The following is a 288,358-nucleotide window of genomic DNA, read 5'->3' as shown; positions in this document are numbered from 1 at the left end:
TGGAGCTTAATCCAGACAAGTGTGAGGTGTTGCATTTTGAGAGGTCAAATGCAAGGGTAAATGGCAGGACCCTTAGGAGTACTGATGTACAGAGGGATCATGGAGTGATAAAGAAAGCATATGGCATACTTGCCTTTATCAGTTGGGGCAGTGAGTAAAAATATTCATGTCGTGCAAGTCATGTTGTAGCTGTATAAAACCTTGGTTGGGCCACATTTGGAGTTTTGTGTGGAGTTCTGGTCGCTGCATTACAGGAAGGATGTGGAGACTTTGGAGAGGGTGCAGAAGAGGTTCACCAAGATGTTGCCTGGATTATAGAAGATTAGCTATAAGGAGAGGTTGGACAAATTTGGATTGTTTTCTTTGGAGTGCTGAAGGCTGAGGGGCAACCTGGTAGAAGTATATCAAGTTATGAGAGAGATAAATAGGATAGATTATCAGAGTCATGCCCTTTAGTATTTGACATTTCCACCCTGAGAAAAAGACTCTGAATATCTACCCCATCTACGCCTATCAAGCCACCCTTCAGCCTCCAGTGCACGAGAGGAAACAAGAGAAGTTTGTCCAATCCCTTCTTATAGCTCCTACACCCCAATCCAAGCAATATCCTGGTGAACCTCTTCTGCACCTTCTCAAAAGCCTCCATATCATGCCTGGATGTTTCCAGTTGCCTTGCTTTTATTTTTGATGTGAGGCTGCCCCAATTTGAAAGCTTAACACTCTATATTAATGTCTCAGAGAAATCACTAATCTGATTTTCTGTACTTTATTAATCTTCTGTCTGGCATGTTATCTCTGTCATTTTTTTTGCTAATAAAAATAACTGATAGTGTTTTCAATAGTTTATAACAGAGCTCCATCAGTATTTTCAAGGGCATTCTAACAGTAACATTTATAAAGTTGTGCCTAAATTAAGATCATGTTGGTGGAGGAAATGATGAAAAAGTTTGAAGTTCCTACTCAAATCCATTTGTAAAGTTCCTACATAAATAAAATAGGAACATTCCCATTAACCACAGTGTCACTGGAACAGAAGCATGTAATATTTATTAGTATCATACATTACAGCATGGCCTGCTACAAAGTACTTCATGACTGTATAATGGATTTTGCTAGTAAGAGAGTTACACTCCAAAGGATTCTGTGCAAAATAAACAGAAGTAAAAATCAGGTTATTATGAAGCAGTAGACTTCAGAAAAAGTTGTTTATAGTGCAATGTCTTACCCTTGGAAGTCCTGGTATTTCTATTATTGAACATACTGTATGTGCCCTGAAGAATCAGGATCCATTACTTTTACCATGACACTCTGATGTCAATCATTCTTCACCAACATAAAGAAGGACTCCTGCACAACACACATGAAAAAGCTACGGAAATCAGCTATAATTTCTTCTCCTGTGGTTCCTGGGAGAACAAGTAAAAAAAAACAATCAAAACAGGAAAATGTTTATAGACCCCGCATTTGCTTTCTCCATTGTAGATGCTAACACATTGTGAGCACTGAATGCAGTACACTAAATTGGAAGGAGTGCAAGTGAAATCTGTTTCACCTAGAAGGAATGTTTGGGGCTCTGAGTGATTGACAGGGAAGAGTTAATGGGACAAGTATTGCTCTGAAGAGGGGAATGGTTGGGGGGAATTGTTGGGAGAGGGAAGCATTGATTCATGAAGGTAATGCTGAAAGGGGAGGGGAAGAAATGTTTAATGGTGCAATCCCATTGAAGCTGACAGAAATTGTTTGATCACACTTCTGAGGAAGAGTATTGTGTTGTTATACCATATCAAAACTTTTCTAAAGACAGTGACATTGGTTTGCTTATCTTGCTAGTGGATTTGGAAGATTTTGCAAAGACAATATTGATGGCATCTCTCCTTCGCTCTAAGTTGCCTGCTGTGGGTAGTTCACATCTTGGAAACATATAGGAGGGCAGGGGTCATTGTTGTCCTGTAGACCATGAGCTTTGTGTTGGACGAAGTATTGATCTACAAATGCTCCTTTCTTCTGATGTGCCAAAGTACTGAAGAAGGTGGTGAAGTTCATCATCGATATCTACCTTCGTTGACAGGTGGCACCAGAGTAGTCCACATTTTCCAGGGTCTCATCATAGATCTTATTTGTCAGGGAAGTTGTGTTGTACAGTGGTGGCAGGTTGGTGGAGGAGGGAAGTTGTGCTGTGCAGTGGTGGCAGGTTGGTGGAGGACTGTTGTTTGTGGATGTTAAATGTACAGCCCATTTTTTGATACAACAATATCTTGGAGTTTGCACTCCAAGCATCCACATATGCAAGTGTCACCCGCATACTGCAGCTCAATGACTGAGATTGGGATGACCTTATTTTCGGACTGGAGGCAATAATATGATGAACAATTTCTCATTTGTCATGTAAATTAGCTTTGCTCCAGTTGAGAATCTATTGGAGGTGAGGTGTAGGATTGCAGAAAAAAATTGGGGCAGAGACAAGGCTTTGCTTGACCCCAGCCAGCACTGACATTGGGGCTACTGTAGACCCGTTAGTTAAGGAAACGGCTTGCATGCCATCATGTCGGAAACATAGGATAAAGACAAGTTTCTGAGGGTCGACAAACGTGAGGTGGATACTTTGCAGTTCCTCTTGATTAATGGAGCCAAAGGCTTTTGTGAAGTCAAAAAAGGATCCATAAGACCACAAGATATAGGAACAGAATTAGGCCATTTGGCCCATCAAATCTGCTCTGCCATTCAATCATGGCTGATTTTTTTTCAACCCCATTCTCCTGTCTTCTCCTTGTAATTCTTAACCCCCTTACCAATCAAGAACCTATCGATCTCTGCTTTAAATACACTCAATGACTTGGTCATGCATTGCAGTTGAATCTGCTCCATGCATTTCCTTTAGAGTTGCCACATGATGAAGATCATGTACATTTGCAGATGGACAGAATCCACATTCTGCAACTTGCAGAGTATCTCTTCAGCCACCAAGAAGAGTGGTTGAGGAGGACTCTTGCAATGACTTTCCCTGTGAGAGGCAGAGAGATCCATCTGTAACTACTGTAATCAGCTTTGTCTCCTTTCTTGAAGATGGGATCTCTGAAGTTACCTGGCATTTTCTCCTCTTCTCAGAACTGGGAGAAGAGACTGGGAGTTAGTGTCTGAAATTCCCCTGCACTAAATTTCAGAACTTCAGCAGGGACATCATCTGCCCCGATGTCTTGTTGCTGTTCAATTAACAAATGCCTTTTACAATTTCTTGTCAATCTAGACAAATTTTGGACTGACATATTTAGTTGTCTCACGAGTGCTTCATTCATGCCTGATTATTTCATTCATGGAGGTCCATGTGTGGAATGTAATGGATAGGAATGCATCCTGAGTGCAGCATCACAGAATCAGCACTATTAGATTTCATATCAATGCCATAAAATCCATCAGTGTAATACAGTAAAGAAAATATTGTTCTTTCTGCAGCTGTAAATCTTTTAAGTTGTTGCAGCAGCTGTCTGAAATTTCCCTTCGTGTGTGTGAGTTCCCAGAGGCAACACACTGTGGGGGCAAGAGCTCATCATGTACTCATAATTAGGTTCAGGCTGTGCATGGATGGATACTTCAGCCTACGCTGGTCCCACCCTGGGAGTTACTGTTTTTGGACTTGTGGTCTTGCAATATTACAAGTTAGTATCATGCATTAAAAAAAATAATAGAAACACCGGTAGCAAATGTACCAAGATCCACCACAAATAGTTTCATTAAGATAAGTTGTATTTCTGCCAATGTCATATCATTTCCCTGGTACTAATCTGTCAAATGTGAACCAAGATGGGCTATTCAGCCCCGTAAACCTGTCCATCATTCAGTTAGATTGTGGCCTCAATGATAGACCTCAACTCCATGTACTGCTTGACCTCAGCTCACTCAATGCCCTTACCCAATACAGCATTTTCCATTTGTCCTGAAAGTTTCAGTTGCCTGAGCAGCTCCTTCCTCTGAGGGGGGTGGGGGGAGGGAATTGAGTTTCTAACTTCTATTACCATTTGTGTGCAAGGTCACCCAATCTCAATCCCCAAATTGTAGTATGCAGACAACATTTGCATATGTGCATGTTCAGTCTGAACTTCAAGTCATTGTCAGCTCATTCACTGAAGCACATTAAAGACCCCACCCACCTGGGTCATTGTCTCTTCTCTCCTCTTCCATCAGGTAGAAGATACAGGAGCCTGACGGCATGTACCACTAGACTTAAGGACAGCTTCTACCCCACTGTGATAAGACTATTGAATGGTTCCCTGAAACGATGAGATGGACTCTGACATCACGATCTACCTTGTTGTGACCTTGCACCTTATTGCACTGCACTTTCTCTGTAGCTGTGAAACTTTACCCTGTACTGTTATTGTTTTTACCTGTACTGCATCAATGCACTCTGTACTAATTCAGTGTAACTGCACTGTGAAATGAATTGACGTGTACAATCGGTATGCAAGACAAGCTTGTCACTGTACCTTGGTACAAGTGACAATGATAAACCAATGCCAATACCAAGAATGAGCCTCACATTTACTACCTGAAAATATCCCTAATAAACCTGGAATCTAATAAAATTTGAAGTTTATGCTCTCTTTTTCTGGATTTCTCCACTAGAAAGGAAAGTAGTTTCTTTGTATTTATCCTCCTGAATTCTTTTATCATTTTCATAGACCACAGTTAGATCAGCCATCCTCTTTCTAATCTCAAGGAAATATAAATCAAGTTTATGCAATATTTCCTTATAACTTAAAATGTGACATTCCTCTGGTGAACTTGTAGGGTATTCAGTAAAAGAACAAGAATTGAAACAAGCCTCCCAGCTATTAAATGATATTGTGTCTGGACTTGTACCTCACCAACCCTCTTACCAAATCTCTATAATTATTTGTCCCTCTATGATCCAAAAACTATCACTTTCAGCATTATAAATATTCAGTAAGTGAGCATCCTCAGCCCTCTGCAGAAGAAAATTTTAAAGATTTACAATGCTCACCAACACATTTTCCTAATTTCAGTTCGAAATGACCTCTTATCCCAAGGCCAAGACCACTATTTCTAGACCCTCCAGCCTTTGAAAACAGCCTGTCAGAGTCTACAATCTCAATTCCTCCAGATCAATGAAGCTGCCTTTCATTCTTCTAACCTCAAGTGCGTCGGCCAATCTTTCCTAATCCCTCATACTAGAACAACTCCAGGGCAGGCAGGGTAGTGTAGTGGTTAGCGTGACGTTATTAAAGTGCCAGTGACCCGGGTTCAATTCCAGCCACTGTCTGTAAGGAGTTTGTACATTCTCCCCATGTCTGCGTGGGTTTCCTCCAGGTGCTCCGGTTTCCTCCCATATTCCAAAGATGTATGGGTTAGGAAGTTGAGGGCATGCTATGTTGGCACCGGAAGCGTGGCGACACTTGTGGGCTGCCCCCAGAACACTCTGTGCAAAAGGTGCATTTCACTGTGTGTTTCAATGTACATGTGACTAATAAAGATATCTTATCTTATCTTAACTCCTTCAATTCAGGAATTAACCTACTAAACCTCCACTGCACTGACTTCAAGGCAGTCATATCCTTCCTTCGATATGGAGAAAAACACTGCACATAGTATTCACCAAAACCATACACAAATGCAACACAGTTCCCTTTTTCACTCTAAGGCTCTTGCAATAAATACCAACGAGTCATTTACCTTCCTAATTGCTTGATGTACCTGCATGTTTCCAGTCTGTGTTTCATGAATCAGCAGACTAAAATTCTTAACAATAACATTTGTTGGGATCCAAGTGTTTAAAGGATATGGGCCGGATCTTGTAGGACTTGCTGCCCACAGTTTTCACATGTGCACACATGATTCAGATATGGAAGACAAGGTACACTGGCCCTCTGCACTCTCAGATGTGGCAGTGAGGACTCAGCAGTGACTTGAGTTCTGCCAGTGTGGTGTAGAGACAGATCCCTAGCACACCTCTGACAAGCTTTGAAAGAAGGCAAAGTCGGGGCAGAGTTTTGCCTTTGGTCAAAATTGTCAAAAATGTTAAGTTTTAGTATATCATAAGAAGCATAGAAGTAATTCAACATTAAATTAAAGTATTTCTTTTGAATTACCTTCCCCTTTTCCCCTTTACCTCCTAATCTATAGGCCGAGTACTGACTGAAATTTAGTGGAGCCCCTGATCCCACATCCACAAGATCAATGTATCAAAGAAGAAATTGCCAGTGTAATTCTGGGGAATCTCAGCAAGTCGAAGCCCCACTGCTGGGTGCCCTGTTGAGTCCAGCAATGAAACGTAATGATGGGTGAGGACTGTCACTCTGCAAATCTCAGACTTCCATGTTCAGCATTACACATCCAGAAATCAACTGCCATCTCCAGCTTTTTCTTGTTTTCTCCTCTCCCTGAGATAATAACTTCACATTTTCCAATAAGCAGCAATCAAAATTGGGAAGTGAGGATCTTGCCTGTAATGCACAGATTTAATCTGCACATTGAAAATTATTTTACGTTATTTCTATTGCATGCTAAATTTCCTCTTAAATTTTTATTTGTGTTTCTTTCAGTATCACAAGATTTGTATGCAGTGAAAGCGAACTACAATTCTCTATCTCTCCTTATTAGGTCATTCAAAAGCGCATCACCAGATTTACCAGAACACCTCATATTTATATTTCTAATGTCTAAAGTGGATTCAGGAATTGACTTTCTACTTTTATGTCCATTGCAATTACCTTGACCCCCAAGCTGTATAATCTATGCAGAGGTCACAGGCCACATTTTAATGCATATTCCTAGTCCCTGACCAGCTATCCTTGTGGTTAATTGTCTCTTTGAGTAATGTTGTAACATATGGACTAAGCCTTTAGATTGATATTCATCGCTGGATTTTCTGAAGGGGTTGTATCTCTAACTTTGTGAATTCAACCATATTACAACACCTGTGGAACTCCAGAATTCCTGCTGCCTTGACAGTTATTTATCTTTGACTTCCTTCAGTGTAAATTATGTGTTCTTATATCTTCAAACCCATTGAATTTGACATAGTGATCTATGAAGTGACTAGATAATCTCCCTGTGAACTTGATTACTAAAAAACAATTTGACATAAGTTTCACTGCCACAGCATGAGCAGAAGAACTTACAGAAGCAGTATCCAAAGTTTAACCAAGATTTTTTGCAAAGGTTTCCCACTTGAGTTGAAGCCTCACCCTGTGTTTTGTAATTTGTTTTCCATGTCTGGACATGTTGCTTCTCTTGCTCTGCCGCTGAGGGAGAAGTCATTGCAACTATTCTATCTGAAGGTGTTTTCAGAATTTGGCTGGAAAGCAGACGAACCTGTGTTGTTCTCAAACCTGTTTTGTTGGGTCCTACGGTCGACATGTGACAGAATCTTGTTTCTTTTGGATGCTTTCTTACCATGTGATTTGACAGTGATTTTTAGATACGACACCTAAATTTTCCATCCAAATGAGTACAAAGCAGAAAAATGACCACAAAGGTCTTAAGCTAAACTTCAAAGTGGCTCTACTTGAAAATGGATAAATTTAACTAACACCTGAAATATATTTTATCTTCCACAATCAATTTAAATCAGATAAAATCCCTTGTATTGTCAAGACTAAGTTATAACTTGTGAAGCTTTTTGTTTCAATGAAATAAAAATTACAGGGCTTGAGGTGCCAGTTTTTCTCAAAGTAACTGGACAATGCATATTTAAGCATATTAACTTAATTCAGTTGAAAGGATAATTGTTATTGACTTACTGTTTTAATAAAAAGTCCATCCTTTTTTTAACCCCAGCTTAGTACTGACATTTTACTTTGATCTAGGTTTATGAGATGTAGAGTGACATGAAATAATGGGTAGGCACAAAATGAGAAGATCTCTATTCTCTTTCATGAATTTTTAAATGCCAAAGGAAGTTGATGAAGATTGGGCTTTGTATCAATGGATCAAAGCATCAAAATTCAAAAACAGTGTTCAGTTTTACACATCTGAGCAATCACTTAAAAGCAGATGAAAGTGTACAGTAATGACAAAAAGGTCATCCTCCTTACAATTTCAACTCTTCATCCAAGAAACATAGCTCTGCTGTTTATTTTAATATAAGGCACAATGATGTTTTTGATTTTTCTCATTTTTGAATGAAACACAGTAACAAATGAAATTTGGTCTAACTAAATTCCCAATTATTGTTGCATGTTTTGGTAATCACCTGTATCCAGTTAGTTTGACGCAGAGTTGTACACACTGGTGAAGGAGAATCACTTACTGTGATTCTATGGTTAAGATAAGGGTTTCTGCTTTCCTCACTCCAGATTTCTGGCATGGAAATACTTTAAAATTTCAGGAAATTGACTACTTCATCCTAGTTTTGTCTTTTAAATAAATAAACCAGCTAGCAGTAGTCAGAAATCAAATATATCATATTCATAAATATTGATTAATTTCTTCTGCTATAGGCTGAAAAGCCTTACCTGAAATATTAGAGTCATAGAGTTATAAAGTCATAGAGAGATACAACACACAAACAGGCCCTTGGCCCATCAATTCCATGCTGACCATCAACCAACCTAATCCTATGTTAATACCTTTTTTTTAATCTAACTTCCATTTTCAGGTTCCCAACCTCTTTTAACAAGAATGAAGGACTTGCATTTATGTAGCAGTTTCCATGACCTCAGGATGTCTCAAAGTACTTTGCATCCAGTGAAGATTAGTCCTTGCTGTAATTTGGGGAATGTGGCATTTAATATAGAGACAAGAAATCTCCCAGAAATTGTTGTGAGATCATAAGCTTGAATTTGTCCCACAGTCTTATTTCTGACACTTCAGCTGCTAACTTACTTCTGATCTGATTTTAATTGAAAATTGTGAATAAACATTTTAGGCACCACTTGGAAAACTGGATAGCGCGATAGTTTGATAGGAAGTTGGTCGCATTAGTCCTCATGCAATACTGATCTGATGTCTGTCCCATCTAGTGATAACCCATCTGTTGACCATTAATTGGAAACGCAGGGTTTAGCAGCATGAAGAGTAACTGTCAGTCTTCCTCCTTCTCACCACCCCAGATACTGTACACACACATACACAACCCCCCACCACACACACACACACACACACACACACACACACACACTCCAACCTGCACTATTTAAAGAAATCTAGTTTGAAAGAAATATCCTGACTATTGTAATAATTTTGCCCCTGTTTCTCTTTTACAGTAAAGTAAAATGCAGAGTATGCAGAATAATACAATGGAAACATGATGTGCTCCAGAAAGTGTGTAGCCAAACCTACAGCAAGAAACCACTAAATTCAAGGTTGATGAACATTGCTTAAAGATTGACCAAAATTTCTATCTCTGTATGCCATGATGAACTATGGAACTTCTTAAAGAAACTTTTAAAACAGACTGAAAGCTGAAGGTTCTGCAAAAGGAGCTCTTCATACACTAACACAAATAACCCAAGGACACAATTTACTCACTTTCTTTTTCCATAAAGTTTACATACCACAACTGTTCACAGAATGTTCATGTCAACAGATGTGTGCTGCAGTAGTCTAGGGAGTAGGACTTTACCAAGCTGCTGATAAGCTTCGAGTTCAATCTGTCAAAATAAGTTATCCATGAAAAATGATGACAACGACTAATTAAATCATACAATACATGGACATATTTGAGCTTATTTAGTACCAAGAGAGAGATCATTGAGTCAATCAGCTGACATGGGTGTGATTTTTGTATTATGTTTGGAGCCAAACTTTGAGCAACTTGCAAGGAAACTGTGGACAGGATTGATCACCTATGTAGATAGAAAGCGGCTATTTCGAGTGATCACTGGGGTGAGCTGCTTTCAGAGTCAGAGTTAGAGCACTTTAGTTGGGTGACTTATATTCCAAAACAGCTTCACATTTTATATTTGAAAACATATTATTTCAAAGGTTTGCCAAAAAACCTTTTGGTCAAGATTGTGTCCTTTTAAGATTTGAATTTATTTTTGTGTTGGAGCCAGTCATTACAAATCATGACATAAAAGAAAACATTCTCCAGTATACCAGTGTGAAATTCCAATTTTCCACCTCAGTTTTGTGGTATATATATGAGATCATCTGACAAACCAGTGCAAATTGCTGTTAAGTCTGGAGTTTGGAGCTATGAATTTGTACATTGAAAAGTGCACAGAGGTCGCTAAATGGTTACTTCCGATTTCTTTCCATTTACCAGCAATCTATGAGGGTGATTGGATGTAATAATTTTCCCAGGAAAAGAGAAACAAATACATTTTTTTTATTCAGGTGGTTGTTAAATGCAATGCACAAATTCAAATTCCACTGTCTAACAACTAGTCCATGTGCAGCCATATCCCATTATTGGTCTGGACAGGCATGTTTTTCCACATAAACAATGAACAATACCTGGCAAATACAGCAGTGAGGGAAATGTTCTGAGTCATTGAAGAAGCGGTTAAAGAATGAACAAGGAAGACCATAAAGGACAACTAAATGGCTTTGGTCATTGCTCTTTATATATTGCAATTTTGAATTGCTCTGAAAAGCAATTCAAGATGGCCACAATACAAATGTAAACTTACATTTCCGTTAACACACGCCAATGTAACTCCAGCAAAATGCAGTGGATAGACTGCAGGTTTAGCTAGTACCAGTGTATGCCACGTTCTTGGTTTATATCAAAGGTTACCTTGAGCCTTTGAGCCTCTTCACTCTGTGTAGATGGGGAGTGTTTATTTCCATCTTCACAATATTACCCAACTCCACCCGTGCTTCAGTGTACTTGTTCCTGAAGCCTTCATTTTTACATTTGTTGCCTCCAGACTTGACTATGGCATTTTTCACTTATTTTAAACTTGAAATCATCCATTATTTTGCTGCTCTTGTCCTTATCCTACCATCTCATTTACCCATAATCCTCTGTTTATTGACCCACATTGGCTCCCAGTTAGGCAACAACTTGATTCTAAAATTCTCAATCACATTATCAAATCCTTCCATTGACTTCACCTCTTCCCTTCCCAGTCCTATAGCTCTGCATTCTTCCAATTCCATGCTCCTGAGTATCCCTCAATTTAATTACCCCACATTGCCAGCCATACCTGCAGCAGCCAAGACTCTTGAGGTCTGAAGTTGTCATCAAAAACATTTCTACTTCTCTAGTAACACACAAGTGCCGTAAGAACTCAGTGGGTCAGGCAGTATCTATGCAGAGAAATGGACAGTCAATGTTTTGGGTCAAGACCTTTCATCAGGACTGGAAAGAAAGAGGGGAGATAGTCAGGACAAAAAGGTGAGGGGAGGGGATGGAGCAATAGCTGGCAAGTGATAAGTGGATCCAGGTGAGGGGGTGATAGGCAGATGAGGGAGAGTGGGAATGATGTAAGAAGCTGGTTGGTGATAGGTAGAAGTGCCAAAGGGCTGAAGAAGATGGAATCTGATTGGAGAGGACTGTGGACCATGGAATAAAGGGAAGGAGGTGAGGAGGGGAACCAGAGGGAGAATGTGTGGGTAATGGGCAGATGGAGAGGGCGTGGGAGGGGAAAGAGATGGGGTGACGGAGCCAGTGGGATAAAGGAAAAAAGGGGAGACAGAGGGGAGTAGTTACAGTTAAAGAAATCAATGTTCGTGCCATCAAGTTGGAGACTACCAAGGTGGAATATGAGGTGCTGTTCCTCTAATCTGCTTCTAGCCTCAACTTGGCAGTAGAGGAGGCCATGGCCACACTGACATGTCTGTCCACGGCCTCAGTCCCCTTTATTCCCTTATCCCACCAGCCCCATCACCCCATCTCTTTCCCCTCCCCCGTCCTCTCCATCTGCCTGTCACCCACACATTCTCCCTCTGGTTCTCCTCCTCACCTCCTTCCCTTTATTCCATGGTGCATGTCCTCTCCTTTCAGATTCCATCTTCTTCAGCCCTTTGTCACTTCCACCTATCACCTCCCAGCATCTTACATCATTCCCATTCCCCCCTCCCCCACCCGCCAGCTCTTGCTCCACCTCTTCCCCCCACCTTTTTATACTGGTTACATCCCCTCTTTCTTTCCCGATGAAGAGTCCTGATGAAGGGTCTCGACCCGAAACATCAACTGTCCATTTCCCTCCACAGATACTGCCTGACCCACTGAGTTCCTCCAACATTTTGTGTTGCTCCAGATTTCCAGCAACTGCAGTCTCTTTCGTGTCTACTTCTCTAGGCCTCTTTTGTCTTTAAGAAACTCCTTAAAATATGTCTCTTTGACAATGCTTTAAGTTATCTGGCCGAATATCTCCTCATGTGCCTCAAAAACAATTTTATGTTTGGTAATGCTTATGTGAAACACTTAGTGGAATCTTTGCTAAGTTAAAGTCGTTATATAAACACGAGTGTCCAGCCATCAATCAGTTCCTTGGATCATTGACGGTGGGCTCATAGGTGAGACCAGGAAGCTCAGGAGTAATGGGCACTGACTGGAGATTAAGTCAGGTTCATGGTATAGACTGCCAAAGAATCACCCAAAGTTATTTATTGTAGACGGTGTGAAAAAAAATACAGGAAAACACAAGAAATGCTCAGCAGGTCATGCAGCATCCATAGAAAACAAAATAAAACTAATATCTCAGTTCAGTGATCTATCATAACAGTTTAGGAGATAGAAGCAGGATTAGGCCTTGTGGCCACTTAAGTCTGCATCTTCATTCAATAAGATTGTGTCTGGTCTGAACTTCAGCCTCAACTTCATTTTTCTGCCCAATCACATAATCCTTGATTTCCCCACAGGCTAAAAGCCTTTCTCAGTCTTGAATATACTTAATACCTCAGCATCCACTTCCCACTAGATTAGGGGATCCTAAAGGCTTGCAAGGGTGTGAAAAGAAATTCCTCTTTTATCACTGACTTAAATGAACGCCCTTCACCCTGAGAATATGTCCCCTATTCTAGACTTAACCACTGGGCAGAGGAGGAAATCTCTTCCTAATATCTACCTTGTAAACCCCTTCATAATCTTATATGTTTCAATGAAATCACCTCTCATTCATCTAGACTCAAAAGAGTGTTTTTAATCTTTTCTTATAAGACAATCCACTAATCCTATGTATCAGTCTAATGAAAATTCACTGCACCTTCTCTAATGCAAGTATATCCCTTCTTAAATAAGGAAACCACAACTGTCCACTGTATTCCAGGTGTGATCTTATTAAAGCCCCGTATGGTTGTAACAAAACAAAACAACACACAAATTTGATTGAGTTTTTTGAGGAGGTAACTAAGAAAATTGATGAAGGCTGGACATAGTTTGCCTAAACTTCTGTAAGGATTTTGACATTGTCCCGCATGGTGGGTTGGTCCAGAAGGTTAAGGCGAGTTGGAAAACTGGATCTAAAATTAGCTTGGTGATAGGAGGCAGAGGGTAATGGTGAATGGGTGTTTTTTGACTAGGAATCTGTAACAAGTTGTGTATCACAGAATTGGTGTTGGGACCTTATATGCATAATATATAAATATATATATTATGCATATAAGGTCCCAAATTTTCCTGCATCCTCACCACAAAATTCAGCATCAGCAGTTTGCAAAGGAACATCTAAACAAGCCTGATGCATTTTGGAAACAAGTCCTGTAGACTGATGAAGTTAAAATCGAACATTTTGGCTACAATGAGCAAAGGTATGTTTGGAGAAAAAAGGGTGCAGAATTTCATGAAAAGAACACCTCTCCAACTGCTAAGCATGGGGGTAGATTGATCACGCTTTGGGCTTGTGTAGCAGCCAGTGGCGCGGGGAACATTTCACTGGTAGAAGGAAGAATGAATTCAATTAAATACCAGCAAATTCTGGAAGCAAAATTTGTAAAAAAGCTGAAGATGAAAAGAGGATGGCTTCTACCACAGAATACCGATCCTAAACACACCTCAAAACCCACAATGGACTACCTCAAGAGGCACAAGCTGAAGGTTTTGCCATGGTTCTCACAGTCCCCCGACCTAAACATCATCGAAAATCTGTGGATAGACCTCAAAAGAGCAGTGCATGCAAGACGGCCCAAGAATCTCACAGAACTAGAAGACTTTTGCAAGGAAGAATGGGCGAAAATCCCCCAAACAAGAATTGAAATACTCTTAGCTGGCTACAGAAAGCGTTTACAAGCTGTGATACTTGCCAAAGGTGGTGTTACTAAGTACTGACCATGCAGGGAGCCCAAACTTTTGCTTTGGGCCCTTATCCTTTTTTGTTATTTTGAAACTGTAAAAGATGGAAATACAAAAGTAATCTTGCTTAAAATATTAAAGAAATGTGTCTTCTTTAGCTTTGTGCCGTTTGGAAATCAGGTCATCTTTTACTCGCTTAGCTATTCACAGTAACAGAGATTTTGACCAGGGGTGCCCAAACCTTTTGCATGCCACTGTGTGTGTGTGTGTGTGTGTGTGGTGTGTGTGTGTGTGTGTGTGTGTGTGTGTGTGTGTGTGTGTGTGTGTGTGTGTGTGTGTGTGTGTGTATATATGTATATATATATATATATATTTATATATAAAAACATACATAAAATTGATTTCCCCATGGCACGGTAGTGTAGCGGCATGTCTGTGTGGGTTCCCTCCAGGTGCTCCAGCTTCCTGCCACATTCCAAAGAGGTACGGGTTAGGAAGTTGTGGGCATGCTATGTTGGTGCCAGAAGCGTGGCGACACTTGCAGGCTGCCCCCAGGACACTCGAAGCAAAAGATGCATTTCACTGTGTGTTTCGATGTACATGTGACTAATAAAGATATCTTATCTCATCTTATTTTGTAGGACAACATATATAATTGTTTTCTATCTCCTTTGTTGTTTAAGCCTGAGAATGTAAGAAGTTTGATCAATATATTTGCAGACAGCACGAAAATTTATGGAATTGTAGACAGCGAAGAAGGTTGTCTAAGAATACAACTGGACATAGATCAGCTGGGAAGTTGGGCGGAGCAGAAGCAGATGGAATTTAATCCAGATAAGAGTGAGGTAATGCACTTTGAGAGGTTAAATTCCGGTAGGACATGTAGAGTCAATGGCAAAGACCTTAGGAGTGTCGATGCACAGATGGACCCTGAGTGCAAGTCTGTAGCTCCCTGAATAAGGGAGTGAAAATGGCATTTGGTTTGCTTGTCTTCATAGGCTGCAGCAATGAGTATATGAGTTGGGACATCATATTGCAGTTGTACAAAACATTGATTAGACCCCACTGAAGGGTATTGTGTACGGTTCTGGTCGTCACACTACAGGCAGGATGTGGTAGCAATAGAAGGAGTGCAGAAGAAAATTCACCAGTATGTTGCCTGGAATGGAGGGCTGTACCTATAAGTAGAGATTGGATAGCTGGGTTTATTCTCACTTGAACATAAGGGGTGACCTTATATCGGTTTATAAAATTATAAGGGGTATAAATAGGATAGATGGTTGTAATCTTTTTTTCCATGGCAGGGGACTCTAGAACTAGAGGGCACAGGTTTAAGGTAAGAGGAGAGAAATTTAAAGGAGATCTGAAGGTGATATATATTTCGAACAAGCTTCCAGAGGAGGTAGTGGCAAATACAACTCCAATGTTGAAATGACATTCGGAGAGGTATTTGGATAGGAAAGGAGTAGAATGATACGGACCTAATGAGGACAAGTGGGATCAGCATAAATAGGCATCACGGTCATCATGGACAAGGTGGGCCGAAATGACCCACTTCTGTGCTTATATATTACAGTATGTATAGATTGTATGGTTGTTACTCCTACACACCAGCCCTTTGCAGCAAGGGTTAACTTTTTGTTTCCCTTTTTAATTACTTGCTTGACCTCATGTTAACCTTCTGTGTTCATGTAGGAGGACAGCCAGATCTCTTTGAACAACATTTAATAGTCTCACACTCTTCTCCCTACCAAAGTGGAAAATTTTACATTGCAGGGGTGAAAAAGTGCAAAGTGATGCATTTTGAGAAGTTTAACTAGGGCAGGGCACACACAGTAAATGGACAGGGCCCTGGGGAGAGTTGTAGATCAGAGAGCCCCTGGGCTAAAAGTACATAGTTCCTTGAAAATAGGAACACAGGTAGACATGGTGGTGAGGAAAGTATATGGTATGCTTGCCTTCATCGGTTGAGGCACTGAGTATAAGAGTTGAGACATCATGCTACATTGTAGAAAACATTGCTTAGGCTGCACGTGGAGTATTAAGATAAGATCTTTATTGGACACATGTATATCAAAACACACAGTGAAATGCATCTTTTGTGTAGTGTTCTGGGGGCAGCCCACAAAGTGTCGCCACGCTTCCGGTGCCAACATAACATGTCCACAACTTCCTAACACATACATCTTTGGAATGTGGGAGGAAACCAGAGCACTCAGAGGAAACCCACGCAAACACGGGAAAACGTACAAACTCCTTACAGACAGCAGCCGGAATTGAACCTGGGTCGCTGGCACTGTAATAGCGTTACGCTAACCACTACACTGCCATATTGTGTACATTTCTGGTTACCGCACTATAGGAAGGATGTGGTTAAGCTAGACGGCTTGTAGAAAAAATTCACAAGGATGTTGCCTGAATTGGAGGGCTTGAGTGACCAGAAGAGATTGGATAGGCTGGGTATTTTTCCCTGGGTCAAAGGAGGCTGAGAGGTGATAATGATAGAGGTATATAAAATTATGAAAGCCATAGGTAGGGTAGATAGCCAGTGTCTGCTTCCCATAGTAGGGGTATCTAAAACTGGGGCATAGGTTCAATGTGAGAGGGAGGAGTTTTAAAGGAGATCTGAGGGGTAAATTTTTCACATAAAGAGTAGTTGGTCTCTGGAATGAGCTGCCAGAGAAGGCAGTGGAGGCCTGAACAGCAGCAACATTTAAAAGGCATCTTAACAGGTACTTGAATGAGCAAAGCACAGAGGGATATGCAATTAATGCAGGTAACTGGGATTAGTATAGATAGGCATGATGGTCGGCATAGATGCAGTGGGCCAAAGGGTTGCTTCTATGCTTTCCAACTGTTTGACTCTATGACTCTATCACTCTTATCACTGGACAGTCAGAGACTTTTTCCCAGGGCGAAAATGGCTAACATGAGGGGGCATAATTTTAAGGTGATTAGAGGAAGGTATAAGAGGGATGTCAGAGGTAAGTTTTTTAACAGACAGTGGTGAGTGTGTGGAACACACTGCTGGCACAGGTTATGAGGGCAGATACATTAGGGACATTTAAGAAACTCTTAGATAGACACATGAATGATAGAGAAGTGGAGAGCTATATGGGAGGGAAGGGTTAGATAGATATTAGAGCAGGATAAAATGTCGGCACAACATCATGGGCCAAAGGGCCTGTACTGTGCTGTAGTGTTCTATGTTTTATGTTCTATTACACTTCACCTGCCATCTTTTTGCTCAGTCGCTTAACCCATCTCTTTGCAGACTCAGTCTTCTCCTTACAACTAATTTTCCCACCCATCAACAAACCTCAATACATTACCCTTCATTTAACATAAATTGTAAATAGCTGTAGGGATTTATGTAACTTTTCGTGCCTCTTCTCAGGCTCCATCTGACCTGCAACCAAGTTCCTTCCATTACCTAAAATTTCTTCACAACAAAATGGAATGTATTTGTTTCTTTAGACACATAGTTGAATGGCATGAAGTTCCAATCTCACCACCCTCACTGTGAAACTCCAAGCTAATAGCACCATCTTGTAAAAGTACACATTAAAACTCCTTATGTAAGTAGAATGCAGTGGGAGAGCCTGATTTTTGCTGCGGTATCCAGTGTAAAAGTTCAGCATTCTCTGAGAGATGAAATAGGATGGCAAAACCCCTTCCATCTGACCAAAAGCGTACTCATCTTAAAATTCAATTTTGTTATGAATCATTAACAGAGAAGAAAGATAAATTTTATGACTGAGCTGGAAATGTAGACATCCACTGGGTATGTTGTAATGTTATTGCAGGCTAAAGCCGACGGAGCATAATAGTGTAGCCAGCACAGATTAACAAGCTGGTACAAGTAGAAATGAAAATATTCTACTACTCTTTTGATGCTGAATTTACAGTAGACAAAGGGAAGAGTAGGGGGCAGAGGATGATTGGGGGAGTTAGCTGGAGGAATGTGAGATTGGATTTACTTCAAGCAGTCACTGATCACAAAATCTTGAACTTTTATTCTGCAACACTATTATTCAGCTTTGACTACCACGTTCTTTTTCTCACAACCTAAAATCCAATATTTAAAATATATATATATATTTTCTTTACCATTACAGAAGTACGTGGATGAATGGTTTCTGGTTTTGTTTCCAATAAGACAAACAAATCCTCTTCAAGGTAAATGTGATAGATGGAAAGGAATCTAATCTTTAATCTGTGTGCCTAAATTCATACAATGGTAAAACACTGAGGCATAGATGAATGAAAGACCTAATGAAAATGTCTGGAGAGTTTTTCCAGATTTCATTCAACTGTTCTTTACTGAAGTTACACTGCCAAAATCTACCATGCTTTCTGGAAGCTCTCCAGTTGCGGAAGCTGTGGAAAAAAATGTCTACAAGTACTTTTTCCAAGACATACAATAGAAGCAATATGGGATTAAACCTTCTGTTTCTAAAGCTGTGGATAAATTAAGCATATAAAAGTGTCGAGGAGAGTTTTCATTATCACTAATGATTAATGGAGTTCAAAGGAAAAGGTGGAATTTGGTCGTGAATTCTAGCAACTCGTTCTGCTCCTTCAGCGTTTCTGATGATGCCTTGCTCTCATTTAAGGCCCTACACTATGGATTTTCAGCTGACCTAATTGAAAATGGTTATTTGCCTTAGAGTGAAAGCTTCCATCACAACACATCTTCTTAAAACTGCTCCAAAGCAAATTGATTTTGAGTTAGTCATATGCAGGCAATCTACATTAAATCTAAACATTGATTTGATGCTGCCTGACACAGACCCTGGGCAGAGTGGACTATGCAGCATCAACATTGAGAATATTGAATTTGACTTGGATCAATGTGCCTGCAACTCCACTACAGCCTCAGTGTAAGTAGTGTATCATATTTATCTCTCAGCTGAAAAGAACTATTGTCATAAATCTGCAAATGGTTTTACGGTCAGTTTAACTAGAGTGGGAAATCAAATTGGATGGTCATGCACTGGCCTAAACTTTCTGATTGATGCTTTAATGCTGGTATTAACATATTGATTTTAACGCGTAGCTACCGTGTTAAAATGTTGATTGGACCTCTGGCCAAATATTTCCTAAGATGTTTTTTAAAATATATGTACTTCCCATCATGGATTTACAGTCATGGACAAGCATAGAAATAGGCCCTTTGGCACACTGAGTCCACACTAACCATCAAACGCCCATTACACAAGTTTATTTTTATTTCCTTCACCTTCTCAGATTATTTCTAAACAACCTCCGCTATATTTTAATGAAACTAAAGAGGCAACATTTCAATAATAACATATATTACAAGTTTATTTACTTTACTCTAAAGGGGAGTATTGCTCAGATAATCACATCCAGCCTTAATGTTATTAAAATAACTTGGTCATGAAAAATAAAAAGTTCTTTAAAACGTTTATTTAAATGTAAGCAATCAGTTCACACAAGCAAGGTAGTAAATACTAGTTGAGAAGGCTTGTGAGATGAGTTGAGATCATGGATCAGCACATGGGATTATGTTATTGTTGCAATCGCAGAAATGTGGTTGAGGGAAGGACAGGACTGGCAACTCAATGTTCCGTGTTATAGAAGTTTCAAACATGACAGAAGAGGGTACAAAAGAGAAGGGGGCATTGCACTGCTGATCAAGGAGAGTATTACGGCTGTAGTTAGGGAAGATATCCCAGAGGGATTGCCCAGTGAGGCTCGATGTGTGGAATTTAGGAACAAGAAGGGGAGGCCACTTTGATAGCATATACTATAAGCCTCCCAATAGTCAGCAGGAGTTAGAAGAACAGTATGTAGGCAGATCACAAAAGAGTGTAAAAGCAATAGGGTTGTAGTAGTAGGGGATTTTAACTTTCCCAATATTGACTGGGATTACCTTAGTGCAAGGGGCTTAGATGAGGCGAGATTCATAAAATACATTCAAGAGGGTTTTCTGAAGCAATATATACTGTAGCGGATTCTACCAGGGAGGCGGCTGTACGACCTTATCTTAGGGAATGAGGATGGTCAAGTGATTGAAGTATCTGTGGATGAACATTTTGGAAACAGGGACCATAGTTTGGTAAGTTTCAGGTGGTCACAGAGAAAGATAAATTGGTTCTCGAGGTAGGGCTATAAACTGGGCAAGGCAGATTTCAATAGTCTAAGACAGGACCTGGGAGAGATAGATTAGGAGCAGCTGCTCAGGGGGAAACAACATCTGATAAGTGGGAGATGTTTAAAAGTGAGATAGTAAGAGTTCAGAGTCAGTATGTCCCTGTAAGGGCAAGAGGCAAAGATGGTAAATTTAGGGAGTCCTGTTTAACAAAGGATTTTGAAGATTTGATCAGAGAAAAGAAGATAGTGTCTGTCAGGTATAGAAAATTGTTATCCAACAAGTCACTTGAGGTTTATAGGGGATATAAGAGAAAACCTATGAAAGAAATTAGGAGAGAAAGAGGGGCCATGAAATGACCTTGGCAAGTAGGATTAAGGAGAATCCGAAAACCTTTTATATTAGAAGCAAGAGGGTAGAATAGGGAAGAACGGGTCTGCTCAGGGACTAGAGGGGTTATCTATGCATGGAGCCAAGAGATATGAGCAAGACCCTAAATTAAAGCAGAATATTTAGTTTAAAATATTTGGCAAAAGAACCAAAAAGGAAAGAAGACATTTTAAAAATATGAGTTATAATGCACAAAAATGCATTAGCCAAAACTGGTGAAACAGTCAGTGATAACTTTCCAAAAAAATATAAGGTAAGTACTTGAAGCTGAAGCATTTTTAAGGGCCCACATATGTAGAATGGGCTGAAAGACTTCCTCATGTGGTGTATCATTCTGTGATGATAAATGGAAAAACTTTGTCTGTGGAATGTGACTACTGAAGTTCCACAGGGTCCTAGCAGATTTTCTGTAGTTTGCATTATACATGAATTATGTGGAGGAGGATGTTCCCAGTGTGATATAAAATTTGCTGATGACACCATGCTCTGCGTTAGCTTACTATAAGTAAAGTGAAGCTGACAACAGTCACAGGGACTTGGGTCAACGAAAGGAATTTTTAATGTAAAGTTTGCAAGGTTATTTAGAAGACATCAAAGGAAAGAGGCAGCGGCAAAGTCTACAGCACAGCACATTTCACTGCAAGTGCTGAGATTGCCCTGTCTCTGACATTTGCTACTGACCCTACTAGAGTCCGCTGTCTGTGCCCCTGTGGGATAGGCTCATCAAAATGCTTTCCAACAAAAATGATGGGAAAATCACTCTGGATCCAGGTTTCAGAGCAGTCTGAACTCCCAGGTGAATACACCTGGCCTAACTAGCCCTCTGTTCACTGACTCAATACTGCATCTCTTTGGAGTGCCCGGGAAAATTGAAGTCAGTGAGGAGCCTTTTTTGGGAAACACTCAAAGTGAATTTCATGCACTATTAACTGGTGTGAGTTGATATCACAGCAGACAGGACCTTAACTTTGTGCTGCCTATTCATTATGATCTTGGTTCCAGGCTGCACCATTGACTGGCTAGTTTTTACCAAAAGTGAGACCAAACCTGTACTTCCTGTCATCAAGTAAGGCTAGACTTTACTGCTTAAAGTCAGTCTGTGTTTCTGAAAGGGGAGGAACTTTTTGAAGAGACCATTTGATAACCATTTTGCAGGTGATGGGAACAATGTGAGAGAGAGCTGGGTGCAAGGGTTTGCAGATGTTGCTGGGAAGCCTTGATGATGAAAATGGAAAGTAGAAGAGATGATCTGTATCAGGATGGAGAGGGGTTCAGTGAGATTGTTGGGGGTCATGTAGAAAGCCTTTCAGAATCTTACTCAAAAAACAAGGGGAACAAATAACAATGAGTGTCAAGTGTTAAAGATCTGGATCGAATACCACAAGAAGTTCAAAGACTGAAACCATGCAGTCACAGTCGGTGAATGTATCTTCAGATGCTCCTTCTTGTCCACTGTATCACCAGCCTCAGACCCTGCTCAATTCACCAGCTGCCTTCAGGTGACTGCCAACATTCTCCATTAGCCACGAATCATGCCTAGCGTTCATAATCTTTACACATTTAGCACCAGTGTAAGCTCAACCCACATCTCACAGCTTGCACACAATATTCAAACATTGGTAATTGGTTTATTACTGTTACATGTACTGAGATACAGTGAAAAGCTTTTTGTTTGCAAGCCATCCAGACAGATCATTCCATACAGAAGTACATTAAGGGAAAAAAAACGATATGCAGAATATAATGTTGCAGTTACAGAGGAAGTGCAGTGCAGGTAGACCAATAAAGTGCAAGGCCATGATGAGGTAGATTGAGAGATCAAGGGTTCATCTTTATCGTATCAGAAATCCATTCAAGAGTCGTATGACAGCGGGATAGAAGCCGTCCTTGAGCCTGGTGGTACGTGTTCTCAAACTTTTGTATCTTCTGCCCAAGGCAGAGGAAAGAAAAGAGAATAACCAGGGTGGGTAGGGTCCTTGATTATGTTGGCTGCTTTCCTGAGGCAGCAGGAAGAGTAGACAGAGTCAAAGGAGGGAAGGCTGGTTTGACTCTGTCTACTCTTCTTGCTGCCTTAGGAGAGCAGCCAACATAATCAAGGACCCTTCCCACCCTGGTCATTCCTGGGATGCATCTGGATAGGATGCTTTCTATGGTGCATCTATAAAAATTAGTGAGGGTCATCAGGGACATAACAGCTACATCAGCTAAAGTATAGAATTAGTTTGATCTACAAAGGTCACAGCTTTCCATTCTTGTACATAAATTGCTCTCTTTCATACAGGCACACAAGGTGGCATACAATCAAAGGCAGCAGAAATTAACCAAAGGGGAAGAGTGGCTCTTGCTTGTCCTAACCCACCATGAAGGAGATGGATCAGTGCTTTTGCTGTGATGATCCCAGTGGTGGAATGGGAACCATTAAGGGTGACAGTATCCTCATAACTAATCCTCCTCCTTGCATCCCACATCCACATCATCCCACAATCTCTTCTGATTTATAAGGTGCAGATTGTGTTAACCTGCCTCTCCTACTTCCCTCTACTCATCTTAGTGCAAGAACACAAGAAAATAGTAGAAGTAGGCCACCTGGTCCCTCAAGCCTCCCTGCCATTAAATATGATCATGGATGATCCATCCCAGGCGCCAACATCTCCACATTTCCATAATCCTTTCAGTTGGACCAGAAGAGCAACCTGATCAAAGAGTTGAGGAAGACCAAGAAGTTAACAATGTCAACACATTATTATCTGATTTCACTTGCAGCCTTCAACTCAGATGTTGACATGTGTGTTTCCACACGGTTGGATTAGAACAGGATTGTGTACTTGGTGAGACACTGGGCACAAGTGTCCTGCAGCAGGGCAGCGGACAAATATAACATCGACACCAGCTCACTGGAAGAAAAGGTTGGACCTGAATTTTGCTGCAGGGGACTTAGCTGGGCAGCCTGCAGAAGAAAGCTAATGGAAAGTCTGGTTACATTGGCAAGCCTGCCTGAAAGTCTCTGTGCAATGACAAGGGAGCACAGAGCAGTCCAGCATCAGCCATTCACATAATGTTCAGCTTGGTTTGGATTCCATTCTGTTCAGTACAAAAGTGAGGGCTAACTTCATCAGCATATGATAGACTCTAATAATATCCAGTTACAAGTTGTTATCATTGAATGTATTCCAATTATTAGATATATTTAAGGTTGAGATCAAAAGAATTTTTGACATGACGGATCAAAGGATGTGGCAGTCAGACAGAAAAGAGGTGGTACTGAATCTGCCATGATCTTTGAATGATGGAGTGAGCCCAGAAAATAGCTGTCTTGAAATCTCCAATTGCTCCAATCTCTAACTGCTGCCATCCAGACTATGGATCATGGTTTGCAAAGCTTTCATAGTAATCCAGTAATCTATCCTAAAACAGACTACCATAATTACTATGGCACCGTGTACGATGACCAGCAAATGTACCATTAGGCGCAGACTGGCTATCTTCTCTTAAGGAGAGAGCATTCAAGGGCCTGCACGAGAAAGTTCCTCAGTACACTAGCTACTGTTTGTTAGCCTGCGAATCCATACACATGCAGACAGATTCTTCCTCAACCTGCTTAATGGTTAGCTCCATCCCAAAATTGTCCACACACCTTCTTCCAATGAAATGCAACTGCCTTCCAGCAGCCATGCTACATCTACTGGGGTTTGCTGCATAGGAAAGTTGAATTTCACTTTTCTGGAGTAAAAATGTTGCATGAACAGTTCAAGAATTAAAAATAACAGATCCTGAGGAAGTAAGTAAAATATAAAAAAATATGAATAGTGAAAAAGGCACAAGGAAAGAAATGAAATTAATCAGGAGAATGTAATATAAAGGGAGAAAGAGAAAATGTCAAACAAATTGCCATATGGAATAAGAAGTGATAAGGAAATAACATTAGAAAAGGGAAGGAATAAATCCATAGAAAAGGTCATGCATAAAAGTTAAAAGAACAAAGGGACTAAAAGCAACAAAATATGTAATTAAGGAATAAGAAAATTGAAAGCTTCAGAATTATCGTACAATTCAAATGAACCAGAAATAATACAATGCTTCACTCAGGATGGGGAATAAGTTCAGCTGGCCAGCATTTCTCCCAGCACGAACAAATATATAAAATGCTACAGGCTATAAATATAGAATGAGTGGAACTGAGTTGGCGCAGAGAAATTAAAAAGAACCCAATTAGCAAGAGTAGATAGTTCTCTTTTATTGATCAAAGAATTTAATAAAATTTAAGAAATCCTGTTCCTGTTAAAAAAGTTTAATTTCACAGGAGCTTGATCCAGAGAATTGGGTGTTGAGGCAAATATAATGATTAGGAAAATGGGATTACTGTCACTGACCTTTCCATACCCAATTATCCAATCTATGCTCGCTAACATTCCATACCAAAGTAGTGTGGCTATTTAAAAAAAGTTTATGAAATGCTAGGATATATCTAGAATCATAGAATACAAATCTATTAATAAGCTAAGCTTTTAAAATCCATTGGGCAGATCGCACATAGAATGCCAGATCCAGTTTTGTTTAGTAAACATACAGAGAAAGGAAACCGCGCTAAAACCAGGTGTGAAGACATTCAGGATTAAAATACCCAGTCTGAACTAAATGTTCTTTGGGGTTTAATGTTACTGCTCCTTCCTATCAGTGAACCGTACAGTCTGGAAAGTGACTTTACCATCTATGTCAAGTAACAAAATAATCTGATTTGGTTATCACAGCTATGAAACTGTTCATTGTATACACCTCACACATAGCCACTTGCATTTCCCCTATCTTTTAGACGTTGGACTAATAAGCACTCCAGTGTAAAGGGATTAATTGTAAACTGATAAACTGTTTTCTAATTTGTAAACTATCTTCAAACAGAATTCAGTTTTCAGTGAAATTGAATCAACTGATATCTTTCTGCAGAAAATAACAAGAAATGCCACTGAACCTCTGACAATGCTCAAGACTCATTGTACAAGCCAGAAATTACTAGAATATATGGCCACAAACCATTCCTTGTTACTGATCCATGCATTCATGTCTTAACTTAAAATCATCACAAGCTTTCTTGAGCTAGAGAGAATGCAAGATATTTTTGCCTCTCTGAGGGCTACAAAATTCAGTCTGCTGACTATTTTACATCAAGTCAAAAGAGCTCTCAATCCCCAGCTCTGAGATTCAAAATTCTCTCTTGTCCAAGCAAAGCAGTCTCCAAGTATGGTTAAAAGTATAAGAGAAATTCAGCAATATAGATATTAATTTTCAAATATGTTAACAATCTTCTTCATTATATTAAATAAATATGCTTGCGAAAGGGCGCATCATTCTGTTAAGTATTTCTTTTGGTACCCTAGCTAATGGATCTAATCACAATCCCAAATAGTTTTGGCAAATGAAAACAAATTGTTCACTGTATTTCATGCCAAATCAAACATTCATCAAGAATGTGATAATAGTCCTCAATGATCCCAACAGGAGTCATAAACAGAATTTTAGTGGGAAAAAATGGTCAGGTTACTCAAAGTGGATTACAAATAGATGCTGGTACTGCAGAAGGAAGGGTAATTTATATTGAATATAAAGAATTCCTACCTGAGACCTTCAATTATTCATCAAAAGAAACTGTCAATTTTGAAACTATACTTCCATACAGATTTTCATTAATACCCTTCATTATTTTACTGACTGTAAGTTGATAATGAGACTAAAAACTACCCAGATAGTTCTGTTAATTCTGTCAGTAGGGTGGTGGGGTGCTGGTACTGTCATATGGTGGTATGGTAGGGTGGTGGGGTGGTGGTATGGTGGAGTGGTTGGTGGTGGCATGTGCTAGGGTAGTGACGGGTGGTGGGATGGGGAGGTTGGGCCTAGGGTTGAATCCTGATCACTGGTGGATGGTGGGGTGGTGTTGAGGGGTGGTGGGTTGGGGTGGGGAGCTGAGGCTAGGGCCAAACCCTAATCGCTGGTGCTGTGAGGCAGTAGCTTTATTCAGCTGAGTTGAGTCATTTGCAATGTTATTGGCCATGAGCAATTGATTGATTGAAGAAGAACCCAGTTCAATTACAAGGCATGTTGTTTACGAAAAGCAACTTGGCACACTTTGTTTCGATAAAAAACAAAACGAGCTGTGCAGCATTTCTGTTAAAATGATGTTAAATCTAAGTGATGTGATGCTGTATTTCTCCACCAATTGATGTACTTCTAAACAGATAATAAATGATTTAATTCACATTCATGAAGACTTTTCCACTGTAAAATATACCATTAAAATTTTCTTTTATTATTATACTTTGTATCCAGCTTTGTGATACTGTTGACTCTGGTAATATAAACTATTGTATTCTCCTACATTGTGTGATTCTGAGCAAGAACAGTCTATTTACTAATGTTAAAGTGTTGCTCTTGGCCATTATGAAAGATAAGTACTTGTAACAGAAGAAAACTCCTTCATAAAGTATTAAATTTAAGCAATTATACACAAGAAACTGATCAGTTTTCTTTGGAGAAAGAACGTTGCTTACCCACAATAATAAGGAGTTCAGTTACTTCTCAGGAAGTCCCTTGGGATCGAGAATGACTTGCTTCCACTCCTGTTTGTTGGGTTGTAAGATGACTGAAAAGGCCAAAGTAGGAACAACAGACTTTTCCACAGATGGGGCAGGATGTGGATGATGGGGTGAGCAGGTGGGTTGTTTATGTTGTGGTACATCCCTTCTGCTGCTTATGCAACATAGAGCATTGGCGGTATTTGTCCAGTGCTCTGAAATGTCTAGTGTAGATATTACAGGTCTCAGAAGCATACAGGAGGGCAGGAATCAATGCTGCATGGTAGATTATGAGTTTTGTGCCAGATCTGAGGTCTTATTCTTGAGGAATTCTTTTCTTCAATCAACCAAAGGCTCTACTAATGCATTAAAGGTGGTGGTGAATTTAATCACTGATGTCTGTCTTTGTCTAGAAGTAGCTCTTGAGATATGGGAAATGGCCCATGTTTTGCAAGGTCTCGTTGTGAACTTTTATTATCAGAGGTGTTGTGGTACAGCGGGGGCAGGTTAGTAGAAGACATTCAACTTGCAGATGTTGAGTGTAAGGCCTATCCTCTTCTATGCTTTGGTGAACAAGTCAAATGACGTCTTGAAGTTGAGTCTCGGAGACTGTGCGAAAGCAAGCACTGTTTGCATACTGCAAACTGAGGGCTGGGTGACCTTGGTTCCAGAAGGTGGTCACTGTAGGTTAACAGTTTTGCATTGGTTCTAGGGATTACCTCTATCCCTGCGGGAAGTTTGTTGGAAGTGAGATGCAACACTGCAGCAAGAAAGAATGAGAAAAATATTGGGTCAATTACACAACTTTGTTCAACATGGATCTTCACTGAAACTGTTTCTGTTGTAGACTTGCTGATTAGGATCATGGTTTGCATACCATTGTGTAGCCAACAGAAGATGGAGATGAATGTCAGTGGGCAGCCAAAATTGAGGAGGGTATTCCAAAGTTCAACAGTTCATCCTGACTGATGGAGTAAAGGGATTAATTAGACTGAAGAAGGCAATGTACAGTGGCTGGAGCTGCTCACTGTAATGTTTTCTTGGAATTGTCATGTGGTGAAGATCATTGAAGATCATAGTAAATGGAATCCACACTGTGATTCTGGAAGTAGCTCTTCACCCACTGGATGGAGGCAGTTGGGGAAAACCCTAGTAATGACTTGTAATGTCCCTGTAACAGAAGGTGGGAGACCCCTCTGTAATTACCACAGTCAGACTTGACTCCTTTCTTGAAGATAGTCATGATTACAACATCTCCGAGTCCCCTCGTATATTGTTTCAATCATTTGAAGCATACAGAGGATGGAACTTTACTCTCAATATCTGCAAGACAAAGATTCTCTACCAAGCTGCCTCCAATGCATGGCATTCCCTCTGACAATAAAGGTTCACACAGTAAAATCCATCCTCTGCATGTTTCAAATGATTTAGAACACAGGCTCTATGTGGGCACAAATGCAAGTGTCATCTCTACGCTGCAGCTCATTTACTGAGATTGGGGTGACTATGCTTCTGTAGTGAAGGCAGCATGGGTTAAACAGTTCATTTTCATCCTGTGGATTTGCTCCACTACACAGGGAGGCTTATTTGAAGTGAGGTGGAGCATCGTGGCAAGAAAGATTGAAAAAAGTGTTGGGGTGATGATGCAGCCTTATTCAACACCAATCTTCATCAGTATTGGTAAAGAGATAAGATCCATTAGGAACATAGGAAGAGGTGTAGGTCCCTCAAGTCATTTCTGCCATTTAATTAACCCAATTGTGATCCATGCGCCTCTCTTGACTTCATATTCTTTTGTGGACCACTTTCCATATTTCAGAAACCACTTCTCAGTGAAAGCAGACATCGGTGATGAAATTCATGGTTGTGTAAGCACAGCCTTTGGCTGACTGAGGAATAGGGTGTTTGAAAATCAATGCCTCAAATACAGTACAAAACTCATTGTATACCAAACAGCAATGGCCCCTCTATGTTTCTGAGACCTGGAGTCATAGACTCATAGTCATACAGGAGAGAAAATGGCTCTTTGGCCCACCAAATCCATTCCAATGTTTTTGCCCGTCTTAGGTTCTTATCCTTTAATGCTTTGCCTATTTAAGTACCTATATTACTTACAACAGACATGTCATTGTAGTGGAAGAATACCATCAACTCTGTGTCCACAAAATCCTCCAAATTCACTGGAATGATAAGCAAATTAATGTCAGCTCCCTTTTCCAGGCCAGAATTGAGACCCTAATTACACTAAACCAGATCAAATGCAGATCATATCATTCACATATGTGCCTGACACTCAATTCTGAGCTCCGCAATGGGAAAAGAATACCAGTCGGACAGAGAAAAAGATTCAAGGATGTGCCCAAAGCCTCCTAGAAAAAAACGCAACACCCCACTGACTCGTGGAAATCTCTGACCAAAGACCACTTAGAATGGTGGAGGAGCATTCGGAGTGGAATTGAGTACCCTGAGCCCATATGTTGGGAACACAGCATAAGAGCAGAAGGGGTACAGCATCTCCCAAACATCTCTCCCACACATCCTGTCAGGCACCTCCTGCCCCATCTATGGAAGAGTCTGTAGATCCCACATTGACCTGATTACTGACCTCAGAAACAACAGAACTCTAGTGGAATCAAGTCATCCTCGATCCTGAGGGACTGACTGAGAAAAATAAGAAGAAAGAAAATACATTGTAAGAAGTAAAAGGACCCACATCCCATCCTTCCTATTTGTGATATTACTGGAATATCAAGATGATATGCAAACAGTCATTTTGCTTTGTTTCTCTTAAGTGATTTAGGCCAGTTCAACATGGCCTCTGAAGTCTAAAAATATCAATGTTACCAGATGGAATGACATTGAAGACTGCAAATTGATCTCAAGCTGTTACCTAAGTTGTGCAGTTAGTGGCAGCAATTTTTGGAATTACTACATTACTGCAGTTCTTCCCAATGAAGCACGTGTGTGCAGGACTTTTCAGCAGTGAGCTTTCTCCCCCAGTTAACACTGATCCCATTGGCAATATCTTTACTGAGGCATAAAGAAAAAGCATGGTGAGTTGTTCTTTCAAAAGATTATTTCTATGATGTATTCATCTTGCCGAAATAAATGAAGCCATCTTGGTTAGCCACCATCTTGGTGGACAGCAGCTGTCTTTTTAGATGTTTGACATACATGGCTCAGGCATTTTTGCGTTGGATGGGGTAAGTTGTGAGATGTGCCAGTGAGTACTAAAAGGGAACAGGGAGGAAAATTATAGGCTGGTTTAATTCCCAATGGAAAGCCATTGGGAATGGATGGCATTCCTGCATGGGAGAAAGAGTCAGCAGCTACTCAGATCTGCTGCTCCTCACTGGTATTCTACTGATTGGCTGTTCCTTTATCACTGCCTCCCAGCTCCTTTGCTACCTAGTGAGAGAGTAAAAGTCTGGAGAGGCTTTGCGACCTTGGGGTAACCTATGTACTGAGTACTTGTAAATTAGGACCACAACTGCTAATGGAGTCACTTTATTCTTGCAAATAGGACTTCTGAAAATGTTTTTTTTGCTCTGAGCTAGTAATAAACTATATCAACCTGGACTCATAGGATACTTGCAGAGAGTAGATCCAGAGGAGTATGACATTCATTCTGCCAGCATGAAAAAGTGAAACCCTACTAAATTAAGACAGGAGACACAAGAGTCTACAGATGCTGGATTCTGGACCAACAAATGATCTGCTGAACGAACTTAGTGGGTTGAGTAGCATCTGTCGGAGGAAAAGAATTGTCAATGTTTTGGGTCGAAACTCTGCATCAGGACTCAAACTTACTGAATAAAACCTGCTTCTTTAAATTTTGAAATAATTGGGATCATCATATGTGGGGTGAGGTTGAAATGGGTGGGTCACAGAACATGAAACATTGCTGCATGTATTTAGAGTTTTGCAGCAGCAATTTGAAAGGGAGGCCAATTTCTGGAATTAAAGATTTCTGAACAATGAAAAGCATGAAACAGAAGACCAAAAGTTCACTAAAATTAATAAGGATCCATCATGTATTGTTGCCAAAATGCAGGAACCAGACCATATTTGCCTGTGAATGGTGGTGTGTTTGGAATACTGTCAATTGTAGGGATTTTCAGGGATGAAGCATTGCAAGGAAGTGAGTGAAAAAAATGTTGCAACATAACTTGGTACAGCAAGTATCAGGTGCAAATGGGCATGTATGGTATGCATTGAGTAGATTGTAAGATAACTTGATGGTGAGGAAATACTGTGTCATATAAACCTGATCCAGTTATTAAGTATAAAGTAGAGTGAACATCCTTCCACTAACTCCTTATCATCTTTTAATAAATCTCTTTTATCATTTTTCTCTACTTTGATAACTTCAGGATAGCACTGGAAGATACAGGCACCATTTTCTGATAAACAGCAAAAGGCAATTGTGGAATCTAGAAATGAAGAAAAGGATGAAAAGACTCATAAAGCACTGATAAGGAGTTCATGGAAGAATGGTCACTCTACTTTGCACTTATTAACTGAATCAAGTTTGCATGACACACAGCATTTCTCACGGTTATGTTATCTCGCAATCTACTCAATGCTGATTCACAATTGGTACTAGCTATGGCAAGTTGTGTTGTAACATTTCTTTCACCCACATGCTCTAAATGATTCAACCCTGAAAGTTCCTTTAGTTGAAGATATTCCAAGCAGCCTGCATAGCGTGCAACTGAATGTGAAGTCTAGTTCTCGCATTTTAGCAGTCATGTATAATGGTTTCCAATTCATTCTTTGTTACCCCAATAATGCCAACCATAGACACCTACATATTGACCCCTAGGGAGAGAAATGATATGAATATGTAGCTCTGCACACTTTCACTGGCTGTGACATCCAGTCTAGTATAAGTTATAATTTTCACCAGCTATTCATTGGTAGGACCAAAGGCATCATGAAGTGAATCACCCACTTTCAGTTCACCCACTCTCAAAGCAGCAGAATTGAAGCAGATCAATTTAAAATCCTTCATCTAACGCAGAATAAGAACAGTATTTGTATTCATATTTTCACATTCTCTGACTCAGGCTGTTTGGCCCATTGAGTCCATGCCAGCTCTCAGAGCAATTCCATCAATCCTATTCCCCCACTTTTTCCCATGTTACATATTCTTCCTCAGATATCCATTAACTCCACCCTGATTCTCCTACAACCCACCTACACCAGGAGAAGTTTACAGTAACCAGTTAACCTACCAATCAGTATATCTTTGGAATGTGGCAGGGGACCAGAGCCCACAGGGCAAAAACACAGGGTAAAGTCACATGGAGTTCCTACAGACTCCACACAGACAGTACTGGAGGACAGGGTTCAAACCTCAGTCACTGGAACTGTGAGACAGAAGCACCACCTGCTGGGCCACTCTTCCACTCTTTTTCCTGAAGAAATCTGGCCCTGCCGGGTTGGTGTAGACAGAAGTGCAGCTAAAATTAAAACTAACATTTTGTTTTTGTGTCTTCAATTAGAGCAAAAGCACCCCAGGTTGTTTTAAACCTCTAACTCTTCAGGAGAACTGTAAAGCTGCAGCTGGAATAGCCATCCTCTTGGATGCAATTCCATATATGTTCCAATATCTATTAGTAGGTTGTGGAAACCCAACAGTTCTAGGCTTGGGCAGATTTCATCATGGACAATAAGATGCCCTCTACACTCTGGGATATATAACAGCAAGGTGCAAGGCAGGCTTTGCTGTTGGAGCAGGATGTGCATGAGCTGAGCATGCAGTTGCAGAGGTGTCAAAAGTGATGAGAGGCTTATTGTAAGATCATCAATCTAATTGTGCCCAGAACTGGATTGACGCAAAGTCAGCAGTTGGAGAGACAGACCTCAGTGCCCTTCCCCAAGACCATGGATTGTCACTGCAGCTAAAAGTCCAGTGGAATTCCTCACAGCACCCTCACACCTATGGGAGGCAAGAAAGGGCTCTGATAGCGTTTTTCAGATCTTCTCTGGCCACAGAAAAGGTGCCAAATGAATGGAGGACAGTAAATGTGATAACTTCATTCAAGAAAGGCAGCAGGGATAAACCAGGCAACTACAGACGGGTAAGTATAACATCAGTGCTAGGGAGATTATTTTTTAAAAAATTCTGAAGAACAAGATTAATCTACAGTTGAAGAGGAGGATTAATCAACAAAAATCAATATGGCTTTGTTTAGAGGAGAACCTGTCTAATAAATTTGACTGAATTTTTCAGAGGTTACTAATTGTATCAACAAGTGCAGTGCAGTTGATGTAGACTACACGGACTACAGCAGGGTCTTTGATAAGGTCCCAGATGGGAGACTGGTCCAAAGGTTAAGAGCTCATGAGATTCAGGGTAAATTGGCAAATTGGATCGGAAACTGGCTCAACAATAATGGGCAGGGGATGATGGCCAAGAATTGTTTTTGTGATTGGAAGCTCGTGACCAGTGTTACACCAAAGGGATTGATGCTAGGACCTTTGCTCTTTGATATATCCATTAATAATCTGGATGTGAATGCAGGAGGTATGATTAGTAAAGTCACAGGTGACATGAAAATTGATGGTGTGTTGTTGCTGAGGAGGAAGATCTTTGTTAGTCATGTGTACAGTGAAATGCATCTTTTTGCATGGAGTGTTCTGGGGGGCAGCCCGCAAGCATCACCACACTTCCGGTGCCAACATAGCATGCCCACAACTTCCTAACCCATACATCTTTGGAACATGGGAGGAAACCGGAGCACCCGGAGGAAACCCATGCAAACACACAGGGAGAAAGTACAAACTCCTTACAGACAGCAGCCGGAATTGAACCTGGGTCACTGGCGCTGTAATAATGTTACGCTAACTGCTACACACCCGTGCTTGCCTACACTGCCATGCCTGAGGGTCATTTCTGGCTATAGAATGATATCGATAAGTTGGTAAGATGACATAGCAATGGCAGATGGAATTTATTCCTAAAAAAAGGTAAGATGGTGCATTTTGGGATGAGTAATACGGTTAGAATTTACACGACAAATGATAGAACTTTAGTAAGTACTAAGGAAAATTGGACCTTGGTTTACATGTTCAAAGGTCCCTGCAGGCAGCAGCACAGGTAGATAAAGTGGTTAAGAAGGCATATGAGATATTTGTCGTCATTAGCCAGGGCATAGAATATCAGAGCAGAGACTTTGTGGTACTTCTATGAAAAACATCAGTTATGCCCCTGTTGGAGTACTTCATACCATTCAGGTCACCACACTGTAGCAAGAATGTGATTGCATTAGAGAGGGTGCAGAGGAGATTCACCAGGATGCTGTCCAGATGGAGAGTTTCAGTTATGAGGACAGGTTGGATGGGCTTTTTTTCCCATTTTCAAAATTAGGAAGGGTATAGACAGGGCTGATGGTGAGACACTTTTCTCCTTTGCAGAGGCACCTACAACCAGAGGACAGAGTTTTAAGGTAAAGGGTTGCAGATTTAGAGGGAATTGAGAAAGATTTTTTTCACCCAGAGGGTAGTTGAAATCCAAAAGATACTACTAAAGGGATGATGGATGAATGTCCTCTCATAACATTTAAGAACTACTTAGAATGTCATGGCATGGAAGGCTTGAGGCCAAATGCTGGAAAATGGGTTTAGTATAGACGGCTACTTAATGGGCTGCACATACATGGTTTCCATGCTGTATGACCAAGATTCCACGAATCTATGACCCCTTAACCCTTAGGTGTACTACCAGTCCACCTTGATAAAACATACCTCTGGCCAGTCACAAGCATGCCCCATCTTAATGAAATAAGTTTGTAATTATATTTGGTTCTTGACACCTACACTTGCACATAATGCGCAGTGTATAATCTGCATCAAACCATGATAAAGGATAAAGTCCAAATAAAGCAAAACAAGTAAATTAACTCTCTTGTGTCTCAAAGACACAAGAGAATTGTACCTGATGAAGGGTTTCAAACCGAAACATCGACAATTCCTTCCCCCCACAGATGCTGCTTGACCCGCTGAATTCTTCAAGCAGATTGTTTGTTGTCCTCTTATGTCTTTTCTGGAAATAAAGGGGAATGTTGAGTACTAGAGAAGCTCCCTGTCTAGATCTGCACTGTCTAACTGTGCAATCTGCTTTTCCCTTTCTCTTTCATTTATATTTTTTGCACTTCTGTTCCCAATAAATTGAGAGATATTTCAGTGCTGGGGAATTAAATAAAAATATAAGAAACAGAAGTAGGCCATCCAGCCCTTTGAGTTTGCTCTGCCATTCATTTAGATCATGGCCAATCTTTTACCTCGACTCAATTTTCTTAACCTCTTAATGACCGGGTATGCATCTATCTCTGTCCTGAATGAACACAATGACTCAGTGCCCACACTTCCCAAGGCAGAATATTCCAGAGGTTCACCAGTCTTTGGGTGTAGAAATTTCTCCACAACTCTGCTATCTGGTCTTAGACTTCTCAGACAGGGGAAACATCCTCATTGCATCCATTCTGTCGTAGCATATCGAACATAGAACAGTACAGTACCGGATAGGCCATTAAGCCCATGATGTTATGCCAATCATGATGCTAAGTTATACTAAATGTCCTCTTCCTGTGTATCATCCATATCCCTCCATTCCCTTCATATTCATGTGTCTATCTAAAAGCCTCTTAAACTCCACCGAACTGCCTGCTTCCAGCTCTACTCCTGATAACCCATTCCAGGCACCTACTATTCTCTGCATAAAAAACTTGCCCCTCATGTTAAACTTTCCCCCTCTAACCTTAAAAGCATGTCTTCTGGAATTTGACATTTCTACCCTGGGGAAAAGGTGCTGACTGTCTGCCCTATCTATGCCTCTCATAATTTTAAAAACCTCTATTAGGTCTCCTCTCAGCCTCTGATGCTCTAGGGAAAACAACCCACGTTTCTCCAAACTTTCCTTATAGCTCATACCAGCTAATCCAGGCGGCATCCTGGTAAACTTCTTCTTCATCCTTTCCACAGTCTCCACATCCTTTCTATAGTGGAAGTGTGGTCTGACTAAAGGTTTAATACAGCTACAGTATGACTTCCTTACTCTTATACTCAACAACCCTACCAATAAAGGCAAGCATGCCATACGCCTTCTTTACCACCTTATCCACTTGCCTAGCCTCTTTTAGTGAACTATGGACTTGGACCCCAAGATCCCTCTGTACTTTAATGCTATTAAGGGGCCTACCATTTACTGTATACTTTCTCCTTTCATTTGACCTCCCAAAGTGCAACACCTCACACACCTGGATTAAACTCCATCTGCCACTTCTCTGCCCATATCTGTAACTGATCTATATCCCGCTGTATTCTTTGATAGTCCTTTACACTGTCCACAACTCCACCAATCTTGGTGTCATCTGCAAACTTGCTAATCCACATATATATTTTCATCTAAATCATTGATACATATATATCAGAAACAACAGGGGTCCCAACAACAATCCTTGCGGAACACCGCTGGTCACCGACCTCCAGCCAGAACAACAGCCTTCCACCCCTACACTCTGTCTTCCAGCCAGTTCCGAATCCAAACTTGCAATTTACCCTGGATACCATGCATCTTTGTCTTCTGAATCAACCTACCATGAGAGACCTTGTCAAATGCCTTACTAAAATCCATGTAGATAACGTCTACTGCCTTACCCTCATCAAGCATCTTTGTTCTCTCCTCAAAAGGACCTTTAAAGATATTGTATGTCAATGAAATCTTCTCTCATTCTTCTAAGTTCCAGAAAAAATTGTCTCCGTCTACTCAATCTCTTACTATATGGCAAGGTCATTTCCCCTGAAACCAGTTTAATGAATATTCATTGCATTCCCTCCACAGCAAGTACATCTTTTCTTAGTTAAAGAGACCACAAACCCCAGGTGAAATCTCACCAAGATCCCATACCATTGTAATAAAATGTCCTTACTCTTGTATTTAAAGCCTCTTGTAAAAAAGGCTAACATACCACTTGCCTTCTTAATAACTTGCTGCACCTGCATGTTGGCCTTAATCAAATTGAGTACGAACACACCCAGGTCTATATGAACATCAGTACCAGCCATTCTCTCAGCATTTAACAAACAGTCTGCTTTTCTGTTCTGCATATCAAAGTGAATAACCTCAATTTTTTCCATATTATATCCTACCTGCCGTTTTCTCCCCATTCCCTTTATCCATATATCCTTGAAGCATTTATACATCTTCCTCTGCACTCACAATCATCAGTAAGTATTATATTACTCCTGCCCACTACAACCAATAACAAGCACACACGGATCAAATTTAGTTCTTGGAAAGTCCTTCTGAATTTCACCCATCTTACTCAGAAGGTGTTGACTTTCACTGGGGTCATCTACCTTCTGGCATTTCACCTGACTGCTCATTTATCATGAATGAATCTAGCCACTGTGCAATTTTAAAATTGGGCACCATAACCACTCATCGCAGCACGTCCCACTGGATAATTGTCAGGAGTGCAATGTTAGCTAATGTTGTATTTATAAAACTAATATCTATGATCTTAATTACATAGAATTTAGATTTACTGCATAGAATCGGGGCATTCAGCACAATTAGTTAAGGCCAATGTTTATGTTTCACACTAACTTCCTCCCACCAATTTTATCTGACTTGATCATCATATCCTTCTACATGTTTTCCCTCAGGAGATTACCTAAATTCAAGCTTAATGCCACTGCCACCCAAGCTGCATCAGTAAGCTCACGATAGACTTTCCTCTCAACACACTCCACTATGAATTTATCGAGTGAGAGGTTAAGAGCCACACATGTTTTGAACAACTCTCAAATTGCCTCATCCTTTCCCTGCTCTCCATGCGCAATGTAATATTAACCACACAAAAGTATGGCAATGACCCCTTGTATACTTCCTTCTTCCACTAACTGACTGAGGATACAAAATGAATGGTACATTATGTTAAATTATCAGGTTTTTTTGGGGATCCAGGAATGTATCTGTCAGGACAGGGTTATGAGACCAGCCATCTGCTTATTGGAAATCTATTGGCAACAAGAAGAGAGTTTATACTAACATATAAGTGCAAGTCCAAATGTGAATGGAAAATCAAGTAATCCTTTCCACAAAATCCCAACTGAAAAAGACAGAAGACTGATACAATTCATCTAACCGTAACGTCCTGTTTATCAGTAACCTGCATATCAAGCTGTTATCCAGAGCAGTGATATGACTATTCCAGAAAGAATCACAGTTGTGCCAATGTATTAATGCTTGTAGCACTGAACATTCTTCTCCCTTGCTGTAAAGTCAAGCCACCAATGTCGTTGGCTCTGGATGCACTCCCTAGAGGAACCCTGTCGCCTATCAATTCTCAGACAGAAACATCCCACAAGGGTCTCCTGAACTAAATGCCTAATCTTTTTAGCCTATCTGGCAGTCACCCAGTCCGTTTCTGAGTGAACTCAACTGATCTGCTGAAACATGTTGTCCTACAAAACACCCAGCCTCACGGATGAACTGTAGTGATGTCAGCTATTGATCAAGCTCCAACATCCAGATGACAACACTTCCTGCACTTGCAGCTGTCCAGGACACAGGAAATATCCTGGAGTTCCCATGTGGTATATGATGCACATTCCATAGGTCTAAGTTGACAAGCCCTGTCCCTATTTATTAAATCAATTCACTTAGCACATAAACATGTGACCTAAAGTACTCTTACTACTAAATTCCTGATCCTGATCTTTTTGTTTTAAGTTTTCCAGCTATTTGTTTAAATTACATACTTGTTTAAGCTCACTGTGCCCCTGCCTTCCACCTTCCTTTTAAATTTTATTCATAGAGTTTTTCAGCATGGAAACAGGCCCCTGGCCTAACTCATTCATGCCAACCAACTGATTGGGCTTCTGTCTACAATGGAATTGGAATTGGTTTATTATTGTCGCATGTACCAAGATACAGTGAAAATATTTTGTTGCATGCCATCTAGTCAAATCATTCCATACACAAGTACATTGAGGTAGTAAAAAGGAAAAACAGAATGCAGAATATGTTGGTTACAGTTGCAGAGAAAGTGCAAGGGCCACGATGAGGTACACTGGCAGATCAAGAGTTCATCTTTTAGCATATAAGGAGTCCATTCAAGAGTCTGATAACAGTGGGATAGAAGCTGTCCATGAGCCTGGTGGTATGTGCTCTCAAGCTTTTGTATCTTCTGCCTGGCAAGAGGGGGGAGAAGAGAGAACGATCAGGGTGGGAGGGGTCCTTGATTATGTTGGCTGCTTTCCTGAGGCAGCAGGAAGTGTAGGCTGAGTCGATGGAGTGGAGGCTGGATTGCAGGATTGCTGGGCTGCGTTCACAACTCTCTGCAACTTCTTGTGGTCTTGGGCAGACCAGTTGCCATACCAACCTGTGATGCATCCAGGTAGGATGCTTTCTATGGCACATCTGTAAAAATCGGTGAGAGTCAAGGACATGCCAAATTTCCTTAGCCTTCTGAGGAAGTAGAGGCAATGGTGTTATTTCTTGAGCACCCAGGTGCCTAGACCAGCACAAATTGTTGGTGAAACCATCAAGCCTCTGCTTGGCAGAGAATGCCTTAAAAACAATTAGAACATACATAACACCTTCCACATCCTCACAATATCACAAAGCATCTCCTTTCCAATGAATGAAGTGAATGAAATGTTAAGAAGCAGGTAGATACATTTTTGAAAGATCGTGGAATTGAGGCTATGGGGAACTGGCAGAGAGGAAGTGTTGAGGCCAGCATAGTTCAGCCATGATCATATTGAATGGCAGGACAGTCTTGAGGGGCCAGATGGCTGCTACTCCTGCTACTATTTCTTCTGTTCTTGTGCTGCATAACTTGATACATAAACAGATGTAGGACACAATAGTGCTGCCAACAAGAAGTGAAGGAAAGATATGATTTGATGAAGGGTGGACAAGACATAGTGACAACTCTATGCTCATGTCCTGAGAGGAAAAAAAACATGTTTGGGTGCTAACAGCAAACGTGTACAAGAGTATTGATTGCTAGTTGGGTCACCTGGCTTCAGTGGAGCCAAGTGTGTAGGAGGTGAATGCGCCTGATAGCTAATACTATTCTACACACTTAGCACTGACAAGAAAAGTCCAGTTTTCCCCAAAAAAGATAATTTGAACAGCAGAAGCCCAATGTCCATTGAGCCTCTTTGATAAAAGCCTGTAAAATTTTCCTTCTCATATATATATTCAATTTGAAAATTGCTATTTAATCTGTTTCTCCCACTCTTTCAGGGGTGTATTTCAGATCATAATGATTTGCAGCTTTGATAAATAGTCGCAGATAGTCCTTCACATCCCCTTGAAGAGCTAGATAGATTCTTATTTAACTAATCACATGAAAAACCACACTTCAGACAGTATAGCACCTCCTAATACTACATTGAAATGCCATCTTGAATAACATATTTGGAAAAGAAACAGAAAAAGTTAGGAGTTCTCAGCAGGTCAGGCAGCATCTGTGGAAAGAGAAACAGCATTAACATTTCAGGTCAATGACCTCATCAGAACTGGAAAGGTGAGAGAACGAGTGTGTTTGAAGTTGCGAGAGAGGCGAGGGGTGGAGATAACAAAGGGAATGTCTGTAATAGGCTACAGGCCAATATTGTCCAGGTGACACAATTACTTTTAGTGTCATTCAAGCAATCGAAATGAATGCTGGTTAATCATGACTGATCATTGTGGAGAAATGTAAACTGAGAAAGATGAATGAGGGCACTTAGAAGAAAAGAACATGCTGGAAAAGTGAGATGCACTGCACAGCAGTTGCTTGAAATCTGAAATAAAAGGGAATGCTAGTAATACTCTGCAGATTAACTAGCAGCTGTGGGGTGAGAAATAATTATTTTAATGTTACAGGTGGATGACCCTACATCAGAACTGTTCACTTCTGACACAAGCAGAAAAGGCTAGTTATCAGAAATACTTAAATTCAATATTGATTTCAAAAGACTTTGACATGCCAAGAGAGAAGATGAGGTGCTCCGAGAGCTTACTTTGGACTTTGAACATTGAACGGTGACTAGGCCAAAGACAGAGAGGTCAGAGTGGGAGTGGAATGGAGAATTAAAGTGATAGGTGACCAAATTATTTCAGAAAATATTTAATTTAGAAGACTTTGAACTTCCTTGTTTTGAAGATATTTACCAACTGATAATATTTGACTTTATCCAATGACAACGATGAAAGAATTTAATTTCCCTAAAGAGATTTTTAAAAATATTTTTACTATTCTTAAGCCACAGTCAGTAAAGAGAAAACCTCAATGAAGAATCATTATTTGTGAATCAGTATTCAGAATAGTCTGTCTTGGAACGTGTAATGTTAGTAGTCAGCAAAATCTCAACAGTAGTAGCATAGCATTTCCATAAGACTTCACATTATGAATAACCAGGAGATGCAAATGTTGAACAAATTGCTTTTGTAGACACTTTTAGAATACCTTGTGGAAAAATCAAATTTATGGATTTGTAAAGGTTTGCGAGATATAAAGTTACTTATTCTGAATCTAAAGAGGTGTTAAAAAGCAAAGCAATGCAGTTGCTTTGACTCATGAAAACTCTAAGGGCAAATTTCTATGGCTCTCAAAAAGTTTACCAGTGATTGCACTGTGTGATGAATGCAACCACTGAGTGGGATGCAGGCAGTATGCAAGCTGCCTCCTTTATTACATGATTGCAATTCCCATTCAGTGCTAGCTGCACTGTTCACTGGCTTGATGTAACAGCATGCAACTAATATCAAGGATACACGGGAGTCACAGTAATGTATTACTAGGCTTGCTAAGGTGTGACACCAGGGTAGTAGTAGAGGTTTCATGGAATGTAAACCTGCTGTTTCCCCTCAGGAAGGTAGCACTTGTTCTCCCACTCCTGCCATTTTGCCAAAGATCTTGCTGCTGCCTGTTAGCCATTTTCCCCTGGGCTAACTATAGCCTATGCCAAGATGCTGCAGTATGCAGGGAGATCTACTGGGCACAAGACTGTCTAAAGCCATCCTCCAAAACCACCTACACTCTCCTTCACTGAGAGTTAAGAGCCTCCACTAACCATGTTGTGGCAACAGTGGTGGCATTGTGTAGGAACACCAAGGCAAAGACCAGCAGAAGGCAGGTGTTAAAAGAAGGCTCAGAAGTAAATAATTAAAATGTGAAATATACAAATTTCAATGTGTATCTTTTCATCTAAAAATTTGGCTTCGAGTGTTATTTTTATGTTTTATTTCGGTTTTGCATTGTGGCCAAGCAGACACTGTGATGATCTGATGAGACAGAGATAAGGCATGGGACTATTAGTGAATGGGGAAGGAGCTTACATTCACTAGTTTTGCATTGGATGAGCTTTTACAGGAAGTGGATGGTCTGGATTGCCTCCAGTTTCCTTTTCCTCCTCTTTCTTTTTATATTTCTGGCCCGCTATTTGTTTGATATATAGGTGAAATGAAAGCCAGTACCCTCATGGTGTTGAGGTTTTCCTGCACACAGCAGACAGTTATGTTGTCAGTGGATAAGCCTGCTTAACCAATGGCATCTATATCACCATTTGGTTTGTAGTTATGCCTCAAATGTAATAGGCACAGCAGACTATTAAAATATGAAGCCATCACTCCTGATCACAGTAAAATGGAATTTATCCTACATGATTCACTGAACAATATCTCACACAAATTGAACTCTGAGGGACTGGGAACCCTTTTGGTTTCAATGTTGGGCAGAATTAAGATGTGGTGCCTGCAAAGCAAAGCATATGCAGTCAATGGCATTGTATACCATGAGGAACCAATCTCGCAAAGCAGCATGCTCTCTCCACCTGCTACTCTCTGGCAAGAGGGAATGGAATTTAGCCTTCTTTAAATAGAGGGCCTCAGTGACATTCCTTAAGCAACAATAGATGGTAATCTGTGAAATATTGCAAATATCTCCTTCAACTGAAATAAGTTAGACACATAGGAGTCCATTGCCACCTTCACTTTGACTATCATGGGCAATAAGAGCATTTGTGCCCATGTGAGGAGTCTGATTTCAGTGAGAATATCCCCTTTCATTTGCAGAAATCACAACCTTTGTTCCTCATTGACGTTTGTTTAGGAAAGTTACTCTCTGAACACCTTTGGTATGAACCCCCTCGAATGACCATTCTCCTCCTCCTGCTCCCCCTTCCTACTCCAGAAGTTTGGCCTGAGCTATGTGCTCTCTGCTCATTTTTCTAATTGTGCTGCATTACATGGCAAATGCCAACTGCAATTCATGCACTCCTTTTAACAGAAGCTTAAAGTCAGAATAAACTTCCTCACTTTACTCGCCATTCTCTTTGGAAATTGAAATAATTAGAGTAAACTACAATTGACTTGGAATTACACCAACATTCAGCACAAATCAGCTAACAGCTAACCTGTAAATAGTTAATGATTCCTTTAAATAGCACTGGAGGGATTTCCTTCAACAGAGGAAGCTGACCATCTGGCTACCATTTCCATGCTAGTCAAAATATATAGACCAATCCATTTCATAGCCTTCTGTTCATGTCCCTTTTGTTATTTTGGTGCTTATCCAAGAATCTTTTAAAGGTAATAAGAAGTTTCTACCTATACCATCTTTACAGGCAGGGACTTCCACATCCTGAGATACAACAGACTGCAGATGCTGGAATCTGGAGCAACAAGCAAACTGTTGGAAAAACTCAAGTGGCATTGTTCGAAGTTTAAGATGGTCGATGTTTCGAGTCAAGACTCTGCATTAGGACTGAGAGTGTAGAGGGAAAAAAGCCAGTATATAGAAATGAGAGGGAAGAGTGAGGCAGAGGCTGGTAGGTGATAGGTGGAAATAGATCAGGGGGTGGATGATGGGCAAATGAGGTATGTGGAGGAGGGGGGAGTGGAACTGTTGAGACAGAGGCTGGTAGGTGACAGGTGGAACCGGATAAGGAAGGGATAATGGCCGGATGGAACCAGGTGGGGGAGAGGATAGGAAAGGTGAACTAAGGGAGAAGAAACCCAGGTAAATAGATATGTGGGTGATAGGCAGATGGAACCGGGGGAGGGGAGGGAAGGGTGATGTCTAGGTAACAAGAAGGGGAGGGATGGGAAAGGAAATGTAGAGAGACCCTGAGTGGACTGGTGGGAGTGGGAAAGGAACATAGGGGGGGGGGGCGGGGGTGGTGTTCCAGATCCCATTCACTATTAACTTTTGGGCATTGATTTATGGTAATTGAATTGAACAAAGTTCTTGATGTAAGCTCAGGAAATAGCTCTTTCCTAGTTATTTTTCTCTTAGAACATACAACAGTACAGCACAGTATGGGCCTACTCTCCGATCAATCTAACCCTTCCCTCCTACACAGCCCATAACCCTCCATTTTACTTACTTCCATGTGCCTATCTAAGAGTCTTTTAAATGTCCCTATTGTATCAGCCTCTACCACCACCCCCAGCAGTGCATTCCAGGCACCCACTACTCTCTGTGTAAAAAACCTTCCTCTGACATCTCCCCTAAACTTTCCTCCTCTGACCTTAAACTGATGTCCTCTGGTATTGGCCATTGCCACCCTGGGGAAGAGGTGCTGGCTGTCCACTCTATCTATGCCTCTCATAATCTTATACACCTCTATCAAGTCACCTCTCATCCTGCATTGCTCCAAAGAAAAAAGCCCTAGCTCACTCAACCTTTCCTCATAAGACACGTTCTCTAATACAGGTAGCATACTGGTAAATCTCCTCTGCACCCTCTCTAAAGCTTCCACATCTTTCATATAATGAGGTGACCAGACCGGAACATAATACTCTAAGTGTGGTCTAACCAGAGTGTAATAGAGCTGCAACATTACCTCGCAGCTCTTTAACTCAATCCCCTGATTAATGAAGGCCAGCACACCAGATGCCTTCTTAACCACCCTATCAACCTGCATAGCAATTTTGAGGGATCAATGGACTTGGACCCCAAGATCCCTCTGTTCCTCCACACTGCTAAGAATCCTGCCATTAACCTTGTACTCCACCTTCAAGTTCATTCTTCCAAAGTGTATCACTTCACACTTTTCCAGATTGACCTCCATTTGCCACTTCTCTGCCCAAGTCTGCATCCTGTCTATATCCCGTTGTAACCTATGACAACCTTCTACACTATCCACAGCACCACCAACCTTCGTGTCATCTGCAAACTTACTAACCCATCCCTCCACTTCCTCATCCAAGTCATTTATAAAAATCACAAAGAGCAGGGGTCCCAGAACAGATCCCTGCAGAACGCCACTAGTCACTGACCTCCAGGCAGAATATGCTCCATCTACTACCACCCTCTGCCTTCTGTGTGCAAACCAACTCCGAATTCATGCAGCCAAGTCTCCATGGATCCCATGCCTCATGACTTTCTGGATGAGCCTACCATGGGGAACCTTGTCAAGTGCTTTACTAAAGTCCATATACACCACATTCACCGCTCTACCTTCATCAATTTGTTTTGTCACCTCTCGTCATCTCTCTTTCCTAACATAATTTTATACACTCCAATTAAATCTGCTCTGGTCTCCCTAATTCCAAGAAAGCAGCCCCAGCCGAGTCAATTGCTCTTCATATCTAAAATTCTGCACCCCAGCAACATCCTTGTAAATCTCTCCAGTGCCATTGCAGCTTTCTCAAAATACTAGAATTCACAGTATTCTAGCTCTGACCTCACTAGTCTTCTATTCCAATTATGTAAAACCTCCTGGCAATTATATTTTTTGCCTCGACTAATAAAGACAACTATCATACTTGCCTTTTAAACCACCATATCCACCCATCCTGCTACCTTCAGACACCCTAAGATTCCTCTATTCCACCATGTATCCGACCATTTATTGTGTGTTTCCTTTCCTTGTTTAGCCAGTCCAAACACAGGACCTAACCATTCTCCATGCTGAATTCAATTTGGAACTTTTTTGACCTGCCAAGTGATACCTGAAGTGACCTGAAGTGTACACCTTTTTTTATTATCCACTATACTGCCAGTTTTGGGATCATTTGCAAAACTCTTAATCATGGCTCCTAATTTAAACCCCACTTATTGATATCTGTCATAAACAGCAAGGAATCTAGCTCTCATCACAGAAGTATCCATGCATACAGCCTTCTAGTCATTAAATCGCAATGCCCACTACCTTTGCTTTCAGCTACTGAGACAATTTTGTGTCCAGTTTGTCAATATCCCTTGGATTCCATAGGTTTTACTTTTCCATACAGTCTACCATATGGGACACCTTAGGATACTTTCCTGCTGCTGAATACCACCCCCTTTAGAAGAGCAATTGAGGATGGGCAATAAAAGGTGATCTAGCCAGGAATACCCACAGCCCCATATAAATTTAAAAAAAAAGAGGTTTAAGGTGTAAAGTTATGAGAACATTAACTAGAACATTGAGTTTGAACTTGGCAAAGCTGGTGCCAATTCAGAGTAATGTCATAATTTGTCTGCTCTATGCACGTCAGCAGGTGTTCAATGCCACCTGTAATATTGTGTCCAAGCTGATTCATTCCACAAGGGAATATCTCTGCTAGAGTCTGGCCGGGGTCTCCATGGAGATGAGATATAGATGAAGCCACCTGGTTGATAATAAATGACTTCATCCACATCTCATCTCCCAAGGCAATCCTACTACACTCTATTAGAGATATTCCCTTTATTCTACACATCCCCCACCCACCCTCTCTGCAACTTGTTTTTTCTACTTTCCAGTTCTGATAAAGGGTCTTTGACCTGAAGATCTATTTTCCTTTCCAGATATGCTGCCTTAACTGCTTTGTATTTCCAGCATTTTCTGTTTTTATTATAGAATCATAGAGAGATACAGCTCAGAAACAGGCCCTTCCACCCACCAAGTCCACACCAACCATCAACCACCCATTTATATATATCATTACTCAATATTTTCTTATTCCTAATTTAACAAAATACATCAGGTGCCATTTTCACTTTGAGCACCATCAGTGATCTGGGCAAAATTACTCCCATAATAATACTAGTTTTGTGAAAAGTTTCCATTCACACTTTTCCGTATATTACTTGATATAAAATTTCTGAGTCAGGCATCTATTGATACATGAATTTCCCCAATGCCTTATAAGGAATAAAACATCCACATACTCCTGACAAAGTGAACGAGAGATGAGAGGGTGTCAATTTGATCTATTGGAAATTACTTTGTCTCAGCCCCATTGGGACCTGACATATCAGTGGAAGTCAGTAGACTGAGTGGGGTTTTCCCATAAGTTCAAGGCAGGCAAGAATATCATGCTGAAAAAGACCAAGCTGTTGTTCTAACATATTTTTTGGATTAGTTCATTACTTAGGAGGGAGAGGGGCCTATGACATAAAGGGATATTGAGAAACTCTCTTCATATGGACTGGTGAAAGTGGGAATTCCTGCCAGTAAGCTGCCAGAGGAGATCTTTCTGCATTCTCTCAAATGTAAATGAGGTGCCCTCTCACTGACCTCACACACCTCAACAGAATCAAAGCTGGTTCAGAATATGTGCGGAGGTCACTATCTAAAGGATCTTGGAATCAAAGTCAATATAAAAGTCAACTTTTAAGCCCAGGTCTTTTTTTTCGTAACTTTTAAACTTAACCATCTTCCACAAATATCCAGTAGGAGGAATAGCTTTACTCCATTACCTAATGCCTGAAAGACAATTCTCATGAGGTTTCCTTCTGGACTGACGATTCTATGAGGTATCTCCGATGCTCACAATTTACTTGTCTCTATTATGCTTTTTTTTTGTTCTGTAATCAGGATTTAGAACTTACAACCTCAGGAACCAACAGTGACCAGTGCAAGAAGAGAGTTTTTTAAGTAGATACTGACCACATATGAGTCATATAGTTAAATAATTACCGCTTTTATCTATTTTCTACAATGATGCCATTCACATTGGTTAGCAAATTACAGATTGTTCCAAAATTACCACTGCAAGCTTCAAATGGTTCTGGACATTAACAATCCATGTTATGTTTTTGAAAACCTTAAAATTAACTTTAATATATTCAGATAACATTCCTTCTACATTTCTCAGGAAATGGAATGCAATGCAGCAATCCACAGTTGAAAGCCTTACTAGATCCTTAACCACTTGGGTATTAGTCTTATTTGAAGTAAAGAAGATAATGTCCATTTTCCTCCATTCACAAACTATGGAAACATTTGTTTTCAAACATACTTTTTTTCAGCCAGACTGCAGCACAGAATTTCCTGTGAGGAGGTTTCAGCAAGAAATGCCCACATTTGCACTTGATGTTGTACCCAAATTTCCTTTGCATCTAATTTACTGCTGGGACATATGAATCAACATTTTAAAAATGCCATGTCCTTGTTGACCATGAGGTCCTGAAGGTACTTGAACACATCCCCATAAAAGGAGGATGGGGAATCTTCTTCAGACTGAGGCTGAGAAGAATAAGGTAAGCAGCAAACAAACCTCCTTCATTAATTTTGATTGAATTTATCTGAAGTTTCTCATGCCAGAGAAGTGCCATTATCTCATTCCACCCATGTGATTGATGAACAGAGGGCCAGATCCAAGCCAGAATGGAAGAGCATCAGGTGCAGTCCTGCTGCTCACACTCTACAGGCAGCAGCTGCCAGGGTTCCAGCATTGCAGCAGCAGGCATGATGCCAACTGGACATGGCAGACCACAAGGTCTCTCCCTTAGGTCCCAGTCACCAGCAGTCCCGATGCAAGAGCCAACTGATGGAAGCAGAAACCAGTCACAACACCATCTTTGTATCTTTAGTGACTGAAGGAGAATATAGTTCAATAAACTTTGTTTCAGTGCTCTGTAAAATTAAAAAGTGCCATTGTAAATAGTTACTAAAGTCATTACAGTTGCAATAAAGTGGTGTTACAGTCAAATTTACACCCAATCTGCATTTGTACCATGTCCCATAGGTTAAAACTTTACCATTACTTGCCTTCCGGACACCCAGTTCTCTGAAGTATGTAATGTCCCAGTTGAATTCCAGCTCCAATAGCTCAGGACCGACTTCCTTGGTACTCAAGATCATTGCAGAGCAAGTTGGAAAGTTTAGTAAATGACAGTCATTGGACACTTCACTCTTCCTTCAATGACACTTGAGACCCAAGAACTCTTTGTGGGGATGATATTTAGTGAGTGCAAGTGACTTCATATCTGCCTCTCTACTCTCAGCCTTTGGCCTTCTCTGCATGTTGTAATAGCAAAGAATGTCAATGCCAACACAACAGCCATTCTACTGAAAAGCAACTGCAAGAGTACATAGAATGAGCATGTCCAGATACTTACTGAAGCTATTGATTTTCACTAGGATAAGATAATCATGATTCCTGCTTTAGTTCAATAATCCAGGCTTGAATTTATACATACTTTAAAAACTCTTGTCTAATTTTCAGTGAAGATTACACTGGATGTATAACAAGTAGACAATTTGTTCCACGAGCCTTATGGCCAAGAGAGGAAAGCACAAGAGATCCCAATGTCTAGACCTGATACCTGCTGAAACTTAAAAATAATGAATACACCGTGTATACACACAATTTAATCAGCAATTAAAAAAGACAAAATAGTGGTTTTTTAAAAGTAACTTGTTTATCTAAAATTGCTCTCCCACTATACCAAGTTTATATCTACAAGCTTCTGTGCACTATAGCAGCTGGGATGTTAAATTGAGTGTATGTCTCCATCACTCACTTTAAGTTTGGACAGTAAAAAAGCTGATAAGCCAGCTATATGCCTGATTGTCTGTCTTTCTCACCATTCTTTTTATCTATCCCTCAGTCTCTATTACTCACTGTATTTTTCAAAGGCTTTATGTGCCCACCGTCTACTTCAAAGCACAAAGAGACAAATGAGTCTTCTTACAATTTTTATTCAATTATCCAAATACTCTGATGAAGGATGATTGCTGACTCAACTTCAGGTCCAAAACTGACTGGACTAAGCTGAAATTTGAAAGTTAAAAAAAGTCTGTGTTTCAACCTTGTTGACGACCTTCATTTTTTTCTATTCAGTCAACCTTACTTAAAACCAGTGATCACTATCAAAAATAGTTGCCTCAAATTACTTAGCCTTTCCTGTAACAAGTCTGATAACTGTTAACATATAAATACAAATAGGGAGCTTCTTTATATTTTTGTCAAAAATGGGGTACTAAATCTTGTTGGAGACATTTTGGCTTTCCTGAACTCTAATCGTCCTTGTTCACACTTGTATTATGTGCATGCTTAAACATTATAAGATAATAAATCAAACACAGTATTGACTGTCTTTTAGGATAAGACAAGCAATGGAGAAATTCTGTTTTGCTTTATAGAGGGACCTTCAACTTATAATGCTCAAAGTCAAAGGCTTCAGGGATTACAACACACTCTGTCACTTCTGTAATTGTCTGGGAAATGGATTACTACATCAGCCTTCAAATGCAGTCAATATTTATATATATTCTATATATAAACCAGCTGACAGTCTCTCATGTTTTATGATGAGTTTTTGCACAGATAATGTGTTAAATCTAAATATTTTAACATCGCTCTACTTTTGTGTTTGCAACAGTTTTCTGTTTAACAGATCAAATTGCATTTACCTAAAAATTCATTCCTGGTTGTTAGTGTTAAAAATGCTGTTTAGTAGTGTCAGCTTATTGTAGTTTGCTTCCAAAATTCGGTTCCATTCAGACAATGGAATTTTTGGGGAAGGAAAAGTACTGAGGTCACCAAATTTAACAGGTCTACAGTGGACGCCATCTCCCTGGCCCTACACTCAGCTCTGGAGCATCTGGACAGTAAAGACACCTACATTAGACTATTGTTTATTGACTACAGCTCTGCATTCAATACTATGATTCCAAGCAAACTCATCACCAAACTCCAAGACCTGGGACTTAAAACTTCCTTCTGTAACTGAATCCTTGACTTTCTGATCAACAGACTGCAATCAGTGAGGATTGGCAGCAACACCTCCAGCATGATTATTCTCAACACTGGTGCCCCACAAGGCTGTGTCCTCAGCCCTCTACACTACTCCCTCTATACTCATGACTGCATGGCCAGATTCTGCTCTAACTCCATCTACAAGTTTGCAGATGATACCACCGTAGTAGGCGTATCTCAAATAACGATAAGTCGGAGTACAGGAAGGAAAGAGAGCTTAGTGACATGGTGTCATGACAGCAACCTTTCCCTCAATGTCAGCAAAACAAAAGAGCTGGTCATTGACTTCAGGAAAGGGGGCGGTGTACATGCACCTGTCTACATCAACGGTGCTGAGATCGAGAGGGTTGAGAGCTTCAAGTTCCTAGGAGTAAACATCACCAATAGACTGTCCTGGTTCCAACCACGTAGACACCATGGCCAAGAAAGCTCACCAGCACCTTTACTTCCTCAGGAGGCTAAAGAAATTTGGCATATCCCCTTTGACACTCCCCAACTTTTATCGATACACCATAGAAAGCATCCTATCTGGATGCATCGTGGCTTGGTATGGCAACTGCTCTGCCTGGCACCATAAGAAACTGCAGAGAGTTGTGGACACAGCTCAGCGCATCACGGAAACCAGCCTGTCCTCCATGGACTCTGTCTATACCTCTATGCCTTGGTGAAGCAGCCAGCATAATCAAAGACCCCACCCACCCGGGTCATTCTCTCTTCTCTTCTCTTCTCTTCTCTTCTCTTCTCTCCCATCAGGCAGAAAACACAGGAGCCTGAGGGCACATACCACCAGGCTCAAGGACAGCTTCTGTCCCACTGTGATAAGACTATTGAACGGTTCCCTCATACGATGAGATGGACTCTTGACCTTACAATCTACTTTGTTGTGACCTTGCACCTTATTGTCTACCTGCAATGCACTTCCCTGTAGATTTGACACTTTACTCTGTATTCTGTTATTGCTTTTACCTGTACTACCTCAATAGACTCTGTACTAACTCAATGTATCTGCACTGTGTAATGAATTGATCTGTATGAATGGTATGCAAGACAAGTTTTTCACTGTACCTCGGTACAAGTGACAATAATAAACCAATACCAAGACCAAAAATTCTGCATTTTTTGCTACCATTTGGTAACAGAATCCATAACTATTCTGCACAACTAGGCAACGTTAGAGTTTTCACACTAATTATTACTCAGTGAAAGGATAGGGTAAGTAGAGTTCTTATAGTATAGTCATGAATTTACTTGGAAGCGGATCAGGTTCAAGGAGCCATGGAGGCTACCCATTACATTCTTATGATCTCAACCTATCCTTCTATTCCCTTTTCTCTCTTGTATGTATCAATCCTCCCCATAATTGCACCAGTCCTATCTGCTTCAGCCTCCCAATATGGCAGCATGCTCCACATTCTCACCAATCCAAAATAAATTCCTCCTAATATCTTCATTTGATCTCTTCATGTTCCTTTATGTAATCCTATTCTTTGGGCTCACCTACAAGTGAAAGCAGTTTCTCCACATCCACCATGTCAAAACCCTTTGTAATCTGAGAGGTATACCATGTTATCTACTTTTCAAAGAGCCTCAGGGTGTACTGAACTGATCAAACAACGTTGAGTCTAAAAGAGGCACATTGCAAGTTGTTAATAGTTGATTGGTTCATTGGCTAGTTAACAGCAGCCGATAAAAAGAAGTAAGGGTCAAGTGGAGCAGCCATTGTGTGTGTATAAGCTAGTGTTAGAGTGGGGAGCTGAGGTTTTGGCTCAAGAGGCCTCAGTGAGAAGCAGCAGAGGCTAAGGAATTGGTGACTTGGAGCAAGAGTAGGAGATTTGAAAAGAAGTGAGTCTCCTTGCTTGAGAGTTTAACTTGCAGGAATTTAAGAGTTAAGTCAGCTAATTGTTAGTTAATAGGTGATTGGCTAATTATCAGCAGCTAATAAAAAGTTGGGGTCAAGCAGTGTGGTCATTTTGGAGCAGCCATTTCTAAAGTGAATACCAACCTGTGAATACCAGACTTCAGTGAGGAGGGTGAGGGTAGGTTCTTATTCATTTTTTTTTGTCTCTATATTTTTCCCTCAAAGCTTTTTGCTCATCACAGGTGAGCTCAGACCTGTGTCATACTCCTCTTGTACAATGTGGGAACCCAGGGAGGCTGCCAGTGTTCCTGATGACTACGTGTGTGGGAAGTGTGTCCAGCTGCAGCTCCTGACAAACTGCATAATGACACTGGGGCTGTGCATGGATTCACTTTGGAGCATCTGTGATGCTAAGAATGTTGTGGATAGTAAGTTGGTCACACTGCAATTTAAAGACCTAGGGAAAGATAGGGAATGGGTGACTAACAAGCAGAGTAGTTGCAGCAAGGTAGTGTAGGAGTCACCTGAGGTCATCTCCCTCCAGAACAGATATACTGCTTTGATACTGTTGGGGGAGATGGCTCATCAGGGCAAGGCAGCTGTGGCCAGGATCGTGGCACTGTGAGTGGATCTGCTGCACAGGAGAGCAGGAAAAAGTGTGGCAGAGCTATAGTGGTAGGGGATTACATGGTAAGGGGAATAGACAGGAGCTTCTGTGGCTACCAACAGGACTCCTGGTTGGTGTTACCTCCCAGGTGCAAGGGTCAGGGATGTGTTAGTGGCTGTGGTGTGCTCTGGAAGAGGAGGGTGAACAGCCAGTTGTCATGGTGCCTGTAGGTACCAACAATATAGGAAAAAGTGGGATGAGGTCCTACGAGCTGAATTTAGGGAGTTAGGGGAGAGATTAAAAAGTAGGACCTCAAAGGGAATCTCAGGATTACTACCTGTGCCACCTGCTAGTCAGAGTAGGAATAGCAGCATAGTTAGGATGAATGTGGTTTGAGTAGTGGTGCAGGAGGGAGGGTTTTAGATTCTGGGACGTTGGAACCAGTTCTGGGGGAGTTAGGACCAGAACAAACAGGATGGTCTACACCTGGGCAAGACTGGGATCAATGTCCGAGGGGAATCGTTTGCTAATGCTGTTGGGGAGGGTTTAAACTAATATGGCAGGGGGATGGGAATCCATGCAGAAAGACAGCGGGAAGTGAAGCAGAGACCAGAGCAAAAGTTAGAAAATAGGGGAAAAAATAAGTGGTGGAGTACAGAAAAGTCAAACACACAGGATACAAAGGTTACTAGATTCTAAAAGGACAATGAGTGTAAGGGCACTTTACCTGAATGCCTGTAGTATTCAGAGCAAGGTCAGTGAACTTGTAGCACAAATTCATAAAAGGGGTATGATTTAGTGGCCATTACAGAGACATGGTTGCAGGGTGGAGATGATTGGGAATTAAATATCCAAGGATATCAGGTAATATGGAAGGATAGGCAGGAAGGCAATGGAGGTGGGGTAGTGCTCTTAATTAAGAATGAGATCAGGGCGATAGTGAGAGATGATATAAGATCTAAGGAGCAGAATGTTGAGTCCATCTGCATAGAAATTAGAAGTAGTAAAGGGGGGAGAAAATCACTGGTGAGAGTTGTCTATAGGCTACCGAACAATAACATTACAATGACAGGCAATAAACCAAAAAATATTTGATGCATGTAAGAATAGAACAGTAATTATCATGGAGGACTTTCACATAGATTGGGTGAATCCAGTTGGTTGAGGCAGTCTTGAAGAGGACTTCATAGAATGCATCTGTGATAGCTTTCTTGAACAGAATGTTAATGAACCTACAAGGGAAAATTCTACCTTGGATCTGGTCCTGTGCAATGAGACAGGTAAAATTAACTATCTTGCAGTTAGAGATCCTCTTGGAAAGAGTGATCATAGTATTATTGAATTTGTCATACAAATGGAGGGTGCAATAGTTCAATCTAAAACCAGAGTATTATGCCTAAACAAGGGAGACTACAACAGGATGAGGGAGGAGTTGGCTAGCATAGACTGGAAACACAGGCTATATGGTGGGACAGTTGAGGAACAGTGGAAGACTTTCAGAGGTTTTTCAGTGCTCAACAAAGTGTATTCTAGTCAAAAGCAAGACAGTAAGCGTGGGGAGAGCCAGCCTTGGATAACTAATGAAATAAAAGGCATCCAGCTAAAAGCTCATGCATACAAAGTCGCCAAGAGTAGTGGGAATCCAGAAGATTGGAAAAACATTAAAAAGCAACAAAGAACCACTAAGCAAGCAATAGGAGAGGGAAGATAGATTACGAAAGTAAACTAGCACAAAATAAAAACAAAAAATTATAAAGTCTTTTACTAAAGTGGAAAAGGGTGGCTAAAGTGAATGTAGGTTCCTTGGAAGATGAGAAGGGGAATTAATATTGGGTAATGTGAAATGGCCAAGGCCTTGAATGACTCTTGTTGGTCTTCACGGTGGAGGACATATCTAACGTGCCAAAGATGTTATGGACACAATGGGAGTTGAGGACCTTGATACAATCACCCTCACTAAAGAGGTAGTGATGAGAAAACTAGGCCTAAAGGTAGACAAGTCCCCTTGTCCTGATGGGATGTGTCCCAGGGTACTGAAAGAAATGGCAGAAGTTACAGTTGAGGCATTTGTGATAATTATCAAAATTCTCTGGGCAGGTCCCAGCAATTGGAAGACAGTGAATGTCACACCACTGTTTAAAAAGATGTAGGCAAAAGGCAGGTAACCATAGGCCTGTTGCTTAATGTCTGTAGTCAGGAAAATGCTTGAAGCATCATTAAGGAAGAAATAGTGAGACATCTGGATAGAGGTGGTTCCATCAGGCAGACACAGCATGGGTTCAGGAAGGGCAGGTCCTATTTGATAAATTTACTAGAGTTCTTTGAGGATATAATGAATGCAGTGGGTAGAGGGGAACAGGTAGATGTTGTATAGTTGGATTTCCAGAAGATATTCGATAAGGTGCTGCGTAAAAGACATCCATAAAATAGGGATGCATGGAGTTGGGGGTAAGGTATTGCATAGATAGAGGATTGGTTCTCCAATAGAAGAGACAGGTGGGAATAAATGGGTGTTTCTCCAGTTGGCAATCAGTGGTGAGTGGGGTGCTGCGGGGGTCGGTGCTGGGCCTGCAACTGTTCACACTATACATTCATGATTTGGAAGAGGGGACTGAGTGTAGTATATCTAAGTTTGCTGATGACACTAAATTGAGTGGAAAAGCAAATTGTGCAGAGGATGTGGAGAGCCTGCAGAGGGAGATACTCAAGTTAAATGAGTGGGCAAGGGTCTGGCAGATGGAGTACAATGTTGGTAAATGAGGTCATCCACTTTGGAAGGAAAAATAGAAGATCAGATTATTTAAATGGTGAAAGTTTGCAGCATGCTGTTGTGCAGAGGGACTTGGGAGTGCTTGTGCATGAATCGCAAAAGGTTGGTTTTCAGGTGCAACAGGTTATCAAGAAGCAAATGGATTGTTGGCCTTCATTGCTAGAGGGATTAAATTTATGAGCAGGGAAATTATGTTGCAACTGTACAGGGTACTGGTGAGGCTGCACCTGGTGTACTGTGTGCTGTTTTAGTCTCCTTGCTTGAAGGATATATTAGCTTTGGAGGTGATGTAGAGAAGGTTCAAGTTGATTTTGGAGATGAGGGGGTTAGCTTATGAGGAGAAATTGAGTTGCCTGGGATTATACTCACTGGAATTCTGAAGAATGAGAGGGGATCTTGTAGAAACGTATAAAATTATGAAAGGGATAGCTAAGATAGGCAGGAAGGTTGTTTCCACTGGTAGGTGAGACTAGAACTAGCGGACATAGCCTCAAGATTTGGGGGGAATAGATTTAGGACAGATGAGGAGGAACTGCTTTTCCCAGAGAGTAGTGAATCTGTGGAATTCTCTGCCCAGGGAAGCAGAGGCAACCTCATTAAATATATTTATGATGCAGTTAGATTTTTGCATAGTAGGAGAATTAAGGGTTATGGGGGGGAAAAGTCAGGTTGGTGGATTTAAGTCCATGGCCAGATCAGCCATGATCTTATTGAACGGTGGCATGGGCCAGATGGCCAACTCCTGCTCCTATTTATGTTCTTGTATTCTTTCATAACCTCATCAGTATCTTTCCCTGCATCAAGTTCTACTATCAGAGATTCATCCAGCTTTTTGTAGGAATATCATTTTCTGTCATCTTGCAGCTCTATTATCACCACCTGCCCAAGTGAATAAGCTGAGACAATTAGTGTTAGCAGTATAGAAGGAATCACTGGATAGTAAGCAGAAGCCAGAGCCCTGCCTTGGTTATAATTCTAAGGGTAATTGTAATGGGTGCATTGCTATTTCCACACAGACTAGGAGGCTACTCCAGTATTAATGGTTCAGCTGATTATCTATGAACATATGTGAGCCAATGGTGCATTTCTTTTTAACACAGGTGAACTGACACAGCTTTATATGAGCATCTAATTCACAGCAATTTGTGGATGGTAACTTGTTAATTTCACTTTTTTTCTGTATTTCAGTCCATTATCCAAACTAAATCATCTCATCATAGTTCTGCTCTGCATGCCTCTCAGCATTTTAAACACTTGCTTCATGTCCTTAATCTTTCCTACTGAAATGAAAATGTTCACCTCTACAGTTTCCTCATGAATCATTCTTGCTCTTTTACTGCCTTCCTTCCAATGCATCAACATTCTTTTGAATGATGTTCACAGCTGCACATAATAATGCAAAGATGGCTTTGCTGATGATCCATGCAACTCTGGGACAAATTGTTTACTGCCAGTTTGTTAAATACATTCAGAGTACATTTTAATAGTAAAGTGGTCTCTTTTGGATAATATCTCCACATTCATTGGAAACCTCTAACTGTTTGTTATCTCTTAAATTCAACATCTAGCCACAATGTAGTCAGTGAGGGATATTATAAATTATATACAGTATCAAGAAGTAATTGATGTTTATGAAACTGAATGGAAAATGATTTTAAAATATTCACTCATCACTTTCCAATAGATACTGTCTTCTCCATTAATTATTAACTCTGTAGCCTACAAACAAGACTTTAAACTGCACAGCTAATTCAACATTAATTCCATGAACTTCAAATGCCTTTAAAATGTTATTAAATGCCTTTCAATGTAAATAAATGGATTAGTATAGATGGGTACAATGATTGGTATGGATATGCTGGGCTGAAGGGCCTATTTCTGTGCTGTATCACTATGATTCTGTGACTCTATACTATTAATTTACCAATTAAGTTAATTAGTATCAAAGTTAAACCAGATTTGTAATGCATGCATCGTTTCTAAAGCTGACATCTACAAGATTAAGGCCCCAGTATGTTTTAGATAAACATTTATGACACCTCATAAAACAATGTCTGCACTTTTATACCTTGTGTTAATGGGAGTATAATTTCTAGTTTAATGTATCTTTCCTTTCATTTACTTTCCTCTATTCCTGAGGTGCAGACCTTCCACTTCAGAACCCTAAAATATAACAAGCAACTTCCTTCGGTTTTAGTCCATTTGAACCTCAAACTTTGATATGGTTCTTAGTTTTTCTTCACCCCAATGTTGGCATTAAGCCCTTGAGCCAAAATGATTGAAGGCAGGTGTACATGAAGTTTATGAATACACCTAGTAGTTTAGTTATTCTGAAATTTAGTTCTCATTGCTTCTTGTTTCCTTGTACACTTTAAACATTTTATACTTAACCATTGTTATTTTGATTTTATTCAGGTGCTATGAATGACCTGTTTTGTGCTCTAATACTCTGACTCTTTCAGTTTTCCTATGTCTTGCATTATGGATCTCTAACTTTTACACTCTCTAGAGATCCTGCATCTCTTGTATTGTTTTTGTTCTGTTATGTCCTACAATTTAATCTTAAATTTTAACTTGGGCCACGTTTGGCCTGGCTAGGTATAAGACAGAAGATTATAATTCAGATCATTGGAACCAGCACCATCCCCAGAATGTGGGAGCAGCAGTTCATTTTCCCACCTCTCTCAGCAAAGTCCATCCCACTATTCTTAACAGTTCTCTTCCTCCTTCATATCATTCATCTTCCTATCATAAGGGGAACACTGCAACATATGTTTATCATAACAAATTCAACTTTAATTTGTGTATCTCTCACTATCAAATGGAACCACTTACTTAGCCATCAACCCTTCCTATTATTACTTTCTACCTCATCGTTCACATTTCCTTTAGATTCATCACTCCCCCATCCTCTTGCCATCTTCTGAGACTTTTCTCACAATGTACCTGCTGTATGCACAATCTCAGTACAACATACCTGCTTAACACCCACTAAATCCCACCCCTCTTTCTCTACAAAGCAAAACCACTAATGTTGCAGAGAATGTGGGAGGGAGGTATTGGCAATTTTGCCATTAGAGCAGAGCAGCACAAGCCTCTGGAGCAGTAACCTCAGCAGAACCACAAGCAGGAAGACAAAGCTGACCGCATTCCAGAGCAAGGCATCGGTATATCCCCTGTAATCCTTCATTCACCTTGGTATGAGGTAGGCTTGGCTACTTCAGAATGCTTTCTCACCACACACTAACCTTCAGCCTTTCTAACTCCTGTAATTTTTCTTCTTGCACCAGGTGCTTCTGTGTTAGGACTTCTTCCTGCTGAAGCAATGAAGAAGCATCATCCTACTGAGAATACCTGTCAAACTTTCCCAGGCACCAACTCAGGCACTGACACTCTACATGGTTTGGATGGTCAAATAAAGGTCTATGTGCACACAGGGATGCAGAGTGTGAGTAAAGCAGTAAGCCACAGAGGGGGATTGGTCAGCTCATGAGCTGTTATGTGCAACACTCAACTGCTATGGTGGAGACATCACAGGTCACAGAGTAGGGGCCCTACAAACCTGCTGGGACACCTGAATCCCTGCTTCAGTATACCTGTGTTGTGCTCTAATTATTCTGAGTCCCATGGTTTTAATTATTTCTGTATTGCTCAGGAGATAAGGTTGTCATTGGTCATGTCATAGAGTATTCCAGATAACAAGCAATTATTCTGGCTCATTTATCTTGAGAAAGCTCAGTATTAAAGGATGGTGACAAACTTCCATAAACCCTATTTCTATGATCAGCCACTGGCCACACATTGGAGTAAAATCACTTGCTATTTATGAATGTTTGCCCATGTCCCAGAACCCCAGTGGGATCATTGAGCAATCAACGATACACTGGAAGCCAGTGAAATTGACCAATGTTGCAAATACATGAACACTCTAGTTAGTGCTGAGGCCAATGGGAAAGATTCACTGGCCATTCCTGGAAAAGAGCATCTATGATTTGCTTGATATAGTCATATGCTACTGACTAGGAGAGGTGGATGAGGTCTAATGTATGAGTCTTGGAGTCTTTTGCAAATGTGTTGAAGGCTGTGACATTTGAACCTACTTGCAAAGTTATGGCCTCCTGGGACAGGAGACAGCAGTTCTTGTAGCAGGATGCTGCAGAGGTCCATAACAGCATTCCCAGAGATGCATAGTACAAGTCCTTGGGATATATAATTTGCATTGAGCGAAGGTTACAAAAAGCAGTCCTCTTCACCTGGGTTCTTCAAAGAAGCTGGTCTCCGGCCTACTGAAAGTTGCTTCTCTTCCTTTGACGGTTGCTCCATTGCAAAAGAAGCTAAGAATGATGGCACCTGTGATGGTGACAAATGTTTGAGGGTGATAAAGGAGCAAAAGGCTTGAGGAGCTCACCTGGCTCCTACTTAAGAACACCACTGCAAAAATGGCAACAGATGCAATTGCATCAGGAAAATGACACCAATCATTCTTGCCCTATGCATGCTTGATGGGTTGGATAAAATTGCAGCTTTACTGTTCACTTATTTCCACATTAACTAGGTCTTATGGAACATCAGTAATAAATCTGAGATAGCACCAACAATAGTATTTGTTCTGAATGCAAGGTTCAGAAAGAAACTCTTTGAATACTCTTCTGCCTGACCTGCCACTTTAGCATTATAATGTTGACATCTCACTGAACAATGCTATGTTCCCTGATGATTCCCTTACCTGTTAATGGCTAACACAAGGGGGCATAATTTTGGGGTGATTAGAGGAAGGTATAAGGGGGATGTCAGAAGTAACTTTTTTTAGTGGTGGGTGTGTGGAATGCACTGCTGGTAGAGGCTGTGGGGGCAAATACATTGGGGACATTTCAGACTCTTGGGTAGCCACACAAATGATAGGAAAATGGAGGGTTATGTGGGAGGGAAGGGTTAGATAGATAATAGAGCAAGACAAAATGTCAGCACAACATTGTGGGCCAAAGGGCCTGTACTGTGCTGTAATGTTCTATGCTTAGAGATCACCATTCACCTCTTCAGCCTTTAAATATATTGGCATTACTAACATCCAGTCAATTGCAGTTGTTAATTCTTGTCCTGCACTCACATTCAGCTTACTAGTGAGTGCAAGTAACAGCTCTCACTTTAGGTATACTTAAAACCTGTATGTCCTGAGAATCGTTTGCTATCCATAGGAGTTATGTTTCAGTAACAACATTAATAGGCATTATTTCCAAGAGCTGTTTTAATTGCAAAATGTTAGATCAAATATTCCTTGCATTAGTATAACAGTTAAATTTTATCTTTCTATTATGTTTTATTTCTTTGAAAAATTTACCACCTAGCTTATTAAACAAGTCAATGCCCAAACTCTTCAGGTATTGATTAATTTTAAAGCTGGTTCTGACATTCCTAGACTTTATTCAATAATTCTCATTAAGTTCAGTTCTGATCCATGAATATGCTTTTCAGATAAGTGAAGGTTTATATCTAAGTCTGTAAAGTATAAACGAGCTAAAGATTACATTGATTCACATTGGATCATGAACTCAAGGCAAGCACAAAGGAAAGAACTTGTGTGAATACTTTTTTAAATGATTCGTAAGTAATAGCTGTGATCAGTGCAGCTTTTATATTTTCCTAAAAGGAATATTGTTTGCAGATATGCACTTCTATTAGTTTCTGTTTATGATAGAAACTGCCCCCTCACAACAAACTAAAATAATTGTCTTTATTCTCTTATGTTTGTATAGCTGGAAGCAGCTAGGGAGACCACCATGAGATCGAGAGCCAAGTTATGGGACACAATCTAAAAGAAGCCAGCTGTTTAGACTATATTGGTATGTTCCAACATAGGATAGCCAACTTCAGTAGCAAAAACTCTATGTATATATAATTTGAATGGTTATCTAGCATTTTCTGAACAATGGGAGTATTTGCAGCCCTTAGTGGTGAGCAGTTCAGAAGAGGACTCCAAGATAATACCAGACAGCCAATTTGCCAGATTGTTGGGACAAAGACTATACCACAACCATAATCCACTGGAGAAATGGAAGGTGAGAAGCTCAACACGGTGCTGTTATAGGTCAGTTCAATCAAATCAGATGGTGCTGCTGTGGTAGAAGAAACTGCACAGGTCTTGGAAAAGAGCACGGTGTCTACGAACTCTTTGCTGTTCACAGAGCAGCTAGGTGGCCTGAAAGAGACCCAGGCTGAGTTGGCTGCTTAGTGAAAGGATTGTTGCTATGTGAGGTGAGTTAGCGACTCCATTCTGTAAATGGTAGAAGCTCAGGCAGTGAGCAAGAGGCTCAGCAAGGGCAGGGTGGTGGATGTTGTCTACATAGATTCTAGCAAGGCTTTTGACAAGCTCCTGCATGGTAGGCTGGTCCAGAATGTGAGATCACATGGGATTCAGGGTGAGCTAGCCAACTTTATACAAAATTGGCTTGGTGGAAGGAGTCAGGGTGGTAGTGGAGGGTTGTTTTCAGATTGGAGGCCTGTACCACAAGGATCAGTGCTGGGTCCCCTGATGTTTGTCATGTATTTAGTAATTTGGATGAGAATGTAGGCGACATGATTAAGTTTGTGGATGACACCAAAATTGGTGGTATGGTGGACAGTGGGGGGGGGGGGGGGGGGGGGGGGGGGGGGGGGGGGGGGGGGGGGGGGGGGGGGGGGGGGGGGGGGGGTGGGAGGGGGGGGGGGGGGAGGAGAGAAGGAGAGAATACTGTCTATGGTTACAAAAGGATCGAGATTAACTGGGAAAGTGGGCAAAGGAATGGCAGATGGAATTTAAATCTGAAAAGTGCAATGTTATGCATTTGAAGATGAACCAGGGCAGGGGACACAGTGAATGGCAGGGTTCTGGGAGTGTTGTAAAACACAGACCTAGGGGTACATGTACATAGTTTCCCTGAAAGTGGCAACATGGGGAGATAGTGGTGAAGAACACATAGCACCTTGTCCTTCATTGGATAGGGCATTGAGTACAAGAGTTGGGATGTCATATTACAGCTGTACAAGATGTTGAGACCACACCTAGAACATTGTGCAGTTCTGGTCACCATACAATAGGAAGGATGTGATTAGGCTAGAGAGGGTGTGGAAAGATTTGCAAGGTTGTTGCCAGGACTGGAGGATTGAGTTGTAAGAAGAGGCTGGATAAACTGGGACTGTTTCCCTGGAGTGAAGGATACTGAGGGGCAACTTTATAGAGGTTTATAAATCATGAGGGCATAGATAAGGTGGATGGTCAGTCCTTTTCCTTAGGCAAGGGAGCCTGTCTTCTGTTTAATGTATGTTGTCTGTTGTGAGAGTCAGGAGGAAATGACATTTTGTTCCTCCATGTGTTTTTATAGCATATGGGTGAATGACAATAGTGACTTGACTAAAACTAAAGGACATAGGCTTAAGGTGAGAGGGGAAAAGATTTAAAGGGGACCTGAGAGGCAACTTTTTCACACAGGGTGGTGTTATATGGAATAGGCTGGCAGAGGAAGTGGTAGAGCTGGGTACAATTAAAATATTTAAGACTTTTGGACATGTACAGGAAAAGTAAATAGGACAAGCTCAGGGAGGCACCTTGGTGGGTGTGGATGAGATGGGTGAAGGGCCTGTTTCTGTGCTGTCTAACTTCTGTATAACTTCATGACTGACTCTACAACCATTCAGAAGACTATAAACAACCCTCACTAATACTTTCTGCCCCATTGCATCTTAGTTCTACACAAACTGATTCTAATTCACTGCCACAGTTGGCTGAGCCAAAATTCCTTCTAACCTGATTCCAGCACTGCCCCACTTGCTCTTCTTGCTATTCCTTCCTAAGTGCTGAATACTGTGGAAGGTTTAGTACTCAGCTTTGGTCATCCTGCAGCCATGTTTCTGCAATTGGATCATACTTGTGCTAATTCATTCACCATGTTATGGATGCAGAATGCATTCAGCATTGTTCCTTTTAATTTTGGCCTTTCTGTATTTTTCTTTGCTCTGATACTCCTTGCTGTTTGCTTTTTTCTATTACATTATCTTGCTTACTACATTTCTAAGATCTGAGTTCCACTTTGTTTCTTTCCTGACCATCCTTGTGGCTTTCTATCAGCACCTCTCTCACCTACCCCACATCTGCCACCAATTTATTTTTAACTTTCCTGCAAACACTCAGATGATGCCCCTGTGTGCATTCAGTCCTGGTCCTGCTAACCTGCCCATCCAACTTGTATAAGTCCTGATGTCATAGATCCAAAACTGTCTCTGCACCATCTCTCCAGTCATGCATTCACTTGCTCTATCCTCTGTGTTTCTTGGGTGTAGTCTCAGAATTACTCCCAGAACTATAGCTTTGAGGTCCTGCTTTTTAACCTTTTCCCCCACCTCCCTAAAATCTGTTTGCTGAGAAGTCTTTGTAATAACATTATTGGGACAAGTACTGCTTTCTCATTAAACATCTAACCTGATTGAGAAACTTGGCACCAAATGAAGGTCCAGAAATGAGAACTATTTAGCCCACCACATCTATGCCAACTTTTCTGACCATCTAAACTAATCCCATTTGCTTCATTAGATTTGTATCCTTCTATACCTTCCCTATTCAAGTGACTAAATGTCTCTTAAAGTGTTTGTATCTGATTCTACCACCTCCACTAGCAGTGCTTTACAGATATCAACCACTCTTGGTGTTTTTAATAAAACTTTCAAATCAGATTGCTTAAAATCCCTTCCTTTCATCTTAAACCCCTGTTTTTGATACCCCTATCATCTACCCTATCTATGCCTCTGGTGGTTTTGTATACCTCTATCAGGTCACCCCCTCAGTCTCCAGGGAAAATGTGCCCAGTCTATCCAATCTTTTTCACCATAACCAAATCAGACAACATCCTGGTGAACCTCCTCTGCTCTCCATTGTAACCACATCCTTCCCTTACTGTGGCAATCAGAACTCCACACAATACTCCAAGTGTAGTCTAACTAGTGTTGTAAAGTTGCAACATAACCTCCCAACTTTCATATTCGATTGTCTGAGCAATAAGAGCAGGCATACCATATGCCTTTCCCCCCCACCCTATGTACCTGTGTTGCCACTTTCAGAGAACTACGGACTTGAACCTTCATCTGGTGCACTGCAAAAGTTCCAGAAGGTAGCTCACCACCTTATCAAGAGAAATTTGGAATGAGCAATAAATGCTGCTCTTGTTAATGATGCTGATCTTGTTAATGGTCTTGAAAAATGGATTTAAAAAATATGGAGTGGACTTGTTCTCTCCCACTGCCTCCTCCCACTCAAGGAGAGCAAACTTATACTTGGATTGCTTAACATTTATGACCAGTGAGCACCAATCTCACCCAGATATGTCTTCTTGCCTCACTTCTCACAATAAAGGTAAGGTCACTACTTGTGCCGAGAAGGTATTTGTGGCAGTTTTCAAAAGACTGTCTCTGAATAGGTATGATCGCCTATGCCTTATCCACAAGATGCTGGCATTGATACCACCTGGCGACTCAGTAGTCCATGCAGGCATCTGCCTCCTCTCACTTGTATCCTAGCGTTAAGAACAAGTTTACATTAACCACCAAATGAAATAGAAACAAATCGTCCTCGCTCGCGAAGGGCTGCCCCAGGAAGAAGACGTTCTGTGTGCACGGCCACATGCACTTTGTCAGACCCATCTCCCCGGGTAGGTCAGGTTATAATAGAAGTATCAGGCGAGCTGGACCAGAAATGAGTGGCCGTGCGAACAAATGTGCACTTCAGTCCCGACCCTCACGAAGTGTTGGTGGGGTGCCGGGTTTATTTGTCGTGCTTTGGAGCTGTTGGGGGTGATCTGGAGGAGGTTGGGGGAAGGTGTCAGGCGGAGTTTAGGACCCAGCGAGACTCAAACCTCACCTGTGTGTGTGCGCTCTCTCTCTCTCTCTCTCTCTCTCTCTCTCTCTCCTCCCAGCGACATGACGTCAGGCTGAGAGCTGGGTTCAGGCTGACACTGGAGGGTAGAAGGGAGGCGCAGATCCACAGGCAGGAGCACAAAGTCAGCGTCCGTGCAGCCCGTCCCCGCTCGGTATGGGATATCGCCGCGATTGAAGTAGGCACAAGATGAGTGGCTCGCTGCGGTCCCTGCTCCTCGGCTCGCTCCGGCTTCTCATCCTGCTGAGCCTCGGCAGCCTGTCCGTGTCCAGGGAAGGTAAGAACCACGCTGGGGAAACTTTGAGAGCAGTGCCCGCCGAGACCGCCCCTCTTCCTGGGAGACACCCCCCCCCCCCCCCCCTTTGGATGAGCCTTCTCGGGGCGAAAAGTCCGAAGAAGGGAAAAGGGTCTGCGGGGGGAGGAGCGTGGTGCCCGAGTGCAGGAATGTGTTCCCGGGTTTCGCAACCACCAGCGCCGGACTCTGCGCTGTGTTCCCGGGGACTTCCAGTGACTGTAGGCTATCATTCCCACCCCCAGACACTCTCCTACCAGGCAGAACTGGGCAGCTTTGTTTCAAATGTTTTGACGTTTGGGTGATTTAAATTGATACCGAATAATGTGTAATTTTTCCACAGAGCGCAGCCCTTGGTTTGCTCAGGAACTTTTAAACTCTAATTCACTCCTTAGGAAAGGAGCTGAGTTGTGGGACTTCTGGCGGGGGTGGGGTCATAACGTTTGCTTCCTCGCATTGCAGAGTACACACATTTCTCCCACCTTTTTATAACTAAATTTATAATTCGGTGCGTTGTTACCTGCAACGTAGCTCCCAAGCATATGATGGATTTCTGAAGCATTAGGTGTCCCGTCTAACAACGGGTTATTGCAGGTAAAGATTGTGCAATTGTGCACAAGAATGTGACTTGCCTTTCTTGTTAACACCCCAAGAATTTGAGTTTTCTTTTTTAACGTCTGTAAATAACTGTAAATCTGCTAGGGTGTGTAATCTTGATTGATGTTCCACAGAAAGCGTTTGGAAAGAAGATAAGTTGCATTTCCAATGAAACATTCCTTTACATTTTTAAGTTAATATATGCAATGAATGGTCTCTAGAATTAGATATGGCATCTGCAGTGACAGCTTCTTGGTTTGTGTTCTGCTCCATACAACCCACTGTCCAGTGGTGTCTCATCAGCATGATGAATAATTGTCACAGCGCAGTTGAATTTGAAAGTTGAGCAAAGTGCCACAGAAAGATGGCAATAATTTATCATTCCTCACTGACCTGTGCTTTCATGATCTGACTGGTGGCATCTTTTAGAATATTCTTCCTTCCACTTAGTTAAAATAGTGAATTCAAAATTTTAAACTAGGCTAAAGGAACCAGTTATTTAATTCTGGATGACTCTAGTTTATTCTGTCAGCATAGGAGAGACTTTGCAAAGTAACTTCAGTGATTATATAGTTGCTCTGTGATTTGTTCCACAGCAGTGAATCATATATTTGTAAGCCAGCTATTTTGCTCTTCTGTCCTGATCAGAATGTAGGAAATAGTGCTAGAAAGTTAAATACTTTCCTTCCATGACCTTTACATACCAAACATCTCAATCAGGTAAGGTGTTCAATGGAAAAAGTGCTTGGTTCCAGTAATGTCACTGCAATTTATTTTGAAGCAAATTCAAAGACACTTCTCAGAAGGAAAATATTGCACTTGGTTGCATTTATTGACAGAAATGATGATTTTCCTTGAGCACAACTGTTACATTCAAATCCATAAAAGCTTGCCAGTGATCCTGTGTGCAAGCAACTTGAACATGTATCGCTGATCTCTATGTACTTCCAATTCATATCTGAGACAAAATAAATTAAATTACGGGGGTAAATTTCAAAGATTCTTATGATCTGTTTATGATAGAGGATTAAAAGGTATAACAAAAGTGTTATCAATGATTAAAGGATTTGATAAAGAAAAGCTATTTCTGTTGGTTACCTTAACATTAGGGCCAGGCCATTCAGGGCTGACAATTTTCTTTTTAAAAACTGCAAACACTGGAAGCATGGAGCAGAAAATGTTGGAGACACTTGGGTCAAGCATCTTCTGTGGAAAGAGAAACAAAGTTAAGTGGCTCAGACCTGAAATGTTCCTGTCAGGAATTGCTTTTTGACAAAGGTATGGGGTGGTGGTGGAGGGAATGAGATATGGTCAACTGAAGATTTCAAAACCACTACTTAAAGTGTTTGTTATCAAGGGTATTAAAGGTTCCATGATAAAGGAGGGTAGGATGGGGGTATGATTATTGATCAGCAATGATAAAACTGAATGATGAAATGGGTTTGAGAAGCTGAATGGTCCCTTTGTTCTTCTGGCCTACCTGTGTACAACTTTTTAGGCAGCATCCTCTCTTCTAGAGAATATGGAGTAATAATACCCTTTTAAATAGCTTATCCCATCAGTAAACCTTCTTTACCAATCCAATTTCCATAGTTCTTCTGAAAGAAATTGCCAGCTTAGTGTCTTGCAGCAATTTTATAGTTCCCCATTAGAATATAAAACTGTCAAGGCTGATTGAAAATAGAGACCCCAACAGCAAGCAAAAGTCTTTCATCCGTTGTCCAGGTCTGGATTTGAACTTGGCCCACTGGTAGAAACCCAATGCACCATTCTGTTTACCATCATGTGTTATTAATATTTGCAGCTTTATTACATTGGCTTTGTCATCAAAACCAGACAAACTCCAATAACTCTGCAATCTGACTATTCGGGAATCCTAATGGTTTGGTTCAGCATCTGGCTCACTGGGGCCTTCTGTCTTATTTCTTGCACTCCATTTAAACCTACCAGGTTTATTATAATACTGTGTAAATTTTAAAATAAGTGCACTAAAGTGTATTGGCATATTGAAAGATCTGTGAGTCGGCAATAAAATCCTAGAAGTGCCAGATTATCAGACTTCTATGGTAAGTTTAACAATTCTATTATCAGTCTTCCTTTCCAGAATAAATGTATACTCTAGAAGTGACTTTTTTCCTGAGCAATCATCTAATTTTACCTAATTTGTAATGTTGCTTCTTCTGAAAAATACAGTATTTTTCATTTGTTGATGCTGCTTGTTGTGCCATCATTAGAGGGGAGAAAAGTTTAGTTATTGGAAATGTCAGGTGTGGTGGTATATAATTAATCCTGACACTTTAGAAGAACTTAGATTATGATGAAAAGGAAAAAATACTGCATAGTTTGATTGCACTGGCATTTAATGGATTTCCAGCTTTTCAAACATTTGATCTCAAAGGCTGGCTTACTTTCAACAATATTTTCAGCAGTTTTATATTTGTATTAATTATATATTGGTAGTTATTGACAAGGTGTCATCAGCTGGCAATATTAGCATAACACTCTCACTTGTTATATCATCTATGAAAATGGATATTACTTAAGGTTGTTTCAGATACAGAATGTGTTTGACAAATCTATTAAAAACCCTATGTTTTAAATGGAAATGCATTTGTGTACATTAGTAACAGGAGAAGCCTATTTAGCTAAGGTCATTGTTCTGTGTTCAGTTTTTCTCCAAGTATTATGATATGTTTGATTAACAAAAATCTCAGATTTGTAAACAATTACACTTTAATTTACTGACATTAATTTGCTGAAGACAATGTTGATTTCTACCACTCTTTGAATGTAGGTGTATTTCCTAACTTCACTCTTGAAAGATTGTCTATCTTTTGGAAACTGTACTCCCTTTTCTAGACTCCCAAACCAGCAGAAATAGTTTCTCTACTTTCCCCTTAATATCTTGGACTAAGTCACCCCATAATCTTCCAATTTCCAGAATATACATTAGTTTTGTAAACTGTTCTTGTAACTGAACACCTGGCATTCAGTTAGCATTCTTGCATGTCCAAATGAACCCTCTGAGGTCAAAATATCTTTCCAAAGGTATGGTGCCCAGTACAAGTCATCTGTGATCTAAACAGGAATTCTGTGACTGAAGTCTGATTCCTATATATGTATATTCCAGTACTTTAGATGTAAATTGGAAATCTAAAATAGAAAATTCTGCAAATTTTCACTAGCTTCTGTGGAGAGACATTAATTCAGTTTCTTTCTCTTCAGTTGCTGCCTGACCTCCTGAGTGTTTCAAGCATTGTCTGCTTTTATGTACTCAAGGCATAAAGACCAGTTATGACTTTGTAGAAATTTGTCCAAGTATGTCCTGATTGAGCCAAGTGCTTGCTCTAACTGGTCTGTTTAACTGCAGCAGCAAACTTCCAGTAAAGTGGATTAGTTAGAAGTAGGATTTCAGTAAAAGATCATTTGGGTCAGACAATAACAATGCAATTGTTGTAATTTTGAATCAATTTAAGTGGTTAGTTTATTTTATTTATAACTTAAAAGCAATGTTTCCTTAGTGATTAATGCCAGGTTGTGCATTTGCATTATATGATTTAGATCAACACTATCAATTTTTTAAAGAAATCTTTTTCTGAATACATGTGCTTCCACATTCAATTATTATACAATTCAGTTTTAATATAGGTTTAAGCTTTTTGAAGATGCGTTATCACCAAGCTATTAGCTTCTGGTTGGAGGAGTGATAATTGTTTCATGGACCCCTCGTACATCTTGTGCTGACTTGTCACTGTACACAAATTGTATCACAAGGATGTCTAAACATAAGAAAAAGGAGCAGAGTTAGGCCATTACCACCCCTTGAGCCAGCTCCACCAATAAAGAAGATTGTAGTTGAGCAGATCTTGCCCTTCACTTTTCCTGTTACTCTTGTTGAGCCCCACATCTTTCCCATGTGAACCAAATATCCATCTATATCAACTTTTTAACCACCACAACTCTTGGGTAGAGAATTCCAAATATTCACTACCCACCTGTCTAAAACAGACACCCTTTTATTCTGAAAGTATTTGCTGATTTTTTTTGATTTCCCCATGGGGCAGGGGTGGGGAAGCATTCCTTCGGAATCTACCTTGTCAAACACTCTTGGAATTGTATGTGTTTCAAAGAGATTACCCTCTTTTAAACTCTACAAAGAGTATGAGTCACCTGCTTAATCTTCTCATAAACTCAACCCTTCTTTCCAAGTACCCACCACCCCCCCCCCCCCCCCCCAACTGATCTAGGCAACTTCAAACTAGAATGGTTCTCCAATACCATATGCAGTTTTAACAAGAATTCTGTACTTTTATACACCACTCCCTCTGCAATAAAGGCTCACACTCCATTTGCCCTCCTAATTTGCTTTCTGTACTTGCATGTTACTTTTCCTGCTGTGTTTACAAAGAGACCTGGATCCCTTTGGACGACAATCTTAAAATCTATCTCAATTCATTTCAACAATTATTCTGCTTTTCTATTCATGCTACCAAAGTGGATAACTTCACATCTCCCCACATTGTACTCTACCAAATTATTGGCTCTCATTTAACCTATCTATATAGTTTTATAGATTCCTTGCATCCTCTTCATGACTGACTTTTCTACTTTGTATTATCAATTTGTCTACAATGTTGTCTATCCATTCATCTGATTCACTCATGTAGATTGTATATAGGTTAGGTCCCAGTGCTGATTCCTGTGGCAGCCCACTATTTACACTTTCCAACCTAAAACAGATAATAGTAAAGAGTCATTTGTTCTAACTATTATCTCTTGCCTATCTGTGGCAAGGAGCGACTACTTAGTAGCTGCCTTATTGTTGAAGATGCAGACAGACATATTAATAGTTGGAAAAATTCTACTTCAACCAGATGACTATTACCTATTTTTAACACTTACTTTGGATGCCTATTAATCTTTCTCTGTAAAGGGACGACAAAAAATATTTGGCAAATCTCTTGGACACACAGACACAGTATCGCAGATTTACAGGAATATGTTACGGGCCCTCTTTCTCCGGCAACGTGCACTTTAAACAAGTATTGTTAGATCACCCTACTGTTAACTTTCCTGTGTACATTGGATAGAGCAAGAGAATACAGCAGTTCAATTTAGCCAGTGATGTGTAACAAATTACCACATAAATTTGGCTCAGTTGGTAGCACCTTGTGGCATAAAGTTGTGGATTCGCTTCCTGTAAAGAAGTTGAGGAAATGTGGGATGACGGTTCTGAGGGAGTAGTGCATTTCAAAGGTGCTGACTTCTGGCTGGAACATTAAGCTGTCTCCTGAATGTCTGTTCAGATTGCCATCAAGGATCCTGGAGCTCTAGTCAAAAGATAGGACAGAGATTTCCTGGGTTTTGCTCAATGTTCTTCTGTTAACTAATGTTATCAGATTAGAAATAGTTTTTGTTCATTCATGATCTGCAAATTGATTTTGTATCTGGAGGATATGAAGAGGCATCATACAAATCTATGAAAATGAACCTCCTTTAATAGGAAAGCTTAAGATTAAAAGAGAATCAAATATTTGAAAGATTCAAAAATATTTTAAGATGTTGACCTTTCCCTGTAAAATGAGTCAAAATCAACAGACCAGTCCACATTAGAAATATTTGAAATTCCTGCACAGAAAAAATTCCAACCAGTTCACATGCTGCAGAGTAGCATGTGTGCCCAGTACCTGCACTCTGTGTCATATCTCAATGCAAGGTAATAATGGGGGGGGGGGGGAGGGGGGGAGAGTTTAGATTTAATGGGTTTTTTGTTTGACTAGTTCTTGGTGGATTTAACACTTTTGTTAATGTTTCTATGCAGACTTGTACTACTATAAATTGACCTGAATCATGCAATAAATCTGTTCTGCATATGCCTGTGGTAGAGCAAACTGATGGTATGGAAAGTTCAAATAATTCTGAAGCACCCCTCTGACTTGATCCAGGAACCTTCCCATTGAAAGATTTCAGTGGAGTATTATTGACAACCCTTTCTAGAATGTCAGAGTTTCACACCCTTGAGTTTAACCTGACTAATGCATCCCCCTACATGCACACTTGTTAAAGCTTTGGTTAGAACATGGGTAGTTCTTTCAGCTATCAAGACTTTCTTAAATCAGTTGGTGGACTAAAAACCACAATGTGCACTAAACAGGTAGAATTTGTGATGTTCTGTTTTTAAATATGTAAATCAAAAAAAACTGCAGATACTGGAAATTGAAATAAAAATATGAAATGCTGGAGAAACACTGTCAGACAGCATCTATGAAGAGAAACACATTCATTGTTTTGGGGAGCTAGAGGCTTTGACCTGAAGTATTAACTGTTTCTCTTTCCACATTTGCTAGCTGACCTGTTAAGTGTTTCCAACATGTTATGCTTTTATGTTTAGTCAAGTTGTGGTTGAAGCAGTTCTTTTTCAGAAAAGTCAATTTACAGAAAAACAGCATGGGTTATAAAATGATTTTCTGGATTGAGTTAGGACATTGTACAGATAAGGGGATCCCCATCCAGACAAAACCCTGTTATCTTTTGGACATTTCCATTAACTAAATTTGCCCTTTTTAAACATTAATTCTGTTGTCATTCTTTAGTAATGAGATTGTTTTACATTTAAAAATATACCAACCATGTGCTGATTATCAATGATCCATTTAGTTTACTTTACACAAAAATGCTGAAATTGTCTTTGGGTCTCTCAAACACAAAAAATTAAGTTTACATATCAAAAACAAAATCACTTCAAAACTGATAGCAATACCACAGGCAAATAATTCCACCTAATTCCCTCAAAATATTGGACCTCCATGGATATTGAACTGACAGCAGCTGCAAACCCAGATTTATTCCCATTCTACAGCTGTTCTAAATAAAAAAAACATTGAAATGAAGCAGATTTGTTTATGCTGACTTGACCTATCCCTCAATATGGATGCTATTTAATTGGCCAACAACCAAACAAATTTGAATGGTGTAATCAGTGCGTCATGTCCTGTTTTCTACAAAGTCTTGATAGCAGTGATCAGATACTATCAGAAAACCATATCTAGACACTGGTGATTGATTCCATTTAGAGCAATACATTCTAATTTTGTTTTTTTTTTGTTTGCTGGATGTGCAAGATGATTGCCATGATGTGGTGCATTATAAGTATGGAAAAGTAAAAATTGCCAGTTGGACTGGAGTACAAAACAATGAATATTTGGCTCACTATTTTAAAGCAGTATGTCACTGTTCACTCTGAGGATATTCAACAAACTTCGAACATTTCGTGTGGTCTGGCTCTTCTTGCAACTATCGTCATCACTATTAAAGATGAATAATCTATCTTCAAAGAATACTGAATCATATCCAGAGGATTTATTTATTATGCATTTCAAGCTGTTACTAGTACATTAATAAAGCTTAAGGAGCAGTAATGCAGATTTATAATCAATGAAAGAATGTTCTTTAAGTCAATAGTTTCATGATATTCCATTAGGATTAGCCAAGTAATAGTTGGATAACTACATTCTGAACCTTTAAAAAGAAAAAATCCGGTGAACTTGGCCTTCAGTTTCTCAGCTTAGAAAATCAATCACATACGTTTCAAAGTACATCATGCATTTGGTAATGTGAAGCCAAGAGTGTGCACCACTATTACTCAAACATTGTGATCCAATGTTCTATGTAAGTATTTGTGCAGTTCAGTGCGAAAATTCAGAAGTTGTGATCCAAGTTACCCTTTTATTAATGCCTTGATAGACGTAAATAGTGACAAAGCAATGGTGTTTCCATCTGACCTGGAAAAGATGTTCCTCAAAGATCTAATGATTGCTGTTGGTAATGTTCTTATTCCTCTTGCTATCAGAAATAATGTGGGTTAGGTCAAAGGGATTCTGGGAGCTCTGCAACTATGGTTTCATCAACCTGGTTGAGCAGCTGATCACATTAAAGAATGCTCATTATAGAAAGTCGAGGTTGAGTGGTGTCGCAACAATGACCTCTCACTCAGTGTCAGGAAGACCAAGGAATTGATTGAAGACTTCAGGAAGGGGAAGTCAGGAGAACACACACCAGTCCTCATTGAGGGGTCAGTGGTGGAAAGGGTGAGCAGCTTCAAGTTTCTGGGCATCAGCATCTTGGAGGATCTATCCCATGTCCAACACTCTAATGCAATCATGAAGAAGGTATGCCAGCAGCACTACTTCGCTAGGAGTTTGAGGAGATTTGGTATGTCACCAAAGCCTCTTGCAAATTTCTATGGATGTACAGTGGGGAGCACTCTGGCTGCATCACAGCCTCCTATGGAGGCTCCAATCCACAGGATCGCGAGAGGCTGTAGAGGGTTGTAGACTCAGCCATCTCCATTACGTACACAACCTTCCTCACCATCGAGGACATCTTCAACTGGTGGTGCCTTTAGAAGGGGACATCCATCACTAAGGACCCTCACCATCCTGGACATGCCATCTTCTAGTTACTACCATCGGGGAGGGGGTACAGAAGCCTGAAGACCCACACTCAATGATTTAGCAGTGATTTTCTTTCCCTCTGCCATCAGATTTCTCAATGGTCCCTGAACACTACCCTTTTTTTTGCACTATTTATTTTGTAATTTATAGTAATTCTTATGTCTTTGCACTTTACTGCTGCTGCAGGACAACAAATTTCACGTCATATAAGTTGGTGATAATAAATCTGATTCTGGAGAAGCATTTTTTAACTATTTAAATGCAGTGTTAAATAATGAAGTGAACATATGATATTTCATCTTCTAAATTGCTCATAAAGCAAATGAGGGAAAATACTTTAAAATTCTTCATACTTTTAAATACTTTTGTGAGGAGTGAACAATCACTATATTGTGAGTTTGTATTTCAGGACCAGACAATTTTACTAAGTAGCGATTATTTTTAAGTACACGATTAAAAACTCACTTAGACCAAATGCATTTTCATTAAGATATTTGGCTGTGAAGCCTCTTCCTTTAAAAAATACTTTTCATGTTGATTCAAATAATTTGAGTTTGATAGTGCTGTAGAATGTTGAAACAATAGGTCCCAAATAGACAGACAATAGTTCACCACTGAACTTCTACACTTGCCTGAAAACTCTCAAAGATGCAATCAGGGCATGGATGAATATAGTGGTTTTCCTGATATTAGTGCTGCAAAATATGGGCCAAGCTGATGCAGTTGCCACACTTACCCACTAGATAACCATTAAATGTTAGGGGCAGTGCTTTAAGTTGAGAGGATTTATGGTAGTTATTTTGAAACAAAATCTCTGTCATTCAGATTTAACTAGTCTTGTTCATTGTAACTTAATGTTAGATTTTTAAAAATACTTTAATGTTTGTTTTTGTCTCTTTTTAACTCTTTCAATTCCATTCTTCTGTCTGTGTCTTTGAATTAGGTGAATTGGGTTTACAGCATAAATATTTAAGGATGTGTTAATGTTATGACACTGATTTTTTTTCAAAGAAGAATGAATAATGAGATCTTGTGAAACACATCTGTGTGAAGTTGAAGTATGCAATTAAATTCAGGAGTGTCTAATGAAGTAGGGAGCACTGGGCAATGGATGGTTTTATTAACTTCTCAGATTGATAGGGGACAGGGAGTGGATGTTATCATTCTTCAAGTAGAGTGGTTGCTGAATAGTTGAATTATAAGAGACTGCCCAGTTTGGACAGTGTGATATTTTACAAGTGATGAACAGTAATCTGTTGTGAAACCATTAATAACTTCTGTCTAAAAAGAATTTAAACTGAGTGTATCATTAATGATACAACAGCTTGGACTTTGGCTTTGGGTTGTTCTAAGGATTCATCTTGGAATCCATTACATACAAGCAGATGCCCATGAATGTGCAACTTGTAGAAGATTTTGGATATGTATTTGTTTCTTGTTTGCGTCAGCTGCAGATTATCAAAACTACTGCAGATGTATTTCAACTGCTCCATTTAGTGAAAATCCCATTCACCCAGTGCTTGCTGACCTATGTTGGTTTTGGGTAACAATAATTCCTCAATTTAAAGCTGCCTGCTTTCAGATTGTTCTCGTCTCCCTCCTCTTCCCAAGACTTTCAACCATTTAAGATGTCTCTGCCCCTTTGTTCTGAACTGTCTGATGTTCTTTGTGACATCACGGTAATGATTTAATCTGTTGAAGATGTTGTATAAATGAAAAGGGTTAATGATGTATGTGAAAGGACTACGCAGTGATATCCTGAATTTGGGTACTGATGTGCATTTGAGATGTCATTAATTTTTTAAATCACTGTTAAATTGATATAATAGAATTTATTTGACTAGCTTTTATTGAAAACTGGTTAAAATTAATGATTTGTTCTCATATATAAAATGTTTACAATCAGTTATTGCGGAAAACTCTGCCTCAGGTTATCAGCAGATCCTTTCTGGAAGATGGGAAGAAAGGGAGTATGAGTGTTATAATTTTTAAGTACATTTTAAGTTGATGTTTTATGTTAGAATCCTAATTTTCTGATTAGCTCAGGATAATACTTTTTGAGCTTAAGGTAGTTATACTATCATATTGCTTGTCACAGCAAAGTGGAGATGAGTATTGTGGGAAGGTATCAAATAAATAACACTTAATTCCCAAAATTACATTCTTGCATATTATATTTTGCTTGCACTACCGAACACATTTGTAAGAAGTTCTGATGAAGAGTCATCAACTTGAAACATTAGCTCTGTTTCTTTCAGCATAAGTACTGGCTGACCTGGAGTTCATCAGTTTATCTATTTCATTTTCCCCAGTATCTGACAAATGTTTGCTTTTGGACATTTAAAATATATCCTATTCCATATCATACTAGAGATTGTGATTTAAATTTTGAAGGGCAGTTTAAAATTAATGCATCAATATGTTCAAAATGTATTAATTCGCATAACACTTAGTGGTTGGAAATTGTCAGTTTTCTAATGCTTTGATACATATGCTCATAATTTTACAATTTACATTATTTTGGTAGAGAATGTGTTGGATAATTATCTACTGTTACCTTTATTTCACTACTAATACATACACTTCAACATTTATCCATTACACTTGCATGCTGTCGACTTATTAATATTTTATTGAAATTGTAACTCGTATCTTTGTCTTTTTCTTTGTTAAGCATTGTGGATTAAATAATATATTAACAAGACTGTTATTTGAGAATCTTCAAATTGAGAGATTACAGTTGATACTACAGACAATTTTGCTGTAGGCAGTCTTCAGAGACAGGCATTTTCTACAGGCTTAATAAATCCAGCAATTGTTTCTGGGGGCTCAAAGTTCAAATATCATTTTGCATAGAAGCATAATAATGGGTTAGAGACACCATTCCCTGTTTAGTTACAAAGAAAGTTAATGTTATTTTTATAACTTCATCAGCTTTTATTTGTTTCACTAACAAATAATGTGAATGGAGCTTTAGACAAAATCAAGCTCTCGTTGGGCATTTGTGTGATTGCAGCTAAGCTAACAGGCTATGCAGTTGGAGTATTCCATATAGTTCTAGAGCTCCAGCACAGTCTGGCTTTGGAGTATGAAAAGTAAAACCTGCAGATGCTGGGAATCTGTCATTTCAAAACAAAAGTACTGAGAATGCTGGCGATGTTCAGTAACTCGGGTAGCATCTGTGGAGGGAAAGGTGAAGTTGACGCTTCAGCTTGCTGGCCATTCATTGACATTAAATGTTAAGTCTGTTTCTCTCTCTATCTCAAATATTTCCATAAGCTTTGACATTTTTTTTAAATTTCTAGCTTCATATGGGCACAATGTACATGAGTCTGGAGATTAATCTCTGAGATACGAGAAGAATTAACTTAAATTTACAGTACAACAAGGAAGGTTCGGAGAACTTATGAAGGATTCAAGAGGAACTTTGATAACCTATGCTGTAATATATTGATTGGAGAAAGAACCATAGAGTCTGGCTTGGGGAAAAGGACATAAATTGCTAGCCTATGATTTGCCAAATATTTACTATAAGGCACACTCCTGGTGATATCCAGGATTATCTCAATTTCATCAACTAAAAGAAGTGATTATGGGATATACTTAAGCAGCACACATCTTTTTTGAATGTCGAAGCTGGCTGCTTGGATTGCTTCCAGTCTTCTCCCGTATGTCATGGTGTGAGTGCATTAAATGATAATTTGTTTACTCCACTTTGTGAATGATTTATGGGATTCAGTGTGTGAACTATGTTTGGACTAGTGAACTTGAAAACTTTACAGAATTGTCTTGGGGAGAGAAGAACTTGAAAGAATATAGATGTACTGCAGAGGCAGCATTTATTGATTCTTCTGTGAATGTAGAAGAAATATGTGAAAATTAAAGTAGATGCTAGAATCTGAATTAAAATCAGAAAATGATGTTTTTTCAGATGTATTATGTGGAGAAAATTGTAGATATCTGCTACTTTATGGATCTTTGTTTCCCAAATATGCCACCAATGCACAAAAGAAAAACATCATAATTAACTATTAATTGTTCTTTTTTGGGGTGGAGAGACTGCAAACTACAAACCATCAAACTTGCAGTTGGGTAAGTAATGACAAATTGGGGAAAACAAAACACTTTTGCAGAAGGTGTAAAAGAACTTGGTATTGTTATATCTTTATCCATTAGTTTGGAAATCATTCTTGGTATTCCACTCTTGAAGACTTCCACAATGTAGTATGAATCATGGGCAAAATGATCGTTAGCATGAATCGCTAACAAGCCATGACCAATACACACATTCTGTTCTGCTTCCTCATTGCTTGTGCTAACAGAGTCCAGATGACACACAAACCTATTTAGTGTACTATGATGAATAATTTATCACAGTAAGTACAACGTTTACAAATCCAGACCTTATTTTTAATGGGCATTATTGAAGTGAGATCATGCCTTAAATGTTGTGACAAGAGAAAAACTTTTTTGCGGTAATACTCATACCATCCAGACCAAATTATTTAAATTTGCCAGACATTCCACACTTGATTAAAACGCTTCTTTAATGATGCTACTGGACAAAGCACAAAATGACAGTGCATGCTGTTGTTGACCTAATGTTAACTTAGTATCCTCAATTAATTGCGGTACATTTTGCCATTACTGGGTCTAAATCCTGGAGCTTCCTATCCAAAAGTACAATAGTGGTAGTTCATCAGAAGGACTGCAGCCATTTAAGAAGGCAGTTCACCACCTTCTCAAAGGTTGAAGAGGGTGGGTAACACAAGGTGGCCTTGCCAGTGTTGCTCAGATCCCAAAAATTCGGTTTTTAAAATATTGAGATGACATAGCTATATACTGACTGAGTTATTCATTTAACATTTTTGTGATGTGCTTGTGCTAAATATAAAGACAATATTGCTGTTCTGGTAACATTGGGATCTGTTGACCAATCTACTGGTTCATGTGTACTTGGCCTAAGAATTGTTCTGCACTGTTCTTGTGATGTTAAAGCAGATCACTCTAATGCAGTTTGTGAAATTCTCAGAGCAGGGTCATTAAATGCAAGGTTTATTGGATGGTGTGGTAGGGTTTCTGTTTAATGTTGCATTAATATCAGTTGATTTGAGTGAGGCATTCCCTGTAGAAGTACAACAGTCCTCGCAGTTCTTAGTATGTAGCCCAGCAGGTGCATCCTTTTCAAGAAGCTCTTAAGTCAATGCACCACAGCAGAAGCAACAGTCTTCCAGTCACAGAAGGTGTTGCTACTAGGGGACTCTCATTGGAAAAAACCTACCAGATATTGAAAGACCTGGATGGAGTGGATGTGGAGAGGATGTTTCCATTAGTAGGAGTGTCTAGGGTCTGAGGACACAGCCTTAAAGGGACATCCCTTTAAAATTGAGATGAGGAATTCCTTCAGCCAGAAAGTGTTGAATCTGTGGAATTTGTTGCCACAGGGCTGTACAGGCCAAGTCATTGGGTGTATTTAAGGCATAGATTGATAGATTCTTGATGGGTAAGGGGGTTAAAGGCTTATGGGGAGAAGGTGGGAGAATGGGGTTGAAAGAAAATCAGCCATGATTGAATAGTGGAGCAGACTCAATGGGCTGAATGGCCTAATTCTGCTCCTATAGCTTATGGTGTTGTGAACTGATGCCGTAATGATGGGAGGGGGTGGGTGCATGCTTCCAATGAACCAGAGGAACCTGGATGGGCTGGTGAAGAACATTACCTGCAGGAGATGTTTTTTGTGTGGGCAAAACATGGAGGCCCTCCAGGTTTACAGCCATAAGCTCCAGGCGGGGCGTTGCCAGAGACTTCAAAGTAGACGTGCAGTCTAGGAATGCTGGTGAAACAGGCTAATAAACGTGCAAGCTGCCTGCAGCTGTGAGCTGAAGAAAAAGTAGAGTTTGGGCAATCTCCTAAACGTGGCAGAGATCAGCAGCAGCTGCCTGGAATGATCCTGAGGTTAGGAAGCTAAGAATGACCATGACCTTGATTTCCATGGGCAAAGATATTAAGGTGCACATATGAGGCTTGTGTTTGAGGTTATGGATCTCATCAAGAACAAAAAATGCAGTTTGTCTGTTGATACTTCAAATAGCACCATTTCTGAGGAAACTGGGTTCATAAAGGTTGGATGCCCTGGGAGTATTTTCCAAATTGAAGTTGAACATCTTACTGCAGGTAAAATTTTCATGTAGCACCACTGATGTCATTTGGGAGAATTTAGTAGTGGGTGGGAAAAAGTGCAGGGGAGAAACAAAGTTTCTGCTAAAAACAAAAAGGAGGTGACTTTCCTGACATCCAAAGTTTGTCTTTTTTTCTATCAAATTTCGAACCTTTGGTCTTTGATAGGGCATTGATGCTTGCTGCTGTAAGCAGCCTCATAAAATAGTTGTATGAAAACATTACATTTAAGATTGAGCTACATCCTTTAGCATGTCACTGGCTAGATGTTCCCTTAATGCAAATTCAGGGCCTAACATTCAGCAATTAATTCATCCATTTAATATTTCAGTGCTTTGTTCCTCTTGCTCTATTAGTCCTCAAGGTTTGGCCATTTAATAGACCAAGCTTACATATGAATGATGTTTGTAATAAAAAAAAATTGAAAAGTACAATCTTGTACTGTAGGGATCAGTTGTTTACTAGGTATGGTCCACAGATGCTAATTACCTTGCCACAAATTCTCAAATGCCTCAATAGCATGTATTAATACACTGATTTCCTGCAGGGAGCAAAGCTGTCTAACTTTACCCAATATTCACAGCAAGGAATGTTAGTTTAAAAATGGCTGGCCCTTTCAACTCCACAATGAAGAATGGTACAGTGAATTGTGGACCAGGATAAAACGACCTGGTAGAGATGAACTAGTATATGCTGCAATTGAAACGTTGCCTGTTTAACTTGGTTACACACTAGATAATCTCTCCAAGGAGCTGTGGCAGCATGACAAGATTGAATGAAAAGGAATTTCTTCTCTTGGAGGATTCCGAATCTTTGGAATCCTCCACCCCAGAGAACTATGGGCACCAAGTCATTAAAATTAATCAAAGGTCGAGATAGATTTTCAAACTGCAGGGAAATTGAGGGTTGTGTGGATCAAGCAGGAAAGTGGAGTTGAAGCCAAAGTTCAGATCGGCATGATCTTGCTGAATGGCAGAGTAGGCTCGAGGGGATCTGTTACGTATTTCTATTCCTATTTATGTACTTTTATTCTTAAAATACATTTTAAACTGCTTATTTAATGTGCCATTATATTGACTTCTGTGTACCATAGTTTTGCTCATAGCAATGTTAGCATACTAAAAAATCTATTTGAAAAGCTTTTGTACACAAAGTAATTCTGTATTGATCATATTGACTCATCCTACAACTGTAGGATAAAGCTGTGTTGACTAATTTCAAACCTAGAAGCTCTGCTTTACTCTTAATTTGCTCATGTAAACAAGGGAATTGGAGTAAACCATTTTATTGAGATGGCTTTGACTTTTATTACCATTCCAGCTCTTTCTCTTGTCCTATATTCTAACTTTCTCCATACCCTTATCTATTTCTCCTTTGTGCACTTCGTTTATTTCCCCACTTGCAGTCATCTTTCAATGCTTCTTGGCAATTTTCTGTTAACTTTCATAAGTCTCTAATTTCATAACATGCTGTCTTATTATTGAAGATTGGCTATTATTCATAAATCTGGGTCATTTGTAAAGAAACTACAAAGAGCTGGAGCATCAGTGTTGAGCTCTTGGTTGCATCAATCATCATTTCTGCCAGCTTGATTTTTTAATCTTAGTTCTTTTCTCTCTGACTCCAGAATACTTTATAATGCTGGGTGGCATCCAATCTTGTGCAATGTTTTTTTTTAAAAGCTTTCCTTTTGGCAAAATAAACCTTTGGTAGAAAGATGTAATGTGGCCAAATCTATGTTGGTTGTACTCGTATATACATGCACATTTACAGTGTTATTTGAAGTTTCACTCAGCTCAGAGATGCAGTTTTATGCAGCCAGCATACCCTTGTTGGCAGAACTTCTTACAGTGAGTGTAGTGTGCCATCAGGTTAGGAGGAATGTATGTGTTCGAGCTGTTAGGAATTGTCAGGTTATGTTATTTGAAATAAAGAATAAAGTGTACGGTTATCCAATTAATTCCTATCACAGAACATGTATCGAATAACAAGATGGTGAATGGGATTGTTCTAGTGAGAGCTAGCTTGGTCGTGACTTTTTCAATCATCATTCTTTACTGTTGGGCACTTATACAGATAACATCCATAGTTATTTAGGGACCATTATGACATGATAAACATCCTTTGGCCTTTTCAAACTAAACGGATGTTTTCCCAGCTGACTTTATAAAAAGTTAGCTGATATAGTGTTAAGTAACTTTTGCAAGAAGTCTGAATAATGGTGAGCTGTGGCATCTGAATCCATGCAGACTGTCCTATTTAGTTTCTGTTCAGCTAAACATCAGCTGTAATGAGATGTTTGATTGATAAGTCTATAATTTACAGCTTTGTTCATCTTCTCTGAGCAATGAATAGTGTTTGTTTCAATGACTTCCTCTGGTGAATCAGAATAACTTTCCAAAGCGCAAACACCGGCCCAGAATTTGCAACTTATGATGAAGGGATGGTCCTTTCTAATAACCTTGAAGAAGGCTCTCCATAAGGATCTAAAGATCACTATAGTGGGAGTTTAACCTTTCCTGATGCAAGTTGAAGAATACTCACAGATAGCAAGCCAGAAAGCTTGATCCTTAATTATCTTTTACAATATTTTAGGGTACTTCATATGGATTTGGAAAAACTTCTTCATATTTTAAAATTTTCACATGAATGGATTACATTACCATTGTATAAAATTAGTGCCAGATAGTTAGCTGAGTTGTAATTATGGCTTAGCACACCATTTAAAACTCAGCTGAGACCTCAAGTAACTTAAACCTCGTGTATCAAATTATAAGTTTTTCCAGAGTATTTTATAATGCTAGTTTCTTTACTGGCAACAGATTATCCTTGATTCCATTGGCGAAGGTTCCAAATAGTGGGGCACATGGTGGTGGGATTTCTATATTAAACTATGTGTGTTGAAACCCTGAAGTTGCATTTAGTTTTAGAATCAGAATCAGATTTATTATCATTGACTTGGATGTTGTGAGATTTGTTGTTTTGTGGTCACAGTACAGTGCAAAGACATAACATTGCTATAAATTACAAAAATGAATAGTGCAAAAGAAAGGAATAATGTGGCAGTGTTCATGGGTTTCATGGACGATCAGAAATCTGGTGGAGGGGAAGCTGTTCTTAAATCGTTGAGTGAGTCTTCAGACTCCTGTGCCTTCTGCCCGATGGTAGTAACAAGAAGAGGGCATGTCCTGGATGGTGAGGGTCCTTGGTGATCGATGCCACCTTCTTGAGTCACCGCCTCTTGAAGGTGTCCTTGATGGTGGGGAGGGTTGTGTCCGTGATGGAGCTGGCTGAGTCTATAACCCTCTGCAGCCTCTTGCTATCCTGTGCATTGAAGCCTCCATACCAGGTGGTGATGCAACCAGTCAGAATGCTCTCCATAATTGATAATCATGGTGTAATCCCAGCAAATGTACATAATTTAATCATCATTTTTGCTGCAAAATCTGTCATAATTTTGCAGTTTTTTCAATTACATTTATCCTTTCACTTTCTTAGACTCTTAAATTGACCATTTGGATGAGGTTAGAAATAGATTCTACGAGTTCCTATTTGCGACAGCATAAATATCATTGAAGAATTGCCGTCACTTGAACTGATAATGCTACATAAAACTGAGACCCTCAACGCTCATTGTTTGATTTGGATAAATATGAAATACTGGCATGTCTTGGTTCTCTACTCTGACTCGGGTGAAGAAAGTTACGTTAACATGATCAAAAGAACTACTGTACTGTAGAAATCTACATTAGAGATTAAATGGCGGGAAGTAAGATTGCGTGCTGGCTAATCCAACTTGTTTTCCTGGAATAGGTATCATTTTGCAGCCTCTCCCTAGTTCCAAAGTAGTTGAAAATGCCAGAAATCCTTTTATAGGGACAAAAATGTTTCTTGAACTTCTTTTTAATCTAGAAAATGATCTCCTGTGTAATTAATTATTGAATTTTTCTTTCTATAAACATATCTCTGAAAATTGTGCCAAAAAGATAACTGGATTAACCAGTAAAGTAGGTAGTTTACGTGATTTAGTATTGAAACATCCTCCTCATTCCTGACATGTAAGGTTCAAAGAAGTTTTATGTTGAAAAGTGTAACTACCGCATTGCATGCTATACTGTGCAGTTTCTATTTTGTACTAAGATTAGTTCTGATATGAGCAAGTTTTGTCTTTACCCTTGTTTTGCATTGCCAGGGAAACTTGAAGCAAAAGACAAAAGTTTAAATGCTTAGCTTTAGCTTTCTGCTCTGCATGTGGTGAGGGGGGGCAGAGAGTAAGGCAAAACCGCCTGTATGGTAAGATAAGAATAATTACATTTATCTAGCATTTTATCAATGTGATGATTCACCAATTAAGCTGCTTTTGTTAGTATTGGTTGAGGGAAATTAATATAGTACAAGAGAACTACCTGCTGTTTTTTTCCTGAGTAATGCCTTGCAATATTTAATGTTTATTGGGGCATGCCTTTAACACTCAACCCACGTTAATAACCAAGCAGCATTCCCTCTGTACTACAGGCATGTATCAGCACTAATTTTTAAGGAATAAAGGCACTTGCATTTTTATGATTTATTTTGAGTTCTAAGGGAAATTACTTTTCCAGCTAAGGAACTATTTTTGATGTATTCATAATTCTAACATGGTCAAATAGAGCAGCCAATTGATGAACATCATGTTCCCACAACAAGGCAATTTGCCATATTATCTGCTTGACCTGCTGCATTCCTCCAGCAGAATAGTTGTTGGCATATTACCTCTTTTACTTTGGAGAATTATCGGCTAGGCACTAGGCAAGTACATGTACTCTTTGGAATAATGTTTGTGGAATCTCTTGCGTCCAGATGAAGACAGGCAAGGTTTCTCTTCAATGATTCAGTTGCGAGACGGCTCCTCCAACAAGGCATCACCCTCTCTCCAGAAGTTGACGAGTCTTCCAGAATGAAGGGCTTGGGTCTCTGGAACGAGGCTTAAAGCTGACATATGAGTTTGAAATAGCCTAAGAAGATGTGGAAAAAGTATTAAATTTAAAATGCCTTTCCTTTCCTGAGATGTTTCCATCTGTCCATAATCTTGTACAATTATTTTATAGTCATGCAAGTGACTGCCTGATGCTTAAATTGAACACCACCTTCAGGGTATGCAGGTTAATTGGCTTCTCTAGGTTACCCTCTAATTCTATTGTCACTCACCTTCTTTAACGAGTAGGTGGACTGTGAAAGTGTTTCAGGGCTACAAGGAAATAGGGAGGAGTGAATGGGATTGCCCTGTTGGGAGCTAACAGGAGCCCAATGGACTAAATGGCCTCCTGTATCATAGTATTGTAAGAAATTAAGATCTGCTGGGTGGAGAGTAGGGAAAAAAGAGAATTGACTGCAATTATAATTCAGCTGCTGCTTAAAGTATGATGTCAGTACTTTGTATACCTGATAGAAGTATGTCATACTTCCATAAATCAGAACTATGCATAAATGGAGCAGTGAATGATCTAGTCAGGGAAAGTTTCCTGATGTTGGCTTGTAACCACATCCACTTTGAGTAAACTACAAATTTTGTTATTTGAATAATCAGTAAGTAGATGAAATCCTCACAGTAAAATAAACATGTATCTCCAGGCTATGGGACTTTTGTGAAAGCATGCTGAAACTGTACTCATAATCACAGTCAATTTGCAACATAGAAGGGGGCTACTCAGCCACTAAGTTTGCTCCAGTCCTATGCACGAGGATCAATATGCACAAAATGCTGGAGGAACTCAGCAGGTCAGGCAGCATCTGTGGAGGGAAATAAACAATCAATGTTTCGGGTTGAGACCCTTCATCAGGACTCCTGCATTGTGGGGGGGTGGCTGTGGAATGATGCTTTTCTTTGCATCATTTTTGATTCTTTAGCTATTCAAATTGAATCCTCAGTTTTTGAGCTCCACTGCCATGGGGAACAGTTACTGTCTTTCAAGGTGATATTGTTTTGCTAAATCCCTTCTGCACTCTAAGGCCTTCATCTCTTTCATAAAGTGTGGTGCTAAATACCTCAATTGAAACCAAACCAATATGTTATAAAGTTTCATGTCTTCATTACTCTGGTATCTGTAAACAAAGTATCTGTATCTGGGATCTTGTGTTTTTCTAACTATTTTCAGCAGTTTATGTACATTTATACCCAATATAAGTGAACCCTTTCTCCATTCAGAGTTGGATCAACAGCATTTTGATTCAGTTTGTAGCTTTTTCAGCAGATTTGACTGAAGCTGTGATGACATCAATGCTTAATGATTGGAAGCTAATTGCTATATATTTATCAATTGATCACAAATGCATCAGAAAAGAATGGGCTGATTTACACTGGGCAACCTTTACTGAATTCTACCAAAGATTACAATAATGGTTAGTCTAGTCACCTAGTGAATTGCATTTGGATCTCCATTTTGTGCTGTATAAGCAAATCACAAAAATTTGTAATTGTGGTTGCTAACATTGTCCCGAGCAGCCATTGCAAATGCAGGGGATGACTTCTGATTACGTTGCATAAATAGCCATCCAACACAGAAATAGGCCCTTTACCCCTACTGAGTTTATGCTAACCATCAAGCACCCATTTGCACTAATTCCATTTAATTCATCCCAAATTCCTTTCAACTACCTGACGATTCCAACACTCACCTATACAGCAGTGGCAATTAACCCACCAACCTGCCTGTCTTTGGGATGTAGGAGGAAACCAGGGCACAGGGAGAACATGCAAACTCCACACAAAGGGCACCAGTGGTCAGATGTGTTAATATTTGGTGAGAGCCGAATCAAACTTATCAGTAGTGCCTTTTTGTTTTAGAATTGTCACTCAGGCATGGGACATTATGGTGATTAAGTTACTAGATCATTGATCCAGAGACATGAATTCAAGTCTCACCGTGGGGAATATAAATTAGTGATATTCCTGAAATTTAAAAATGAAACTGGTTTTGGTTTTGGTTTCAATAACAGAAACAAATATAGTTTTTAGAAGTGATCACATATGATCTTTCGGTAAGGAAATCTGCTGTCCTCACCTCGTCTGCTCTAAATATGGCTCTAGACCCACCAATGTGGTTGACCTTTAACTGGCTTCTCAGGTTTGGGCAAATAGGGATTGGCACATTGTGAACAAATAAATATACAAACTTGTGCAGTCCTGCTAAAGTTGTCTGGTGAGAGAGGTCACTGGTTAGTGAGGAGTATTGAGGAGAAAATCAGCAACATGCAGGAAGGAAAAAAAAAATTCCTTGTTGCTGAAATCAGATGTTGTTTGGGAGCAAGGTATTTCCATTCATGTGATTAAACAAAAGTTGTCGGTGCCGATATCCTGAAATAAACCCAGAACATGCTGGAAGCATTTAGCAGTTCAGGCATCATCTGCAGAAAGAAATAGCATTAATGTTTCAGGTCGAAGATCCTTCGTCAGAACTGGGAAAGAGAGGTGTTTGCTGTGCGTTCCAGTTGTCTTTGTTGTTCATCCACATGAAAGTAGATTTTAAGAAAGAAAACAAGTGTCAAGGCTGAAGTGGTAACAAAATTTCAAGCCAGTCCAGACTCTGTAACAGGGATCCTTTTCCTTCCCTGCTACAAGCTAGTTTGATGGGTTCTATGCCAGATGGCATAAGGGTTAATATGTCATTTATAACTATTGCAATCTCGAATTTCCAAGCTGAATAGCATCAGTTCTTATTGTGTACTTATCTCTGATTTCCTTGAACAGATTTTGTTTTGACTTATGGGGAAAGTGAACATTAATCAATGATTGTCTTTTTAAAGTTGCCTGTTTATAAACCCAAGCTGAGCAGTATTGATTACTTCAAGATTCAAAATGATAGGTTACCTCAGTAGCTCACATTATTTGTTCTAAATAGTTTCAAAGAAACTTTGCCCTTATTTTGTTTTCCACAAGGCTTATCATCTATTAGAAATATTTCCTTCATGGATTTACTTTCTTCTTTTGGAATATGATAGGTTTAAACTAATAGAATTGCTCGAATGAGCATTACCAGTTTTAAGTTTGAGTATTCAATTTGATATGAATAGCTAGCTGAAACTTTCCATGTTAACGTGTCCCTCAGTGAAAGAAAGAATTTGGTTTGAGTTCAGCAATGATTGCAAGAAGCTAACTGAGGTTGGCATAATATACTTCTAAATCTCTCTTTTGTGTGAGCAAACATTTTGTAAGTGGGTGAGAGTTCACTGTACAATGTTCAATATGATGACTGGATGTGACCTTGCAGTACTTCAATTTGTTGGATTTATTTTATTCAAATACGTGGGATTAACTTTCCAGAATTATGCACTTGAACAAGTCCATGTGGCCCTTGGTTCTGATTTCAGTTCAATTTTAGTCTGTATAATTTTTTCTTTTTGAATACGAATGCATTTCTATTTAATGTTGAAGAACTCAAATTCTAAACATGGGCACTTATTGTTTGTGCAGAAAAGAATACAAGAGGGAAGATGGGAAATGAACTGCTTTGGTGACATTTTTCAAATATGTTTGTCAGTTACTGACAAATCTTGAGATGTAATGGTATAATCAGAGTACAAATGTGTAACGTTCACATTTTAAAACTTTTAGCTAAGACATTTTGAATCCACTTTTTGATCATACAATTCATTTCAGATGATAAAGGCTTCGAACTGGTCTCATTCCCTCTTTAAAAATTTATTTGGATGAGTAGTTTTTTCTAAATTTTGTATTTTTTTTCATGAGTTCAAGTGTCCAATCAATGGGAACAATCACGATGGTTAACGGTACAAACATCTTTATATAAAAGGAAAACATCTATAAAGAATGGTTTCGGTTCTCCTTTGAAATATGCTACTCTCTTTAATGGTTATGCTTTAAATGCTTGTGATCTAATAAGATAAGATTTCTTTATTAGCCACAAATACATCGAAACACACAGTGAAATGTTTCTTTGCATAGAATGTTCTGGGGGCAGCCTATAATGAGCTTTCTCTTAAAATTTTGTGTGTGTATAGGTGTTAAAATGCAAGCGTAATAACACAATATTTAAATGGTCCTGGAGACTAAACAAAATCAGAACAGTTCATGACTGATGTACTTCAAATACGGATACTGTAAATTCTGTATTTCAGTTAAGAATGTTAAACCAAGGATCTGTGCATCCAGCCAAACAAAATTGACTTCAGGCTAGATTGGAAAAGTTCATGCATTTTCTTGGTTTAAGTATGTGGGTTTAAAATTATTTTTGTGCGTACTTCAGATGTGAATTTCCACATCTTAGAGGGCCAACAAGTGCAACTTTTAAGGTATGGACACTTTTTTTCTGTTTGGCATAAAGAGAAGCACAGTTGTTAAGTTAACCATAACAAATGTATTAAAAATATCCCCATTTCAAAAACATCTGACTCTTCTTGTAGATTTAAATTCAATAAAAAGAATTCTGCTAGCAGTTGCTTAAAATGAAGATTGTGATTGATCAGTTCTTTGCCAATTGTAAAATTAATATTGAACATTTAAAGCAATCATGAAATGAAGTATGATTCTTTTGAATTCTGCTGCACACGACTCTGAAGAATTGGGGTAAAATGATTTCTGTATCTTCCTGTTTATCTGATGTTTCAAAATAATTGCTTGGCTACTATCACTGATCTGTAGGAAAGTGCCAATCGAGATCTGTCTGTGCACGTCTATGTACTTAAAGTGCTTTTTTTTTGAAGATGCCTGAGGTTTTGGGTAGACTATTGATGTCACTGGTTTGCGATTAGCAAAATGTAACATTGTAGCGATGGGCTATGCACTGAGCTAGGAATAACAACACATAGTCGGTGGGTTGAACTTGAGACTGGTTTATTCGAATCTTGCCACGCTGGCTTTTAAGCAGTTAAGTTCCAGCGTTCGACACGCCGCAATAACATCAGAGGTGGGCCAACCGAACCTCTTCCCGCGTGCAGGCTTTCTCCCCTCACTGTTGAAGAAGGCGGCCCTGCGCCATTTTGTGGCTGGCCTGTCTGCCGACACGCACACTGACTTCGGAGCCGGTTCGCTTGCTTCAAAGGTGGGTCACCACATACAACCCCCCGCCCCCCTAGAACCAGCGACTAAACCCCCAAAGTCCACAGCCTGGATCAGTCACTGTTTGGGCGGTCTGCCTCTGCGCCACGGAGCCTGAACCTCGACCGGCTGCGCCAAGTCCACATGGGCCAGTTTGAGCCGGTCCACCGTGGAAACCACCTATTCCCCCCCACTGTCTAGAATGTTTGTGGACTCGTTGTTCCTGAGTACCTTGAACGGCCCCTCGTATGGCCGCTGTAGCAGTGTCCGGTGTGCGCCCCTCCGTACAAATACAAACTTAGTCCTGCAGGTCTTTGGGTATGCAGGTGGGGATCTGTCCATGCCGTGAAATCGGTATGGGGGCCAGGTTGCCGAGCCTCTCATGTAGTCTGTCCAGGACTGCCACATGTTCTTCCTCTTGCCCCCTTGGGGTTGGTAGGAACTTTCCTGGGATGACCAGGGGTGCGCCATACACCAGCTCGGCCAATGAGGTGTGCAGGTCCTCTTTAGGCGCTGTGCGGATACCGAGCAGGACCCAGGGGAGCTTGTCCACCCAGTTAGGCCCTTTCAGGCGGGCCATGAGAACCGATTTCAAGTGACGGTGGAAACGTTCCACCAGTCCATTCGACTGGGTGGTAGGCAGTAGTGTGGTGTAACCATGCTCCCAACAGGCTGGCCGCGGCCGACCACAGGCTGGAGGTGGACTGGGCGCCTCTGTCGGAGGTAATGTGGGCCGGTACCCTGAAGCGTGCTACCCAGGTTGCGATCAGCGCTCGGGCGCAGGAATCAGCGGAGGTGTCAGTGAGCAGGGCTGCCTCTGGCCATCTCGTGAACCGGTCCACCATAGATAGGAGGTACTGCGCTCCTCTCGACATTGGTAGGGGCCCCACGATATCCATATGAATGTGGTCGAACCTCCAGTGGGTCGGCTCGAACTGCTGCGGTGGGGCTTTGGTGTGCCACTGCACCTTGGCTGCTTGACACTGCACACGTTTTGGCCCATTCACTGACCTGTCTGCGAAGGCCATGCCACACAAACCTGCTGGAGACCATCCGGACGGTTGTCCTGATGGATGGGTGCGCCAAACAGTGTATGGAGTTGAAAACTCGCTGCCGCCAGGCTGCCGGAATGATGGGGCGAAGTTGGCTGGTAGCCACGTCACACAGGAGGGTCCTCCCACCTGGGCCTCCTAGGAAGTCCTGCAGCTGCAAACCTGAGACTGCGGTCCTGTAGCTGGGCAACTCGTCGTCTGCCTGCTGCGCCTCTGCTAGCGCTGCATAGTCCACCCTGGGACAGGGCCTGGATAGCTGGACTGGAGAGTGCATCTACCACGACGTTGTCCTTCCCCGAGACATGCTGGATGTCCGTCGTGTACTCAGATGTAGGACAGATGTTGCTGCTGGCGGGCCAACCAGGGATCGGCCACCTTCGTGAACACGAAGGTCAACGGTTTGTAGTCTGTGAACGTGGTGAATGGCCTGCCCGCTAAGAAATACCTGAAATGTCGGATGGCCAGATATAGTGCTAACAGCTCCCAGTCACAAACACTGTACTTGAGTTCAGGTTGCCACAGGTGCCTACTGAAGGACACCGGGGTTGCCAGCACCCCTCAATGAGTTGCTCCAGCACGCCACCGACTGCCGTGTTGGATGCGTCCACTGTGAGGGCAGTTGGAATGTCCGTTCTAGGGTGCACCAGCATCGCGGCGTCTGCCAAGGTTTCCTTGGCTTTGACGAAAGCGGCCACGGCCTCTTCGTCCCAAATAATGTCTTTGCCTTTACCCGACATCAGGGTGAACAAAGGGCGCATGACACTGGCTGCTGAGGGGAGGAAATGACGGTAGAAGTTGACCATACCCATGAACTCCTGCAAGCCTTTGACTGTGTTGTGCTGGGCGAAGTGGCGGATTGCGTCTACCTTGGCGGGCAGGAGTGTTGCCCCGTCTTTGGTAATCCTATGGCCCAGGAAGTCAATGGTGTTGAGTCTGAACTGGCATTTGGCCAGGTTGATTGTGAGGCCAAAATCACTCAGGTGGGAGTAGAGCTGGCAGAGGTGAGACATATGCTCTTGACGATTTCTGCTGGCTATGAGGATGTCATCCAAATAGATGAACGTGAAGTCCAGATCGCGTCCCACCACATCCATTAGTCACTGGAACATCTGTGCGGCATTCTTCAGGCCGAACGGCATTCGGAGGAACTAGAACAGGCCGAATGGGGTAATGAGTGCTGTCTTGGGGATGTCTTCAGGGTGTACCGGGATTTGATGGTATCCCCGGACGAGGTCCACCTTGGAAAAGACGTTTGCCCCGTGCAGGTTTGCTGCAAAGTCGTGTATGTGCGGCACGGGGTAGCGGTCTGGGGTTGTACCCTCGTTCAGTCGACGGTTGTCGCCGTGTGGTCTCCAGCCCCCGGCTGCTTTGGGCACCATGTGTAGGGGGGAAGCCCATGGGCTGTCTGACCTCCGTACGATCCCCAATTCCTCCATCCTCTTGAACTCCTTCGCCAGGTGGAGCTTGTCGGGGGGAAGCCGTCGTGCACGGGCGTGGAGAGGTCCCTTGGTCAGAATGTGGTGCTGTACTCCGTGTCTGGGAATGGCTGCCATGAACTGCGGTGCCAGAACCGATGGGAAGTCCGTCGGGATTCTGGTGAATTCCTTGTCCAAAAGTGTGATGGAGTCCAGGTGTGAGGCTGGCAACTTGGCTTCGCCCAAAGAGAACATCTGGAAAGTCTTGGCACGGACCAGCCTTCTCCCACGCAAGTCGACCAGTAGGCTGTGAGCTTGCAAGAAGTCCACCCCCAGGAGTGGTTGGGACATGGCAGCCAGTGTGAAGTCCCATGTGAACAGGCTGGCACCGAACTGCAGCTGCACTGTGCGGGTGCCGTAGGTGCATATCGTGCTGCCGTTTGCAGTCCTCAGGGTGGGTCCCGGCTCCCTGTTGCGGGTGTCGTACCCCATCGGGGGTAAGACGCTGATTTCCGCTCCTGTGTCGACCAAGAAGCAGCGTCTTGACTGTTTGTCCCAGACATACAAGAGGCTGTCCTGGTGGCCAGCCACCATAGTCATTAATGGCGGCTGGCCTTGGTGTCTCCTGAGAACTTGTAGGGCGGGCGATGCCGGTGGGCTTCTGTGCCCCACCACTGGTGGTAGAAACACCACTGTACAGTGGGCTCCTCACTCCTGCCTCTGGGTCGTGTGTGCTCCGTTGCCGGGCCTGGTCTGTCCTGGTGTTGGGCACATGGCTTGGTAATCTGGCCGATGGACACCCCGCTTTCCTCCTTGGCCTTCCACAGCACATCTGCCCAGGCTGCTACCTTCCGGGGGTCACTGAAATCTGCATCGGCCAGTAGCAGATGTATGTCCTCGGGCAGTTGCTCTAGGAATGCCTGCTCGAACGTGAGGCAGGGCTTATGTCCGTCAGCCAGGGCCAGCATCTCGTTCATTAATGCTGACGGCGGCTGGTCCCCCAAACCGTCCAGGTGCAGCAAGTGGGCACCGCGATTCTGTTGTGAGAGGCTGAAGGTCTGTATGAGCAGCTCTTTGAATGCTGCATACTTCCTCCGGGGGTGACTGTATGAAATCCTCAACCTGAGCGGCTGTCTCCTGGTCAAGAGGGCTCACCACGTAATAGTAACACATGGAATCAGAAGATATCTGGAACTGGGCCTCTGCTTGGTCAAACCACAGGCGTGGTCGCAACATCCAGAAGGGTGGCAGTTTCAGCGAAACTGCATGAATGGATGAAAAGTCGATCATCTTTGGTCCAAATCCCATTTGGACTGTCGGGGTCACCAATGTAGCGATGGGGTACGCACTGAGCTAGGAATAATGACACATAATCGGTGGGTTGAACTCGAGACTGGTTTATTCGAATCTTGCTGCGCTGGCTTTTAAGCAGTTAAGTTCCCGCGCTCAATGTGCGGCAATGACATCAGAGGTGTGCCAACCGAACCTCTGCACGTGCGGGCTTTCTCTCCTTGCTGTTGAAGGCGGCGGCCAGCGCCATTTTGTGGCTGGCCTGTCTGCCGACGCGCACGCCGACTTCAGAGCCAGTTCGCTTGCGTCAAAGGTGGGTCACCACGACATAATGTTAATCAATATGAGTTTATAGGTTCATTTTGTGATGTTTAATGATTTTACAAAGATACCTCTGTTGTGGGCAGGGCTTTTATTAACCATTCCCTTCCTCGGCAACAGGCGGAATAAACGTGATGGGTTAAAAATTAACAATGTCCCAACCAGATGCAGGGTGCAGTTCTGATCTCTTGTACACTGCTTATTACATCTTGCCAACCAGAAGAAGATGCATTTATGCCTTCTCTTGGTTTCCTGTTGGTTAGTCACCCTTCTGTCCACACCGATGTTACCTCCTACACTGAGACCTATTTTTCACACGAGCCTTTGCAGCACTTATCAAGTGCCTCCTGTAACTCTAAGGACAGTACATCCACCAGTTTTCCCTTTATCCACAGCAAATGTTCCTTCAAATAGCTCCAATAAATTAGTCAAGCTTTATTTCCCTTTCAAGAAGCCATGTTGATATTGCTTTATTACCTTGATATTTTTACCTAAGCACCCTACCTTATTTTTTCTAATCACCCTGCTATACCATCTTTAATAACAGATTTGAACATTTTGCCTATGACAGTCTAACTGCCCCGTATTTTCCTGCTTTTTGTCTCCCTCCCTCATTCCAACATAATAGAACCTTCTTAGTAGCAGTTTAGCCTGTCAATTTGGGTTCTGATGAAAGATCATCAAACATGAACCCTGTTTAACTCTCCACAGATTATGCAGAGCATTTCAATCATTTTCTGTTTTTATTACCTATCGATCTGGGTATCTGTTGGAAAGATAATTAGATCTTTGAAAATGAGGATTCCTCATTGATGGAATCTGTAGTGGCTTGGCCTTCCCAGGATTTCCAAGTTTTCTTCTTGTTTCCTCCAAACCTCCTTATAAATATTGGTGACTGACATTATTATATTACAATTCTGACTACATCAAATTGTGATACGTGTAATTAATAAATTCAGCATATGTAGTCCGTGCTGAATTTGGATGCATATGGAGCAGTATAGGAAGAATGAAAAGCTTAATGTATATATTACTTGGTGGTAATAAGACCCCCATAGCATGGAATAAATTCCATGTTACTAGCCTCCAGTTCGTCTTGGGTATCTTTCTCCTTCTGAATTCCTGATGATATTAATTGACCCCACATCCACAATGGTTCTCCTGTATTCTGCAGGCCATTCTTTTAAGTCAAACTGGCTACCAATAATCATTACTCCAGCTACGTTAAGTATATCATCGTGGAAACAATCCTGCCCACACATGTTTTGTTTCCAGTAAGTTTCTGGATAATGATCAATAGAAGGAGTCTGCTGAATCTTGTGTTAACCTCAGGCAAGTCTGCTGTGGCCAGCTGTAACTGCTGCTCTAGCTCGAATGGACTGATTGTAACTAAGCATTTAACCTCTGGCTCCATGATCTGAGTGGTGCACGTAATCACCAAGCTATCAGATTGCTGTTGTTATTCCCCTTGTTCTGTTATACGTTACATTAGATGTTGAGTTTTGTAATCACCTTTTTCCAAGTTTGTAATAAAATGATAAATATGTTTGGAAAGCAAACTAACCTTTAAATACCAGTAGCAGATGTATTACTGAATATAATGTTGGACTGTAAATGAGGGATAGTTACAAGAAGTGAGAAATTGGGACGGATCAAAAAATACCATAGGTTTAATACAGTACTTTTCCTTTTTGTTTATTTCTAAAGATTTGGAGGAGTAATGAAGCCTTAGTGCATTGACACCATAACTGGGTTGTTGCACCACCACTGTTCTTATGTTACATATTTAATCTAAATTGGGTCTGAGGACTAGTGTTAATGTTGGTCAAGGCTTTGGAGGAGGTGGTCTCGGTCTCTCTCTCTCTCTCTCTCTCTCCTCCTCCCCCCTCTCTCTCTCTCCTCCTCCCCCCTCTCTCTCTCTCTCCTCCTCCCCCCTCTCTCTCTCTCCTCCTCCCCCCTCTCTCTCTCTCTCCTCCTCCCCCCTCTCTCTCTCTCTCCTCCTCCCCCCTCTCTCTCTCTCCTCCTCCCCCCTCTCTCTCTCTCCTCCTCCCCCCTCTCTCTCTCTCCTCCTCCCCCCCTCCCTCTCTCTCCTCCTCCCCCCCTCTCTCTCTCTCCTCCTCCCCCCCCTCTCTCTCTCTCCTCCTCCCCCCCCTCTCTCTCTCTCCTCCTCCCCCCCTCTCTCTCTCTCCTCCTCCCCCCCTCTCTCTCTCTCCTCCTCCCCCCCTCTCTCTCTCTCCTCCTCCCCCCCTCTCTCTCTCTCCTCCTCCCCCCCTCTCTCTCTCTCTCCTCCTCCCCCCTCTCTCTCTCTCTCCTCCTCCCCCCTCTCTCTCTCTCTCCTCCTCCCCCCCTCTCTCTCTCTCTCTCCTCCTCCCCCCCTCTCTCTCTCTCTCTCCTCCTCCCCCCCTCTCTCTCTCTCTCTCCTCCTCCCCCCCTCTCTCTCTCTCTCTCCTCCTCCCCCCCCCCTCTCTCTCTCTCTCTTCTCCCTTCCCCCCCCCCCCCCCCCCCCCCCCCCCCAATTTGCCAAAAAAAAGTAGCTTGAATCTTTAGTCTGTCCACAGAACAGACTAAATATTCAAGCTACCTTTTTGGCAAACTTATCACCAGTGCAATGCAGTTTGTCTCAGCATGAACTTGTGGGAAGAGATTGTAATGTCAGTGAGATGGTCTGTGGACTGATAAGCTGAGTTTCCAAAATGCCAAGTGCTTAAATTATTTTTTATTCCTTTAGAACTGTTTGTGCTAATTTTGTTCTTGTGATCCACAAACATAGCTGCTAACTAGATGGTATATTTACTTTTTTTGACTTTGGTCTTTTCAAGCAACTTTTGGTCTGTACATTTTGTTAAGAAAACACAGAACTAGAAACAGCAGGCTATTCAGCCCATCAAGCCTATTCTGCCAGTAAATTAGACAAAGATGGATCTCTATCTTAATTGTAGCTAATGGAGTTTAATCTGGGCAAGTGAGGTGTTGCACTTTGGAAGATCAAAAGTAAAGGGAAAGTACACAGTTAATTGCAGGACCTTTAACTGCATTGATGAACAGAGGAATATTGTGGTGCAAGTCCATAGCTCCCTGAAAATGGTCATACAAGTTGATAAGTGGTAAAGAAGGCGTATGCCATGCTTGCCTTTATTAGTCATGGCATTGATGAACAGAGGAATATTGTGGTGCAAGTCCATAGCTCCCTGAAAATGGTCATACAAGTTGATAAGTGGTAAAGAAGGCATATGCCATGCTTGCCTTTATTAGTCATGGCATTGAGTTCAAGAGTCGGGAAGTTATGTTGCAGCTTTATAAAACTCTGGTTAGGCCACATCTGGAGTATTGCATTCAGTTCTGGTCGCCCCATTATAGGAAGGATGTGGAGGCTCTGGAGAGGGTGCAGAAGAGGTTTACCAGGATGCTGCCTGAAATAGAGGGCATGTGCTATAAGGAGAGGTTGAATAAGCTTGGGTTGTTTTCTCTGGGAGCAGCAGAGGCTCAGGGGTAACCTGAAAGAAGTTTATAAAGTTATGAGGGGCATAGATAGAATAGACAGCTAGTATCTTTTTCCCAGGATTGAAATGTCTAATACTAGAGGGCATGCATTTAAGGGGTGAGAGGGTAAGTTCAAAGGAGATGTGCGGGGCAAGGTTTTTTTTACTCAGAGGTGGGTGCCTGGAATGTGCTGCCTGGGGTGGTGGTGGAGGAATATATGTTAGAGGCATTTAAAAGGCTCTTAGATAAACACATGAATATACAGAGAATGGAGGGATATGGATCATGTTTGGGCAGAAGGGAATAGTTTAATTAGGCATCATTAGCTTAATCACTTCGGCACAACATTGTGGGCCGAATGGCCTGTTCCTGAGCTGTACGGTCCTATGTTCTAATTGCTTTGGTTCCTTGCCATAATGGAAGTTTATCAATCCCAGCAACCTTCAACTGTTTTTTTAGGGAAGAAAAATGTAGATTTTAGCTGCTGTTTGTGGGAAGACATGTCTTCTCATCTCTGATCTAAATCTTTATTGTTTAAATGCTTTTAATTGTTTTAATGTGTGTGTGTGCATCTTTAGCCTTTAACATTTAAATTTTTAAAATAATTTTAATAAATCATTGATTTTTGAATTGACATTCACAAGCATTTGCTTTAAGTTGTAACTTTGACATCTAGTGCTCTTGAGGGAGGAGTCTCATTGGATTTTAAAGCCTTTTTGTCAAAGCAGCCAGCCACTTATACTGGGAAAGGTTCTCAGTGGTCCTGCATCTTTCCAATGAACTGGAAACCATCCTTCAGAGGAAGATTGTGCCCTGGACCACGTTTCAAGGAACAGTTCAGTCTTACGGTGCAAATGGCTGGTGACTTCCGAGTTTGGGAAAGTCTGCCCCCTATAAATAGATTCCAATGACATTTCCTATTTTACTATGTTGATTGCCTTATCTCCAAAATATTCAGTTGGTTTGTTAGAAATGGTTTACGCTGTTCTGCTTTTCTCTCTTCTGTCCACAAAACCATTTCTACGAACATCCTAGAACTAAACAATAAACTTTTAGCATCAGAGAGGTTGTTCAAGTGTAATGAAGGAAGTTCATGATAATTGAATGGAAGTGCTCCAACATTTTTCATGTTTGGTGGGTATCCAGCACACAATGAATCCAAATTCATGCCCTTCCTTGTGTTTGAATGTCGAGTTTCTCACTGAATTCAAGTTGTAACAAAGCTGATGGAAAATTCGGATAAAGCTGATTTAACATTGCAGGTGTGATTCGTTCATAATGGTGAGTTTTACTTTTAATGTGAAATTTAGGCCAATCTCAACTTGCAGCTGCATGAACTCTGCTGTTCCTGGCACTATTACAGAGTTCTGGCTTCAGCACCTACAGTTCTTGCCTTGCCCCTATCATCATAGGACTGATGAAAGGACTGATAGCCCTTAGAATTACTCGAGTGGAAAGTTCCTACTTGCTCCCAGCTTCATCCGACTTCTTTTTAACTAGGGTTTAGAAACCGGACATCTACAGAGGTCAGGACAGGTAAAATTAATTATTTTTGAATGGCAGTCTGAGAGGATGTGGAAAATTAATTATTTCAAGTCACTTTTTATTTTGGTAGTTAAACACTTTGTGATTATGATTGGTGTGAATGAGGGCAAGAGGATTGGTATCTAGTGCAACAGTTTTCTTAGTCAGGAATGCTAAATGCTATTATTCAGCTTGTGCAAATCTCTCCAAATACTTTCATTTAGACATAAGCGCCTATGTACTGTGGTGAATTGCCGCTTTTGAATTGTAGCTAACTACCTTGGTATGATGACAAAATACTGAAAATTGTGCAAAAGGTAATGAGTTAAAAAGAATAGTTTGAAATGTAGTTTTAAATTTGTTGAGACTCCTATCTAAAATTGGGTCCATTAATGCCGATTTACATCCCTAACTTGCACATGAAAACAACTTAACCAGGGTTAGATTGCACTAGCAGTCATATCTGGATGAATTTGCCCCCTTGATAAATTGGCCCAGAAGTATCTGTGCACATTTCCCCACTGCGTGCCGAACATTTTTCTGGCATCAGCTTCCAAGAAACCAGTGTTTAGTATTTACCGAAAAATCAGCAGTGATACATACCACAACACGAGTGGGAATTTAGAAGTTGTGCTATTTGCTTTCCTTGTACAAACTGGAAGGCCAATTGCATGTTTGTAGCAGTTTAGAAATTACATTAGTTGCCTCTCTGACAATGGTTTTCTTTTAACACTTAGACCCCAATGTTCTTGATTTGTTCTCTCTAGCTTGGGTCTTTGGGGAAGCAACTTAACTAATTAAGAAACATCCTCAAGGCAGAACAAGGAGAGAATCAAAACTAGGTTTGTCTTGGTTCTACCTTTGCTGCTCTCTTGCTAAAGAAACAATTTGATGAGTATTTGATAGTTAGGCAGACCTTGAAAGTGATGTTTCACTGTGGATGACTTTGATATTTTTTATTGGCCAGAACGTGCCATCTCAATTGCATTTATATTTACCCATTTATACACTGAATCAGGTAATATTTAATCTAAGCGTATTCTAAGTTAGTTCTGGAACATTATTGAAGTTTTTGGGTTAATAAATGATTTGAAATATTATTGGTATATGAGAGTAAAGTTTATTAATTATATAAGATCATCATCAGATGATGAATTGAGGTGAAGCATTTATATAGAGATCCTACAAGGGAATAAACTGATTTTATCATGCTATCAAGGTACAACCTACAATCTGTGTCTTTAACGCTGTCTAGTTGGCTTCTATTTTAAATGCTTTCCCCCCCAAAACAAAATCTCTTTGATTGTAATCTTTTCATTTTCTTACTTTTTAAATTATAAATCTTAATACTTTCAGAAAGGGTTTTAAGCAGTATAAATGTAACAAGTGAAAGATCATAAACATTAAAAATTTGTGTGAAAACTATTTCTAATCTGCAAATTAATTTGGGTCTGTACTGTATAATTGATTTAATCAGCTTTTTGCCAGGTGAGTCAGCATGAACCAATGTGATCCTGTGCCCTATACACACTGCCTCATCACTCGAGATGTTCAGATATTGAAACAACCTGACACAGTTTATTTAGACATTTACCACACAGGTGAAATGTGTAAATTAATTAAGCAATGGTTTAGGAGGCAAGATTCAGGTTATGCCCTAGATTATCAGGATGTCTGTAGTTTAATGCAGTTTTTCATTATATTGCAAACATTTATGGCATTCAGTTAGCACACAGTAAGATTTCACAAACTGCAAGCAAATTCTAAGACTGTTTAATCTGTTTAACGTTGTTGATTGGAGGAGGAATTTGCACAAGTTCCTAGGAAAATTTCCATTATTTTCAAAACCAAAATAGTGCTGTGGAATCTTTTTGTATTGACTCGAAGATTTAATTTTATTATTCATATCATTTAATGTAGCAGCTGAAAGGCACATCCATCAGAGGTAGAAGTTTCTTCTTGATTACATGTAGTGAATATGCAATAGCAGTTACGGACCATTGCATTCTGCTTCTGAAATTCAGCTCCATTGAAGTAATTTGAAACTAATTTTTGAGCTGGAGTCTAATGTGCAGGTAGCTTAAGAGACTGAGGACAAATGTCCACCCCATGAACACATTTGGCAATGGTACTTAAGTAATGTGCTTAAACATTGCCTGAGATTATATGCAAGAATGGGGTTTGAAATCATATTCTTTTGCCATGAGGCAAAGATTCTACTTAGCTCAACTAACGTACTCGGTGTATTTAACATTCATAATATGATATTGCATCTAATGAGAAACCAGTGCACTCAGTCAACATTCAATGCATAATGCAGATAATCCAGTTAAAAGAAAATGTTTCAATTATTGAATATTTTCCACTTAAATAATGTGATAGTTTTTAGTGAAATTATACTGAGCGTTAGGTGCAAGCAACTCATTGCATATTGAATTTCTCTATTATCATCTCTCATCATATGTTTATAAGCAAGTAAAAGTTTCATTCTTACCTGGAGGCTTTACCCCAGAATGTTTATGGCTGCTTTGCCATTGGTGAAGCAGGCAAAAGCACCTCTTCGCATTTGCAAATTGTTTTTGTATACTTTTTAATTGAATCCCTTACTGTGTCATGAAGTGGCTGTATTTCTGTAGTATAAATTAGCTAACTTGACTGCTTTTCTTGGCTGTGGTCTATGTATTGAATTGCCTGAATGCAGTCTGTGAATTGAGGGGGAAAACATATCGACTGAGTTTGTCACCCAGTAATTTAACTAGCACATTCACTTTTGTATTCCTTTTGCAGTAGCAGTGTAAAGGGCCTGGTACAGTCACATTGGCAGAGTTGCATTCACTCCTGCTGTGCTATGAAAGACCATTTTTTTCTAACTGATTGCAATGAGGCAAGCAGCCACTGCAATTCACTTCATAAGAAACTTCTTCTGTTGCCTTAAAGTAACAAAGAAGTTATTGTGCAAGACCAATACTATTAACAGGACACTGTGTGAACAGTTTGATTTGGTGAAAATTGACTCTGTAGCTTGGAGTTGTCTTCATCTCTTGTGACCCTCAGGTTATTTGCACAAAATTCATGATTTTGGTTTTAGAAACCATTAATTCTCTCCCACAGCTACTAATAGTGCAGCTGCATTTGATAATGGTAGAACACATTAATGTAGGATATGCTCATGCAGAAGTATTCGGCGATAAAAGGAGTACAAAATTTGCAGGTGAATTAATGCAAAAAAAAATTGGCAGTTTCACTGTGATACTAATAGCAGCATCCAGAATGTAATGGGTGCAGTTAAGGGCAGAAATTGTTGCCTGCTATTCTCAGCTGCTTCACAAAAAGAGGTATGCTCCAAATATCTCCAGAAGTCTGATCTTGATAAGAGGTTCAACGTTTTTTTTAATGAAAAGGAAATCTAAAAATTATGACTGTTGCCTTAAGTGCATGTGTTTTAATGGTATATTAATACATAATTAATGTTTAGTGACATTTTTAAAAATATCTCTTTTTGGGGATTGTAATTCCCTCAGATAAATATTTCAAAATATGAAGGATTATAAAATAATGGGCTGAATTTTGTGGACAAATGCTAGCAGTTCTGTGAGCAATTGCTGACATTTCACCACATAATTGCCACCAGGTTAGGAATGACTGCATATTCACATGCAAATCTGGAAGTCCCAAACCTGCTGGCAGCTGTTCACCAGCATTTGTCTGGCTGCAGTCCGAATGGTGAAGCACAAAGTTGCAGTATTTCCTCAGAACTTGCTGGTGAATCTTCCTGAACATTGATCTTTTGATTTCCAACCAACTGAATGGAGATCATTGACTGCAAGGAACCAAGGTTAGATTTAGTTAGTATTTTGTTTTGAATTGTTCTGGTTCTTTTTGAACATTCCAATTGCTTTTAGATGTTTTCAGGTTATTGATGTGCTTGCTTTACTTTTAAAAGCATTTTTGAACATTCCAATTGCTTTTAGATGTTTTCAGGTTATTGATGTGCTTGCTTTACTTTTAAAAGCATCTTAATTCGTATGTTTTTAATCATTCTGAAATGTTGTTGAATGTCTCTGAATATTAGACATTCAGTGTTCAGCCAGCCAAACCAGGGATGTGACTTAATGACAGTCTGTGCTTCTCTTGGCATTTTTATAGGCATGACTTGATCAGCATTGATGCAGGTTTTCAAGTAGCCAGTCACTGGAAAAAGTCTCTCAGACAGCTGTGAAGATGGGAAGAAGGATAGGATGATTGGCTGCTGGATTATATCGCTGTTTCTGATTACTAATGTTTCTGTGAAGCTGACAGAAATAGTATCTAAAATTGAAAATGGGGCACCAGTCATACCAGGGAATGCAAGGTCTTTAGTGTGCAACTTTCTTCAATGAAAATAAAAAAGACTGCAGGTTCTGCAGATCTGAAAATACTGGAAGCAGATCAGGCTGCAACTATGGAATGAGAAGCAGAGTTAATGTTTCAAATCTAAGACCCTTCATCAAAAGTTACTTTAATGTCAGTATTGCCTCTGACCACAAAATTAGGGCTAAAAACTAGTATGTGATGTACGAGTGATTAGAACTTCGAACAACACAGGAAGATGCCCTTTGGCCCACAATGTCTGTACCAACCCTGATGCAAATTTAATCTAGTCCCAACTGCCTGCATATGGCTTACATTCTTTCATTCCCTGCCAGTTTATGTGCCTATCTAAATGCCTGTTTAAAAGTTGTTACCACTACCTCCCCTGGCAGAGCATTCTAGGCACCTACCATTCTCTGGGTAAAAACAAAACTTGCCTCACAAATCTCCTTTAAACGTTCCCCTTCTCAGCTTGTATCTATGCCCTATGGTATTTGACATTTCCACCCTCAGAAAAAGGCTCTGACTATCTACCCTATCTATGCCTCTCATAATTTTATATACTTCTATCAGGTCACCACTCAGCCTCTGATACTCCAGAGAAAAAATCAAATGTTATCCAACCAGTCCTTATAGCTAATACTCTCTAATCCAGGCAACAGCCTGGTGAACCTTTATTACACCCTCTCCAAAGCCTTCCTGTAATGCAGTGACCAAAACTGAACACAATTCTCCAAGTGTGGCCTAACCAAAGTTTTATATAGCTTCAACATGACTTCCCAACTTTTATACTCAATGCTCTGACTGATGAAGGCAAGTATACCCTATGCCTCCTTTACCACCCTATATACTTGTGTTGCCACCTACAGGGAGGTATGGACTTGCATCCCACAATCCCTCTGTACATCAATGCTCCTAAGGGTCCTTAGGAGATAATGTCTTAAGACCATGCTCAGTATAGCCTTCACCTTGCATTCCCCTCCCACAGAATGCCCACAGTTGGACTTACCTTGTGTCACTGAACAGCTCCCAGCATCCTCAAGGCTATGCTGTCAGGGCCAATCCAAGAGGTGAGCAGAGATCTCGAGCAGTGCAAATGGAGGCCCGTTGCTGGACCATACTGATGGGTCTCTTCCACCATCTCCAAATAGCTCTGATCAGAGATACTTAGAAATTGTTTCAAAATCATATCAATAATTTAAAGTTAATTTAAAATTACCTAAAATAGATTGAAGTGACCTAAGTTTTACCCTTTATGACATTAAATAAAGAAAACGAAACACCATTTTGTGCAGGTCAGCAATTCCCATTTGCTTGAATGGGCTGCATTTGTTGTAGCAGCTACAATTGGTGTAAAGCTGAGGAGCCAGTCCAGGGCTGCAATGAGAGGCCAATTATGGCTCTATCCAACCCACATCACATTATGTACATCCATGCTGAAGTGCATAATGTGGAAGAATGCAATACATTTGTATGTGCACTGGAACTTAGGGGAACTTCTTTATGAAACCATTGGTTAGCCAGTGGAATAATATAAGTCATTATGAACATAGAACAGTACAGCACAGAACAGGCCCTTTTGCCCACAATGTTGTGCCAACATAGCTAATCACTTCTACCTATAGATTGCCCATATCCCTCCATTTTCCTCTCATTCATGTGCCCATTCTAAGACCCTTTTAAAAGCCCTCAATGAATTTGCCTCCACCTATCAGGCAACACATTCCAGGCATCCACCACTCTGAGTAAAAAAAAATGTACCCCTCATGTCTGTTCTGATCCTACCCCCCCCCCCCTCACCTTAAATGCATGCCCTCTGGTGTTGGATCGCTCAATAATGGGAAAATATTGCTTGTCCACCCTATCTACGCCCCTCATATTTTATACACTTCCAACAGATCACCCCTTAGGCTCTATTCACTAGAGCGGCAGAGGCTAAGTTTGTCCAGCCTCTCCTGATAGCACATGCCCTCTAATCCAGGCAGCATCCTAGTAAACCTCCTCTGCACCCTCTCTAAAGCATCAACATCCTTCCTGTAGTGAGGTGACCAGAATTGTATGCAATACTCTAAACTCAGCCTAACCAGAGTTCTATAGAGATGCATCATAACTTCCTGACTCCAATACTCAATACCTTGATTAATGAAAGCAGCATTCCATAAGCCTTCTTAACCACCCTATCTACCTGTGTAGCCACTTTCAATGAGCCATGGACATGCACGCCAAGGTCTCTCTGCTCTTCAACACTGTTAAGGGTCTTGCCCTTTAGAGTATACTGCCTCTTGACATTAGTCCCACCAAGGTGCAACACCTCGCATCTATCCGGGTTAAACGCCATCTTCCATTTCTCTGCCTACATCTGCAACTGATCTATATCACGCTGTATCCATTGTCAGTCTTCTACACTATTCACAACTCCACCAATCTTGGTGGATTTATGTCACACTGTGTGTCACACGATGTGACCAACATGTCACACTGAGTTTTCTGATTGTAATAAAGTCCTCCCTTTGTTATATTTAAAATGTAAATCAATGATTGATTTGCATTCCTTTATTCTGCAGTCAGATTCAAGTAGCATTCAAGGCTCTCTCTCAGATTGGCAGTATCTAATGTTTTATAACTCCTCCTTGCATCTACTGTTCCTGCTATGTTGAGGGTGTTAAGGGACAGTGATAATCTAAACGAGACTATTATTTTGGCAGAAGTGCTGCTCTGATCTTCTTGATGTGTGTTTCAGTTTATAGCTTGGGAAGTTTTCAGGCAAGCTATGTTCCAGCAATTGAAATTCTAAACCAGCTATCTTGGTCTAATTGAAATGGTACCGTGTCAGTTGCTAGGAAACAATTGTGCTGCAACAGCTACCATTTGTTGCATAATTTTAGCAAAGCATAATTTATCTTAAATTCAAAAAGCTTTGAGAATGGTTGGGTGGAGAAGGTCATGTATTCTAATATCTCTTAGTCTGCTGGTTAATCAACGTCACCTGAAGATGAGGTCAGCATGCACACGTATATTCTACAAACTCCATACCCATCTCTGCCCACCGCCCAACCACCACACCCATCCCTTCCTTCTAGCGCGCCCCCCCCCCCCCACAAATTTTCTCAGTTCTTGGATGAGCCGTATTTGCATAGAAAAATGAAAGCCATTGTCTTCAGGCCCCAACACATACTCTGCACCTCACCACTTTGCAGAATTCCCTTCCCCATCCACTTAGATGGAAGCCTACTGTTTGCAATCTTGCATCTGGTTTGATTGCAGACTGAACCTTCTCACTGTGTTATCTAGAAGTTCATCCCTGTCAGCAGTATGAACTGCAGTATATATTGGCATCAATAGAACTGAATATTGGAGACAGAGCACATTGCACTGATGTTACTGTGTAGTATGTTTTGTTCTACTTTGTAGCATGTTTACCACTGATACCAGGAGCTAATTATCAGGCATATATCTTTCAACTGCAGCCCTTAGCCATGTGTTTGTCACCTCCACACTCAAGTGTCATATGCTCTTCAGATCAGCCTGCTACCATCCAAGCCCCTATAAATATCAGCTCTTCCTAAATTCTGCTCCCCATATGTCCTCCCATTAAAATTGCCATCATTCCAATCATTCTGGACTACCTTTTGTCTTAATGACTTACTGATGGAGCTTTCAAATCTGATCTGCAGATCTACATCTTTTGGTGCCCTACACATCAGCCCTATCTCCGTAACAGTCTCTGGCCCTATGATCCTCAGAACTCTGTATTGCTCTTTCTCTTTCAACTCTTGTTCCTTTGATCTACCATTAATAGCCCTGTTTTCAGTCATACAGCTGCAAGTCTGTGGAATTTTCTCCCCAGTCTTCTGTCTTTTTTTTCCCATCCCCTTTAAAAACCCATTTCTTCTACTAAGCTTTCTTCCCAGCCCCACCCTAGCATCCAACCAACTTCCAAATCTAAGGCTCTAAGTGAATTTGTCTGATTTGTCCTTCTGTAGAGTACTGAAGGTGTTAGATAATTCCAAATGATGGCTTGAATTTCAATAATTTTCAGCATGTCTTTGAAATATTCAGGAAGTAATTTTCTAAAAGTAAAATTCTAATAATCAAGTAATCATATTATGCAATTATTCTTGTGAAGCTAATTAGGGCAGCTATTTAGCACACAGCGTAAACAGTCTGAAGGATCAGATAACCTTGATGATTTTGGCTGAAGTAGGAATGTTGGTCAGGCACTTCTAGCTTTTCAAACAAAGTCATAGTATTGTTAAGATTCACCTGACCTGGAAAACTGTAATGGTTCTTTCAGAGAACAGTGCAGCACTTCCTCAGTACTATAATGTCAACCTATAGTACACTTCCTGGCATGGAACAGAATAATCTCCCAATTCAGAAGTAAGGTGATAGAAATGAAGCTGGCACTTGGCTTGGAAATTATTATAATTTTGTCTTGGTATATAGTCATATGATTGAATTAAACTGCACTGGGTTGTGATCTTGCTTTGCAGAACATTAAAGCCAAAAATTGGAACAATAAATGTGCACAAGGCTTTGCAAAAGCTGAATCCCTGGACTTCATTTTTAGTTAAATGTTACTTGTTCTAAATCTGCATTAAATCAATGCCCGTGCTAAGAAACACATGTCTAATTTGGGCAACAAATGAGGAGGTTACTGGTGAATTTAAATGGGCAATGGGCCTTCTTTGTGTAAGTCAGGCAGGGACAGCGATGCTGGAGTGCTCTGATGTGTGAAACTCATGACGACAGTGCCCAGTTTGTTATTTTCCAGTATTGATTAAACAATAACAGATGGTTGCTTAATGCCAAGGGAAATCAATAATTCTTTATTTACCACAATTTAACAATGTTTATGGAATTAGAAAGTGGCCTAAAGCTAAATTGCAAATGATTCTGCATCATTGTGTCATAGAATTGTTTTATGTGCATTGATAAAGATTTGTAAACAGTTTATATTTGAAATAATAACTGTTAAATTGAAAGCTAGCATTGATTTTAATTTTCTCTTTTCCCCCACAATAACTTGGAACAAAGTATTGTACCCAAAAATGAAACATGGACAAAGGCTACTTCTACTCTTCTAACCTCTATTTAACTGAAAAGGCATTCCTTTTATTTTCAAGAGGATGCATAAGCTTTTGACCTTTTTCCTCTCTTGTTTGTACCAGGTAATATTAAACAAAAAAGCACATTAAAAGAATCTAAACTTGAGTTGATCCAAAGACCATAGAACATCCAAGGAGCCTGGAATTATTATCTTGCAATACTTTGAATACTTGTCACAATAAATGTAAAACATGATGTAGAAGAACAATTGTTTTTCTTTCCACGAGAGTTGGCAATTTGTATTGGTTAGCTTTCCTTGCATAAATGTTTGAATATTAGTGTATTCTGTTTTGCCAAGCCTTTCTTTACCTTCCTCGAATACTGTATGAGGGGCCAAAATGCCATCAAGATGTGGTGTCATATCAATGAAGTCAAATCTTCGTCAGCGTTTCAACTCTTGTATCCCCCTTCTGGGTGACCCAGTCACTTTTTTAATTTTATGCCAATTAGTTCTACTTTATAATTTGAATATAACTGATCGACTTCATTTATTGGGGGACAATGTGTGATCTATTTAAACCTTCTAAAGCATCGGTATTGGTTTATTATTGTCACTTGTACCGAGGTACAGTGAAAAGCTTGTCTTACAAACTGATCGTACAGGTCAATTCATTACACAGTGCAGTTACATTGAGTAAGAACAGAGTGCATTGATGTAGTACAGGTAAAAACAATAACAATACAGAGTAAAGTGTCACAGCTACAGAGAAAGTGCAGTGCAATTAGGTGAGGTCACAACAAGGTAGATCGTGAGGTCATAGTCCATCTCATTATATAAGGGAACTGTTCAATAGTCTTATCACAGTGGGGTAGAAGCTGTCCTTGAGTCTGGTGGTATGTGCCTTCAGGGTCCTGTATCTTCTACCCAATGGAAGAGGAGAGAATGTCCCGGGTGGATGGGGTCTTTGATTATGCTGGCTGCTTCACCAAGACAGCGAGAGGTCAAGACAGAGTCCAAGGAGGGGAGGCTGGTGTCTGTAATGCACTGGGCTGTGTCCACAACTCTCTGCGGTTTCTTGCGGTCCTGGGAAGAGCAGTTGCCATACCAAGCCATGAAGCATCCAGATAGGATGCTTTCTATGGTGCATCTGTAAAAGTTGGTGAGAGTCAAAAGGGACAAACCAAATTTCTTTAGTCTCCTGAGGAAGTAGAGGTGCTGGTGAGCTTTCTCGGCTGTGGTTTCTGTGTGATTTGACCAGGACAGGCTGGTGGTGATGTTCACTCCCAAGAACTTGAAGCTCTCAACCCTCTCGACCTCAGCACCATTGATGTAGACAGGAAAAATTTACACTAATGAAAACATCTGTGGAGAGGGAAATAGAGTTACTATCTCACCTGAAGCACTAATAGTAGCTGTAATGGATAATTCATAGGAGATGGTTTAGATATATCGCTGGAGTTTTTATCATCTATTATGAAATACATGGATCATTTATGACAAAACAGTGACAATAGTCTCCTACAACTGACATAATTTTTAATTCCTTAAAACAATAATCATGTTTGGTTGTAGCAATGGTAAATAGAGTGATTTGGAGACAAACTCAGCATGTTGCAATTTATTTCTTCGAGTTAGTTTTGCAATACTTTTCTATCCACTCATTGGCTACTGTAAAAGTACTCTAGCTTAGAAGACTGAAGTATAAGGAAATATTGTAGTACTGAATAGCAGTGGACAATTTATGGCATAGTGGCAAAACAAGACTGAAATGCCTATGTCAAATTGTTCGCCTCTTTTTTAAGAAAATATATAAAGCAAGCTTTTATATAATGGATGTTGCCACTTAAAGTTCCAAGTACTTTCATAGTGCAGTCACTAGTGTAAGGTAGAAAGCTTTTAGAGCCAATTCTTGCCATTGCATCTTGCAGCCTGCTAAATCCAACAGATCATGAAGTAGCTTTTTGAATGCCTTTTTGCATTAGATATTCCTCCAAAGGTTGATTTCTTAAAGAAAATGTGTCCCTTCACTTGATTATTTATTGTCATAGGCTTGCATTAATTTTGCAAGAATTTTCAGAAATTGTCACACAAAATTTGCTGCTGTTTGTTCAAGTAAATAGTCTGCACTGTGTAAAAATGCCTCTATTTGAAATCTTTTTGCAGTTGATTTCCCTCCAGGATTTGCATAACATTTTAGCATACAGACCAGAAGTCAAAGTCCTTGGTTTGTTTTGTATGTCATTTGCTGCATTGACCTTTTTAGTAACTGATCATTTGTAATTTTTGAAGTTGGTGGTTAACATAATGACATCAGTATATTTTGGGCGCTGCCTGTAGCAATACTAATTAACAACAATAGTACATGTTTTATTAATGAATTATAACTACAGACTGATTAATTCCAGGGAATTCCAGGCTCTTCATTAATTCCAGGGAAATTTCATATTCTGATTAATTGGTTAGAGCACCAAGAATGTTCAGCTTCTGTTACCCAGAGTAATGAGTCTGTAAAACAGAGTACAATGAATTTAATAATGTTAATAATCCAATAAGTTACCAGTGCTTTAACCTTATCAATTTTTTTTTCCTTGGACTTGTGTGTTCCAGTAAACATCTGAAACCAGCCATTCGGATCCCAGTTTGCATTAGCTGCTCATTTGTCTTTATAGTTTTCATTGTAGCACTCTTCTAATCTTGGCAATGCCTTCTTGCCAGCAGGGTGTGAAACTTTGAATGCACTCCATTTTGTGATGTACAGTTTGCTTTCCTAATTTTGATTTGTTTATCATGTGTTGCTAGACAATTGTTTATGTTCACTATCTATTCTTACATTGGCTTTGTTCTGAAAAGCATCTAACCTTCTCCATAGGAACAGAAATAGACTATTCAGCCCTTTGAACCTGTTCTGGGGTAGGGAAGTCTGATTTACTGAGATCACTGCTGAAGAAGGGTCCTGACCCGAAACATTGACCGCCTGCATTTCTCCACGGATGCTGTCTGGCCTGCTGAGTTCCTCCAGCACTATAGTGTTTTTCATTCCTCCTCCCTTATGCTTTTTTGATAATCCTTTTGCCACACTGTCTAGAGAAGACCTTCTTGCTGTCCATGTAAAGCTTTATTGACTAGACAGAACCAGAGTTAAAAGCTTCCATTTGAACTTGAAATCATTTGGCTACAAGTATAACAAGCAACCTCTGAAACAACATTGCTCCCTATTATTTTTTTTATAAATCACCAGTTCTTGCCATCCTATATTTGTCAAAATTGGTACCTTTAAATCTTGTTGCAATATACTGCTTCAGGCCCTTGGTGTTCCACAAAGCTTCCATATTCTTTTCACCTGCCCAACATCTCTAGTCCTTGCTAATTTGCATTGGTGTCCCATTTCCCACTATATTTAATTTAAACTCTTCATCCTTTGATGTCCATGCAATGCACTTCTGCGCCCTCCTTGTACCCATTCTCTCCTTGATCCATTGGTCCACTGACAATGATACTTCCTTTTCATCTGGACCAGATGAAAGGTCTCAACCCAAAACGTCAACTGTCCACTTCCCTCCTTAAATGCTTCCTGACCCACTGAGTTCCTGCAGCATCTTGTGTGTTGTTCCTTTTCGGTAGCATTGGGTGAGTTGTGTTCACTTAAAATCGGTGTGCTGGTGTACACTTTAATAGTGAAATTGTTATTACAAAATACTATGTACATTCCAATCTGTTCTTTCAATTTAATATTCTACTTTAAATGGGTGGTTGAGTTCATAGTAAACCTGGAATAACTTCATGTGTCGATGTATTCAGAATAAACACAATAATTCTGTCTTTAAACTGTCAGGAGTGATTCAGTTGCTGATGAACTCGTGCCTTTTGAATCGGAAGTTTATGGGTTCAAGTCCCATTGCAGTGACTTGAACACAATCTAGGCTGTTGTTTCAGCCGTGTTTTGAAGGAATGCTGCTGCACTGTTGGAGATTTGTCTCTTGGATTTTGTGGGACCATTGGAAGAGAAGCATTCACTTGGCCTTTGGGCAAATATTAGTGTTTCAACCAACATCACTGTCGACTTTGATTATCTTATTGCAGTTTATGGGTTCTTGTGTGCAGACTAGTATTGGCAGTGACTAGACTCTCAAAGTTAACTCTTGATATAAAATATAAGTTGTTGGAGAGGGGGAGGTCAGAAACAAGCTATATACATGTTTTTTTCTTGTTTGGTAAACAGAATTAGATGATTACTATTTGCAGGTTGAATTTTAATGTGATGCATTAATGTAAACATTGAATCAATGTTCTACTAAGACTGATGTGGGATTGCATTTACAAAAAAGCAGGAATAAAGAAAAACCTACGTTTTTTTGTGATTTGAAGCTTGCAACCCTGTGTGCCTCAAAGGAATTAGTAGTGGCCCTGTCTTCAGTACTATGAGTTACTCATCAAATGGTCACATCGACTGTGAAAGAAAGAAAATACCACATTATCAGACAGTTGTTCAGAATTACGTTCATAGTCATTACCGCACAAACTAAAGAATACAGCAAGGGATCAGTAAAAATACTTCTTGGTTTCCAAAGTGCTTAACAACAGAAAAGAACAAAGCAATTCCCACCAGCAAAGAAATCCTGTTACTTAGTCAATGTGACTTCTCCAGTGGAAGAATGAAAACAGCAGTCCCTCGTTTTATCTGTTGGCTTTTTACTTTTGATATTTAACTTGCCTGTCAAATAGCCTAGTAGTGAGAAGTCCAGACTCTAGAAGAAGCTTCTACATTTTTTCTCGCAAGTAGATATTTAAAAAGTGAAAGGAAATTGCTGATGCCACTTAATTTGTGTGTGTGTGTATATATGTGTGTGTGTGTATATGTGTATATATATATATATATATATATATATATATATATATATAGACAATAATAGAACAGTGGGAAACCAGCTATCTGACTCACTCTGTCCCACTTCTGAAACTAATAGCAATTCCAGACAGTTGTGGACAGCGACTAACACTGAGGTAATATCTCGAAGTTATAGTTTCAAAGGAAAATGGATTACAGTCTACAGTCTTTACATATGTAGCTGAGTCAAATGTGATGAATTTGACTTGGCTATCTCAGTCACAACTGAAAATAAGCCACTGCAGCACATATACCCTCATATAACTCTCATTAATATAGCTTGTGGTGTCATTCAGATCACTGGCTTCAAAAAGTGGATAGGAACTCTAAAATGTAGTTGAACTTGTAGTTTTAGTTTTGTTATTATAGGTGCTTTCAAGTCTTAACGTGTGTGATACTTGTTGGAAGCAGTGAACTGCCTGTCATTTTGGGATCAGATAAAGGTTGGATAAATACTCATGGAACAAATCAATGGATAATTCACATTGTGCAGTAAAACGCTGATAATATGGCACCCTTGGGACTTTGGTGCTGATCAGCACTGTATCTGGACTATTGGATATTACTCATTAATGCTCTGGCACATTTTTAATCTGATTTTTTTTTAAGCTGTTGCATAGTAATGTTAAAAGAAATTCCAGTGAGGTTAAAGGGAGAATGGAAGCAGGCCCTTGTGTATTTAAAGAAAGAAAAACAGATTCCAAGTGGGTTTGAGGGATTGGGGGAAACTCCATTTAGTTTAAAGGGACTGCAGGGCATGGAGTCCCAGTAAGCCAGATCCAGATGCTAAATCATCATGATTTCAGAACAATCAGATTGCAGATGATCAGAATTTTTCTGCATTTGGTATATATCTCTCAATGGTTTTCTGATCAGAAAACAAATAGCCTGGGAAAAGGAGCAATCTTTTGCTGCTGGACTGGATGGAGTGTGAAGTGCTGTATGGGGGTCATTCAAGCACTGCTGCAGCTGGAGATCAGAAGTTGATAATTGAATTGCATCTCTAGGTCCCAGTTCTGGTGAATGGTCCTACATCTGAAATGTTAACAGTTCATATTAAGACAGATGCTGCCTGATCTGTTGAGTGTTTCCAGCATTTTGGTTTTGAAATTTCCAGCATTTGCAGTTTTGATTTTTAACAATAGAATTCTATTAGCTTTTCTAACTGATTATACCTACTCACTATCCTTTTGCAAATCTTGCACCAGGGCACCAAATCATGCTGCTTTTGAGTTCTGCATCCCATCTCCATTTTGGATAACAAATTTTAATTGTCTTATCAAAATGGACGATTTCACATTTCTGACATATGCCATTTGCCAGATCTTTGCCCACTCACTTAACCTATTTATATTCCCTTGGTGACTCCTATGTCCCCTTTGTAACTTCCTTTCCTACCAATCATTGTGTTGCAGCAGATGCAGGCTGGACTGATCCTAAGGCTAGGCAGTGGGCCTGGAAGGTGACCTTGACTTCCACTGTGGGAACAGTCCAGACACGGGTGTGCGCTTCTGCTTGCAGCTTTGAGATCACAGATGTGAGCAAGGATGAGGTTGTGGAAACATCCTGTGTAGACATCGTTCCAACGAAGAAGTATATTTAAGTACCTGGTGCTGAGCCCTTGTTTATCTCTGTAAGATGGTTCACAGAGTAGTTGTGGTGCTGGGGAGGTTTTTCTTTGCATGTACAAGTCAGCAATAAAGATGGCTGCTCGGTCCAGACAAATGGGCACTGCTAGGCAACAGTAAGAAATTCCAAACAGCTGGAAAATCCAAAACATCTTTCTGTAAAAAGAAACCTTTTTTCTAAATGTCAGCAATTCAACTAGTACTGGGATTGATCAGCAACAGTATCTAACAATCACACATATATCAGTATTTTATCAGATACACGTCAAAGATTTTCATCGGATATAATCTTCCTGTAACTCTTGTAATTCTTGTTGTTAACATCGCCAAAGTGTCAGTTTAAGTTTCCTACCCTTTATAAATATTACAACTTTCATGTTTACACTAAATATTTCCTTGGATTCAGGATCATAGATTTCAATTGTAAGGAATTCCTGTATCTGTCATGAGCTGGGGTTTATCGTTATGATCCAAAGTGTAATCCAAAAATAGTATATACTGGAAGTAGTGATGATGTAACCTTTTATCAGACTGGATGTTCTAATCCCATGCATTATCTATAAGTTTCTCCCAATATTCTGTATAAAAATATTAATTTGTTTCCCTCCAAAACAAAATTATTATGAATGATAATGCTCCATGATATAGAAATATTACCACCCACTTTCTGCTCTGTTAGTGGGCTCCAAATCACTTCTCGAAACAACAGCGATTGCACTCCAAGCACTGGAGCCCTGCTAATCTGATTCTTAAAGCACATGAAATTTGATCATGTAACATTTGATTTCTCTGCTGCTTACTTGAGGTTGTCTTTTGATCACGTGTAGATAGATGACCAAGTGTTTGAATTCTGGGCCTGTTGCAGCAAGCTATGACCCAGGACTTGTCAGCTAAGTTGCCAGTCAAACCTGCCATCTCCTACCTAGTTGACGGTTACTGAAAACTACATTCTTTCTTCTCCCCCTTCACATCGGGCAGAAGATACAAAAGCCTGAAAGCATGTACCACCATACTCAAGGACAGCTTCTATCCTGCAGTTATAAGACTATTGAATGGTCCATTGGTACAATAAGGATGGGATCTTGACCTCTCAATCTACTGGTCTGTTATGGCCTTGCACCTTATTGTCTGCCTGAACTGCACTTTCTCTGTAACTGTAACACTTTATTCTGCATTCTGTAATTGTTTTCCCTTGTACTACCCTCAGTGCACCATTGTAATGAAATGATCTATATGGATGGCATGCAAAACAAAGTATTTCACTGTACCTCATATGTGATAATAATAAACCAAATTTACCAATTTAACCACCAATAAATTCAGAGGAGGGAGCTTAAGAATGGACTTAGGAGAGCTAGAAGGGGGCATGAGAAGTCCTTGGCGAGTAGGATCAAGGAAAACCCCAAGGCGTTCTACATGTATCTGAAGAAGAAGAGGGTGACTAGACTGAGGGTAGGACCGATCAGGGATAAAAGAGGAAACGTGCCTGGAGTTGGAAGAGGTAGGGGAGGTCCTTAATGAATACTTTGCTTCGGTATTCCCCAGAGAGAGACACCTTGACGTTTGTGAGGATGGCATACGACAGACTGATATGCTAGGGCATGTTGATGTGAGGAAAGAGGATGTGCTGGAACTATTGAAAGACATTAGGATAGATGTCACCAGGGCTGGACAGGATATATCCAAGGTTATTACAGGAAGCTAGGAAGGAGATTGCTGCGCCTTTGGCAATGATCTTTGCATCCTCACTGGCCAACAGAAGTAGTGCCAGATGATTGGAGGGTGCCAAATGTTAATCCTTTCTTTAAAAAACGAAGAAGGGATAACCCTGGGAATTACAGACCAGTGAGTCTTACTTCAGTGGTGGGCAAATTAATGGAGAAGATTCTTAGAGACAGGATTTATGGGCATTTAGAGAAATATAGGCTGATTAGGGACATCAGCATAGCTTAGTATGGGGCAGGTTGTGCCTCCCGAGCCTGATTGAATTCTTTGAGGATGTGACAAAGAACATTGATGAAGGTAGAGCAGTGGATGTGGTGTACATGGATTTTAGTAAGGCGTTTGATAAGGTTTCTCATGGAAGGGTTATTCAGAAAGTCAGGAGATATGGGATCCAGGGAAACTTGGGGTCCACGTCCATAGATCCCTCAAGGTTGCCACACAGGTCAATAGGGTTGTTAAGAAGGTGTATGGAGTGTTGGCCTTCATTAGTCAGGGTATTAAGTTCAAGAGCCACGAGGTGATGTTGCAGCTCTTGAACTCTGGTCAGACCACACTTGGAGTATTGTGTTCAGTTCTGGTCACCTCATTATAGAAAGGATATGGAAGCTTTAGAGAGGGTGCAGAGGAGATTTACCAGGATGTTGCCTGGATTGGAGAGCATGTCTTTTGAGGATAGGTTGAGCGAGCTAGGGCTTTTCCCTTTGGAGGGGTGACTTGATAGAGGTGTACAAGATGATAAGAGGCATAGATCAAGTGGACAGTCAGAGACTTACCCAGGGCGACAATGACTAACACAAGGGGGCATAATTTTAAGGTGATTGGAGGAAGGTATAAGGAGGATGTCAGGGGTAAATTTTTTTTTACACAGAGGGTGGTGGGTGCCGGTAGAGGTTGTGGGGGCAGATACATTAGGGACATTTAAGAGACTCTTAGATAGCCACCTATTTTTCTATCGTTCATGTGTCTATGTGGGAGGGAAGGGTTAGAAAGATCTTGGAGCAGGATAAAATATTGGCACAATGTTGTGGGCTGAAGGGCCTGTACTGTGCTGTAGTGTTCTATGTTATAATATAAATTATAAATTGGAGAAAGAAGACAAGTGGATTGATTTAAGGATATGAAGTTTAAACTATAAACAATTGAGATGTTTCTGAAGCAATGAGAAACAATAGTAGATTCCACCAATTTAACAAAATTATTGATAGTAGTTTCAAAACCAAGTCTTTAGTTTTACGCCTTTGTACACCACACAGTTATAAAAAAATAAATGAAACCAAAGGAACTCGCACCAAAGTTGCTTCCCTCTCCTCCATTTCTTCCAACCAATTTTTGTTTTTACAAGAGCTAATTCTCCTGAGTTGCCAGCAGTTGTACTCAGGAGATCAACACTCATTCCAAGGAACTCCAAACCAAGAAATGGAGAGTTGTTAACAGTGGTTGCTGGCTGATCATAAATAGTGAAAACAATACAGTTAAGTGTAAGACTGCCAGGGTTTCACAAAGGATAGATCATTTCAATTTATAAGTCTGTGGTCAAACAAGCAGTTTATAAATAGAAAATTGTTTCTTGTCGATGGTGAAGCTTTAAAATTTTGTTTCATTCAGAGATGATGTTGAAACAAATGTTTGCTTGTGTTGTATAACTAGTTTTGATACAACCATTATTTTACATGCTTACTAGATTACTAGAATTAACTAAAATGGGGAGAATTTTTAAGAAAATGGAATTACTGTGGGATTATGTCAGTGGGCAGTTGATAGTTGGCATGGACTTAGTGGACCAAAGGGCCTGTTTCCTTGCTCCATCACTCTGTGACTCTAATGCTGCTGTTTATTTAGAATTAGATGTGCTGGAAAACTTTTAATGCAATTAGAAAAATAATTTGGAGACATGAGAGACTGATGATGCTGTAATCTGGAGCAAAACACAAACTGCTAGAAGAACTGTGGGCCAGGCAACATCAAGGGACAGATGACATTTTTGGTCAAGACCCTGCATCAGGGCTTGATTTTGTTGGCTATTCCATTTATACCAACTCAGTTAACATTTTAATAATGCATTGCAAAATTTTGAACTGACCAAAGGCATCTGATACTATACTCCTAAATTCCTTGCAAATGGTCAAAGTATGAATGATGCTGCTTTAGAAGTAAATTCAACGTTCTGAAAAACCTGGTGACTGTAGTAGTCAGGATTAAGATCATTGACTAATGTGAGCTGAATGTGTAGATGTTTGCAACATCTCAGAACACCTCAGAATTTGAGACATGAATATTATTTGAGGAAGGTTCTTACAGGTCTGATTTAGAATGGGAAGCATAGTTACCCATGGTCAGACATTTCCATTTCCCACAACAATTTACTTGTTTGTTTAGTAACTCACTAATTTTTCCAGAATTAGTATGAAAAACATTTTTTAAAGTATATTTTTTGATACATATTTTAAACATGTTCAAATAAAATTGGTTACATTTGTATCCTGGATTCAAAAAGAAGAAACTGTAGTTGCTGGAAGTCTGGGGGGGGGGGGGGGGTGGAAAACAAATAGTACTGGAAGCACTCGGCTGTTCAGACTATGTGGCTAGAGAAACATTAGCATTTCAAGGTGATGATTGCTCACCAGATCTGAGAAAAGTGAGGAATCAAACATGTTTTAAGTTGCAGAAATGAGGAAGGGTGGAGAGAGAACAGAAGGAATGTCTGATACAGTGGAGACGGAGACACTGAATGATGCGATTGGTGGTGGAGATTTGCCTGAGAGGATGTGAGGGCTTGTTACATCGCAGGCGATCTGTCTGGAGTTGTCAGTAAAAGAATGAAAACAGAGGAGAGAGGAAAAGGGTGGAACTAAGAGATGCATAAAACCGCAGTTGCTGGAAATCTGAAATAAAGGAGAATGCTGGAAATATCAGGTCAAACAGATTCTGAGAAGAGTGGGGAGAAAAATGTTAATGTTACATGTATATGTCTTTACATCAGAGCGGGCGGGTTGTCTGAGACTATTGAATTCAGTGAGTTCTGGGGGTTGCAATGTTTTGAGGATCCTCACTTTGAGGATGAGATACTGCTGCTCAAGCTTGCGTTGGGTTTCATTGGGACACAATAAGAGTCTAGAGACCAAAGCCACAGTGGGTATGGGATGGAGAATTACAGAGAGGCAAATCAAAATTTGGTTACTTTCGGTGGTCTGAATGTAGGTGTTCCGCAAAGTAGACACTCAGTCTGCATTTGGTTTCTCCACACTGGGAGCGTTGAATACTTTGCACCAAAGTGGAAGAAGTGTAAGTGAATTGCAGCTCCATTTGGAAAGTAGTGTTTGGGTCTCTGTATGGTGAGACAGATGAGGTACAAAGGGAAGGTGTCCCATCTCCAACAGTTGCATGAGAATATCCCAAGAGAAGGGGAGTGGGTGTTGGTGGACTTGGAAGAATCAGCCAGGGTGTTGCAGTGGGGGTGTCTCTTTTAGAATACGGAAAGGGGAATGGAGGATGGCAAGTGATGACATCACCCTGAAGGTGGCAGAAACTGTGGAGCTGGTGGGCTGGGCAAACGGAGCCTTATTCTTGCTTTGGGGTGAGAAAGAAGTGTGGGAAATGGAACTGATGTTCTTAAGAGCCCTATCAACTTTGGTGGAAAGGGTTAAGGAAGATACTGTCATCAGAGCAGCTGTGATGGAGCTGAAAAAAAACTGGGAGAATGGAATTCAGCCCTTGCAGGAAGCAGAGTGAGAGGATGTGTATTATTGCTTTCTCCACAATAAAGGAGGCTGAAGGGTAACCTGATAGAACTATTTGAGATTACGTGAGGCACAGATAAGACGGATGGTCATAATCTTTTTCTCATGGGAAGGATATCAAAGCAAGAAGGCGTAGGCTTAAGATGAGAGGAAGGAGTTTTAAAGGGACCTGAGGGATTTTTCTTCCTGAGGTTTTTTAATGATGGTGGTTGATATCTTGCTGCCAGAGGAGTTGATGAAAATGGATGGAATTACTGCATTTAAGAAGCATTCAGACAAACATTTAAATAGGGAAGGCACAGAGGATATGGTCCTTGTGGGGATAAATGGGATCACTTTAGATGGGCAAAAAGGTTAGCAATGAACGTGGTGGGCCAAAGGGCCTGTTTCTATTCTGTTCAACTCTGCAGCAGCAGTAGGAGTTTGTGAGCTTGTAATGGATGTTGGTTGCTAATCTGTTCACTGACTTGAAGAAAGAGAAGTGAAGAAAGGGAAGTGAAGAGTTAAAAAGTAAGTCATTATAAAAGAGAAGGGTGGAAATTGGCAGCAAAGGTGATGAACAAGCCTTCACCTGTGATTTTTTTTTAAAAAGCATACATCATCCTCTCTCAGCTGGCACCACTGCCACTGATATCATTCAATTTCTCTTGGTCTCCATGTCTCTTGGTGTTCCCTGCCCTTTCTCTTAAACTTAAAACAGCTTGTTTTCTAACTTTTTACAGTTCTTTTGAAAGGTTATCAACCTGAAATGTTAACTCTGTTTTTGTGCTTCCACAGATGCAATCTGACATCAGTATTTCCAGCATTTTCCACATTTTTATTCTGTTTTTTATTTGTCTTTTCCATTAATTTGTTGAATACAGTTATTTAGTAGAGCTTGTAGGTTCACAGATTTTGGAAACCCTCTAGTATTTCACATAAGTAGATTTTTGTCTCGTGAGAACTCAACTATTCAGTTCTGCGGAGCAATTTTAGTGCTCTGTGGTACTTGGAACAGGGGAGTGTCTTTATTGTCCAATTTTAGTTTTGCCCACACCCAAATTTAAAGCAGGTGATCACTCTGATTTACACCCCCTCATGTTGTCTTTTGTTGCTGCCTTACAGAATGATGTATAATCTGAAACGCTCTATCCTGATTTATGTTATGCAGCCAAAAGTCTGGCAGTTCCACACTTTGAGTTTTTTCCAGGTTATCAATCCAGTCTTAACCAAATGATTTGAAAATGTTCTCATTTCCAGTTAGTAACCAGTCCTTTCATCCTTGTGATTTTCTGCAGTACTCACCTTAATGCTGATACAGATTTCTTGACAGGGCAAGACATGCTGATTGAGAATTTCTTGAAGTAAGGTGAAGTAACCAAACTCATTCATTGGTAAATACATTTGTTTGCAAAGTCACACTTCGTCCAACAAATATTGCAGGAAAAGATGTGACACAAGAACACTCTACACATTAAACCAGCCAATTAATAATAGTTGAAATCTTCCAAGCATGATCCTGATTACATAATTAGCCAGACCTTGCTACTTCGACTATAGTTACAGAAGGAGCTCTCAGTTTGGACTTTGCTTCATAAGGCTGAAGCATTGGCTTTATTTGGCCAAGCTTTCGGCAACACCCAGCTGCGATAATCCACTTGTTTTGAGTAACTGACATGAGGTTTTTCAGTGAAGTAATGTTGAATTATTTAGTGACTAAGGTGGGGTAGGAAGGGAGTAGTAGTTTTGAAGGCTGCACCTCTCCAGGTGAGGAATCCTACCTCAGTTAGAAAAAAGGCACTGAAGAGCAAGGATAGAATCTCTGGCCGTCGTATCTCCAGAATGGGAGAAGGGGAGAGAGAAATTGAAAGGAGAAGATTATGGCACATTTGTGCGAATCTTAGTTTCTGGATGGTGTGATGGGAACTAATGCAACCACAAACATTGTATTCTGTTGTTGGATTAACATTTTCAGTTTTTATTGTGATTTATTTTTCAAAATCTGCAAGACACATTTCGGGGTCAAAGCCTGTTTGGTATGTGATAGTTCACTGCCTAGATACAGTTGTGGTCCAAGCATAATTGCTTTTGGGAAGGTGGTGAGGAGCTGCTTTCCTGAATGTCTGAATAAGGTATGAATGTACTGTAAAATTTCCCATGCGGCAAGTTTGCACCCTAACCTCTCATCAAGAGGAAGTGGGACTTTGTTCACACAAGAAGGGATAGGTAGAGAATGGTGAGTCACATCAGTCAGTGATGGTTAGTGCCAGCAGTTTATTCTTTGAGGCATTAGTCAGTTGGATCTCTTCTCACCAGAGGTCCATAGATTTTCAGTAGAGTTCACTGACTAGCCAACAAGTGTCTAAGCAGAAGCTTTTTATTACCATCTCTCCCCCACTGGCTAAATATGAGGCTAAGTATAATGTCCCTCCTGCTGCTATGACTGAGTTTGTCAGAATCAATACCAGCCAGAATACATTCTAGGAAGTTCCTGGTATGTACACTCATCTGAAGAGCCACATGGTTGTGATTTTTTTTGTGTGTTCTAACTCAAGATTGATAAAGCAAAATTTTGAAGAAAGTAACTTAACTATATATGTAGGTGTGTTTAGTGGCAGGTAAATAAGTTTGACAAGGTTTCTGAGCAAGAACAAAATACTGCTGCCACAAAACAACAAATTTCATGTTATCTAAGTAGGTGAAAATTAATCTGATTCTGATAAAGTAGTGAAGAGTACAGAATAAAAAAAACTCTGTTGCAGACCTGGGGAGGCTATTCTTTAAAGAGGCCATGTATCATAAACAGAGTCATTCAGCATTGAAACAGCCTTTTGGCCCACCATGTCCTTTCCGGCTACCAATCTATTACCAGTTTCTGCCATTCAGTCTATGGCTTTGTATGCCATGGAGTTTCAAGTGCTCATCTAAATAGCTAAATGTTGTGAGAGTACCTGCCCCCACCCTGTCAGGAAGTGAGTTCCAGTTTTCAGCCACCCTTGAGGTGAAAACATTCTCCCTCAGATCCCTTCTAAATCTCCTACCACTTACCTTAAACCATTCCTGTTAATACTCTTCAAATAATTATATTAATTTCAACCAAATAATGATATAAATTGTTGATTAAAATAAATCAAAACCAGTCCTGACCATGTTCAGCAAATCTGGATTATGAGAGAATGGCACCTTAAATCCAATTTCACAAGAAGCCTTCCCTCCTAAGAAATCTAGTAATATAATGAAGATATTCACACAATTTTGATCGCATGTTATGATGTTAGCTCTACTAAGAGTGGCCCTGCTACAAGCATGGATCTTAAACTGCAGAAACTGTTTAATCATTTGCAGGAAATGTGTGGGATATGACTGCTCACAAAATAAAGGGCGAGAGGGCAATTTTGAATAATGATTTGGCATATTCACATCCAGGACATGTATGAGTCCTGGCTGGAAGATTTTTGTGAAATTAGATGAGTCATTCTTGACTCAAGTTCCACACAAGTATGATTTTACTATACAGAATTGCCACCATATTGTTGGTCTCATACAGACAATTGCAAGTGTAGAGAAGAAAAGACTTATACTGGTGTCATGATGTTTGGGGCGAAGGTGCATTGTTTAATTCGGTGGGGAGCTGAGGAGGAAAGTTTGTGATCGACTTCCCACACTTACTGGGATGCCTGTCATATGTTTCCTAATAGTGGCTTGAGGGTAGAGGTCTGGCAAATAGGTGGTCACTTTTAGCACAAGACGTTCATAGCAGGACAAGACCACAAAAGTGGAAAAAGCCTGCAATTCTAAAGAGAGTTATCCTCAAATATTAACAGTCTGCATGTAGGCCAAATATTTCCATGTGTGGGTTTATTGATGCTGTAATTTCTAACCTTGTATTTCCCAACCAATTTTGCTAAGCATGAGCAATATTCATTGCCGAAAGCCATGCATTTAGTGTGGAACCCGTTGCCTAGCCACAGAATCAATGATTATATAAATAAAGGTATATACATATTCAGAACTTACTTATGATTTAGTTCTTCACCATACTTTTATTGCTTGCAAACTGTGTGAATTATTTTGCTGGTCTGCTTCGATGGTGAGTAGGAATTTTCCACCCTTTGACGCACAGCTAGTCCACTCTTCATTGCACTGGTCAGTATGTGTACCCCTCCTCTGTCCCTCTTATGAATATTTCACTTTTGATCATTATGGGGTACATCAATACGTGAGGTCTGTTCATCAATAGGAAAAGTCCACAAGAGGTGAGGCATGGTAGTTTGAGTTTTATGACTCTCGAGAGCCATCAAAGTTGATTCTGGATCTTCTGAAATTTAATAGTTTTAGCTCAATCCTAGGCAAGGAATCCCGCTGCTGCCACACCCCAGCTAGATTGGTACCACTACATGAAGTAAATTGAGAATAGTAAGGGGATAAAATATGTTCTAGGTGAGGATTTAAATATCTGTCAAAAATAGTGTACACGGTTCCACCACTGACCAAGTTAGCCAGGCCCTAAGACTCTTAGCTGCCATATTGGGCTTGGAGCAGGTCATAAAGTCACAGAGCTGTACACCATAGAAACAGGCCCTTCGTGTAGTTGCGTCCATACCGACAATCATACTTATCTATAGCAATCCCACTTACCTGCTTTAATTCCATATCCTTCTATACCTTGCTCATTCAAGTACCTGCCCAGATGCCTCTTAAATGTTGTTACTGTTCCTGCTTCTACCACCACCTCTGGCAGCTCATTGTAGATACCGACTACTCCGTGTGGAAAAAAATTACCCCTCAGGTCCCCTTTAAACTTCCTCCTTTTCACTTAAGCCTGTGCCCTCTAGTTTTAGACACCCCTAGCATGGGAAACAGACTCTGGCTATCGTCCCTATCTATGCCTTTAATAATTTTATAAACCTCTGTCATGTTACCCCTCAGCCTATTTGCTCCAGGGAAAACAGACCCAGTATATCCAATCTCTCCTCAAGCCCTCCAAAACAGGCAACATCGTTGTGTATCTTCTCTGCACCCTCTTCATCTTAATCGCATCTTTCCTGTAGTGTGGTGACCAGAACTGCATACAGTACTCCAAGTGCAGCCAAACCAGTGTTTTGTCCAACTGTAATGTAACATCCCAACTTTCAATGTCTCGGCCAATGAAGGCAAGCATGTGATACACCGCCCTCACTACCCTGAATATCTGTGCGGCCACCTTCAGCAAACCCTGTAGTTGTACCCCAAGGTGTCTCTGTTCAACAAGGTAAACAGGGCCTCCAGGGCCCTGCCCTCCACTTAGTGTGTCCTGCCCTGGTTTAACTTCCCAAAATGCATTGTTTCACAGTTGTCTGAGTTAAGTTCTATCTGTCATTTCCTTGTCCATTTTTCCAGTTGGTCTATATTCTGTTTTAACCTTGGGCAACCTTTTTCACTGTCCACTCTACCACCAATTTTAGTGTTATTCACAAACTTACTAACCATGCCACCTACATTCTCATCCAAACAGCAGGGGACCCAGCACTGATCCCTGCAGCACACCACTGGTCACAGGCCTCCAATCCAGGTGGTGAGAGAACCAGTGCAAAGGAACGCTTTACCTCATCAATGTTAACCTACCTGCTGTGGATAGTATTGGTTGGAATGAGCACCGCACCATCCCAAACGCATTGCCACTGTGGCAAATGGAAGAGATAAAAACAGATCTAGCATCCATGAGGTGCTATGGGACATGAACAACACCCGACTGTCTTCCACCTGGTCCCTCTCTTATGGCACCTAATGCTGGCTCGGTAAGAAAATGTAGAAGTGGATACCAAAGACAGCGCCAGTTGTCTCTGAAAATGAGGTACCAGCTTGAAGCCTCATCACATGCATGCAATACCACAACCAATGGATCAACTAAATGCTCTGCCAGTCCTGGTGCAAGTGGTGGTTGACAATTAATGACAGAAGGTTCTGTAAACATCCTTGTAACATTAGAGCCATCGTGTGAAAGAAAAAGACAAGACTTCTAAATCTACTTTTAGACAGAAGTGCTGAGTGGATGATTTATTCCTGCCACCTTGTGAGATTCCCACCATCACAGGAGACAATTTCTGGCCAAACTAATTCCCAAGGAATGGCCAGCCACACTGGATAAAGCAAAGTCTTTGAGACCAAGTGTCCCTGCTCAAGACTTGCTCTCCATCCCTCGCCGTGTCTCCAGCAGAGTACAGCCACAGCTATACCAGCATGGAGAATGTGCACCAGAAGCAGGCCAGATATCAGCTTCATCAGTCAAGTGATGAAAGTAGTAATCAACAGTTCTATCACAAGAAACCCATCTAAATCCTACCAAGTAAACTGTGTGGCTACTAGAATGTGACAAAGGTTGGGTATTCACAGGCGAGTAACCACCTGCTGAATCCGAAAGATTCTGTAGCACTTGCAAGGCACTAATTGGTTGTGCTGTGGAAGATTCTGAACTTCAGTGCAGATTTGGCAACGCTGTAGAAGTCTACTCCATGCAGGATAAAACCAACTGGCTTAGGCTTTCACTCCTTCCAGCACTGGTGCCCCGTAGTTTAATTTTGTGCACTAGATGGTGTAGCAGATCTCCTTAGTTTCTTCAGGATCACCTCCAAAATTTGCATTGGCAGAGATTATCATCCAGGAGGATAAGACCTACAGGTGAATGGGAGCACCACTATTTATCTGAAGTTCCCGTCAATGTCACCCAGAATCCTAACAGACAAATACAGTATGTTTCTGTCCTTGTTGCCCAATCAAAACATTGGAATTTTCTCTCTAACAACACTCTAGATGTACCTTCATTATTTGGGCTAGAGTACTTAAAGAAGACTGTACACTCATTTAAAAGAAATGGTCTTGCATTATTGGCTAAATATCTTGTGGGGAAGGAGTTGCACTTGCTGTTAAGGTTCTTGCATGAAACTGCAATGCAAGGTCCCAGAAACCATAATGTTTAGTATGCAGGTTAGGCTTTTACCCAAGAAGAGAGTCGGCTGTGCCATTGATGTGGTTAATGGTTGAACGGTTCTGTTAAGGTACCTGTGTACCGGTTGACAAGAAAGGTGGATGATTCCAGGAAAGTGGGTTTTGGTTTCTGTCTGCCCCTTGCTGAACAACTTGATGGTAAAACACAAGAATCAGTGGCTTGCTTTGATTTCATGCAACTGGAATGTGACTTCTTGTGAAATTTACACTGTACCTACTGTTTTGTTTTGGAAATCCTGTGCTGCTTTCTAAATATTTAATCTATCTTTGGCTAACTTGCATTCAAATTCCTTTGTTGACTCTATTGACCTAGGTCTGCAAATTTCTTCCTTAAAAGTATTGCAAAATGAAGGATAGCACTGACTGTAATGAATGTTCTCTCATTTGATTTACATTGAAAATGATTCCTGCTACATTTATAAAACCATGGAAATACTATTGTGCATCACTTATTCTGGAATTGGGAGCGGCCAGTACTGCCAACTAGTGTTTATTTTCTGCCTGGTATAAATCCAAACCTTTATTTTCACAGGATAAATATAAATATGCTTTATTAATACCCTGGATAATATATCAATGTGTAAATGGTTGCAAAAGTACTTTATTCTGAAGGTTTTGCCATTATGCGACCAGCAGCTGTTGCTACTAAATTTCATATACTCATCTTCAAGTACCTCCACAGCTGTACCCCATCCTATCTCCAAGATCACCTAGTATTCTATATTCCCTTCCATACCTTTTGGGATTCCAACTTTGATGCTTTAGGCACTAGACTCCTTCTGCACTCTACCGTTGGAGAGGTAGCCTTTACATAATTTTTATCGTCTACTCTTTATTGTCTACCTTCTACACTTTTTTTTGCAGTTTCTTAAAGAAACATTTTTCCAAAACCCATCTTATTAATCAAGTTTTAATTGCTTAACTATTCCACCATTATTTTTTCTTTCCCACTCTAAAGTTTTGTGAGTTGTTTTCTACATTAAATCTGCTCTTTTTCAATAACAGGATTCAGTTGTTCACTCATTTTCAATATGTCCATTCTTCACTGTCCATGTATAGGAAAAATTAACACGTTCTTAGTTATGTCAATACAAGATCTAATATAATATTCAAGAAAAGCGTAAAACATTAAAATGCAGTTTAAAAATTATGTGTGAGAGATTAGCTTTTCTTTTTCATGTTTCCTTCCGTACTTGCAAATTCTTTTCCCTTATTTTTTCTTCTTAGAACAGAATAATTTTGAACACTTGCTGACTCCCTGCCCTTGAGCAAAACTGCAAGGAGTGTCTCCATGTTTTATTGAAGCTAATTGTGCAAGTGACTACATCCACAAAGATGTGATTTGAAAATCCTCCATATTGTTTGGTTTAACTTGTCAAACATTTGACTTCAAATTGACGTGACGTGAGAAAAAAATCATTTACTACACACAACCTGTAGGACAATCTAGATTAAATACCTTTATATGGTTGGCGTTTATGTACATTTTAAATTTTAGAAATAGTTCAAAATAAATATTTTATATTTGTACAATTTAAAGTTGACATTGTTCCTAGGCCAATGTGATTGATCTTGTCACTTAATGACTTCTTTTTGTCTTATTGTTATAAACTTGTTCCATTTCTTCCATAAATGCTAGTAAATTTTAGTAGATTATTTCTGAACACTTTCAAATGCATTTATTAACTTAATAGATTTTCCAACTAACTTTCAATTGGGACAGATTCTACATAGTATGCACATTAAATTGGTATTTATATTGGTTTATTATTGTCACTTGTACCAAGGTACAGTGAAAAACCTGTTTTGCATACCATTTGTACAGATCAATTCATTACACAGTGCATTGAGGTAGTATAAGGTAAATACAATAACAGAATACATAGTAAAGTGATACAACTACAGGGAAGTGCATTGCAGGTAGACAATAAGTTGCAAGGTCATAACAAGGTAGATTGTCAGGTCAAGAGTCCATCTCATTGTATAAGGGAACTGTTCAATAGCCTTATCACAGTGGGATAGAAGCTGTCCTTGAGCCTGGTGGTATGTGCCCTCCGGCTCCTATATCTGCTGCCTGATGGGAGAGGGGAGAAGAGAGAATGACCCAGGTAGTGGGGTCTTTGATTATGCTGGCTGCTTCACCAAGGCAGCGAGAGGTATAGACAGAGTCCATAGTAGGGAGGCTGGTTTCCATGACGCATTGGGCTGTGTCCATAACTCTCTGCAGTTTCTTGCGGTCCCGGGCAGAGCAGTTGCCATATCAAGCCATGATGCATCCAGATAGGATGCTTTCTATGGTGCATTGATAAAAATGTCAAAGGGGACATGCCAAATTTCTTTAGCCTCCGGAGGAAGTAGAGGCGCTGGTGAGCTTTCTTGGCCATGGCATCTACGTGGTTGGACCAGGACAGGCTATTGGTGATGTTCACTCCTAGGAATTTGAAGCTCTCAACCCTCTCACCCTCAGCATCTTTGATGCGGACAGGTGCATGTACACTGCCCCCTTTCCAGAAGTCAATCACCAGCTCTTTTGTTTTGCTGACATTGAGGGAAAGGTTGTTGTAGTGACACCATGTCACTGAGCTCTCTATCTCCTTCCTGTACTCCTACTCATCATTATTGAGATACGGCCTACTATCATCTGCAAACTTGTAGATGGAGTTAGAGTGGAATCTGGCCATGCAGTCATTAGTGTATAGGGAGTAGAATAGAGGGCTGAGGATGCAGCCTTGTGGGGCAGCAGTGTTGAGAAGATGGCCTCTGCTGTTTTCTTTTTAACTGCTGTTTAATTATGAATGCTGACACTGGCTGACAAAAGGTGACTATGCTTTGCTATCAAATTTTAAAATTGGTTGTGTTTCAATGTGTTGGACCCAAGTTATTTGCCTGTTTTTTCTTCAACCTATCAAATTCTACATATTATAAGGAGGAACACAGGAAGAGGTGGATGAGACAATCTGGACATCTCTCCATTAGGAACTGGGGCATGTGTAGCGTCAGTAACTGCAACCCCCATCCCCTTTCATCGATGGTTCTAAACCTACTTTCACTCCGTCATAGGCCATCACGGTATTTATTTGGCCACAATTTCAAAATGTTGCCACAAAATAAACATTCTAAACCCAAATTTATAAAATATGCCACGTTCTGTATGAAATTCAACTAATCACCCTTGTGCAGTCCTTTCTTGCCTGTCTGTTGTGTGCCTTCACCTGTGCCAGTGCTGCAAAGCAGTATTACCCCAGTGTCCGTAGCACAACTGCTGGACAGCTGCTGACTTTCAGTGCAGGGGATAACAGGTGGCTTTGGAGAGCGAGCTTGCATAGCTGGCTCGAAGGGTTGACTGTGGACTACACTGTTTCTGCATGGCAGCAGCAGTTCAGGCAGGCTGATGGTCACACAGGAGAGGGATGTGGTAGCCCAGAGATTATGTTGTAGGACTAATATTCCAGAGGTCAGAATTGATGATCCGGAGGCAGAGCAGCTGGGATATTTAAAATGATCTGGAATTAAAAAGCTAGTATCAGTAATGATAGTTATAAAACTGTCAGATTGTCATCATTAACTCATTCACCGATGCTCTGCCAATGATGGAAGTCTGCTGTCTGTACTCGCTTGACTGTTAACCATCCTCTGAAGTAGCCTAGCAATCCATTCAGTTCAAGGGTAGTATAGGTGTTTCTGCCAGTGATGTCATGCCCTGGGAATAGATAAAGAAAATATCAAGGGCAATAACAGAGGGGCAGCTGTGGATGGTTGAATCCCATCTTCCTGCATGAGTTCCCCAGACTTGTGCTGCATGGAACTGTTGCCTCTTTCCCAAGCTGCTGTCTCAAAAGTCCTGGTCATGTAGCACTGCCACTGTACCCTGATAATCCCTCTGCACATGGTACCAGCACGATAACACTCTGCAATACAGTCAGCTGAGCTCCCAGCACAGCACCAAAGTTGGGTGGCAGCTGCTTGTCTGCATTAGAAGCTGCCATATCAGCCATCAGATTAATGATCATAGTTTGGTTAATGAGCATGCTAATTGTCTTGGCCACTACTTCCATGCTGCAAGGGGTGGGTTCCAACAAAGCACTGCTCCAAGCTGGTGCCTGACTCTTTCCTCTGCCCCTTCTTGAAATTGACTGTGGGCTGCCTAGCAGGCCTGTCAGTGCACCAAGTGTTTCATTATATCTGCCCATTGGCTGCCTTGTATCTTCATTTGAGTCCTTTGCCCTGAGATGTTTGTGCACCCTGATCCTCTGGCAAAACTGAAACCTGCCCTGCCTTTCTCCCCTCTCCCCTCTTCTTTCCCCTCCCACCCTGTCCCATTCCTCTCGTCCCCATCTACCTTTGGTACGGCCCAATCCTGTCCTTCGTATGTCATTGGGATGTAGTTGGAAACCAGAGCACCTAGAGAAAACCCATGCAGTCACAGGGAGATCGTGCAAACTCCACACAGCCAGCACCCAAGGTCAAGATTGAACCTGGGTCTCTGGCGCTGGGAGGCAGCGACCTCTACTAACTGCACCACTGAGCCACCCTAAATTACTCGTCAGTCACTATTTCTGTTAGTGGGAGTGACTACAAAACGAGTGCCAGTTTGAGATGATCTCTTTTCCTGTCATTCTTGCACCGCCTTATCAGTAGGCAACTCTTAGTATCTGAACTGAAAAGAGACGTTAAGTTGGAGGAGATGGGAGGAAGGAAGAGGGTATGCTTACGATGTGCTGTTGGTAGATCAGATGAATGGGTAGTGGCAGAGTTGAGATGTGGTAAAGCGGGTGGGGGGATAGCTGTGAGAATTATTGTCAGCTACAATTGGTTCAGCCCTTCCTTTGGCCTCTGCCTCAGTCTCAGCCATCCCAATGATATCCTGTATTGGGATTCAGACGTGTAGGTGCACCTAACTTGAGTTGGCAGATGCTGTGAGCTCCCATCTGTTTCTGTAAGGAAGAAGGCAGAGTGTCAGTGAGACTGTGCTTGAGTAATGTGACAATTGTGGTTGAATTACTGAGAGTTTTTGCAAGCTCTGAGATGTGGGTGTGAAGGTTTTTAGCAGCGCTAGGTATGTAGGGGTGTGTTGCTTTATATAATAGTAATGAGCCTTGATTAATCGAGATTATATTTAGGTGATGAGATGTGGTCAGTTGAGCAGCATCTGAGTCTTACAGTGCAGTTGTTAGGTTACAACATTTGAACATATTCACTGGTCTTGATCACTCGTGTGAGGACACTTGAGCTTCTTGTGCTTTGCCATCCAGATTCTCAGTGCAACACTCCTAGCATTGTGCTTCACCATGTATTTCAACAACCACCTTGCACCTACAGATAAAGGACATCTGTCCACAATCTCCAAGGTATCCAGTGCAGAGTCTTCAAGCTGCACAATTCTTCATCATTTTTGGGGTCATTTTCACTTGTAGAACATCTGCCAGTACCTTGTTCCAGCTATACTGTGCTGCTGCTTTCTGAGATCCTTTGCTAGATTAAAGCACTCACTATTAGACTCCTGGTAAACATCCAGTCAGTGCACAGCATGATCACCACTGGCTGGGCACCATAATCGTTAGTGGGTAGCTTAAAGTTGACCTTCTGTATGCATTGCCCTGAAAAATGCAGGGTAATTGGGCATCATAATGCCCATATCTGCTTTTAGTCCACTGAATTTGTTGTCTCAATCTAGTTTCAGTTTGAGAATAGATAATGTGGGCTGTCAAATGTGCATCACAGGTTATCAAACGTTGCAGACTAACTGCAGTTTCATCAATCGTTTCCTTCCATCATGTACCATCCCAAATAATTGAACACAGTCATGATTATTTTTGTCTCTAGTTACACATGACATAAAACTTGGATGTAGAAGGGATTTACTAAAATAATTCTGGGGATTATGGACTTCATTAATGATGATGGGGTTGCTCTCCTTGGAGCAGAGAAGGTTGCAAGGGGATCCAATGGAGATGTTTATAATAATGAAGTATAAGCAGTGTAGATATAATGAAACTGTTCCCTTTGGTGGAAGTGTCAAGGTCCAGAGTACATAGAATGAAGATAATTATTGGCAAAAGAGCCAAAAGTGACATGAGCAAAAATATTATTATTGTGGTTAGGGTCTGGAAGGCATTGCCGTGTGTGGTAGTGAAGGCAAATTGAATTGTAGCATTCAAACAGCAGTCGGATAAGGATCTGAATGGAAAAAGTTGGCAGGGTTATAGGGAATGGGCAGGGTAGTAGAACAAGTTGGATTAATCTTGCCTCAAGCCAGTGTGTACTTAACAGGCCAAATGGCAGCCTTCTGTGCTGTAACCATTGTACAATATGTGAAACTCTCATGCACTGAGAATATGCCTTTAATTGAAATGTTTCACTAAAACTAGTATTTTCCGGTTATCCACCTGAGACATTCATGGTTTTCACAACATCAGAATTATATGGTTCAATATCAGGGTAAATAACACAGCAAAAATCCACTAAAAAAGTTAACCTGTTGACTCTCTCCCCAGCATTGATGCAAAATAACTTGACAACCCCATTCATCCCTTGAATGAAGGAAACCTTTCCACTTTCATTCCTTCACTGGCATCATCCTTGTCCCCTACCTTTTCTAGTATTTTTTTTCCAACATCTGTCTTCTTCCATCCTTGCCTCTCAATGTCACCTGCACGGTAGTGTAGCAGTTAGCGTAACATGATTACAACGCCAGAGAGCTGGGTTCCGTTCCGGCCACTGTCTGTAAGGAGTTTGTACATTCTCCCAGTGTCTGCGTGGGTTTCCTATGGGTGCTCCAGTTTCTTCCCATGTTCCAAAGACGTACGGGTTAGGAAGTTGTGGGCATGCTATGTTGGTGCCGGAAGCGTGGTGACACTTGCGGGCTGCCCCCAGAACACTCTATGCAAAAGATGCATTTCACTGTGTGTTTCAATGTACATGTGACTAATAAAGATATCTTATCTTGCTGCCATCCACTTTTCCCCACCATTTCCCCCCTGAATTTGCCTGCTCTGCCAGCTAGGATCAGCTATCTCCCTTTCTGTGCCAATGAATGACGTAAAATTCCCAAAGCACCTCAACTAGCAAATTACTGTCTTCATTGTCGTAACATAGGGAGCAGAGTTGCCAATATGTCGGATGACTTATTTGCTCCTCAAATCTGTGTTCTACATGTACAATGACACATCACCCATGTTTCAAAACTATAAGAACCAGGAATTTTATAGCGTGGCTTGGTCTTCAGAAATTAGTGAACATTTAAGCACCACATACAAAGCAGGGGCAGTCCCTGAACTCTTCTTCTCCAAAAGCAAACAATTCATCCTTTTCCCAGAAATTTTGACTCTGCACAGAAGTCTGAAAGCTCTTCTGTCCGTGTGGCATGGATAAATTTGGAGAACTCCCAGATGGAAGCTTTCCACAAGTTAACCACAGCAGCCAGCTTTCAGTCTGCCCTTGAGGGAGCCTTTAAGCCAGACGAATATCTTTCAAAGAATGAAAAGGACTTAATTTTGCTCTGTTCACAAGCTTGGTGTAACCTCAAGACGTGCATTGGCCACCAAATGAAGTCTTTAGTACTGACCGATGTGGGCATGGGTCACTTTTTCTCCTGGTATTGGCATATGTTTTAACAGAGCTACAGAAAATGCCAACATCTTCATTACTTTCTCAGAAGGAAACTCACTGGATAGATGAAAGCCAGTGGTTACCCCAGTGAACCCAGCCCTGGAATGAAGAGAAAATATTTTAATCTTCTTTCAGAGTTCAGTAAGCACGTAAGAGTTGAAACATTCCTTACTAGTTATATTGACGTAGAACATTCATGCAAGGCTCTGCGGAGTATTTATTCTAGTTACAACGTCTGATGATATAGCAACAGAGTAAATATTAGGGAACCAGAAAGACCCAATGTAGTTATACTGACACCACTTAGTAAGTGCAGTTATTTCAAACAATTTATCTGAACGTGAGCCTGAATTGTTTTGAAATGGAACATTGTAATTGCTGTTTACTGCAGATGGGATTGTGTTCAGCTGCTACTTCTGTCCAACTCAAGTAACTCTAAGAAAGTTACCATAGGTAATTGGTTCTTGTATGGGATGTAGCATTTAAACAATTTTTCCATTTTCACAAAATTTTTACTACTTAGGTTGGGTAGGGCGCATGTTTGCATTAATTTTCTCCTGACGGTTTTTGGGAGCTGGCTTCGGTGGTAACACTTATTTTGGCGCCAAGTGGCTGTGAATTCAAATTCCATTCCAGACGCCTGAGCACATAATTTAGATTAATGTTTCAGTGCAGTACTGATGTAATGCTGCACTATCAGAGGTATCACTTTCTATGTGAGACATCGAACTAAGTCCCATCTGCTTACTAAGATGGACATAACTGCCAATATGCTTGAGGTAGGTAATAAAAGATGCACTGTTTAGCATTAACATTTTGTGTGGGCTAATGCCTTCAACTAGGGGGATCATCTATCTCCTGTTAAATATTCCAGCAAAATTGTTGAGTTTGGCTGCCAGTTATCCACCCTATTTTGTAGTCTCTTGACCCTTCTTCCTTCAACAACTCATTCATTATAAATTTTGAATTTTCTATTCAAGCCTATTTGCCAGCATTGTGCTGCATGGATAAGCGTTTACTTATGGTTCTTTTACCTATTTCTGTGTGTGAATAGCTGTAGATGTGACTCATTGATATTTCTATAGTTTTCAGTGTTTTGATGTGTTCTTTTAACAAATTAAGTTTTATGACTGATGCTTTTTCATCTTTCCCTTAATTCTCTCACACCAAACCTTGTGTTCCTGGAACAACAACAACAACTCCTCTAGTTCCACTTTGAACTAGTACAAAAGTCATGAGGCGTTGTATGCATTCAGACTATCCTTTTAGGGAGAGTATGTTCTCTGCTGATTTCCTTTGAAATGTTGTAGAGAAGAACCAACTGTGGTTTGGCGCTCCATTGGCAGCATCATGTGCATTTTGTATTTTCAAAATATTTCAATCTCATAAACATGAACTGGACGTTATATTTTGGTTATGCTTGTGAACACTACATTTTAAGTTGGTAATGTCACAGATGTCTGGTTGGCTTTTAATATGGACTTCCCAAGTAAATTGCTGTCATTACAGTGCCCATCTTGAACTCTTTGTGGCAAACTTCCAAAAGCTACAAACAGTTTTGTTTAAGTATCATGTGAGAGATTGCTTACAAAATGAGCATGCATAGCTGATGGGGATTTGATTTCAAGTTGGAAATGAGACTCCTGAAAAATATTTTTTTATGCACAGCTTGCAGTTATTTAATCTTAATCTTGAATCTGTACATTTTTCCCATTTAATTTCCTATTTCAATCCTGATTAATAGGGGAAGCAACTTTGTGAAGAACAGTGGAAAGCAATTGAACTCTTACAATGCCTACTCCAATTTTCACTATCTATGGTTAACTGTAATCATTCTCAAGTGAATGTGACTTATCCTTAAATTCCTTGAGCGCTTTTTATATTGCTTAAAGCTGCATTAATTTCAGATCTTGTCAGTGAAATCTGTTTTGATAGCTTGTGCATAAGAAGTATGATATTTACCTCCATGATATCTGCACAGATAAATGTTTGCTTAAATCCACCAGAGGTTTATTTCGGCTATAAGTCTGGTTATGTATAAACCAGTTATTACAGCAGCTGCATACTTCCATGTTAATCCCATAATCCAGTGCAAGAACATAGCCCACCTTTCAAGAATTTAATAACTTTATTGGAAATGTGAAATATGTTTATCAAAATGTAGATTTTATCACTTTTTCATAAAAATAGCAATGTCAAATCTTTTAAAATAAAGAATATTGGCATTTGAACATCTCTGAAATTTAATACATCCATTGAAGCCTTAAAGTATTTAAATGGCATTTGGAATTCAACGTTTTATTGAACAAGTTAAATTAATCAGGAGTGTGTGATCAGCCCAACAACTTTAAAAGGCAGTTGGACAAGTACATGGATAGGAAATGTTTAGAATGTCATGGGCCAAATGCTGGCAAATGGGACTAGCTTGGATGAACATCTTGATCAGCATGAACGAGTTGGGCTGAAGGGCCTGTTTCCATGCTGTGTGACTCTATAATTAATCCATGACATGACCTGCAGGAACAAATAACAATCGGTTCATTTTAAAAAAGGCATTATAAATGCAAAAGGAAAACTATTCCCACTACAGCAGAATTCCTATTCAAGAAAATGCATAATTTGATAAGCTATGAAGTTCAAAGAGGTATATGCAACAGAGCACTGCTACAGAGGCTGGATTAGCTGGTGACCTCCTGTTAGATAGCTGACTTCTATAATGCCATTCTGGATCCATTGATATGTGTTACTAAACACCAAAGAATTACTTATCTGTCACCTTCAATTTGTTTCTGTTATGGATGCTACTACTTAACCCCTCAAAGAGCCCTACATTCTTCCATCACTTCCCTGGCCTTCTGCTCATATTGTAAATTTTTACCTTTCACAAGCCATCAATCTGTTCTTGAGCCTTTTGTCCTTCATTTTCTCTCCAAAGATTCTGAAAGTGATAATGTTCCCCTTCATTCCATGTCTTAATATCTTCATTCTTTCTGCCATTCCATTGACAGTTACTGTGACCATGGAGAGGGAGCCACAAGACATCTTTGTGAGGCAAAGGGAAGCACACCTAAGGAAAATCAAAAATATAACTCAAATTTATATTATGGAGTTATCCTGGCCCAGAATCTGCATCCTGGCAAGGATTAGCTCGTGCTGGAGCCAAGACAACACAGCGCCAACCATCTCCCTGCCCACCTTGCCCAAGAATCCTCCATAACTGATCTGTATATTAAATGAATACTGGCACTTCTATCCAGCATGGATCCTTCAGGTTATCCTTGATAGCTTAATATTATGACATGGTTAAAAATGAAACTTGTTCTGAGGGAGCAAGTGTCAGCACTTACGGTGAGAATTCCTTCTGTATGCTAACAACACTTGGCTCTCACTCTCCGTTGACTCCCAACCTCCCCACTGTTCCCATATCATCAGCCACTTGTCCAACACTCAGATCTGGATGAGCCGCAGCTTCCTCTTGTTAAAGGTTGAAGCCTTCACTTTGACTCTTTTGACTTCAGATCAGAAATGCTTCATCTATGATTTTAGATGCATTTGACTTCCCTGGTTGGAATGATCCATAAAACAGCCCAGGTCACTGTATTTCCTTCTCACATGAGGACTGAAACAATACAAATGTGTTAGCAGTCTGGGTCCTACTTCCTACTTTTAGCTTGCAATATATTTTGTAGTCTGTATCAGGGAATAGCCAAATTCTTTGCTGTTCCAAGTTATTCAGGAAATCCTACACTGCAATAAGAATGTGATTACGTTTTTGTTGAAATTTTCTTAAACTATTAGAAGTCTGCAGTACTTTAGATCTAAAAGTAGCACTTCCTTTAGTATTTGTCCAGATTTAGGCACCTGAGACTAAACGGCCCAACTCCAGTAAATAAGAGCTGATTTTGCTTTGCGGGTCTTTTTTTAAACTAATTTTCCCACATGAGTATCAATGGCAAGGCTAGCATTATTGCCCATTCCTAAATGCCCTTGAATGTCTTGAGCTGCCTTCTTGAATTGTTCCAATTCTACTGCTGAAGGTACTCCTACAATGCTGTTACTGTTTGGGTGGGAGTTCCAGGATTTAAACTTAGTGTGGATGAAGGAACTGTGCTATATTTCCATACATATTCTGAGTGGAGGTCTGTTGCCAGTACTGTTCTGCAAGGACCAGTGCTAGGACCTTTAGTTGTTTGTGATACATATATAAATGATTTTGATGAATATGTAGGTGGGCTGATTACTAAGTTTGCAGATGACACAAAAATTGGTGGAATTGTGGATAATGAAGAATGTTGTCAAAGGATTCAGCAGAATATAGACCAGATGGAAATATGGGCCGAGAAATGAATGGATTAAACTCCATCTGCCAAGTGTGAGGTGTTGCACTTTGGGAGGTCAAATGTAAGAGGAAAGTAAATGGCAGGACCCTTGGGAGCATTGATGAACAGAGGGATATTGAGATGCAAGTACCTAGCTCCCCGAAAGTGGCAACACAAATAAATAGGGTGTACAACCTACGAGCCTTCATCAGTTGGAGTGTTGAGTATTAAAGTTGGGAAGTCGTGTTGCAGCTATATAAAACTTTGGTTAGGCCACATTTGGAGTATTGTGTGCAGTTCTGGTCACCCCATTACAGGAAGGATGTGGAGGCTTTGGAGATGGTGCAAAAGAGGTTCACCAGGACGTTGCCTGAATTAGAGAGTATTAGCTATAAGGAGAGGTTGGACAAACTTGTATTGTTTTCTCTGGAGCATCAGAGGCTAAGAAGTGACCTGATAGAAGTATATAAAATTATGTGAGGCATAGATAGGGTAGATAGTCAGAGCCTTTTTCCTAGGGTGGAAATGTCAAATACCAGAAGGTGAGAGGTGGAAAGTTTAAGGTGTAGCAGTTGCTACCGCAGAATGAACACAAGACACTAGTCGTAGAGTTTCAGAACAGAACTGGGTTTTTTTCCCGCCTTGCACGGGCCTTTTAAGAGAGCCTGTTCCCGCCCACTCAAAACAGCAATGACGTATACGCCACGTCATCAAACCTTTCCCATCTTGGGCCTTGTCGCTTCAATGACGCGCGACCGCCGAGCCGGTTCGCTTGCTCGGATGGTGAGTCGCTACACAACACCCCCCCCCCCCCAGAACCGGCGATACGGTCCCCAAGGTCCGTGGGCTGTGTTAGCCGCTGCTTAGGAGGTCGGCCTCTGCATTGCGGTGCTGGAATCTCGACTGGTTGTTGGAGATCTAAATGGGCCAGTTTGAGGTGGTCCATCGTGAAGACTTGTTCCTTGCCCCCGATGTCCAAAATAAAGGTAGACCCATTATTCCTGATGACTTGGAACGGCCCCTCATATGGTCGTTGCAACGGTGCCCGAGGTGTGCCCCTGCGAACGAAAACAAACCTACAGTCTCGTAGTTCTTTGGGCTTACAGGACGGGGCTTGACCATGCCGTGAAGTGGGAATCGGGGCCAAGTTGCCGAGCCTCTTGCGCAGTCTTTGCAGGACTGCCGTGGGTTGTTCCCCTTGGTCCCGAAGGGAGGGTATGAAATTCCCTGGGACGACCAGGGGCGCTCCGTACACGAGTTCAGCTGATGAAGCGTGGAGGTCTTCTTTGGGGGCAGTGCGTATGCCGAGCAGGACCCAAGGCAGTTCATCGACCCAGTTAGGACCCTGCAGGCGGGCCATCAGGGCTGATTTCAGATGGCGGTGGAAACGTTCCACTAACCCATTTGATTGAGGGTGGTAGGCCGTGGTGGTGTGCAGCTGCGTCCCCAGCATGTTCGCTAATGCAGACCAGAGGCTGGAGGTAAATTGGGTGCCTCTGTCTGAAGTGATGTGGGCTGGAACACCAAAACGTGAGATCCAAGTTGTGAGTAGCGCCCAGGCACAGGAATCAGTCGTGATGTCAGAAAGAGGGGTTGCCTCTGGCCACCTCGTGAACCGGTCAACGATTACCGGGCCCCTCTTGAAACCGGTAGAGGGCCTACGAGGTTGACGTGGATGTGGTCGAACTGCTGTGGTGGGACCTTGGTGTGTCGTTGGATTCTCGATGTCTGGCAGTGTTGACAAGTCCTGGCCCACTCCCTGACCTGTTTGCGCAGGCCATGCCAGATGAACTTGCTGGCGACCAGCCGGACAGTTGATCTGATGGACGGGTGCGCCAACCCATGTATCGAATCGAAAACACGTTTCCACCAGGCTGCAGGAACTATAAGGCGGGGTTGACCTGTTGCGATGTCGCAAAGGAGGGTCTGCTGACTAGGACCAACTAAGAAATCTTAGAGCTGCAGGCCCGAGATTGCGGTTTCGTAGCTGGGCAGTTCGTCGTCGGCTTGCTGTGCGTCAGCCAGGGCTTTGTAGTCGATACCCAGGGACAGGCTGTGGATGGTTAGTCTGGAAAGTGCATCAGCAACGACATTGTCCTTCCCGGAGACATGTTGGACATCCGTTGTGAATTCAGAAATGTAGGACAAATGTCTCTGCTGACGAGCTGACCAGGGATCAGAGGCTTTAGAGAAGGCAAAGGACAAAGGCTTATGGTCAGTAAGGCAGTGAAAGGCCTGCCTTCCAAAAAGTACCAGAAATGCCGGACCGCCAGGTACAGCGCTAGAAGTTCCCGATCAAAAGCGCTGTATTTCAGTTCGGGTGGTCTAAGGTGCCTGCTGAAAAATGCCAAGGGTTACCAACTGCCTTCGATTAGTTGTTCCAGTACCCCACCAACCACGGTGTTGGATGCATCCACCGTGAGGGCAGTTGGGACCTCTGTCCTAGGGTGTACAAGCATCGTGGCGTTTGCCAGGGTGTCCTTGGCCTTAACAAAGGCAGCCGCAGCCTCATCATTCCAGGCGATGTCCTTGCCCTTACCAGCCATCAGCGTGAACAAAGGGCGCAGGATATGAGCTGTTGCAGGGTTGAACCAACGGTAAAAGTTGACCATCCCCAGGAATTCCTGTAGGCCTTTGACTGTGTTGAGGCGGGCAAAATGGCGGATAGCATCCACCTTGGCGGGTAGGGGTGTTGCTCCGTCGCTGGTGATTCTGTGGCCGGGGAAATCAATAGAGTCAAGCCCAAATTGGCACTTGGCCGGGTTGATCGTGAGGCCAAAATCACGGAGACGGGAATACAGTTGGCGGAGGTGGGAAAGGTGTTCTTGGTGGTCACGGCTGGCAATTAGTATGTCATCTAAGTAAATGAACATGAAGTCCAGGTCTCGACCTACCACGTCCATCAGCCGCTGGAACATCTGCGCGGCGTTCTTAAGGCCGAACGGCATTCGAAGGAACTCGAAGAGGCCGAATGGGGTGATAATCACAGTTTTGGGGATGTCATCCGGGTGGACCGGGATTTGGTGGTATCCCCGAACGAGGTCCATCTTGGAGAAGATGCGGGCCCCATGTAGGTTGGCTGCGAAGTCTTGGATGTGAGAGATAGGGTAGCGGTCTGGGGTGGTGGCATCATTCAGCCTGCAATAGTCACCGCAGGGCCTCCACCCGCTGGTGGATTTGGGGACCATGTGCAGGGGGGAGGCCCAGGGGCTGTCTGACCTGCGAACAATCCCCAGCTCCGCCATGCGACTGAACTCTTCCTTTGCCAGGCGGAGCTTGTCTGGAGGTAGTCGTTGTGCTCAGGCATGAAGTGGTGGCCCTGTGGTAATGATGTGGTGTTGCACCCCGTGTTTGGGCGTAGAATTCGTAAACTGAGGTGCCAGAACTGATGGGAATTCGGCTAGGAGCTTGGTGAACTCGTTGCCGGACAGGAAAATGGAGTCCAAGCGCAGGGCTGGTAGGCTGGTTTCTCCCAGGGGGTAGGTCTGGAAGGTTCTGGAGTGGACTAGCCGTTTCCCCCGGAGGTCGACTAACAGGTTATGGGCCTGAAGGAAATCGGCTCCTAGGAGTGGTCGGGCGACGGTGGCAAGGGTGAAGGTCCAGGTGAAACGGCTGCTGCCGAATTGTAACTGAAGTGTATGGGTACTGAAAGTCCGTATTGTTGTGCCGTTTGCGGCATTGAGTACCGGACCTTGTTGCCTGTTACGAGTGTCACGGCCAGTCGGGGGCAAAATACTGACCTCTGCTCCAGTATCGACGAGGAGACGCTGCCTGGACTGCTTGTCCCGAACGAATAGGAGGCTTTGTCGGTGGCCAGCCGCCGTAGCTGTTAGCAGGGGCTGGCGCTGGCGTTTCCCTGACTTGCAGGGTGGGTGGCATCAACGGGCCTCCGCGCCCCACCTCTGATGATAGAAACACAGTTGGTTGCCATTGTCGTCGTCTGTGTTTCTAGGGTGTGGTCGCCCGGTTGCTGGGACTGGTTTAGGCGGGCATTGGGCTCGCGGCCTGGTGATTTGGCCGACAGATGAACTGCGCTCGCGTTTGGCCTTCCACAGGACGTCTGCCCGAGCAGCCACCTCACGCGGGTTGCTGAAATCAGCGTCGGCCAACAGCAGGTGAATGTCATCGGGTAGTTGTTCGAGGAAGGCCTGTTCGAACATTAGGCAGGGCTTGTGTCCCTCGGCCAATGCCAGCATCTCATTCATTAGGGCGGATGGGGATCTGTCCCTCAGGCCATCGAGATGAAGCAGGCGGGTGGTGCGCTCACGACGGGAGAGGCCGGAGGTCCGAATCAGAAGGTCTTTGAAAGCCGGGTACTTATCCTCCTCCGGAGGAGACTGGATGAAGTCACTGACCTGGGCGGCTGTCTTCTGGTCCAGAGAGCTGACCACATGGTACTACTTTGTGGAGTCGGAGGTGATCCGCTGAAGGTGGAATTGCGCTTCGGCCTGGTGAAACCAGACACTGGGACGAAGCGTCCAAAAGGTGGGCAGCTTGAGTGCCACTACGTTGGATGCTGCGTTGTCGTCCATTGTGCAGGTCCAAAGTCCGTTTGGACTGTCGGGGTCACCAATGTAGCGGTTGCTACCGCGGAATGAACACAAGACACTAGTCGTAGAGTTTCAGAACAGAACTGGTTTTTTTCCCCGCCTTGTGCGGGCCTTTTAAGAGAGCCTGTTCCCGCCCACTCAAAACGGCAATGACACATACGCCACGTCATCAAACCTTTACCGCGCGTGGGTTCTCCCTGTCGCTCAGGGAAGACTAAGGCCCACCGCCATCTTGGGCCTTGCCGCTTCAACGACACGCAACCCAACCGCCGAGCCGGTTCGCTTGCTTGGACGGTGAGTCGCTACAAAGGGAGATTTACAAGGCAAGTTTTTTTACATAGAGTGGTAGGTGCCTGGAAAGTGCTGCCGGGGTGGTGATGGAAGCAGAGATGATAGCAATGTTTAAGAGGCATTTAGACAGGCACATGAACAGGTTGGGGATGGAGGGGTGTTGACCACATACAGACAGATGGGATTATTTTAAATTTCCATCGTGGTTGGCACAGACATCATGGGCCAAAGGGTCTGTTCCTGTGCTGTACTGTTCTATGTATTATGGCCATTGGAATGTGGCATGCCTTCTGACGTTGACCCTTTGATTTGTACATGTTATGAACCAAGGTGTGTTTTTTCTCTTTGAGTTACCAGGCATGGTAGTGTAGCGGTTAACATAACGCTTTACAGTGCCAGTGACCCGGGTTCAATTCCGGCCATGGTCTGTAAGGAGTTTGTACATTCTCCCCTTGTCTGCGTGAGTTTCCTCCCACATTCCAAAGACGTATGGGTTAAGAAGTTGTGGGCATGCTATGTTGGCGCCAAAAGTGTGGCGACACTTGTGGACTGCCCCCAGAACACTACGCAAAAGATGTATTTCACTGTGTGTTTCAGTGCACATGTGACTAATGAAGATCTTATCTATCTTATTCCTCATGTCTTTAATTGATCCTGTGAATGGGTCCTTTCCAGCACTCAATTCTTCTCTGCAGTCAAAAGTCTGGAGATTCTAGAAAAATAAATCGACTCCAGCTTCTCATTTTTACATTCTTCCCTAATTCCTTCCACCTCCAGCCACCATCACCACCACAATAGATGCCTGAAGTCCATTTCTCCATCCAAGCAACCCAGTTTCCTTTCAGCAACTCTCTTAAATAGCAATTTTCCAAATGGCACCAGACTGTCCATATATACATCATCCGCTGCTTTTTCTTTCTGATCTCTGATTTCCTTGGGGCAATCATTAAATCAGTAGAATAAAATTTGACCTTTCCAAATCTACACTGACTGATTAAAGCAAGGCTTTCTACCAATTCATTGATTCAACCTATGTTATAGAAGTTTATCCGTTAGGAAAGGGAGATTAATGGATCTAAAACTGAAATTTGTGCCTTCCGTCATCCCCGAATACAGTGTAGCATTTGCCACACTTAAGGCCTTTGATACATCTTGGTGCTCAAATATTATAGTAAATATTTCTGGTATTTCCTTGAAAATTTTGGAATGTATCTCATGTGAACTTTGTTTTCATACCGATTAACTTTGTGTATTTGAATATTTACTTCCAGTCTGGGTCTTGCACTTTCTCCAGATCTTCCTGAACTTCAGCTTTCATATATTAATGTTATTCCTTTACTCCTGCAGTCTTGGGATGGACCTACATCATCTTTGACTTTCCTTTAAAGTTTGCATGTGCTTATAAGCGTCATTTATTATTTTTCTTTTCAGTACAAAATATTTACAATTTGGCCTCTTTGGAATCTAGGTATAGTATTTAGCAATGAATGCTAACTCAATATGTTATAGTTTCAAACACAGAAGTGCTTTGCTTAGACTAACAGTGAGCCTGCTTTTTGTTTTAATTAATAAAGAATAAGTTGAGTTTATTGTTGCAGGCACAAGTACATGTATGTGCAGATGCAATGAAAAACTTACTTGCAGCAGTATCGCAGGCACATAACATCAGAGCCACAATATTCACAAAAGACATAAATTAAACAAGAAAGAATGCAATTAGAACTAAAAAAAAACAAAGTCCACTGTAGTGCATAGTTTAGTTTCCATCTCTTGTACAGCTCCCTATGATTTATACTTGCAGAATGACACATGAATGATAGAGAAATGGGGGACTATGTGGGAAGGAAGGGTTAGATAGATCTTAGAGTAGGATAAAGTGTCGGCACAACATTGTGGGCTGAAGGACCTGTATTGTGCTGTAACATTCTATGTTCTAGATCAGTGGTTTTCAACCTTTTTCATGCTGCGGACCCCCAGAACATGTCCTTGTTAGATGGCAGACCCCCAAAGCCCACAAAATCAAACAATCAATAATTCATGCATACAACACTTAAATTACTGCACATAGGCCCTATTGAAATAGTGACTAAAATTTACACGCTTGCGCACTTTTCGTTTGCGTCACTGTGGCGTAAATGCACGGTAAGTAAGCAATATTATTAAGGCACACCAACAACGTCACTCAGTCTCGCTAACACTACAGTGTACAACAGAATAGTAGTGAGTAGTGAACACTACTGACTACTCTGACTACACCAAATTGAATATTAAGCAGCAGCTTACCAGAAGGGAACACCGTCTAAGTCTCTAAGATTGTCACCTGTAACAGATAGAATAGATATGGCCGATTTTCTGAATAGTGGAAAACTGGAGCGAGCAAGCAAGTAAGCTACGTCTTTGTAACAGGTCGCTTTTCCATTTTTTTCTTGGCTTGCTCACAGACCACAGGTTGAAAACCTCTTCTAGATCAAAATCCCACAAAGATGTATCGTTTTAAGTGGCATACCTTCCTTGTGTCTTGTCACCTGGTGGTTAGATCAGGAGTGTGCCTGGGTTACCTCCTGGTTCAAGACTGATTTTCATGTAACATTAGATGGAATATTCTTTCACTCTCATCAGAAGGTTCAAAAATCAACATAGGCCTTTTTCCTTTGAATCTGAGAGAAACTTGTCTGTTTAAGGAGCACATTCTTGGAGCACAAAACATTTCTTGATGAAGGGCTCAATTTTATTTTCCCTCCCTGCCTAGTCCAAATGTAGATTTTGACCTCCTCTTTCAATCATTGTACTATATATTCTCATCCCATATTGTTAAGTAGTCCTAAGTAAAAATATATTTCATTATCTTCCCCAATTTCTCACTTCTTGTGGCTGCCGAGGTTTATTTCTAAAGTCTTATTAAGTTGTTTTGTTTTGTGTTCTTCGGCTGTCTCATTGAAATACAAAGTCCTTTTTCTAAATGCATTTTCTTATTCTGATCTGGTTGAGTGCCATATGCTAATGATTACAGTGGCAGAAGAATAATTAAACTGACACAAAGCAATCATACAGTTCAGAGAGTTTGGCAACTAAATGGTACTGCTCTTACTTTCACTGTTGTTTGTAATAAGCATTTTAACAAGTAAGAGGTTAAACTATAGAAAGTAACTGGGTCAATAGCCTCGTAAAAACAATAAATGTGGCTTCTTTTGGGGGAAAGATGCATTGGCATGGGTTAAGGAAACATGCATGACTTTTTCTCTTCAAAGAATTGAATAGTTGTTTGTAACTTTGTACTTCCTTCCTCATACTGCTGGTTTTGCACTTAAATAAGCAAATGGGAAAACATTTGTCTGGAAGTTAACCAGAGATTTATGATGCCAAAGTCTTTTTGAGTACTATGTAATGAATTCTGTGGCAGTCTCTGGAACCGAGAAAGAGAATAAGATCGAAATAAATAAACAGTACTCTCTCTATCTCTCTATCTAATACTACAAATACTGTGCATTACTTATGAAAGTGTTCATATTTTAAATTCGTATTTCCTTGTGACATAGGAGGCCATTCAGACCATTGAGTCTCTGCTGGCTCTCAAACCAATCCATTCCTTCACCTATTTCCCCATATCTTATTCTCTCTCCCATGCCCATCAACCCCACTTGATTCTCCTGCCACCCACCTATATTGTAATTTACAATAACCAGTTATCCTACCAGCATACCTTTGAGATGTGGGAGGATACTGAAGCACCCAGGGGAAATCCACACAGACAGCACCAGAGGTCAGGATTATACCTACATCACTGGAGCTGTGAGGCAGCAAAACCACCTGCAGCACCACTGTGCAGCACTGGGTCTTGTAGTTTTGTTTTACAACGTTTGTGTAGTAAATTACTTCCATATATAATTTGGCCTAACCTGTTGCAACCAAGGTGTATTTGCTAGGGATGAAGCTGCCAGATAATTCCTGGATTGTATTAGTGCCAGACTAAGAGCAAATCCAGGGACTAATTAATAAAGTGGTGCTATTGTCAGCAACACAAAACGTGTACTCTTCCAGATTCCAGCATCCAAAGTCTCTAGTGTCTCCATAGTGCTGTTGTCAGTTTGGATTTTGTCATTGTTTTTAAACTCCTACATTCAGGATTGGACTTTTTTTTTTAAGCAATCACTACACTTCTGCAAAATTCTTCAACTTGAATTGCCTGGAGTAGATTGATCAATACAGATCAGCAATAATTTTATTTCCTTAAATTGGATGAACCTTATTCCGATGACTTCCATTACACCAGAGGCAACAATCCTGTTCACCCAGCTGCTGACAACAACATTAACCAGCTACTTAGATGAGTTGTGTATCTGCTCCAGTCTAGGTATCAGTTCTGTTTTAAATAATCTATAAATAATGGTAACTTCTCAAATTAGCCACATTTGAAGAAAATGTGCAAAGTGATTGCTGGAACAACTGAGTGCTTTACTTGAAAGATGCAGCAGAGGAAACTAACAAGAAGTTGGGCAGCTGTGATCTATCTCCAGAAAAAAGAATTGGTTTGCTTGAGAAAAAAAAGATTACTTTTTGTTGCATTTATTTTGAAAGAGAATTCCACTCATAAGCAAATTGTTCTAGGAACTTGGTGTGTCTTAATCCACTTTGACTGTTCTGGCTCCATAGCAGTCAAGATAACCTTTTAACGAACATGAAATACTTCTGTACTTATACAGAATATTGGAGGACAGCTAATATTTACTTATCCACCATGATCAATAACCCTTTAATAGATATTTTAACAAATAACATGGAAGTTCATGGACATCATTGTCCTGATAAGGTTAATTATTTATTGTGCAATATTTCTGGCCAAGGACATGAAGGATTTATGATCCTAATTTCTAAATATTTAAAGAAATGGCATTTTTTAAAAATTCCCTGAACTTAATTAGTGATTGTGTCAAAGTATTTTGAATTTATGCATTGTACAAATGAAATAGCTGTTCTCACCAGGGAGGTGACTTCATTAGTTCTTGTGCTCTAATGCGTTACAATAATTTTTTTTAATATATTAAAGTTTCAAATTGCTTGATGGCAATGCAAGAAAAAAAATTGGTGCTGAAACAAAGGAGAGTGGTTTCTAACTCCAAATGCTTGATTAAAGAGGTTGTTCGTTATAGGAAAAGAGGGACCTGAAGCAGGGTGTGAGGAACAAGGATGCCAAGATAAGTTTTATTGCTTGATGCAAGGCCAGTAGATTTTGTCCTGAGAAAGTACCTTTTTTTTTATTTGAAAGCATTTTTTGTTTGCTTACATTGTAGTTTTTGTCCTGAAGTACTCCCCTATTAGAGAGGTTTAGGATTTTAACACTCCTTGCTTGTGCACAGGTACATGAAAGCCATTCGTAGTATCTCCAGGACTCGAGTGTTCCACAATAGTGGCTCCAAAGTTCAATCCTCGATCTGTATCATATCACACAATATAGTTAGCACTTTGGATGGGGCCAATTCAGCTATATTTACCTTCTTGTGTGACATCTTGGCTAATGTCCCCAATGGTAGACCTTTGTGGTCTACTGAAGGAAAGGGAACTTGAATCTCCTGCTTCCCTACAGAGGCTTTTAAATAAAATCTAAGGTGCATGAGATTTTGAAGCACAAAATAGCTTTGCATTTAGAGGGTTTTATTAATCTCCAAGCAGATTTCGGACAAGCTGTCGCAAACAACTATTTTGTTTGTAGTGATGTGTTTTCAATGTAGTAGATGATTGGGCAAGTATCTTAGCAGAGTATAGCGTCCCACGCAAAATTTTGCAAATTTCCAGATTTATTGCATCCTGTGCAATTTGATGCTTGAGTAGCAGAGAAACTGTACCCATCTTATTGCAAATACCTGTATTTGACTAAAAGAACATTGTTCTAATGTGATATGCATTGATATGTCTTATCACATCTTTTAAGTGCTTCCTGATAAATGAATTCCCTTTACATGCAGTCTATTTACACTGTTAATAAGCAAACAAAACAACTTCTTTTTCCAGATTTTATTTTTATTTTTATTCTGTTTCTCTCTCCACAACACCATCTGATTGCCTGAGTAGTTCCAGCCTTTTCTGTTTTCCTTCCAAATTTGACCATCTTCAGCACTTTGCTTCTGTTTGTTACCAGCTATCATAGAACATTACAGCACAGTACAGGCCCTTCGGCCCACAGAGTTGTGCCGACATTTTATCCTGCTCTAAGATCTATCTAACCCTTCCCTCCCACATAGCCCTCCATTTCTCTATCATTCATGTGTCTATCTAAGAGTCTCTTAAATGTCCCTAATGTATCTGCCCCCACAACCTGTGCCGGCAGTGCGTTCCACACACCCACCACTCTCTGTTTTAAAAAAAACTTACCCCTGACATCCTCCTTATATCTTCCTCCAATCACCTTAAAATTATGTCCTCTCGTATTAGCCATTGTCGCCCTGGGAAAAAGTCTCTGACTGTCTACTCGATCTATGCCTCTTATCATCTTGTACACCTCTATCAAGTCACCTCTCATCCTCCTCTCCAAAGAGAAAAGCCCTAGCTCACTCAAACTTTTTTCATGGCTGTGAAATGAAAATTAACCAGAACTCCAGGATCTTTAATAGTCACCTGAACTATCAGAGCAGCCTGGGTTTTGAATTAGCATCTTAGGTAAAGGACGACACCTCAGTGCAATACTCAGGCCGTTACTGATACTGTCGGAATGTTGAAACATATCTACAACATTAATTCTTTCTTTCTATACACACTGCCTGACCTGCTGAGTGTTTCCAGCATTTTCTGTTTCTATTTCAGATTTCTCGGATATGCATTTTATTTCCATTTACTGTTAATGGCTTACTGGATTTTGTGTACATTTGTGATCACTGCGTGCTTCTGCTGCCAGTGAGTAGAAACTTGATGTACTTTGCCGCCCTAATGCAAATCATGTCCAGTCTCTAATTCCTGGACATTGTTTCTACTTGCTATGAGTTTTGTGTCATAAGCAGAATCTAAACATTGTGCGTTTACTGTTGAGTAAATGAATTTAAATTCAATTATCATTGAAATCTAAGAGAATTAGTGTCTATTCAAAACATATCAACTTCAAGGCAAAGGAAGTGCATTGTTGATGTAGGATCATGGCAAACTTAGATCTTTTGAAGTTTTAAATCAATTTATGTACTATTTATCCATCCACCCACTTTGTAATATTACGTTCTCGTGCAACTTCCTGTGCTGGCAGACTGTGTTCAGGTTCTTATAGATGGGTAGTAGATTTTGTCGCCATATTACCATTCCTCTGGGACAGTATATTCAGCATTTGCTAAGTATGTTTATCTTGTAAAACATTCTGATGTGCAATGTGGCTTTTCAGTGTTGAAGAATGAGCATCACTTGGAAATCTATGTAGAAATATGTAATTGATTAAGATATCAGTGCATACACAGGAAATAGTAAGAGCAGAGGAATACTGAATGTAGAAATATATTGCTCAGGTGTTGTTCATCATGAATAATACACACTGGTCCCCTCACCAGAACACCAACTTCCCTCCTCTCTTGACCCAGAACAAATGTATCTGCACACATTTAGTAATTCACCTGCATGTTCTCAATTACTCCAATGACGACTTGCATTTATGTAGCACCTTTAAAGTAAGGAAGTATCCCAGGAATCTTAACTCCTCTTCTGGCTGTCCACCTACCAAAACATCTCCTCCAACAACTCCTCATATCTGCTCTTGCTCTCACCAAATCACTGGCAGCCTCTTTCTACTGAAGAAGTCCCTATTTTTCTTGCAATAATCATGAGCTTTAGTTTATTTGGCAAATTCCCAATACCTTTTTTTTTCCATTTCTCAATTCCCAACCTTGCACTTTGCCATCTTGTCTGAATAAATTTATTTCGCAAATCTTGCCAACATTATCTTTTCTCATGCATCATCCTTTCTCCTTTTAAAAAATCGCTAAAGTTTCCCCATCTCAAAGAAGCAAAGCACAACTCTTCATTTGTGTGTCTTACTCAACTATCATCTGTCATTGCCCACTTGTTCCAGTCTTGTTCCACTGCTTTTCATTCCCCAAATTCTTCTTTCTTCTCTCAAAACTTCTTGATTAAATTGACCAGTAGTGGTCATCACTACACTGAGCCGTGTGCTGAATCTCAGAATCACATCATTGAGTTATGAGGGAAGATTGGGGAAGATTCAATCTATCCGCAGTACCCAAGTCTGCTGAGAAGTTGCATATTATATCATCAGCAGCCACCTGCTCAGTTTAAATCTCACCTATTCTGTTCTACAACACTTCACTTCTGCCCTACAACATTTCTGTTACCTCCAGACTTAATTTTCAACTTTTTGTTGCTAGCTAGCGCTAAACTCCAACTTTTCCAAAGCTAGTAAGATTGCAAAATGTTATGGTACCAAAAGATTTGGGGGTCATAGTGCATGAAACTTGAAAAGATACTGTGCAGGTACAACAAATAATTAGGAAGCTAATGAAGTGTTGGCTTTTATTGCAAATTATATGAAGTGTAAAAGTAGGGGAGTTTTTGTGCAACTAAAAACTGTAGATGAGATTGCACTTGAAGTACTGTGTATAGTTTTGGTCTCCATAATTTAGGAAAAGATGTACTTGCAGAGGAGGCTTACCATGTTGATTCCTGGGATCAAGGGGTTAATTGTGAAAAATGGGTGAGCAGGTTTGGTCTGTTCTCATAGGATTTTGTAAGAATGAAAGGTGATCTTATTGAATCATATAAAATTCTGAGAGAGATTCAGAGGGGGGGATGCTGAGAGGATGTTTTCCTCTAATGGAGATGGCTGGACCAGGTGCATAATTTCAGAACAAGCGGTCACCCATTTAAAATGGAAGTAAGGAGGAATTTCATTTATGATGGTGTGAATCTTTGAGATTTCCTACTCTAGGAGGCTATGGACGCAGAATCAATAAATATATTCAAGACATTGATTAACAGACATTTAAAGAGAGGTACGAGGAGAGAGTAGGAAAATGAAATAGAGGCCAAGGCTGGAGTAGGCTCAAGGGATCAATCAGCCTGTTCCTCCTGTTTCACTCAAATTTTCCCATTCAATGGCATCGCCTTTGCACTTGTCTGAAACAACATCCCTCAACCTTGCTTCCCATTGTCCTTGCTAATATTCTTACTTAAATCAAAATTTGTGAAACCTCCTCAGGCTGATCAAAATTTCAGTCATTCTCTGTAATCCTGCAACTATGCCGTGCTATCCTTTCTATTTAAGTACTTCCTTATTCCTATTTTTGACATTGTTGATTTCCTGGCCCTTTCAATATTTATCAGAACAAAGTAATGAATGGAACCTTTACACCAAAAATTAGTTCCATGTACAGCAATACAATAGCAGCATTTGAGGCATTTAGACAGGCACGTGAACAGGCAGGGAATGGAGGGATATAGATCATGTGCCGGCACAGATGGGATTAGTTTACATTGGCATTGTGGTTGGCACAGACATCATGGGCTGAAGGGCCTATTCCTGTGCTGTACTGCTCTATGTGGCTCTACTGTTATAAATTAATCAAGTTTTCAATATTTGACTGTACACTTGCCATCTATTTTCTTAGCAAAGTTACTGACTTTGGGTCTTGCTGCTGTTTAGTTCAGTAATGTGATATTTTTATTAAAATGAACAATTTTAATTATTAGATTTCAAAGCATGGCAACTGTTATGTTTTTGATTAAGAATGAGAAATTGCTAATGTTGAGTTTTGAAATTACTTTACACTCTGGCTTCTCATAACGTTTTGGATGCATGTTTTAGATAAAACTTGCTTTGTCTAAAGATAAGTCCTTCTTAAAATGTCATGTAGCAATTGTTTTACATTGAGAGGGGGGGAGATGGACTCTTGTTCTATTTTTCATGCAGAAAGTACGAAGTATTTTTTTTCCTGATTTTTAAATCGTGCTGTTGAGTTGTACCTTGGTAAACACTGAAGGAATGCAAGGCTATACTTGTTGTTACAAGTTGTTCAAGGTTTGCAATATTGACGGTAAGAGCAAGCTCAGCAGTGCTATATGCAAAAACAAACCAGTTCCTTGGATTAGGTGGAGACACGAGAAACTTCTGATGCTGGAATTTGGAACAAAAAATAAACCATTGGAGGAACTCAACAAGGTTTTTGCTCCAGATTCCTCCAGCAGTTTGTTTTTTGCTCCAGATTCCAGCATCTGTAGTTACTTGCGGCTCAACCTGCTGAGTTCCTCCAGCAGTTTGTTATTTTTAACTTGGATTAGGTGCTGTAAGTAAAAAATGATTTGCTTAACCTGGTTTAGTATGAGATTGTCTTTAAACTTGAAGGGCATCAATGAATTTGGAAATTTGCCTCCCATTCTCAAAGAGGAAATGCACCTGACTACACTTCGTTAGAAATTCAGAATTGTCCGCTCCATCTCTCGTACTCTCCTTTCATGCATTGGCTCTCTGTTCCAGATGCCTGATCTGGAAAGGAGAGAGCGATGATACAAAGACATCAGCAGCAGTAGCAGGAGGGGGAAAACATACATAGTGCCCTGAGTTGACGACGATCTGAAATTGGAGAAAGTAGTGGGTGTGGTGCACAACCTGCAGAAGTTTTGCAGAGTACCTCCCTCCCACTGGCGAGGGGTAGAAGACAGGCAATGGGCCTGCTACTGAGTTTGTAGCAACTGAGTGTTAGGACTGCAGCTGCCCCCAGACTGGGTACGAGAGAGAGAGAGAAGCAAGCCATCCCCCCAGGGCAGCAATGCTGAGTGCTGCCTTGCTACTGGCTGAAGAGTGGTGGCTGTTGAATAAGAGAGCACAACAGCTGGTTCTTAACAGGAGCCTGAAGACCACACCCCGCTGAACTGGTTTAATTTTTTGTTGTGTTTATATGGCTTAAGATGTATTTCCTCAGAAATAAATACGCCTACTAACTTTTGCAAATTACTACTATTAATAAGATAAGGTTTCTAATTTAGTCACATGTACATCGAAACACACAGTGAAATGCATCTTTTGTGTAGAGTGTTCTGGGGGCAGGCCGCAAGTGTCGCCACGCTTCTGGCGCCAACATAGCATGTCCACAACTTCCTAACCCGTACGTCTTTGGAATGTGGGAGGAAACTGGAGCACCCGGAGGAAACCCACACAGACACAGGGAGAATGTACAAACTCCTTACAGGCAGCGGAGGGAATTGAACCCAGGTCTGCAATAGCGTTATGCTAACCACCTTCCCTTAAAAAGTCAACATTACATTTCTGCAATTTAACTCATCCACAATTTGGCCACAACTTATTGGAGGTCATCCTGCAGTTCAGGTAGGGTCCTAGTGCACTGTAATGGCTGTGCTGAATGCTCATTGCATGGATTGTCAATGACCACTTTAGCAGTTGCAAACTTCAGAAGCACATAAGACCCAAGGGCTTTGGTTTGACTATCAAAGGATCACGACTCCATTGGGGGGGGGGGGGGGGTGGGTGGGATGGATCAGGTCATTTTAGCTGTCAGAAGATTGTTGCCATGGGGAGGAAAGTTTGTGGAGGGGCAGTCAGAGAAATTGGGGGAATTGCCAGTAGAGTGATCAAAGAGTTGGGCATCAGGGGTGAGGAATGTCAGGGATTGGGAGTTTGGGACCTTCAATGGATCTGTTGGGGAGTTCGGGAAGTGAAATTGGTGGTTAGAGCAGGCTGGGTTAAGGTAAGTACAAGGTTTACCTTGCTGGGTCCCCAATCCTTTGCAATGCATTAAAGACCTAATTATTCCAGAAGTGACCCATGATGAGCACAAATGTAACTAAAACAGGGAAGTACCCCATTGAATTTCCAGCACAAGAACATTAAAAATAGGACCAGAATTAAGCCTTTAAGTTTTTGCCACCTTTCCATCAGAATGTGGATGACCTCTGCTCCATCTTTCTGCCCTATACCTTCCCTGTAGATCAGAAATCTATCTGTCTTAACCTTGAATGTGATTCTATCCCTACAGCACAGGGTAGAGAATTCCAAAGATCGAGAGAAATTCTTCTAAATTGGCATCTTAAGTGCTGCCCCTTTTATTCTGAAACTACAGCATCTGGGAAAAAATGTCTTCTCCAAATCCCAAGAGTACTTAGAATCTTTTTTTTTAAAGATATCTTTATTAGTCACATGTACATCGAAACACACAGTGAAATACATCTTTTTGCATAGTGATCTGGGGGCAGCCCGCAAGTGTCGCCACACTTCCAGCACCAACATAGCATGCCCACAACTTCCTAACCCGTACGCCTTTGGAATGTGGGAGGAAACCGGAGCACCTGGAGGAAACCCACGCAGACGCGGGGAGAACGTACAAGCTGCTTACAGACAGCAGCTGGAATTGAACCCGGGTCGCTGGCGCTGTAATAGCGTTACACCAACTGCTACACTAACATGCCTGCCCCAATAAGATCACCTCTCATTATCTTCTAAACTCTAATGAGAAGACCCAACAGTAAGTAGTACTTTGGGTCTGGTCTTGCCAACACTGCAATTATAGCAAAACATCTTTATTTTATACCCCATCCTCTTTGTAATTAAGGCTAATGCTCCATTTGCCTTCCAAATGACTGCATGCTAACTTTGTGTTTCAACAATGTACTATGCCACAGCACTCTGCAGTATTTCTTCACTTAAACAACATTCTGCTTTTCTGTACTAACCACTGATGTAGGTAGCCTCCTATTTCTCCACATCATAATCCCTCCTCCAGATTTTTACCCCTTGCTTAATCTCTCTATATCCCTTTGCAAATTCGTTGCATCCTCCTCACAGCTTGCTTCCCCCACCCATCTTTGTAACATCGGCAAATTTGGTTCCAGTAATCTTTGCCCCTTAATTTAAGTTGTTAATGTAGATCACAAATAGCCGAAGCCCCAACACTAATCCCCATGACGCTAGTTACAGCTGCCAACCAGAAAATGGCCCATTTATCCCTACTCTGTTTTAATGTCAGACATCCATGCTGATATATTGTCCCTAATGTTGCAAGCCCTTGTTCAGTATGATTTTTATATGGCATCTTATCTTTTGCTTATTTATCTGAGAACTGAATTGGCTGCTGTGCAGTCATATATCTCTTGCTTTAGCCGCAGAATGGAAATATCAACCTGCACTGTTGTGAGGAATAAGAAATGTTATTTTAAATACAGTCATGTGCTGCTTAAATCTGGCTATACATAATTATGGATTTGGCCTTCCAGAATTCTAGCAAGGGTAAATTGTGAGATTGAAAGTGGATCTTTGTAACATAGCCATGTGAGAAAGTACAGGTTGAGTAGAGAGCTGGGGTTGGGTACACTTTGATGCTATAGGATTCTCCATGTTGATTGAGGGCAAAACCAACTGTTTGGCATTTGTTATTTGAGTCACTTGTTATATGCCCGTCCATGTATTTTAATTTAATTTTGAAAGTGTTGATTGACATTTGATTAGGGGATAAAAGTCAGTTGAACTGGTAGTCATAGCAACGGATATGTTGCAGGATATAGAAATAAATATGGCACTTCGAACTTCCACATGGCAATGTTGGCAAGGGTTAGGAGGAAAACTTGCAATTAAGAATAGTTTTATTTAGTATTCTTACCTAGCAACTGGAAAAGGTAAGTTTGACTATCTAACTGGGCTATAGTTATTTTGCCATTCATTGGATTTTCCTACCTACCTTTAGGATGTATAAAATGGCTTGTTCTTCAAAATGGTTTTAAACATTTGTGAGATTTTTCACGTTACGTTGCATGTATATTAGGATATTTCAAATATTTTCATGGAAAATGTCTTTGAACAATAGGAGTGGATTAGCATTTAGACAAACTATGCTATTACAGTTTGGTAAATTACTTATTTTTTAGATTTTTATCTTTTAAATTCTGCAACCATTTGTTTTGTAGTAATCAATCTCACAAGTTGAACTGATAAGGTAAAGGATTTGTTTGAAATACATAAGCAGTTTTTCCAGAAATAAGTGTAGGCATCTGCACAATTTTGGAATGTAAATATTTGGAAGTCCTCTTAATAATATCTGATTGATAAATTACAAATGGTGCTATTATTTTTATGATCTTCAAGCCTTGACCAAGTGATGACCTTGGATAAAAGGAAGCATGAAACTATCTAAACTTTTGTTCCAGTTAAACAAAGACATCACAGTGCAAAAAATTTGTACATAGTGCTTGATAGAATATCACAGTGTCACATGTTGGGTATTTTTCTTGGCCTCATTTTCTTTATAAGGAATTGCACAATGGGTGATTTTATGAATTGTTGTGTTTATTAGTTGTATTGCTTTGTTGTTTGTCACAATTTTCAGGATATGTGCAAGATGTTGTCTATTCAGTGTCACAGACTTGTCCAATGAATCGATTGTGTAATTTTAGGGAAAGCAAGTGCCCTGTTTACCACATGCCATCTCAAATTGTAATGGAGAATCATTGCTCCTTAGTTTGGTCAATAAGATATTGCACATAGTGTCATATGGTGTGCAACATCCTTGCTTTTCACAGAAAGTGAACCAATCTAGTGATTTAAAGAACAATTCCTTAAATGCATTGTATCACATTTTTAACAAAGTTTACATGACCCTTGCTAACTTCCCCTGGCTGCATAACTCTGATTAGAACATAGAACATAACAGCACAGAACAGGCTCTTCAGCCCATGATGTTGTGCCATCCTTTTAACCTACTCTAAGATTAATCTATCCATTCCCTCCCACATACCCCTCCATTTTTCTATCGTCCATGTGCCTATCTGTCTCTTAAATGTCTTTAATGTATCTGCCCCTACCAACATTCCTGGCAGTGTGTTCCTCCCATCCCCCTGTATACCTTCCTCCTCCAATCACCCTAAAATTAAGCACCCTCATGTTAGCCATTCCCGCCCTGGGAAAAAGTCTCCAGCTGTCCACTTGATCTATGCCTCTTATCACCTTGTACACCTCTATCAGGTCACCTCTCATCCTCCTTTGCTCCAAAGAGAAAAGCCATAGCTCACTCAACTATCCTCATAAGACATGCTCTCCAATCCAGGTAGCATCCTGGTAAATCTCCTCTGCACCCACTCTAAAGCTTCCACATCCTTCCTATAATGAGGCAACCAGAACTGAACACAATACTCTAAGTGTGGTCTAACCAGGATTTTATAGAGCTGCAACATTACCACATGACTCTTGAACTCAATCCTCCGACTAATGAAGGCCAACATTGCGAAACGCCTTCTTAACAACCCCATCGACTTGCGTGGCAACTTTGAGGGGTCTATGGATTTGGACCCCAAGATCCCTCTGTTCCTCCACACTGCTAAGAATTCTGCCATTAACCCTGTATCCTGCCTTCAAATTCGACCTTCCAAAGTGATTCACTTCACACTTTTCCAGGTTGAACGCCATCTGCCACCTCTCAGCCCAGCTTTGCATCCTATCAGTGTCCCATAGTAACCCTCAACAACATTCTACACTATCCACACCACCACCAACCTTCGTGTCATTCTTGTGATTTATTTCAAATGAGGTCTAAAAATTAGCAATGTCTTTACTCGGTAGGTTTGTTCTGAAGGATCTACAGTTACCTAAAGCCCAAGGTCCAACAGAAAAACACTGACATAAAGAACAGACAGGAAGGAGCACAGGAGATCTCTCAACTCAATGACCAGAGCCTGTGTGGATACTTTAACACTGTCAAGGCTATCAATGCCCCCAAATACCTAAGGGCCCTCCTGCTTTGATTATTTTCCTCATTTCAGGAATCGCCACTCATCAAAGACTGATATCAATGGCAAAATATAGCATACCTCCAGTGTAGCAGCAGAGCCCTTGACCATCTGAGGATCTCAAACCAAATGCTAAGCTCATGGTTAATAGGCAACAATGATCACCTTCATGCTTCAGAAATGTACACCACTAACAAGTGGTACTTCGATATGCCAATGATGTCTGTGCAAAATCCTCCCAGGTCCATTGGCAGAATAAGTGAACCAATGTTGGTGTCCTCTCCTGGACCAACATCCGAAGCAATAAAGACTTGATCGAGCTGGGCCATTTCTGGGGGTGGGTCGTATTGTTTGCATGCATGACTCCAGACTCCCAAAGCACACACTCTACTCCAAGCTCTGTAAAAGTAGTAAGTTTCCAGCAAGACAAAAAAACATGTAGAGTGCTCTGTAAAAAAAAAAACATTTTACAGAACCTTGTAAAATTGTAATATTCTCATCACCTCATGGAAGTTTCGTTGCGTATGATAATTTAACATGGAGAAGGAGAATCCAGGAAGGCTCTGAGCACCAAGTCTCAATGACAAGAGCACACAGAGACCATGTGAAATTGGTAGAAGGAACACAGAACCTTCCAAACAACTTGCCCCATCAATGATGTCCTGCCCACCTGAACCCACAGAACTTGAGGGGAAGAAAGTCTTTGACTAATAGTGATTGCCTCAGAGGAAGAGGACAGTCACCAGCAAGAAATTTCCCAGTTCTGATCAATTTAAATTACTTAATATTGCCCAGGACCAACTCCTCAGGTGCCAACCAGTTCACATATTAAACATTCCTTCCAAAAAACATTATTTGCATGAATCAATTTTTTTTGTAAGAATTGTCAATTAATGACAACATAAATGCCAATGCTACTTGCAATTATTTTAGCACCAACAGTGTCCCAAAATATTTTACAGATACAGCAAGAGAAATTTGATATTAATCTATGTTAGGAGTTAATGGGTATATGACAAAATATTTGTCAAAGTAGTAGATTTGAGAAAGAATACAAGAGCTTGGAGGTGAAGTCTGGGAACTAACATCAAGGGTGTGCAGAGTGGTCTCGGGATGCGTGTATAGAAAGCTGTCTCTTCACTGGCCACGCAAGGCAATGACCCTACTTTCAAGCCAAGCTGAGTATCCTAGATGTTCTGCTACTGGGTGTTAGAACTGACTTGCCTATTCTGCCTGTGCCTTAGCAAGTTTTCTCATACTTCGGTTATATCAGTTCAGCTTATGACCTGCCAATCATTAATGAATTGGTTTTAGAAGTTTAAGCAAATAACTAAAATTAAAACCAAAAGGCTGAAAAAAATACTACAGTTGAGTAGCATCAGTGTTGACCTGTCATAACTTCAATAAATAACCTAACCATTTAGTTGAACTACAATGTCTGCCCATCAGCATTGAGGGAAAATGGTCTTTAAGTGTTTAAAATATGTCTTTGAGCAGCCATTTTAATCTTGCTGATTGCTTCAATCCTCCTCTAACTTAACTAAAGAGTATGGATGCCAAGTTATCTCAGCTGTAGCTTTCTGTAATTAGCAAATTAATATGCCAAGTTACTATGGCAACTATCTTGCTTTCATCCCAGTGGACTTCATGTTGAGGCAATAGATATCAACATTACAGAAAAAGTATGCTTCAGGGAATATGCATACAAAGCCAAATAAGATTGCAGATAACTTAAGTTTAATGTTAGTGAGCAAGGAATCAAGGTCATTCTCAGCGTATTGTAATTTTTGAGTATGTACAATATTTATTTAAACATTGCAGACAATATGCACTGCTGTTTACCATTTGGATGGCAGTCCTGATGCATGTTGGTGTCTCCTTTGTTTATAGACAAGTAACTAAATTTGACTTGTAAGTCACCAAGGCATCTACTTACATTTAGTATTTTGTGAATTCTGTGCATTTTATTTCAGAAGAATGGTAGTTTATGATAAAGCATTCAATGAATTAAACACCAAATATAACATATTAGTTACAGACTAAATGTAATTTGACTGTGACCCTGCAAGGTATCACATTCTAATATGGTCAAAGTAGTTTTCCCATTTACCACATCAGTCATTTTGTGCTGTTTAACTGAGATTAACAAACAATCTGCTGGAGGAACTCAGCGGGTCAAGCAGCATTTGTAGGGGGGGAAAGGAATTGTCAGTGTTTCAGGTCAAAACCTGAAGTGTCAACAATTCCTCCCACCAGATGCTGCTGGACCTGCTGAGTGCCTCCAGCAGATTGTTTGTTGCTCCAGATTCTAGCATTTGCACTCTTTTGTGTCCCCCTGACTGAAATTGCAGTTTATTGTTAAACAGTTTAGTCATGTGGGTTTGTGAGTGTGCACAACTGAGCTGAGCTGAGAACAACCAGAGTACATGGAGTACTGGAATTCTGGAAAAAATGCAGTAAACACGAAGCAAGTTGGGGAGCACCTGTGGAGAGGAAAACATTATCAATTCAGATCAATAACATTTGACTGGAAAAACTTATTCAAAACAATTTTCATTACATCAGTCTTGGCGATATTCAATGCTAGATCTAGGACAATGGATAACTCTGGATGAAAGTTAATTGTGTTCACTAGTGTGAGTGTGTTATATTTGTGTGATTAAATGTAGTAACAGGCAGAAATATATATCAATTGTATGATCTACTTTCTTCTCATCTGGAGTTACTTGCTATGTAATTCTTCTGTGGAGTCTATTTTATAGTTCACTTTAACTTCAGTCCGAATGCCCAAAACATATTGCAGCCTACAAATTTCATCCTCTTATCAAATGCCATAGAACTGATTTGTTGGGCCAATTTGTGCCAAGATTATCTGTCACAGCAAATGGGTCATTCTTTTATTATCATTACTGAAGGTTTAATAGGAAATAATCCACAACTGAATAATAGGATGTTCTGTTATCACAATTAGATTGGTACAATTATTTTTCTTACAGATGTGATGTGAACTGGTATAAATGAAGCACCATTTACTTTTCCAATAGCTTTAGCAGACTGGAAAAGCCACAATACCTTTTTCTGTAATTTGCTTGGCGCGAACTGAGTGATATATTATGATTGATTTTATGTGAGCATTTAGAAGGAGGAAAAGGAAGTTCTAAAGATAAGCTTTCTATTGCTACATGTAACAGCTTATGGCAGTTTTTTTTTTTAAGAATCATTAAATAAACAGACCTCAAGTCATGAGAAGCCCTTGGCATTCTCACTACTGTCAGCTGTCTAACTTTTCTTTGCTGTTCAGTCAGCCAATAACTGGAGGAACGTTTAGTCTGCCTGCATAGCTGTCAAACAGATGGGAGGTTTCCTGAGACAGGATAACACTTCTTCCTGCTTCTATTCAAATTGGGTCATATTGATTCAGTGGCTTCCCTGGCTATACAATATAATGTAGAATGTAATTTTAAAGGTGAGTCTTAGAATCATAGAAACTCTGCAATACAACACGAGACTATTTAGCACATTGTCTCCATCCTGGTTGGCAAAAAGCTACCTAACCTAATCTCACCTTCCAGCGCACGGCCCACAGCCCAGCAGGTCATTATTTTTCAAGTACACGTCCACGTGCATGGTGGTTCATAGTATGTCCAAGAATCCATCACTGGGATAATAATAGAAAATGTTCTTTGAATTCCATAAACTTGTATTTTTTTATATATTTTCTGTTACAACTTGTCACAGGTATCCACTTAGTTACAATCCAATTTCATTTCTCGGATGGACCAGTTTTCTGATGATTGTGACCATGTGGATGACACTCAGTTTGAAAACTACAAATCCTCGCCATTTAGTTTTATTGTAATATTTAGCATAATGGTTACTACATTAAAAGTAAAGTTGTACTGTACATTATTCAGAAATGTCACCGCAACTGTGCATTGGCTTATAGCTTCACCTTTTATCTTTGCTGACCTTATCACTGTAAAGGAATAAAAGCAGAAATGTGGGAATACTCAGCAGGTTGGGCAGTGTCTATGGAAAGAGAAACAGAGCTGACAATTTAGGTGTAGAGAAGGTTGGAGAAGAATAGACAGTTCAAAGGGAAATGTTGTACCCTTGTTATGTATATTCCCTTGTCTCGTATCTATCCCTCCCCCATCTCTTACAACTCAAAAACTATTTGTTTTCTCCTTTTTCCCAGTTCTGGTGAAGGGTGATAGTCATAGATTCACACAGCATGAAAACAGGCCATTTGGCCCCACCACACCCATTCTGATCAGTGAGCACCCATCCATATTAAACCCATCTTCCAGCCTTCTATGCATAGGTGATTCAAGTGTTTGTGTAGATGGAACCGATCTTCCAGCCTTCTATGCATAGGTGATTCAGGTGTTTGTCTGGACACATCTTCCAGCCTTCTATGCATTGGTGATTCAAGTGTTTGTGTAGATGGAACCGATCTTCCAGCCTTCTATGCATAGGTGATTCAAGTGTTTATCTAGACACTTCTTGAATGCTGTCAGTGACTCTGCTTCATTCACTCTCTCAGGCAGTGCATTCCAGGTGCTTGCACTTTCTGGGTGATAAAGGTCCCCCTCATATCCCTTCTAAATCTCTTGCCCCTTACCCTCGATCTTTGCCCTCCAGTTTATTTACCTCTTGTATGGAGAGTAGTTTCCTGAAGTCTGCCCTATCTATACCTCACATGTACCCGTCATTTATACCACTACAATATGAAACATTCATTCTGTTTCTATTTCCAAAGATGCTGCCAGATCTGCTGAGAGTTTCCAGCATTTCTGCTTTTGTTTCTGATTTCCAGCATCTGCACATCTTGTTGATTTCCATCCACTATTGAAGAACAAGAAATGGGTGCACCTAAATAAAAACTTGTATTGAGTGTAAAAGGAGACTTTTATTGCCCTTTTTTAACATCTATTTTATCGCAGTATGTGTTGCACACTTGTCCAAGAGAAGCAAATCACTCAATGACTCTTAGTCAAAAGGACACTGCAGTGAGTTAGCAATATGATAATTTCCTTATGTTTAATGTTTCTTTTGATACAGGAGCTCCAACATGTTTAGAAAGTGTAATTAACACAGATGGTGTGCCCGAATTTAATAAAGCCTGTGTATTAATTCTACAACAATAGTTCTTTATGAATTGCTTTGACCTGAATAGAATGATGAAACTTGAGAACATTGATGTTTGTTTGAATTGATGTATAATTTTCCACCATTCTAGCCTGTACCAATTTCCACTCGCCCATCACTCCTGTTATTCCTGATCTTTGTTCCTGGTCACATCAGTTTAAAACTTCTTCCCTTCCTATCTGTGAAACCTCTTGCAAATCTACAGCCACCCCAACCCCCTACCACCCAACATCACAGTTAAATGACAGATTCTCCATTCTTCAATTCTTGGCTTCTTGTGCATCCCCTCTTTTCCAATTGCCTTGATGCAGCAAGGACTGGAGCTTAAATGGAAGATGTATTATATAAATAAATACAGAAATGACTTGAAATATAAAGCACTTTTAAACTCATTTGAGCAGTAGCCATATCACAAGCCTTAAAACAAATGATTTACTTCACCTAGGAACATATTTACATAAGTTGATGTAAATATTTGATCCTTTACTCTTTTGTACAATAAACCATATTAGTTGGGTGTTGTTCATTTCAATAAGTATAATGCTTATAATTAAATTTCCTGTATTTTTTCACTTGCTGCCATTAAGTTCTTGAGTTCTTTCTGTATTTTTGGAAACTTCTGTACAACCCATCTCTTTATGCAGGCATGGCTCTCAGCTCCCCCTTAACTCCAGATTACTGACTGGTTTTGTTCCTCTCCTACATTTCACTTTCAAGTGCTGCTGAGATCTTTACAGCCGCTGTCCAACAACAAATCGTTGTTAAACAATTGTAATATAAACCTTGATAGATCCAATCATTGCAACAATAGATGCTTGTACTAATCAGTTTTGTTCAGAGAACAAATCCATTTTTTTTATTGCTTCTCAACATTTCCACAAAGTACCCCATTTTCATTCTCGTTAGTAAATAGACTGTCTCTTCAATATTCCAGCAATTCACAGCAATATTTTCAATCTCATTGTTAAAAGGGAACTGAAATCACTTGTAGTTTGTCTTCATTGTTCTTTGGCTAACTATATTAGTTTGGGATTTCATGAGCAAGGAAGCATGATGTTCTTTAAGTAATCTTATTGTGGCACTCAGACAGCAGCTGGACAGTCTCTGCAAATTCTGTGTTTGGATTTTTTGGCAACACGATGTTACTCAAGAAAATGGATAGGAAATATTTCCTGTGCACAGTATCTAAAGAGCCACCCCAGAGGGCTCATCAGAGCAGCTGACTGCTTTACCAGATTAGTTAGTTGCTTTTTCTAACACATCACACATCATTTATTCCTTAATACATTTATGTTACAAGCATTGAAACTTGGAGTACTAAATAAGGAGCAGGAACATATGTATCACTTTATAGCCAGGCAATATATTTGGTAATGTGAGAGAGCTCCCCTGTATGTATGTGTGCATGTTATTCAGAGTGATGTATGTCTGAAAACTCTTGCCAAATGTCATGCAATAAACTTGGGGAAAAAAATTAAAACCAAGAAACTCCAGATGCCGGAAATCTTAAACGTTTTCTGTTTTTGTTTCAAACTTATAAAAGTGATGCACTTAAAGGCAGCAGCTCCCTAACTCTGCTGGATGCACACTAGATGTGTGAAATAATCTGAAGGCATGTTTTATTTAAATTATAAAAATTATGAGCATTCATGTAAGTATTATGGCAAAAGAGTCATAAAATTTGTGGTGAGGTATCCTTGTGATAAAGTTGATAGATTAATGTATATTGATATCAGTTGCCTTTTGTGAGACTACAGTTTAACCTTGATGATAGGGAAACTTATAAAACCTATCCCCAGTAACCTTTCACCCCTTACTTATCAAAAATGTATCTACCTTTGCCTTAAAAATATTAAAGACTCTGCTTTTACCACCCTTTTAGCGAAGAGAGTTTCAAGGACTCATTGCCCTCTAGGAGAAAAAAAACAATTACCTCAACTCCTCCTTACATATGTTTGAATAAGATTGATTAGGGGAAGCCAGCAAGGATTCGTTAAAAGCAAAATGTGTTTAACTAACTTTATAAGATTTTTTTGATGAAGTTGGAGGGAACTGTGATTTGAAGAAGTCACATAATAGATTTGTCAGCAAAACTAAATTCGTGGAATAAAAGGTACAGTGGCAGCAGGGAAAGGCAATTGGCAAGGTGGCTTTGTAGTAGGGAATTGTCATTTTTCAAACTAAGGAGAGATGTAGAGTGGTGTTGCTTATGGGTCAATATTAGGACTACTTAAAATATATTAATGACTTGGACATGGATGCACAGGCAGAATTTCCAAATTATAAGGCTAAAGAACTGAAGAGGCCCGTAATAGACCAAGGATATATAGCCAGGCTGCTGGGATGTGGCTGATGAAATTTTACACAGAAATATTAAGGACTTCGGAAGAAAATAAGGAGAGGGAATATAAAGCAGAGCGCATAATTGCAAAAGGATTTCAAGAACGAGGAGATATAGGGACGTATTTGCAAATTATTATTGTGGTAGGACAGATTGAGAATGTGCTCATAAAACCATATGGGATCCTCTGCTCCATAAACAGAGATAAGGAATATAAGAGTAAAGATGAACCTTTTAGAGAATAATGCATTAGCCACCTCTGAAATATTTCGTCCAGTATTAGCTGCCGTGTTTTAGGAAAGATGTGAAAGCCTTAGGGTGCAGAAGAGATTTACGGGAATGTTGCCAGAGATGAGGAACTTTGGTTATGTATACATACTGGAGGTGCTCATGTTGCTCTCCTTGGAACAGAAGGGGTTTCAAGATCTGAGACGAGAATTAATGCATTGCCAGGGGAGGCAGTGGAAGCAGATTCAACAGTGACATGCAACTGCATCAAAGAGAGCTGTATAAGTAATTGAATGGAAAAAAAAATTGCAGGGCTATGTGAAGAGAGCAGGGAATGGGAACAGCTGGATTGTGCTTTCATAGAACTGATATGGATCCATCCTCCATAATTTCTGCCATTTTCAACATGATGTCATTGCCACACACATCTTCCCCTCTCAGTGCTCTGAAGGGTCAATTCCTGTCTCAGCTCCCTGGTTCACTCTTCCATCTCTACTGACACCCACTCCACTTCTTGCATCACCTCCCATGCAGCCACAGGAGATGCAACACCTGTCCTTTTACCTCTTTCCTGCCTACCATTGAAGGACCCAAACAGGTGAGGCAGCATTTCACTTGCACTTCCAGCCTACTGTACTGCATCTGCCGCTCAAAGTGTAGTCTCTTGTACTTTGAAGAAACCAACGCAGATTGGGTGACCGATTTACGGAACCCCTCGAATAGTCTACACGGGTGACCCTGAGTTTCCAGTTGCCAGTCATTTTAATTCAAATTAATTTTATTCTTATTGTATTAATTTTATGACTTAATTCTAATAAGAATGAAAATGACTAGAAACTCAGGGTCTCCCTTATCATCTAAGCAGAGGGGCTCCGCAAACTTCTCTTTGACCTGTTGTAGTTTTCCTATGGAGACCAATGTAAGCTTGATGGACAGCATCTCATCATCAGATGGGTACATTACAACCCTCAGAAACTGAACCCAATAACTTCAGCCTTTCCAGTCATGTAGGAGGAAGGCCATATTTGTTATTTACAAGTAGAAAACTTGGTGACATGCCCAAGGAAGACCTGCATATTCAACAAACCTTTACATTGCAGTACACAGCAAAATAGCAGGTAATTTGGTTCAGGACTTCTTTGCAGATGTTTGTACGCCACATGAATCTCCTCTCATTCATCCACATCAGCTCACTTTTCTCATTTACTCATTCAGTTTCTGTTGAAAGTCATTACATAGCTTGCCTTGACGTCTCCTTCTGACTCCAATTTCATTGGACATTCTTCAACAATTCTTAAAGCAGAACATTGCATTTAACCACAATGAATTAATCTTATTCTTGCACAAAATTTCATGCTTAAAGATTAAATAAAACAAGTCTTAACCATCATGAACTGCAGTGAATTGTCTAGAAACAAACTGCAGTTGGAACTCAGTGGTCGAGCAGCATCTGTGGGAGGAAAGGAATTGTCGATGCTTTGGGTCGAAACCGTACACGAGGACTGTCTAGAATATGACTTTGTGCTTTGCAGGAGAAATAAGTGTTGAAATGCTATTATTTAGGTCACCAATGCTTCCCTCTCCACAAATGCCTCCTGCTCTGCTGAATGATTCCGGCACTTCAGTGCGACTTCATATACCCAAGAACTGAAGGTTTTAATCAACCGCCCACCCATAACAATGCATGCTTGTAAATGGCAATTTGTAATAAATGTTGGCTGTCAAGCTGACCCAATTGTTTCCATATCCATTCTGCTCAAATTTTTATTTCCTTTCAAATTGTTTTTTACTGTTGCATTTTGCTTTTTGTATAAATGTTGGGCCAAATCACACTTTGCCTGGTGGTTTGGAAGAGAACCACTTAGAACACTTCCATGGGTCAATGTGTTCCTGCCTCCTGGGTCTGCACATTGCAACTTGGAAGTCAGGAATGCAGTGGAGGGCAGGTGCCTGGACTCAGCACAGAGTCTGCCCTCGAGCTCATTCATGCTGAGCTGAGGAGCTGAAAACGTACACTGGCCAGGGTAAAGGTAAATGCCATGTTTAATTTTCTTGATACTAATTAATATTTTAATTTATTTATTTCAGTTGTTAAAAAAATTGTGTAATTTTAATATTATTTAAATCTGTTTCAATTGTTTTAAAATGTCTAATTATCAAAGATATTTAGAAACAGTTGAAAGGGCATTTAACAGCGCCAATTGTCAAAAGGCCCTTGGAACATTCCAGAGAAGGGGCCTCGGGATCTGCTCATTGACCAGACCTCCAGATCAATTGGACCCAGTGGAGCTGCAAAAGTGAAGTGCAGCCACGGGGAGCAAATGAGAGAGTTGGTTCAGGCTGAACACAGTTGGGCCTCATGTTGTCAAAGAAAATGGAATATGTGCTGTACCGTTTTAGGTAATGGTATTATTGTGTCATTGAGACTGTGGTTCTCAACTGAGGGGAAAAAATAACCGTCAGTCTGTTTAGTGAGCTTATTTTGGTATTGATAACATTTAATTCAGACAGTATGAGTTGACCTAGAATTACATCAAAAACAGCTGTTGTTGAAATATGAGACACTGTTTAGTACTGTGGACTGTTATAGTCATTTTCTAAATTAATTTTTTCCTTAGTTCGTGTTCAATATTCCTTGTACTTTTTTTATGTCTTACAAGCAGGAAATATAGTTCCATGGATTTTTAAGCATAATAATATTGTAAAATCTGGAAATCAACTTCTAAGAACAACATAGCAGATTGTAATAAGCAAACTTGTGCACTCAGTTAACTTGGCATGAGATAATGCCATAGCTGCTTTGACAAAGTAATGGAATTTTTTCCAACATCAATGCCTATAATTGAAGAAATGGCAATTCTCCTTGAGAATAAATTGAGGAAAGTTAAAGATCAGGTGTGTTCTTAATTGTTTTTGTAAATTCATGGCATTGTATCAATTTATATTTCTGCAGATGAATGCAGGAAAACAATTTAAAGTGTAGTTTAAGCATTCAACTAAAAGCTTTTTAAACATATTTGAAGTAGAAATCTGATTGGAGAAATTAGTCAGGGTGCATTATGTTTTGCTGTTAAGGCAAATCATTGCAAAAGGTAAACGAAAATCAAAAACTGCAGATGCTGGACATCTAAATTAAGAGCAGAAAATGCTGGAAATACTAAGCAAGTCAGGCTGCATCTTTGGGAATAAAAACAGTTAACGTTTCAGGTTGAAGATCCTTCAGAATTGAGAAGGAGAGAAAAGAAGCTTGTAAAGCCACAAGAAGGATGGGGTAAAACCAGGGTGACCATGGGGATAAGCTGTAAACATGGTTCTCTGGCCAACGAGTGAATGGGAGCAGTTAGAGAGTCAGAATGTAGGCAGAAGAATGTAATGGTGTTCAGTCCACAGGGGCAACCTTGAGCTTCCTGTTGTCTGCCACTTTAATTCTTCATCCCAGTCCCATTCTGACCTATCAGTCTGTGGCCCCCTGTACTGTTACAATGAAGCCTAAGGCAAGCTTGAGGAACGACATCTCATCTTCCACCTGGGCATGTTGCAGCCTTCTGGACACTATTATTAAATTCTACAGGTAACTTGATTTCTCTGCCAGTATCTGTCGTCCATCTGTGATATTGGCTCCACTTGATTGCTTTTTCCCCTTTTCTCTCTGTAAATATAAGACATACTCAGCCTGACCTAACAGACGTGTCTTCCTGCTCTGCATATCACAGCTCCTACATTTTGGGTCCATGTTCTTGTGTCTATATTCTCATTCTTTTACTATTCCCATGCAGTTATTGAGCAGATAACCTTGTTTACCACTTGTCCCTGTGGCCACATCCCCCCCTCCTCCCCCACCCTCCCTGCAACTAAATTGAACTTTTGTCTCCTTCCCAGTTCTGGCAAAGGGTCATGAACCTGAAAAGTTAACTGTTTCTCTTCCCACAGATGCGGCTGACCTGCTGAGTATTTCCAGTGTTTTCTGTTTTAATTTTAAGTGTGTGTGTTTGTGTGTGTGAGGAGAATATGGATATAAGCTCTTCCACTTTATAGATGTAAAAACAGTATTGGACCAGGCAATTGGTAACTATTGTATGTTTCTATAATCTATGATTGGATTACTATTTGGCTGGGAAATTTAATATTAATCTATAATATTAAAAGTTACTCCGGAGACACAAAAAATTCTGCAGATGCTGGAATCTGGAGCAATACACAAACAGTGCTAGAGGCAGCATCCATGGAGAGAAATAAACAGTTGGCGTTTCGGGCCAAGACCATTCATCGGGACTGGGATTAAAAGTTACTCTGTCTTGAGTATTAATGACCCTTCCTATTGATTCTCCTTTTGTGCAATATTGGCAGGATAGAAACCAATGATTAAAAGTCCACCTTCCTCCACACCTCCTATTTTAATATTACAGAAAAGTCTGTTATTGTTAAAGTTCAAAGAGGAGATATACTAAATCAAAGTAACTGCTAAAAGTTGGATATCAAACAATACAGCACCCTGAATTTTTTTGGAGATTATATTTTTGACCATTGCATGCCTGTCTTCCTGCAGTTGGGTTGAATGCAGATGTTTCATTTTTAAATGGAAGGAGTTTGGTATTCCTGTGGGAAAGTGACATGGTGCCAAATCTCACAGATGGGATGCCTGTTGAAACACAGGTAGGGTGGTCCTCCAACTCAGCTTGTCAATTGCATCACAAGAAAAATACTTGTGGTGATTTCATAGACAAAAATGTAATATGTAGCTTATTTTGGGCAACAGAGTGGGAGACGGGAGAAATTATCTGCATTATTTATGAGCTGTGATGTTACTTTACTGTTGGGAAAAATCATCTATATCAAAATTGCTAATCTGCTTGCAATCACCTCCATTTTATAGATGGGAATAAACACTGCTGGCCAAAACTCAGACTGCAAACAATACATTGGCCAGATACTCCATGCATTCCTCTTGGGTGTGCAATTACTTGGTGGAGGGAGGGATTTTTCATTCAAAGTTGGGGAATTGGCCAATAAGTAAGTAAAAGCAGGACGTGCATGGTTGAAGATTTGTGGAAATTTATGGAGAAAGCTGTAAGCTATTAATCAGGACACCACAGAGAATTTTAGGAATTTTCCAATGCTGTGCAATTTCAATGAAAGGTTGCTATCACCAGGAGCTTAATACAAAGAGCACACATGAATACATAAACAGAAAACACCCAGCCCTACGGACATCCCAAGCAAACCTACTCACGAGTTGGCACGGACCTCGAGGCCAACCAAGAACTGCTTAGACTCGTGCAGTAATGCAAGATCTTAAAGAGCATTATTTAGATGTCCACACTGCACATTATTGACAGGACAGCCAAGGGTGAAATCATTGGAGTACGCAATTACCATTGACGATTGTTCATAATGTTCTTGTATTCTGCTCAACACTCAAAGTAATCAAATCCATGTAAACTTCATTCAAAAGCTTCATGAAATTTATTTCAAAAGCTTGCTTTCATGTATGTGTATATAGCAGTTCTTGCTATTCATGTGAAGGCTTTTCCCACCATGCATTGTGTACTGGGCCTGGCAGCAAGTGCTCAGGTCTAGTAACCCATCCATACAGCCTTGTGAGTGGTAATTGAAAACTGAGAACTCTAGTTGGGCAAGCTAAATGTTTGTTCCCAACCCCAAATTATTTAGTTGGGTGGAAGGTTATTGCATGATGATCCCTTAAGTTAACAGCAAGTCTATGGAAATATGTTATTTGTGGTTTACATTCTTAACCCACACAGAAAAAAATGGCACCAGTTAAAGATACTCTAATATCAGTTGCAATGCTATTACCTTGGCATATAACTACAACTAATTTTGTTTTAATTAATAATAAACCTCTTGCTTCTCCTTCTGTCTGTCTTTTCCGTCTCTCAATAAGTTTTTTTCTATTTTCTGTCTTCATACCTTGAAATTGTTCCACTGTTAATTCCTGTTGGATCAAGTTACAAAAGTGCATTTGGACTTAATTGGCTGAAAACTGGTTTTAATGGCCATTTGAAAACCAAGATACTGGGCAAATCTGGCAAGTAAAAAACATAAAAGTAGAAAAAGGCCTCACCAAGGAAATGAGAATAAAAAGCATACATATTACATATGAACATACAAACTGGAGCAGTAGTAAGCCACCTAGTCTCTCAAGCCTGCTCTGCCATTCAATAACATCACGAGTGATCTGATTGTAACCTGAACTTCAGATGTCTACAGCAGCAAATATAATTTGCAAGTATCATTTGGGTAGTATCTAGAATTTGTAATGAAATATGTTGATTTTATTTTTGGAGATGAAGGATAGTATTTCAATGAGCAAGATTGGGAATAAGGTTGGTGTGACTATAGTATTGCCCCAGTCTTCTTCAGTGTTCCCTCACGCCCACCCCCCAGAGCACCGCAGGTCACCTCCAACAAGCTTTCCATTGGAATGGAGTTAATCAATAGGAAACTTTAAACGTTTTCACTTCTGCTTTAGAACTAAGAACCCCAGATTCAGCCATTGATTTGTAGTACGCACATGTATACAGACTCTGATGTTAAGCTCAAAGTTCCTGCTGATTTCTTCACTGAAACGTGTGACAGGATGGGCCTTTCTGCTAAACATCCAAAGGCAAAGATCCTCTACCAAAGACACCCATCCTGCATAACATCACCTGATAGCAAAGATCAATAGCAGGACCCTGCCAAATACTGATCACTTTCTATACATTAGGGGCTACCTCTCAGTAAAGGCAGACACCAAGATGTTATTGAAGAAGTTCACTCCCAAGCTTCAGTGTGCCAGCACAGGCAATGGTCACATTGTGCAGCTGTGATCCATGTTCTCCTATTCATTTCAGAGAATGCACTACCTCCAGCAAGCAGCTCAAAACATTAGAAAAATACCACAAACTGTATCTCTGTAAAAGCCTCCAAATCTACTGGTAGGATAGGTGAACCAAAGTCAGCTTCCTTTCCTTGACCAATGTTGACCAATCTTTCCTTGACCAGACTTGAGGCTCTGACTAACTCAGCCACTTCTGTGGACAGGCCGCATTGTCTATATGCCTGAATAGGTGACCTACTCTGAGCTCTGTCACGCTAAGAGATTTCCAGGACAAGACAGACAAAACACTTAAAGGGCATTCCTTGAAAATGTAACATTCTCTTCAACTCATGGCTACTGGAAATGGAGTAGGAGCATCCAGGAAGACATTGAGCTCCTAGAGACTCAGCGGGAATGTGGAAGCTGAACACAAACTGTGGAAGCAGTGTGCACAACATCCTAGTCACCCACCCTGTCAAGCTCCACCTGCACACCTGTGATAGCTGTCACCTCCAGAACCCACAGAATTGCAGAGAAATCAAGTCATCCTTGGACGAGTTGGGCCGAAGGGCCTGTTTCTGTGCTGGTTTACTCTGGGACCCCAAGGAACTGCCCAAGAAAAAGACGTGGTTATACCCGCAGCCATCTGGAAGAATGGCAAGTGCAGAAAAAGCAAGAATAGTTCATTTATCAGAACATTGAACTATTCTACTCTCCTTCGACTCCCAGTTTTTTTAAGCAGGCTTATGATGAGAATGCAATCTGTTCTGTTTAGAGAGTGAATGTATGGGTGGAAGAAGCACTATGGAGGTGGCTGAAGGCTGATATACTTGCCGTGACCATTCGTTAATTCAGTTTTTGCTTATCCACTCTTCTAGGGTAAAATCTAAGAGAGAAAAAGATGAAACTTTCAAATCAAACAACAATGAAGTAAAATATTGGAGACGTTATGAAGCAGTATTTCATTATTTATTCACTCCTGCTTAATTTATAGTTTTTTGCCTTAAAATTATTTCACCAGTTGTACTATCTATAAAATATTCAACTGTAGTTTGTGTGAGAGTCCCTTAGCCACTGCATGGTTCCATTTATCTGCATTTGCAGCTTTCTATTCTTCCAAAAATATACTTGATGCACACAAATTTCATACGTATGCATTGCCAAACATTCTTGTTGGCATTTTTAATACAAGCAAGGCCATTCCGTTAGTTTTCCTTTACTGCATTCCTTGAATGAACAGTCCATGAAGGTTTTGCAGATTCCAGCCCCGTAATGCTCTCTAAAAAGCGGTGCCTTAAGTTAGCCTTTCCCAGAGAGCCTTTGAGGTGGCTGCATCAAGTTTCTTGATGCCCCTCAATACAAGGCCCTGGACCTTTGAGCATAACTGGCAAAATTCTGATGTGGACATCACTTTGCACTGAGCAACCGGAGAGCTTAGGCATTGTGCCGCCAAGGCCAAGTTGCTAGAATGCCATTCCTAAGCCTCTCTCCTCCATAGAACCCACCCCTTTAACTAGACTTCTGGTTACTTGTTCTATTTTCTCCACATGCAGCTCAGTTTCAAGTTATTCCGATATGCCTGGGAAGTTTTTGCCACACAGCGTTAGTGTTTTTCTAACAATCTGACTGTAATTCAGTTTTAAAACTTAAATTTCACTTTTTGCTGGATAAAGTCTCTCCTGGATTAACTATCAGGAATATCAGATTTTAACTTTGATTTAACAAACAGTGATGTCTTGAGAACTTGGCACTCTGGGTAAACCTTGTTGCTTATCAGACATCTGGTTTGTACCGATGCTCCCCCCACTGTTACTCCTCCACTTCAGTTCACAGTGATCAAACTTTGTTCTACTTCTGTGGTCAGCTTGCGAGATCAAGTGAACATTTATGAAGGAATGAAAATCTGGAAACTGTAAATTATCTGAGATTTTTCTTTTGCTTCTATAGTAATGTTGTATCCATGCCAGGAAAATACTGTTCCTTCTGTCAGCCATATGAAATGTTATTCTGGTCAATGATTTATAAAAGGCGCTTCATGTAATTTATTGCAATATCCTTAATGCAGATGATATGCATTCAGCCTTGTGGGGAAGATTCTGGTTCATAACCATGCTGATATGATATTGATGGTGCAGGTTAATTTATTTCTAACCTTCCAACGACATCTAAAAAGACATTGGTCCAGATATTCTAACATGCAAAGAAATGCCTACTAAAATGGCACTGCACAGGGACCCATTCTAATTTGTCTGAGAAATTGTCTTCCATGCATTGTAACCACATGCAATTTCAAGAGTTGCATGTACTGGACCCATCTCCTACCATGACAGGAGCTACTAAAGCAATACTGGAAAGAAGAGCCAGTGATTCAGACTATGGGTAAAAAGTAATGCAATTTGGTCAAGTTACTGGACTGGTATCTAGAGGCCTGGACCAATGCTCTGGGGCCACAAGGCTGAATCCCGTCAAGGCAACCAGGCAGTTTCATTTTGGATAAATCTGGGTTAGAAAAGCTTGTATCAGTAATGGTAACTGAATGGTAAATGATAACCTCTGATCCATCATTGTGGTTGACTCATAATTAAGAAAGGAGAAGAAATGTTGGTACAATCAGTGATGCACACTTCCTGTAAGTGAGCAATATTTTTCTTTTAAAAAAATAATTAAGAATGGCAGAATATGGATTGGAACATGCACTAGGCATCTTGGCAATCGGGTTGGGTATACAGAAAGCACCAGAGTAGTTGGACATCTCAATTAAGAAGACAGCCTTGCCTGAAAAATCCATCAGGGCCACTGAAGAAAATTGGCTGGCTATCCTCACTGAACTGTCCATTTAACTTTCTAAATGAACAAGCTTTCTTCCTCCATTAAGGCCTCCTTCAATATCCACATCGTTTCTTAAGCTAGAATGTGTGCTTTAATGGGCCAGTAGTGCTCAAGGCAGTCTGCATCTCGTGTTCTCTCATGGGATGCCCCTTTTAAATTAAGCTTTTGCAACCATGTGGTTCCCAGTATCTCGCTGGCCTTACTGCTGCAGAGCGGGTCACAAGCAGCAACAAGGTTCCAGTTGGTGGAAGCTAAGTCTGACAGCTCTTGCTATCTGAAGACTAGAATCATTTAGAAACAGTTGAAAATAATTTAGATAACTTATTAATAACTTTAAAAATCATTTAAAACCACATCCAACTTTTATAAATTAATTAAAAGCATTAGGTTTGATTAAAATAACCGAAACTCTTGCCATCACTTACCTTTTTAGTGATGGTCAGTGGTCCCATTCAAATGAATAGAATTGCACCATGCCTTGGTGTGAAGCTGAGTGTGCACATCTCCCCAGTCAGAACCTAATGCAACCGGCCCTGATGTCAGTGCTGAGTCCAGCAGAGGAGGAATGGATGGGGTGTTGCAAAGCATGCTTTCTGACCTCCAAAAATTCACCATATTTCCATGATGTCGTGTGCTGGTGCAGAAGTTGGGAATGTGGCCACAAGTACTACTGCCATCCCACTCCTCTCTATTGGAATTGCAGGGGGTTGGTAATGTAACCCGGCCCATTTTGCAGAAGCATCTATCAAACATGACCGCACTCATATTGACATGACTGCTGTGTGTATCTGAGCAAAGGAGTCATGTGCACGGGAAACCCTAATATAGGTCACATTGTACACTGCGCAGAAGTTGCAATCACAATTCACTGATAACTTTAGCATAAAATAACGTTACTGATTAGAACTTCTAGGTCATTCAGAAAGGTGGGTTTGGACTTGGACTGTTTGTTTTGCCTTGGTGATTTTAATTTTTCATTTTGTATTTACATATTGTTATTCAAGGTTGTGATATGATAGTAAGGTGCATATTACTAGGATCATGTTGGTGCTGAGGAGAAGGCAGAATAAATCAAATGCAATGGTGTGCATATTTGGGTGACCATGACACTTCTGTGGGGGATTTAGCAAGGGAAATTTTACAATGAAGTGGTAAAGGGATTTGTTTTCAAGGAAAATGTACAGGTGACAATACTGATGGGAAGTTGATGCTTGGTCAGCTTGTACTTAACCAATATTTGATCAAGGGGAGGCAATGGAGTAATTGAGGTACCACCAGAGGAGAGGGATAAATGTAGAAAATAAGAGCATCCTCCGCCAATATAATGTACAAACTGTCAAGTTTGGTGATGGTGTGGATCAAATTTGTGCCCTCACTAACTTATTACTATATATTAGTGGCCACATGCTGTATTAATCTTTGTTCATGCTGTTAGTTCGAGCATTTAAATCTTTTGCATTCAATGAATATTCAAGATGCAAATGTTTTATCTGAACTCCGTAAATGCTACTAAAGCAGTATTCATTTTTACCACTTGCATTTCAAATTAAAACTGCTCAACAAAGAAAAGTAAATGATTGTACTTTTTTTTAGACTGAGGATTTTAAATAGATGATGATGCAGAGTAATGGGGTGATACAAGGTGAAAGCAAATGATAATTTGCTTGAGCAATGGATGAAAATATATACTAGATGTAATACAGATTACTTTGGTAGATCAAAGTACAAAATGCTCCTTTATTCAATTTGCTTTTTTAAAAAAAGTGGTTACCACAAATGCTATAGAAAAAAAACTTACAGATTTTGTAGAGAAAAACAAAATTTGATTCCTTGCATCTAGACCAAGGAACATTTACTTCCAAATTAAACAAGAGTTTCAATCCTATTATACAGAAGATGAGTTGCTGTATTATACTTGTCTGCCTATGATAGAAAAGTGGGGATTTTAAATTACCTCAAAAGTATGTTGCCATGGTTTTTTTTCCAAATAACACAGCACTCTACTTCCGAGAAAATTCAAAAACCATGCATTGCTTGCTGATATCCTTGGGGATGCTGTGCATTGAAGAGGTGAACTAGTTGAATGTCTAATTTATTTGAATGTGCAATATATTTTCTTCAAATTACTGCAACATTGTCATGTTGTTTTCATTATCTGACTTTGGATAAGCCCAACTTGAATGGTGCTTCTTGAATTACTGCCACAACTAGTACTCCACAGGGTAAGAACTAAACAAGTTACTTCCTTTCCACTTTTGAGAGATGCATTTAGTTGTCATCCAGAGCTGGCAAGCTCTTGGAGTACTTGGCCAGTGAAGTAGTTTGGCTTGCAGCCAGCATATTAGGAATGGATAATAAATGTAGGCCAATCAAAACTTATTGTTAACATATGAAATTTTGATTTTCAGTTTCTGGTTCTGTGTTTCCTAAAAAAAATTAAGAAGATGGTGTCATGACAATATTGAATTCAGCAAGTTGCATTTAAAGCATATCTATTAGTAAGCTTTTATAGATTAATGTAATTTTCTAACTGTGACCTAGAATGTTAATTTAGTTAATAGTGTTGACAGTTAAGCCTGCATTTATTGATGATCCCAAATTGCCACTGAACCAAGTGCCATGCTAGGCCATTTCAGAGAGATGTTAACAATCAATTATATTCCAATGGTCAGGGATCACATCATGCAGGCCAGGTAAGGCTAGGTGATGTCCTTTCCTGAAGGACATTATTGAACCTTGAGGGTTTATGACAAACTATTAGATAAATTTAGTGTACGAAGTTATAGTTCCTTATAAATAACAGTTGCCTTGTTAAAAATTATCTTTGGACAGATGGTTGGGAGGCTTTCAGTTGTCATTTACCATTCAAAGCCCTGTTAATCCTGGTAGAGATATAGACAATAGAAGCATCTCAGGAAATGGCTTTGATCAGTTGGAATTTTATAGCAGTAAAAACTTATTTATAAGGTACCTTCAACTTGGTAAAACATAAAAACAAGTCGTTTAATAGGAGTGTTAGCACAAGTTTTGCAAATTCCAATTAAAACACAAAATGCTGAAAATACTCAGCAGCTCAGTCTGCATCTGTGGGAAGAGAAACAGAATTCATGTTTCAGATCAAAAATGAAGGAATAAAACATTAACTGTTTCATTGATGCAGCTAGACCTCATAAGCTAACCTATCCTAATGAAAGGACATTGACCTAGTCTCTCTACAGGTGCAGGCCGAGTAACCCCAGCATTTTCTGTTTTTATTTTGGTTAGGCTTTAAGGTGTGCCTTAAAGGGTGGTGGAGTGTGGAAAATTCCATAATTGAGGATCTGCACTGTTGCCAACAGGTGAAACAATTACAGAATTGCTTATAGCACAGGAGGAGGCCATTCAGCCCATCAAGTCTAAGAGCAATTGTATCAGCCCGATTCCTCCTCTTAGTTCCATGTAACCTATTCTTTCTCATGTGTCCATTAACACTGTCCCACCACCACCACTTGCCTGATTCTTTCACTTCTCATCTTCACTAAAATTCAGTGCTCATTAACCTGTCACCCTGCACAGCTTTGGGACCTGAGAGGAATCTGGAGCACCCGTGAGAAAACCCATGTGGTGACAGAAACTCCACACACACCAGAGATCAGGATTGAACCTTGATTTACAGGAGCCCTAAGACGCCAACACTATCTGCAGCACCATTGTGAGACCATGGACCCTGAACCATTGCAAGTTGCATTTTACAGTTTATAGATAAGAAATGAACTTGGTTGGAATGGCTTCCCACATCCACCTACATCCATTTCCCAATTCAACCTACCCCCACAGCTACATAGTGATGGAAATGTAAGATTGTTGCATAAATATGACAGTGGGTGTTACCTCATTTACCTGAAAGAAGAACAGATCCTAAGCTTACAACAAAGGAGTTTTCTTTTGGATGGATCAACTGTTAACTTTTTGAAATTAAACAGGTGGTTAATTTTCAGCTAATTGTATTCCTCAGAGGAACAAGCTTAAAATCACAACGATAGCATGAGGTCTATGATTTGGTTTTTAAACTTTGTCACCTAATATTTGTTAATTAAACAATCATCCAATGGAAGAATTTTTAAAAATCTGACAATGGGTCTTTGACCTGAAACGTTAGCTCTGTTTCTCTTCCTACAGATGAGTATTTCCAGCATGTTCTGTATTTATTTTAGATTTCCAGCATCTGCAGTTTTTATTAATTTTTAATTTAAAAAATCCACAGTGGACTTGAGCAAACATTATTCCAGGTAGCATTTAAATGCTTACATGATTATTTCCTTATGATGTACTGTGCCCAAAAGGCTTCTTCTATTTGAATAGGAACTTAGGCAATATATTATAATAAAGGCAAGTATTTATAAGGCTTCTCTAATCATCTCAGGGTTCACATAGTCACGTGTGGTGAAACAAAGGACTCAGTAGCTGGAGAGGGAACTTTGAGCTCCTTTACATCCTTTGCATAATCAGAAACAGCAGGGGAAGGTTTGCATTTTTAAAGTGGATGCTGTTGTGTCCTTGCAGGTGAGCGTATCACAGCAGGAGCACAGGCATCCCCATGTAATTATTAAGTAAATTGGGAATGTAGTGACTATTCCTAAGGAGAAGCTGCTGGGGAAGCTGAAAGGCCTGAAGATGGACTACACCCCAGAGTTCTGAAAGACTTAGCTGAGGAGATTGTGGAGACATTAGTAGTGATCTTTCAAGAATTACTGGAGTCAGAGAGGGTTCCAGAGTAGTGGAAAATTGCAAGTGTAACACCCCTGTTTAAGAAGGGAGGGAGGCAAAAGACAAAAACTTGTAGGCCAGTTAGCCTGACCTCAGTGGTTGGTAAGATTTTAGAGTTCATTATTAAGGAAGAAATTTCAGAGTACTTGGAAATACATGACAAAATAGGGCAAAGCCAGCACAGTTTCGTTAAGGGGAGATCTTGCCTGACAAGTCTGTTAGAATTATTTGAGCAGGTAACAAGCAGGTTAAACAAAGAATCAGTGGAATTTACTTGGATTTTCAGAAGGCCTTTGACAAGGTGCCACACACAAGGCTGCTAAACACAATAAGAGCCTACTGTATTAGAGGCAAGGTACTAGCACGGATAGAATATTGGCTGACTGGCAGAAGGCAGAGAATGGGGATAAAGGGGTCCTTTTCAGGATGATTGCTGGTGACTGGTGGAGTTCCGCAAGGATCAGTGTTGGGACCGCAACTTTTCACTTTATATATTAATGATCTGGATGAAGGAACGGATGGCAATGTGGCCAACTTTGCAGACAATACAAAGATAGGTGGAGGGACAGGTAGTGTCACAGAGGCAGGGAGTCTGCAGAAGCACTTGGATAGTTTGGGAGAGTGGCCAAAGAAATGGCAGATGGAATAAAGCAGAGGGAGCTGTGGGGTTATGCACTTCAGTAGGAAGAATAAAGGTGTAGACTATTTTCTAAATGGGGAGAGAATTCAGAAATCGAAGGTGCAAAGGGACTTGGGAGTCCTCGTTCAGGATTCCCTTAAGGTTAACTTGCAGGTTGAGTCAGTTGTAAAGAAAGCAAATGCAATGTTAGCATTCACTTCGAGAGGAATAGAATATAAAAGCATGGATGTGCTGCTAAGGCTTTAAGGCGTAGGTCGGACCATATTTGGAATATTCTGAACAATTTTGTGCCCCGTATCTAAGGAAGGATGTGCCAGCCCTGGAGAGGGTCCAGAGGAGGTTCAAAAGAATGAAAGGCTCAATGTATGAGGAGTGTCTGATGGCTCTGGGCCTGTACTCAATGGAGTTCAGAAAGATGGGGGATCTCATTGAAACCTACTGGATCACTGAAAGGCCTGGATAGAATGGATGTGGAGAGGATGTTTCCTTTAGCCGGTGAGCATAGGATCCAAGGGCACAGCCTCAGAATTAAGGGATGTCCCTTTAAAACTGAGATGAGAAGGAATTTTTTCAGCCAGCAGGAGGTGGAATTCATTGCCACAGAGGGCTGCAGAGGCCAAGTCATTGGGTGTATTTAAGGCACAGATTGATAGGTTCTTGATTGGTAAGGGGGTTAAGGCGTGCAGGGTGAAGATGGGAGAATGGGGTTGAAAAAAAAATCAGTCATGATTGAATAATGGAACAGACTCAGTGGGCCAAATGGCCTAATTCTGCTCCAATATCTTATGGTCTTATTGGAACCATGCACTCATAGTTAAAATGTCCCTCCAAATGCAGTATTCCTGTATGTTCCTGTTTGATCTCCAACTTCACTACTGAATAACTGTTGCAGTTTAGTCTACTGGATATAATGATAGATCTCCATCCCATTTTCTACACTCTTGAGCTTTGTATTTCTGTAAGTTGTTGTGCTTTCTTTACAGAAATGAGTGATAAAGAATATGGATTTGTATAATAAGGCCCAGGGTTGACCTTAACCCTTAAAATCCAATTACATTCAGTTATGAAATATAGCTACTGCTGTGATGTAGGATATGCAAAAGTCAGTTAATGCACAGCAGGTACCACTGCACTGAAGTTTCAACCTAAATTATATGCTCAAGATTATACAGAAATATTATATCCACAGAAAGAATCAAGGCTGAAAAGGAAATAGTCTATAAAAATTATTTGTTTTCTGACAACTGAATTTAAAGTAAGACTAGATTTCTTGAGGACTAACATTACAATTACAGAAGAAGGGACAAAATTGCAATTATAATTAAAGCTCCTTTCTTTAACTACAGTAATCGACTAGCATAATCAAAGTAAAATTTCCAGAAAAATAGTATCAGTGAAACCATAAATTCAGGTGCATAGAGCATCCTGATTCTGGGAATGAGCTAGAGAACTTCTGATAAGAGATTTGTTTTAATGTATCTTTTGCACAAAGCTGATTATGGACTCTGATAATTAAATTGACAACTGCCAAAAGAGAAACCATATAAAGCAAAAATTAACCTGCAAGGTTGATTGGACACAAGTCCCAGAATTGCTATACTGAGGTCTTACTGCAAGATCGTCTAAAATTTCAATGGCAGTGGCTACATCAGTGCATTGTAGCATGTGTTAGTTAGGAATTGTTCATGTGCTGCGTGAAAACTACTAACTAAGACTTTTGTAAACTTATTTTGATTGAATCTTCACATATACCCATTTTGAATTAAAGGAGAGTAGCCTGCAGTTCCCTAGAAAAATGTGTTTTATGTAAAACAGACATTTATCATCCAGCAGATCACCCATTCGTTCTGCCATTATCAGTTCCATTTGCAGTAAGTTACAGTGCAAAATCTTATGGGTAAAGGGCAAAGACGATCATTTAGCTGTCTGTATATCTATAAGAATTGTTCCGGCAAATTCCAAGTGGTTAATTGCAAGAACTGTAACACTTGGGGAAATTTCAACACAGTCCTTTCTCTAAAATAAATTTTGGAATAATTTGTAGCAATGTGTTACATTATCTGATGTGTTACAGAAGCAGTAAAGATGTATTTTAAAAAAATTGCAGTAGATTGTATTTTGTCAGTTTCTAACTAATAGCTTTTGTAGAAACATTTCTTGCCATAGTTTGTTCAAAGCATTCCATGAACGTGACAAATGTGCCTCTGTTTAATTAATAATAACAAAGATACAGAAATCATGCCACCTGAGGCCCAGTTGCTGCTCCACTTCACAGAATGACCACAGCACTGAGGCACCTAGATCACTTAGACCCAAGTACCTTGAGAATCACATGAGGGCAAATATGAGGTGCAGGCCTTGAATGCAATCTGGGCCACTGACACGGTGGAAATATAGAACTCAACTAACCTCGTTATCCAAAAACTAAGTGTTGAGCAGTTAGACTAATCTCTTAACATTCAATTCATTAAGTATTAAGAGACATGCTCTTTTTACTAGGGAAATAGATAAAGAGCCTCTAATATAGACATTGTCAAGGATGGCTATCTCAGTGCTACTAGGATTAAAAATTAACGAATCACTTTAGTTATTTTCTGCATCAGAAAAGAAATTGATATATTCTGTAATGCGTTGCATTGTTTACTGTTACACCTTACCCTTGCAAGTAATGATTTGTAGCCTCAATCATGCCCTGGCAGAGTGATTATTGCTCATCATTCCAAAGTCCAGAAGTTACGGGAGGGTTATGGAAATATGCAGTGAACTGAACACAGTAGTGCCTCAAAGGTGGTTGTTGGAACACAAGCTAGCTACCTTACTAGGTATTGATATGCTCCCATTTATGAGACTGGTCCTTGGTGCTGAGATTAGGAGAAAATTGTGAGGACATTCTGTATCAGTGCTTTTTTTTTGTTTGTGCATATAAAAATCCAGTTATTTCCAGAGTGATTCACAGTTGTCATAATTTTAAGTCAAATTATGCTGTTATGGAAATACCTCCAGACATTCCAGCCATAAATGGCACTTGTGCTGATGACATTTCTGTGTCAGGCACACATCAGATGGCACAATTCCCTATGCATTGCTGCTTTAGAGCATAACACAGAAAATAAGTTCACGTGGTTCTGAGATAAACTTGGAGAAACCAGCTTTTCACAGCACTGCACCCTGAACCAGTTGCAAGCCAGGAGAGGCAACCCCTTCAGATAAGTAGCCTAATTATTTCCTGTCATGCAGCCTCATCCCCACCCCAAACCTAGAATGTCACTCTTTGTTACCCTGATTGACAGCCATTACCTGCCCTAGTTGCTCTTGTACAGCCACATTGTTTCTTGGGCTTATTTGGGTTTTTTTCTTTTAAAAGACACTTCTAAAGCTATTGGCTCTTTACTTCCAGATTGTCAGATTTACTTTTTAAACCAAATTGAAATTCTCAAGCTGCACTGTGTGGTTTGAATTTTCATTCCCTGCATTATTAGTACAGACTGCTGTATTACTATTCCAGGAGCACAACCGCAGTACAACAACACCCAAACAAATGTGTGAGTAAAACTAGAAGGTATAACCAGTTCATAGCAAGCTATCTGATGAAGTTCTTCTCCTCCAGTAATATGAAAAGTACAATTACAAAGCCAGCAATTAGCACTAAGTATAAGCAAGTGTTTTTTTTCAAAATTGCACAGAACATGCATTGTGTTGAGAAGTAAGTTAAAGCACAGATAATGGTTATTCTGCCAAAACATTGGTGTCCAAGAAAAGCAAAAGATATCAGAATTTATTTCTGGGAGAATATAAACTGATAAACCATTTATATTCACGAAAGAATCATTTGTGTTTTAACTATTATAATCTTCAACTCGCCATTGATTTATTTTGATGACTACCACCTCTTCTTTCTCTTCGGCCCTGAATGAAAAAGAATAAATTGTTGTAATAGATTAATGTATTACCAAATTAAAACTTGCCGCTCAGAACAGTTCATGCAATCAGAGTAGTCCCTGTATTAATGTTACGCAGATTCCAGTAGAACTCACTATTTACTATAACAGTGCTTGTTATAAATGATACTTTGAACAGTATAGTTTGTAATGGCAAAACTTTTTATTGTTTGACTTGGGATTAGTCACTTGCTATGTCATTAAATTAAACAAATGATATGCATTGAGCAATTCAAAATTAATCTCTGGTAGCAATGTGCAGTAAACAAACCAGTAATGTATCACATGTTCCTCATAGTTCTAACCCTGGTATAGGTTGACAATAAATCCCTGCCAAGCATTTGGTCCTCCTTGTTTAATTATGAAATAGTTTTGGAAAAAAAATTCTGGAATTTCAGCTGAGGTTTCAGTCAGTAGATTAAGGGTGAATGAAACTCAGCAGATTCTAGAAGGGTTCTGAGTCCTAGAATACAAGCCTGTTAATTATTAACCAAAATAAAAATTTAATCTACCCAGCTATCATAACATCTCAGCTAAAATACTGGTTTGGTTTCAGTGTGCAGCCAACATGTGCTATCCCCCACTGTTGTGGTTATGTATCAATTTACATTTTCATACGAAGTTCAAAAGACTGTTGTGCTCTTATTTGAACCTCGTCCACTACATTGCTTTTAACCTGCAGTGCCTTGCTCTCCAGCCACTTCATCTGAGTATTATTTTGAAAGGTCTTAGCTGCGCAAGGAAACATTGCTAATTCATACGTTGCCTATTTGCATATAATGTTGTAGCTGCCCAGAAGCAAGTCCTAAAATTGTGGGTATTAGGAAGTTGATCAGAAAAGATATCTTCCACCTGGACATGATGAACAGATCATAGTGCTTCATTCCATGGGTATTTTTTTTAACCCACGTGACTACTTATCAAATAAGATCAGAAAAGTGGGCGCTGAAAGCTTTTCCACAATTTGGGAATTACAGCTGCAGCTAATTGATAGACCATCCTTTTCCAGCATCCTGTTTAACAGCACGTTACTGGGTAATGATAAAGAACCATGACTAATCTTCACACTGCCCCATACACACAGGTAGTAGTCATCCCAAGCTTTTGCTAAATCAGCACATTCAAGAGATCAACACTTTACTCGTTGAACTAGCAAACCGTTACAAGATGCAGCTTGATTAGAATTCCTTTACCCCCATGGGGATCATTCACTTCCTGTAGCATAGTTACAAGAGAGTGACTCGGCTCACAAGAGTGAATGACCCCTTCAAGCTGGTGTATCAGCTATACTTATTAGGAAAGTGTTTCTTAAAAAAAAGTTAGAAATAGCTGAGTGTTAAATCCTGATAACAAGCATTATAGAATTGTACACCATAGAAACAGGTCCTTTGGCCCATTATGTCCGTGTTGACCGAGTATCCATCGATACCAACCCCATTTTCTACCACGTGGTCTGTAACCTCATTGGTGACTCAAGTGCTCATGCAACTACCTTCTAATTGTGAGAACATCTGTCTCCACTGCCTTCTCCGGCAGTCCATCCCACAAAGCACTTCTGTCAGGTCCGCCCTCCGCTTCCTCTTCAAGGAAAAACCTAGCCTATCCTGCCTCTCATAACTGGAACATTCTTTCTCAGGCAACATGTGCTGAATCTCCTCTGCATCCTCTCCATTCACATCCAACCAGAACTGCACACTAAACTCAAGCTGTGGCCTAACCAAAGCTTTATATAACAATATACCATGACCTCCAGGTTCTAATATTCAATGTCCCGGCCAATGAAGGTCGGCATCCTGTATATCTTTACAACCCTATTTACCTGTGCTGCCACCTTTGGGATCATTGGAAATGTACACCAAGGTACTTATGTTTATCTATAATCCCTAGGGACTACCAATCCTGGTATATGTCCTACCCATATTGGACCTCCCGTAGTGCATTACCTCACATTTATCAGGATTAAATTCCATCTGCCATTGCTCTGCCCAATTTACCAGCTGAACAATATCATTCTGCAACTTAAGACCACCCTCCTCACTGTCAACAACACCACCAATTTTTGTATCATCTGCAAACCACTAATCATACATCCTTTGTTCATATTCCAAATCATTAATGTAAATAACAAGCAGCAAGTGGCCCAGCAACTAATCCCTGTTGTACATCACTGGTCACAGGCTTCCAATCACAAAAGCAATCTTTCACCTTCACCCACAGTCTCCGATTACTAAGTAAACTTGGATCCAATTTGCCAACTTGACCTGGATCCCAGTTTGTTCCTTTAATTTTCATACTTCATGTATGCACTGAGACTGGTCCTGCGTAAATTTAGTGTTGGCTTCCAACTGTTCCCAAGACTCCATCAGGCTAGCTTCCAATTTTATTTGTTTGTTTTGCAAAGTCTGATATTCCTGTCTCATTGACTCCAGCCCATGCATTTGAGCAATCTTGTCCTTTGCTTTCCTGCACATCCCATCTCCTGTGCCAGTGATAAGTTATCCTGCCACTACCTTAGCATTCACTCTTCAGATGGTCTAGTTCAGAAGGTGTTCATTCCAAACATGATTTTTTATCTTCTCCTGAGTTCCCTGCAGTTCATTTTGCATGAGAACTTTCTTGCTTTCCCTTGGTCATTGCTCCTGGAGATGTTCCTTTTCCAAGCTGCTGCAGGCCTCTTGCAGCTGTCCTGAAATGCTGGCCATTTAGTTCTCCAAAGTTTTAGCATTATAAATGAACTTTTGAGAAGCCAACTCAGTACCTCCTAAATATGTTGTAGTATTGAAGTTCCATCTTCTTTGTCTCTCAGTTAATGTGCTATCATTTTGAAGATGGAATTTATAAGATTGTAGTTAGACACCCTATGGACACTGGAAAATGTGTCTGTAAAACTAAATCCCAACTGACTTTATGCACACTATTATAGTGCATCTATTTTTAAAATAAGTGCCTACTGAATTGCTCTTTGAAATCTCGCTCCCCCCCCCCCCCCCCCCCCCCATTATGGTATTTGTGACCTCTATTTGCTGAAAATTTGGCACTGAGTATTTAAATCACCATTACAGCTTGTTCTCCACTCGTAGCTCAGCAAAGATGTTACAAACATTTACACAAGGATATTACATGTTGACTGTGACAGCTACATTTATATTAGTTGAACTATTGCTCCAAAGGCTTAATGTTCTTTACTTGTTGGTAAATGATCACCTCCCATACAGTCTTCTTCAATTGAACTGGGCCCCACAACAACCTGGTAATAGTTGTTAGTAGACAGACTCCACTGGATCCCAAGGTACAATCGTTATTGCAATAGTTGTCTGTACACATTTACTTCATTTCAAAATATATTCAGATGTTGCTCTTAATTTATTTAATTAAGTATTACCTCAATCCCCAATCCTATCTATTAACTTGATATTTTATGCTGGCTATCCTTGACTGTCTCTGACATATTTTGCTATAGATTGTGTGACGTATGTGACGTATACAAATGCAAATTAGTTGCACCTCTTGATAAAACAACAATTTTTGACTTATCCAAACAAAATATACAAAGCACCAAGACCTTTTATTGGAAGTCTTTCTTCCACGCAAATACCTTTGTTCATGTTTTGTGAAGTGTACTTCTACACTTTGTATCAGTACTTATTGCAAATCATTCATATGAAAATTATTTGGATACTGTGCGTTAATAAACCCATGAGTCATATTGGTAAATAAGCTTATATAAGATTATTGCCTGAAAGATGTCTGTGCAAAGTAAGTTTACAATGTGATAACACTAAGCCTACAGTTTTTAAAGTGGAACTATTTGTTCAATACTTAAACCGCATCTTTGAATTAAAATGTTGATGAGAAGATTGATTTGTGTTAATAACATCCCTGTAAGTTGCTGAGGTCTTACTGAATAGAAATGTGATTATTGGAAGAGTTCTGTGTACTGGAGGAACATTTCATCTTCAATTTGTAGGCATAATCTAACCACTTGTCTCTCGATCTGCTTCCATTTGCCACTAAATCATTCAGTGACAATCATTCTACTGGGCTCTGTTAAGGTGGATAGACTGGATTGTAATTATTTCATTTTGTAAGCGATTCTGCTAGCAGGAAAAGATTCAAAATTCAAGTGCAACATTTCAAGATAGTCATTACTGATTCCTTTTCCAAATTATTCTGTCATGCACTCTCCGTGAATTAGACAGCTGACTATCTATAAATATGCCTCATAAACATAAAATGCTGGCAGTTCTCAGCAGGTCAGACAGCATCTGTGGACACTGAAAAAGAGTTAACATTTTAGCTCAATTGACCTTTCATTAAAAGAACAAAAGTATTTTGCATTTGAAATAAACATGATTGCTGTAATAAACTGATATTAACCTTTGCAGAGGGGAGAGAAGCTCTGACAATTAATTCCTGCACCCACGTGATATACAAAGATGGGTTCCCATAATAACAGGGATGCAGCTGTTTTACAAAGGTACTTGCCAACTTTGAGCTAATTATTGAGAGACAGATGTTTTCAAGAACATTTTCCTCCCTTTTTATAAACTGTGCAGCAAGATGTTTGTTTGTTAAGGTATTTGTTTTATGCTGCCAGCACTGTTAGCATTAGGCAGAGGAACTGAAATCTGATGAAATCAGGGTATACTAATATATCAGCTTCAAAAATGGCAATTTCTGTGTACGTACAATATTAAACCTTATGAATGATTTTAAACCTTGTGTATGATATGCACATTCTGAATAGTGAAAGGCAATCTGGATCACAGTGTTTCTATTTGTAACTACACCTTCCCCATCCATATAACCCATAGATAATTTGATATATATTTGAAATGCTGCATTGGTACATGAATAAAGTGCTAAGTTAGTTGTGTGATCCAGAAAGTAATCTTCAGGCTCCATTTGATAACTAATTTAAAAAATGACATGTGAAAGATGTAATATGCTGGAGAGGTAGTTTGAACATTGTTGATGGTTTTCGAAGCTTATTCTGGATGTTCTCCTCACCTCGTATATGGATCCAGGCTGAAAGATAGTAACAACACAATTATGATTATGCCACATTGCTATCAAGATTGGCTTTGTTTATCTTTCAATTTATATGTTGTTTCCATTAGTCATAGAGCTATACAGCACAGAAACAGGCCCTTTGGCCCACTTGCCCACGCCAACTATGATGCCTATCTATGCTAATTCCTTTAGCCCTCTTCAGGCTTGTATCACTGTGTACCTTTCCTATCCAAGTACCAGTCCAAATGACTTTTAAATGTTGTAATTGTACCTGCCTCTACCACCCCCTTTAGCAGCCTGTTCCATATAACCACCACCCTCTGTGGAAAAACTTGCTTCTTAGATCTCCTTTAAATTTCTCCCCTTAAACCTATGGCCTCTAGTATTTGACATTTCCACCCTGGGAAAAAGACTCTGATTATCTATGCCCCTATAATTCTATAAATCTCTATAAGGTCAATCTTCAGCGTCCTGCCTGTACAGAGTAATTTGGGGCATGAATAAATGTATTGGCTGATTTGGTAATAAATACAGTACATTCATTGAGCCACCGATATCAGTAAGATACAGATTCAATTCCTTTTCACAGCTAATTTATCTAATCTCAGCAAAGTCTCAATTATAGATGATTAAAACTGGCAGAGGGAATGATTGAAGTCAGTGGTTCTATTTATTTCTTTCCATCAAATCTTTTCAGTGTCATACACGTTTGTGAATGCCAAATGAGAACAAAACCGGGCTATATTATGAAGCCTATATAATGAAATAACTGTTGATATTCTTATCTGGATTTGTAGCTATTGAAATAAAAAAAAACAGGAAATGGAAACACTCAGCAGGTCAGGCAGCATCTGTGAGGGGTGGAGGGAAACAAGAGTTAACCTTTCAGATTGAAGGCCCTTTGTCAGAATGGTTTTCATAGTGGTAATAGAGTCATACAGCACAGAAACAAGCCCTTTTCCACATTAAACTTCTCCTGCCATCCACCTGCCGATTCCATCATCTACTGCAGTCCATCGCTATCCTTCCTGCAGTTCACAATAGTGCCAAGTTTTGTGTCATCCACATACTTAGAAATTTTCATTGTAACCCCAGGCTAGGTCATTAATATACACCAAAAAAAGCAAAGGCACTAACCCCAATCCCTGGGAAATGTTTATTATGTGCAATCTTCCAATCTGGAAAGACACTATTCACAGTGACCCTCTGTCACAAGTTATTTAATTATCTTTGCATCCACGCTATCAATTTTCTTTTTGTCATGTGCTTCAACTCTGATAAGCGTGTTACATGGCACCTTTTAAAAGACTTCTGGAAGTCCACAAGCATCAGTCTTGTGAATTACCCTCATCAACTCTATCAAATACATCATCAAAAAATTCTACCAAATTGGTTAACAAATTTTCTGTTAACAAATCTGTGGTGGTTTGCCTTAATTCATTTTCCTGCAGGTGACTATTAATCGTCTACTGGGTTAATGTTTTCAATATTTGCCAACACTGGGGTTAAATGGACCTGCCTGTAGCTTATCCTCGCTCCTTTTTTGTTTTGAACAAGAGAGTGACATTTGCATCTCTCCAGCCGTCTGGCATCCCCCCATATCCAAGAGCATTGGAAAATTGTGGTCCACATCCCTGTAATTTTCTCCCATACTTCCCAGAAAATCCTAGCATAGATCTCATCTAGTCCTGGTAACCTACCCACTTTTATGTTCAGCTATCTTCTAATGCTTCCATACTATCAATTTTTAACCTATCCAGTGTCTCAACTATCTCCTTCTTCACTATCAGTTTGGTAGTACCCTCTTCCCTGGTGAAGACAGGTTCAAGGTACTCATTCAGTACCCTAACAATATCCTCAACGTCCATGTGGAAGTCCCCGTTTTTATCCCCATTCCTTGTGCTATTTAGTATTTGTATGCCTGCTGAATGTTTTGAATCCCCATTTATGTTTGCAGCTAATCTTTTCTCATAGGCTCTCTTTGCATCTCAGGAGGAAAATCTGGGCTAATGTAATCATTGTATCATCTGACTGCTGATTGGCGACTGCACTTTCCTACATTTCAGCAGCAATTACACTTCAAAAGCCTTTCATCAGCTCTGAAACATTTTGCCTTCCATGATCATTGGGGCATTAAATAAAATACATAGTGCTTTTATTCTCCTTTATTAACTTGTACCCACATTTCAAATTTTCAAAGTACAAAGATTATTGCCTAAAAAGTAGATCATCTTGCAGCATGTTTTTGTGTGCTACTTATTCCAATAGAAAAGAAAAATCAAAGATAACTAAAAATGAGAGACATCATTCTAATTGCATCATTTTTGGATTGGGTCCTCCATGTATCTGACACAGTAATGCAGGGAGGATCCAGAATTGCGCATGGTGGCAGCCATCCATGCCTGGAAGCTGCCTCTACAATTCCCATTTGTGGATGAGGTGACATGAGCCATTCATGCAGAAGCAACCACCTGAGAAACCTGCTTCAGCAGAACACAAAGGGGACCTATCCCTCCCTCGACAACTACCAACACGTGCCAATTGGCCAGTGATCTCCCCCACCCTCACAAGTAACAATTCTACCCTACACAATCCCTGACAACCAAGCTGAGCTGTAAACATTCTAACCATCAATGGATCCCGAGTCCCATTTACTATGTGCTGCATGTTGACAGAGCGTGTGAAGGAGAGGTCTCGATTGCTTAAGACCTGCTTAATTTCTTGTGACACCATGTACCAACAAAGCCCAGCACCAACAATGATAGAGGCATTGCCCTGCCAGTTATTCACTGCTTCATGTACCTTTTGAGGCACTGACCTCTTTCTATACTTGGAGACACAAGAGACTGCAAATACTGGAATCTGGATCAACGAACAATCCGATGAAGGAATTCAGCAGGTCAAGCAGCAGCTGTGGGGGCAAAAGAAATTGTCAACAGTTCAGGTCAAAACTTTGTATCAGGACTGAGAGTGGGGAGGGGAGATGGCCAGTATTTATACTGCAGATTTTTTGTTACTCTATTTTCTAGACTTGCCTGTTTTATGTTCTCTAACTTTATTTCACAGTTGCTTTTGTATTTCTAGAGCTCTGAACAGTCTTGAAATGTTTTGTTGAGTTGTCATTTGTTAAGTAAACATGACAATTATATACTAAATGTTAGAATTTCATAATTAATTTACAGAATCAATTTGTTATATACTTTGCTACAGCCATTTCCTGCTTTCTTGAATTTCCTTGCAAATTTTTCCAATCAGATTTGTCATCTCCAAATAATAATCGGGAAATTATTTCCTTTAGAGTCCTTCAGCAATTGTTTCCGTTGTTACCCCATTATTATTTGATTATATGAAAGTTCATTTTAACCACAGTGCACTAAACAGTCTTAATGATTTTGTAATACATACTGAAACAGGGCAATATCAGTAAATACAACATTTAATTCCAAGCTGTTTCTGTTTATTGGAAACCTTTTATTGGAAATTAATGTCCAAATTTTAATTATTTGACGTTATGGTACTTCAAAACAGGTTGGGCACAAACCCAAGTTGAACTGAGGTCAAAATGTGCTCCCTGTATTGCTCTTCTACTTATTACATGATATTTACAAACAATTTTATGCAGTTAATCTGCCCAGATGAGTTTAAAGGCTATGTGCATCATCTAATTCCTACTTACAAATAAGAAATTAGAAGTGCAATTCTTATGGGGTCTTCCACATCTCTGCTGAAGTGTTGATCTGGGATGTTCCAAGCAGTGGTGACACAACCAAATGGATTAAATGCTTTCAATATGTTGTGCATCTCTTTGTTTCAAAAGTCACGGCATATATTTTTACACAGTCTTCTCTTAAAATATTGTGCAATATTTATAAACCTGTGCCTTTTTAAGAATATTTAATTGATTGCAGTTGAAAGTCAGCAATCCAATGTATTAGAGTTCCCTAGGGCACAAAACTGAACTATGTTAGATTTCTGTATTCAGTTTTGAGTATTTTATTGATTGTGAACTTTACCTGTGAACTTACATTATATGTCTCAAACTGCACAGAAGTTGCATTAGAAATCGTGCTCAGCCTTTTTATCATCCCTGAGGTAGAATATGTGCCTGTGATGAAACTTGCAGTAGAATTTCTCCTTTATGAATTAATAGGCTTTTACTTGGCAAGAATCTTTGAACACCTTCTTGTGAATGTTGTGTATTTTGTGTCAAAATATTAGCATTCTGTAAGTAAAAAGAAGACAATAATTAAACCAAGATAAATGCAATCGCCCTCAATTTAATTCACACTTAAATATTGAATTGAAGCTCTCAAAGTGCATATATATATATATATATAAAATAAACCAATATTATTGATATGCTCTAAAAGTAGCATTGAATAGGTTTTATAACTTTATGCAAAGTTGTCAGAAATGTATCGACGTACTAGTGCCAGTAAGGATAACTCATAAGCCCAAAAGAATTTTACCCTAATTTTCTTTGACACTCTGGAAGACTTGGCAAACTACACTGTGATATGATTAGAGAACAGATTTTATGTAGTCTGATTAACGACTTGTAGACCATTGGAAAAGCTCCTCAAGTGCCATAATCAACATGGGGTTAGACTGTGATAAAGTAGTTTGGTATGAAGCAAATTCCAGTCATAAGAAGATTTTATTTTAGAAGGATGAATAAAGCATTTCAGTGTGCAGCAATAGAAAAATGTACTTTCTTGTGTCTCCAATGTGCTTTCTATGATCACTGCTGAGAAGCAAAATAAATTGTTCTTCCTGAAAGTGCATGGTTCTTCTTGACAGTGAATGGGCTGAAAGTTTGTTCAATCCGTCTGGCATATTATTGCAACAGTCACATTTTTTACCCTGGTCCAAATAAACTGTCATCTCCTTTTTGTCAGTACTTCCCACACCTAGACTTACTGTGCAATGCGTGTGCTCAGCCCATTGCAATAATGGGAATTTTAAATAACTGGAGTCATTTCTATATTTGGTTCTGTAAAATATGTTTGTGTTTGGGAATTTTATGTTACTTTGATACAAGCTAGATAACTTTAGGAAATTAATTTTGGGAAATATTTGGCCAAAATGATATTTTGCAGAGGTAGAGTAGACTTGCACTAAAGATCACTTACTTGAGGCCTCCAAATCCATGTAATTGAATATCAGTTTTAGAACTAGAAGTTCCACTTACACAGTCAATCTGGGCAAATGTCATTACACATGGAACAAACTAGTGGTGCAGAGCAGTGTACTGCTGTCTTGACAGTCCTTCAGCATATTTACTGTCAGGGTACCATGCACTCTTGCAGGAAGAGGAGGTCATTTAAAGACTGTTTTCACAGAAGGCTGGGATTCCTGACCTCACGAAATCTCATTTCTAGTTGGGGAGCTGAGAGAGGGCAATAATCTTCAAAAATGAAAGAGGAGTAGGCAATTAGGAAGGAGCAGATTTGTATCTAATGGGAATTTTTAGAGTTGGGCTGGGAAACCACTTATCACAAGGCCTACTAAGTCAAAATTAGGAAAGATGTAGTTTAAGTACTGTGATATTTTGCTGCAAGAGAACTGTATAGTGCTCTTTAAAGGATAAAGAATAACAAACCAACCAATATTTACAAGGTCCCTTATTGTGTCAGTTGGGACACAAAATACTTTTTTAAGTGAGGAAACATTACTATGAAATCCACCCTCTGATTTCTCAGAGTGAATTCGACAGTTGATGCTCAGATCCACCATACTACGGTGAGATGTGTGATCAGAAATTGGCCTGGATTTTGCTAACAAGTGCCAGCAAGTCATGTCACTGATAGATGGCATTGCATCTTTCAAATACTTCTGTCACTGCACTGTTAGTGGAGACTGGTAGCTGAGCTGGATTTTGCTGAGATTCCCCAGCATTTGTGCAGTGGAATTGTTTCATGGCCCCTGAACTGTCTAACCTGGCACAGGATCAGTGAACCCATTGGTTTTGCTGTGGATTCTGGGCCTGTGAAGAAGATATCACAAGGAGAAAGTAACCTTAGATTATTCAATGTTTATTTCATTCCTTTAATTATTCATGAATAGTGTTTGTGTTTTTTTTCCAGACTTTAAATGCAGATCTTTAAACGTTTTAATGTATTGCATTTTAATGGTCTTTTCATTCAGGAATATTTATAATCCTAACAGCTTTGACTGCTGACAAAGCTGGAAGTAGGGCTTGCCAGCTATTGTTCAAGATGCCATTGTTCATCGGTGTTTTGTTGCTAAGCTCCTAGGAAACAGCAAATTAGTAAACTAGGCCTTCCAAAGGGCAGGCATGGTAGTGTAGTGGTTAGCGTAACGCTATTATAGCACTAATGATCCGGGTTCAATTCAGCTGCTGTCTGTAAGGAGTTTATACGTTCTCCCCGTGGCTGCGTGGGTTTCCTCCGGCTGCTTCGGTTTGATCCCACATTCCAAAGGCGTATGGGTTAGGAAGTTGTGGGCATGCCATGTTGGCACCGGAATCGTGACGACACTTGCGGGCTGCCCCCAGAACACTCTACGCAAAGATGCATTTCACTGTGTGTTTCTATGTACATGTGACTAATAAAGATATCTTATTAAAGCCAGACTGGTGTGATTCACAAGACCAGCAATTGCAGGCATTGTGCTCGTCCCAGTGAAATCTGTACCAATGTGTTTCCTTGGGTGGATTTGAAAGAGGGAAAAAAACTGTTATCTTCAAAAGTTGCAATGAGGTTTTAAGGTCCAGATATGCAAACAGATTGTTTCTCTGTTGAATATCATCAACTAAAAATATGAGGCCTCTGACAGTGTATTACTTTGGCTATACACTAAATTGACATCCTTTTGAATGATGGAAACATTCATAATGGGCAGGAAATGACCTTTAAATAAACCAAGTCGACAAGGATTAAATTATCAAACAAAAAAACAATTTAATCAGATTTAAAGGTGATTTATCTAATACTTGCAAGGACTTTAATCTTGGTCCAGGAAGGTCCATGGTTTGAACTAGAGAGCTTAGGGACCAGGGGAAATAAATTATTCAGCTTGGCATTGAGTTAGATGGTAGGTACTTTTCACACAATATTGTTGAGATATTCAAAAGTGAAATGGGTGAGTGTGGGTTTAAGTACCATCCTCAAGACTTGTGCACACAATCTTTGTCAAAGGTAAGTGGATGACTTGAGCTTGCAGACTTAGCCTTTGGGTTCATCTGGAATTGTACAAGTTCAATGAGGCTCGTGGCACATTTCCCAGAATGTTATCCCAAAGTTGGCTCAGAAATACTGCCTTTGCTTGTCTTTCCCAGGAGGTTGTATGGGTGGCTGGAAGGAAGGAGTTGGATTATAGTGAAACTCTGCAGAAGTTACACCATTAGGGTATAATATAGGCTGACTGTGTATTGACTCATGTGCTTGTAATTTAAAATAGTCAATGAAAGTGAAGAGAGGATTTGTAAAAATGTGTTCATGTAGAATGTTGTTTAGTATAGAATGCTTTTCACACAGGACATGGTTAGACAGGGAATGTTGCGTGGCGTGGAAGAATAGATGAATGTCAGCAGGAGGAGAAGATACATTATTTTAGGAAAAGCCTGAAGTTGAAAGTTTAGCTGTGGATTAGAACATAGAACATTGCAGCACAGTGCAGGCCCCTCAGCCCACGATGTTGTGCCGACATTTTATCCTGCTCTAACGTCTATCTGACCCTTCCGTCCCACATAGCCCTCCATTTTTCTATCATTCATGTGCCTATCTAAGAGTCTCTTAGATGTCCCTAATGTATCTGCCCCCACAAGCTCTGCCGGTAGTGCATTCCATGCACCCACCACTCTCTGTAAAAACAAGACTTGCCTCTGACATCCCCCTAATACCTTCCTCCAGTCACTTTAAAATTATGCCCTCTTGTGTTAGCCACTTTCGCCCTGGATTACTGTAACTGCTGTTTAAAAATATGGTGGTTAAAATAGTCTTTATTCTCCATTTCACTCAAGAGGAAACTTATGGGGAGCATGTTCAGAGTTGTGAAAATAGGAACAGAATACAATTCCTGAAGGTATAATCAGTAGTTCTGCCTGTGAAACTATCAATTGCGAATACAAAAAGCATTTTGAATGGTCACAAATGAACTGTAAAGGTTCACAAGGTAGAAGGTGGACTCGTACATGTGCTGGATGTTCACCAGAGCCATCCAGCACCAACACTCTACCATACCAACTCCCCCAAGGAGTCTCCACTTTCCACATTGCTTGGTCTCAAATATGCCTCTCCCTTCTCACTCACTAAAACTCTTCATATTAAACTTTCTACTTTCTATTAAATCTCCTCATTGATTCTTTTCCTAATGTGGAAGTGGACCTAACCTCATAACTTTAAGTTTCCATCTCTGGCATTACCCTTGTGAATATCTGCTGTGTTATTTTGCCATCTCCAACTTTTTATTTTGGGACAACCAAAACCTGTACATTGCCTTCTAACTGCCTAACCAGCAGTGTGTATACATTTATCATTCGTTACCTCGAGGTCTGGAATAAAACAGTAGCAATTTCCAATAGGTTGCTAGTCTCCTTATTGCTTTATTTTCCTGTGCTTGCAAAATAAGGGAACTATATAATGTATAAATGTATGCGAGTATCTCTGTATGCATGTGTGAGGTTTATTATGTAATGTGTGAGAGAAGCACACAGACTTAGTCAATATCTTCTGAATATCTGCACACACTGTAACTACTGTCAAGATTTACTTTGGGGCAGTTGCAGGGCACGTTACAGGAGTCACATTGGAATTCAGCGATTTGTCTTTAAATCCATGCTCTGGAAGTAATGGGTTAACCTATTCTAAGCTTTATCATCATAAAGGCATGACAATTTTGAGAAATGCTTTTATTCTGATTTCTTAACTTCTAGGGACAATTTTAATTAATCAGCTGAATGAAGTTGTCAATTTGTATATAAACATGTAATTTCATGTATAACATTTTACAAAACTAAATAGCAATATTAGATGGCCTCTTTCATACCATATCAAATATCTTCAAAGGAAACTCCCTACTGGATTGTCTTGCTAAACAAGATTCTATTTGTATCAAGTTGTTGAATGAATATATCTGTTCATCACTCGTTCTTGCATTCTACAGAAACATGCTATTCTATGCTCACCATTATAAAATCAAAAGTCCAGGTTTGTGCACATTTGTCCTAATGTACAAAGCTGCTTATTTTTCTCTCAGTTCATGTCACACCAACCCTGCCAACAGCTCTCTTCACCTACCTAATTCCCATTTCCTACCTCCCTCCACTCACTCAAACTCAGAGCCCCTAACTGCCCTTTCTGACCATACGCACCCATGATGTTTGTTGGCATTATGAAACTTTCAATCTCCTTTTAATGATTCTGGTATTGTCCCTCAACTTTCATGTATCCCTGATTTTTCTCACCTCTTTACAGATCCTATCTTTCTCTGTGAAACCCCTCATTTGGAGGAAGTGTATTAGCATGGATTGAAAACTGGCTGTCACATAGAAAACAAAGAGTTGAAATAAATGGGTCCTTTTCAGGCTGGAGGGATGTAACCTGTGGAGTACCCCAGGACAGTTCTTGGCCCTCAATTGTTTGCATAAATGACCTGGTGGAAGGAATGAAATGTAAGGTTGCCAAGTTTGCAGATCATATGAAAATAGATGGAAGGGCATGTTGTGATGAGGTCAATGTGATTCTGCTACGAGATACAGCTAGCTTGAGTGATAGGGCAAACTTGGTAAATGCAGTTCAGTGTGGGGAAGCATGAGATCAAGCACTTTGGCAAAAGGAATCAAAAGGTGGATTATTATCTAAATGGAGAAAGACTGCAAATGAGTGAAGTTCAGAGGGATCCAGATGTTCTAGTGCATGAATCACAAAGGTAGCTCGCAGGTGTAACAAGTAGTTAACACAGTAGTGTAGCAGTTAGCGTAATGCTATTACAGCGCCAGTGACCTGAGTTCAATTCCGGCCACTGTCTGTAAGGAGTTTGTACGTTCTCCCCGTGTCTGTGTGGGTTTCATCTGGGTGCTCCGGTTTCCTCCCACATTCCAAAGACATACGGGTTAGGAAGTTGTTGGCATACTCTGTTGGCGCTGGAAGTGTGGCGACATTTGGGGGCTGCCCCCAGAACAGTCTACGCAAAAGATGTGTTTCACTGTGTTTCGATGTACATGTGACTAATAAAGATATTTTATTTTATCTTAGATGGTAAAAGGCATGTTGGTGTTTGTTGCAAAGGGGCTGAAGTTTAAGAATAGCGAGGTTTTGTTACAGTTATACAAAGTGTTGATGGAGCCACGCCTAGAATATTGTGCAGAGTTTTGGTCCCCTTCTGTAAAAAGGATACAGTAGCATTGTGGAGGCAGTATAAAAGAGATTCAGCAGGCTAATTCCTGGGACAAGAGGCTTGTCTTATCAAGAGAGGCGAGACAATTTGGGCCTGTATTCACTGGAGTTTAGAAGAGGGGTGATTTTATTCAAGCATAAAAGATGCTAAGGGGGCTCCTCAGGGTAGATGTTGAGAGAGTCGCAAGGGGACATAGTTACAAAATATGGGGTCGGTCATTTAAAACTAAGATGCGTGGAAATTTCTCCTCTTGAGAGGGTCATGGAGGCTAGATCATTAGATATACTTAAGGTGAAGGTAGATATTTAAAAGATTGAAGAATTGAGGGTTATAGGGAGATTGAACCTAGCATAGTTCAGCCATATCATATTGAATTGCATGGCAGGCTTGGGCCAGCTCCTGCTCCTATTTTCTTGCGTTCTTGTATGTAATTTCTTTCTTCCTGTGGGCACAAGCCAGAAGATTGATATTATGTTACTTCTGTCTTAGGATTTTGAAATCCTTTTCAAAATATTTTTGGATTGAAATCTATAAATGTAGAAGGCAGAAAGCAATGACAGTTCTCTGAGCAGAAAGGTCATGGTAAAACTTGGAGGAAAGTTCCAGAGGTCAAAGGATTAATGGTTAATTTATTGTTAAAGAATTAATTATATCTAAAAATTATTCCCAACAGAAATTCAGAGTCCGCATGAAGACCTAATGTTAGCATTTATGTAAAGATATAAATTTAAAAGATGCATTTTGGGAATAAAGCTATTTCTTAATTAGATCAATATATTTCTTCCTGGGCCAAAGAGCAGAGCCAATAACATTGATCCACATTATTTACACAACCATCTATGTTCTTGGTAAATGCTGTTGTAATGGTATACTTCGAACAAAATCTTTCCACAAATTGTTAGAGCGAGAATTTATCAAGAACTTATTTATCAACACCTGTGGATATAATAACGTAAAGAATAGATTTTGCATATCATTTAGAATGGTGTCATCTAAACAAAGTGTAAATTTGGAATTTACTATTAGGATAACTGGGAAACAAATCTTTTCATGCCATCAGTATTGATGCCCAGATTTGATTCCACTTTCTTCATTTACACCCCTGCATTCAGTCCTGCAAAACAGAGTTACTCAGGAAGAACACTCCCTAAATGTTGTATAAATATTTATTCATTGACCGCTAAATATCTGGGAAGAATCTTAATTTGTTCTGCTTGCTAGCTTATAAGGAATAAAGTTACTTACAAGTGTTACTGACTGACAGAACCAAGTTGTCCAGACGACCATTTTTATTATTGCTGTTAGCTCGTTCTTCTGTTGCTTCTGGGAGCTTGAATGCAGCAACCTGACTCTGGTGTCTTTAGGTTGTTGTTTCTCTCCATCTTTCCTCTCTTTCAGGTTCTCTCTTCCTGTAATCCTTGTTTCCCTGTCCTCAACAACTTCTCACCTCCCAACTTCTGTCACGAATCCCTGTCTCCCCTCTTCCATCTGCCTATTACCTTTCCTCACCTGGATCCACCTATTGCTTGCCAGCTCTTGCTCCACCCCTTCCCTCCACCTTTTTATACTAGCTGTCACCCTTCACCCCTCTTTGTTTTTCAGTCCAGATGAAGGGTTAAATGTCAACTGCTCATTTCCCTCCATAGATGCTGTCTGACTCATTGAGTTCCTCCAGCATTTTGTGTGTTGCTCCAGATTCCAGCATCTGTAGTCTCTTGTGTCTCCACTTCTCTTTCATGCTGAATGTGAATTGCTAGGTGATCTTGCTGTCAATGAAAGGAGCTGTCAGTTGCTGTCCATGCTATAGTGAGACCGAGGTGAGAGGGGATGGGAGTGGAGTGGGGGATGGGGGGAGGTGGTAGGGTGGTAGGAAAGTATAAAAGCATATCATTTAATGGCTCTCATTTATAACTGATATTTTACCTCATCATTGCCTGCATTTTTTCCTGGATAATATACATTTTAGTTATATAAAAGGGGAAGAAAATGGAGGGATGGAATGGACCACTAAAGTGGGATTTAGTAAAGACATGACAAGTGATACTATATGGATTGAGGCAGTGTTAAAGAAATGTTTTGGCTCCATGTTTACCAAGATAAAGATGGGTAATTTATTTGATCTGGAAAGGGAATTGCATGGTGTTGGTAAAGTAAGTTGTAGTACTACTACTGGAACTGCTACTGAAACAGCTGTATAAGATTGTTAATCCCAAGGGTAAATGAGATCAATCCATGAATGCTTAAAGAACACAGGAAGGAAATTGCAGGAACTCTGGCACAAATCTTCCAGAAATTACTGATTCATAGAAAGGTGCCTGAGGACAGGAGAAAAGCAGATGTTACGCCTACTTAAAAGAAAGCAACAGAAGTGGTCCAGGAAACTACAGATCGCTGAATCTAGCATCCATTATGTTTAAAATTATGGAAACCCTGATGAAAGGTAAGATCATAGTGCATCTGGATAGAAAGAACTAAGGTCATGCAGAAACAATGTTGGCCAACAGAGTTCTGCAAAGAGGTCTTGCCAACAAATTTATTAGATTTATTGAAAGCCGAAGCAAAGCACTTGATTGGCATAAGGCAACAGACATGGCCTTGCATTTCATCGAGGGTGTTGATGCAATTCAAATGAGGTCACACAGAAAGCAAGGTAATTTGTTGGAGAATTTAAATGTGCTTGGAGTTCGGCACATGACATTCAATGTAAAGAAGTACAAACTGCTTCAGCTGAGGGCAAAAAAAATCCAGGAATGTAACTGATATAATGTGCATCAGAAGTGGAAACAGTTCTTAGCTTCCCAATTGACAATAAATTGAAATTGTCATAATAATGCTTGGTGAATAAAGGAAATCAGATATTAGGATGGGGAGTATATTAAAAGTCAGAATAATGGAATATAGAACAGTGGTGAAAATACATCAGAATGCTGTGTGTCATTCTGGTCGGAGTGCTGAAAGAATACCTTGAGTATTGGCAAGATGCAGAAGAGGGCAACGAGAAAAAGGAGGGGCAGGGACTGGATCATAATCTGAGATATTTAAATTGCCCATTTTCTCAGTGGAACAGAAGGTTGAGAGGTAACATGATTGCACTTTTTAGGATAATAGCTGATGTAAACCAGGACCAATAAAAGTCTGTAAACATGTCTTTACAAATTTCCTTCATGATTTCTGTAACCTCATTAAAGAATCTCAAATGTATCATGCACCATTTTCTTTTCTGTTGCTGGTTCTAATGCCTTTCTCCTCAAAGATATTTAATAATTATAAATGTTAAAGCATCCAGATCTTTCCCTACCACAGTTATTAAATGAACTGGCATGTAATTATCCAGCTTAGATTTTCGAACCTGACCTCTAATCTGGCAGAGCAGATTGCATATCCTGGGTTTTATAAATTGAGCCAAAGAATACAAGAGCAAGGAAATCATGATGAACACAGGTTTAGCCACAAACTGGAATGTAATGTCCTGAAGAAGGGCCCTGACCCGTAACGTTGACCACCTGCTTTTCTCCGCGGATGCTGCCTGGCCTGCTGAGTTCCTCCAGCATTGTCGTGCTTTTCATTTCAATGTCATGTCCATTGCTGGTTGCCACAATTTCAGAATGATTTGAAGTCTTTGGACAACTTACAGCTGAGATGCCTAACTTTAGTTATGTGGGTAGACTGGTATTTTACAGGTTGTTCTCCTTGGAGTAGAGAAGGTTGCATGGAAATCTGACAGAGGTACTTAAAATCGTGGCAGTAGACAGAAGGAAACACTTCCCTTTGGCAGAGGGGTCAAGAACTAGGGGGTCATAGAATGAAGAACATAGAAGCAAATGTAGGTCATTTGGCCCCTTGCACCTTGGTAGAGAGATTTAGTAGGGATTGTGTTGAAGCAGAGGATTACACTGGGTTTAAGGGTTAATAGGGAATATGACTGGGCTCGGCTTGGGGCTAGTCACTGAGGACACCAGCAAGGAAAGAGGGGCTGTTGGTGTGAGAAAACGCTGAGAAGGCAACTTGGAAGAGAGCCTAGCTGGAAGATGATGGATAACTTGAACCCCACAGCAGTGGTCCAGGTAAAGTTGGACTCCCTTCACTAGTGGCAAGGCAGTCCTCAACTTCAAGTCTACCTGCCTCAATGGGTAAGGCCCATGGCCTTTGGTGTGCAGAACAATTTGGTGCAAATGATTGCAAAGCGTATCATCAAATGGCATGCAATACTGAATGAACCAAAAGAAAAGTGCCAGGGAGAATGAAAAACCCCTCTGAAAGGTTAGGTGTCAAATTTCCTGATGGACGCTTGGTCAGAAATGGGTGTAATGTTGCTGTGTTCTGGGTTAAGCTACTTTTGAATCAAGGCTTTATTCGGCGTTTTGCCAAGGAATTCTCAGGCCTTTATTTGGCTTAGCCAGGCAAATTGCAGAAGCTCCATGGCCTCAAAATTCTATCAATAGTTTACAGCAATTTGTTTTTATTACAGATTCCCAGAATCTGCAGTTTTGTCTTAAATTTTCAACTTCAAGGAGTTCACAGAGTTGCTGGATCCTGAGCAGAAGCAAGAACCCCTAGCTTTCTCCAACTCTAGGGTCTTGAGGGCTGTTAAATTTAAATTGGTTAAATTAACAGACTAGTAATCTCACCTGGTACAGTCCTATCAGCATAATTGAATATCTTGAGAGTACCTACACTATTGGATCTGAATTATCTCTTGGCTTTTTTCATTTCATTTGCAAAATGTGCCATTTTCCCTTTTTTTGTAAAATGAGTTAAAACTAGATGCCTGTTTATTCCCTCCAGTAATCATTATGTTCATTCCTGTAAGCAAATTTTATTTTTGTTTGTAAAAGTGGATAGTATCTCTCAGGGTTGTCCAAATGCAGTCTGTGAACCACATAATTCTCCCAAAGATGGTGGCAGTGGGCAACTCAATGTGAGCGTGTTTATATCTACTGATTTGCACTGGTTCAAGTAATGAAGTTTTGGAATGGTGACTTATGGCATTGTTATGACTGGATCTAGCACAGAACCCAAGATTTAGTAATATTAGTGAACAGAGATGTATACAATTTAATGGAAATTGAATTTAACCTCTGTATGGCATATAAAGTCAGAAGACTTTGATCTGTCTGATGTAGTGTATTTATGCTAGGAGTTTGTGTGTATGAATTTGAACTTTAAAGTTTGTGGATGTGTAGACAGCCCAAGCATCCAGTCAGGTCCGTATTTGACTCTGATGTGGTTGGGTCTTAACTACCTCAAATAACTCTGAATGCAAAGGTTAATTAAAAATTACTAATAAATGTTGGGCCTTCTCAATGGCATCCACATCCCATTGGTGATTTTTTAAAAAAGAAAGGTTAATAAGCAATAAGCTAAATGGCAGAAAATGCCCAACTTTCAACATCATCTCAAGAATCCTTCTAATCAGTGACAGTTGTGATGGGTGTATTTACTCAGACATACCTTTTAACCAATGAAGCATACGTTCAAATGAATTAGACCATCATGTGTGATGCATGATGGATTAAAGTATGCACTAAACTTAATTGCAAGTTTTAATTTAAGTTCTCAGATTCGCAATTCTGTAGATGCAAAACTAAGCCATAAAATTTAAATTTATCATTGTGGGGTTGGCTTGTGCCCACAGTTACTGTATGGTAGCCTGATGAACATGTGCACATATATTCATAGCCCTACCTCAGAAGTTCAGCCCAAAGTCTTGAATGTTACAGAAAGATCTTTGCTTAGACATTTTCAATGAACACTCTAGCACTCTGGGAGGTTGCAGCAAGGAGACATGGGGTGAGGTTGGCTGCAGTTAGTGGGCTGTTTAGTTGCTTTAGGGGCTGGGAAATGGTGATCAGCAGTTGCAAGAGACAGGGTTGTCAGATGGTTGGGTATTGGGCATTCAGACAATAGTTCCGTGATGGGAGTTGGTGTGGAAGGCAAGTTTGATGGGTGTGGGAATCCCTGACTAAAAGAGGAAGGTTAAATAAACTTACTAAGACCTGCCTGAGGCAACTTTGCAGCACCAGCCTCCTTGGGAGGGGGGGGGGGGGGTTCCCTTTAAGTTAAATACAGGAGCAGGCTTCACAGGAGTTCTGAAAGTTTCTATCTGCTTGAGTGGCCTGCAGGTTACACGTAATTTTCGAAAATTATAGAAGTGACACCTGGATATGAAAAAGCAATGATACAATTTTATGAAATACTTTTTATTGAAGAAGAATGCAGAATTGAGGAAAATTTGATTAAATAATCATCGATCATGTAAAAATAATAGTGATGGATCTTTTCAAAAATGTTTTTATCCATTTGTCTATCTTTTGTAATGTGAGTTTTGTTTGTCACACATTGTTTATGACTTTTTTGATAAAGCAAGTCAATTTTCTACATCACACATCAAAATTAATAGGCATTGGTTCTATTGTGTACGTTTCTTCCCTTCAAACAAATAGTCCACTAGGTTACATTAAAATTGCATAAGACTTGATATTGGACCAAAGTGATCAATGAAAATTGCTAACTCTAAAATACCAAACACATTTTCATTGTAAAATGCCAAACGCATTTTCATTGTAGAATGGTATAATAGCTCTCTCCATCAAATAAAACAAGTGATTTTGTTACTTCAGGCACATTGCTGATTCTGCAATACTCTCTTGTCCTTGTGATTTATTATGTCACTTCCTGTTTAGGGAGGAACTTCAGATGGTCATACTTGCTCTGCAATTCAGCTATGTAACGTACGCAAGGTACTACTGATCACGTATTATGATAGGTGTAGGTAGGGTAGATCGTCAGAGCCTTTTTTCCCCAAGAGTGGAAATGTCAAATACAAATGGCAGAGGTTGAAGGCGAGAGGGGGAAAGTTTAAAGGAAGACTTGTGAGGCAAGTTTTTTTTACACAGAGAGTGGGAGATGCCTGGAGTAGACTGCCAGGGGAAGCGGTGGAAGCAAATACAATAGCAACATTTAGGAGGGATTTAGACAAGCACATGAACAGGCAGTAGATGGAGGGATATAGGCCATGTGCAGGCAGATGGGATTAGTTTAAATTGATATCCTGGTCAGCATGGATATTGTGGGCTGAAGGGCCTGTTCCTTTGTTCCATTGTTGTGCTTTTCTCTTCAGTGTAACTGAACAAGCCAGTGTATCATGGCATCTTAGTTAGATGGAAATTAGATGATGATGTGGAATATCACTTTACTGGGCTAGAAACCTAGCAAGTATTTAGTTGAGTTTGCCAGTGCTTTGTGAGCAACGTGGTATTGATGTTTACCAGAATTGCAGCCAATTTAGTGCCCAGAAGCCAGGAAATATTTCAGTTAAATTTCAGTGGAAATTTCAGTGGAAATGTATAGCATACGAATATCAAAATGATTAAAGATTAACTGAGGTGGTTTTGGCAGTAATTGGTCACTTGGAATCTGACTGTACTGGTATTTACCAGAATGCATGTTTAGTCAATTAGTTGCCATAATGTCATTGACCTCGGATTCTTACAGCTTAAATTCTACTATTGTTCTTTAGTAACTTAAGAACAACCAATAGTTGCAAGCATTTTAGTGCCAAAGTGTTACTGGTTTTAAAAGTATATGATCTGGTGTTGTGTGAGACCCCTCAGTCTCTAAAGAAAGCATCTATTAGTTGGATATGTGAAGTGAATGGCCAACAAGTGTGCTTACTACTCATTAAATTATTCTGTTTGATTTTTGATTGTAATATCAGACAATATCAAGTGCTGCTCTTACCTAATATCTGTGTAGGCACTTTTGCTAATGGGATGAGCATGTGGCTTTATCAAATGTAGAACAGTACAGCACAGGAACAGGCCCTTCAGCCTGTTGACACTAATTTGGAGCGGATGGTGTATGTACACTCTTGTCATTGCTGTTCTGATAAATATAACACGATTCTTCTGGAGAGGCTCCTTTTCTATAAAAGTGGCCTCACCTGAAGAATTGTCCTGTATTTCAAAATAGGATGTGCAGATATACCTGATGTGACTTTAGTTCTTTGGTACCAAAGAGACAATAAAAATGTATCCATTGAACTGTAATGGAGTTTGATTTGTTTCTTGAGCAGCTTGCATAAAAATTACATCCAACTCCATTTCTCTTGACTTCTCCAGCCAGGAACCAAAAATGTTTTGATACTACAATGATCATATTGGGCAGTTTGAACGGGCAAGGTTTATAATCTGGCTGCTGTTTTCCATAGCTCGAAAGGACAGAATAAAGCCATTTCATACACCCAACCTCGCACTTCACCCCCAATATCACACTTCACCAAGAACTTGGTAATAACAGCAGCACTTTTATTACCTACAAATGTTGTGTACGTAGGTTATCTCAGTCAACCTATTCATTTTAAATGACACAAATTGTTTTGAAAGCTATCATTATCTGACGGCTTGCAGTAGTGATCATTAAGTATGTAAGTAGGGGTGGGCTTAACAATGAGGTAGCTGATTGTGCCTGCCCCTATGTTACAGATGGCCAATGCAGCTTCTCCCTGGATTGAATTAGACATAATAACTAACATAGTGGCACTTTCATATATCACATTACAAAATTTCCTGATGATCAATCTTGCTTTACTTGACAAACACTACCTACTCTCCGCACGGTGGTGCAGTGGTTAGCGTGTCTCTATTACAGTGCCAGTGACCGGGTTCAATTCCTGCCGCTGTCTGTAAGGAGTTTGTACGTTCTCTCCCCGTGTCCTGCGTGGGTTTCCCCCGGGTGCTCCGGTTTCCTCCCACATTCCAAAGCTGTACAGGTTAGGAGCTGTGGGCATGCTATGTTGGCGCCGGAAGAGTGGCGACACTTGAGGGCTACCCCCAGCACATTCTCAGTAATGCAAAAGGACACATTTCACTGTGTGTTTTCGATGTACATGTGACTAATAAATAAACATCTTATCTTGTATACATCCAAAACCTAAGCTGAGCAGAAGTGGTCAGGGTCCAAGGTATTATTAAACCCAAACTGGTATATTCATTATTTTTGGTCAAAAGCTTTGGTTTAAATCAATTAACATAAAGCTTCAGACATCGTGAAATTCCTCTGAGAGGATATGTTTCCACCACTTTCCTTGGTGTAATTCAGTGTAATGTTAATGCTGATTTGCAAATCTACAAAATGTCCCATTTAGAAAAATGAGAATTCTTGTTTCCCTATTCTGATAAAGATTAAAGCTTTGAACTTTTAAGGAGTCTGTGAGGGAAGTGATTTATTCAGGCATGCCCAAAACATTCTCTGAAGCAGGACACTTCAAGTCCCAGCACAGCCAGGAGCCAAGCAATGTAAACAATTTCTGCCTGGCTGGCACTCAAACCACAGCTATGATTTGAGTGCTTTAGTTGCAGTGTAAATGCATCCAAGTGATCCATTTGCTCAGCTGCTTCTGTTTAAGCTCATTAAAAATCCTGTTCCATCCCTCCCCTCTGCAGTTGCCACCTGGCCTGCTGGTACTTCCAGCATTTTTTTGGGGGGGGGGGGGGTGGCGGGAGGGAGGTGGTTTCAAATTGCCAGCATCTGCAGTTTTTTTTGCATTTTGATAACCAAAACTTGTTTGGCTAAGTACATAGAATTAGATCGCTGGAGGTTGAATTCTCATGTGTCATGTTAAGCTTGAAGTAGGAATGGCATATGTAGACTTGAAGTGACAGCAAAATAGAGATGGTAGCCTTCCTCCAATGATTCCCAATTCACTTTGTCCTGATGTCAAGCCTTACCCGATACCGGCTTGAGCCTGTATATAGGTTACAAAATGTCACGTTTGTCACTTCAAAACTTTTGCTGTGGGTATAGTTATACACATATTTAACTTAGATTCAAATAGAGCTACTTTTAATAAAATCAAGCAAAATCATGATGTTTTTCTGGGATCAGTTCTGACAGAATGATTTATGTTATCAAGTGAATGGCAATAAATTTGCTCTAGGCTGATACTTACTTCATTGTTTTCTTGTTATTGCAGTTTGTTCAGGAACTGAAAACAAGCTAACGATGCTGTCAACTGTGAACGACCATTACAACCACCTTCGCAGGACTTACAACGCTTGTGAGGTAGTGATGGGCAATCTGGAAATAACCTTCCTGCAACCATATCATGACGTGTCCTTCCTTCAAGTAAGAGTCCGTATTTATGATTTTCACTTTCAAGGTTGAGAGCAGCCATTTATTTCAGCAGTTTATTTCATAGAATTTACCTGGCCCATGTCTATGTGCAATTTACCCTTTCTCTCTCCAGTTTATTTTTGCTTCCACACCCTGGTCACCCCCGCCACTCCTGCCTATCCGTCCCGGTCACCCCCGCCTCCCACTCATTCCCGCCATCCCTTCTCTGCAAACCCCTCTCTGCTTCACTGCCCTCTGCAGCTGTCACCTGATCTGCCAAGTATTTCCAGCATTTTAGGGGGATGAGGTAGTTTCAAATTGCTGGCACCTACAATTTTTTGCATTTCAATTGGAGGTGAATTCCTCTGCTTATTATTATAGTTATAAACACTTGATTCCATGTTTACTCAAATCTCAAATACGAAGGAAGGAAAGAAGCCAACATTTATATGGTTCAGTTTGCAATTTCATGGTGTTCCAAAGTGTTTCACAACCATTGAGTACTTTTGAAGTGTAGTTACTGTGGTAATTACTGGAGTCTGGCAACATGCGCTTCTAAGAAAGTTAACCACATACAGCCTCATGTGAGTTCTGCATTTATCACTGTTCAATTTCCTTATAATCACTTATGCACTTAAAAAAAGGCATTAATCAGTAATTCAAGATCAACAACATAACTAATACTGGAAAGTATTCCTTTAAAGAAACTTCAAATTAAGACTGAGCTAGCTCAATTTATGCTCAGTGGAATGTTCACAAACTGATACATTTTCTACTAAATTATTGGTTCCCTGGGGGGTCCCGCTCTGGTCATGGGCCCATTTGCATGATCTCTTTAATTCAACATCTGATCCCTTGACTCTTTGGTTGAGATTCCACTCTATATCACCTTCACATTGCAGGTTGTACTTTCACATTGCAATGATTAATATTCAACACTGGATGCAAATAAAGTCCTACTGCTTTCAATCCTTCACAGTTCCTTATGTCTCTTTAACCAAACATTGCACACCTCTTTTGAGGGTTGGACCAGCGTTTATTTACCTCAGCTAAGGTTGGTTCCAGAGAGCATGATCATTTTTTCGCCTTTTACTATTTGTCTTGCACATATCCTTCATTTTTTCTTAATTTAATTGTTTTAAAATATTCTTGCCACTTAATTCCATTATAAGACAAGATTATGGTTTCCTGATGGTTCAGTGAATTAAAGTGATGAATGGAGGTAAGGCTCAATTTTGATCTCTAATAATGACTTAAATGTTTCTCAGTCGGTGCATAGATAGAAGTGTTGCACTTCAGTCAGACAAAGGAGGGTAAAATTAGCAGAATGTCCTGCTTCTGATCTGAATGCAGTGTTTTTGTTTGGAAGTGTCTGTGTATTGGTGTCAAGAGGAGAACAATATGATGCCTTCCTGTGCTGATCCTATAGTTGAATAGCTTCCTACATCGCAAGCAAATAATGGGAACTTGGGTAAGGTACTGCAGGGTGTCCACTGCACATTGTGCAGTAATTGACTAAAAAATCTCGTGCCTACAAGATGGCAGGTGAAAAAATCAGGGAAGTAAGTTAACATATATGAATGAACATGATATTCCATGTTTAAAAATTTCTATGTCTGTATATCAACAATTTGAAATATGTATTGCCAGAGGCTCTAGAATACCTCCCAAAATCCTGATAAATTGTTTTAATACACCTATCTCACCAATGAGTGTTCCTTTCATTTGCAGAGTATTCAGGAAGTTTCAGGTTAGTGTCCTCATAGCCCTCAACAGCATTTCAAGGATCCCGCTGCAGAATCTTCGGATCATCCGAGGGCACCAGCTTTACGATGACAAGTTTGCACTAGTCATTTTAATCAAACTATGATCGGGATAAAAAAAATTGGGCTCAATGAGCTACCCTTACGAAATCTTACAGGTTTGTTTAATGCATTTTTTAATGCAAACTAAAATGTGTCTTTTTGCATAATATTTTATTGCTTGTAGAATCATTAGAAGGTTACAGCATAAAAGGAAGGACTTTGTGTCTGTGTGTGGTGGTGTGCAAAGCAATCCAATTCATCCCATTCTTCGTCTCTCTCCAGGGTGCTGTAAGTTCTTCCTTCTCAGGTACTTTATCCAATTCCCTTTGGAATACCATGATTGACTCTTGCCTTCACTACTCTCCCTGGCAGTGTATCCAGATTCCAACCAGTCACTACATTTAAATTCTTTTTTCCCCTCTCATTTCACTTCTGGTTCTTCTGCCAATCATGTTTGATCTGTGGTCCTCTGGTTCTTAACCCTTCTATTTGTGGAAATGATTCATCTCTATCTACATGAACGTGCAGGAAATGGAGGGAATATGGACATTGTGTAGGCAGAAGGGATTAGTTTAGTTGGGCATTTGATTACTACTGTAATTCAGCACAACATTGTGGGCCGAAGGGCCTGTTCCTGTGCTGTACTGTTCTAATGTTCTATGTATTCTGTCTGTAACCTCCCATGAATTTATCCAATTGTTCAGGAATCCCCATGGTTTGGCATCTAGCTTACAAGTGCTGGTTCCCATGCTCCTATTAACATACTCCCTTTAGTACACCAGGACTCCAGTTCCCACATGCAATTTAACACACTGAAGCTCCAGTTCCCATGCTCGATCTAACACACTTGGGTCCCAATTCCTACATTCCATTTAACGCATGGGGACCCCTATTCCTACAGGTCCCTTGGAGCTTACCAGGTTCACTAAAAAAAAATTTATTATGACAATCTGTAACAGCCTAAAAAAGTGAATGAAAAGTGTGTTGGAGTATTAATTGCAATGATGTTCAACACTCTGGAAAATCTGTCAGTATGGCACCACTAAAGTCCCGAGCATGCCATAGTAATGGAGCTTTCGTATCTACCCACCTTCTTCTGGTTCAAGGAGAAAGACCCCACCTTCTCTAGTCTATATGTCAGTTCAGTCCCGAATCATTTAATGTATCTGTTCTCCATTCTTTCTAACGCCTTCACGTTCTCCTTCACATACATGTGGTGCCAAGACCAGGATGCAATACTCCAGCTGTGGCCAAACCAGTGTCTTATAAAAGTTCATCATGATTTTATTACTCTCGTAGATTCTACCTTTATTTTTAAATCCGAGGAGTTGATATTCTTCTTAACACATTCTTAACTTGCTCTGCCATCTTCACAGGTTTATGCCCTCTGCTTTGTTTCTATCTGTGCCTCTTTTAGAACTGAGCTCTCTAGCTTATATTGACTTTCCATGTTCTTAATACGGAAATATGACACTTCATATTTTTCAGTGCTAAGTTTCTTCTGTCACTTGTAAGCATATTCTACCAGCCTCTTTAACATCTATCATGGTTCACCTCACAGTTCATACACTTGCAAATGTTGTGTCCTCTGAAAACTGGTAATTGTCCTGTGCACCCAAGATCGAGGTACTAATTCATTAGTTAACCTGGCAAAGACAGGATCAAACATGGAAGTCTTGTTGCAATAACCACAGAATCGTCTTGGTCTCAACTAATTCTATCGATGGGATGAAGAAGTGGGAAGAAGTGGTGAACAGCTGCACAGAGGAAGAGACTCCAGTCTGAAAAGCAACCCCTCACGATTAAAGATATAATCATGAGAACATAAGAAATAGAATTACAAGTAGACCACTTGCAACCCCCCCAACTCCAGTCACCGTCACCCCATGCCTGCTTCATTCAATAAGACCATGACTGACCTTTTACCTCAGTACCACTTACCTATACCAACCCAATTTTCCTCAACTCCCAGTCAATTCCTATGAGTCTACTGTGAGCAATCCATCAATGAGTTTGATCTGTTAAGCATTCCAGCTTTCCCATGTGTAGCTGGCTACATGAGTTTAACTTGGTGAAGACAACAGGCGAGCAACCTGCTCACTGGCAAGAGGTTGATGCTCCTCCAAATGGCAGCTAGGAGGTGCGTACCAGTGGCTCAAAGTAACTTATGTGGAAGTTACCTGGCATCACGTCAGGACAGATTGCAAGCCAGCTGGGCAAAAGAGAGTTATTTTACCTGTGTTTCCTGAAATAGAAACTTTATTCAGACAGCTGGCTTGCTGTCTTTAAAAGAAACCTGAATCAGCATTTTATCTAAAGTGTTCAGCTCTGCCCCATGTCCTGTGAGGTAATGTTTAACTCCTGGTGTTCCCTGTACTTCCACTCATGTATTAATAGTCCAGTGTTGCTGATGCCCATCTGGATAGGAACCATTTTTGACATAGTCTACAAGCATTGGAGCTGAGGGCAGCACAGTTGGTTGAGATGCTGCCTCACAGCTCCAGCAACCCAGTTTCAATCCTGACCTCCAGTGCTGTCCGTGCAGAGTTTGCACGTTCTCACTGTGACCAGGTGGGTTTTCCCCAGGATGTTCTGTTTTCCTCCCACATCTTAAAGGTGTATAGTTTGGTAGTTAATTGGCCACTATAAAGTCCCCCTAGTGTGTAGGTGGGTGGTAAAATCTGGGGATGTTGACAAGATAAGATATCTTTATTAGTCACATGTACATCGAAACACACAGAGAAATGCATCTTTTGCATAGAGTGTTCTGGGACAGCCCGCAAGTGTCGCCACACTTCCGGTGCCAACGTAGCATGCCCACAACTTCCTAACCTGTACGTCTTTTGGAATGTGGGAGGAAACCAGAGCACCTGGAGAAAACCCACGCAGACACAGGGAGAACGTACAAACTCCTTACAGACAGCGGCCAGAATTGAACCCGGGTCACTGGTGCTGTAAAGCGTTACACTAACTGCTACGCTGCCGTGACGTTGATAGGAATGTGGAGAGAATAGGTTACAGGGAAAGTAGTGGGGAAATGGTATTGCTCTGTGAACTGGCGTGGACTTGATGGACCAATGTGGCCCCTTCTGTATGCTTAAGTGTGGGAGTAGTAACAAGAAAAACTCCTTCCAGAGTGCGCAATATCTCTCTGATTTGCAGTTTGGAATCTGTAGATTAAACCCTGTTGACCTCCTGCTTGTAATGGTTTTTGTTAGTCAATTTAGATCTGTGAAAGTAGAACACTGCCGATGAGGCAGTACTGCTCAGGATAAAGTTGTTTTCAAAGATACAAGGCAGAGAAGGGAGAAATGTGAGAAAAAGGTACAAGGGACAGCGTCTAATTGCAGCTGGCCACCACCTCTTCCCACTCCTTTAACCTTGCCGAAAGAATTGACTGAGACCGAGAGACTGAACTGGTTTCCTGGCTTTACTGGATTAACCAATGCTAGTCAAGCCAGTGAAGTAAGGCTGGACTTGGTATTCCTGAGTTATGGGACAGAAAATTGACCAGCGCTCCTCTTCCTGAAAATGATGCAGTCCGTCCTTCTTGAAAACCTCAGCTGCACGTCCAGTCTGTCAATCCAGTCAATGGCTTCCTGAGATGCCAAGTGGAGAACTCGGGTGCCTCTAGTCGGCAGGTGGTGTGCTGTGCCCTGGGATTTGGTGTGCATTTTGGTCATCGAGCATCATTCCATTTGTGGGACTGACAGACGCGCTGACCGTGGCATGTCTGGATATGGTTGAAGTTGCCCACCATCTTTGTGGGAGATCAAGCCAAGGACCTGCACCGTGGGGTCAGTGGCAAAATATTTGTTCCTGTGTGGTGTGCATCCCACTTCCTTCCATCTGGAGAATGGTTTGCGCTTTATCTGCTGTTTCCAAAGAATGCCGGTGTAATTTTTTTTAATGCCAATGTGCTGGTTTTATGTGGTCTTTGTGAATGAGGACATTGGTGTTTCTGATGACATTTTTCATGCAGAGGATGTTTGAATCATGACGAATGTCAGGTTGGGGTAAGTGACCCAGTACCAGTAGCAGTGGAGTTGGTTTAAATATTGTCTGCACATGTAGAATTTGTGATGGTTGGCAGAATCAAGTTCACCTATGTTCCCTACAGAGAGCTACTCTCGAAAACCTTACTATTCAAGTTCACATATGCAGTGGAAAAGCAGGATAACAATATCTCATCCTGGAGCACTGTAGTAAGCTAGAGAAAAGTTCCAATCCTGCTACATTTCTAGAATTTTAACATTAACTATTTAAAATGTATAAATATAACATTCTGAAAATAAGAAGCTGATACCAGTAAAAGAGGCCGTGAAGTTGTTGGATTCTAGTTAAAAGTCTAACTAGCTTGCAAATTCCTTTCAAAGCGGGGAACCTGTTAATTTTATGACTCCTGATTCTCACCAGCATGGCTAACCCTTAAGTGCCCTTTCGAACCATAGAAAAACTACAGCCCAGAAAACAGGCCATTCGGCCCTTCTAGTCTGTGCCGAAACATTATTCGGCTAGTCCCATTTACCTGCCCCCAGCCCATACCCCTCCAGACCTCTCTCGTCCATGTATCTATCCAATTTACTCTTAAAAGTTAAGAGCGAGCCCGCATTTACCACATCAGATGGCAGCCCATTCCACACTCCCACCACTCTTTGAGTGAAGAAGTTCCCTCTAATGTTCCCCCTAAACCTTTCACCCTAAAGCCATGTCCTCTCATACTTATCTCTCCTAGTCTAGGTGGAAAGAGCCTACTTGCATTAACCCTGTCTATGCCCCTCATCATTTTATAAACCTCTATCATATCTCCCCTCATTCTTCTCCGCTCCAAGGACTAAAGTCCTAACATGCTCAATCTTTCCTTATAACTCAACTCCTGAAGACCCGGCAACATTCTTGTAAATCTCCTCTGCACTCTTTCAATCTTACTGACATCCTTCCTGTAGTTCGGCGACCAGAACTGCACACAATATTCTAAATTTGGTCTCACCAATGACTTATACAACCTCACCAAAACATTCCAACTCCTATACTCAATATTGACTCCTATACTATATTGAGCAAGCCATTGAATCCTATCAAACTGCTTTAGGAGGATGGATGCTGGGAATGGGCATTGAAGTTATTTTGCCAGAAATAATCAGAATCCGATGAATATCTTTAGGGAAGAGTGGATATGAGGCCCTTAAGGGTGATGGAGGAGGATGGAATATACTATGATTTCAGATCCTTTTGTGGCCATTCTTTGAGTGACATATTTGTTTTTACCTTTCAGAAATTTTATCTGGCACAGTGAAATTTACTTCAAATCCTCAACTTTGTTACTTGCAATCTATTCATTGGGATGACATTCTGGAAAACGGCAAGGCATCCAACATGGCAGTAAACTTCACTGTAGGGAATTGTAAGAAATAAGTTTACGTATTGTGCTGTACTGTTCTATGTTCTATGTTCTTACCAATTAATTGCAATGGGATTCAGTAGGTTACCAGATTAAAACAGAAAACCTTGGTTTATTTTATAATTTATATGTGCTGCTCTACGGATGGTCATTAATTTGGAGATCTTTTTCATCCTGTAATCTAATATATATGTGTTACTTGCTCACCTATCTGTATGTGAGAATTAGTGGCTAAATTGAGTATAAATTTCTGCAACTGAAAATAGATTACAACTTTGTCTTTCACACCAGAATCATTCATACTTCTGTAACATGAGGGGTGATTTTATAGAGGTGTATAAAATGATGAGGGGCATAACTGGGGTGAATGCACGCAGTCTTTTTCCCAGGGTTGGGGAATCAAGAACTAGAGGACATAGGTTTGGGGTGAGAGGGGAGAGATTTAATAAGAACCTGAGGGGAAACCTTTTTACCCAGAGGGCAGTCAGAATGTGGAATGAGCTGCCACAGGAAGTGGTTGAGGCAGGTACATTAACAACATTTAAAAGGCACTTGGACAGGTACATGGATAGGAGAGGTTTAGAAGGAAATGAGCTAAATGTGGACAAATGAGAATAGCTTAGATGGGAATCTTGGTCAGCATGGACTAGTTGGGCCAAAGGGCCGATTTCTCTGCTGTATGACTCTATGACTTATTTTTAATGAGCTGTTAATGTTTTGTTTTCTGGCTGTTTCCCTTCATGGAGAATTGCAGAACCACAAGGGAAAGCTGTTTGTATTTCCCTAGTGTCCCCTATGTACAGATGTATCCCAGCACTTTGCAAGGATCATGGATGTTGAGAATGGAGAAGGTGGAAGGTACCACCAAGGAACAGGATCTACAGGAGAATGGGTGGAAAGCTGTCAGTGGTGGGTGCAGGACATGATGACAGAAAATAAGCAGTGTCAGCAGTATGCAAAACCATGGGTAAGAACATAAGAAATAGGAGCAGGAGAAGGCCAACTGGCCCGTCAGGCCTGCTCCGCCATTCAATCAGATCATGGCTGATCTGGCCGTGGACTCAGCTCCACCTACCTGCCTTTTCCCCATAACCCTTAATTCCCCTACTATGCAAACATCTATCTAACTGTGTCTTAAATATATTTAATGAGGTAGCCTGCACTGCTTCCTTGGGCGGAGAATTCCACAGATTCACTACTCTCTGGGAAAAGCAGTTTCTCCTCATCTCCATCCTAATTCTACTCCCCTGAATCTTGAGGTCATGTCCCCTAGTTCTAATCTCACCTACCAAGTGAATACAACTTTCCTGCCTCTATCTTGTCCATCCCTTTCATAATTTTATATCTTTCTATAAGATCCCCTCTCATTCTCCTGAATTTCAGCTAGTCCCAGGTGACTCAATCTCTCCTCATAGGCTAACCCCCTCATCTCTGGAATCAACGTGGTGAACCTCCTCTGCACCACCTCCAAAGCCAATACATCTTTCCTCAAGTAAGGAAACCAGAACTGCTCGCAGTACTCCAGGTGCGGCCTCACCAGTACCCTGTACAGTTTCAGCATAACCTCCCTGCTCTTAAATTCAATCCCGCTAGCAATGATGGCTGTCATTCCGTTTGCCTTCTTGATAACCTGTAGCACCTGCAAACCAACCTTTTTGCAATTCATATTGAGATTTTATAGGTTTGAGTGAAGTGGGTAGTGTGTATATTGTGATATGCAAAGCATCACAATGGTGTTGGGTAGGCTGGCTGGACCAAGGGTCGGTATCTGTTCATTATTGTTTAAATATTTGTGAATCTATTATTTGGAACAGTTAAAGATTAGCAAGACAACACAACACTGGGAGGGTTACAAAGCTAATGTTGGGAATGGAGAGTGATGCAGGGCTAATATGGGGACTGGCAAAAGGTCCAGGCTCAAAGTAAGGATGAGATTTTGGTTTAGGATAAGAACAGTTGCCAGATGAATAAGAGCTGCAAAATGGAAAGTCTTTTTTGCAGAAACTTGGGCACAGGTGAACTGAAAAGGGGGAACTTACAGCCTTCAGAGGCAAGTAAAGAAAATACTGGGCAAAAGAATGGGTAAGATCAGATAATAAACTGAATAATGAAACATTTTATCAGGACAAGAAAAGTTGGTTCAGAAACAAAACTGTAAAAGCAAGTAGTGGAGTAATGGGTGGGGGGGGGGGGTGACATTTGAAGATGTAACTATTTTCTGGAGCTTACCATGAAAATGAGAAATGCATTTAACATGAGAAAGGATTCTGAAAACTATGTGGAATAGATACTTGGTAGATTAAAGGGACTGAAGACAAAAAAATCATTTGTGCTAAGTAACAGATGTTAAGGATGCTGGAATGGAGACTAATGGGCTAGTAGGGGCGGTGATGGGCCACAATTCTGTTCATTCAATATTACACAGCTGTTCAAATGAACTCTGGAATTACTCGCAGCTTTAGTCATCCCATTCAAACTAATCATCAGCAAATATCCTTTCCTATTAACACTTGTTTTCTTTCGTCATGTATATAATTGAAGTGTACCTTTTAAGAATTGAGTATATTACATGGTACGGCTTCAATACGTTGCTGTACCAGATACTGCCATCTGGCTGAGAGTTACTGCCTTCAATAAAAGATGTTCTTTTGTTTGCCTCACCACTGTTTATTTGCTTATGCAAGCAGCCAACACAAAAGAGCCTCCAGAAAGTATAACTTTATCACTCATTTGCTTCAAGGATCACTCCACTGTGATTTAGGAAAATGATGACTACAATTCCACCAGGCTTGGCTCACATCTGCAGGACATAGGATGTCAACTTATTAAGTTAGATGCACTGTTTTGCTACCCTAAATATGAAGGCCTCAATTGCAACAATTACTCAAATTTTAACAAATTCAGAGAAGAAGTTTTTTTAAATCACAACACTGTGGGAAGTTAAAGGTATTATTTTTCCTCCTCCTGAAGACATCCAGAAAATTAGATCTTCTATTTTCCCTTCATTTTAAATTGTGGTAAATAAGTTTGATTAAACAGTTTGGAGAAGATAGTTCTTGTTAGAGAAATTTGTTCAATTTTTGAATCAACTTCCTTATAATTGTTAATTTTTTCATCTAATTTTGATGTTTAGATTATGTACCTTTTGTTTTTTGTTTGCAGGCCCTAAATGTCATTCACAGTGTCAATATGAAGCATGCTGGGGCCCAGGTATAGAAAGCTGTCAAAGATGTAAGTGTTCACTATTCAGCTTCTAAAATGGTTTGGTAATTTCATATTTTAAATTGGAATATTCCAGGTGTTGCTTATTATTAGAATTGGTCTTTAATTAATAGTTATGCCTCAAACTCTCTATAGAGGCTCATTCATTACATTTCCATTATCTGCTTTAAAAATGCAACTCTCCTAATTTTAGTGGTCTGCTAGTGGTAGTGCACGCAATTATCTTTAGGGTGTTATCATGCCACAGTGTATACTGATAAGCTAACAGGACTGCTGGCATGAAAAGAGCCCATGTACTTTTGGAGAGAAATAAGCAGTCAACGTTTCAGGACGAGACCCTTCATCAGGACTGGAAAGAAAGAAGGCAGAAGCCAGAATAAGAAGGTCGGGGGACGGGGAGGAGTACATGCAGGCAGGTGATGGGCGAGTCCAGGTGTGAGGGGGGAAATGGGGGGTGGGGGTGGAGGGAGAAGTAAGAAGCTGAGAAGTGATAGGTAGAAGAGGCAAACAGCTGAAGAAGCCCTTGCACTTCACCTGTGAATCCAAGGGTGTCATTTATTGCATCTGGTGCTCCCGGTGTGGCCTCCTCTACATCGGTGAGGCCTGACGCAGATTGGGTGACTGCTTCGTTGAGTACCTTCGCTCTGTCTGCCACCTATACGTCTATCCATGGGCTCCTCTACTGACACGTTGAGGTTAGATACAGGTTGGAGGAACAACACCTCATAATCCGCCTTGGTAGTCTCCAACCTGATGGCCTCAACATCGATTTCTCTAACTTCCGGTAACCCGTCCACTCTTCTCCGCCCCTTTTTTTTCTCCTTTGTCTTCCCTCACTGCTGTGGCCCCTCCCCTTTCTCTTTCCCCTTCTCCCACCCTCATGACCTGCCCATCTGTTCGCCACCTCTGTTCCATGGTCCACTGCCCTCTCCTACCGGATTCCTCCTCCTTCAGCCCTTTGCCTCTTCTACCTATCACCTCTCAGCTTCTTACATCTCCCCCCTCCCCCACCCCTACCCACTTACCTTACCCCTCTCACCTGGACACGCCTAACACCTGAACTCACCTGTCACCTGCCTGCATGTACTCCTCCCCCTCCCCCGACCTTCTTATTCCGGCTTCTGCCCTCTTCCTTTCCAGTCCTGATGAAGGGTCGCGACCCGAAAGGTCGACTGTTTATTTCCTTCCATAGATGCTGCCTGACCTGTTGAGTTCCTCCAACATTTTGTATGTGTTGCTCCAGATTCCAGCATATGCAGAATCTCTTGTGTCCTATGTATTTGTGTCTTTTTAAGCTATCCTGCTTTAACTGAAACTTTAATTGATTACTGGAAAATTTATTCCAAAAGTGTTGATGACTTATTCTACAAGAAGGGATCTAAGTAACAGGTTAGTTATTAACTGTGACTATTAAGGTAACGGCCATCCAGTAAGTTTCTGTCAAATATTTTGGACTTTGTCAAATGTCCAATATTTTGGACTTTACCAAAGAATGGCAAATGGAGAGCACAAAGAAACATAGGTTGTTGACACATCCGACAAGAAATGTGTTACTCTTAATTCCATATATCCCTAGCCTAAAGGTTAACTCTGTTTCTCTTACTGAATCACAGCACAGAATGAGGCCATTTAGCCCATCAAGACTGTACCAGCTCTACATAAGAGCAATCTAGTTATTCCTATTCTCTCCCTGCTCCCCATAGATCTGCCAATTCTGTTCTTTCCAATATTTATTCATCTCCCCTTCGAATCCTACAATTGAATCTGCTTCCACAGCTAAACCCGTAGTGTTTTCTAGAGCTTAATCTCTCACTGAATTAAAAAAAACAAGTATCTTATAAGTGAATATTCTTGACACTTTTGCCAGTCCCCTTCATTTTACAGTTCCTGGTTCTTGACCATCTCAAAGTGTGGTGCCCAGAACGGGCAATGCTACTCGAGATGTGGCAGATGTAGTCTGACCTTTTGAATGTTTACAGCATTTTCTGTTTATTTCGGGTTTCCTTCTTCATTTTTATTTGCTTCTGTGAGATAGCTGCAGATACATTTCTTGTTAGCAAAATAATTTTATTTTTGCATCTTGGAAATAGTTTTCAGAAAACATTTTCATTCATCTAAATATTTGGCTATTATTTTCGTTATATGCTGTGAGAATGTATTTTGAGATTAGATAATGCACATACAATGTGTTAATCATGCAAAATGGAAATTATGAATAGGTAAATAATGAATGAACAAAAACCATTAGGTCTTCAGCTTTATCTTTTGTAATATCTTAAAATGCAATTTACGCACCCATTTAAATGTGATGTTTCTGATTCTCAATCATGAAAAAATATGAATCATTTATTTGTGCATACCTATCATTCAGCCTTGTTCTACTACTGTATAAATATAGAATCAAATATTGCAATAGGTGGGCCATCTTGATGACACCAATGATGGGATTAATACAATTTGTACTCGCTATCAAAAGTGATGTAAGTGCTATTTGTTTTCTGTGTCTTCAGTCACAAAGAAAATCTGCGCTCAACAATGTTCAGGTCGATGCAGAGGTCCTCACCCCAGTGACTGCTGCCACAGTCAATGTGCTGCTGGATGTACCGGACCCAGAGAGTATGATTGTCTGGTAAGAAGGTTAACTGATTTGTGGCCATCAGGTAGACTTAAAGTGCAAACTTTGCTTTCCTCCCTCCAGACTCACTGAGAATATTCAACTATGTCATGGTGTGGCTAATGGCTAATGCCAATCATTATCTTAAACGTTGTATCATTATGGAATGGGTTGATCTAAGGGTAGATTTTGGTGGTCAGGAGTTCAAAAACTGATCGAGAATGAAAATATAATACAAATATAAATGTGATTATTTCACTATGTGTGTCTGTTGTTGTAAATTAGAATAATGGATAGGTCACATTACATCGCTTTGGAGATGGTTCAGCACAAACAAATCAACATTAACTCAACAGTGACTGACTATCAGTGAATGTGTTTTTTTTTGAGGGTGCACACTGCAGATTTCAAAATTAATCAAGGCCAAAGATGTGCATAGATTTGTGGGTCAAGTGTTCAGGTCTGAGCCTGGGTTGCAAGTCTCAGGGGTGGTGGTTGCTGTGATGAGAGTTCTGAATTGTGGGGAAGGTTATGGGGTGGTGGGGGTTTTGCAGGGTTGCGTTTAGATCAGGTAGCAGTGGGGTTGGGAGGAGATCTTGAAGGTCAGGTCAGAGTATTAGGTAGGGGTTGGCGAGGTGTGTATGTCCATGATGAGGTGCTAGGTTGGAGCATTGCCATCAGGTTTGGGTGACCGTCCAGATTGCAATCAGGTTGAAGGTGAGGACTTTGCAGTCGGGAGAGGCATAGTGAGAGTGCATCCTTAACTTGGGGGACCAACTTCAGGCCGACTGAAAGCCACTGTAGAAGTCTGGTCTTCTCTCTGCCTTACAGCATGGAGGGCCCAAAAGGAAAAAGGTCATACACTTGCTGATGGAAAACTCCAGTTACCTTTACCAAGTATTTTTGCTTAGAAATTCAGTCACCTAGCCCACATAAATGTGGTACTGTGCTAAAGATTTTTTTAAGCCACTATTTTGAAGTGCATTGAAAGCTCTCATTTTGGTGTCCTAAAGTGGAGTTTCCCACTGACAATATATTATCTTTCACCTACTATCAAATACACTGCACTTTGTTAAACTTGCCATACAGATGTCACTGTTTGTAGCAATGGGGCCATTTGCCCTGGGATGCAATCTAACTGCAGTATTTGATTCACTCACCACTCCCGGTTTGTAATTCTTCCCACGTATTGGTGTGCTTGTGTTTCTATCCGTTGGCTTTCTGTGTTCCATAATTCCCCATGTTTCTCTGTCACTGGAAGTCATAGCATGACTATCAAACCTGTCCTGGAACGTGTATGAAATTTAAGCCTTTTCATTGTGTTACATTGGTGCTCATGATGTATTACCATATATTCCAGAAATATTGAACTGAGTGACATACGAATGCAAGCATAAATCTGTTAAACGCTGTTTCATTTATCAGGCATGCCGGAAGTTCAGTGATGGAGGTACTTGTAAAGAATCCTGTCCTCGCTTGGAAGTCTACAATGCAGTAACTTTTCAAATGGAGCGGAATCCAAATGGAAAATATAGTTTTGGAGCATCCTGTGTAGAGAAGTGTCCCCGTATGTTCTTGAATTATTTTATTCCAGCATTTGATGAAATTAACAGATAGTTGTACGTTAAGTAACAGGTTGATTTAAAAAACTATGAAATTCACTGCCATCAGTTAACCAATTAATAGCTTGCTTTGGGGTTGATGAGGGTGGTTGGGATGTGGGTGTTGTAGCTGGGCTAAAGGGCATGCTTCTGGCTATATAGAAAGGTACAGCCAGAAACAGTTCCTTTAGTCCACTGTCTGCACTGACCATCAACCAGCCATATACGCTGATCCTCTGTTAATTCCATGTTTATTCTCTCCACCTTCTCATCAACCGCACCTCCCCCTCCCCCCCCACCCTCCTCGCACCGAGATTCTACCACTCACCTACACACTAGCGGAAATTTACAGTGGCCAGTTAACCGACCAACCCATGTCTTTGGGATGTGGGAGAAAACCAAAGCTCACAGAGGAAACCCACACAATCACAGGGAGAATGTGCAAACTCCTCACGGACAGCGCCTGAGGTCAGGATTGATCCTGGGTCTCTAGTCCTGTGGGACAGTGGTTCTATTGTCTGTGCCATAGTGTGGCCCATATTAGTGAAGCTGGTTATGTCCATCATGATTTCAATGAGCAAATTCAGTAAGCACTGAATTACCTATTACTCTGCTCAATAGGCTCCATAAGAAAGCAAATTGAATGAGTTTTCTGGTTCCCATAATCTTGGGGGAGAAAAGGAATGACAAGAGTGCTCTGGTGGGTGGCAGGTAGTCTACAAAAGATGACCCACTGTTGGGAATATTAATGATCATTGTTGATAGCTATTCTAGGTGCATTAAAAGAAGATGCCTATTGTTTACCCTGGCAGTTAACTGGAGTATAAACATTATTATTAGCTATTGCTCTCTCATCAACTTTACCGTTTGGTCCCGTCTTTTTCTTTTACAATATTTTTATTAAATCCACGATAAAGAAATACAGAGTACATGTATCAAAAAAGAGGGTAAAAATACTACTGAATACATTGTGTTAAATCATACTTAGGATCACAATACTCTAAATTAATAACCACATGTGATAATTAGTTAATAAAGAAAAAATTGGAATATCTTATTATTAAAAAAATCTACTCCCACTACCAAAAACCGAAGCTGTTTAACAAAAAAAACAAGGAAACACCCTTGAAACATAACAATGTTAGCCAATGTCTGTATTTTAGTCACCAAATTAAAGGTTTTGAAAATAATTCAAAAAAGGTCCCCACAGGGTTTGAAAGTCTAAGTTAGATTCAAGAATCTTGTCTAGATTCAGGTATGACGTAACATCCCGTAACCATTGAGCATGAATAGGTGGAGTAACTTCCTTCCATTTAAGCAACACAGCCCTCCTGGCTATAAGAGAAATAAAAGCCAGAATGTGTAGATCAGAAGCCTTCAAAGTTATATCTTTTTCTCCAACGATCCCAAATAATGCGGTCAAAGGATTAAGTTTAAAATTTATTTTAAAAAGTACAGAAAAAGTTTGAAACACCTCTGTCCAATATTTTTTAAGACTCTGGCACATCCAGAACATGTGAATTAAAGAAGCCTCTCCGTTATTGCATTTGTCACAGTAAGGAGATATATCGGAATAAAAGCGGGATAGTTCATCTTTAGACAAGTGAGCTCTATGGACCACTTTAAATTGAAGGAGAGAATAACAGCGCATAATGACGAAGTATTAACCAATTTAAAAATTTCATTCCAAGTTTCCTGAGAAATTGACATCCGCAAATCTTGTTCCCAAGCGTTTTTAATTTTATCTAGTGGAACCTTACTCATTCCTAATAACCTGTCACAAATATTAGACATTTAGCCATCGTGAAAAGGCTTCAAATTAAAGATTACATCTAATAAATTTTTATCAGGACTCATAGGAAAAGAATGTAGTTGAGATCGAAGAAAGTCTCTAATTTGTAAATATTGGAAAAAATGAGTTTTTGGTAAATTATACTTGGTAGACAATTGTTCAGACGAAGAGAGGTTTTCTCCAACAAACAGATCCTGAAAACAAGTAACACCTAATTTGTCCCACTCTTTAAAAACTGCATCAGTCATAGAAGGTTTAAAAAAATAATTAGAGAAAATGGGACTGGACAAAGAAAAACTCAATAAACCAAAATATTTTCTAAATTGTAACCAAATCCTCAAAGCGTGTTTAACTACTAAATTATCTGTTAGTTTATTTAATGATAAAAGAAGTGAAGAACCAAGCAGAGAAATAATAGAAAATTTTTTAACAGTGTTAGCTTCTGAAGAAACCCATACTGGACAAGCCTCTTGATGAATGTAATGTAACCAAAATGTAAGATTTCGTATATTGACTGCCCAGTAATAAAACCTAAAATTAGGTAAGGCTAGACTTCCGTTCTTTTTAACCTTCTGAAGGTGAACTTTATTTAGTCTAGGATGTTTATTATTCCATATGTAGGAAGATATAGTTGAATCAAGAGAGTCAAAGAAAGACTTAGGAATAAAAACAAGTAAAGCCTGAAATAGATATATGAATTTAGGTAAAATATTCATTTTAATAACATTAATTCGGCCAATCACAGTGGTGAAACAGTTATACTGTTGCCTCACAGCTCCAGGGGTCCATCTTTTATTCTAACCTCAGTGCTATTTATGTGGAGTTTACTCATTCTCTCTGTGACTGTGTGGGTTACCTCCGAGTGCTCCAGTTTCCTCCCATGTGCTAAGATGCTTGTAGTTATAAGTTATTCCTTACTATAGGTTAAAAATAAAAAGAATCAAAAGGGAGTTGATGGTCATGTGAAGAGAAGAATAAGTTGAAAGGGTTCAGTGAAATAAGAAAAGGAGGAATGGAAATGATTGGGTCGTTCCCCTGGAAGCCAGCACAGACCCAATGCACAGAATGATCTCTTCCTTTGTCATTAAGTATAATGACAAAGAAATGTTTTGATGGCCAAGAAGTGTTTTCCTTTTGAAATTGGCAGAGTAATATTTCATTGAATTTTAAAACCTCTTCTAAACTCGCTGTTTTCTTTACACTTCAGATAACTATGTGGTAACAGACCTTGACTCCTGCGTTCGATCCTGCAGTCCTGGTACACATGAGGTGGATGAGGACAAAATCAGAAAATGTAAAAAATGTGAAGGACCTTGTCCAAAAGGTAGATCTTTCTGAGCTGCCCTTCAGTGTGAACCATAACTTCAGTTAGACCAACAGCATGTTATATTGCTCAACCTATTTGTATTGGCACTTATCGCTACACAAGTACATCATCTTATTTCCATTCATCTCTTCTATGTCCATGTCTCCTCATTCCTTTTTCATTCATACACTGACCCAATCCAATTTCAACCAGTAATCCTGGAAGTGAATTCACAATTTCTGAATTTTTCTGAAATATTTTTTGCATTTAGTTTTGAATATATGACTACTTCCCTTGCCTAGCTTTTCAGAACGTTAAACATCTGTCGTACTCCCCAAAATACTGCACCTTACTGGCTTTGAATGGCTGTGCCATTTCCCCTTCTTCTCGCTGTCACCTCAAAGGTTATTTTTAGTTCCTAAAGAATTCTCAGTAAGTATACTTGCTGTTTTGGCATGCAATACAAATGTAGTATTATATACACTGCCTTCATAACTATATTGAATATCGGCTTGAATAGCAAAAAGGAGTACTACCATAACTGAGCTCTGAAGGACCCTTTGTCATTCCAACTATTCTCATAAATTGTTCTCCTAACCAAGTTAATTCATTTTTTTCTATTTTCTCCCTAATTCCACTCTTAATCTTCTATTAATGATATTTCATAACAGCTTGTAATTTTCCCAATGTCCTCCTTGATATCGCATGAGCTCGTATATAATGGAAGAATTAATTACATTGCACAAATTATTTTGTGTGTATTCGTAAGACAAAGGAAATTGATAACTGATGGAAAGTACCTCTGATCTGATTTTTGCCATTTAATGCTCTATGGAATGTACAACAAGAATCAAAAGTAAGGGTCCTTACAATTGTAGGATAGGTGGCTGTAAGATGGTGTTGTTAATTGTCTTGAAACTCTCTTCTTGCACAAGCATGATTTGAAATATTCTAGAGGAAGTAAATTAAAAATAGGCATATTTTAAAAAAATTGCAGCCACCAGTAGACTAAAAATTCATCAATTGGTTCATGAACAAGAAAATATCTAAATAGTTTATCTAATTATATATATCCATCCATAGGGAGTATTGAGTGATTGCCAGTTGGGTTGAGAATTCAATATTTTGCTTGCCAAACTACATGGTTTTCTATATAAGGTACACATTGAGAAAAAAACAAAATAAACCCATAAGATTGAATCAGACACATCTTTATGTTATCTTGCAGAATGTCCAGTGAGCATATTAAGAGATAAGAATCACCGTTTTCCTTGGGGAGGCTGATTATTGACCAGATGAATATTCGAATAGTTGGGAATTGAATGGAAATTGTATGTACAGTAGGTCCAGACATTCATAGAGTCATAAAGCAATACAGCACGGATACAGGCTCTTCAGCCCAATGAGTCCATGCCGACCATGGTGCCCAGCCAGCTAGCCCCAATTTCCTGTGTTTGGCCCATATCCCTCCAGGCCCCACTTCTCCATGTACCTATCCAAGTCCTTCTTAAAAGATACTGTTGTACCTGCCTCAAACCACTTCCTCTGATAGCTCATTCCATATACTCACCACCCTTTGCATGAAAAAGTTGCCCCTCAGGTCTCTTTTAAATCTTTCCCTCTCACCCTAAACCTATGCCCCCTAGTTTTGGACTCCCTACCCTGGGGAAAGAGACTGTTACCATCCACCTTATCTATGCCTCTCATAATTTTAAACATTTCTATAAGGTTGCCCTTCATTCTCCTACTTTCCAAGGAACAAAGACCTAGCCTGGCCAACCTCTCCCTATAACTCGGGTTCTCTAGTCCTGGCAACATCCTCGTAAATCTTTTCTGCACTCTTTCCAGTTTAAAAAACATTTTTTTTACATTCAACAGCAATCACAATGATCTTTGTAGTCTGCTTCAGATCAAAAGGCACAGCTTTATGCATATTTGTGGTGGGAATGTCACCATCAAATGAAAGCACCATTTTATTTTATAAATAATGAATTGTTCCCTCCCATGAAACAAATATCAAGAATATAGCAGGTGGTCCATGGCTTACTGTATTTCTATTATTGCTTTTCTTGCTTAACAAAAAAGCACCAGGGAGAAAGTTAAGAATGTGCAGATTGCCACAAAGCTTATCACCAATGTAGAGAGAGAAATTTCCCTAAGGAATAGATTAAGGTTCAAAATCTGATTAAATGTGTCCTGCTTAACTGCTGCTGCCTCTGTTGCACTCTTGTACTAAAAGACAACTCGGTCATTTTTACTCTTCTGGCTGTACCAGGGCTTGTATATTTGCTGTAAAACCAGCTTGAATCCTGGTACAGATAGATCTTTAGTTTTTTATATATAAATATATATAAAAGTTTATATATATATAAAATTTTGCAGGATGTAGGTGTAGTTGGCAAAACCAGAGTTCATTGCTCGTTCCTCGCCCTTGAGAAGGTGGTAGCAAACTGCCTTTTTAAACAACTGCAGTCCTTCTGGCGATGGTGCTCCCATAGATTTAAACCCAGCCATGATGAAGGACAGACAATATCTCATCAAGTCAGGGTGTTGTGTAACTTGGAGGGAAATTTGCAGACACCCACTGCCCTTATCCTTATTGGTGGTGGATGATGTAGGTTTGGCAGGTGCTGTCAGAGTAGTTTAGACAAATAAATGCTGTGCATTCGGAACCATTGTACTCTGGCTTTGGAGAGAATGAATGTTTAGGGTAGAGATAGGTACTCATCAAGACCTCTGCTTTGTACTGTCTGGTGTCAAGTTGGTTGAGCTGCACTCATCTAGTAAGTGAAAATTATTTCATCATACTCCAGACTTGTGCTCTATAGGTGGTGGAAAGACTTTGTGCTTTCAGAAGGTAAGTCACAAGTTGCAACGTGTCCAGTCGCTGACGTACTCTTGTAGCAATGGTATTTATACAGTTGGTTCAGTTGAGTTTCCAGTCAAAGGTGACCCTCTCCCCTCCTTCCGCCCCACCTGGTGATAGTAGTAGTGCTGAATGTCAAAAGTAGGTGTTTAGACTCTTGTTGGAGTCTCATTGCCTTGCATTTTTGTTACGCAAGTGTTACTTGCCATTTATCAGCCTATTCTACAGATGTATACAATGTTGCTGTAATATTCAGTAGGTAAATTGAGGAGTTGAAATTGAGCAGTGAACAGTTTCTCCATAAAAACTTTGTACTACTTTGCACTATAGTCATGAATAATAATTGACTGAAATAAGTATTTTAAAGACAGTCTTCCTGTTTCTGTCTCACTTTAATAAATACAATATAGTTAAAAATTTTCCTGTCTATAAAATATCACTTTTGTTAGCATATTTGTCTCGACTTTTGCTATTATAAATTCTATATCCACATGAGCTGGAATTTCCAATGAAAATAAAGGCGAGGTTCTCAGCACTCAGTCTTGTTGTGGAGGCAATCCAGGGTACGCTCATGCACAGTTAAATATGTCAGCAACTTAGCACCCCTCCATAAAGTGCACCATTGAAAGTTTGTGCGGTGAAAACTGCAGAAATGAACAAACCTATATGAACCAAGAACTATTTCTGACTGTAAAAATAATTATACATCATCACTGCTTTACAAATGAACGTTATATATATTTGTTTTTCCTTATATGTATGGAAATCGAACATATGTAAAATTAAGAAAGAAAGTGCATAACTTTAATAAGCAATTTGAATAAAATAATCTTTCAAATATAATAAAACTATGTCAGTTACATCAACTTCCTAGAATTTGGCTCCTCTAAAGTACAAACAATAGGATATTGACCAGGGATCAATATAAAAAAAACTGTGAACTGAACACTTGTGAGAAAACATTTTACTGTTTGATATCATTATCATAAATTCTTAATATTCTCTGCAGATAGAGATTGTGGATTGGAATCATCTAATTATACCACACAAGAAGCCATTCATCCCAATATACATGTACCAGCACTTAGACACAACCTATTTAATCAACTCACTTCTCATCCTCTATAGCCTTTTAAAATTTTCCCCTTCAAATATTTATTCAATATTTTAAAAAGATTATTGAATCTGCATCCACTATCTTTATGACAGTGCAATCTCAGTCCCAAGTGGTTTGAACCATGCACAGAGACTTCAACACAGAACCAGTTCTGATATTTTACTGCAGTATTGAGCATGTGCACCATGAGATGGATGAGATATTAAACAGAGACCTCATCTGTTCTTTCAAGACATAAGATTCCCCACAGTGCCATGTCAAAACAGAGCAGGTTTCTTCCCTGTGTCCTGATCTGTATACAAGTCTTATTCAGTATTATAAAAGTAGTTTTCATTGATTTATTGCTGGTTGTGTGGCCTGAATGTGCACAAATTGGCAACTACATTTTCTGTTTTATAACAATAACTAGTCAAAAGTCAAGTTTGTCATATGCACAAGTACATGTATGCACAGGTGCAGAGAAAAACTTACTTGCAGCAGCAGCATCACAGGCACATAGTATCACTATACTTAAAGTGCTCTCGTAGCTGCAAAGAGTTTTTTGCAGAATTCTAAGTTCATGAATGGCACCATATAATGGAGGTGTATGTTTAAAAATAAATATATCAGAATCTAACCATTTGCTTGTTTGTAATATCTCTTTTCTCAGATTGCAGTGGAATTGGAGTTCCACCCTTAAAGGATGCTATGTCAATCAATTCTTCAAATATTGATTCATTTAAAAATTGCACCAAAATTAATGGCAATGTGGTCATTTTGGAAGTCACTTTCAAAGGGTAAATCATTTCTTAACATGTTCTAATGATTTCCTGGATAACGTAATGGAAAATAATCAAGCTTTCCGCACTTAATTGAGGATAAAACCATTATTTGTAGCATAGATTCTGAGATCAATTATACCAACATTGTGATGTTATTCTCTGAGGGACTAGATCCATGATGAATCAGTTTTAGATTTTTTGTATGCTTGTCGTGATTTTTCTTTTCCATGTTTTTTTCATTTTTAATTACTCTAATAATAAGGAATTTTTCTTGTATCCAGTGTCTCTCACTAAGAAGTCATAATGAATATATTACAGGCATATACATGAAGCACCAATAATAAGTTGGGTATTGAAAGCTAGATCTGCTTGGGATGATACCAAATAATATCATGTGTTTTTAGAATGGTCTTTTAAAAGTTAAGATAGTATACTGGTCATATCTTTGACTCTTTATCTAAAAGTTGTGATCTATGTTTATGTTAGGCAAAAGGATCTGGACTAGATCTAATTTGAGCTTAAAATTCAGAAATATTGTGTGATAGTTTATCCAATTTCAGGTGAATTGTTTTAAAAAGAAGCAAAGATTGTTTTAATAGAATATATACTGTTAATGCCTGCTTTTCCATTTTAGTGATAACTTCTCAGGAACAGCTCCACTTCGCCTGGAGAAGTTGGAAATCTTCAGAACTGTCAAGGAAATTACAGGTTAGTTGATTGAGAAACAACTTCAGGATTCGTGTCTTTTAAAATAAAATCTAATTCATTGGAAACAGTCTGCCCTTTGTTCTGTAGTATCATCTTCGAGGAAGGTCCTGAGTGTGAAGCTGTAATTTCTCAGTAACTTCCTCGATAAATCTATGCACGTCATGAGGTTTGATGCATCATTGTAGATGTGTTGTAACATTTTGAGTCTTATAATCTATTCTGGTTGAATGATAAGAGGTTTTTAAATGAAGGACTCTATTTGAATTTTTAAGAAAAGATGCACGAGAACATCGATTTAATGGTTCAACAGGATGCATAGCACAGAAAGAGGCCATCTGACCCATTCAATCTATGTTGGCATTTATGTTTCACTTAAGCTGCCTCCTGCCATTCCTCATCTAACTCTATCAGCGTAACCTTCTGCATCACATGCTTGTCTAGCCTCCCGAAAAATGAATCTGTACTATTTTCCTTAACCATTCCCAGTGGCGGTTAAGTTCCACATTCTTGGCACTCTTACAGGAAAGATGATTCTTCTGAATTCCCTATGGATTTCTTGGTGACTCTGTTATAATGGTGGCCTCTGGTTATGCTCTTCCCCAGATGTGGAAACATTCTCTCTATCTATTCAGTCAAAGATAACATAATTTTAAAGACCTCTATTAAGTCAACATGTATACCCTCTCATTTCTGGTAACATTGTTGTAAATTTCCTCTGCACCCTCTCCATACCAGTGTATCCTCGTAATGTGATATCCTAAACTATACACTGCGTCTTAAGTAAGTTCTAACAAGAGTTCAATATAGATATGGCATCACTATCCCACTTTTCAATTCAGTCCTTCTGGAAAGAATACTAAGTGTTTGACTTGCATTTCTTATGACCTTACTAACCTGTGACACAACCTTTTAATGTTTGATATGTTTATACTCCAAGATCTCTTTGATCTATTACCCCGTTTAGTCTTGCATCTTCCAAGTGCTGATCATTCATTTTTAATACTTTTCATTTCTAGATGTTCTCCTTTAGTAAAGATTCTATTATCTTTTCCTATCACCCATTTTTAAGCTGATTTTAAGTGTTTTTTAAATGGTGAGAGATTGAAAGGTTTTCAGAGGAACCTGCATGTGCACATCTAAAAGTTAATATGCAAAGACAGCAAGCAATTAGAAAGACAAAAGGTATATTGCTTTTTTTGCAAGATGGTTTGAATAGATGAATCTTACTGGAATTATAAAGGGCCCTTATGAGATTGCACCTGGTTGTCTTGGTGTAGCAGCCAGCATTATCAAAGACCCCACCGACCCAGGACATTCACTCTTCTCTCCTCTTCCATCGGGTAGAAGATACAGGTGCCTGAGGGCACGTACCACCAGACTTAAGGACAGCTTCTACCCCACTGTGATAAGACTATTGAACGGTTCCCGTATAGAATGAGATGGACTATGACCTCACGATCTACCTTGTTGTGACCTTGCACCTTATTGCACTGTACTTTCTCTGTAGCTGTGACACTGTACTCTGTACTGTTACTGTTTTTACCTGTACTACATCAATGCACTTTGTACTAACTCAATGTAACTGCACTGTGTAATGAATTGACCTGTACAATTGGTTTGTAAGACAAGCTTTTCACTGTACCTCGGTACAAGTGACAATAATAAACCAATAACAATACCTGCAATATTGTATATGGGTCTCATCTCCCTACATAAGGAAGGATGTATTTGCATTAGAGGGAAAACAGCAGATTGACTCCTGTGTTGGGGATTTGATCTGAGCAGAAATTAAGCATTCTAAGCTTACCTTCTCAAAAGATTAGAAGAATGAGAGGTGATCTCTTTGAATCATACAAAGTTCTTGCATGGCTTGACGCGAGGGGTAGAACTGATACTTACCCTGGTTGGGGTTTCTGGAATTAGGGAACATAGTCTCCAAATAAAGTGCTGGCCTTTCAGGACTGAGATAAGAAAAATACTCTTCACCAGGGTAGTCAATCTTTAGAATTCTCTGTCTGTGGGCTTTGGAGGCTTAAATGATAAATATATTCAAAATAGAAATTGAGTTTTTTTTTGGATATTAAGGGAATCTGGAGACATGGGATTAGTGCACAAAAGTGCCAGTGAGGTAAAAGATCATACATGATCTAACAGAACGGCAGAAAACACGCAAGAAGCTGAATACTATTCCTGCTGCTATTTTTTATGTTTGCGTACAGGTGTAACATTAGCTTTATGCCAGTCCCCTGGCACAACGCCTTTTCCCATCCTTAGCTATGCCAATGTTGCTGTTTGCTTTAGTCATCAGCTTGTTTGCTACTTGTCATAATCCATATTGAAGACTTCCACATTTCTTTTATTAACATTCTTAAACTGGAAAGTTGGCTGCTCTTACAGCCTTTTGGCTTGAATTTCCTGCATACTGTACACCATTACCGATACAGCCATCTTCATTCTGTACACCTGCTCAAGCCAGTGAAGTCGTCTTTGTTTGATCAAAACTATGAGTTGATGGCTTCAACACTCCATGCAGGAGATTTCAGCAAAATTTCTTCTTATGTTATCTCCTCAAAATAACACTCTCTTTATTATCCTTCCCTGATCCCACAACTCTGCCTTTATCAACATAAACCTCCATTTTGTTTTTAATTGGATATAATTTGCATTATGCTGAATGCTGCTGTGGAAAAGAAGATGTTCACATGTAGAACCCAGATGAGCTGGTCATAGACCCTTACCTGTGGAATAATATCTTCTGAATTTCTTCAATATGTACATCTGATACAAGGTTTCACAAGTATGATGCAATTTTTTAATATTCTTGTGTTTCTTTTAGGATATCTTTTAATTCAAAGTTGGCCAGATAATTACACAGATCTACAAGTGTTTGAAAATCTTGAAATTATACGTGGCCGGACTCTGCATCAGTAAGTAGTTGATATTGTCATTTGATAAGAATGCTTTATTAATGCCAAGCAGTCATTTGTTAAACTAATTGCGTTGTGTTCAAAATGCAATTTTTAGTTAAAGGTTGTCAAACATTCCACACTTGGTGCGTAAGCTGTGTCCATTAAATTTATTATACCTTAATATCACATTTCTGAATGGGGTTGGTGTTGGGTCCACTACTTTTCACATTATATGTCAATGACCTGGATGACAGAATTGATGGCTTTGTGGCCAAGTTTGCGGATGATACAAAGATAGGTGGAGGGGCAGGTAGTGTTGAGGAAGCAAGGAGTCTGCAGAAGGACTTGGACAGGATGGGAGAATGGGTAAAGAAGTGGCAGATGGAATACAGTGGCGGGAAGTGTATGGTCACGCACCTTCATAGAAGGAATAAAGGCGTAGATTATTTTCTAAACGGGAAGCGAATTCAGAAATCAGAAGTGCAAAGGAGCTTGGGAGTCCTAGTGCAGGATTCCCTAAAGGTTAACTTGCAGGTTGAGTCGGTAGTAAGGAAGGAAAATGCAATGTTAGCATTCATTTCGAGAGGACTAGAATATAAAATCAAGAATGTAATGCTGAGGGTTTATAAGGTGTTGGTCAGACCACATTTGGAGTATTGTGAGCAGTTTTGGGTCCCACATCTAAGGAAGGATGTGCTGGCATTGGAAAGGGTCCAGAGGATGTTTACAAGAATGATCCCAGGAATGAAAGAGTTAATGTATGAGGAATGCTTGATGGCTCAGGGGCTGTACTCACTGGAGTTTAGAAGGATGAGGGGGGGGATCTCATTGAAACCTACCGAATATTGAAAGGCCTGGATAGATTTGGACATGGAGAGGATGTTTCCAGTAGTGGGAGAGTCTAGGATCAGAGGGCACAGCCTCAGAATAGAAGGACGTCCCTTTAGAGCAGAGATGAGGAGGAATTTCTTTAGCCAGAGGGTGGTGAATTGTGTGGAATTCATTGCCACAGATGGGAGGCCAAGTCATTAGGTATATTTAAAGCAGAGGTTGAAAGGTTTTTGATTAGTAAGGGCATCAAAGGTTACAGGGAAAAGGCAGGAGAATGGGGTTGAAAGGGAAAAATAAATCAGCCATGATCGAATGCGGAGCAGACTTGATGGGCCAAATGGCCTGATTCTGCTCCTATGTCATATGGTCTTATGAATCAAATGTGGTTAATGTGATGTCATGATCATTGAAAGACAGGTGGCTTGGTGCTACTGTTGTGAAATTGTGGAATGTTATTTAGTTTAGTTGTTCCTTTGTTCCACATTTTGCCCAATCTTTGAAGGTATCTTGGGTAGGTACAAAAAGTAATCGGAGAAAGTTATAATATTTGGTCATTAGCTCAAGGAAATTGGAATCCAAAATTAAGACAGTGGTGCTTCAATTGTGGAGAGCCATTGCAATTTGCAGGAAATCTGCCAAGAGCTACAAAGTATCTACTGAAGGATTTTCCCATAACTGAGCAGTTCCAGATTGGAGGCTGTGCACCAGCCTTCTACACAGCAAAGCACTGGCTGTGGGGTTTTTGAAGAGAATCCTTTGTCTTCCTTCCAGATGCTAGCTTTATCCTGGATATGAATTTACCAAGCTTCTAATAAGGGTGCTGCGGAGAATAGAACTGGAATATAGATCTATGCAAAGGTAGAAGGAGAAGGTATCATAATGTCAGATTTTAGATGATTTTGATTTGCAAAAAAATAAAACTACAACAGAAAAGAAGAGAGAAAAGTTCCATGACACAGCAGTTCACTCAGAAAAGGGAATATTGTTTTAAAGTATAATATTAATTTCACCTTTCAATGAACAAGTAGAGACTGGATAGGCTGGGTTGGTTTTCTTTGCAATGGAGGTATCTGGGGTCAGTTAGAGTGGATAGTGAGAAACTTTTTTCCCCTTAATCGGACATCCAAAACCAGAGGGTATATGTTTAAAGTGAGGCATAAGAGAGCTAGGAGGGATCTGAGGAAAAATGTTTTTCACTCAGAACTTCTAGCCTGGTGATGGAGCCTGATACTCTCACTGCATTTAAAAGTATCAACACGAGCATTTGAATTGCCAAGGCAAAAAGGTTTTTGACCAACTGCTGATAAATGGTATTAATATAGATGGGCACCTGATGGTCAGCATGGATGTGGTGAGTTGAAGGGGTGACCTCTAGGGGCTGTGTGACTGTCATTAACTCTCATTAATGTAGGCATAAGCACCTGTCTTTATGGGTGTAATTTTCTTCACAAAACTTCTTTCCACTGCAGTAGCAGTACGTCATTTGCTTTGGTCAACCTGGGCATCAGCTCTTTGGGACTGCGTTCCCTCAAAGAGGTTAGTGATGGTCATGTAAGAATCAGGAGCAACAAGAATCTCTGCTATGTTCAGACCTTGGACTGGAAACAACTCTTCAAATCTGCCAGACAATCAGCTGGTTTAAAACAAAATAAACCAGACGCAAAATGTGGTAAGTGAATAATCTTAAATCAAAGTCTCGCACATTTAACTTTTTAAGAAATTATTTTGAGGTTGTTTCTTTGACCTTTAAGTTGTCGTCCTTTGACTCTGGAGGTCAGCAAAGTATTCAGGCTTTGCTTTGCTTTAGGATGTTGAAGCCTTGCTATATAAAATGCTCTCCAGCCCAGAGCTTTCTGTTGTGCCTTTATCCAACACCAAACTGTTCTTCTAGCTTTAATTTGTTAATCCAAAACTAGATCAGATATTACTTCTTTAACTGAGAAGTATCACCATCACTTTTTCTGTGTGTATATACAGTATAATCACTTATTTAATCCTTCAGTAATATAAAAGTTACTGAATGAGTTTTAAGAAAAAAAGGATCATAGTTTTTCATTCAAATAATGCTTGAAATCAATATTGTGTCCAGCCTGTACCTTGTGCATTAGGCTAGAGCTTTGATATGTTGCCTTGATTATATTAAAAAAAAAGATTGCTGATATCATTAAACTTTTTCATTAGTTTCAATTAATTGGGGCTTTCACAAGTTGACCAGACATCCATCTATATTTTTTATATATATATATATATATATAGAGAGAGAGAGAGAGAGAGAGAGAGAGAGAGAGAGAGAGAGAAATGGATGGATGGATGGATGTCTGGTAGATTTTTTTTATATATGTATAGATGCTTTTCATTCCTTAGCACAGGCATCCTTCACATTGATGAAAGCAATTCTCCAAGTCAACTGTCCTGCTCCAAAATGCAGCAAAACATTTCTGATAAGTGCCCTATTGCCTTACCAAATGATTTTGAATTGTGAAGCATTGTGGCTGACTTATTCTTCATAAAATCTCCATGCTAAAATCAGTCAAATATGTTGCTTTTCATTCACAGTCATTGAACATTTTCTACCTGTAGCTTAAAGTCACTTATTTAGCAATCTTCATTGAGGTGCTGTTATTCATCCAGCTCTTCAAATTGGAATTGTACCTGTCTAGTGCTAAAAACAGGTATCTTAAAAACTAATAATTAAAATATTGAATGCCATCCTCTTCTACTATACAATTTAATACAAAGGTGCATTAAATCTTGTAATATTCAATTATGCACAAATACATGTGCAAATTTAGTGGAATGTTCTGTAGGTATTTGCACTAATGCTGTGAGACTGTTATTTAACAGAGTAATGGCTTGAGCACCTAATTAAGGTTTTACACCAGGTTCTGAATGCAACATGCTTCTCCTGGTGGTTTCGATTCTTCCCATTCATTCCTCAAAAAAAATGGAAAACTCTGATACAAAATGAGATGTTATTTATGTGGCCAGAATCCTGCCAATTTTAATCAGGTTTGATTATTCAATGAAATGTGCCTGTGAAATAAAAAGAACCAAGCAATGTGCACTTATAATGTACTTGCTCAGTGTTCTGCAAACCAGAAGGTATAAAAGCCTGAAAGCACATACCACCAGGCTCAAGGACCACTTCTATCCTGCTGTTATAAGACTATTGAATGGTTCCCTAGTATGATAACATGGACTCTTGACCTCTCAATCTACCTTGTCATGGCCTTGTACATTATTGTCTGTTTGCACTGCACTTTCTCTGTAAATGTAACACTTTATTCTGCATTCCATTAGCATTTTCCCTTGTACTACCTCAATGCACTGATATAATGAAATGATGATCTGTATGGATGGCATGCAAAATAAAGCTTTTCACTGTACCTTGGTACATGTGACAATAATAAACCAATTTACCAATTTCTCTGTAGGGAACCATCTGTCCGTTTTGTCCTCCATTTTGATTCAAATTTACACCAATGTAACGACCTATTCTCATATCCTTGGTTTACTTTCTCATTTAAACATTTACCTAGGTTTCTATTGTACACTTAACCAAAAATGCTGATTTTTTTTGTGTGGACTTTTACTTTATCTGAAATAAACCTGTTTATACCTTCAGTGTAGCTTTTCCAGTGTTACATAATTCCAGCATTTAGAGTTTGTTCCTGCTGAACATGTTAAAGCAGGAACATTATCAGTCATGATGGAAAATTTTTTAATTGGTAAACAAAATTCTTGCTTATCCTTTAATTATAACATTCATCCTTATCTGAAAATTGTTTCTCATTTCTCCCACCCAGAAGCTCAAAATGAGGTCTGCCATCCACTGTGTTCTGATCATGGCTGTTGGGGCCCTGGACCCTTGCAGTGCTTTTCTTGTCGTTATTACATTCGTGAAAGAATGTGTGTTGAAAAGTGCAACATTTTTGAAGGGTAAATATTGTAGAATACTTGTTTCTATGTTTAATGCAATCTTGGTACTTGAAAAGATGCTTTACCTTTGGATAATTGAGCTGATTGCTTCCAGTAATCAATGACAAATCCAATGTAACCTGCCAAATTTGTGATCTGCGAAGTATTGCCTGAGCAGTTGGTGGAAGCAGATTCAAGAATAACTTTTGAAATGGAATGAGATATCTTCTGTGTTTAAAAGATCCCACTGCACTATCCTTAAAGAACAAAACATAGAACTTCGCCTGTTTTCATAACCAAGACTTCTCCCTCCTGTTGACTGACTGCTGAAAGGCCAAATGACCTGTATCCTTGCTGGATATTCTGTATAAAGTCAGTAAAGATTAATTTCCATTTTCTAGCAATTAAAAATAGCTGGATGGAATGAGGATAGATGTTATTGCAATTGGTTCTACTTCAAGTGGATACAACATTTTGAAAAGTGTCATCAATGCATGGGTGTGTCTTCTAACCCTTTCTACACTTTCAGCTGGTGCAGATCCCGCTGGCAGCTGTGCTGTTACATTAGCTAAGAAAGTACAATAAGCAGATAATTCTATCATTTTTCTTAATATAAATATAATTGTAACATAAATAACACAGACATGATAATTTACTGCAAAAACTGATCAACTAATTTAGTTAAACAGCTTTGAATGAAGAACCAATTATACTTAACATTATCATTTACTTGGAGCTGATACCACTACTGGATGATACATTTACTTTTATTGGTCAGTTTTTTTAATAACGTACTCCCTTCTAGAGTCTGCTAGTCATCTAATTCAGGGAAGTGGATTGCCTTGATGTAAAACAAGTGACTGTTGTACAGTAAAACCTTGTTAGGTACTATTCCTGCAATGGAGTCAGTCTGTTTACAGCAAAAGTCAACTGTTTTTTTAGCAGTAAATATTTGATAAAGTAAAAAAAAAACAAGAAATCCATGTGGCTTAAATGTAAGCTGATACTTTTCCATTGCATTCAATTATGCAGAGAAGGTGCTTTGAAGAAAAAGCTGCCTTAACCTCTGATTCCCGAAACTCTGATGATTCAACAAACTATTTAGTGGAAAGAAAAAAATCTTAGATTAATATTGAGATAAGTAACCTACATTGAGAGTGTTTTGAGTTTTCTTTTTCTACTTGCAAAAATATCAAACTAGACCAATAATATTTTCCCCACTTTGAACTAGCAGCTAATTTGTTCCATTGGTAAACTATAGTCTGGAAATCTGGGTACTGATTACTAAAATCTGACAATAAATATATTTTTCAGAAGTCCTTCATAATTAATGTCCTAATGGGAAATCAAAAATAGTTAATTCAGTAAGTCAGATTGTTATTTTTATCATTTATTTTTCTTTCTATTTGCAATCTTGGGTTCAGTAGCCAGGGGTATGTTGGGTTGGGGTTATGAAACTCATTTGGTGGTGGTTAGGTCTCAGATCAAATGCCGCAGCTCCCAGGAGGATTCATTGGAAAAACCATAATGAATTTTGCTGCGCCACCTTCCCCGCAAATGATTAATATTGAATAGATGAGCTGTAAGATGGGCTTCCTGGAGTTTTCTTGCCAATTGAGTTGGTCCAACACTTTTCAATGACTTGCTTAAAGAGAAGGTGCACTACTTGTGTGTCAGAGCAAAGAACAGTATGTAAAATAAATCAAGAATCTACAAAATAGACTCTAACTCATTTACTTTTCTGTCACGGGTTAACATGTGAAAGTTTTCTCAAATGAAGAACAACTTTGCCCCAAAGTAGTTAAGGATCCTAACTATTCTATTAAGCAGCCACCCATTAATTACAAGTGGGGGCACAGAATGACTGAAGTCAGGAGGCAAGGTTCAGATCCACCTGAAAATCAAATCATTTGAAAGAAAGCAACAGGAAATGGATGGGGTAATATACTTTCTTTTTGGGTTCTTCCACTCCATTTCACCCAAAAGGCATTTAATAATTCAAAGAGTTTATCAGTGCTGTTTATTGCAATGACGTATATTGTTGGTAAAACCTTTGATTCGGGTGCTATTATTTTTTGGTGTCAATCGGTGCTGTTGGGACGATCATGCTCCCTTGCTTTCTATCCTGTGAATTAGTTACTTAAGCTTTCTGAGGTTAAATCTTTAGGTGCAGTGACACAGAGGACTATTTTACTTGGATAAAGTACATCACCAACATTGTCTGATCAGTTTGAGGTTTATCCACAATCTCAGCCTAAAGTGAGCAAGAACTTTGCCTTGCTTTACATTTAACTAATGCTATAATTTTTAATGCTTTATTAGTAATATAAAGTACAAGTTTAAGCACAAATATAGTCCTGCTTAATGTGGGATTTTAACATTTCAAATGTTTGGTTTTCAATTTGTTCAGAAACCATATTTTCTTTATTTTTTTTGTACAGGAAAGTGAGGGAGTATATGGAAGGATCCCGATGTTTACTATGTGATGCGGAATGTAAACCACAGAATGGGTCTGAAACCTGCAATGGGCCTGTAAGTCAAAATTAGATAACAGAACATTCATATGTACAAAGAAAAGGAGCAAAACGATTGCTATTATGAAAAGTTAAAACGGTGAACATTTCAGCAATGAAGATCACTGGAAAAGTTGTGTTTTTATTTCAAGACAAAGAATATTTGATGGCAATTAGCTATAAAGATGGTGTGAGAATAAGGAATTATCATCAAGCAGAGTGTATTCGTTTGTAAAGGCTTTCCATATGTATTAGTTGTAGAGTAGCAAGCCAGCACGTTGTAATGAAATATCAGCCTGTGATATTGTGGAAACGAGTTCGCTTTTCACTGCAATCAGGAACAGTAGCTTGGGAGGAGGTTGCCTGTCCTCTGGAGAATTAATATTATTGTTAAATCAGTGTGTTGAGTAGCTTCAGTGGAAGCCCAGGAGCATTTTGGCCATGCTGATTGATTAATGAGATTGGTGAAAGAGTAAAAAATAAATAGGGGATGGGGAGAGAAAGCAATTGCTCATGCCCAGTTACTTTACACTCCTGATCTAGGATGCCTGAATATTGTCTAATTCCCTATAACATCAGATAAATTCCACGTCCTCATGAGGTATACGAGATAACACAAGGAATTTGGTGTCTTTTGCTTCAGTTATGAACCTCAGGAAAAGCCAGTAGGATCCAATTTCTCCTACTTGTTTATTTTAAAAATTCCTCAACCCTCTGTTCCAAATATCACGGTTTTCCAGTTGATTTCACAACTACAGCAAACTGTTTGTTTCATTCAACCCAATTCTTTCCTAACTTTAAACACTTTTATCATGTCATCCCATAATGTGTATTGCTCAATTACAAAAAGCTCAGTTCTTCTTGTACATAGTCATATAAGTATTTTCCCTATTTGAGGCCACATCTTGGTGAATAAGCAGTTTACCCTTGCTAGGACCCAATATACTTCCATTACTAAGCACACAATTCAACCCCCAAATGTACTTATCATTATCTTTAGCTTCAAATCAATTCCTCATGATGTTTCCTAAAATTAGGCATAGATTCTTATGGTCAAGTTTAAGATGCCTACTTTAATGTTCTCTGAATTTGTACTCCCTTTACTCTACCAAGGCATTTTCCATTCAGAGCAGAATTATTCCTTTTTATTAGATCCATTACCTAAATTTATCACCTAAGTTTTGCTGTCAACAATGAACCATTAGTGCTCACTGATAACACAGGGAAATCATGCCCACAGAGCTCTGGCAATATAAAAACCTTTCACTATCAGCTCAGGACATCTCCAGCATACAATAAATGTTATGTCTTAAAATACAGTGACATAATGAGGTAGCCAATCACACTGAAGAATTCTCACAGAGCAAACTTGGAAGTAAAAAGGATAAGCATTTTAAGTTCTTTACAGAAAGCAGAATCGATTGGATTGTACACATTAGGTAAATGTAGAGGCTAAATGACCATAAATTTTATAAGTAACTTTTATTATTTTAAGTAGTTTTTGATATATTGATCTGAGGTAATGAGTCCACAAATATAAACTGTTTTTATATCGGATCAGAGAGGTCATTAAGTAAGAATTATGGTATTGTAAGGCACTAAAATCTTGCTTGCATTTTATGTTGCATATCTATCTATTTGCAAGGTTTCTATCAGCATGCATAGTTCATAAATAGCTGATATCTTATGCATTTCACAGATTTCTGTAGATTAGAAGGCTGAAAACGGCACAACCGTGTGGGGGACCAGGGAACAGCAATCTCTCGTTTTCTACACTTAACTGCGTATTGCAGAAATTCTTGTCAGATTCACTTCATTGTAGCAGTACATGTTGATAGCCTCATCGTTATTCTCAACATGTACACTGACCCACTGGCCTCTCACTTACTGGCAGTGAATATGATTTTCTACCTTGGACCCATTTTACCATTACTTCATGATTTACTTAAGTCTTTTTTGAGGGGAAAATATGAATAGTCAGATCTTCCATTGGCTATGAGCTGCCTGAGCTTTCCAGTTGCCTGACTTTTCTATGAAGCTTAAAATGTCTGTCTCACTATACTTCCAATTACCTAATATCCCACAGTGCAATGCATTGTTAAATTATGTTTGAGAATGCTCCTGTGAAACACCTTGCTGTTTTAACATTTTAAAAGCTCTCTATGAATATAGTGTGTCATTGCTTGATGTGACTACACTGGCAATAGAAATGGAAAATACTATCCCTGGAAAGAATTAACACAATGTTTTGAGATTCTTGTTTACAGTATTTGAGATTATTATGAAACAAGATGCCTGTAGTGGAGTTAAATTTATTGAAACTAGAAATATTAAGGAACTAATGAATAGTTACTGGACGGTGGTTGCCATATCTGAGGGGCATGTTAATTTTCTTCAGGAGAGAGGGTTATCAGAGAAAGCATACTCAAAGCTACCATGTAACAAATTCTATTTTCATGTCATGTGTCTCTGCTGGACATGGTTCACTGCAGCTGTGTTCAATCATGTTAGGAAACCAATTTCTGGAAAGAATTCTGAGGTTGTTTTCTTCAGTACCACAGCTTGATTAACAGCTTAATAACCATGGTTATCTTGGCTAAGATTTGGCAATTATGTTGAAGACGGTTTAGATTGTTGCCTTTTGTAACTTGTTGGTGGTTCCAAACATAAGATTTTTGTTATTTGTTGTTAGGATGTGGGTCGTTTTGTATTATTTCTGTGCTTCAGTCTTTAATTTTTTCGTCTGTCTGTTAAGTGAATGGCAACACCAAATCAAAAAATGAGATGTTTTTTAAAAAATAAATGTGTGAACTATTCGGCCAAATTTGATTATATCCTTTTCAACAGAAAATCAATTCAGGTGGGAGTATGAGGTTTTAGTTCTTGGCAATCTACCTGGACCTTGGAGAAATAAAGGTTATTGAATAATATTGAGCAAAATTATAACAATTCTTTATGTTAAGTATGTGCTGGATAATTCAGTGTTTCAGCTTCAGAGATTTAATGCTGTATAGCACAAAATTAAATCTTGATTTGTAATGAGGAAGGTAGTATTTGCTATTTTATAGCTCACAGTTAATCTGTTAGATAGTTCAATCTAATTTGTCTTTTATTGGTTATCCTTGGATCATTTGGGCATTGATAGATTGCTTTTACCCCCTGCTGTGCTTGAGTTAATTTATTCATTTCATTACCCAGGGCAACAGAAACTGTAGTGAATGTGCTAATTTTAAAGATGGCCAACACTGTGTGAAAAACTGTCCCTCTGGAATCGCTGGAGAAAATAATACCCTCATCTGGAAGTACCCCGATGAGAATAAGCTTTGTCAGCCATGTCACTCAAATTGCACTCAAGGGTGAGTAACGATCAGCTCTATATAATAGTATAAAGAATGTTGTATAAATTCCTTTATGTAATGTATATGAAACAATATCTAGAGCCATTGTCTCCACAGTTCACTGCTCTGGATGTCTCATCATAACCTGTAAAAAGTTGTGGCTCACTGCATCAAAGTGCATATAACTCTATTCCCCAGCCAGGTGGAAAGGTGACAAAATTTTTAATGGGAGCAGACCTGGTCCATCATCGAGTATTTGGCAGAATCCTCTAACCTATCCAAAAAACAAATTTTTGTGTTAACTATATGAAGTTACTGCATTTGGTCAATTAATTCATTCCAGCTATCATTTTTTCTGAAAAATGTATCAAGTGACAGACTAGTTTTTCCACACACAGAAAGACTTTTTTTTTCACATTTTGTACTCATTGCAAAAGCTTTGCTATGACACATCTCGGATATGGATTCCACAATGAGCGGGATGAATCAATCGCCTTTCCTGATTCTTGGGATCTTATGTAACCTTATTAGAAAAATAATCTCACTGGACTTTGATCTTACTCATCATGCCAAAGATAAAGGGAATCAAATGTTATAAATTGTAGTGTGATGTGATGTTTTCCACTAATTGGATCTTTTATTTCTATTGCATCGTAGGTGTAAGGGACCAAAGCTTGAAGATTGTGATCATTATGTTGGGTAAAGTTGTCCAACTAATATACTGTTTCATTTATATTGTCTAAATTTCCTGATCATTCCTAATGATAAGTAATATTTAACAAATTAATATAAAGTATATTTGGCCTCCATTTATATTTGTCACTTCCTTGTATTAAAAGTTCTATAACCAATCAAATAAATGACCAACAAACAAAAAGTGCTGTAAAGAGTAATTTGAGCTATCTCTCTAAGGGGAGGTGGTGGGAAGAGGGAAATGTGGACACCTGTAGAAATTCAGGTCTATTTTTTAAAATTGTAATAATATGACCCTTCCCCCTCCTTCTCCCCCACATAACCACTTTGACAAGAACATCCAGTGCACTTCCAGATTTTCAGGCAAACTTAAGGATATTATTTTGGTAAATACAATATGATTGCCGTGTGTGCACGTATGTCTATGTGTATGTATAGATGGGGGCTGAGTCCTTTAAAGTGTTGAAAAGTTCAATTTCCATGTCCTCAAAAGAAAATGATCAAAATGCACTCCGTTACAGTTGATACAAATGAAGTAGCATAATAATGATGGACTAGAGAACTTCGAATCTTTGTTCGAAATAAAAAAAAGCTGCAGATGCTGGAGATCTGCAGTCTTTATTTTCAAGGGAAAAATCAAGTTTTATGTAACACCCTTTCATGCCTCTTAACTAGTTGGTGCAATGATCATAACTAGACCATCACACATTGATGAAGCTATATTGTCTTGTCTGAATGTGCATATAAAAATGGAGGTTTCTGTGTCATCAGGAGTGTGTGTGGATCATGCCCTTGAGATGAAAGGCCTTTTCTCCCCTGTGGCAGGCAAAATCAGTACTTCTCTGTTTGACTTCTACGTCTGATTTCTTGCTCCACAGCAAGTATCAGCATGTTAAATGGAGAAAGGAGTGACGTAAATAAATTCTTTGACTGGAGACGCACCAAAGCTGTGTGTCCATAATTTAGAGCAAATGCAGCAACAAGCCATTGGCCAGGCAGCATCTGTAGAGAAAAGCAGGCAATCAATGTTGACCGCCTGCTTTTCTCCACGGATGCTGCCTGGCTTGCTGAGTTCCTCCAGCATCATCGTGTTTTTCATCTGGATTTCAGCATCTGCAGTGCCTTGCTTCTCTAGCAAAGCATTGGGTCTGTCAGAGCACAATAGATCAGGACCATGGAGAAATTAATAAATTGTTAGAGCGCTGGGCATAAGAACAATGTAAGGTTTATTATTGGGGATAAAGCTCCTGACAATGGGGCAAAACCTGGCAGCTCATAATTGGGTGGGAGGTAGGGGAGATGGGGGTTTGCTGAATTCAGACAGTAGGGTGCCAGGTGGTAAAGGGGGCAAGCACCCAACAAAGGGAAAACAAAGTAGCTGCCAGAGTTGATAGAAATGCATGCTAAGGTGCCTCTTCCTTGACTGTTCACCTGCCATTTAAATGCTGAACCTTTGCAGTAGTTCTTCCCTTAACAATGGGAAGATGGAATATTGAAGATTATTGATAGTTTTCGGGGAAGGGGTGGAGGGAATCAACCAGCCGTTCATGAACTTCTGGTAACCACTCCCCCTCTCTCCCTTTTCTCCTTTCTCTCTCCTCCTGATCCACCTGGCCCCCATCGCCCTATCTCTTTCCCTTCCCCCCACCCTCTCCATCTGCCCATCACCCCCACACTCCTCCCACTGGTTCCCCTCCCCACCTCCCTCCCTTTATTCCAAGCTCCGCCTGCCTCCCCTATCAGAATCCATCATCTTCAGCCCTTTGTCACTTCCACTATCACCTCCCAGCTTCTGACATCATTCCCACTTTCCCTCTCTCCCTCACCTGGATCCACCAATCACCTGCCAGCACTTGCTCCACCTCTTGCCCCCACCCTTTTATACTGGCCATCTCCCCTTTTTCCAGTCCTGATGAAGGGTCTTAACCCGAAATGTCGACTGTCCACTTCCCTCCATGGATGCTGCTTGACTCACTGAATTCCTCCAGTGCTTGGTGTGTTGTAGCCATTCATGAATGTCTATTTCTGAATGCATTTATTAATGAATGGGTCCAGACAACTGATCAGCTTGTGGTTATTCACAGTAGGAAATTAATTCATGTTGATTCCAGAAAGATTCAGAGTTTTCACATGAATAAAGCCATCAGCAAATTGAACCATCGTCAAAGACTTTAGTTAATTTTCATTTAATTAAAAATTTAAGACCATGTACATGATACAAGATTGTGAAAGTTGAAGCATACTACCACACAGACTGCAGTAAATGCCCATCCAGCAACATAATTTTTTTTTAAATAGGGTTATTAAAATGTGTTGCATTATTTTCTCAATTAAATTATTTGTGTTTGAAGCATGGAACTCCCAAGATAGAGGATTCCGATGGCATTCGAGCTGAATGCTTCTCACAGAGGTTTTCCTTCTTCTCCAGTTCCCACATTCCCTCCATTGCTGCAGGAGTTGTTGGAGGCCTCCTTGGTTTAGTCATGGTGGCTTTGTTGGTTGGAGTATTCCTGCGGAGAAGGCACGTCAGAAAGAAACGGACTTTGCGACGCTTGCTGCAGGAACGGGAGGTAACCATGTAGAAGAATATGTTAGTTTTTCCTTAAAGTGAAAAACAAAAACCGGTGGTTCTCCTCAGATGTTTGGAAGTAAAAACTTGTTTTAAGTTTCATCCTAGAACAATCAGACAGATCTCATATAAAATTGGAATGGTGAGAGTTCCTTTGGAACAATCTGCTGGTGCTCCATGATTTAGGTGAGGAAGATGGATTCAATAGGTATAAGAACTGAAGGGAAATAAACACCTCTCTCCACCTGAGGATCTGAATTTATGAATCTTTGATCATCAAAACAAACTTTATTTTTATTTCCTCTCCTCACAAGATTGGCTTTCAGGGTCTTTACAGGAGTTTGGTGCAGGGTATTCACCCAGAGAGCAAACTACACCTTGGCAAGTTGTGAAATTTTAATTTGACATGGTAAAAAGCTTTTTTTTTGTTTTTGCAAAAGCCCATTGCTGCCTTTTCCAAATAGATAACAGACAATTGGATTCATTTGTATTAACAGCAAACTACTTTTCTCGCTACTTGTGATTATTCTGAGAGAGAAAAAAACATGCTGATTTGGAAATGGTGTGGTTTAGGGATGTTGAAATGTCTTGCATGCAGATTGACTAAAATGTCACAGCCTGACTGTTACTTGATGGAATTTCGAACCCTATTTCATAACCAGTTAAGAAGAATACCTAATACATTATCTACAAGAAAACTTGAGAGAGCAGTGCATTCTTCACAATCTATACAGCAGATTCTATACTTAGCTGTCAGAGCCTTTATCTCCCCCACCACCACTACGGGCTGTAAATAAATTGAATAGGTGGCATTATATTAAAGGAATATGTGGTTTTGTTCTTCTCGCAGCTGGTTCAGCCACTAACACCCAGTGGAGCTGCTCCAAATCAAGCCCTTCTGAGGATCCTTAAAGAGACAGAATTCAAGAAAATCAAAGTGCTTGGCTCTGGAGCATTTGGCACTGTGTACAAGGTAATCTGTCTCTTTGGCACAGTACACCATTAGAAGAATTTTTGTTGGTCGTTGAACTCCAACATTGTGTCTGCTATAAAGCATTGTTAACTTTTACTGCAGTTGGAGAAGCAGAGTAATTGAACATGTGTTATTAATCTTCATAACAGGCTGACCTGGCAGGAAGTTAATTCCAGTTAGACCACCCATATCAAGCAGTTGCATACTATCTGACATAATAAAGCAGAACTAAAGAGTTTCACTTGGGGCAGTGGTGATAGAAGGGTTGTGTTAATTGAAAACATGATTGAAAAGTTTAAGGAGGTACTTATAAGCAAAGGGTGAAGTAGCAAGGTGAGATTTAGTGAGAGAGTTTGACAATGGCAAGATTGAAAGTTCTGCTACCAAATGAACTGAATGGAGAAAAAGATAGTTGCAAGAGGGCACAACTGGAGGGCTGTAATGGATATACAGCTGGGATTTAGGACCAAGGAGATTATAGTGATGGAGTGGGACATGATTAGGCCAGCATTTGTAAAATAGAACAAGGAATTATGATTTGCCCTTTTAGAAATCGGTGCTGGTCAGCATGGAAAGAGATGGCAGTATAGTAATCGAGCAGCAAATTTTGACATGTTGGAGGAGGTTGGGGGGACAGAAGCAGGATATCCAGGAACTTGAGTCCCGCAGGGTAACATCAAAGACCTTTAACTAAGGCAACTTCTTCTGTGGATGCAAGGGAAACTGGATCATAATTTAGAGGAGGACATTTAGAGGTTGAGCACAGAGCCAGATGACAGGAATCAAAAGCAAAATACACTGAATATTGAAAACCTGAAATACAAACAGAGAATGCTGGAAATACTCTATACATCTGTGGGAGAGAAACAAACTAGGGGCCAGATCTTGCAAACTACCAGTGTTCTGCTGTTTAAAAGGGTATAACGACCAGATTTTCATTCATAGTCAATCAGACACTCAAGTCTGTGATTTACTGAGAAACTCAGAAGGCCAATTCTATGTGCCACCATTATAGCGGGGAATTGCCCCCACCCCCCGGATCCTGAATGAAGTCTGACCTGACACAAGAACTGACACCCAGCTAACTTCAATGTGGGTTGTAGACAAAGATTTATGGGACAAAAGAGAGAGAGTAGACTTATTCTTTTAACTTACTTTATCATAGCATTCATATAGCACAGAAACAGGCCCTTCAGCCCACTGAGTCCACATTGCTTTACTTTAGTGTTTTTAATTATTTATATTGTTATAATTTTATTTTTGATTAACCTTTGTTTATTTTTTTAATTTTAATAGTTTTTGAATGCCTCTAAATGTCTAAAGAGATGTTTCAAAAACTGCTAATAAGTATTAGCAGCATTCAACAGCTAGATAAGTCTCACCACCCCCCTCAGCCCCCAGATTTACCAGCTGTCGAAAGCTGTTTGGAAATTTTTTGGGGGGGGGGGCACAAATCTTCCACACTTCACCCTCAAAGGCAAGCTCCCAAGAATTCACCCGCAGCCTCCAGAATGCAGAAAGCAATGAATTGGCCATCTACATTATAGCCAAGGAAGTAGGGGCCTTGGGGGCAATTCTGGGTAAAGCGACCAAGTCAATGAGTTTTTGCTCATTGTTTCAGATTGGTCACTTTCAGGGCAACATTCTGGTGAAAGATCATTGACCTGAAACGTTAACTGTTTCTCTTTCAACAGATGCTACCTGACCCGCTTAGTATTTCCAGCATTTTTGTTAGTACTTTAGACGGTGGACACATTTTATGACCCTTGAGAGGAAACATTGTTTTAGAGACTTTAGGAGGGAAGTGATATGGAGGAAAACCGTCCCTCCACAAAGCAACACACAAAATCCTGGAGGATCTCAGTGGGTCAGGCAGCATCTATGGAGGGAGTCAAGGGGTCTCATGTTGCATTTTGTGTGTTGCTCCAGATTCCCAGCATCTGCCGTCTCTCTTGTGCCTCTGCAAAGCAAATCATTTACAATAAGAATGTTGTAGAGGGCAGAGTGTGTATCATTCCGAGGTCGGGTAAGAAGAGGGCTGGGGGAGGAGGGGGTAGAACTCATTCTTCTGGCACTAATGAAGGATGGGTGGAACGAAAATAGCTACTTTATTAAGGATCAAGATTGGGGTAAAACAAAGATCAGAAGAAGAGAATAGAGAGGAGGTGGAATGGAAATGGTTAAGGCATAGAAAACTGATCCAGAATATTTAAAGTAATTACAAGAACTAAAGGCAAAGAAACACACCTTCAAACTGATGAAAGGAAATAATAGGACTGATAGCAGGATGTTCTTTGCATTCTTTGATGAAGTAATGAGACAAAATTCCTGGAGTCTCTCAAAAATATTTGGATGCTGTAGCAAGGTTGTGGGAAGGCCCTTGGGATGCATCAGATTGGATGTCTTCAGATGATCTCCTTTACAATTCACTATGATGTAACCGGATTTCAGAATTTTCTTCAAATCCCACCATTAGCTTGTAAAACAATGCCTCAGGGCTATTAAGACATGATTTGATTGAGTGGAGAAGCTAGTGATACATTTACAGGGACAACTTACCAGATTAATTTCTTGACATGTATCATTTTTTGTTGGAATGAATACAGAGGTCAGTGAGCCCTGCAAGATGTTCAGTCCATTTATTTTTACTGATGAAAGATCCTTTGAGGTCTGCTGACCTCTGGTGCCTGAATTCCTATTAGATATTGCTGCATGGTGAAGTTCCTTTAGCACTCTGACCATCATTGTTTACATCTTTTAACAATGTCAAATGGATTTAATTTTCTAAATTTCACTCTTATTTTGTCTACTTCATCAGTTATTTCAGAAAAGGAAATGAATCTAAATGAATGGATATTTTAACAGTTGAAAGGCATGTTAGAAATAGGAACAGGAGTAAGACATTTGGTGCCTGAAGCCTACTCCACCTTTCAGTAATACCATGGCTGACAATAGGACCAATTACCATTTTCCTGCCCTACCCCCATCTCTCTTGATCCCTTAATTATCCAGAAATCTTCAACATCTGTTTTGAATGAACTCAACAACTAAGCCTGTTTAGTCCTCTAAATCTATGTGACCAATAAAAGCAAACTTGTTTTAATTTTGTGAGTTCAGTGCATATTTGACAAATTCAATCATAATGTCAGAATGAGTTGTGAGATATTTTGCTTTAATTTAAATGTAATTATCTCTACAGGGCTTGTGGAATCCAGAAGGGGAAAATGTCAAAATCCCTGTTGCTATCAAAGTGTTGAGAGAAGCAACCTCACCGAAAGCTAATAAAGAAATCCTTGATGTAAGCTGAGATTGTGATTGTTTGTATGACTGGAAGTGATCAGAATATGCTATATTTTAACAGTGAGGTTTGTTAATTCCCTTGGAATCAATATGAAATGGACAATAGAAATTCGCTACTACCAATTAAGTGCAAGCTGTTTAAATTAGTCCTCCCTCCACACAACACACCACATTATAAAAGCCCAATTATGTGCCTATCTGTTCCATTCTTTTGCATGCCCATTTGGTGTTTTTTCTCCATTTGCTATTATTTTTCAGGTCTGAAACATGCCCTTACCAATTTAATTATAAGGTCTTAACTACAGTTCCCATTCCAAATAAGTTTGACTGAAGTGTTGATTTCAGATAACCTTGAGATCAGTACACTTCAAAATAGGCAGGTATTCACTGGTAAATCCTGCAGTTGGTTTTGCTCCTTTGAATGTGTTATTTATCTTCCCCTTTTATACAAATATACAGATGAAACTAGTTGTTTCCTCCAACAGTTTCTCACAATATAGTTTTATTTTTGCTGGACTAAACAACATTTTAATACATGCTCTGTAGATTCATAAACGGCAGCAGATCCAATCAAAGACTGAATAATAACGAAAGATTTTGATTGCACAAATTTTAAAGATGACAGACCCAAAGCAGACCAGTGCCCTGCCAGACCACAATTCCCAGTAGACCAGGATGTCGTTGCGCCCCTAATCCCTCCCAGACCAGTGGACCCCATTGGAACCCCTCCCCACCAGGCCTGTGTCCATCAAACACTGAATTTTTCCAGTGACCAACCCAATCCCACTGGTGTTCACTCCCCACCCCCACTCCATACACTACCATGAAGCATGGCAATGAAGGCCTCCTACTTTGCCAATGACCAGTGACTGCACTTTGCCGCAAAGACTGTTTGGTTGTGGGAGAAGGGAGAGAACTGCTGTTTGGAGAATGAAAGAGGAGATGTGGTGAGAAGGTGAGAAAGTGAGAAGGGGTCATTAAGAAGAGAGCCAGCAGCAAATCTGGTGAAAATCTCACTTCCCTTTCTCTTCCCTCCCCCAGTCTCTCTCTCTCTCTCTCATTCACTTCCAACTCATCCATCACAAGTAGGGCAATAGGGATATAGGAATGCACAAGGATCCAGAATTTTAGCAATACAAGGGTGTGAGATAATAGGACTGTATGAGGTTGTAGAGACATGGAAGCCTACAAAGGGATTGGAACACAATGAAAGTTTAAATTATTAAATGTTATTAAGGTAATTCATTTTCCATTATGCCATTCAAATATATTGGTATTATTGCTTAACAGTGATACAAATCACCATTTTTTTTTGGGTTACACAATTAATCATGATGCTTTTTTAATCACATAACAACACAAATAAAAATGTCACACGTAGTTGTTTGCTGCTGTAAGTGTACATTTCTGAAAGATTGGGTTTTCCTTCATAATTCTTTTTGGCTTCACCCATGAACATCGGTTACATTTCTTGTGATGCTAGACAGGGCTTTTGCAGTGATGTGTTATCTGTATTTTATGATGACATAAAGCAAGTACTTAATAGATTCATTGTTGATCAGCTATCAACCAGAAGAGAGACTTTCCACACTACTTGATCAGCACAGACCTGAACCATGAGGATGAACTTGCGGAGTGATACTGGTTAACTCTGGGACAGCATTTGTTCTACAGTTCTTGAGCACCTACAGGCATTTTCTTTGTTAGCCACTGATGAAGGGGTGAGCAGCATTTCAGTGGGAGAGGTGAAAAGACAGGGGCTCCTTAAATTATGTTGTGATGTTACGTGACTTTTCAACTTTTACTATGCCATGTTTTTGTGCTATTGTTATATTTCAATTTTTTTTTGATTCACAGCTAAATTTCCCAAAGTTTTGCCAATGACCAGTTATAATTATGTATAATTATGGCTTAAAAAAGATGTGGACTTACTGAGTTGCAGAGGCCAGTGAGAACCATGTTCCTACATGGCCTCGTACATGAAATTATAATTCTATTACTGCTTGAGATCAGTGCTGACATCTTAAAAAGTACAAGGATTTCTGCTCTGCTAGAGGTATATGTTGCAAGATCACTAGCCAACAGAAGGAGCAATTTATCTGAGACGACTAGTCCAAGGCTCAGTACAGTTATTAATATTAATTTCAATGTAAAGAAGTACATTATCATGAGACAGAACCGTTCTAATAATTTTCATATTCCTGACAATGGCTTTTCCAAAAATTCATTACCACAGATCAAATCCCAGGAGAGCATCTGGGAATGCCTGGCGTAATTCAGCAAGGTCATTGTGCACTTGTAAGAGATTGCAGGATAAGCAAAAATGAACAGAGAATGATGGCCTGAAAGCAGTGTTTGAGGAGGCTCTCAGAAAAAACACAAAAGATTAATTGAAGGTGGTAATTGGAGTTTAATGGCACATTAATCAAAGTTTATGCACTTGAAATAGTTTAGAAAATCTATTAATTTGAAGAAAGCGCAAAGTATTTAACTTTTTCTTAACAAATTGTAGTAAAGTGGTGCACTTGTTAGGAAAGAGGCTGAGTTAATATTTTAGTTCCTTGTCCATATTTTTTTACAATGCAGTTAGATGAATTTCATGCAGATATTTCAATTATTTAGTGAGCAACCTTCCATGCAATGAAGAATCCACCCTGAAAAGAGTAGTCACAGTCTATAACTCCTTGCTGAATGATATGTGAACCTTAAGGTTATTTTTGTATGGATGGTATCACAGTTCAGTCAAACCCTGTCTTTATGGATGTTGACCAGGAACAGAAACTCCACTCGCATTGTTTTGCTCAATACATAAGTACTGAAGCTATAGCTGAAAACTCCCAATATCCCATATTTGCATTTATTGCCTTTAATGCTCTATAGCCTAAGATGTTTTACGTCAAACTAATCTGATATCAAGCCACGCATGCTAACATTAGCCAGTTGAGATCACAAAGAGCTAGGCTTTAAGGAGAATTTTGAATGAGAGAGTGAGAGGAGCATTGAGGTTTGGGAGGGAATTCCACAGCTTTAGTTGAAAGATAAAAGCTGAAAACAGTGATGGAATGATTAAAATTGGGATCCACAAGAAGGCAGAACTGGAGGTCTGTGGATTTCTCAGAGAATGGTGTTGTTGGCGGAGGTTACAGAGAGAGGAAAGTGGGAGCCTGTGCAAGATTTTAAAAACCAGGATGTGAATTTTAAAATTAAGATATTACTGAATCTGGAGCCAACACACAGAGGTAGCCGGTGGGCAAGACTTAAGGCAAATTATTTTAAGGGCCAGCCTTCCATCTTCCACCCCATATAAACCTGGAGCTCTTAAAAAGCAGAGTTTTGAATGAGTTCAAGCTTCTGGAGAGTGGAAGATGGTAGAGAGGGCCAATGTGCATTAAAATTACCAGATTTTAAGGATTTCAGCAGCAGATATGCAGAGGAATAGGAAAAGTCAGGTAATGCTACAAAGCGATTGGAAGCAATCTTATTAATGGTGCAGGTATGTAGTTGGAAACTCATCTCAGTCTCAGATGCAGTGCCCAAGTTGTGAGTGATGTTGTCCAATTTCTAGGAAGAAGGTGGAATTAGTGACTAGAGACTATGTGATGAGGACCAAATACAATGTCTTCAGTCATTCCAGTATTTGGTCAGAGAAAGTTTCCAGGATAGGATGTCTGAGAGGCAGCCTGGCAATTCAGAGGCAGTTGTAAGGATTAATGGAGATATTGGAAAGTTAAGACCAGTGTGCTACATACATTTGGAACATGATGCAATTTTGAGTGACTTTGTTTAAGTCACAATATGTAGGTGATAAATTTGACACAGATATGTTTAAAAGGAACCTTGTGTATCCATTTAACCTTCTGAGCACTGTGAGCACCAGATCGTATTCGAGTGTTTAATGGATTAGATTTGCTTAACTATTTGTCTATGTCTACAGAAGACCAAGGTATCATTCTACACATGCTTTCTCTTTGCAGGAAGCATATGTGATGGCAAGTGTTGACCATCCCCATGTTTGCCGGTTACTAGGAATCTGTCTCACTTCGACTGTGCAACTTGTCACACAGCTGATGCCCTACGGCTGTCTGTTGGACTACATACGGGAAAACAAAGAAAATATTGGTTCCCAATATCTTCTCAACTGGTGTGTGCAGATAGCAAAGGTACGTATACAGACTGATTGCTGGCAACAATACAGTATTTAATGAAATGTTTATGAACAAACCTGCTCAAGCCAGTTGTGACACTGGAGAGGAATTTTATAATCTCATTCAAGGGATTTTGCAAAGTGTTTATCCTAATTGTGTGGTCCACAATTTTAAAGTCACTAAAAAATTAGATGAATAGAAATTAATTGGGTAGGTTAATGCACTGCCCTGGTGTGTCTTTAATTCCCACATTTGTTTACAGAAAGGCCTTGAACTAGGACAAGAATTTGAAAAGTGTAGGGGAGAAAATGGAGTAAATCAATAGCAATGATTGACTGAAGACGAGCATTGAAAGTAAATGGTTGTGTAGCTTTGAAGTCTTGGAAAGAAGTAGGTCAGATTGTGATGAGTAGTGATTTAATTTAAATAAACCCATGAACTGAAGCACTGATGAACAAAGGAAGTTATTAGCATGAGCATTGATTTTATTGTAACTTATCTGGAAGTGCGTGGTGTCGAACCCTGTCAGTAGCACAGGGGAAGTGCAGGACAGCGATGATTTGTCTAGGGAACGGGTAACTAATCAGCAGTCAGGAAGAGAACTGGTCATAGAAACCATTTAACTTCAGTCTGGTTTAGTTCACCCAGTTGACCACCATGCAGGGGACAGAAATAATGCAGCAGCCTTTGAAAAGTCTTTGAAAATGTCTCTCATCCAAAAGCCTTGTTGGTTGTAAGGCTAGATAAGATTTTCTGCTCTTATTTCAGATTTCCAGCTTCTGCAGTACTTTTTTTTATCCTTGTCTACCAATCCCTTTGAAATAAAGGCCAGTGTACCATTTGTCTTCCTAATATACATTCGAGCATAATTAGATTGCTGTAGGCATCCACTTGACCCCCCCCCCCACCCCCACCAGTATTCCAGCATTAAATAAGATAATGCCTAGGGTGATTTTAATCTCAATTCCGCATCCCCGTCTACCAATGGTAACCTTTCAGCCTTTTGCTTTTACTTATCCAGAATCCACCTAACTCTGCCTTTACTCTGGTGGAAGAGAATTCCAACAACTCTCAACCCTCAGAAAAAAATTTGCCTCATCTTCGTCTTAAATGGCCAATCCTTTAATTTTAAAGTGACCCCTCGATTAAGATTCTCCCACAAGAGAAACAACTTCTCCACATCCATCCTGTCAGAACATTTCAGAAACTTGTACATTTCAAACAAGTCCTTCTCTTTCTTCTAAACTACAGCAGATGCAAACCTGGTCTGTCCAATCTTTTCTCATAAAACAACCCATCCATTACTTGTATCAGTCTAGTAAATCTTCTCTGAACTCATACCAATGCATTAACTTCCTTTTGTAAATAAGGAGACTAATACTGAGCTAAGTACTCCTGATGTGGTGTCAACAATGTCCAATGTAACTGAAGCATACCTCTCTATATTTGTATTTTATTTCCTTAGCTATAGCACTCAATTACTTTTCCTAATTACTCGCTGCTTACAAGTCTTTTGTGAATCATGCACTAGGACCCCTAGATTCCTCTGCATCTCAGAGTTCTGCATTCTCTCACCATTTAGATGATACATTTTTCTGTCAAAATGGACAATTCCACATTTTCTGCTGTCATGCTTCATTTGCCAGATCTTTGTCCACTCATTTAACATGTCGATATCTCTCTGTGCCCTCATTATGTCCTCCTTACAACTTAATTTGCTTGCACATTAATTCTTCCAGGTTTTGTGACAAGGGATCCAAACCTGTTTAATGACTGGCATTCAATTGTTTCTTACAGTTTAAAAATTATTCTCTTTTTCTATTCTTCCCACCTGAATGAATAGTCCATCTGCTGCCTTCTTACATACTCACTTAACCTGCTGGACTCTTTCTATCCACCTCCTGGCTTACTTTTCCACTAACTTTGAATCTTTAACATATCTAAATATGTTGCTCTTAGTTCCTTCATCTGTTGTTACTATGGACCGTAAGTAGCTGTGGCTTCAGCGCTGACCTTTTTACCCTTCAAATAACTGACTGCCAACCTGAAAGTAATCCACTTATTCCCACTCTTTGCTTTATGTTTGCATTAATCCTTCATTTCTTGTAATATATTAATGTCATGCATCCTTTCATTAACAAACTATTGTGTGGCATTCTTTTTAGGGAAAAAAAACAGATATTCCACTGATTTCCTCAAATCCACCCTATTGACAAGATACTCAAATAAACTTATCAAACACGATTTCCCTTTCATAAAATAGTATTGATCCTGCTTAATCTCATTGTGATATTCTATGTTTCCTATTCATTTATAATCTACTGTAGAAGTTCCTGGCAATGGATATCAGACTAATTAGATGGCCGTTCCTTATTTTTCTCATTCCCTCCCTTTTTTTTGGAATAGTAGTGTTACTTTTGCTATTTTCCAATCTGCTGGTAAATGTGGGGGAGTTGAAAAGACTGCATACATCATTTCTATAGCAACCTTTGCTTGGACCATAGAATGTAGGCATCAAGTCCAGGGGATTTGTTGGCTTTAAGCAGACACTGGGTGGTTAAGTCATACATGTCATTGTCTAATGCTTGCTTATAGACCTGAGCAGAAGGGCCATTGGAATAGACCAAGGATAATGTTGTCCTCTTAAATAAAGAAGGTGTCCAGCACAAGGAGATGTAAATGAGTAAAATATTAGTTAAAAAATGTACAGGAGAAATCAATAGGACTAAGAGCAAAAATGGAGAATAATTTACATTATCAAATACTTCTTGCTGTTCGGAGTCAATTGAAGTAACTCTGAAGTTGATTTATGAAATGCAACAGCACAAAAATGGTGTATCTTCTTCACGCACAGGGAATGAGCTATTTGGAGGAGCGCCGGTTAGTACACCGAGACTTGGCAGCTCGAAACGTTCTGGTAAAGACACCCCAGCACATAAAGATTACAGACTTTGGACTTGCCAGACTTCTGGATGTGGATGAAAAAGAATACCATGAGGATGGTGGCAAAGTAAGAGCTTGGTTCTCTATGTAACAAGCTCGAATGGAGCACAGGTGTCATGATAAATTATTGATGATTACTGATACCATGTATTTCGCTGTAATCAGATACAGCCATAATGCACGTTGGTAGTGGAATCATTTAGAATTAGTAGGTGACTATTAACCATCTGCATCTGACTCAAAGCCTTGGGATGGAGCAGGAATTCTTGGTAAAGGAACAGAACAGGTAGCAGAATTCTGGTTGCATTTCAATAGTACAGATTACAGGAAGTGTAAAAGTGGGTGGATTTTATTGCACTGTTGATCAGAAGTCTCATATCATTATCTCTTTAATAAATCAAACAAAGAACTGCAGTCAATTTAATATTGATGTAAGCAGCTTTTCGGTATTGCATTTTTAACGGTTAAACACAATTAATCTTGCAAGCAAGGTATCTGACTTGGATCCTTGAAGACAACATTGCACTGAAGCTCAATAGATATGTACATTTAATAGAATATTCTGTATGCTTGAACTAACGTAAGTTAATTCTGATATTAACTGATTACCTCAGCCTTGTTAAATGTATAGTAACTTGTGAACAAGTTGAACTGATGTTTTTTAGTATCTGGAAGCAAGATATTTTGTACTTTAATCATTTAAATTAATGAGGCCAACTTTGCATGTGAGCACATGGGTGATATATTATGTGAGTGAGTGAAAGAGAGAAGTCAAACAGATCAGTAACCGGCAAGCAGGAGTTCAAATCTCCATCTCTGTCCATGGCTTCTCATGTTAGTACTCCATATGTAATTCACCAATTAACATTAAAAGAATTTTACATTTGCATAATGCTCTAGAAATCTATTGATAAGTTGCAAAGAACTTTAAGAAAATATGGTCATTTGGTCTTTCAACCCCTCAAGCCCCTGTAATTTACATTATAGTTGATCTGTACCTCAATTCCATTTACCCACCTTGAATTCATTCCCCTTTGTACCCCTGTGTATCAAAATCTCCCATCTCAGTCTTGAAATTTTTTATTGATTCTACCTCAACAAAATTTTGAGGAGTGTGTTCCAAATTTTCACTACTCTTCATGTAATAAAAAATGTTCCTAACGTCATGACAAGACTAGCTCTATTTGTTAATAGATGTGCTCATTCATTCTGGATTCCCTTGACAAATGAAGTAGTTTCTCTCCATGTAAACTACCTAATCTTTTAACTATAGGCTGGTGAGCCCTAAGTAAGTGGTAGGGTAATTATTGGAGAAAGTCCTAAGGAACAAGATTTCTGTACGTTTGGAAAGACAGGGGCTGACTCAGGATTATCAGCATGGTTTTGTGTGTGGAGAAATCCTGTCTCACTAATTTATTTAAGTTTTTTGAGGAGATAACCAAGGGCATTGATGAAGGCAAGTGGTAGACATTGTCTGTAAGGACTTCAGTGAGGCATTTGCAGGATCCTGCATGGAAGCTGGTCCAAAAGGTTAAGGGCTACTGGGTCGAAGCTGAGTTGGCTCATTGGATCTATAATTGGCTTGGTGATAGGAAACAGATGGTGGTGGTGGAAGAATGCTTCACAAATTTTAGTATGTGACCAGTTATGCACTGCAGGGATCAGCTTTGGCACCTTTATTGTCCTAAAGACTTGGATATGAATGTAGGTGATAGGATTCATTAGTTTGTAGTTAACACAAAAATTAATGTGGCGAGGGAGGTAGTCTAAGACTACAGCAGGATATGCATCAGATGAAAAGTTGGGCAGAGCATTGGTAGATGAAATTTAATCCTGATAATTGTGAGGTGATGCACTTTAGGAGGTCAAGTAGGGGTAGGACATGTACAGTAAATGGTAGGGCACTAAACAATGTTGATGAACAGAGAGACCTTGGAGCTCCCTGAAAATGGCAATGCAGGTAGATAGGGTTGTGAAGAAGGCATATGGCATGCTTGCCTTCATAGGTCAGTGCAAAGAATATAAAAGTTAGTATGTTATATTGCAACTTTAAAAAACACAAGTTGACCACACTTGGAGTATTGTGTGCAGTTCTGGTCACCACACTGTGGGAAGGTGGTGGTTGAGCTGGAGAGAGTGTAGTGGGGATTCACCAGGATGATGCCTGGATTGGAGGACTTTACTTATGGGGAGAGATTGGATTGGCTGGGTTTGTTTTCCCTGGAGCAAAGAAGGCTGAGGGGTGACCTGATAGAGGTATATAAAGGTAGGAAAGATAGTCAAAATCTTTTTCCCATGCATATCAAAAATAACAGGGTATAGGTTTAAAGTGAGATGAAGGAGCATTAAAAGCTATCTGAGGGGAAAAGTGTTTTTTTTTTACTCAGAATGGTTGATATCTGGAACTCGCTGCCAGAGAAGATGATGGAATCAGATAGAATCATTACATTTAAGAGACATTTAGACAGTCACTTAAATAGGCAAGGCATAGAAGGATATGGGCCTAATGCAGGCACATAGGATTAGTGTAGACGAGCAAAAAGGTTGGCATGGACATGGCAGGCCAAAGGGACCCTTTCAGTGCTGGACAATTCTGACTCTATACTCGCAAGCCAATCTTTTCTTTTGTTGTAAAATATCAACTGTTTTTCTCTTTCCTGCAGTTACCCATCAAATGGATGGCATTGGAATCGATCCTTCATAGGACATTTACCCATCAGAGTGACATCTGGAGTTATGGTAAGTCATTGTATTTCCCGTTACTGTGAGAAGTATTCCATCAGTATTCTGACACATTCCCCCTCCACCCACTGCCCCCTGTTCCGCAGCTTCTTACAACCATGACCACCCCCGTCCACCCCTTAACCACATCTGTGACTTGCAATCTCAGTTACTCCACTCACTTCATATTAGTAGAACAGGTAGAGGATCGTCCTTTGTGTGCAAGGTCTGTTGGCTGGCACCTGACACCTATCGTTTTGTGCAGTAAAATTTTGTAGTGACATGAGCCTTCACTTTGGCCACCACATTGCTAGAAATACCAGAGAGCCGACAGTCTAGTGAGAATGAGGAATTGAAGGAAGTAAGTATTAGTGGGGGGAAAAGTACTAGAGAAGTTGGTGAGACTAAAAGCCAGTAAATCCCAAGGACCCAATGACCTACATCCTTGAAGGAGGTGGCTATAGCAAACATGGAGACACAAGAGACTGCAGATGCTATGATCTGGAGCAAAAAAACAACCTGCTGGAGTAACTCAGCAGGTCAGGCAGGGATGGTCAAAATTTCGGGTTGAGATTCTGTATCAGGACCCTGCAATAGAGAACATTTTGGTTTTTGTCTGGAATTATCCCTGAGGATTAGAGCGGAGCTCCACTATTTATGAAAGGGGGGAGAGAAAACACAGGGAACTGCTGACCTGTTGGTCTCATGTCAGGAGCAGGGAAAATTTTGGAATTAATTTGAAGGATGTAATAACAGACCACCTTGAAAATAACCATAGGATTAAACACTGTCATCATGGATTTACAAAAGAAAAATGATGTTTGACCAATCCACTGAAGTCCTTTGAGGATATGACTGGCAGAATAGATAAGAGAAAATTTTATGTTCCTTATGTTCTCCTGTAGAGGAGAAGAAGGATAGGAATTCTTTTGATTTTTTTGGAATGTCCTGGGAAACCTTTTTCCCTCAATCACCATCGCCAAAGCACATTACCTGATTATTTATTTCATGTGCAATGGCTGTTGCATTCCCTCTATTACAAGTGCCTCAAGGTAATCAAGAAATCTTAAAGTTGTTGATGGAAAATTGATGAGTCTATCTCCTTTTAAAAAAAAGTACAGTGGAAGGATTGACCAGGATGGAAGCAGGTAATTGTTTTGATAAAGGATGATGGCAAATAGTAATTTGGCTAGCTATAGCAATGTTATAGTTAATGGAGGTGAAACTTTAAAATATAGTTGTAAAATTACTTGAAAACAGAAGGACGTGAGGCTGGAGGTGGGTGTGGGCTTTGCAAATGTGAATGGTGAGCTTTAGAATGTGATTGGAAATTACTTGACCTTAAAATTATTAACCCCTGTTCTAAATTCCTTATATGTATGAAATTAAACATGTATTAAGACATGGACAAGTTATTATGCATACCATAAAGCTCTCCTCATTTCCAAATTTAGTTACTAATTCTTTGTTCAGAGGTTATTAGACCAAAGTACGTCCTGGAGATCTCTTTAGTAGGTCAAATATCAGATTGAATTTTTTAGTTTAGTGTTTCACTTTTATTAGATGGACCAAAGGTTGTATTTCTAATCCCCATACTTGATTGTCCAGTTTGTTCTCCTATCAAACTTCTGGGATAGGAGAGCTAACATATAAACATTGCAATTGTATAAATAAAATGATCCCTTTTGAGACTAATGTCAGAATTACTCATCATAAATGGCATGTACGTTGACGTCTACAATAGACTGCTTTATTGGATAATTTGTCAAAGTCTGTAAGAAATGCATTCAAAAGAGCATATTTTAGTCATTTTGGAGACCAATTCTATCTTGAATCTTTTCAGCAGTAGCTTGCCATGACTTACTCCTGTGTTTAACCTAAATTATAAGCATCTAGCACAGGCATAATAGTAGGGTGATAGTTACCACCATTTAGAAGAGAGTTAGAATGTATTAAGAATCTATATTTGCTTTCAGTGCCTCAGAGCCAGGAAGGTTAAGCACAACTAACAGTAATTAGCTGTGCCTTTTTTAGAATTACATGACATGCTTTTTTTTCCCCTCATAGGTGTGACCATTTGGGAACTAATGACTTTTGGGTCTAAGCCCTATGATGGTATTCCTGCCTGTGAAATTCCAAATATCTTGGAGAAGGGGGAACGATTGCCACAACCTCCAATCTGTACAATTGATGTATACATGATCATGGTTAAATGTAAGTTTTCTTCATATAGGAATCATTTAGTTGTATCTGGCAGTTTATTTTAAAGGGAGGGAGATGTTACAGTTAAGAAATATCGGTTTCCCATTGATGCAATATGCAAATGTGCCTCAGAACCTTAAAAAAAACAAGCCATAATAGTTCAAAGTTTATCCCTGCTATTGATGAATTAACTGATCACAAGGGTGATGTGAGTTTTACTATAATTGGACTGAGAATCACAAGACTCTTGCTTCTAATAGCTAACCAGTGAGTCTTTCAGAAAATGCACTTTTATAGAGAAGGCGTACTCCACTGCCGTTTGGCTGACATTTCTTGTCCAGGCTCATAAGTGAAGAATGGCTGTCTGGGCAAGATGCTGAAAAGTGACAAAGACATCCTGCCATAAACAAGGTCGAGTAAAAATTGTTTGGTGTGCAAAGGGAGCATTGCAGAATGTATTATAGTAATATAAAAGTCTTGCTGTTAGTCCTTGTATATGTGCCATATTTCCAATGGTTTTTGAAAAGCTATCAAACTGTTCCAGTAAATATGTTGTACTGTGATGACAGAATTATAAAAGTACATTTTATTGCATCATTTGTTTTAATAATGAAAAAAATTCTCTCACTCAACAGTATAATTATAATCTCACGGCATATCTGTGCAGTATTAAATCCTGATAAATAAATAATTGAAAGTATTGCTGAGCTCATGCGTGATGGTGCATTCACACATTGCCAGTTAAGCATCAGGGCAAAGTGGATTTGGCTTTTGTACCAATGCTTAACTTGGGAAAAGCAAATTGGGTGTGAAGGTGCAAATTGACTCCAAAACTAAATAGCGTGAAACTGCCTATGCAGAGAATCTCATTTCTCTTCACTCTTGTGTGAATAAGAAATAATCCTCAAAATATATAGCCATTTTAATGTTTTGATCACTCATGTAATTTCTGAATCTAAACAAAGAACTGGAATAATTTTACACGTTTTAACTTTTTTTACAGCAGTTAGTGGTAGGCTTGTGCTGGAAAATTTAAATGCACAGAATAACACACAATAACTATTGGAATTAAAACAGAAAATCCTGAAAACAGGACAGGCAGCAGCAGTGGAAAGAGTAACAGAGTTTCGGGTTGAAGATCCTTCATCAGAACTGGAAAAGTGAGAAAACAAGCTCTAAGTTGCAGAGAGGGTGGGGGAAGGTTGGATAGGACAAAGAATATCTCTGATGGGGTGATAAACTATTGGGATTGTTGATTTGTGCACCGACTAGGAATTTTATCGAGTGAAATTTGGTCATTAAAATAAGATTATGTACGTCCGTCAGTAGCTTCAGAATAAAATTTTCCCTTAATTATCTTTGTGAATTAGGTTGGATGATTGATGCAGAAAGTAGACCTAGATTCCGTGAGCTGACCTCTGAATTCTCCCGGATGGCCCGAGATCCACAACGTTACCTTGTAATTCAGGTAATGCATTTTTAAACCAGAGGTCTGACTAGAGCAAAGAATGGTAATCACATTGTTGGTTTAAAAGAGCATAGTGAATTCCTACTTTTGAACAACAGCTTTCAAAGTGTGAGCTGCTTGCACATGCTAACAAAGACAAGTGGGTTCTAGTCATCAACACATACAATGTTATTGAAAGCTTAATGAGATCTTTATGCAGGAATGTTTCTGTGGATGTTGCAATATGTTACAATTCAAAAAGGGTGTGAATTGAATGGTGTTTCTACCTTGATAGTTCGTTTCTATATTAACATTGTTGGAATATATGCATAAAATAATGAATTACCCTTTAAACTTTCTAAAATGTTCCAAAGAAAACTTGAGTTGTTAAGGCTGTGACTGCAAATTGTGAATTATCTACTCATGTTAACAAGATGGCAAAATTGCATTGGATGTCAACTGCAATAATGTTAGGGTGGTTTCCAAAGAGAATATACAAGAATAAGGTGTGGATTAATGTCTTTTATGGAAAATAATTTCATAGAAAACACAATTTTCCTCCATTCTCAAAAATGGATATTTAGATATACATAATAGAAACCATTAATTTAAAACCTTCTCTAATCTTCAAAGATTATGGTTTATCATAACAATAAATATCTTGTTTGTTTGCACGTTTTAGCTGTGGTCAGGAACATGGTTTTAATTGCGTTATTGTTCTGTTAGGGTGATGATCGCATGCACCTGCCAAGTCCAAGTGACTCGAGATTTTATCGCACCATAATAGAGGAAGAAGATATGGAAGATATTGTGGATGCCGATGAATATCTCGTTCCTCATGCAGGTTTCTTCAACAGTCCTTCCACATCAAGGACACCCTTATGTACATCAGTGGTGAGTTTTGCAATTGATGGATGAAGTTTCACACATCCTCTTACATGTATCACTTTTGCCCATAATTTAATAGCGAGAGCAGTGGATCTTAAAGAAAACCATAAAACCAATTGTTTTGCTAACCAAAAATATTTAAAATAATTCCACCTGAATGTTGTTATAAAAGGTAATGCAGGACATAATGGCCCAAATTTGCAATGCCCACATTCATGCAGACATCCAAAGAGAGGTGGCATTTATCTCATCCAGATCCCCAGGTGTTAACTTGCATTCCCTGAGCAGAAGGGCCTTGTGCATGTAAATACTGTCACATGAGGGAGCATGAACAAGCCCTACTCCATAACAGCTGAGAAAAACAACTTTGATAGATGTCAGTGCCATGCCCCCTAGCTTAGTTAGATGTCAGAGCTGTCAAAACTTTTAAACAATTAAGACTTATCAAGTTGTTGAAAACTGTTTTAGGTTGAGCAAATTCTAGCTCCCATTGGCATGTTTAATGGTTGTTGATCACAAGAGTGCCTCAATTTTCTGCCCTTTGTGAATTTCCTCAGCAAAATATTGATAGAACATAGAACAGTACAGCACAGGAACAGGCCCTTCAACCCACAATGCCAAACATGGTGCCAAATTAAACTAAATCTCTTCTGCCTGCACTTGATTCTTAACCCTCCATTCCCTGCATATTCATGTGTCTACCTAAAAGCCTCTTAAATGCCACTATCGTATCTGCTTCCACCATTACCCCTGGCAGTATGTTCCAGGAACATACCACTCTCTGTGTGTGTGTGTGTGTGTGTGTGTGTGTGTATATATATAAAAACTCCTTTAAATTCTCCCCCTCTCACTTTAAATTCACTTTAAATGCATGTTCTCTACCCTGGGAAAAAGATTCTGACTGTCTATCCTATCTATGCCTCTCATAATTTTATAAACTTCTATCAGGTCTCCCCTCAGCCTCTGATGCTCAAGAGAAAACAACTCAAGTTTGTCCACCCTTTCCTTATAGCTCATGCCTTTAATCCACACAGCATCCTAGTAAACTTTTCTGTACCCATTCCAAAGCCTGCACATCCTTGCTGTAATGAGGCAGCCAGAATGGCACACAATACTCCAAATGTGGCCTAACCCAAGTTTTACATAGCTGCATCGTGACTTGCTTATATCTTATACTCAATTCCCCAACCAATGAAGGCAAACATGCCTTGCACCTTCTTTACCACCCTATCTACTTGCATGATCATGCAAGTCTCTGGGATAGCAAGTCAACTAGGATAAAAGCTGTTATTTAGCTGGTCATTTGTATTTGTTGTTTGATTCTCTGCTCGATACAGCAAGCACTGATAGCCTCACTGTAATTTTTACCACATAATGGAGAGGGTGCAGGAGAGTTGGCAGGGAGAAGGGCATGAGCCAGAAGAGTCGTGTCAATATCAACATAGAGAGGGCAACTATTATGATCCTGCTGTCAGGCTTCAGGAGATAGGGAGAAAGTATGACCTCGAAGACCTTTGGATTACACTCCCTGCCTCCCCCCCACGCCACCCGCCACACCAAAGATAGTAATCCTTGGATTACTCCCAGTGCCACACATCAGCAAGAATAACAATAGGAGGATGAGGAGGATTAATGCATGTTTGAATCGTGATGCTGGAGCATTTCAGATTTTGGAGGCATTAGGACCATTTCTGGAGCAGGAGACACATCAACAGGACCAAGGTTCTTGAGATGCAGTATAAAAGAGGACTAAGGTGTTAAAGGTGTGAGAATGTTAGCTAGCACTAACGAAGAGGCACCATATTGGCTGGGAGAGACAGGAAGGACCGTGAGGACTATAAAGGTAGATTTGAAATATCTGTATGTGAACACCAGTACATTGAGTAAAGTTGGTAAGCTACATGCATATAGCTGTATGAGAACATAATGCATTGGCAATAACAGAAATATGGTGAGATTTGGGCACTATTCATGGATACAAAGTGTTTAGAAAAGATAGGAAAGGGAGGTGAAGTTCTGGCACTGGTTAGGGAAGGCATTGTAGTGTTAGAAAGAGATGATGTCAGCGGGGAGGCAAGGGTAGAATCCATTGGTTTAGAGTTGAGAAGAAAAAGGGTATAATCATGCTAGAAGACTATTCTGTAGACATTTGAGCTGTGTGAAGGATGCAGGAGAGCTAACCTGTAGCAAAATTACAGAGATTAGACTAGTGGATGTTAATTACATAACTATCAATTGGGGTAGGAGGGGAGGAAGTTCTAAACTATGTTCAAGAGCACTTCCTGGACCTGTTCTCATTTCAATCAGGAAGAAAGCACAGCTGGAGAATAAGGTGGGCCAAGTGTCCAAGTGAGAATAGTTGAGTAAGAGTGAAGTATTTGATTCAAGTGGCTTTGATACTGGAATGCAGAGTAAAATGTCAAAATGTGTTAGGGTTACCAAATTAATGATGCCAAGCCAGTTGACTGCATTGAAACATGGAATTGTGAGGTGATGCATTTTATCAGAAGGGATTTTGGTGAGGCAATACAGTCTAAATGGTGCAGGTGCAGTTCTAAAGAATATGTAGGAACGGAGGAACTGATGTGTTCATAACCATGAATCTTGGAAGGTGGCAGGACATTGAGAGATTAGTTAGTGAAGTTTATGAGATTTGGGGCTTCATAAATAGAGGTCATGATTAGAAAAGCTCTGGTTCAGCCACAACTAGAAAATTGTGTGCAGTTCTGTTTGCCATACTTGAGGAAGAATGTGAAGATCCTTGAAAGATTGCCGGGAAGAAGTCTTTGGGATTTTAGCTGCTAGGTTAGATTGTAGAAGTTGGAGTTGTTTTCCTTAGAGCAAAGGAGGTTGAGGAGAAATTTGATAAAGGTGTACAAGATTATAACATGTTTAAATCAGGTAGACAAAGGAAAACTGTTGCCATTAGCTAATGGTACAAGGTTAAGGAAACAGAAGGTTTTGAGTTGGGGATATGGGCCAAGATACAAGGTAGAAAATGTGTACACAGGGAATTATCATGACATCAGACTTGCTGCCTTTGAGTTAGGTGGATACGGAAACTATCAAAGATTTCAAAAGGAAATAAGAGTGGCATTTGAGAAAAATAAACTTGCAGAGCTCTGGCAATAGCGCACAGGAATGGTATTGACTAGATTACTTCACAGAGAACTGTCTTAAATGTAATGAGCTGAATGACCTCCTTCTGTGTCATTATGATTCTCTAAAGTTCAGGTTATTATTTATTTTTTGCTGTAATATTAATTCCATGTTGAGCTGTTATGCCTTCAAACTAAATAAATAACTTGCAGCTTAAGATTTTGGAAGATGGGCCCTTTCTTAAATGTTATAATAAATATTCTGACAGTAAAGCCTCAGTTTATTGCCACATATGTCTTTTACCTTCTAAACAGACTGATCAAAGATATGGTGAATGTCTCCATTAGTCACTATCTTTTCAATCTGTGGTATCTCATAATTTTTGGGATTGATGTAGAAAAGGGGTTGACAGTTTTGCAATAACATTTATTATTTATGCTTTGCAACTCTTTGTATATTAAATATGAAAAATGAGCCCATCAAATGTCAGAATATGATAAGCCTGACTTAGATTAACCAAGATCATGAGTGTCTTGAATATAATAGTTAAATATGGATTGTAGTGTAGTGAATTCAGATCACTGCCTTTTGGTTTCATCTGTTGGTCACTATTATAAACTCTGGCGTTCATAATCCTGGATGTCATGACATACTATAACTGCTATTTTGATTAATCACATCATTGCTGTCAGCAAAGAAATGCTGAATTCCATTTTAGCAAAATCTAGTAATCAAAAGGATCTTACCTCGAGAGCTTTGAATGGATTGCCTTTCGCTTGCATATTTTGTCAAAGTTTCTTCCAGTCACTTCTATCTATGATTTTTTTTCTCACTAGAGTATGACAAGCAACAATTCATCAACTTTGATTAATAGAAATGGGGTAAGTGGGAAGCTAAATTATACCTTTAATTTCTTGTGTTCTGTGATAATTACTGGCACAGATTAAAAGTAAACTAATTAAGCAGTAGTTGCATTTTGTTAAATCAGTAGAAATTTAAACAAGATCTCATTAGTCTGGCAACATTCAGTACTTAACCAAGCTTTTGTCCTTGACCAGACTAATCAATTTAGACAGACTTAAACTGAAATGCAAGGACAATTTTTGTGCTCAATGGGCAAGCAGATTAGCACTTGTTTCTTACAAATGTTGACAAGTTATTTATTCTGAATTGTTTATTGAAAGATCATTTGTTAAGGGGTTATATAATTATTTAAAATCAGTGGGGACAAAATAAAAATATAATCATTTTATTTATAACATTTAATTGTTGGGGTGGGCTAGAGACCAGTGGTTTAGAAGTACCCATGGTGTGACTCTTGGCAAAGCTATGCAGGATTCTTTTTGACACTTATGATCTTCTGTGTTGGCTTTTGAGAAAAATTTGTTGGAAGTTGCACTATAATTTTATGTAAGTTATTCAAAAAAGAAGCTACAAATAACTTTACAATTCATTGTAGCATAGTTTCCAATCTGCAACAAATTTAAAATTTTGAATTATAAATCAACTACTCTATCAAATTTTCATTATTTTTAATTGTACAGCATCAAGGAATTCCTAAGAGAGAAGACAGTTCAACTTTACGCTATAGTTCTGATCCAACAGTTCTCCTTGACGACGATGACATAAATGGATGTTTCCAACCAGCCCCAGGTACCTGCACCTAATTCGAAAATTTTGTCATTTTTACAGCTTGAACTATTATGAACAGTGAATGCAGTTGTGATTTACACTAATTTCATATTATTATTTTTGTATATTGGGAAATATATGTGTATCTGTACTTCATAGCGTTTTCTTTTCAGACTACTGACAAAGTAGATCAGTGGGGTTATGTAAAGGTTCACTAGATATCTGGGGTGACCATGCTCTCATACCAAGAGAGATTAAGTAGAATTGTTTTTTTTTATTCTCTAGTTTAAGAAATGAAAGGTGATCTCATGGGAAATTGTAAAGTTCTTAAGGGGTTTAACTAATCCCTTTTGCTTTCCCAGAGAGCCGCAGCCCTGGGTCGGAGCCCAGAGATAGGGATTAGACATTAGGACAGAGATGAATTTAAAATTCTCTACTCTTAAGTACTGTGAATGTTCAAAAATAATCAAGATTAAGATTAGAATTCTTTTGTTACTGAATGAATCATGGGACTCTTCCTTTATTTTCTATATTTTTGCATTAGTCAATCACTTGAGTGGAGAATACCTCAGTTAAGTAATTCATCAGGGTATGATTTGATTCTTTTCGTAATTTGTATCTTTTTTAAATGTGGGTTTTTGAGCTACTGTATCTCATTTCCAGAATATGTAAATTATCTATGATTTTCCTCCTTTCATCTTCTGTGCATGAGTTTGTTAACATGTTTTTGTTTTCTTTTACAGAATACATCAACCAAGCTCAAAATAAGCCCCTTCCTAATCACTTGAAAAGCCCCATCTCTGACATGGAAAACCCAGGCTACCAGGAACTTTTTGTCCCCCTCATCAAGAATGGCAGAGGTCCAGTTACTGACTCTCAGTATTTAAACTCATTCACAAATGCAGTGGAGAATCCAGAGTATGTGAATGCTTCCCAACCCATCAGCAAAGCAGGTCTTGACCATCCCAATCACTGGGACCAGACAGTGCTCCACAACGTAAGCTTGGACAATCCTGAGTATCAGGAGAATCTTGTTCCTAAACACCCAAAAGTGAACGGTCATGTTGAAGCTGCGGCTGAGAATCCAGAGTACCTTGGTGTTGCAGTGCCACCCAGAGGTCAAAAAAGCACTACAGTATGATACAGACATGCGGACTTTATACACCACCTGGTGTCCAAACCCTGCTGGTGAATTTTAAGTGCAGCTGTGCTGTGGTACTGATAATGGATATTTCCATAGGGCAGTGGAAAAGTGATGAATGTGAATATTTCCTCCTTTTAAAAAAAACATTAAGATAATATTGGTGATGGAACTTTACTCTGACACTTTAAATTAGGTTTATAAAACCTAGAAAGGAAATAGATTGTAGTTTTTTTTCAGTAGCATTCCAGATTTCTTTTAAACATTAAATTGCATACTTGTTATGTGTAGATAATGGCTAAAGTTTGTGTCATAGCCAATCTTTCAGACACTATCATTAGGTCTTGTTTCAATGCCACCCTCCATATAGCTGGAAACATTCTTCCCTCTGCGGGACTTGGATATTAATAAATAAAAATAAATATGCAAGTAGTTTTACTTTTAAAATATTTGTTTGTACTTCAAAGAAAACATTAAATGCAGTATCCAAGTAACATGGACAGCTCTGTGGAATGAGTCCTAATATCCAGGTAAAGTGGACTCTGAAATCTCAACTATTCTCATGTGAACTGGGAAGATGATTAAAACGTGGAGTGAGCTCAGCACAAGTGATGCGTTTCTCAGAGCATCCCATGAGCTTTATGAAAGAGTTTCCTCCTGATGATTTGATCAATTGCATCTTCAAACTGTCTTTAATTCTAATTAATTACAATCAACTTGAGGTAAATGAACAATTTATTTAACTCTCTCTCTTTGCTTTATGCAAAATAGTTTGAATTTTACCTGTGATTGTAATTAAGTGCAGTATTAATCTAGACCTCTTATTTTACTCCCCATTCTCTCATGTACACATCCTTTACCTTGCACTGCCGTAAAACAAAAATTAGCTCTCCTTGAATCATGTTTTGGCTTAAGCCATATTTAGGACCCTCAAAATTGCTTCTTGCTATTCTTCATACAAAGTTATGATCAAAATGTAAATTAATGAAATAAAATAAATTAATTACTTTTAAAAAAATACTGAAACAAAGTTAAATAAAAACACTAAATGCTGAGACACTCAGCTGTTCAGTCAGCATCTATTAGAGGGGAAGATATGATTAATATTTCACCTCTCTCACCTTGTTTCCTGTATTTTCACCTCTCATTAATTGAATTTAAATTCCACCTCTGCCATTATGGGATTCAAACTCATGGTCCAGTAACTTGACTATAAAGCTATCATACTTCTAACATTGACATTGCTCCTTGTAAATGGGTTCTAGGAGGTGATCCACACTTCTTTCTTACAGCTGCAAGATGTCGCAGAATCTTTAAATTATGACTGAAATTGGGACTGGGTATCAATGCTTTATATTTCCACCTTCCAGTTTTACTGGGACTAGATGCTTAATGGTACCAATGCACTGTTCAAAGCTGAACTTTCCTTTGCACTGGTTCTAACTTCTGACTTTATCTTTGGGTATTCTCAGTGAATTCCAAATGATGGCCATTATGCAATACTTGTTTGTGTTGATCAATCTGATAATGGTAAGGTAATATCTGTGAAGTGTGGAAGATGGTTGAGTTATCTGGATGAAGGATTATGGAAATTAAGGTAACTGAATGTGTGTTCTAACAATGTGGATTGTATCCCTTTTTTAAAAATTGTGTAGATTTTGCAGACAAATGTTGCTGAGATTTAATAATTTTAGAAAACAAATGAATTGTTGAAGCGCTATTTGTATAGAAGTGAAATCCAGTCTTTTATATGGTGTATTGATAAAAAGAAATCATTATATGCTTATATGTATATAAAGTCCAAAAACAGAAAAATGAAATGTATGCTACAGAATGAACATTTTCAATTAATTGTTAAATATTTTGGTGGTTTCTTCAAAATAAGATGAGCATTTTAAGATTTTATGCACATTAACTTTTTGGAGATTTTCGAATGTTTCATTTGCTTTAACAAAAGTCTTTTGACTCCTCACTTAAAGCAATAGGTTACCCTTGTCTTTCTGTGGTTAGACATCATTATGAATCACTGTCAGTCCATTCCTCACCATCAATCTGCTCATTCTCACAGCTGTTTATGCTTGCTGTACACAAGTGGCCACTGCATTTCTTACAATAGTAAGTATACTTCAAAAATACTCCATATAGAGTTTTGAAGTGACCTGTCATTATGAAAGGCATTGCATAGTTATGTCTTTCTTTTTCCACCTTTGTCTGGCATTTTGCAAGCTTTTGGCATAACAAACCACACACTACATCTTGTAATTAAATGTCAGTTACATTTTTGTATTTGAATATTTTACAAAATTTCGTTTCTTTTCCATGAAAATATAAAACCACTGATGCATGATACTTTCCTGAAATAAAATATTTGTGAAACATCATGGCTTTGGCCTGGGTTGAATTTCGTAAGGATTTTCATGGCTTAAAGGACCACTTATGTTTTAATTATAAACTGCATTTTAAAAAGATTGCTGGCAATACTTGAACAGACAGGTAAAGAAGAAAATTAATGATATGTTAAATCATGATTTCCTTTATAATTTCATAGAATACAGAATTGGAGTTGGTTTATCATTGTCACATGTACCGGGATACAGTGAAAAACTTAGATTTACAAGCCATCCAGACAGATCATTTCAAAGCATAAGTACATTAAGGTAATACAAGGGAAAAGCAATAACAGAATGCAGAACACAGTGCTATAGTTACAGAGAGAGTGCAGTACAGATAGATAATAAGGTACAAGGGTCATGATGATGTAGATTTTGAGGTCACGAGTTCAGTAATGCACAAGAGGTCCATTCAAGAGTCTTATAACAGCAGGGTAAAAGCTGTCCTTGAGCCTGGTGGTATGTGTTTTCAAGCTTTTGTATCTTCTGCCTGATGGGAGGGGGGAGGAGAGAAAATGTCTGGGGTCAGTGGGGTCTTTTCTGAGGCAGAGAGAAGTGTATATTGAGCCCATGGAGGGGAGGTTGGTTTTCATGATGGACTGATGGAACGAGGACATTCAGCCCATCGAGTGTCTGTCAGCCCACAGAGCATTTCCATTCTCCCCCTCCCCCCGCCCCACCCCATTTAAGGTATCTTTATTAGTCACATGTATATTGAAACACACAGTGAAATGCATCTTTTGCAGAGTGTTCTGTGGGCAGCCCGCAAGTGTCGCCACGCTTCCAGCGCCAACATAGCATGCCCACAACTTCCTAACCCGTACGTCTTTGGAATGTGGGAGGAAACCGGAGCACCCAGAGGAAACCCACATAGTCACAGGGAGAACGTACAAACTCCTTACAGACTGTGGCCGGAATTGAACCCGGGTCACTGGCGCTGTAATAGCGTTACACTAACAGCTACACTACCGTGCCTTGTTTTCCCTGTAACCTATTAGCCTCACATTTGCATCAATTCTACCATCCATACTATACTTAGGGCAATTTAGAGTAGCAGTTAACCTGCCAACCTGCACATCTTTAGCACATGGGAGAAATGTGGCACAGCTGGAGGAAACGCATGCGGTCACAGGGAGAATATGCAATCTGCACCCAAACAGTACCAGAAGTCAGGATTGAACCCAAGTTGCTGGAGCTGTGAGGCAACAGCTCTGGCAGCTGTGCAACTGTGCCACCAGTTCCAGAAATGTAAATAATGAATCAGAATCTGGTTTATTATCACTGACTTGTATGTCGTGAAATTTGTTATTTTGCAGCTGCAGTACGGTGCAAAAACATAAAGATTACTATAAATTACAAAGTAAATAAGTAGAGCAAAAAAAAACGCAATAACGAAGTAGTGTTCATGGGTTCACAGACCGTTCAGAAATCTGATGGTGGAGGGGAAGAAGCTGTTCCTGAATCATTGAGTGTAAGTCTTCAGGCTTCTGTACCTCCTCCCCGATGGTAGTAATGAGAAGAAGGGATGTCCCGGATGGTGAAGGTCATTAGTGATGGATGCCACCCTTCCTGAGGCACCACCTCTTGAAGATGTTCTTGTGCCTGTGATGGAGCTGGCTGAGTCTACAACCTCTGAAGCCTCTTGAGATCCTATTCATTGGAGCCTCCATATCAGGCTGTGATGCAACCAGTCAGAGTGCTCTCCACTGTACATCTGTAGAAATTTATGAGAGTCTTTGTTGACATACCGAATCTCCTCAAACTCCTAATGAAGTAAAGCTGCTGGAGTGCCTTCTTCATGATTGCATCAAAGTGTTGGGCCCAGGATAGATTCTCTGAGATATTGACGCTCAGGAAGTTGAAGCTGCTCATCTTTTCCACCGCTGACCCCTCAATGAGGACTGGTGTAGGTTCTCCCTACTTCCCCTTCCTGAAGTCCACAATCAATTCCTTAGTCTTGCTGATGTTGAGTGCAAGGTTGTTGTTGCGACACCACTCAACCAGCCGATCTATCTCATTGCAGCCTCCTTGGCTCTCGTTTATTTTGTTTTGGTCATTGCTTCTCCGGAGAGCCCTTTGTATCAACAGTTTTAATCAAATTCAGAATCAGATCAGATTTATTACTATCACTGACATGTGACATGAAATTTTGTGGCAGCAGTTCAGTGTAAGACATAAAATTACCATAAGTTATAAAAATAAATAGTGCAAAAAAAAGGAATAACAAGGTAGTGTTCATGGGTTCGTGGACCATTCAGAAATCTGATGGTGGAGGGGAAGAAGCTATTTCTGAATCGTTGAATGTTGGTTTTCAGGCTCCTGTACCTCCTCCCTGATGGTAGTATCGAGAAGAGGGCATGTCCCGGATGGTGAGAGTCCTTAGTGATGGATGCCACCTTCTTGAGGTACTGCCTCTTGAAGATGTCCTTGATGGTAGGGAGGGTTGTGCCCGTGATGGAGCTGGCTGAGTCTACAACCCTCTGCAGCCTCTTATGATCCTGTGCATTGGAGCCTCCATACCAGGTTGTGCTGCAACCAGTCAGAATGCTCTCCACCATATATCTATAGAAATTTGCAAGGAAATCCAATAAGACTAAGGGTCTGTGTCCTCCTTTGTATATGTGGCAACTTTTTTCAACATATGTTGTGTACCATTCTCCAGGCCTTGCTTTATTCCTTTGCTCAAATTTTTAACATGTTATGCATTTTCTTATCATTTGAGTGTGCCTCTTCTCCCTGTAGTGATAACATGTCCATGTATTTATCCATTTAGATGCATGCATGTTTAGTAAGAGAAAAGAAATTACTGGTAACCATTATTTCTGATTTGTATTGGAAATGGCTATTTCATCAACCTGTAGGAGTAACTTTGCTTCTCTCTCCACAGATGCTACCTGACCTGCTGAGACATTCTAGCACTTTCTGTTATTGTTTCAGACTTTCAGTATCTGCAGTACTTTGCTTCTAGTTTGTATCTCTAGTAACAGCATTTTCCCCCCTATTGTCTCTTTTATCATTCCTTCTAGCTGCACTTTGACCTGGCACAACACCAGCAATTAACAAGTCCTCACCACTATTTCCCAGCCAGTACCACCATTTTGTTATTTAATCTCTCTGGACATCCACCCTATCACAGACAGACCTTTTGTTTATTTCACCCCATCCCATTCTCTGCAACTTTAAACATTTGATTTCTAACTTCTCTTAGTTTTGTTGAAAGGGCATCGACATCAAACATTAATTATATTTACCACTCCATATGTACTGCCTGACCTGCTAAGTATTTCCAGCATTCCCTGTTTATATTTATTAATAAGATGTTGATTTGGAGGAAATGTATTCGCTCTACAGTCTCAGCAACACACTTTTAAAATATTCCACTTATCACTTACTGAAGTGTGGCCAAACAGCGTCGCTCAGTTACGTTGCTTTAGTTGTTCCCTTATGTCCCTTGAAATCTATTTCTATCTCTGTTGGGTTTTAGGACATTTCCTAGTGCTACAGATTTATTCTCCTGTGTCCCTGTTGTTTCACCCGATTGCTGTAATTTCTCACACTTTGAGGTTTTGGAAAGTCAAGCTCTTGCCACAAAACAATACTGCCAGGCTATAGTTTATCTTTACTTTAACATTTAATTTGCCTTCCTGTTGTGCAGCCAATTGGTCCTCTGTGCCCATCCACCTCAATCAAAGCCAAAACATTCACGTGGAATTCATTTGGATTGCACTTCATTGCCATACTGCTTAACTGTAATTTATATGGATGTGGCTTTAATGAGAGCCAGTTTGGGACGACGAAACGGTGGGTACCTTAATTTCTAAGAACACATTAAAGGAAGGTGAGAGAAAATTTTGGAAAATGCAGATGCTGGAAATCTGAAATAAAAACAGAAAACAGCAGCGTCTGCAGAGAGACAGAGTTAATGTTTCAGGTCAAAAACACTTCAGAACTGGGGAAGGATCTTCGACCTAATCATTAACTCTGGTTCTCTTTCTGCAGACGCTGCCTGACCTGCTGAGTCGTTCTGGTATTTTCTGGTTTTGTTAAAGGGAAATGTCAGCTTTGCTAAGAAATTTCTGATGCAGTTTTTTCAGCAGAGTTGAGTTGATATCCATTACTATACTAGTTTATTATTTAGATATCCCAAAGTTATCCCAAGATAGATAGTCTACCCTCAAAAAAAAATCTAGCCCAGGGAGCAGACACATATCTATTGGAAGTAGAACAAATAGGTAACCACTTGGTGGCATCAAATAGTTACTATTGGTAATTAACTGCGAACATAGTAGTGTGGATACTGCTTGAGAATTGCATCTAATTTTGTAGCATCTCACCACTGGCACTTTGGTACTGCCAAATAAACTATGCCAAGGGAAAGCATTATACTGGACTTGCAAAATTCAAGTTTAAAGGTAAATTCCATCGTAGCATTGCAGAGAAAAATGGGAAAAATATAGTGGAGAAAAATTTTCAGAACTACAAAGAAATGGCCAATGGATGGAACTAGAGAGTTCTGCAAGAGACCCACACATTATGATGGGCCAAATGGTTTCCTGGTGTGCTGCAACCATTCAATGATTCTGTGAAAATGATTGCCAGTGAAAATTTATAATATCATTAGCCTTCGAAGTTAAACATGATTGATCTGTTGTGCACTCACTGGATTTTGTTTTGTTTTGAGTTTTCCTTGGTCAGAGGAGTATAGTTCTTAGTATTTTCTTTTAATCCATAATTTTTTTGATTCCCTTAAATTATTGGATTGTGTTACAAACCGTTATTTTTAGCAGTATTAGGAAAATTGCCTTTCCCATCTTTATTCCAAGAATATCGTGCACTCTCTGTGAAATGGAGAACGTATTCTGGCTTACCTATATTCAGAAAATTTTATATTTCCTTAAATCAAACTGCACCTTAAATGCCAAATTTACCTTGTCTTGTGCTCTTTGTTTTCAGTTGAATTGTGATTAAATGTAACACTGTCCAATAAATATCTTAATGCATCTGTTCTGACACATGGGAGTCCACTAAAATTTAATTCTCATCATAATCATTTACCTTTTCATTAAGAAATATAATTTTCTTTTGACATGTACGTCCATTATATTGCTTCAATTTACAAAATGTCCAAGATGTCTCTTTTTTGAATGGTATGCACAGTTTCTTATGTCACTTTGAGGATAGAATTTAGAGAATGAGTAAAGACTTGAATACTCTATTCCAAACTATTATCTAGCGACAAACTAACCATTATTCCTTTTAGCGGTGGAGGGGAAAGAAGGGAAGGAATTTCATATTTTCTCCTGAACATATTTTCCATTAAATTTGACCAGCAGAAAAGCTAAGTCCCAGATGAATGATATCATCAGATGCCCAGCTTAGGGTTTCAAAGGAAAATTAAACACTAATACAATCTAATATAGTGTGCTACACAAGACAGCTTTAGCATTCCAAAAAAAATAATTTAAGCACCTTGCAAATAAAACTTTATTTTACTAAATTGCATAACCCACAATTATTCTCTGCTCTATTTTTATTTTAACTATGGTACCAGTCTGTTTAGGTTATTTTGCTGAGATGATCTAGTTATGTACTCAAAATTTATTTTTTCTTTACACATTTAAGGATTAAGAGTATTCATTTTAAAACTGTATTTATACAGCACAGTAACAGGACCTTCTGGCCCAATGAGCCCGTGCCACCCAATTACACCCATGTTAACCTACTAACCTGTACGTTTTTGGAATGTGGGAGGAAACCGGAGCACCCGGAGGAAACCCACGCAGTCACGGGGAGAACATACAAACTTCTTACAGACAGTGGCGGGAATTGAACCCCAATTGCTGGTGCTGTAATACTGTTACACTAACCACTACACCACCATGCCGCCCTGGAATGCTTTCTTGAATGTCCTTGAAAGTTTTAGGATTTGATTTGGCAGTTTAACTGACTATGTGGTTAGTTATGTGTACAAGCTTGGTGTACTTATTTTCACGGCTGCATTAGCAAACAGTCAGCAAGGGAGTTTTCAGATAAGGGACGGAACAGTGAAAGAAAAGATAAACTATAGATTCCACCTGTGTTTGTCAGAAATATAACCCTTCTGAAGTCTTGGAATGCTCTCATGGCTGGTTTGGCATTGCTATATTGAAGTACTCCAAAGCTTTCCTGTGAGCACTGTGCAGTTCCTCTTTAAAGAGGACCAGGCAATTGGCACCAGTTAAATTGAGCTGGTGCAGGAGATCTTTGAAACTACTCTGTCTTTGTGCCACACGATAGTCACCCTGTAACCACAAGGAAGTTAAGTGTGTGTCCTTCTATAAGGGTCGGAAGAGCCAGAAATATTGGATATATGCCACTGTCACTCTGATATGAGAGATTGGTGGAGGTAATGACACCTCAAAAGAGTGCAGTCCAGAACATGGTACTCCTACATCCATGATGCCAAGTGCGTACATTGATGGGTATAAATGTGGTAGTCCCAGGCACAATGACTAGCATCTTTGTAACTGTCAACACAAGTCTTACATGTGTTACAGAGTCATAGAGTAATATAGCATGGAAACAGGCCCTTTGGCCCACCTTGTCCATGCTGATCAAGATGGTCACATTAAGCTAGTCCAATTTGCCAGCATTTGGCCCATATCCCTCTAAACCTTTCCTATCCATGTACTTATCCAAATGTCTTTTAGGGTTGCTTCCCTAATGATGGAGTAAAGAACCACCCAGAGTGAGCAGAATACTCAGCAGGGTAGAGGGGGTTGAGCCAAAGGTCGTGGTTCATATCTGTACCAATGTTATAGGAAGGCCTGGAGTTGAAGTCCTATGGTCACAAGTTCGGAAACTAAGGAGGAAATTTAAAAAGTAGTACCTCAAGGGTAGTAGTCTCTAATTTGCTTCCAATTCCACCCGTCTGTGAAAGTGAAAATGGTGAAATAAGTTGGGTCAATGTGCAGCTGAAGGCACAATGCAGTGTGGAGGGCTTCAAATTCTCAAGTCGTCGGGACCATTCCATTCCGGTGGAGGAGGGACCTGTACAAGGCGAGCAATTTGCATCTCAGCAAAACTGAGTTCAGTGCTATTGACAGAAGGGTTACCAGTTTCATTGTAGTTCAGTTAAATTAATTTGTGTGTGTGTGTGTGTGGGTATGTGTGGGGGGGGGGGTTGGTTTGGAGGGGCAAGGGTGCATGAAAGTGGATAGCTGCAGAAAAGAAAGAGCTGCACAGAGCCTCTTCAAAGTTGGTGTTAGACTTCTGATGTAATTACATTCCCTTGTGCCTGCCATTATTAATGGATAATTAATATATTAGTAGTTACAGTATCAGCTCTTGTGAACTACAGCAGATGTGTCAGGTGGAGCAATGTGGACCAGCACCAATAGCTGGAGTAAGGGCGCCGGTCACTCTGCAGATGGCAGCATGTAGCTGCACGTCTACAACCTCCGTGTGACAGCTGCAGGAGTATGAGGCACACCAGCGTTTTGCAACAGAGCAGAGCCAGCACTGCACATGGAAGTGTTCTGCTTGTGCTCCCACCGTGATATGAGACACAACATTCTGAGGTGCATAGATCATGAGGAA

The 288,358-nt window shown here is 39.9% G+C and overlaps 1 protein-coding gene across 1 annotated transcript; it reads left to right on the top strand.

Annotated features, from left to right (window-relative positions):
• Positions 1-66,355: 66,355 nt before the first annotated feature.
• Positions 66,356-280,755, top strand: LOC127570235 (epidermal growth factor receptor-like). Its single transcript, XM_052015548.1, is given in 30 exon segments — positions 66,356-66,586; positions 213,796-213,947; positions 215,667-215,687; positions 215,689-215,796; positions 215,799-215,856; positions 221,016-221,144; positions 224,304-224,372; positions 226,874-226,992; positions 228,403-228,544; positions 231,578-231,694; positions 236,309-236,435; positions 237,055-237,128; positions 239,965-240,055; positions 242,338-242,537; positions 244,675-244,807; positions 247,228-247,318; positions 250,498-250,655; positions 251,295-251,336; positions 253,759-253,900; positions 254,750-254,872; positions 258,072-258,170; positions 262,147-262,332; positions 265,172-265,327; positions 267,924-267,999; positions 270,049-270,195; positions 271,554-271,651; positions 272,357-272,524; positions 276,454-276,498; positions 277,162-277,270; positions 277,993-280,755. Coding segments are annotated over 30 exon segments (3,666 nt in total). The 5' UTR covers positions 66,356-66,498; the 3' UTR covers positions 278,391-280,755.
• The last annotated feature ends 7,603 nt before the right edge of the window (positions 280,756-288,358 follow it).

Source organism: Pristis pectinata, chromosome 5 (genome assembly GCF_009764475.1).
Source record: "Pristis pectinata isolate sPriPec2 chromosome 5, sPriPec2.1.pri, whole genome shotgun sequence".
Taxonomy (NCBI): Eukaryota; Metazoa; Chordata; class Chondrichthyes; order Rhinopristiformes; family Pristidae; genus Pristis; species Pristis pectinata.
Note: the sequence above shows the minus strand (reverse complement) of the source record. Positions and strands in the feature narration are given on the sequence as shown.